Raw genomic sequence first — 288,358 nt, forward strand, 5'->3', positions numbered from 1 at the left:
TGTGCAAGTTGTGAAAACCAAAAGGCATTTGTGAAGCCACTTGAGAGCCACTATCTGAAATGACTTGCATCTACACACTTCATACAGAACCTCACACACAATATTTACAGAACACACAGCACTGTGCCTTTAAAGTAGAAGTACCAGAACACCCTTCCACATTAATAAGGATTTATTATTTATTCGGGTTAGGGTAAATGGTATTATATAATGTTTCCAATGTCCACCTTTCCCTTCCTTTACCCTATAAATCCCCCATTTATCACATTAAATTAAATACAACAACATACTGAAGATAGAATATGTTCTATTTGTTTGTCCTGTCATTTAAAAAAAAAAAAAAAAACTTGTTACTAATGTAAAATGTAGCTAGCTTATTTATTTGAAATGGCACCCTTCAAAATAATATCTAGAATTGTAAATATGTTGAAGGACTAAAGTACATTTTTAAAGTACATTTTCAACATTCAGCATTATAAACGGCTCCAAATCGTGACTTTGCAGTTCTTTTGAAACATCAATGAATTCCTCTGAAGAAAAAATACAAATTATCTCCTTCATCTACGGTACATATTTCAAAATCAAGAACACAGAACTGTCACCTGTGCTCTGAAGTATCTCCTCCACTGTAGTGTCTGTCAAGTGGGGTTTGACCAAAGGAGAGATGAGACAGAGCGGAATAGTTCTCTGCCTCATGGCTCTCCCCTGATGAGATGTGATTGCAATTGGTGGCGAACTAACTTGTCATGTTACATGTTGCCGGTCATATGGATGCATTATGTGCCATGCCTTAATTAGATGTCTAGTTGCTGGCAACAGATTCCTTCATACAGTACATCTCTCTCCCACTATGGCTCATTTCTGCTTCCTGTGATGATGAATCTACTCCATTGGGAACAAGCAGGCGTGACCTCCCCCGCCTCCAACTCCCAGAATGTCATTACCCAGGATGCCGTTGGTCACATGGCCTGCCTGCCCTCGTCACTATGGCATCATTTGGCCAGCTGTTAGTAGATAGTGTAATGCTGCGACATCATCATGGTTGGCCTGGTGGGGAGGGATCAGTGATGACTCAGGGATCAGCACGCAATTACACAGATCCCATAGGTCACTAGTCCTGTGTTTTGTAGCTACGCCATACTGAACCCCCCCTCCCCAATGTCTAACTAAGTGCCACATCTCATATTAAGGAGCAGACTATGTTAGACATCCTAAAAATAACCGGGGGACATGTTATCTCATTCCATTCACATTCACTCAAAATCATTTTTCAACCCTAAAATTTGTGTCAAACATGGCATAAAACAAGACCATCTGTAGACCAGCTAGGACAAAATGAGACGTTCTGAGACTGGAGGACAAACCACAAATGACTTTAACATGCCTACTCTGAATGCGTGATAACAGTCTAAAACTTCCCACAGACATTCCTTGTGGACGACAAGGGAAAATCGATAGCAACAAAAATGCTCAGAATGCTAACAATGTTCCAAGACTGCTTACTGTATGTAAAGCAAGATGAGAAGTGATGGCTGTTAAGTGAGGACAATGTCAATTATGAGAATTACGTTTTTTTCCCCTCACATAGATACACAATGTAAAATCCCCTCAAGGTGATTTGTTCCTCCGTCATTGTTATGCTGCAGCCTCTGAGTTGGTAATGCCGTCAAGTCATCCATCACTCTTATCTGGGATGACATAGGCAAGAAGTAAATGGGCCTTTCCTCTATATTTATCACCCACCATCATTAGTAGAAAATCCTACAAAAAAACGGACAATAGAGGATTGATTGCAGAGAATAGTCCATCTACAATCCACAAAGGTAGAGAGAAAAGTAAATTGCAAATCCACAATTGAGTTTATTATCCTAACCTTCATAAAAGTGACAAAGTGGCAGAGAGAAAAAGCAACAAAAATGCTTAGAATACAGGCTGCATTCTTTAGGTTGTTGTTGTTGTTCTGAGAGGTTTATCTGCATTGGAACAGTGTAAGGAGCAGACGGAGGGTCCCGCCCTGAAAGAGAGAGCAGAACGGCATAATGGGGGAGCTCACTGAATTCTGGAACACTCCCAAACTCCCAACAGAGTGTTTCTCGACTTGGAATGGATACTGAGATAGCCCTCTCCCACAACTCTTATAGAACCCTGCAGCCTCTTTAGCTACCGCACTGTATGAAGGCGCTACAACCATATTGCTACAGTATGTGGGGTTGTTGAGTTGCACTGCCACTTAGACAGATGATAGCGATGCATATTAAGTAGCTTGAAGACGTTGCTTGAAGAGGACAGTAATGCTGTCACGACCTGTATTGAGCTTGGCGTTAGGTTAGCTCATATGGTTGAGACGATTATCCATTCATGGTTCATTTCTCCATGGTGAAAACACCATATGACACCGTGCTGGCCCCTTTTAAACACCTATCACACCAAGGCAGCCGCTCCACATAGCGTCCATGCTTTTCTCTGTCGCAAATTTCATGCAATTGGCAGCAGGTCAATATTTTGAGACATGCAGAAGAGGTCAGGAGTTGCACCCGTTCCCCTGTGAGGAGGACTGAACTATTCACCACAGCTGTCACAGCTACAGAAAAAAAATACAGAATGAAAACAAAACTGAGATGAGACCCGAGATGAAATGACCTGACGTTTTCTATCTTTTATTTTGTTTTCACCCTATGGCAGAGGAGATAAGAAAGAAGGGTGATGTGGAGGAATGTGTTTATTCATTACTCTACCCATTTTGATAATCTAATGTTTATCTGATAAACAAAGCTGTGGGCATAGATGTTCCACAGGGAAAGTAAACTGGGTTTTTTGGAAAGGAAAAATACAGTGGCCTGTCTGTGCATCTGCATAAAAGTCCCCCCCCCCCCCTACTTCCTTAGCCTCCTGCACACACACCGAAGCCTAATCTTTTATTTAACAACCTGAATATCACAAATGAGTTTGTGCATCTTTATTTGTAACACTCAAAGGGACCAATCATTATCTTTTAATTACCACTATCCAATATTGGGAGCCATTATAGGAAGATAATTAATCTTCCACCGTGGCAAACTAAAGAGACTGGGAGTGGGAGGGGGATTTGCACAAACAACAAGTTCATACATAGCAACTCTTTTGAGGTACATTATTTGCACACAAACAAACACTGAATAATGAATTAATGGAGCAGCCAACAGCCATAAAGAGACAGTATTGAATGAATACAGGACGAGGTGAATTGTCTGTTCATTACATGCACAGTCGTTGTGTGTTCCTTACAAATCAGACAGATAGGTCTAGCACATTTCTGTATTACATTTTCTCTGTTTTTATTCAAGGCTGTCATGCATTTTACAGCCTTAGCATTGCAGCCCGAGAAGGCAAACAACAGAAATAATTAGGTAATTGATTCAATTGCATTAAGATCAGGCACATCCTAATTCCCTGTTTGGTCCATCTTTCTATACGCCTAATTAGAATGTGTATCAGGTTTGGGGTAAATTCGAATTGAAGGCAGTCAATTCAGGAAGTTATTTAAACTTAAAATCCGAAAATGTAAAAACTTTTGAAATACAGTAAATAAATCAAATCAAATCAAAGTGTATTTGTCACGTGCGCCAAATACAACAGGTGTAAACCTTACAGTGAAATGCTTACTTACAGGCTCTAACCAATGGTGCGGGAAAAAATAGGTATGTGTGTGTGTGTGTGTGTGTGTGTGTAGGTAAGTAAAGAAATAAAACAACAGTAAAAAGACATTTGAAAAAAGAGTAGCAAGGCTATATACAGACATCTGTTAGTCAGGCTTATTGAGGTAGTACGTACATGTAGGTATCATTAAAGTAATTATGCATGTTTTATGAACAGAGAGTAGCAGAAGCATAAAAAGAGGGGTTGGCGGGTGGTGTGTGGGACACAATGTAGATAGTCTGGTTAGCCAATGTGCGGGAGCACTGGTTGGTCAGCCCAATTTAGGTAGTATGTACATGAATGTATAGTTAAAGTGGCTATGCATATAAGATAAACAGAGAGTAGCAGCAGTGTAAAAGAGGGGTTGGGGGAGCAACACAATGCAAATAGTCTGGGTAACCATTTGGTTACCTGTTCAGGAGTCTTTTGGCTTTGGGGTAAAAACTGTTCAGAAGCCTTTTTATCCTAGACTTGGCACTCCGGTACCGCTTGCCATGCGGTAGTAGAGAGAACAGTCTATGACTGGGGTGGCTGGGGTCTTTGACAATTTTTAGGGCCTTCCTCTGACACCGCCTGGTGTAGAGGTCCTGAATGGCAGGCAGCTTAGCCCCAGTGATGTACTGGGCCGTACGCACTACCCTCTGAAGTGCCTTGTGGTCGGAGGCCTGAAAATTGCCGTACCAGGCAGTGATGTAACCGGTCAGGATGCTCTCGATGTTGCAGCTGTAGAACCTTTTGAGGATCTCAGGACCCATGACAAATCTTTTTAGTTTCCTGAGGGGGAATAGGCTTTGTCGTGCCCTCTTCACGACTGTCTTGGTGTGTTTGGACCAATCTAGTTTGTTGTTGATGTGGACACCAAGGAATTTGAAGCTCTCAACCTGCTCCACTACAGCCCTGTCAATGAGAATGGGGACGTGCTCGGTGCTCCTTTTCCTGTAGTCCACAATCATCTCCTTAGTCTTGGTTACGTTGACGGATTGGTTGTTATTCTGGCACCACCCGGCCAGGTCTCTGACCTCCTCCCTATAGGCTGTCTCGTCGTTGTCGGTGATCAGGCAAACTTTGTCGTCAGCAAACTTAATGATGGTGTTGGAGTCGTGCCTGTCCATACAGTCGTGGGTGAACAGGGAGTACAGAAGGGGACTGAGCACGCACCCCTGGGGAGCTCCAGTGTTGAGGATCAGCGTGGCAGATGTGTTCCTACCTACCCTCACCACCTGGGGGCGGCCTGTCAGAAAGTCCAGGATCCAGTTGCAGAGGGAGGTGTTTAGTCCCAGGATCCTTAGCTTGGTGATGAGCTTTGAGGGTACTATGGTGTTGAACGCTGAGCTGTAGTCAATGAACAGCATTCTCACATAGGGGTTCATTTTGTTCATGTGGAAAAGGGCAGTGCGGAGTGCAATAGAGATTGCATCATCTGTGGATCTGTTTGGGCGGTATGCAAATTGGAGTGGGTCTAGGGTTTCTGGGATAATGGTGTTGATGTGAGCCATTACCAGCCTTTCAAAGCACTTCATGGCTACGGACGTGAGTGCTACGGTCTGTAGTCATTTAGGCAAGTTACCTTAAGTGTTCTTGGGCACAGGGACTATTGTGGTCTGCTTGAAGCATGTTGGTATTACAGACTCAATCAGGGACATGTTGAAAATGTCAGTGAAGACACCTGCCAGTTGGTTAGCACATGCCCGGAGCACACGTCCTGGTAATCCGTCTACTTTCCACTCTTCAGCTTACTGACGTTCTTGAAAATAGATCCCTTTTTATATATATATATATATACATACAGTGCCTTGCGAAAGTATTCGGCCCCCTTGAACTTTGCGACCTTTTGCCACATTTCAGGCTTCAAACATAAAGATATAAAACTGTATTTTTTTGTGAAGAATCAACAACAAGTGGGATACAATCATGAAGTGGAACGACATTTATTGGATATTTCAAACTTTTTTAACAAATCAAAAACTGAAAAATTGGGCGTGCAAAATTATTCAGCCCCCTTAAGTTAATACTTTGTAGCGCCACCTTTTGCTGTGATTACAGCTGTAAGTCGCTTGGGGTATGTCTCTATCAGTTTTGCACATCGAGAGACTGACATTTTTTCCCATTCCTCCTTGCAAAACAGCTCGAGCTCAGTGAGGTTGGATGGAGAGCATTTGTGAACAGCAGTTTTCAGTTCTTTCCACAGATTCTCGATTGGATTCAGGTCTGGACTTTGACTTGGCCATTCTAACACCTGGATATGTTTATTTTTGAACCATTCCATTGTAGATTTTGCTTTATGTTTTGGATCATTGTCTTGTTGGAAGACAAATCTCCGTCCCAGTCTCAGGTCTTTTGCAGACTCCATCAGGTTTTCTTCCAGAATGGTCCTGTATTTGGCATCATCCATCTTCCCATCAATTTTAACCATCTTCCCTGTCCCTGCTGAAGAAAAGCAGGCCCAAACCATGATGCTGCCACCACCATGTTTGACAGTGGGGATGGTGTGTTCAGCTGTGTTGCTTTTACGCCAAACATAACGTTTTGCATTGTTGCCAAAAAGTTAAATTTTGGTTTCATCTGACCAGAGCACCTTCTTCCACATGTTTGGTGTGTCTCCCAGGTGGCTTGTGGCAAACTTTAAACGACACTTTTTATGGATATCTTTAAGAAATGGCTTTCTTCTTGCCACTCTTCCATAAAGGCCAGATTTGTGCAATATACGACTGATTGTTGTCCTATGGACAGAGTCTCCCACCTCAGCTGTAGATCTCTGCAGTTCATCCAGAGTGATCATGGGCCTCTTGGCTGCATCTCTGATCAGTCTTCTCCTTGTATGAGCTGAAAGTTTAGAGGGACGGCCAGGTCTTGGTAGATTTGCAGTGGTCTTATACTCCTTCCATTTCAATATTATCGCTTGCACAGTGCTCCTTGGGATGTTTAAAGCTTGGGAATTTTTTTTGTATCCAAATCCGGCTTTAAACTTCTTCACAACAGTATCTCGAACCTACCTGGTGTGTTCCTTGTTCTTCATGATGCTCTCTGCGCTTTTAACGGACCTCTGAGACTATCACAGTGCAGGTGCATTTATACGGAGACTTGATTAAACACAGGTGGATTGTATTTATCATCATTAGTCATTTAAGTCAACATTGGATCATTCAGAGATCCTCACTGAACTTCTGGAGAGAGTTTGCTGCACTGAAAGTAAAGGGGCTGAATAATTTAGCACGCCCAATTTTTCAGTTTTTGATTTGTTAAAAAAGTTTAAAATATCCAATAAATGTCGTTCCACTTCATGATTATGTCCCACTTGTTGTTGATTCTTCACAAAAAAATACAGTTTTATATCTTTATGTTTGAAGCCTGAAATGTGGCAAAAGGTTGCAAAGTTCAAGGGGGCCGAATACTTTCGCAAGGCACTGTATGTATATATATATATATATCTATCTATCTATCTATCTATCTATCTATCTATCTATCTATCTATCTATCTATCTATCTATCTATCTATCTATCTATCTATCTATCTATCTATCTATCTATCTATCTATCTATCTATCTATCTATCTATCTATCTATCTATCTATCTATCTATCTATCTATCTATCTATCTATCTATCTATCTATCTATCTATCTATCTATCTATCTATCTATCTATCTATCTATCTATCTATCTATATATATTTAGTTTACTTAATAATTAGAATTTGACCCCAGCCCAGATGTTTATGGCAGTTAAATATTATTATTATTTTTTTTTTACAGCTAACTTTTTTCCTTAGAATAGTCCAGTGCTTGGCTTGGACTGAAATAGGTTCCGGCAGTGGCAACCCGTCATTCAGGGCAGAGCCCCAACTGTTTTGAGCCCCACATTTCTTGCAAAAAAAAAATATATATATATATTCTTTTTTTGGTGGGGGGCTTGCCTGTTGTGCATGTTATTTCGGCATTAATACGTGTCACATATCAGTTTGCAAACAATGTAAAAATAAAAAATTATAAATAAAGCTGCATCCACACATGGTCTCTTTTTTGTTTTCTTGAGTAAGGCAGCTCCAAAATGCAGCTGATTCAGCCTAGCTCAGTGCTTTCTGTGGTGGTGGTGGGGCGAGTCAGCAAAAAAATAGGAGCATTGTGCTGTGACTGGCTCAGTGCTATGTCACTCATGGGGACACTACATCATAGCCAAGTTTAAGTCCTTAGTAAGGGTAGACATCCAAAATGTCAGCCCTTTGGGTCCTGCAATAGAGTTATATTACCAGAAGGCTCGAGGTCATCGGCCACAGATAAAATGACTCCAAATCACGTTATATGTACAGTAGCTTTGATTGGACTTATCACGTCAACGTCTCACTTTCAAAGTCTTAGCTAGCAGTCATCATCATGAATGAAGTCGACAATCTACTGGCAAATCATTCTTAATCCTTGTCATATGAAGAGAAATAATGAAGAGAAATGAAAGGTAAAACGGTGTTCATCGGCCATTGGACATAAAGATTCACAAGTTCAGCAATGATTTGTTTGGAAAGAATCAGTGTCTAACTGCAAGCATTGCAAAGCAACCAGTATCCTGCTATTCAATGGAGTGTGGTTTTCCCCCCCCGAGTTCCCACCATAAAACCAGAGAATGCCTTTGATGACAAAATTTGCCCACAAATGACCGCCGTGCCACCTTCATGTGAGCACATCACAAGCCAAGGTAAGTCCAGAAATGTATTGAATGCTGCTGCATAAATGATGTAAGATGCAAGGGAGATATGTATACTGTAGCTAAGAAAGTAATAGTAAGTGTTTGTTGTGTAGTAAGCTGTTAGTAGCCCATGTACCTCACCCTGATAATTTGGGCTATTTTCACCTCTTAATTTCACCTAACGTTACTGTTCTGACTTGGTGGTGCTGCACATGTCGCCTGTAACCTGTTTTTGAGAAATGTCATCTAATATTGTTAGACGTTTTATTGCCTGCTTTTATATGCCCCCTTTATTTATTCTGACTTGTGTACAGGGAGAATACTGTAAGAGCAGGTCATGTTCTGCATTCTGTCGCTGTACATTTCAAAAGTGCTGAACACATACTGGGTACGTCCATCTTACTGTAGCTCGCTCATTAATCTCTTAATTGAAATTAAGGAACACCTCTTATCCGCTCATCATTCCCTTGTGCCATAGTGTCTACATCTCAATTGTCAGTAAAACCACGTTTGTTTAAGCAAGTCAGCCATATCAGCTATGTTTTTTTTAAAGGCAGTAAACGAGGCTGAATGAACTGTTTCTCTGCCAGACAAGGCTGCGCTGATAGCCAGGTGTAGCGGTGGTAAGGATTCACTCCATGGTGGTGGAAGGAAAGCTCTGCTGTTGGGACAGTTTTATGTATTTCCTAACATTTTTTGGGCACCACTTGTCGCCGGTATAGTGCAATTAATGTATTGTTTAGTGTTGTGTTGTGAATTGGCTTTGCTGGCGTGCATCTATCGAAAAGAATTGCCCCGCCAAGATTGACATGCTAAAATCACCACTGGGTTCCGGTACTCATTTTGGGTGCCGGTACTGTCTGTATTTAGGTGCAGGAGCACCACAAAACTTTTGAGCTAATATTCTATGAAAGGAACAGAAGCTCAAGCAGTAGAACATTTGAGGTGCCGGTATTCAGCTCCGGTGAGCTCCTGCCCAAGTCAAACACTTGTACATACTGTTGCAGATTGATTAAAAAGTCATATCTAAATCACTGTTAAAGGCCAATCTTATAAACTAATCATTGAATGAACCCACCTGAACTGACTAATTGCTGCAGACAACATAGACAACAACATTTAATTTCACTCCTTATTAGCAGTTCCCCTTTAAAACCACCTCTATCAAATCATAAGACCTGATGTTGACAACTACTATTTTAAGGTTAAATAATAACTGTACAATTAGAGGAGAACTATCTGATTCATTTATTGAAATGGCACCAGGGAAACTAGACTTGAAAGGTGGCGATGACAAATACACAACCTCCGGAGGATGGAGACATTTAGATTGATATATGCATATTTGGCAGACAATTCCCATGTCAGAAAACAAATTAACCCCCAATCTTCATGAGGTAATTTTTTTGCAGACAAAAGATAACCTTGGGTTGACTCAGAGACCCCCTATTTCAGCAGCATTCAAGATAGTTCTATTCCAATTATTAGACGGTTGGTGAAGCATGATAAAACAATGAACCATTAATCATGGCCCGGTTCAGATATGACCAAGAACTACATCCAAGTGGGATATTGAACTACGAAGCCACATTAACTTTAATACCACGGAGCAGAGAGCTCACTGTACAGTAGGTGATGTATCATATATGAAAACAATGAAGTCACACAGAGCAGGCTTGACCTTTACAGCATAACAGTAGGGGTTTTCTCTGTATCCTGTGGGGAAATATCCCCTCTGTATGGCAGAGAAGTATAGGCCGACCACAAAAAAAGGTAGATTAACTATAAAATATGAACAGTCTACATTTCCCCTTTCAATTATATATATGCAGTGCATTCGGAAAGTATTCAGCCCCCTTGACTTTTTCCACATTTTTTTACGTTACAGCCTTATTCTAAAATGTATAACATAGTTTTTCCCCCTTTCATCAATCTACACACAATACCCCAAAATGACAAAGCAAAAATAGGGTTTTAGAATATTTTGCAAATGTATTAAAACAAAAAAACGGAAATATTACATTTACATAAGTAACTTGAAAAACATGCCGATGCTTTCCTCAGTACTTTGTTGAAGCACTTTTGGCAGTGATTACAGCCTCGAGTCTTCTTGGGTATGACGCTGCAAGTTTGGCACACCTGTATTTGGGGAGTTTCTCCCATTTTTCTCTGCAGATCCTTTCAAGCTCTGTCAGGTTGGATGGAGAGCGTTGCTGCACAGCTATTTTCAGGTCTCTCCAGAGATGTTCGATCGGGTTCATGTGCAGGCTCTGGCTGGGCCAGTCAAGGACATTCAGAGACTTGTCCCGAAGCCACTCCTACATTGTCTTGGATGTGTGCTTAGGGTTGTTGTCCTGTTGGAAGGTGAACCTTTGCCCCAGTCTGAGGTCCTGAGTGCTCTGGAGCAGGTTTTCATCAAGGATCTCTTTGTACTTTGCTCCGTTCATATTTCCCTTGACTAGTCTCCCAGTCCTTGCTGCTGAAAAACATCCCCACAGCATGATGCTGCCATTACCATGCTTCACTGAAGAGGGTGCCTGGTTTCCTCCAGACGTGACGCTTGACATTAATTTATTTTATTTAACTAGGCAAGTCAGTTAACAACAAATTGTAATTTAAATGACAAACTACCCCCACCAAGCCCGGATGATGCTGGGCCAATTGTGCGCCTCCCTATGGGACTCCCAATCACGACCGAATGTGATACAGCCTGGATTTGAACCAGGGACTGTAGTGACGCTTCTTGCACTGAGATGCAGTTCCTTAGACCGCTGCGCCACTCGGGAGCCCTAAGAGTTCATTCTTTGTTTCACCAGACCATAAAATCTTGTTTTTCATGGTCTGAGAGTCTTTAAGTGCCTTTTGGCAAACTCCAAGCAGACTGTCATGTGCCTTTTACTGAGGAATGGCTTCCATCGGCTCACTCTACCTTAAAAGGCCTGATTGGTGGAGTGCTGCAGAGATGGTTGTCCTTCTGGAAGGTTCTCCCATCTCCACATTGGAACTCTGGAGCACTCTCATAGTGACCATCTGGTTCTTGGTCACGTCCCTGACCAAGGCCCTTCTCCCCCGATTACTCAATTTGGCCGGGCGGCCAGCTCTAGGAAGAGTCTTGTTGGTTTCAAACTTCTTTCATTTAAGAATGATGGAGGCCACTGTTTTCTTGAGGACCGTCAATGCTGCAGAAATGTTTTGGTACCCTTCCCCAGATCTGTGCCTCGACATAAACCTGTCTCGGAACTCTACGGACAATTCCTTCAACCTCATGGCTCGGTTTTTGCTCTGATATGCACTGTCAACTGTGGAACTGTGCATTTCCAAATCATGTCCAATCAAATGAAATTACCACAGGTGGACTCCAATCAAGTTTGAAAAACATCTCAAGGATGATCAATGGAAACAGCATGCACCTGAGCTCAATAGCAAAGGGTCTGATTTCTTATGTAAATAAGGTATTTCCGTTTTTGTTTTTTTATGAATTTGAAAAATAAAAAATAAAAAACTGTTTTCGCTTTGTCATTATGGGGTATTGTGTGTAGATTGGTGAGGAAAATGTTTTCTTTAATCCATTTTAGAATAAGGCTGTAGCGTAACAAAATATATATAAATAGCTATTTAGCATTTTCTGAGAACTTTCCTTTTCCACCTCAGTGCAAGATAGAAAAGCTATCATCGCTCTTGGAAAAAACAACAACACTGAAAACAAATGGGCAAGATGTGGGATGGCACTAGAGGCAAATGGTTCTGAAGTTTGACAGCCCTGTGGCAATTTGTCAGTGTCATTTTCCACAAGCGTCTCTATGCTGTCCCAACAAACATTTCATACAGGAAATAATTCATCTGCATGCAGAAGAAAGGGCGAGGGAGCACCATCGCTGAATTAGCTATGAGATATCTCCTCAATAACTTCTAATCAGACTGCTGCCATTTCCTCCACTGGAAACAAAAGTAATTACAGTAGATGTGATGGAGGGAAAGAAGGAGACAGCTTCTGCATGCTCAGGACCAGTGTTGAGCTAGCTAGCTGGCACTGTAGAGCGGAACACTTTAATTAGGGCCAGACTAGCCCAGCACTACTGAATGAGCCTGGCAATAGCACACGCTTCACTTTCTAAAATAAGGCCTGCTGTGCTGCAGTTGTTACTTTTCTTTCTCATTTTCTCCCCCACCAATATTGGTCTTGAGATTCACTTCAACGAAAATGCAGAAACGCTGTTTGGGGAAAAGGCTTGGAATCCTTTATCTTGCCTGGTTTGATGTGATCGTGATGAAGGTAAAATAGTTGATACTAATTACTATTAATTACAAATTCAGATTCAACTACACAACAATAACAAAACAGAACATTTACAAACTAAAAGCAAGTTGAAATAGGAACAATATGATTGTTCATTGTTCAAATAGGGAGGACCAGTGAGTTGAAGTTTACTGGTGGCTACTGTAGTTGAACCAGTTTAGAGGTGCTGGGTGAACAGATGGCTCCTGTCTGAGTAGGGAGTACTCAGCTGAAGATGACCAATTTATTTGTGTTACTAAGATCTTCAGTGGAGTCACAGCAACACTGAGAATAATGCAATACATCCTGATCTAAAACCAGCGGAGCATTTCTGGAGCTATGGAGAAAAGTAGTCGTTGCAATTGATCAAAATGTCCTGGCCATACATTGTGTTAGGAAAACAACTCGCCAGCCTACAAATAAGTCTACGTGGGTTTTAGGCCTGTCTAGCTGTTCCATAACCTGTCTGAATGACTATTTATCATGGAAGTAAGCAGAAGGGATTAGGGTGTTGTACTGTATGCACGGGCCTAGCCCTTATCATGACTCCAAACGCTACAACACAGAAGTGATTAGGGTGTTGTACTGTATGCACAGGCCTAGCCCTTATCATGACTCCAAACGCTACAACACAGAGGTGATTAGGGTGTTGTACTGTATGCACGGGCCTAGCCCTTATCATGACTCCAAACGCTACAACACAGAAGTGATTAGGGTGTTGTACTGTATGCACGGGCCTAGCCCTTATCATGACTCCAAACGCTACAACACAGAAGTGATTAGGGTGTTGTACTGTATGCACGGGCCTAGCCCTTATCATGACTCCAAACGCTACAACACAGAAGTGATTAGGGTGTTGTACTGTATGCACGGGCCTAGCCCTTATCATGACTCCAAACGCTACAACACAGAAGTGATTAGGGTGTTGTACTGTATGCACGGGCCTAGCCCTTATCATGACTCCAAACGCTACAACACAGAGGTGATTAGGGTGTTGTACTGTATGCACGGGCCTAGCCCTTATCATGACTCCAAACGCTACAACACAGAAGTGATTAGGGTGTTGTACTGTATGCACGGGCCTAGCCCTTATCATGACTCCAAACGCTACAACACAGAAGTGATTAGGGTGTTGTACTTTATGCACGGGCCTAGCCCTTATCATGACTCCAAACGCTACAACATTGGAGTCATTCTACATCCTTTTTGAATACCTGACGGAATTATTCAAGTGTGAAATATCTATAAACAATTTATCCTTGATTGTGATACGTTTTGGGAAACCTTGAACACTCAACTTAACCTAATTATCATCCAAAAATAACTTTCCAAATACAAGAGATGCACTTACCGTGTTACCACATATTTCCACGGATGTTTTTTGTGTGTAACGGGTTCGAGCCACAGGTTTGTTTTGTTCCTTCCCAAGTTTATATTAGCTCAGGCAGTGCAATGCAGTGACTTGAAAGTAGTTTTCGATGTTCCCGAAACCGTATTGCACGCGATTATTAGACACGGTTAGACGCAGTTAGACAGAGCGTCGGGACAGCTGTACACACTGGTTACCCACTGTGGTCAATTGTTAAACTGAGAACCCTATGGCTATATGGCCTTGGGTTCTCAAGAGCTGGCATGTTCCTAAGAAGACAGCTTACTTACCAGGATCAAGGGTGAGCTCTGTCCTCTCTAGTCCGCCAGCTCTAGCAGGTTGCAATGTTCCTAGATGGTGACCAAAATAATATTAATATATACAAAAAACAAAAAGGTATCAAACAAGTAAGGGAAGACCCTGCTAGGCCAGAAGGCTCCTCAATCCACCTCTCCCTCTGCCATCACCTGAAATTCCCTAGTCTCTCTCTAGACAGATGTGCCAATGTACCAATCTTCTGGTTTACATGCCACTGCCTACGTCACTGATTTATCCGCTTGTTGCTCACATCCCCTGGACACAAAATAGCAGCTAGCAAGATGGAGATCGCAGAGGTTATTTTTAATGAGTGCATTCTGCAAATGGCTAATTTGCATCATCTACCTTCACTAAAACAACTGCAAAGAACTTGCCTGCGAACTTTGGTTGCGAATTGCGATGTTCTGGCATGTCTGCCTCGTGATTTGTTGGGGGAGTTGTCTGTCTGAAGAGGACCTTCCCCGGAACAATTTTTTCAAAATTAACCAAGAGTCTGTCATTAATCCCAGACCCTAGTTATTGCTGTTGCCTAGGGTCTGGGTTTCAGGGATTTGCCAATCCCCAACACATTATCAATCATCACGTCCTGGCTCTCTCAGCACCTGCCCTGGTTGCTGCTGCACCCTAGGGATGGGAGGTGTTCAGTGGTCTACTTAGGGCCTTCAATACTTACTGCTTCTCTATCTCCGTGTGGTGTGAATAACCCAGTTTTATCAGGATCAACCATCCTTTAATATCTTACATAAAGACTTAGAAACAGTCACAGAATATCTGGTATGGTTCTGGCATTGGGAAACGGATTCAATTGTTGACAAGAAAACAAAGGCATCAAATAAAACAAAAGCTTTTGATCTGTACATTTACTGGGATTGAGAGGGACAGTAAAAACACATGACATAAAAGCATACACTTAAAAGGATATCCCATGGGTGTACTGCTTGGTAGCTAGAGACGAGTGACAGTAATACATTATTTTGATGCTGGATGAAATTGCATGCTTGCCTCAATTATGATATGACATTAACAGTAAAACATCTAGGAAAAGCTTTGATGCATTTATAAAAAATAAAAAATAAAAAGATACATCAAATGGAAATAAAGACAAGCAAATCATCCTATGAGTGACAACTCTGCATTCCCTATGCTTACTTTATCCATGACACGCAATGTGCATTGATAAGGAGTCAAAGTTGGCGTATGTCGGCCTTTATAAATATGACCTTGCGCCCCTGGTCGTGTCCCTAATGTAACATAGCTACAAACATTTATGTTGATACATGCATAAGCTCTTATTTCATTAGAAGCCAAACATGCTCAATGGAACACATATTTTACAAATTAGCTGATGCAATTGTTTGAAGTTCAAATATATATGAGGGTTTTTAAATGTAGAAAAAAACACGTATGTATGAGTACAGATTCAGAACAAGTGAGACACATTTCATATGAACCGATATTTAGTGGCCAACTGGAAACAGTATAACGTGTTCATTGGCATAGTTTTTGCTGAGCATGTAAAACCCCTGACAGCTGAAATCTGTCACTTATCTCCCTCTTAGAATGGCTGTCTTTACAGAGACAACGCCTTTGGAACATGAATGCCACAACAAATCGGGACATTATTACGATTCCACGTCTTTGTCAGAGAACAAATGCCTCATTTCACAATACTCTCAGATCAAAATGCCAAATAAAATTAAATAATGGCAGTTTTGCTGCATTTAACAATTTTCATCTCTGTGGTGCTTCATCCTTCCATCCCTGTCCTCTAAAAATGAGGCTCTGTCATCTGTCTTCTGTAAAGCCTAGTGTCAACAGCACACATCCAGTAAGCCTGCTTACCATTCAGAGGGGAACAGAGTAGTGTTAGCGATTCACAGGTGCTTTCAAACTTGTTTTCTTTCCCAGCATGATTACATACTCTTGAGGAATTTTTATCTGAGCCTCTATTGAAACGGTTTTGTCCTTCAAGATATCCTGGTCCGGAGGTAAAACACTAAGAAAGAACAAACTTTCCCTTTTGAAAATGAAAACAATAACAGCCTCTCTTCAATGTGAGCGTTCGGTAAACTGTGGAGTACCAATCTATCCCTTGTGTGACCTGATCACCTTTCAAATGACAACAACATTGATCTACTGTGACAGTACAATTCAGGGGGAAGCGTTGCAACATAAACATGCTTTCAAACCTTGTTTTCATGTTTTGATTGATGAGCAGCGTTTTCGATTTGGTATTTTAGCCCATCTGTTCCTCAGAGCTGTCAATGTCTTGACAATCCTGACAGTTTTCTCCATGCTGACTTATTTCCTAAAAGATGCAGAGGTCCAAGGGACGTTGATGTGTAATGTTTCTCCTTTTCAAGTCCTATTACACTTTTTCAATAAATGTACCGCTCTGTCATAAATAATTACCCAGATAATCAAAACTATCAAATCAAATTAAATCATAACTATTAAGTCTGTCCAAAAACACAGGATTAAACTATGACTGGATAGTCAACATTGGCTTTTGGAAATGAATCTTCACAAATAGTTGAATCGTGTGTTTTTCTCTTGTCTAGCGGTGGGTATAACACCCTGGAGCATGGCTGCTACCAGTAGTTCTTCATCTATTATTGAGTATATTGCACTTTTTAAGCACCATGTGCTAAAGTTTCAAAGACACTTCTCTCGTCCCTTGGTTACCAACGGCTGTTTTATTGATTGCTTTCTTTCTCCATACTAAATACACAACTCAACCCCCCCTGGCGAGAAGAGAACTATACCGTTTCAAATGTCTGCTGTGAGTTTTTCTCCATTGCTCAACAAACTGTGATATTCAGGTTAACTTTCCACTTATTCCAAACAACACAATAGAACAAACAATCTGGCTACAGACTCCGGACTCTAGAATAGCATTTGACGCAAATATTTTTTACAGAGAGTAATCTTGATTTGAACGTTTCTCTACAGTACAGGACCCTCTGGGCACAGACATCAGTTCAACGTCTAGCATTGATTTACATTTGGTTGAGTTGTTTAACTAATGTGAATTCAATGTGAAATCAACAACAAAAAAATCACAATGTCATTGTATTTCTGTTAAAAATTGGATTATGCTCCCATAACCCAATTTTTAACAGAAATATAATGACATTGTGATTTTTGCTAATCGAATTAGTTGTCCACGTTGATACAATGTCATCACTTTGATTATTTTGCTTGAAACAGCATTGGTTCAACCAGTTTTTGCCCTGTGGGGTAGCTTCTCTGTTGGCACATTCAAAGAAACCTACTTCCCAATGAAAAGAGGCCCTAATCTGACATGATGAGTTATATACTTGAGGACTGGGAATCTGCATCAATATGAAGGGAAGTGGATCGTTTATAGGGCTAACAAGCCATTCTGATTGCCAAAAATCACAAAATCTACAGAGTGGAAGTGAAAGGGATTTGAAATTACAGCATTGTGCTATGCGTGACAGTCTTCCAAATGAATGAGGGCTCAGTGTTTGGTCCACTTGTCTCGCTAGAATGATGATTTCAATCTGAAGGTGCAGCAACAGTGTCTTAAGAAGCAGTCAGTGACAGGACCAGTCATTGAGTCTGGTGAAGAGTTCATGCTCCATCTCAGCTTGATGGAATTGATGGGAGAAAACTTACAGAGACATTGAAGTCTGAAGACGTTTGTATGACATATTTAAAAAAATGTTCGAGTTTGGTTTCAGTTTCCCCTGTTCGTTACTCATTCTTGCACAGTAATCCCCACATGCCATCTGCCCCTATTCCTCGCCTGTAAGATTTAGAACTCCTTGCAGACATCCTGAATTTAGGGAGGCCAGGCAACATAGTATAGACTTTGAAGTAGAAACTGTTTCAAGGCTGGCATTTTCTTTCTTAAATCCCATGACATTTCCTCCCTGCGTGTCACTCCCAGAATGAGAGTGACACGGAGAGGGGGCAACCAAATAAACCCTTCCTAGAGGCCGAAGCCACTAATCTGTAATTTAATTTCAAGCGGGTGTCTGGGCCATGAGGACACATGGCAAGGTCAAGGGCTACTGTACAGAGAACGAGAGAGAGATGTGGATTTGGAAGCACAGCCTTGGGTTTGATCAACAGCTTCATCCAGCTTAGAGGGAATAGTGATGGGCTTGGGGTGTGGGTTGAGGTGGGGTAGGGTGGCTTCTCAGAGAAAGCCAGCCTGTCTTTTACACCAACCCAACCGCAGCCACTTATTTCACACACGACAGTAACAAATACTCCTGGAGGAAATTCATTATTCAAAACAACTAAGATGTTTGGGATGAATAAGCATCTGCAAATCCCTAAGAACGTGAGAGCATAACTGGAAATTTAACACGTCTGGCTAGATCTGCATGTAAATGAAAGATTTGTATTACTTTTCACCATTATTCTTGTTTTCCTCATTATGTAGAGGAGTGTAGTCAGAGATAAATCAGCTCTAATGGAGAAGTGGAGGTATGAATTGTGAGCAGTGTGGCTAATCCCATGGGTAAGGAGATATGTGTAATAGAGTGGACCTTGTTCTCCATGAACACACGTGCAGTGACCCTGGGAATGGACGCAATAATTACCAGTGACCGCTCGGGAACATTTTCACCATGTCTCTTTAATGCGAATCGGCACTGGGTTATTTTATGGACAGCTTTGGCATTGATACGCACATGGACATTTGGCACAAGGACTTGGCACAAGGACTCGAGTACCTGTATACTGTAACAGAACCTATACCATCACCCACCCACCCTTCCAGCCTCCATCTTGAATTCATAAAACATTCCACCTTGGCAGTTAAGAGTAGCTGAGAAGAGTCCATGTTCATTAAAAACCTTACATATAAGGCTGCTGTCAGGTCAGTGAGAGAACCAGGGTGTATCCCATGCACCATTTTCAGTTTGTTCGAGCTTAGCTGGCATTCAATTTCAATTCCTCCAAGTTATTGAATATACGAGAGCGGTAGACACTGACAGGTACAAGTTACTCCACGGGCAACCATTAATTAGTGAGTCAAGGAGTAAATGGAGAACTACACAGCTACACTCCATCTCTGGCAGGCAGACAGCTACGGAGACGCCGATGGCAGCCTCAGCTGGGTCATCTCTTAAGCTGCTCACTTCCTATTAGAAATGAGATCCTCGGTCTCTCAAACTTCCTACCTCGATACACAGGGAGCCTGTCACATCCAATGGCGTTCAAGTGGAGTTTCTCTCTAGCATATTGCATAGAAATTAATACGACTCCACATCAGCATTCATATACTGCAGCAGTCTTCGTTAACTGAAAGAGTAGCAGGGGAAGGGAAATGCATAGTGCTGTAATAGGATATGATGGGTTTATGTCTTTTTGAAACCCAGGAGGAAGTGGTCCTGTAGGGATGGGTATGATGGACTCATCATCAGCTCAGTAAGGCCTGGACACTGTGTGGGTAAGAGACAGTGGAACCAGTCTCTCCGTCGATGGATAGGTGTAGTGGGATTAAATACCAGACTCATCGCTGTCTCACCGTCTGCCTCCTCACTTCTGAAATGAAAAAAAGGATTGTGTTAGAGAGAGGGAGGATGTCAGACCAAAACCTTATGGGGAATTGTGCTATGGAGAAAAAACATTACAGAGACACTTTCTTATTCCAACAGGACAATATTATGGTTTGTTCCTTTTGATTAGACTGCAACATCTCAGTCTTTATTCAGTTGACCTGTTTTCCATATGACAGCTAACTCTTCTAAACTTTTAAGGAAGTCTGCCCACTCCAGTCCCAATAGACCCCTCCACACAACCGCTAATGCTACCACAGCAAATGAAACTGCTCTCCCTGAAATCATTAAACTGGTTGGAAAATTAACTCAGACACACAGGATTTAATGTCACACATGAAGCTCTCCTAGTTTAAGATTTTAAAAAGCAATATGTAGCGGGGTATAACCGTAGAGGTTCAGGTTAGATATGTAATTACAGTGCATCACCCATAGCTACCTGAAACCTACTGCTCTGGACTTCCAATTGAAAAGAAAATATACAAGAAATATAATATTTTAATTTTTCAGTCAAATAATAATTTAAAGATGCACGTGAAAGGAAATATATTAAAACACAACGTTTGAGGTAGAGGAATACTTTATGCATTATGACATTTTGCAGTAGCCTACATGCTCTGTGTTCCAGAAAGGCTTCATCTCTACTTCCTGTCCAAACCTGTCATGCTTATAAAGCTCCGTTTGATTCTGATCTCACTCGAAGGACTGAGATTGCAGACCATCAGCAGATGCAATATTCTCAAGCGTGTGGTGAATACTGTCTTGGTCACTTTGGCTGCTGCCACTGTTTGGAAACCTCTCTATCACTTCTTAATCATTACATCTTGTTCCCTTATTGGATCTGTGGCACGTGAGATACAGTTGAAGTTGGAAGTTTACATATACCTTAGCCAAATACATTGAAACTCAGTTTTTCACAATTCTTGACATTTTATCCTAGTAACAATTCCCCATCTTAGGTCAGTTAGGATCACCACTTTATTTTAAGAATGTGAAATGTCAGAATAATAGTAGAGAGAATTATTTATTTCAGCTTTTATTTCTTTCATCACATTCCCACTGGGTCAGAAGGTTACAAACACTCAATTAGTATTTGGTAGCATTGTCTTTAAATTGTTTAACTTGGGTCAAATGTTTCGAGTAGCCTTCCACAAGCTTCCCACAATAAGTTGGATGAATTTTGGCCCATTACTCCTGACAGAGCTGGTGTAACTGAGTCAGGTTTGTATGCCTCCTTTCTCGCACACGTCTTTTCAGTTCTGCCAACAAATTTTCTATTGGATTGAGGTCAGGGCTTTGTGATGGCCACTCCAATACCTTGACTTTGTTGTCCTTAAGCCATTTTGCCACAACTTTGGAAGTATGCTTGGGGTCATTGTCCATCTGGAAGACCCGTTTGCGACCAAGCTTTAACTTCCTGACTGATGTCTTGAGATGTTGCTTCAATATATCCACATAATTTCCACTCCTCATGATGCCATCCATTTTGTGAAGTGCACCAGTATCTCCTGCAGCAAAGCACCCCCACAACATAATGCTGCCACCCCCGTGCTTCACGGTTGGAATGGTGTGCTTTGGCTTGCAAGCCTCCCCCTTTTTCCTCCAAACATAACAAAAAGTACAATCTTTGTTGAAAACCGTAGTCTGGCTTTTTATAGTGGTTTTGGAGCCGTGACTTCTTCCTTGCTGAGCGGCATTTCAGGTTATGTCGATATAGGACTCGTTTGACTATGGATATAGATACTTTGTACCTGTTTCCTCCAGCATCTTCACAAGGTCCTTTGCTGTTGTTCTGGGATTGATTTGCACTTTTTGCACCAAAGTACGTTCATCTTTAGGAGACAGAATGAGTCTCCTTCCTGAGCAGTATGACGGCTGCGTGGTCCCATGGTGTTTATACTTGCATACTATTGTCTGTACAGATGAACGTCGTACCTTCAGGCGTTTGGAAATTGCTCCCAAGGATGAACCAGACTTGTGGAGGTCTGCCATTTTTCCCCCCTGAGGTCTTGGCTGATTTCTTTTGATTTTCCCATTGTGTCAAGCAAAGAGGCACTGTGTTTGAAGATAGGCCTTGAAATACATCCACTGGTACACCTCCAATTGACTAAAACAACGTCAATTAGCCTATCAGAAGCTTCGAAAGCCATGACATAATTTTCTGGAATTTTCCAAGCTGTTTAAAAGCACAGTCAACTTAGTGTATGTAAACTTCTGATCCACTGGAATTGTGATACAGTGAATTATAAGTGAAATAATCTGTCTGTAAAAAAATTGTTGGAAAAATGACTTGTGTCATGCACAAAGTAGATGTCCTAACCGACTTGCCAAAACTATAGTTTGTTAACAATACATGTGTGGAGTGGTTGAAAAACAAGTTTTAATGACTCCAACCTAAGTGTATGGAAACTTCAGACTTCAACTGTATCTCTAGAAAGCGGAGAAACTGTAAATAAAACAACAGAGACGACTTGATGAATTATACAAGTCAAAAGAAGTCAGACTGAGTCCTGCCAGTTTCCTAGAGGTCTCTGTAAACTCGGTGGCTCTGGATATCCATATGGATCAAACAGCAGCCCTCCATTTGAAAACTAACTCCAGTTCCCACTTTCCTTGCCTCCTCTCAGAGGGCAGTGCAGCTTGCCTCCTAATCCATCAAACAAATGAACACAACACAATATTTTCACACCTGCATGCTCTCATCTGATTCAAATCTACTTTTGGATATTCCCAATTTGGAAATGTATGATGTGTGTGTTCAAACAGGGGGTCATTCTAATTAAGTCCAGGACAGCAGCGTCCTGAAATGAATTTCAGAAATGAAAGACCACCCCAGACCTTTACCAAAGGCTATAGAGATTGTTTGGCTGTACAGTTGAAGTCGGAAGTTTACATATACCTTAGCCAGATACATTTAAACTCAGTTTTTCACAATTCTTGACATTTTATCCTAGTAACAATTCCCCATCTTAGGTCAGTTAGGATCACCACTTTATTTTAAGAATGTGAAATGTCAGAATAATAGTAGAGAGAATGATTTATTTCAGCTTTTATTTCTTTCATCACATTCCCACTGGGTCAGAAGTTTACATGCACTCATTTAGTATTTGGTAGCATTGTCTTTAAATTGTTTAACATGGGTCAAACATTTTGGGTAGCCTTCCACAAGCTTCCCACAATAAGTTGGGTGAATTTTGGCCCATTCCTCCTGACAGAGCTGATGTAACTGAGTCAGGTTTCTATGCCTCCTTGCTCGCACAAGCTTTTTCAGTTCTGCCCACAAACTTTCTATAGGATTGAGGTCAGGGCTTTGTGATTGCCACTCCAATACCTTGACTTTGTTGTCCTTAAGCCATTTTGCCACAACTTTGGAAGTGTGCTTGGGGTCATTGTCCATTTGGAAGACCCGTTTGCGACCAAGCTTTAACTTCCTGACTGATGTCTTGAGATGTTGCTTCAATATATCCACACAATTGTCCTCCCTCACGATGCCATCTATTTTGTGAAGCGCACTAGTCTCTCCTACAGAAAAGCACCCCCACAACATGATGCTGCCACCCCCGTGCTTCACGGTTGAGATGGTGTTTTTCGGCTTGCAAGCCTTCCCCTTTTTCCTCCAAACATAACAATGGTCATTATGGCCAAACAGTTCTATTTTTGTTTCATCGGACCAGAGGACATTTCTCCAAAAAGTATGATCTTTGTCCCCATGTGCAGTTGCAAACCGTAGTCTGGCTCTTTTATGGTGGTTTTGGAGCAGTGGCTTCTTTCTTGCTGAGCGGCATTTCAGGTTGTGTCGATATAGGACTCGTTTTACTGTGGATATAGATACTTTTGTACCTGTTTCCTCCAGCATCTTCACAAGGTCCTTTGCTGTTGTTCTGGGATTGATTTGCACTTTTCACACCAAAGTACGTTCATCTCTAGGAGACAGAGCGCGTCTCCTCCCTGAGCTGAATGACAGTTGCGTGGTCCCATGGTGTTTATACTTGCGTACTATTGTTTGTACAGATGAAAGTGGTACCTTTCAGGTGTTTGGAAATTGCTCCCAAGGATGAACCAGACTTGTGAGGGTCTAAAAAATGTTTTCTGAGGTCTTGGCTGATTTCTTTTGATTTTCCCATGATGTCAAGCAAAGAGGCACTGAGTTTGAAGGTAGGCCTTGAAATACATCCACATGTACACCTCCAATTGACTCAAATGACGTCAATTAGCCTATCAGAAGCTTCGAAAGCCATGACATCATTTTCTGGAATTTTCCAAGCTGTTTAAAGGCACAGTCAACTTAGTGTTTGTAAACTTCTGACCCACTGGAATTGTGATACAGTGAATTTTAAGTGAAGTAATCTGTCTGTAAACAATTGTTGGAAAAATGACTTGTGTCATGCACAAAGTAGATGTCCTAACCGACTTGCTAAAACTATAGTTTGTTAATTAACAAGAAATTAGTTTTAATGACTCCAACCTAAGTGTATGTAAACTTCCGACTTCAACTGTATATGCGACACACACATACACTAAAAAACCCTCATATCTTCACGTCAGACTCCTGACTGAATAGACTGGGAATTTAACACAGACGATCCAAACTTCGCTCTATCCAAGAGCTCCAGCAGACAGACATCAGGAGGACAGAACCATCCCATCCCACTTCTTCTTAGCAGGTTGAGACGCTGCATGCTGACGGACAGTTTCATTTACAGCCAGTGCAGGGGATTGCACACTAATTTACTCAGGCTATAGGAGACTGTTCCTTGAAAGCAGCAGTGTCGGGTTCATTCTAATGAACCACTGTAAATCCACACGGCACTCATTTCAGCCCTCATTTGCATTGAAATGGAAGTGCCATATTTCATTCTCTTCCTTGGTAACCTTCCACCACTTATTTATATATTTGGAGAACCCTGTACAGGGAGCCACGGGCACACTGTTTTCAGACATTGACGTAAATGACAACAATCTGAGTCATTATCAGAGAACAACTCCATGTGGGGGATGCTGACATCAACACAGACGTTTCCAGAAGTCAATATGCAGCTTTGGAGAGAACTTAAAACTGGCAAGGTAAGACAGGTTTCCCATAAGGCATTATGAAATACACAGAGTCCTTATAAAGATGCTCTACCTAGGTCTTATCTACTTCATTTATTGAACACTTCATTTGTATAATTTGTCTAATTTGTATAAATGCATGTGGTATATGCATTGTAACATTGCTGGTGGCAAGCACACCATGATGAATTATTACAGACATGACAATGATAAATAATACTCGGAGAAAACCATTCCGTCATACCCTCTGAGACGTCACAGTCACAGATTCAGTGACTGTCACCTCAATGCAGCGTCATTCATCACACACACGCCAAATAAATGTCATATGTACCTTTCCCCATATTTTTATTATGTGGTGTGATTTCCCCCCTCCAATTTCCTCCAAGCCCCCTGGTGTTAATTATCAGGCTTCTTTCCCCTAGAGCAGCACAGAGCTATGGAAGTGCATTAATCTTGATTCTCCACTCCAGTACAAAGCCTTGTTTGAAGAGACTCCTGTGGTAAGCCCCAAAGGCGGAGTGATTCAGAGTCAGAAGGAGAGAGGAGAGGGAGAAAAGAGTTGCAGATCGCTCTGTGTTTACACTGGGAAACTTGGCCGCCTGGCAAAGCAGCATGCAAACCATTCATCCTCTTCTTCCACAGTGTTATAATCATCATCTGTATGATGAATATCAAGCTGTGCGTCTGTGATGACGTCAGACGGGACCATGGGCTGTTATTATTTATTGATTTGGTCTGTAGTGGAGTAATGAGGTCACTTTCATGTCATCATCCCATTCCCATTCAGTGGACTGATGGCCGCTGAGTGGACCTGTCGGTGTTCTGGGGACTAACTAGGAGCTCTACAATTAAATGTGACCCCATTTTATGTTCCACATTTTCTCTCCATCCATGTAATTGAATGGTCTGCTCTCATTGCTGTAGTGTAATCACAAGGTTTTCAAAACATGTTCCTTCGTTAAAAATGTAGTATATAGTGAGCCTTGGATCCAGTGCAGCTAGTACTTGGTGGCAAATCAATGTTAGTGAATTTTAGAGGCTACTATACTGTTCTGCAGCTGCTGGGCTGCTGCTGTCTGGTCACTCTGCTCCCTCTCATCTAATATGTCATCCACATCACTGCACAGATACAGACAGAGACAGCAGCACACTCTCTGACAGACACGTCTATCGCCCTCACCAAGGATTTTATCTTTAATTAACACAGGTCAATCCAGATATTTCCGCCAACGGAAAGACAGAGATTGTATTATGATTTCCATGACAGGAAGTTGTTTTAAGCCTGTGTCGGGTCGAATAATCATTAATTGCACTGTCATCACTGTGGCTGAGTGACAGAATTCATGAGAGCTCATTCATTTAAACAGTCACAGTGTCTAGGTTGAGGAAGGTGATCCTTTTGAAACCTTCTAGAACTGGAATTCTGAGGGCTTTAAATGGCAAAAAATGTTATGCCCTTGATTTCTTGTAAATCGTTAGTCCTCAGTTCTAGAATAATTTCTCATTATGAAATATTGTTCTACAGCATTGAGGCACGAAGCCCAGTTTGTCAACACAGTGATACACATCTTTCAGCCCAGATGCCTTCCATTTGGAGCCATGTATTTTCTCCCTGAGATTTATAACACTGACTCACCTAAAAACACATCTTAGGCTGCATTTACACAGGCAACCCCATTCTGATCTTTTTTCACTAATTGGTATTTTGACCAATCAGATCAGCTCTGAAAAAGATCTGATGTGAAAAGATCTGATGTGATTGGGCTGACTGTGTAGTATTTTGTGTAAACGCAACCTTACCGTCTGCAAATCCAGCATATTTGTGCCTATTCCCATTTGGGTATGCTAACTACTCTGTATTTACATTTCTGCCTTCTGTAATTCTCTTGATGTTCTCAACACACACCTTTCCTTCTTCTGACAATAGTTTAGCAGTATGTAATTCATTTAGCCAATTTAAAAGAACATTGTTTCAACACAATTATACCGGCTCATATTTGAAATGACATTTGTAAAAGGTGTAAACAAGTCTGAAGATGTGTGCTACTGTGTACTGTATGCCAGTGGAGGCCTCTATAAAAGTCCCAACCCCAGTTGGACAACTCATGTGGCCAATGAGAGAAGAGACAACAGTGCAGGCACCAGGCTCCCGGGCCTCTGCCCCGGTGGGGGTGATGGAGGACATGATGAATGCTCTGGAGGAGTGTCTCTCCATCCATCTAATGCAGGGGGATTGGACAGTCATGCCAGGGGCATCAGGACAGCAGCGACCAAAGACCCTGAGCCAGGTATATTAAGTGTTGCTGACAGCCAGGTGACACCAGAGCTCTGTGTTGTGTTGACTGCACACGACTCAGTACCATGTCACCATGATGGAGTGATAAACAGCCTTCAGGATCCATAGATCACCTGAGACACTCCATATGTAATGTATATATGTACCTCTGCATGCATACCGTAGCCCACCGCACTGCACTGTTACGGGGCCCCAAGGCAGTGGGTTGTAGGGAGGGTGGAGGGACGGTGGGTGGTCTCCATGCTGTGTATTACATAACAAGGCTCTCATCTGGATTATGAGTAATCTATGCTAGTTAATTGAGCCCAGAGGCAGTTGGTTTCAATGAAGCCTCCTGTATTTTTTTTGGTGCAAAATAGAAGAAAAATATCTCTCAGAGGAGTGGGGCTCTCTGTCGAGAGGCAAACAGAGCAGAACTCCTGCCGTGTTCATTAGCTGTCATTGATCAGTGATTCAGTCCCCACACTCCCACTGCACACTGATATTACGAGTTCCTTGTCATGAAAATCGTTATTAAGGTAAAAAAATAAAAAAAAACGGAAAAAACAAGTGCAGCCAGCCCAGCAACTTTGGTCCTTATATTTGATTTTTCTCTGCACTATTCTGATGCATATGGCTTCGCTCCAAACCTCTCCAAGCAAAGCTACAAAATACTATGCAGTCAGTGATATTCTGAGCAGCACAACTATCCATCCTAGACCATCCTCCAATATCAATATGATGCAGTTTTTTTGAACATCTCTTTACTGGCTTTCCCTCATCATCCAGTAGCTGGTGCTTCTGTACAGTACAGTATTATATGGTTGCAGACTCATTATCCTGATAAATGGCTGAGACAATAAGCTAAATAATGCACATAGCCAACACCTCCCGGGAGAGCTCTAGCCCAGCGTAAGTGTCCTGTCTGACATCATCAACATCAGACGAGCCTCGCCGCGGCGCTGACACAACAGTGACCTGAGGAGCCGCATCGCCGCCTGCCCTCTCCCCGGACGCACCCAAAGGTCCCACCGACACACCAGGCGAAGCTTATTCCTTGCTCTCAGTGTCTCTCTCTCTCTCTCTCCACGATGAGCCATGGCACGGCAGCTATACCTTAAATGGTCTAGGAACCATTTCCCATTTTTATATCTCACTGTATTTCTTCTCCTAGTTATCTCTTCCTCATTCTTATAAAAAAAGAGAAGAGTGGGGCTCCTCAAAGTGATGTGTCGTCTCTGCTCCCTAAAACAGGACAGAGACAGAATAAGCCCCTTGGCCAACACTGTAAAACATAACAATGAGATAGATTCTTAGAATGACAGTCCAGAGTTTAAGTGGATATACAGGGGGAAATTAAAATCAATATTTTAGAGCTCTAGTAGAAAAGAGGGTGGAGAGGGCCATTATCTAGAGCTAATTGTACCTATAGGGCCTGTCCTACTAGACGTATTAATATCTACTCTCTCATTGGAATTCATTTGTGGTACTGGCTGTTGCTGGATGACTAGGCCATATCTGTCTCTCTGCCTCTCCTCTCTCACATTCACACAGGATTTCCTTTATTCTCTTTGTGTCTGGCCTTGACAATACATCCTCTTTCCATTGACAGATATAATATCAGGGCATGTGTGCTGCAGCTCCCAGTACAATGGGATTCTGAGGTTCTCTTCGCATGACTCATTTGGAGTAATATGTCCTCCTGATTAACGTGGATCATCATATTGTGTCAAACGTACACGTTTACACTGCATATCTCACCATGCTATAGCCGATAACAAACGCAATCGGGCTATCTATTAGCCTTTCAGGTAAAAGCCGACTAGCAGACAAGGTGAGAGTCCTCCACTATGAATGACACTTCTCTCAAGGACACACAGTCCTCTGTGAGGAATTACATGAGATGCTTCACCATTGTTCAATGTTTCAGCGAGCACTCACTATGGCTAATTATTAACCATGGCAACAGCTCTGGATGTGAACACAGTATGGACACGCAAGGTGAGTGAATTCCATACCCAGTGGCCTGCAGTTGTTGTATGAAACATAAGAATAGAAAATAACAATGAATCACATATAAACAGATATATCAAGAAGGTTAAAGGTTTTACGAAAACAAAATGTCCCATGACACTAAAACAAGATAATCAGATGCACTGAACTTACGTTATTTAATAAGATATGCTGCACTCTGCATAAATGAGGTAATCGATAAAATGGCCACAGAAATATTAAAATAATTGATCAGTGGTGATTCAGCAGGAGAATCTGGTTTACAGGATATTGGCCTGCGACAGTGTTAGGACTGAATGTGAAGGTCAGGGCGTAGTAATGTCAGATAACCTCACAGCCAGTGGCTCAAATGGCACCCTATCCCCTATATAGTGCACTACTTTTGAGCAGGGCTTATAGGATTCTATAGGAAACAGGGTGCCATTTTGGACGCAGACAGTGACTCTTGGTGCCTCTACTTTATTTGGGGTAGTTAGAGGAAATGAGTTCCTCCACCCTCTTGGTTGACCCTCTCAGAAAATTATATTTTTATGGCTTGATCCAATCACTGTATAATAAAAACATACTGTGACTGTATATAGACACACAATAAAGATATTGATATCACTGTCTTGACACCAAATAACTTTGCTTTGTGTTATTACAGCAAGAGAAACATCTGTATAATTTGCATAGTAACATAATATGTGTGAGTTGACAAAGTGTGGTGGTGAAATGCAGTGTCAGCTCCTTCACTCCAGCTGGCCCTCGTGATTATTCTCCAAATGTGATTAATATAATTATAGGGAAACTACCCCATCCTCTTATTAACAGATCCATGTCTTGAACCCCTAAACCTGCCCTATGAAATCCAGCTATTTTATGGATGGAAGGAAAATAAAGAGGCGGCTCCCACACTGCATTCATTGCTTCCTTTAATGTGACAGGTTCAATCTTAGTCAGGTCAAAATTGATGGAAAGCTTCTGAAACGGCTCTAAAAATATCCACGAGCAATATCAAACATGCTCGTCATAATGAAAGAGGAAAATATAGATTTCACAGAAAAAGCTGTGGTGACAAAAATGTGCTTGGCCTTCACGGCTTTAACCTCCCTCTGTCAGCTAGTGAAGCTTTCCTAAAAGAGCCACAACACAGTTCCCAACCTGGGCTTCCTGGCCCGGGCAGTCCTTTCTCCCAGGCCTAGGCAGGAAGGGTAGGACCAGGGAAGTGAGGTGGAGCCTGACACAGCCTCCCAATGCTTGGCCTGCCGATGGGCCAGCCGATGGGCCAGCCCATCCCTCTCTAAAGACAGGCAGCAGACCAGGGGCCACAGAAACCAGGCTCCAGTCACTGGGTGATGGATGAGGCCTCACAGTCTGCCACTGCATTACTGCTGCTGTCTGTGCATGGTCCACCTGACCCTCACTACAGAGAGACAGGCAGACAGACAGATAGATAGATAGACAGAGAGTATACTGCACTGGGCTGTTCTGTTCTGGGAGAGGGAACACACCACACCACACCATCCAGACACTCCATAAGTCTCTCTAGACAGTGTCGTTACACAGCTGCATGGTAGGCAACCATACTGTACATCCTCTTCAGATAGGAAGCTGAATACTAGAGACTGAACGTCAGAGATATTTCTCCAATAGTTAGATAGCGAGCTATTTAGTGGCTTGCTTTTGAGGAGTGTGTATGGCTACATGGCAGGCAGGGTTTGGTAGGTTACTTTCTAAATATAATCCGTTACAGTTACTATTTACCTGTCCAAAATGGTAATCAGTAAAGTACATTTTGGATTACCCAAACTCAGTAGTATAATCTGATTACTTTCAGTTACTGTTGGATTACTTCCCCTAGATCCATTACAAGAAGGCAAACAGGATCCTTCTGTCACGCCCTGACCTTAGAGAGCCTAATTATTTCTCTATTTGGTTAGGTCGGTGTGTGATTTGGGTGGGCATTCTAGTTTTTCTATTTCTTTGTTGGCCGGGTATGGTTCCCAATCAGAGGCAGCTGTCTATCGTTGTCTCTGATTGGGGATCATACTTAGGCAGCCTATTTTCCACCTTTAGTTTGTGGGATTTTGTTTTTGTGTAGTGCCTGTGAACACTCCAGTCGTTACGTCTCGTTTGCTGTTTATTGTTTTTGTTGGTGAGTTTCATTTTAATAAACATGTGGAACTCTATGCACGCTGCGCCTTGGTCCGCTCATTTCAACGATCATGACAGAAGATCCCGTCACCAAAGAACAAAGCAGCATGGCCAGGAGGAGCAGGGAGTGGAGGACATCATGGACATGGGAGGAGATTATGGCAGGAGACAAGACCCTGCCATGGAAGCAGGCGGAGGCAGCGAAGGAGGATCAACGACGACTCTGGGGTTCACAACCACGACGGAAGCCCGAGAGGCACACGGAGTGGTCGACGGAGCCAAGGTGTGAACCAGAAACAACCTGGGAGGAGGTAGAGAGGTGGTCAGTCGACCCAGGGAGAGTGCCAGAGCCCGCCTGGGAGTCAATGGAACAGTGCGAGGAGGGATACCGGAGAATGGAGTTTGCGAGGAGTATGCGGCAACGTAGGCATTTGGAGGAGCGTGTCACCAGTCCGGTGCAATCTGTGCTGGTCCCACGCATCAGGCCAGTGCGCCTCCCCAGTCCGGTATGTCCTGTGTCTCCTCCTCGTATTTGCCCTAAAGTACGTGTCCCCAGTCTGGTACGTCCTGTGCCTGCTCCCCGCACTCGCAACTGATGTACGCCTCCACAGCCCAGCACATCCTGTGCTACCTCCCCGCACTCGCCCTGAGGTGCGTATCACCAGCCCGGTGCCACCTGTACCGGTCCCACACATCAGGCCTCCAGTGCGCCTCCACAGTCCAGTACGTCCTGTGCCTCCTCCTCGCACTCGCCCTGAGGTGCGTGTCACCTGCCCAGTGCCACCTGTACCGGCCCCACGCATCAGGCCTTCAGTGCGCCTCCCCAGTCCAGTACGTCCTGTGCCTGCTCCTCGGGCTCGTCTTGAGGTGCGTTTTACCAGCCCGGTACCACCAGTGCCGGCCCCATGCACCAAGCTTCCGGCGACAGTTCCCAGTCCAGAACTTCCGGCGACAGTTCCCAGTCCAGAACTTCCGGCGATGGTCCACAGTCCGGAACCACCAACGACGGTCCACAGTTCGGAACCTCCAGTGATGATCCACGGCCCAGAGCCTCCAGTGATGATCCATGGTACGAATCCTCCAGTGGTGATCCATTGCCCGAAGCTTCCAGTGGTGATCCATGGCCTGGAGCCTCCGGCGACGATCTACAGTCCGAAGTCCCCGGCGACGATCCATTGTCCGGGGCCTCCGGTGACGATCCACGGTCCGAAGCATCTGGCGATGATCCATGGTCCGGTTCCTCCGGCGACGATCCACGGTCCGGTTCCTCCGGCGACGATCTACGGTCCGGTTCCTTGGAAGTGGATGGATCAGCGAGCGGAGCGGGGTCTACGTCCCGAACCGGAGCCGCCACCGAGGCTAGATGCCCACCCGGGCCCTCCCCCATGGAGTCAGGTTTTGCGGCCGGAGTAAGCACCTTTCGGGGGGGGGGGGGGGGGTACTGTCAAGCCCTGACCTTAGAGAGCCTTTTTATTTCTCTATTTGATTAGGTCGGGGTGTGATTTGGGTGGGCATTCTAGTTTTTCCATTTATTTGTTGGCCGGGTATGGTTCCCAATCAGAGGCAGCTGTCTATCATTGTCTCTGATTGGGGATCATACTTAGGCAGCCTTTTTCCCACTTTTAGTTTGTGGGATCTTGTTTTTGTGTAGTGCCTGTGAGCACTCCAGTCGTTACGTCTCGTTTGCTGTTTATTGTTTTTGCCGGTGAGTTTCATTTTAATAAACATGTGGAACTCTATGCACGCTGCGCCTTGGTCTGCTCATTTCAACAATCGTGACACCATCAAATGCATTTTTTGTGTCCTCATAGTGGTCTCTGACTTGTGGTCAGAGAGAACTTAAACTTGCGTATTTTCTCAATGCTGAATTGAATGTCATAAAACAGAAAGGTGTCGTAATGATTTTTTTTCTTTCTGGATTTTAACATAATCCAATAAATAATTATCTAGTTTTTCAAAAGTATCTGATTACTGTTTAGAGTTTTAAAAAAATGTAATCAGATTACATGTAACTGATTACATGTAATCATCAGTTACTCCTCGACCCTGAAGGTAGTGTACTGTAGGTCGGTGGGCTGAGCCGACAAGCATCCTCCCTCTAAATGATTTATGCAGTCAAATTCCTCTCTTTTTTTTTTTACATGTTAAATAAATACCGTGAGCAAAAGATTGGCATAGTCAAATCCACTAAATGGAGCAAATACACTGTAAGAAACAGATTATAAATAGAGTGACTTGTTGAGGTGACGAAGACTATCAACACCTACGTGTCTGTCGGGCTGGGAGAGAGAGAGAACGAGAGAAAGTTGATGCTTCTCACTTTACAACCAGCCTGTCTTTTTTTAACCTCCTGTATTCTTGTGTCACTCCCGTCTCCCACAGAGTTACACAAACACACCTGGTGCTGGCAGCTTAATGAGTCATCGCTCCAATGATTAAAGGTCTAATGCGGCCGTTTTTTATCTCAATATCAAATCATAACATGCTGTGATTGAGGAAAATCATGTGTTTGACGGCACTAGGCCTTTAACATTAATTGGGCTTTAAGGTGGGTTAGGAAGGAGCTGGAATATTCAAAACCCACTTCTAATGACATTGCACAGAAATACATTTGTCATAGCAACCAATGACCCAAGACATTCCCAAATTCCTGATTGTCCTTCACAGAATTAATGCAGCCTGAGGCTCATTACAGAAGCAGTTACCCACAGCCTCTGCAGACCTTGGGGCCTCGAGAGCACTTACTGCCTCCTGAAAATGAAATGCGAAGACAACATGACATGACACACACAAACGCACCCACACAGACACGCACATACACACATGAAGGATGTGTAATGATGTCACATTATGAGATTCTTACCTGTGTTCTATTGGCTTTAGCTTTTCAGGGGGGTCATGGCTGAAAGACAGAACAACATATGAGAATATGAGCTTCGTAATGCCAGTAAGACAATTAGGATCATAGAACAATACAACATTGTGCAGTAGGACTGTTGGCTATTTGCAGCTGAAAGTGGTTCCCAGTAGCATGAGATGTGAACATGTATGTAGCCAGCCTTCATACCTTCTTTGTAATCTGCGTGTAGGGCTGTTCCGGTGACTGTATTACCGCCACACATGAGCCATGTGACCGTTGAGGCACAGTAATCTCCTCTTATGCACTCTTGACATGCATTAGTAGTACCCAACTCACTAAAGACCATCAGGTCGCTAATGGCCTGGTACTCAGGGCTCTATTGTCCCTCTAACCACTCTGACATTAATGCAAATGAAATAGAAAATCCCATCAAACACATCATCAAACAGTGTGTGCTTTTAAAACTCACCTCACTGTGATTGATACATTTGAAGAAAGAAGTTCAACAACAGGTTGAAACTGAATGAAAAACATGGTCATTGTGGATGTTGTTTCAAAGCCTAACACAATTAAATGGGCAGCGCTTTGTAAGGTGATGAACAATTCAAAACACCAATATGCATATTCGAGTTTATGCATAAGCATTGGCCTGTGAGCCCAACACCACCCCCCTAAAAAAATAAAAATAATGATTTGTCGTTTCTAGAAATCACCTTTGAGAGTGGACTGCATTATTATGCACACTGGATGGACTGTTTACCTTATGCTACACTCCAAACCTTCTATCCAGGTCTAGGAGAGAACGTATAGGCCTAAATTGATTGTGCAGGGCGGCTAAGCCTTCAACTTCAGTGAATTTGTATTTGATTTTGAATAGCCTAGAAATAGGGCCTTTTTTATATTTTCATAATTAATAGGCTGACACATTACCTTTAGCTACAGCATATCTCACCACCGTGCATTTCCACCTCCTCCTCTCTCTTTCATTACTTTCACGCAGAGAGAGGGGCTGTCAACAGTTTAATGAAATAGGTTTCGGTGTAAATACATGTTACTCTCGATGTTCCTTATCAGATTTCACTAGGTTTCCCAAATGAAGCACTGGGTAGCTGTAGTAACAGGGTTGGAGAGCCCATGGCATACATAGTACTGGGTAGCTGTAGTAACAGGGTTGGAGAGCCCATGGCATACAGAGTACTTGGTAGCTGTAGTAACAGGGTTGGAGAGCCCATGGCATACAGAGTACTTGGTAGCTGTAGTAACAGGGTTGGAGAGCCCATGGCATACAGAGTACTGGGTAGCTGTAGCAACAGGGTTGGAGAGCCCATGGCATACAGAGTACTTGGTAGCTGTAGTAACAGGGTTGGAGAGCCCATGGCATACAGAGTACTGGGTAGCTGTAGTAACAGGGTTGGAGAGCCCATGGCATACAGAGTACTTGGTAGCTGTAGTAACAGGGTTGGAGAGCCCATAGCATACATAGTTTGGGTGGAATATCACATGTCGCGCAGCGAGAGGCTGCATGCTCCTCAAACAGTGGTTAATGCATGGAGTGAAATAACCAGAGTAGCCTGAAAACCGAACCAGCAGGAAAGCGGCCTCCATTCACTATTAGAGTGCATATGGATGGCCTGTCTTTCCCCTCTGTCCCTGTTCCTACCCATTTAATAATGGGCCTTTCTAAATCCAAACAAATGTTACATATTAGTAAAGACAAGATTAAATTGAGAATAGTGAGCAGCATGTGAAGCCTACTACTTTCACAAACATCAATAGCCTATAGTCAGTCGCATCATGCAGCCCACATTTGTTTTGATTTCTAGGACATTCTAAGGTTTGTATCATTCACAACTAAAGTTGCCAATAACTCTAAATCTAGTGTATCTGACCTGTTTCCAATCAATTTTTACGCCCAACAGAGCCACTTCATATGCGCACTCACTCCTGAATGGGAAAAATATCCTTTCTATTTCATTCAGCAAAGTTAAATTAGATTATTCTTACTATGAAATCATATAATATAAAATAAGGGCACAGGACTTATAAGCATATCTTGTAGCTAAATGAACAAGCCTACAGCCTATGGCATAAGATAGGATAACATACAGTAGGCCAACTCATATTCTGTTCTTCTGAAATAAAATGTCTTCATATCATAATGTTTCTTTAGACATGCCTAAAATAAACAATAGATGTATTGTGATGGTGTATATTACATAAAAATGTTTCCATGTAAACTCAGCAAAAAAAGAAACGTCCTCTCACTGTCAACTGTGTTTATTTTCAGCAAACTTAACTTGTGTAAATATTTGTATGAACATAACAAGATTCAACAACTGAGACATAAACTGAACAAGTTCCACAGATATGTGACTAACAGACATTTAATAATGTGTCCCTGAACAAAGGGGGGGTCAAAATCAAAAGTAACAGTCAGTAACTGGTGTGGCCACTACCTGCATTAAGTACCGCGAGTGACTCTCTTCCTCATCGACTGCACCAAATTTGCCAGTTCTTGCTGTGAGATGTTATCTCACTCTTCCAACAAGGCACATGCAAGTTCCTGGACATTTCTGGGGGGAATGGCCCAAGCCCTCACCCTCCGATCCAACAGGTCCCAGTGTAACGTTCATTTCTTCGACGATAAATGCAAATCCGACCATCACCCCCTAGCACTTTTTGCCAGTCCTGTCTGGTCCAGCGACGGTGGGTTTGTGCCCATAGGCAACATTGTTGCCGGTGATGTCTGGTGAGAAACTGCCTTACAGCAGGCCTACAAGCCCTCAGTCCAGCCTCTCTCAGCCTATTGCGGACAGTCTGAGCACAGATGGAGGGATTGTGCGTTCCTGGTGTAACTCAGTCCCGCAGGTGTGATGTTATGATGTACCAATCCTGTGCAGGTGTTGTTACACGTGGTCTGCCACTGCGAGGACAATCAGCTGTCTGTCCTGTCACCATGTAGTGCTGTATTAGACGTCTCACAGTACGTACAATTTATTGCCCTGGCCACATCTGCAGTCCTCATGCCTCCTTGCCGCATGCCCAAAGCACGTTCACGCAGAAGAGCAGGGGCCCTGGGCATCTTTCTTTTGGTGTTTTTCATTCATTCAGTCATTAGAAAGGCCTCTTTAGTGTCCTAAGTTTTCATAACTGTGACCTTAATTGCCTACAGTCTGTAAGCTGTCAGTGTCTTAATGACCTTTCCACAGGTGCATGTTCATTAATTGTTTATGGTTTATTGAATAAACATGGGAAACAGTGTTTGAACCCTTTACAATGAAGATCTGTGAAGTTATTTGGATTTTTACGAATGATCTTTGAAAGGCAGGGTCCTGAAAAAGGGACGTTTCTTTTTTTTGCTGAGTTTAGATGTTCCAAAAGCACGCATCAGCGGCTTGGATGCATGGAGGCCTGGAGAAGCTAAACGTGTTTATGTTAATTTGCGGTCAAATTACCGTGAAACCAGTATTTTTTTGCATGACAATAACCGGCTGACAGAATTTCATGAATTCCACAGCCCTATTTGTGGGGCTATAGGTCCAAAACATCAGACAACTCTGGAGGTTCACATTAGTTTACAGTATTTACCCAACCTTATCATGACTCTCCCTAATGAACGAATGAGGCGGGATTACAATCTAACGGTTGTCTCTCTCTTTAACCCCCAACCCCCTGTCCCTCCCTCTCTCCTCTCATCTCCTGTGTGTGTGTGCACCAACCTTGCCCAGGCTAACAGGAAGCAGAGGGCACAGTGCTTTATTTAATTAGCCACTGCAGCGGAGTGCTCATGTGGAACCGACGCGTAGTGCGCCCTGGAACACTAAGGGGAGGCAGATCAGGGGAGTGAGATGGATTGACGACACGTTGCCCCCCCCCCCCCCCCCCCCCCCCATGTGGGCTTCACTGGGCTGCAGGGGTACGGGTCACACGACAGGGAAGGGGGGGACAGATGACGTTTGTGTGCATGGAATTCATCCTGGGAATGCTTGTTGCTGTCCCCTAAACCCTGCTCGACTAATGGAGAGCCTTGCCCCTGGGTGTACATTATACCTCTTCTCCCAGAGACATGTCCTGCAAGCTCTTTGCAATTACTTTATCTAATATTCTGATCAGTGCTACGTGCTGTCAATGGGCCTCCATGTTGTTGTGATGCAGAATGCTGCTGACTGCTTTCATTAGGTCTGACAGCGCTCATTATTCCACATGATTTAGGAGCAGCTATCCCTCCGCTATCTCTCTCATATTGTGACAATGATCTGCTGGCCTTCTCTTCCCGGACCAACAGATAACCCTTGAGAAGAGGCTAAACCCTGCTCAGTACGCAAAGCACACGCCATTAACAGTTCAAAGAGGAGAGAGGGAAACCTTCTAGCAACACACTAGCTAACAGTATCTGGCCAAGTAGTACGGTAATATATGAAAAGCCAATGAAATATCCAACATTGTAGGGACACAATTAGCAGAGTCAGGTGCTGGTCTTCTCATGTGTTTTGATTATAAGAAAGGTCCCACCCACAAATTATGCGTGAAAGTAGAACAGAACATGAACATGCCTGAATATTACAGTCCTCATTTTGATGCAATTGGCTTTTTACACCAAAACCCCATTCTCCCTTTTGAGGAAGGAGTGTACTGTACTAACCTAGAGAGGAACACAAGCAGAAGCACACAAGTTATGCAGTGGAACACTTAGCCGTAGAGCACAGGGACGTCTGTTAATTAGCTCTCCTGAAGTTCTTCTGTGGCCCACATCCACAAATGAAGGAATCATAACGACTGTATTTACATATCTTTAAGCAGTAATATGTGACACACTGGGACAGCACATGAGAAGAGGAGCACCACAGACTACACTGGCTGCAGTGGCTGTGTAAAGAGAGGCCTGTCGGGTTTGACTGTGGCTGGGGAGAGAGGATGGGGAGAGAGGCTGACGCTGGGGAGATAGGCTGGGGCTGGGGAGAGAGGCTGGGTCTGGGTCGGTGGAGAGCAGCGGGGCTGGGGATAGAGACTTAGGCTGGGGAGAGAGGCTGGGGCTGGGGAGAGAGAGTGGGGAGAGAGGCTGGGGCTGGGGAGAGAGACTGGGACTAGGGAGAGATGGTGGGGCTGGGGAGAGAGGGTGGGGCTGGGGAGAGAGGCTGAGGCTGGGGAGCGAGGGTGGGACTAGGGAGAGAGGCTGAGGCTGGGGAGAGAGGGTGGGACTAGGGAGAGAGGCTGGGGCTGGGGAGAGAGGATGGGGCTGGGGAGAGAGGGTGTTTCTGGCTCTCTAGACTCCTCTCACCTTCCCCTCATCAGTAGTACTGAGTAGATCAGTGAGGATTGCAGCTGGACATTTTTCATGACTTTGTGGTTCTCCTAATACCTATGGTCATGGGAATATGACTATTTCATGAAAGGACACAAAACAATGTGCAATGTGTAATCTTGGTTCCCTGAGGAAAGGTAGGGAGAGGTAAGCCTAACGTGAGAGATGGAGATGTGAGAGTTTCTCTAGAAATCACATGGTCATGCCTTTTCCCTTTCGTAATATGGTCGTTGAACTTTTCTTTTCAGGGTTGTCATGGTTGAAGAGATTAAACAGCTATCCCACTGAATTGTGGAGGCTATTATAAACACTGCTATGGGAATACACCAACTCTGATGTGACTGAGTCTGAGGCAGCTGCCCTAGCCGTTTCTTGTGCAGTGTATTAAAATCATCAAGATATTTAGGTTGATGAGCTAGTGCACCTGCCGCTCTACTGCGATTCAAGCGACTGTCATCCATCTTTCAGCTGTTGCCTTGGAGTATGGGTGACGTGGTCTCACTCCATGGTATCAGCATTATGGAGCATGACACTAGCTTGTCTTCAACCTTGACGGCACCTTGTCTCTGCAAGCCAGGTAGGAGGGTTAATTCACCTCACAAACCGGAGACCACTTTCATTTCTCTCTGCTCAAATTGCTCTTTCTGATGTTGTTTCCCTCATGAAAGAACTGGGTCATGACGATGCACACTCTGCCAGTGCCCTGTTTCTAGGGCCTAGGCTAACTCCACAGAGCCCAGGATGCAGAGAGAGCAGAGCAGAGAGACAGACAGGGGCTAGTGGGGCAAAGAGAGAGATTGCAGCCCACTCCAAACAGTGTGCTGCTCTGGGATTACTGCAGCTAACTCTAAACTGCGCATCACGCTCAGATTACAAAACTCATTTCAGAAAAAGAGGTGAGGGTTGGGGAGTGGGGAGTATGCGTGTGTACTGTATGTGTATGTGGAAAGAGAGGAGGGGGAATGGGTGTTGTTGGCTCTTCCAGCTGCAAGCACATCAAGGATTTCAGGCCAGGCATCTTGTTTGTAAAGCGTAACCCTGCTAGCTAGCTGCTGTAACGCCGGTGAGGGGAACACCTCCCTTTCCAAAGGCCCCGGATGAGCCCAGGCTCCTAGTTATCACTGGTTATTGTTCCAATCAGGCTGGCTTTGAAAAGGGAGGCACGCTCTCCTCCGGACAGCTCATTAAGATAACACACAAACGCAGCTTCCACATCATCCTGCATTTATTAAAGTGGCCTTCATTTCAGCTCCTTTGTCTCACACAGGAACCTCTCCCCTTGTCAGCGCAATTGGAGCCAGATGGCAAAACAAAGCCGCTGTCTGGAGGGTTTAAAAGAGGTACCTCAGACGGCAGAAGAATGAGCCGCTGAGCCCCTCTTCCGCTCACGCCCACCACCGTGCGCATGTGCACCACCGCCCGCACAGGTGTGGCTTTCAAGGAAAAGAGGTGAGGGGGTTGTTGAGGAGTCAGGTGAAAATAGTGGGTTGATGTGGAGGGTCTTGGAGGTCTTCCTTTGTAGCCAGTACTGCACCTGTAGGTACGGGGGCCACTATGGGTTGCTCCTGCCACTGGGCTGCAGAGTTCACTTCGAAACATTCACGAGACATGAATTAGGGAAAGGAGCCATTGTCCACTCTGCCCAGAGACCTTCCTTCACCTCTCGGCTTATTAAAATCACATAGTATTAACTGTGGCGTTCACAGGGAGGCTAAATAATTCAATCACACTAAAGAAGGCGTCAAATGAATAACTTTAAAGACATTAACGCAGGAGCCAGAGTCGTTCAGGCCTGTGCCTGGTATCCACCATGGCCTTGACTCAGAGCACAGAACTGGCTCTGCTTGCTAATTAAACAATTCATTCAGGACACAATATTAAGTAGTATCACACAATCGTGCTGAAAAACGTGCTCACCGCCCAAACATCAGTACTGCATTTAGACATTGCACCGGAAGAAGCAGAAATCCATTCCATGTAAGTTCTTTGCAATCTCATAATTGAATTAGAATGGGGTATGCATTGAGGAGTAATTAGCCTCTATGTGTATGGTGTAAACATGTGGTGATGGTTGTTCCAGATGTGCCTTGGCTGACCTGTCTTAGACTGCTCCTCTTCCTGCAGCTCTTTGGCCTCTTCAAGCTTGGCTGTGGAGAGAGAAGCCATCAGACCATTAAACACAGAGAAAACACACAGGCACGCAACAGCACGCACGCAATGCACTATTCCTCTGGATTTCATAAGGCAGCAGCTCATTTAAACCTACGGTGTGCCCATGCTTCACGGCTCAGTCGGGGGCTGAGGCTGCATGTGGCACTGGACCACAGCTGCCCCCCCTGGCCTGGCCCACTCACAAAGACAGTAATCACATTAAGCTATGGCCACTGGCCCTCCTCTCTGGAAACATACTGTCAACTGGGCCAGGCTGACAGAAACCACAGTGATGGGCACAGACGTGCGCGTGGGCACACGGAGGCAGTAATAAACGTGCTCACGCACACACACACATACATAAGCACACCTACACACACGCACACTCCAAAAATAGACCAGGAACAGAGGAACCAGAGGACGGCTGATTTGAATTTCCTGACACCATCCTCAGCTCCATTGTGTTAGACAGAGAGTCTGCATTTAGTGTCAGACACTTACTGCATGCCCAGATTCAACTGATCATTGGACCAAATTAAACATGAAAGCAACAATATTGTCTCTGAGTTCTTTTGTATGCTGCAATTTACAAGACTGACAGAGAGAGAAAATCCTTGCAAAATAACAACAAAAATTGCAACAGTAAAAAGATTGGTATGTTTCATTTAAAATATATATGCTGCTTCTATTGTAGTGTCCACAGTCCTTCATACATCACACTATTCCATTCCACATTCCTTCAAGTCCATTTTGTATTCGCATTTTGAAAACACCACACTCAGAGAGTATGTGTATGCCCACAGGTTATCATTTCTCAGAGTGATTCATTCAAATCTCCAGCTTTTCAAGTGAGTTGTTTTCCCCCTTTCTTCGCAGGGCATACCTACCTATTTCTGGATCCCTCCTCAGAATGATTATCTGGGAGGATTTCACAGGAATCCATTTGAGAAGGTCACATATTTGAGCAGCTGTCCTCCTCTAAATTCTGGTGCCAAAAGGACAGTTAGTTTAAACAAACATTCACTAGAAACCTTTACAGCATTTATTTTTTATGATGAAGACAGAGGGAATAGAATCACCGACCTCCTATCTCTCTCTCTCTCTCTCTCTCTCTCTCTCTCTCTCTCTCTCTCTCTCTCTCTCACCTTTTACCTCAGCACTATGATGTCACACTCTAACTCTAAAAGTTGGTTCTAAAATATGAATAATGAATGTGGAGTGTAAATGTTCTGTGAGAGACCTTGAGCTGCCTCTCCTCAGTTAACAGCCAACACCTCCTGTCCTGATGCAACAACGTTGCCGATGTCATCTACAAAATAGCTTCCAATACTCTACTCAGCAAACTGGATGCAGTTTATCACAGTGCCATCCGTTTTGTTACTAAAGCACCTTATACCACATACCACTGCAACCTGTATTCTCTAGTCGGCTGGCCCCCGCTACATATTCGTCGCCCACTGGCTCCAGGTCATCTACAAGTCCATGCTAGGTAAAGCTCCGCCTTATCTCAGTTCACTGGTCATGATGGCAACACCCACCCGTAGCACGCGCTCCAGCAGGTGTCTCTCACTGATCATCCCTAAAGCCAACACCTCATTTGGCCGCCTTTCCTTACAGTTCTCTGCTGCCTGTGACTGGAACGAATTGCAAAAATCACTGAAGTTGGAGACTTATCTCCCTCACCAACTTTAAACATCTGCTATCTGAGCAGCTAACCGATCGCTGCAGCTGTACATAGTCCATCGGTAAATAGCCCACCCAATTGACCTACCTCATCCCCATACTGTTTTTATTTATTTACTTTTCTGCTCTTTTGCACAGCAGTATCTCTACCTGCACATGACCATCTGACCATTTATCACTCCAGTGTTAATCTGCTAAATTGTAATTATTCGCCTACCTCCTCATGCCTTTTGCACACAATGTATATAGACTCTCTCTTTTTTTTTCCTACTGTGTTATTGACTTGTTTATTGTTTACTCCATGTGTAACTCTGTGTTGTTGTCTGTTCACACTGCTATGCTTTATCTTGGCCAGGTCGCAGTTGTAAATGAGAACTTGTTCTCAACTAGCCTACCTGGTTAAATAAAGGTGAAATAAAAAACAACCTCTGACACTATGGGAAGAGCAGCCTCCAGGGACACTTCTACAGTACCAGGATGAACCAGGCATTTCAGAGACGCCTCTATGTCAAAGTCAAAATGGTGTCTGCCATCCACAGAGTTTGAGTGAAATCTGCTCTGGCAAGGGGAAGCGGCCATCGTAAAACACTGAGATGGATTTCAGAGATTAGGTCCAATATAAGAAGGTTATTTAAGTGATTAGTTACATCCCATACGCATGCAGGGATAAATAACAAGTGAGTGCAGCAGCTGGATGAAGCACCTGGAAGATGGAAGCTCACGGAGGACAGATATCCCCTGTTCCCAGGGGAGTGATCTGAATCATCCATGTCCCCACGATGACCTTCATCTATCACGGAGGGCCATTCGTCCCATGTCACCGACACATAACACACTCCACATAACACACTCCACATAACACACTCCACATAACACACTCCGGGGGTACGTCTGATTAAATCACACGCTCATTTGAATGTAAAATGAGCTTCAGGAATATGGTACACTGGTCCATTTACAGAATATGTTGGACATGTACGGTATACATATTCATTATGCGAGAAAGGAAGGAAGGAAGGAAGGAAGGAAGGAAGGAAGGAAGGAAGGAAGGAAGGAAAAAGGGAAGCAAAGAAAAAAGGAAGTAAGGAAGAAAGATGTACTGCAACAAATACTAGAATAAATTGAGCTTTCATCTCCCAGACTCCAATCCCACTTGCTGCTCTGCCCAGTTAGGATACACATCCACTGCTCCATATACATTATGACAGGGAAGAAAAATGGCTTACTCTGTTTTGGACTACTTTTGACCCCTCTACCCTCACTACCCAGAGTTTCAGAGGAGAGAGTCAACTTCAATCTGGCCAAAACCAAGAACACTATTAAAAGATAAGACAGCCTCAATTAGGTTGCACTTTCCTGCTTCCTGCAGTTCCAACAGCTGTGAATGTGCACTTCAACACATCTCCACATCTGTATTCATAAGGTATCAATTTATCTGGGTGTGTGAGTCTGCGTGCTACGTGAAGAAGTCCGTGTATGTTACTCTTCAACTCGGCAAACAAGGATCCTAAAGAACTTGGAAACATCCACAGACAGGGAACAGAATGAGACTTAACCTCTCATTTAGTTGAGTGGTGCACCGCCAGTTTATCAACCCTCTCTCTCTACTACTACTGGAGGAGCAGCCTGCTCCTTCTGGTTACTGGAGAACAGGTCTGCGACCCCACAAGACCTTTTGCTCATGGTATGGAATCAGTGTTTCCCCTAGGATTCTTTTCAGCAGTGCGGGGGGTGGGGGCAGAAAAATAAATATATTATACTTTTATTTGCATGTTTTATATTTTGCAGTATATATGAAATGAATATAAGGGAAACACTGGGAATGTATTGTAATACTCTCTCCCTCTCTCTTTCCGTTTCAATTTGATTTCATATGTTCCATCGAGCTATAATTATTCTTGCCTGTGCGTGTGTGTCAGTTCCAGATATATTTTTAAACCTCAGGGACCAGTGCAAACACTGGCTGACCTTTATTTAAATGTCTCCTCCACTCGGAGTACATCTCATTACAGCCAGGCCACCGGCTCCCCACCATACATCTCGGCTCAAAACCGAGTTCTCTCAGTCAGTCCCTACTCTGCCTGCAAGCCGTCCCCAGCTATTCAGTAGTGCTAATTATCAGACTCTTCTAAATGAACTTCCTGCAGACAGACGGGGTCACAGCATCCCTCCACAGCAGCAGATAATCATATATACATACAAACACTGTCTGGGTGTTAAGATTCTGAACCAGCTGTCCAAGACACTGGCACCTCATGTTAACATGTCATCCCTGGTAACCACAACTCTCCTCCAGCTGTCATCCCTGGTAACCACCAAGCTCTTCCCTGGTAACTACCATCCTCCTCCTGCTGTCATCCCTGGTAACCACCACTCTCCTCCCGCTGTCATCCCTGGTAACCACCACTCTCCTCCCGCTGTCATCCCTGGTAACCACCACTCTCCTCCCGCTGTCATCCCTGGTAACCACCACTCTCCTCCCACTGTGTCTTTCACATAATCTGGGCTCCAGTTTCACTATTATACAGGTCAGGCAGGGCTACTCTGTGAGGGTTTGGGGAAATCATTGGGACAGCCATTTAGCATTTGAACTAGTGTCCTCAGAAGGGTCTGAAAGCAGGACGGGTCATGTACATTATTCACCTCATCAACTCTACACACAATAGAACAATAAAAAAACACACCTCTATAATAATCTCTATTTTAATGTCCAGCGGTATTATATCATCAATGTTTCTCTCTCACTTTCATCACTTTTGGCTCTAATAACATTTTCTCTAATCTTTATACTGTTATGCTTATGCAAAGATGAAGAAGAAAGAAAGCACCCAAGCACCCAAGAAAGCACCCAATCACACCCTTCTTTAACCTTGGAAGATATGGGATTTTGGGAGTTGTTTCTTAAGAGGAGCCCAACTATCTCCATTGAAATGGGTGTTCAAGTGTAGTCTCTGGGTGTGTTTATGGAACAGCTCAGTGTGTTCCTGTGAAAAGTGTTGTTCAGAAAGACAACAGAGCGGTGCTGTTGAGACAGACTGCAGAGTTCAGTGGGCCTGCTTGATCCTTCTCACAGTTGTTCAGACAGACAGACAGACAGGTACCTGCTCTGTCCTCCTCACAGCTCTCCTTGATCTTCCTACGGCAGACTGCAGCCAGGGCGATGAGCAGACCCAGCAGACACACAGCCAGGCCCACCGTCACCCACAGAGCCACCGGGGGAAACACCATGTTCTGACCTGGGAGAGGGGGAGGGAGATCAAGAAAGGAGGAGGGAGGAAGATACAGCAAAGGAGACAGATACAGTTAGTAGAGAGGAGGGCACTCAACATGGTCATCACCATGACTACCCCATCCTCCCCACCGCTATGGCTGCCTATCACCATTCCCATAACCATCACCATCATCTCACCATTATACAGTTGAAGTCAGAAGATTACATGCACAGGTTAGAGTCATTAAAACTAATTTTTCAACCACTCCACAAATTTCTTGTTAACAAACTATAGTTTTGGCAAGTCGGTTAGGACATCTACTTTGTGCAGTAATTTTTCCAACAATTGGTTACAGACAGATTATTTCACTTGTAATTCACTGTATCACAATTCCAGTAGGTCAGAAGTTTACATACACTAAGTTGACTGTGCCTTTAAACAGCTTGGTCATGGCTTTAGAAGCTTCTGATAGGCTAATTGACATCATTTGAGTCCATTGGAGGTGTATCTGTGGATGTATTTCAAGGCCTACCTTCAAACTCAGTGCCTCTTTGATTGACATCATTGGAAAATCAAAAGAAATCAGCCAAGACCACGTTCATCTGTACAAACAATAGTACGCAAGTATAAACACCATGGGACCACGCAGCTGTCATACCGCTCAGGAAGGAGACACCTTCTGTCTCCTAGAGATGAACGTACTTTGGTGCGAAAAGTGCAAATCAATCCCAGAACAACAGCAAAGGACCTTGTGAAGATGCTGGAGAAAACAGGTACAAAAGTATCTATATCCACAGTAAAACGAGTCCTATTTCAACATAACATGAACGGCCGCCCAGCAAGGAAGAAGCCACTGCTCCAAAACCCCCCCAAAAAAGTCAAACTACGGTTTGCAACTGCACATGGGGACAAAGATTGTACCTTTTGGAGAAATGTCCTCTGGTCTGATGAAACAAAAATAGAACTGTTGGGCCATAATGACCATCGTTATGTTTGGAGGAAAAAGGGGGAGGCTTGCAAGCCGAAGAACACCATCCCAACCGTGAAGCACGGGGCTGGCAGCATCATGTTGTGGGGGTGCTTTGCTGCAGGAGGGACTGGTGCACTTCACAAAAAAGGTGACATCATGAGGAAGGAAAATTATGTGGATATATTAAAGCAACATCTCAAGACATTAGTCAAGAAGTTAAAGCTTGGTCGCAAATGGGTCTTCCAAATGGACAATGACCCCAAGCATACTTCCAAAGTTGTGGCAAAATGGCTTAAGGACAACAAAGTCAAGGTATTGGAGTGGCCACCACAAAGCCCTGACCTCAATCCTATAGAAAATTTGTGGGTAGAACTGAAAAAGCGTGTGCCAGCAAGGAGACCTACAAACCTGACTCAGTTACACCAGCTCTGTCAGGAGGGATGGGCCAAAATTCACCCAACTTATTGTGGGAAGCTTGTGGAAGGCTACTCGAAACGTTTGACCCAAGTTAAACAATGTAAAGGCAATGCTACCAAATACTAATTGAGTGTATGTAAACTTCTGACCCACTGGGAATGTGATGAAAGAAATAAAAGCTGAAATAAATAATTCTCTCTACTATTATTCTGACATTTCACATTCTTAAAATAAAGTGGTGATCCTAACTGACCTAAGACAGGGAATTATTACTAGGATTAAATGTCAGGAATTGTGAAAAACTGAGTTTCAATGTATTTGGCTAAAGATGTATGTAAACTTCCGACTTCAACCTTATGGGCCCTTACCACATCATTATTGTCGCCATATTACAGATTATCATCATCATCACCCTCCTTATATCATGCTTGTATCATCTGGATGTTAGGGAACATTTACTTTATTTGAAATGAACAAGATGTGGTGATTCATCGAGATCCATTTAACAAACACTTGAGTGTTAAAAACATGGCCAGATGGCAGAGATATCTCAGCAGTTGGAGTACTTTGTGTTGTCTTTTTCTACCCAACAGCCTTGGCACTGCGAAAGAGGATGTGGGCACTAGGTATCCTCATGCCTTCTGCTGCATTCACAATCTGTCATCTGGAGTAATGATGCCCAATGACATCACTCGGTTTTATCCTATTAATCATAAATAGAAATCAAATATGATGTTGTATTTGTATAATTCTGATGCTACACTGCCAATGAAAAAAAAAACGAAGGGGAGCATTTTTCTGACGGTTGTGAGAATGACTGTCTATCAGACAGTTTAGCACACAATTCACTCTAGAGAGAATGAAATATCAAAGTGAGAGACAGCTTCTTGACAAGATAAAACCAACAAAAATCTGGTCAGCAAGACACAGATATTGCAGACATCCCCAAATTTCCCCAGGGCATTCCAATGTAACGGAATAAAGTAGAGGAGGAAAAACAGCTTGAGACACTAAATAGCTTGAAGGCTGGCTATAATACAAACTGGCCTCCTTCAGAGAACCCACTCTGGGAAGATAATTGTAAAAAGTCTCGAAATTGACTAGCGTTGGGATGGAGAAATGACCAAGCATCTGTAAGGACTTGGCACAGGACAGATGGAGAGGACAGAGACACACTATTGCACAGCCAAGATGGAGGTCAATAGGAAGCCTCCTTCCTATTGAGAGAGAAAGAGAGAGAGAGAGAGAGAGAGGGGACTTCTGTCCATTGCAGTGGATGAGGAGGGCCAGGAATGTGTCATAATGGTAGATGAGACAGGATGCAGAGAAATGGAGAGCTCTAGGGGGGGCAGTTGGGGTGGCATTCTCTGAGTAAGACAGAAAAGGTTCATTTCACCTCCTATCTGTTTGTTTAGTTGAGTGTTTGAGTGTTTGAATCAAAACATGTTTTGACAGTATGTGGCCATGAGAGCCTTCATATGTATGTGATTATTGGAACACATTATGGGAAGCAAGATTATGCTTAACCACGTAATCCTATTTATGATTAACCATATTACATGGCTATTGTATAATATGCCATGAAGAATCATACACTATATATATTTTGGCATATATTTAGGAGGGCTTATGATGCGATCCTGGTGCTATATTCAATCAACAAAAAATGAGTTTTCAGAGTGACTGATAATGTATAATATAATGTGTTTTGGCCGACCATAATCATCATTGAAATGTGACAGATGTGGATGTGCTGGATGTGTTGCTACAGATTGGCTTCTAATAAACTCTGTTCCAGCCCAAACCGATATCAACAGCAACTTGTCATATAGAGAAAGGAGAAAATCTAGATAGTCCATCTTGTCATTTTGACAAAGCAGTATATAGTTCCTTGGGCCAACCATGACTGATGAGCTCCACTGTCTCTCTGTAGAGCTCTTTGCTCCGTGCTATTTAAAGGATAACCACTGTGACCGTGTTAATTCCAAATGCAAAGGCCAAAATTACAGATGAATACTAGGTAGTACCGTGTTCTGCTCGCTGTACACTCTGCTTCGTGCATGAAGTGTCCACATAGAGCTATAATAAGACAGAGAAGTAATGAATGTGTCTGGCACTTTGAAGCAGAGCAGAGCTGTGCTCTCTGCTTCTCCCTCTCTCTCACCCCTCCCTCCATTTTCTCGATCCCTAAGGGCAGGCTGATCAAGACAAATGTCGTAGTCGGCTATCATTTCAGCGCTGGGGCCCCAAAGGGCTGCAGGATCATATTTTTCTTTTTCTCTTGTTTGATGATGTGATTTTGTTTTCTTCAGAAAGAGATTTGTCTCTAATGGCTCTGTTTACCTATCGTCTCTTTCCCCTCCACCCATTCCTTCTCTACTGGGGTGAGGATGGAGTGTTTTGGGCTGCCTGTTACATCATTGAACGTCGGGAGACTGCAGAGCTGCAGTAATGGGGCCACAGAGGTGCAACTTCTGGGCTCTGCACTGAACTCAACGCATACAGTTCATAGAAGCAAAACACAGGTCTATTTATGTAAACATCACTTTACAGTAATTTCAGTGAGATAAGACTTGGAGGTTGAGCTGGACTACAGCCCTTAAATATTATCAGGCAGGTCGACTTGAGTGTAGGTGTCGAAAGGAAGCCAAACAAAAAGGTACAAATATATTTTTTTTATGGGAGTGAATGCAGTATGATTACACACCACCTAGATATGGACTCTTAATAGAGGGCCTGCATGACCAAAAAATACATTTAACTCCCCATTCATTCTATAAGACACACAGGGGCCTCACGCAGGCCAAGCTGAAGGTAAAAGCCCAGATTGGCATTCATTTTCCTGGAGCCAGAGTGTTTTAAGTTCAGCCAGTGCCTACGGTGGAATAAAGTGCTCAGTCCTGGCCTGTCGTCTCAGATTGTCTCAGTTCTACATCGTCATGACAGACGAAGGATCAAAGCTGCTTTCTCTATCTGCGGGTGTCAGCTGAGTTTTACATTTACACGGGACAAAAAACACCTCCTTAACTGGGACCGAAGGAGAATGATGTCCCCTGACAGACAGACAGACAGACACCCCACCACAGGCTAACAGGAGCCCCAGAGTGCATTCCAGGCAGGCTGGGGAATGAGGAGGAGCATAGAGGGGGTCAATAAGCTGCCTCTTTCATTATGAGGCTAAACCAAAGGCCTGGCAGCTCTGGCCTTCAGAGCGGCTCAGGGCTGGTGTGATGTGAGAGGATCAGGGGACAGACAGTGGTTCAGTGGAGATCACAGGGAGGCAGGGTGGACTGGAGGATAGCCCTAGGGTGGTTGGACACTGAGGCCCAACCCTGCTGGAGGGTCTAGTATCCCCCATGGCCCAGAAGAAGAAGTCAAGGCCACACTGCAGAGAGGAAGAACAGGCAATAGACGAAAGCACGTAGAACTCATTCGGACAATAGCAGCCAGTCGACCTAAATCACATTTACAACCCAGTCTGCTGAGTTCACACCTCACCAATCAACAATCAATCAATCAACAATAAGCTGTCTGGTAATTTAAAGCTTTATTTCCTTCCATTCGTTTAGCAGTTGTAAGATCTGGGAGGACTGTGATAGGCTGGCAGTCATAATAACAACACTGAAGAAAACAAGAAGCCAGAGCAGTGTCAGAGGTCAAGGCTCAGCCAGACTAGAAGACGGACAGAGAGAAGACATGATTTCCTTTTTTCCATTTGGGGGAATAATATAATTTAATGGCCGACTTTGCGTTTGTTTCAGACTCACACCCATTGTCACACTTCATCACGGTCAGAGAAGGTGATCAAAACATTGCCTCCGCCTACAGCATGAAAGGGCTAGCTGCTAGAGGTAGCGCTGCCGCTGCGTCTGTCCTCTGACTGTCCCCGGGTGCATATCTCACAGAAAGGGAGGACAAGGAGGAGCTCACCTCACCGGGAGAGAAAAAACTTGGCAAACTGAGATGGATGAGCACAGCTTTTTGTCCTGTCAGCATCTTTGCACTGAGCATTCTCCCCCATTTCTTGCATTTCAATGAATTGCTTTTCGGCAACCCAGCTCACATTTACTTACACAATTTGTCTGACATTATTGCCCTGATTTGATGCCGTGGTCTTGAGGAAAACACAAAAATATGATGTGCACGTGGGTGCATTTAATACAGAATAGTGACTCTGCAGTTATTGGAAGAAATCATTTTCTAACCACACTTTTTTCACAGATGAACCCATAAAAGCCATCTGGAGGTGGCGGTGTTTCGTGTGTGTCTGTGCACATGTGTATGTGTATGCCTCTGTGCATGTGTGTGTGTTGTTTGTTGTGGGTGTGTGTGACTGGGCTGGGATAGGAATAAGGCCTGCATGCAGTACCATTAGCCCACTCTAAAACTATAAGCTGTCTTTCATGCACATCAGGAAGTAGCTTGTGACCTTTCTCCTGGGATGGATGCTTGGCTCTAGGTTCCCTGCCTTTACTTCACCATTTAGCACAACGCTGCTGAGAGTTTAGAATAGTGAGTTGCAGCGGGAGGTCACCTGCCCGCCTCAATGAGTTTGACTACTGATGTGATTGATCCAGACGTGAATACCAGTCCAGTAGTTCCTCCGACCCTCACTGCAGCCTTGCACCTCAATGGTCATGTTCCCTTGAGACAGCCTGGATTAAACATGGAATGGCTGGGTTAGGGGGACAATTGTCTGGTATTGGCTGTACTGAGCTAGACCTAGTCTCCAAGTGTAGGCAAGTCACACATATTGAGACAATGTGGGCCTCTAGATTAACTTCTCACTAAGACACTAGTGTCTCACCCTGCATAAAGACTAACCTACAGACAGAGACAGAGCACTCACAATAATGACAATGTACTTTCATCTCCGATCCGTTTCACTATAATTCAATACAATCTCTTTTAAAACATCCCTCCAGATAAATATCCAAAATGTCTGACTGTGCTATAAAAAAAATGCTTACAAATATAAAAAAATAGGGCCATAAAGAAATTCCCAATCTTATCTAGTGTCTAGTGAAAACAAACTGTCGGCATCAGAGGTTTTGGTGTAATACTCTCACAGCTAGGAATAGTTTTTAGTGTAACACATCCATATAAATACTGATTTGGCCGTGCATTTAAACAGTGTGTGGGGAATCTAATCCTCAGGTAAATTGAGTGGGGTGATTTCAAATCTCATTCCAGCAAGGTTAACACGATTTTCATTTCCTTAGTCTACAGTGTACCAGAATCCGACTGTATACCCAGTATGATGGCTAATTAAGCATGTTAGCATCCTAAGCATGTTTCAGACTGAGGGAGGGAGGGAATGTGTGGCGGGGGAGTTGATAAACACTAGCCTAGTATGAGAAGAACTGGGACTGGAACCACAGTGTCTAGTCCAGTCATACCCCTGCTGGCCAGTCAATCCCCCACCTCGACCAGCCCTCCTCAGCTCTGCCAAGACCTCCATTAAAAACTCCTCTGACGTCTCCTGTAGCTGACAGAGACTCCATCACTTCAGCATGCCCTCCTCTCAGGAGAGACTGGCATTAAGATGTCGGAAGAGGCAGAGTGGACTATCGATTTCTCACCACTTCCATTTCGTTCCTCCTTCGGCCGTAACAGCTGAGGCAAACTTTAGGTTGCAATAATCAGTTTAACAAGTCTTGTTCTCAAAATGTTTAATTAGTTTTTCAAACAAGGGTCTGACTACAAGAGGGCAGAAGATGTGTAGGAGGGAATCGTTAGTGACAGCTATCAGCACCACTGCCGACAATCTGCCGGGCTGATCGTGTCTGATATGAGTGGATCGGCTGAGAGCAAATAGACAAGGCCGCACTGCAGAGAGGAAGAGCAGGCAGGAGAGAGAAAGGGAGACCATTTGAATGGCTACTGTCAAGTACAGCCCTAATCCTAACTCTATAGCCTCAATGTTTTACGGGAATAAACACTACCAACAGCCCCTCTGATTGGCTCTTTGGGCATGTGAGTTCTTTACCAGGATCTATTTGAAGGTGTGAGAGATAACACACGACAGAGGTGATACCCTAGGGAATATCATCATCATCACAGACTCCACTATCTGATATACACTGCTCAAAAAAATAAAGGGAACACATCCTAGATCTGAATGAATGAAATATTCTTATTAAATACTTTTTCTTTACATAGTTGAATGTGCTGACAACAAAATCACACAAAAATTATCAATGGAAATCAAATGTATCAACCCATGGAGGTCTGGATTTGGAGTGACTCTCAAAATTAAAGTAGAAAACCACACTACAGGCTGATCCAACTTTGATGTAATGTCCTTAAAACAAGTCAAAATGAGGCTCAGTAGTGTGTGTGGCCTCCACGTGCCTGTATGACCTCCCTACAATGCCTGGGCATGCTCCTGATGAGGTGGCGGATGGTCTCCTGAGGGATCTCCTCCCAGACCTGGACTAAAGCATCCGCCAACTCCTGGACAGTCTGTGGTGCAACGTGGCATTGGTGGATGGAGCGAGACATGATGTCCCAGATGTGCTCAATTGGATTCAGGTCTGGGGAACGGGCGGGCCAGTCCATAGCATCAATGCCTTCCTCTTGCAGGAACTTCTGACACACTCCAGCCACATGAGGTCTAGCATTGTCTTGCATTAGGAGGAACCCAGGGCCAACTGCACCAGCATATGGTCTCACAAGGGGTCTGATGATCTCATCTTGGTACCTAATGGCAGTCAGGCTACCTCTGGCGAGCACATGGAGGGCTGTGCGGCCCCCCCAAAGAAATGCCACCCCACACCATGACTGACTCACCGCCAAACCGGTCATGCTGGAGGATGTTGCAGGCAGCAGAACGTTCTTCACGGCATCTCCAGACTCTGTCACGTCTGTCACGTGCTCAGTGTGAATCTGCTTTCATCTGTGAAGAGCACAAGGCGTCAGTGGCGAATTTGCCAATCTTGGTGTTCTCTGGCAGATACCAAACGTCCTTATAGGTGTTGGGCTGTAAGCACAACCCCCACCTGTGGACGTCGGGCCCTCATACCACCCTCATGGAGTCTGTTTCTGACCGTTTGAGCAGACACATGCACATTTGTGGCCTGCTGGAGGTCATTTTGCAGGGCTCTGGCAGTGCTGCTCCTGCTCCTACTTGCACAAAGGCGGAGGTAGCGGTCCTGCTGCTGGGTTGTTGCCCTCCTACGGCCTCCTCCACGTCTCCTGATGTACTGGCCTGTCTCCTGGTAGCGCCTCCATGCTCTGGACACTACGCTGACAGACACAGCAAACCTTCTTGCCACAGCTCGCATTGATGTGCCATCCTGGATGAGCTGCACTACCTGAGCCACTTGTGTGGGTTGTAGACGCCGTCTCATAAGACCACTAGAGTGAAAGCACCGCCAGCATTCAAAAGTGACCAAAACATCAGCCAGGAAGCATAGGAACTGAGAAGTGGTCTGTGGTCACCACCTGCAGAACCACTCCTTTATTGGGGGTGTCTTGCTAATTGCCTATAATTTCCACCTGTTGTCTATTCCATTTACACAACAGCATGTGAAATATTGTTGTCAATCAGTGTTGCTTGCTCAGTGGACAGTTTGATTTCACAGAAGTGTGATTGACTTGGAGTTACATTGTGTTGTTTAAGTGTTCCCTTTATTTTTTTGAGCAGTGTAGTAAAAGGTTGATGTGTTTACCCCCCCCCCGCCACTCAGCAATATAAACATTTGCAGACACCCACAACATTAAAGATCTTCTTGCATCCATCCTAAACCCTCAGTTGAGTGAGTTTGTTCTTTAGTATGCCTTCTCCTCTCTGCAGTATCACTAGGAGAATATATAATGACAGAATTTCTTAAAAAGACATGCCTCTGTATATCTTTGCCTAAGGCTCTCATTATAAAACAACATTTCTCATTTTGCTCTGCTGCAGTCTTTGGTGGTTACTGAAGAGATGAATATTCTCAGAGCACTCAGGAGCAGCTGGCTACGACCCTGCCACTGCCTCTGTATCAGGCCAGCTCTGTCTCCAACAACCACACAGCTGCACATCTCTAGGAAACAGCTACATATTCTCACATTCACTATAAAAAATAGTCTTAATAAGAATGATTTAAACGCAAACATAGTGGGGCAATCGGTTGTTTCTTGTTTCCATAGAAATGCAAAGTAATGCTTTGGAGTAAAACATGCTAATTGGTGACTACTTCTACAGCATGAGTAATTTCCTGGTCTTAAATACAGATTTTTGGGTGGGTGGTGATAATATGGATGATTTCCTAAACATAATGTAGCTGACAGGGACATAAGGTCCAAATAAGGTAGATAACAGAAGCCCCAGTTTGTCAAATTTACTTAAATTCAATTTGTATGTGCGTATGAGAGAGAGAGAGAGAGAGAGAGAGAGAGAGAGAGAGAGAGACTGCCAAGCAGTTTGGCTTTGGATGTGACTTACTGGATGGAGCCTCCTCTCCACTCAGATAGCAGAGTAAGGTGGAGGAGGTCTGTATGTAACCTCCACTTCCACTCAGAGCATTACTACACTCAAGTCTTCCTTCACTTAAAGAGCATGATGCTCCTGGTTGCTGCATTAGAAGAGACCACAGTATGAATACCAACGTCAAGCTAAATGTATTTTAACACTCTCCAACATTTCAACTTTAAGACTGTATGCCATGAGACTGCCCTGGATTTAAGGGCTCGGACACACCAATAACGTTTGCACTTCTAATTTGCGAAACAAGAGCGCGCCGATTTTACATCTTGCAGAATCATGCAAAAATGTCGTAAGTTAGCTGTCCACCAGCGAGCGGGTGGTCTCTAAAACACAGCGTGCCGAACGATTGGAAGACGAACACCAGTTCAGTGTGTATGTGTTGTGCTCTTTCACTGAGTTGTAAAAGCAAACTAAGTAGAAACTGGCAACTCTTTAGTTTGCTGATGTTAGCTGGCAGGGTAACTGCTGTTGAACTTAACAGAAAAAAACATGTGTTTATTCACAGTGCTGAGCTAGTATTGTAACTGACATGTAATATTAGTTAATGTTTCATCCCCTCTCAACTGAGGTGAATGAATTAGCTACGCTAGCTAGTAGCTACCACAGCCAGGTTAGCTCCAGGCTCTAGCTATCTGTCCGATATTATTACTATCTAACAGCAATTGTTTGTATGGAAATGTTTTGTAGCCTTTGTTTCAACAGAAGTAAATGAACTTGGCTAGCTTTCGCCAGTTGATGTACCGTTAGCGAGAGCTGGCCAAAAGTTGGCTAACGTTAGCTATTATTCTTTCCTGAATCACACGATGAAACCATAAGCCAAACAATGTAAGATTGATATTCTGAATGTTTTCACTGCAATGTGTGTTTTTATTAGTCAGTATTGCAATGTATCGTCGCAGTCTTCACTGTTAAGGTGCACAGTAGAGGTCTGGTGGGACCAATTTCGTCATCCCGCTACCATCCGCAGCTTTTCATACCGCACTCCGCCCACACCCGCTGGCTTTCTGTCTGACTCCCACCGGCTACCGCAAGACCTGGTTCCAAACCCAACCGCAGTCCCACAATGTTATTTTAGGTGTATGTGACGCAGCTCACATGCCAGCCATGGTCCCATCATTTTTGCTCCCTATAAGCAATATCAAATGCACAAACATAATTTAGGAAATTGTTTAAATTACCAGAGATTCTCACATGGCCCTTATAAGGCTATCTGTATTACTGGGCTATATCAACCAATATGATAGATGTAGTTTGTAGAGAGCAGAGTAGGAGAGACTTGCACTTTCTCTTGAGCTATTTTCATAGCCTGCCTTTTAGGAGTGGAAAGATGGGTGATCAATATCTAGGCCTATTTCTAGGAAATGTATTAAAGTATTTAGGAAGTACATTTCCTTGGACAGATAACTGCCCAGTGCTTCACCGCCCAAGCATAGGCTATAGCCTACTCTATTTAATTGAGACCACACACGCACCTGATCTCGCAGGTATGGCTACTGAACTTGAAGCAGCAAGAATGACAACAGCGACACTTCCTATGTTTTGCATAGGCCAATAGGATATAGCCTACCTTTTAGGGGGACGATTTACTGGCAGAGACAAATAAATAGATAATCAATACTTATTGAAAATGAAACGGTGCAACGCCTTATTGCCATAGAAGCTTAACCTATGCGCGCGTTGAGCCTTTTCAATTATGATTTAAGTTTTTGATTGCACTTCGACTCACTTCGGACCCGGTGGCATCCCGCAGGAATGTAGCCCTCTAGTGCACAGTCAGTACACAACACTGCTCATCATGTCTTATGGTGACAGTGGTCCCAGCAGGGTCAGACAGCCAGGGAAGACCAGTCTACGGAGTTCAGGTAAATTTTGCAGTATATTAACAATATCAGTGAATGATACAAAGTTCCATCTTGAATTGATGGGTAGACCTACAGTAGCTACAGGTCAACAGCTTAAAGCTACAGTCTGGGAATAATGGTCATTTCAATTATTGAACCATTGATTCTATTCTTGGATAATATAATGTATAAACGTAGACCATGGAAATGCTTTGCTGTGCCTCATCTGAGAAGGATCAGATGGTGACAGGGGTCTCAGCAGGGTCAGGCAGCCAGGGAAGACCAGTCTGACGGAGCTGAGGTGAATTTTTGCAGATACAGCACTTTATTATCTCTGCGCAGCAAACACTGGACAAGCCTGATGCTATTTTAAGTCAGTCTGACAAACTTTCAAAGTTGAGGTCCAAACTATACCATGGGTTGGTAGAGGCTTTTCACGATGACACAAAACATGTAAAACAAAAATGTGAGAAAGACCTGGTAGAAGCTATTGATGATGATGAATGGATGCAGATATGTTAGAATGCCCCGTCATGTTCATATCATCTCAGAATTAAATTACAGCAGTTTAAGTGAAACTGAATAACATGCAGTCAGAAATGTCATTCCTCTGCTGGAGGTGTAAAACACAAAAGGGGACATATTAGCATATGTTGTGTTCTTGTGAAGGATGGCCTAATTCTGGCAAAGAGTATGTAATTTTATTTCAGCATGTCTACAGATTCCACCCTTCTCCCTGTTTTTGTTTGCTTGTAAATGTTGATACTGGTGGCTGTTATCTGAAGAAACTGTGTAACGAAGCTGTGTAGCTCAGTTAGTAGAGCATGGGGCTTGCAACGCCAGGGTTGTGGGTTTGATTCCCACGAGGGACCAGTATAAAAAAATAAAGTATGAAAATGTATACACTCATTACTGTAAGTCACTCTGGACAAGAGCATCTGTAAAATGTGAAACATTTAAAGTGGCTAAGAAATGTATTGCCATTCATTGGAAGGTTGGTTATCCTCACACAATGTCAAGTTATCTATCATTTCATTTATTACAAGATTTAGGGTATACTGGGCAACTTTCATAAGGTCTGGATGCCTTATATGGAATACAATCTGACTAAAGGAGTCTGTATTGAAAACATGCCCACGTCTGGGGAGATACCTATTGAGGCTATCGCTGGCTGCGCAGTCCTGGCCCTGGGGGTCTGCTGTCCTGGGGGTTGTCACTCTGGCCTTGGCGTAACACACCCAAAACCAATAATGAATGATTCACTAAGATCCTAAAGCTTAGTGGGGTGTATTATATTGTGGCAATTCAGTGTGGTGGACACCTAGGGACAGGATGAGGTGACCCGGCTATATTGTTTGCAAGTGGGGTGTATTAGATTGTACTATTAGGCCCATGACATTAATTATATGGAGGATTTGCTGTTTCTGTTTGTTAATGTATATTTGAGGTGTATGTGTATGCGTTTTTTTTGTTTCCAAACCTTTCTCTTGGGAATTAAACAAAAATGAAGGTGGGAACTGGGAAGGAAATTATGTTGTGAGAGTTATTGACTAGACTGGTGGGGCCGGGCGTGCAGGCAGCTCGGTCTGGCTGAAATTTGATATAGAGGATGTCATTATAAAGACAATCAAAAGTCTTAGTTTTGCTATTCTAGTGGTTATAGGTGCAACACAATATGTATTATTGAATTACCTTTGATCTAGTTCAGTCTTATTTATCATTTAAACATATTTAATAATGATATTTTACCTAGCTTGATGACTGTGGGCATTTCTGCTTACTTTTTGTTCTAAATAGTGACGGCATATTGGATTGTGTAAAAATGCAGGAAATTAGCTTTAGATGCTCCAAAAGATTATGGGGGAGGCCAGGTTATGTCTCCCCCACTTCTAAAACTAAAGTGGCCCCCCTGACCATACCCCTCAGGTATTTTGAATAAAAAGGAAATGTTTCCATGTCCAAGTTAGTATAGCGTAGCCATACTATAACTATCACTGCCTCAGTCTCAGGCAATATCATGGTTGCAGACGCACGAAATGAGGCATTTGTCTCCTGAAGGTAGAAGTGTATCACCACTGCAGCCAGAACTTTCACCAAGACTACACTGAGTGTCCAAAACATTAAGGACACCTGCTCTTTCCATGACAAATACTTGAACACAGGTGAAAGTTATGATCCCTTATTGATGTCACTTGTTAAATCCACTTCAATCAGTGTAGATGAAGGGGAGGAGACCGGTTAAAGAATACTTTTTTAGCCTTCAAACAATTGACATGGATTTTGTATGAGTGCCATTCAGAGGGTGAATGGGCAAGACAAAAGTTTGAAGTGCGTTTGAACGGGGTATGGTAGTAGGTGCCAGGCGCACCGGTTTGTGTCAAGAACTGCAATACTGCTTTTCCCCCCCCATGTGTATCAAGAATGGACCATCACCCAAAGCACATTCAGCTAACTTGACACAACTGTGGGAAGTATTGGATATCAACATGGGACAGCATCCCTGTGGAAAGCTTTCGACGTCTTGTAGAGTCCATGCCCAAAAGGGGGGGGATGCAACTCAATATTACGAAGGTGTTCCTAATATTTAGTATACTCAGTATATGTGGCCATAATGTTGTATGTGCTTCTATTGGCTGCTGTGATATACTGAACAGAGATGGCCTCAGTCTTTACCCAGAAGTAATTTAGCTGGTGTGAACCTGGGGCCCTATAGGGGCCTCTAATCCTCTGACCTTCTTAGTGTGCTAAATTCACTATCAGTCATTTATCTCATCCCCATCTCTAAATCCAGCCAGCCAGCCAGCCAGCCAGCCAGCCAGCCAGCCAGCCAGCCAGCCAGCCAGCCAGCCAGCCAGCCAGCCAGCCAGCCAGCCAGCCAGCCAGCCAGCCAGCCAGGAGTCTAACAGAAGGCATAGACTTTGGCTAAAGCGCAAAGGACTTGACTTGGTTAGAATTTAGCTTAGTTGGCATAGGGATCAGATATACACTGGTGGCTCTGGAAAGTCTATCAGGAAATTGTCATGGTCTCTGTGTCTAATGTAGGATCATGCTGGAGCAGCAGTTAGAAATTCAAACAAAGTTGTATTAGTCAAGCCTTGGGTTGGTTACATACCATATTTTCTGTTACCATAGATATTAAACTATCTTATTATGGATTTCAATATCATTTCACTAGAATCGCTTTAATTTTATCTTGCTATTTCTCTCAAAGCCATTTCTGCTACGGATGCCCGCGGTAATGTTTTTAAGGCAAACATAATGGAATTGCATCTTATTTGATGACGAGGGACGTCTACCGTACACGGTTGAGGCCCCAAATAACCACAGACGTAACAGAGCCATTGGAGGCGACAGTAACAGTAACAACGGCATCAGAAACCTTCACTACAGCTTTGCTGCTCATGCCCCAGAAGTACAGCAAGTGGCTGGAAGTAGGCAGACACATACATTATAGATATGACAGGCAGTTTAAGTCTGGGTCACTGAGATGTCTTGTGGCGTTGACAGAGAGTTGCACTTACTGCAGACACATCCCCCCCCCCCCCCCCCCCCCCCGTCTGATGAAATTAAACACAGTTGACGAAATTAACAATGTGAAAGGATGGATTGAGTTCATTTCCCTGTGGACAGTTTGTCTGTTAATGTGACCTGAAGGAGATCCTGGCCCTCACAGCTTCCCTCTATCCACACCAGTCACATTTGGCTATGTCAAAGATGGCTGCCATGTTCTAATCAATGCTTTCATCACAAATGTACGAGCATAATATTCAGTTCCGAGAGTTAAAGGGCTGTGATGACACTGTCCCTGCAGATGAAGGCAGATGACTCAGTCTGACTGCAGTACTAAATGTTGAGTCAGGTTGAGTCATTTCAGTCACATTTACAGACAGTAAACAAACTCTTTTGAGTGGTTTAAGTCCATGCTGCAGGGAGGGAAGTACGAAGAGTCCTGGGCCAGTAACACACCTCTACAGGGAGACGGCCACACTAGCTCCATGCTTAACTTTCATTAATTTCACACCTTGTAATCAATTACTGGTCTCTAGAGCTATCAGTGAAGCAAGCTACCTTTTCCAGGAACGAGCCCAAGTCTCTCAGCGCCTCCTAATTGAAAAGACATATCACCGTTAGACAATACTCTTTGTGTATGGGCGGCCATTGATATTAACTGTTTCAAGGCACCAGAAAAAGCGATTTACGGAGGTTGCAAACACCTTTTGTGGGACAACAATGCATGGTCTTATCTGGTTTAAGAGAGTTTAAGCATAAAAGAAATGGATATGAATAATTAAACGACCAAGCCTTTGAAGGTATGCTCAACCGTTTCGTCTGGGCTACTCTCCACCCAATGTCTCTCAAAAGGCTGCACCTAATATGATTTGAAATCGTAAAGCAGAGGCTGACGCCAGGCCTCCAGAAACCAATCCCTCTTACAGGATAAAACAGCAACTGTGTGAAATGTACACTGCAGGCCCCTTGGCTCAACCCCACTGATTTCCAGTCCCCCCTCACTGTGACTCTGGGAGGGAAAATAAAAAATGAGCTTGATCAGTGACAAAATGGGGCTTTTGCTCTTTTACTGCAGCCATAAATATAATCTGTCTTGAAGAAGAAAGAAAGCAGGAGAGGAGTGCAGGTCTTAAAGAGACAGGTTCCCTTCAGGCTCTGGACAGGCATAAAGATGTCACAGTAGTCCACAGTGTGGAAAGGAGAGGAGAGGAGGCCAGGACGTCCCCGATGCCATGCCATGGTGGCCTGGGACTGGGGCCGTGGACACTTATAGAGTCATGTACTGGTGATGGCTCCCCTGTGGTGAGGGGGAGGACAGGACAGGACCACACAGCAGGCCCAAGCCCACACACCCACACAGACTACCAGACAGTCACTCACAGTAGAGGTGTTCAGGCCGCAACGCTCCAACATTGTATTTCCAACTACAGACATAAAATACATTTTGACATTCAGCCATCGCAAAGACCTTTTATGCCAAAAGGAGACAGTGAAGACGACAACGGGAACAGGAAGGCATAAATCCCCAACACAATGAGAGGGAGCTCATTTTATCTCTGTGATTGTTGAGATGCTATAAGAGCAATGCAGTGAGCAGGAACTGGCCCGGCCCTAATCCCTCATTCAACCCAACAATCCCTCAGAGCTGCAAACGGCAAGACTGAGAGCATGCCAAATAATACTGTGAATCCATAATACAGGGATAAAACGTCCCCATGTTGAAGGCAAGGGAGGGAGGGAGAACATTCAAACAACTTAACAACTCAACATGGCAGTGACAGGAGGAAGTGGCCCCAGTTCAGAATCCCGAGAGGAAATAATGTGCTTACAAAGACTGCCATTGGCCTACCTGAATTTGTTTTAGACTGCTCCCTCCATTACTCCATCTCTCTATTTGGTTGCTGTTGTGCTAGGGGGTTGTCATAAGATAGTGTGTATTCAGGGAGGGATGTAAAGACAGAGAGAGACAGAGAGAGAGACAGGGAGAGAGACAGAGAGAGAGACAGAGAGAGAGACCGAGAGAAAGACAGAGACAGACAGAGAGAGACAGGGAGAGAGACAGAGAGAGACAGAGACAGACAGACAGAGAGAGACAGGGAGAGAGACAGAGAGAAAGACAGAGAGAGAGACAGAGAGAGAGACAGAGAGAGACAGGGAGAGAGACAGAGAGAGAGACAGAGAGAGACAGGGAGAGAGAGAGAGAGAGAGACAGAGAGAGACAGAGAGAGAGACAAAGACAGACAGAGAGAGACAGAGAGAGACAGAGAGAGAGACAGAGAGAGACAGAGACAGACAGAGAGAGACAGAGAGAGAGACAGAGACAGACAGAGAGAGACAGAGAGAGACAGAGAGAGAGACATAGACAGACAGAGAGAGACAGAGAGAGACAGGGAGAGAGACAGAGAGACAGGGAGAGAGACAGAGACAGACAGAGAGAGACAGAGAGAGAGACAGAGAGAGAGAGAGACAGAGAGAGACAGAGAGAGAGACAGAGACAGAGAGAGAGAGACAGAGACAGACAGAGAAAGACAGAGAGTGGGAGAGAGAGCGATAGAGAGAGAGACAGAGAAAGACAGAGAGAGACAGAGAGTGGGAGAGAGAGAAAAAGACCCGTCTGTGCGTTTGGACAATAATTAATACAGTGTTCCATCAGGGGAACTGCCTGCTCGCTTCTCTGCTGACAACGCTTTCATTTATACTGCTGTTTTCCTCTTTTTCCAAAGGCTTCGTTAATTGTATTTAAAGTAGCCCCGTAAAAAAGTTGAGTAGAGAACAACACTGCCATGTTTTGTGTTTAGCTTGCTTTCGTTTGCTTACTTGTTTTTTAGGCTTGCGTAAGCTCTGCGAGCAGGGCACTGGCAGGTACCAATTTATAAGGCATCACATGTCAGGAACAAGCACCCAGAACAGATAATAACACAGTCAGGGAAAAAGGGAAGAGGCTAGCACAAACGTAATGAAGGAAAAACACAGCAAAGCTTTATACAGTCTGCTCCAAATGGAATATGTACTGTATAACTATTGTTTTAACCTTTATTTAACTAGGCAAGTCAGTTAAGAACAAAGTCTTGGCGGCCTACCCCGGCGAATTGTTCATCGCCCTATGGGACTCCCAATCACAGACGCATGTGATACAGCCAGAATTTGAACCAGGGACTGTAGTGACGCCTCTTACACTGACAAGCAGTGCCCTAGACCGCTGCGCCACTCAGGAGTCCTGAAACGACTGTGCTAGCACCTCTGTCTCTTCTACCTATAAAGAGTCATGTTGGAGTGTGCATGGAGCTATTGAGGCGTGGATGTGAATGGGAAAGGGAGCGAGATGGAGAAAATGTGTGTGTTTAAGAGAGAGGAAGAGAGAGAAACAGGGAGAGAGAGAACGTGAAAGAGAGAAAAACAGGGAGACAAACAGGGAGAGAGAGAGATAGAGAGAGGGGGGTAGATAGAGAGGGAGAGGCTGAGAGAGAGAAAAACATGGAAAGCGCAAGAGAGAGAGGGAGAGAGAGAAACAGTGAGAGAGAGAGGGGGGAAACATGGAGAGAGAGCGATGCACTGTAATTCTGGTGGAGTGAGTTGGCCCTTTCGGAGCAGGGGATGAGGCCTCCCATGAAGTTGATGGAGCAAAGCAGATTGGACGAGCTCAGCAGCACAGCTTGGGCGATCTCCCTATGTCACCCTCTCTCCCTCTGTCTCCCTCACTTCATCCATTTACAATACCTTACATTTGAGTCATTTAGCAGACTTTCTTATGCAGAGCAACTTAGAGTAAGTGCATTCATCTTAAGATAACTAGGTGGGACAGCCACATATCTCAGTCATAGTAAGTTTAAAAAAATCTCAATAAAGTAGCTATCAGCTAGTAGGGGGGAAAGGTCAAGTTGAGATTGTTAGTCCCTCCCTCCCTGTCAGTGCCTCCATCTCCCTGCCTGCCTGTCAGGCCCTGGTGCCACAGCTCAGAGATTAGCAAACACTCTCTGCTCTCATCTCCATCTCACTCTCTGTCATCAGCCCAACCCTCACTCCCCCTCTCCCTCTGTCCTCTCTATCTCGATCTTATCCTGCTGCTGGGAGCTGCGAGTGCTGTGCCAGCAGTGGAGTCGGGCGGAGAGACAGAGGGCCTGGGCAGTGACAGGCCTAAAGCCCCCACCACCACCACAGCCATCTCTCATCTCCCACAGTAGAGATCTAAAGCTCTGCATTCTGCCAGCAGCTGTAAAAATGATATTAGACAGACAGCATGTCCATAAAGCTCAAAGGGCATTATTATATATATTTTGAGGATAGCAAAGTGACCGAGAGGTTGGGCAGGGGGGGGGGGGGGGGCAGAGGTGGTATTTAGTCTGGGACTGAGCTGCTCAAACTGCCTCTGCTGCTTTCAGCCAGGAGGATGGTAGTATAGCCAAGCAGGCTGGGGAGGCAGAGAAGGCAAAGGAGGGAGAGAAGGCTGAGGAGGGAGAGGAGGCTTAGGAGGGACAGGAGGCTGAGGAGGGAGAGAGGAGGTTGAGGAGGGAGAGAGGATGTTGAGGAGGGAGAGGAGGCTGAGGAGGGAGAGAGGAGGGACAGGAGGCTGAGGAGGGAGAGAGGAGGTTGAGGAGGTTGAGGAGGGAGAGGAGGCTGAGGAGGGAGAGAGGAGGCTGAGGAGGGAGATGGGGCTGAGGAGGAGGGAGAGGATGCTGAGGAGGGAGAGGAGGCTGAGGAGGGAGAGAGGAGGTAGAGAGGAGGGAGAGGAGGCTGAGGAGGGAGATGAGGCTGAGGAGGCAGAGAGGAGGCTGAGGAGGCAGAGAGGAGACTGAGGAAGGAGATGAGGCGGAGGGGGCTGAGGAGGCAGAGAGGAGGCTGAGGAGGGAGGCAACCTGCCTGGGTTCATACAAGGGCTGGTGCAGCTGCTGCCTCTTGTCATCGTCCTTGGACGCTGGATGCCAGGCATCTCTTTGTGTCTGTTCCAAGTTGGATCCTACTGTATCCTGTTGCTACAGCCATCAATATCCTACTACCAACACACATTGTTGTCTCTCTCCCAACAGCTGTTGAACCAACACATGATACGGTCATTTAGGGCTCAAGCCTGACATGACCTCTTCTAACCTGCACTGAGATATTTCAGTTGTAAATGGCAGTATTGTGTATGTAGTATTTCTCCAGGCAGGTGTTGTGTCATGGGGGAGGTACTACTATTAACAGTGGTGCTAATGATGATGTCATGGGGGAGGTACTACTATTAACAGTGGTGCTAATGATGATGTCATGGGGGAGGTACTACTATTAACAGTGGTGCTAATGATGATGGCGTGGTTCACAAGCATAACTTCTTAACCCTTACCATCTCAACACATGGCTTCACACGCGCCCCACACACTGTTCGGTGCAGTTAGGGGTTCATTTTCTCCAAATTAACCTTGTCAAACTATTTATTTTCCCAGGGGAGAGTTGTATTACTATTGTAATTTTCAATCAGAGATTGAGGAAAGTGTGACATTTTTATGTGCTTATTCTCTCTCCCCACTCTCTCTCCCTCTCTCCTTCTCTCCCTCCCTTCCTCTCTCTCTCTCTCCCCTATTGGGTGGGGAATAGTCCATTTGGAATCTTAAGCAGATTTCACCCCTCCCTATAATAGGATTCTCAGTCTGGTGTGTGGTGGGTGCAGTGCTGTGATTATCCAGTATATTTACTATATAAACTCTGCTGGGCACACACTCAGAACAGTTCTGCTAGGTCAAAATTAATTACAGAAGTTGTTAAGCATACAGCAGCTGTTGTAAACAAATGCAAATAAATTTTCATATCAAACAAGCCCCTTGTATCTCGGCACACAAAAATAAATCTGCCACTTGTTTACTAACAAGTTAGGCTATCATCAAGCTGTGCTGGTTAGAGTAGGATAAATTAATATTCTCCAACTAGCCCCAGAGCGCTCAGATCCTGGCCACTCCATGGCTTTAATCAACAGCTTTGCAGCTTTGTCTCTTGGTTTGTTCCATCCTTTCTCTCTCTCTCTCTCTCTTTCTCTCTCTCTCTCTCTCTCTCCATCTCTCAATCTCTCAATCTCTCTCTCATCCCTCAGCCTCTCTTTCTTCTTGGCCGGTCTATTCTCTTTCATAGGTTGCCTCCGTTATTCTCCGTAGCCTAGCCGGGTTTTTCTCTAGGACAGCTTCAGAGCGTGGGTAATTCCTTTATTTCCACCGAGCTGAACAGATCACTTTTCGTTATCAGCGGTTTTCTGCGCTCGGCACAAACTGTCTCTCTGTGGAGAACAAAGGCTTTCCACTAGTCTAACAGAACAGGTGTTCTGCTGGGTTTCGGGTTGGATGAGGAACAACTGCTCAGTCTGAGAGGAACTCTTCCTTGACACACAGACTGACGAAGATCACAACCATACCTAGTTCTCGATCCTTTCATACTGCTTCAGATCATCGGTCCTATGTCCATTTCCTCCTCTCCTCTGTCAGGATTCACCTCTATCTTCCCCATCACCTCTACAGATCTGGACCACTGAAATAACTCTATGATCTGAAACAGTTCACCGCCTGAGGCAACGTCTAGAATGCCTTAGACAGGCACCTAATCAGCCTTACGTTCTCTATAAAACAGAGAGAGCATATCTATGCATATAAGCGTATCTATGTCCTTTACTAAAACCACAAGATGCAATAGTCTCTAGTAGTTCCACTTTTCTAAAGTCTACTGCAACATGTGAACAGTAATCGTACTGTGGGCTTAACAGCAACACTTGTTCATTCCTTCATGTCATGTCTCTTCCTACTGTGGATTTAGCAACATTGTAATACACCGGAGGCCTTGTCATGACTGTAGAGTGTGGAGCTGTGGAATAGGCCATCGGGCTCAGGGCCCTCCCGGCCCCAGCAGCACGGAAACAGCAGTCATTTCCCAGCCCAGCGGAGCAGCACTCACTGACCTGACCTAACACACACACACACACACACACACACACACACACACACACACACACACACACACACACACACACACACACACACACACACACACACACACACAAACACACACACACACACACACACACACACAAACACACACACACACACACACACACACACACACACACACACACACACACACACACTCCCTGACCCGGGCGTAGGGTGACCTCCCCCTCCCTAGCTCTGATCCAGCAGGTCCCGGCCACCTCTTCTTATTTATGAGCCATTTCACACAGCCCTGCTCCCATTAGAGAGCCAGCCTTGGCCAGTCTTGGCCCGTCAGACACACTAAACACTCCACACGCTTAACATCACGTACACCAGTAAGGCAGCCAGGGGACAGGGGGTCGGGGGCTGGGGACGGGACAGAGAAGACCCCAGGGCCACCACACAAGGCCACCACCCACACAGCCCAGGAAGAGATTACACCACTCACCCGAAAAGAGCAATGTAAACATATTGACCCACTTCCTGGTTGGCAGACATTGGCTGTAGCTTCAGCTGAGAGACAGGCTAGAGCTGGGAGTCTGCTCTGTAGGCTGTACAGCTGCTGCACCACCATTACTTCCATTTAGCTCTAATATTATTGTATATCCTTTATCACCTTCTAGCATCACCAAATGTCAGATGAGTAGTTATTTTAGTTTCATAGGAATCATCTGGGAAATAATTACCCACTGATGTGATTTAAAGATGTGCAGAAACTGATGGTTAGGCTTATTGGAGCATAATTGAACATTTCATTATTTTCCCTACAGTTCTGTGGAGCTCTGAACAGCTAGCTGAATATTCAAGGCATAACATTTGACTAGCGGATTGATTTACAAATGCATACAAGACTTTAATAGGCAGCCGTGCTCCTGTGTGACTGAAAACAAGATTATCCTGAACTGGCAACATTAAAACACCGTGGGAAGTCTCTGAATGTTAGCTGGTTTACTTTCCAGAGGCTAGGGCCTTTGTCAGGGAAGACAGACAGCAATGGGGAACACAGACACACAGATTCACATAGACACACACATAGACACACACACCTGTGATGGTGACGGAGGCGTGGCCGTCCTCACCCAATAATGGGTTGGTCAGTCTGCAGCTGTAAGTGCTATTGGGCTCCAGGGTGACAGTCAGGACACTGCGCATGCTGAACAGCCCCTCCTCATTGGCCACCAGGGAGGTGGTGACGTTGTCCGTCAGGTTGTGCCCGCCCCCATCCTGCCACAGTACGTCAGCCTCAGGGTAGCCACCGTACGCCACGCAAGTCAGCGCCACCTTGTCACCCGGCCGCAGGTTAGAGTCTGGCTCCAGGGTCACCAGAGGCTTGGAATAGGGGGCTGAGGGGGGAGAGGGGGGAGAGGGGGGGAGAGAGGAGGGGAGAAGAACAGACACACACAGAATTTTTGCCAAGTCACCAGAAACTTGGAGTAGGGGGCTGAAGGGGTAGGGGGGAGCAGAAATATACAGAGTTTAAGTCAGATTATCAGCAGTGAGGGACACCTAGGGAACTGTTTGACATGATTCCCATTAAATTGTTAATTACATTTAGGGAGCTTAGCATAACATCGAGCTTAAGATCCCAGAGACATCATCTGCAGCATATCCTGGTACTCCCTTCTGTCCTCCTCCATCTCCACCCTGGAGAGAGCCACGGCTCCGAGCCAAGCCGCCTCACAATACAACGCAACAACCACAGCCTGGCCCGGCCCGGATGGCGGGCCTGGGGGAAATAGGCACGGCTCCGAGAATTTGGGACTGCTGTGCTCTGTTCAGGGGTTTGGCAGGAGGGGCGGGCGGGCGGTGAGGAGGTGAGGGGGGTGAATCCTCAGCCTGGAATGAATTCACTGCTCTCCAATCCCCTGAGCTAAAACACAACCAGAGAGGCGGCGGGCAGAGAGAGGAGGCTGTATTCCCTGAGCCAATCATAACACAGCAAACAATGGGGAGGACAGGGAGGGAGAAGAAGGAGATTAAATAACTTCATGCGAGTTGCCTTTTGAAAAGTGGGCTCTCGCTCTCTCTCTCAGCACTAAGACGGAATGTCAGCCTGCCACTAACCTCCCTGGCTATCCATTTGACTGACAGGCAGATTTCCACAGAGACCCGTCATTTTCTCAGAGCACTGTGGGAAGGGAGCTCTATGATGTTAACTGTAAATGCCAGCTAAAAATAATACATCTATGAATCGAATGCATGAAAAGGGGCCAATTTGTCACTGTTTGAGCGACTGTGTCATTTTTCCCCCTTTCTCTACCCAGACTAGCCAGCCAAGAGGAAAACTGTTGAACGTTAACACTGCTTAATGCACATACATCCTTAGACAGGAAAGGCCCAATTTAACAACAAAACATGGGAATTAGTGGTGAGGGAGGGAGGGAGGAGTTCACCAACACTGTGTGTGAAGTCATAAAGAATAATTATAAATAAAAGTGCACTCAGTTGTGATGATGGTCCTGTGATGGAACAACCACCTTCATCACCGAGCTGCTAGTAACAATCAATCTTGTCAGGAACTAATAATCAAAGCCAGTGATTAACCACAACCAGAGGACCACAATCAGGAAGTATCGACCAATCATGTTATCGTGCATCCCTGACGGAACTAAGTGTTTCATGACCAATTTCTGTGTTGTGTTAGGCATCGATCCTAAAGGTCTCGCATGATTATCAAAGAAAGGCCTGTGATGTGTGACCAAATTGCCCTCTAGTGGCCTCATGGGTGGAATTATTTCATAATTGATAAACATTGAATTTAAAAAAATTCAAAAGGAAAATCCGGTGTTTCTATGTTAAACGGTTTTGTTATAATTCAGTCTTCTGTGATGGACAGTCGTGGCGAAAAGTTTTGAGAATGACACAAATATTAATTTCCACAAAGTCTGCTGCCTCAGTGTCTTTAGATATTTTTGTCAGATGTTACTATGGGATACTGAAGTATAATTACAAGCATTTCATAAGTGTCAAAGGCTTTTATTGACAATTACATGAAGTTGATGCAGAGAGTCAATATTTGCAGTGTTGACCCTTCTTTTTCAAGACCTCTGCAAACCACCCTGGCATGCTGTCAATTAACTTCTGGGCCACTGATGGCAGCCCATTCTTGCATAATCAATGCTGTGGGGTTTTGTTTGTCCACCCGCCTCTTGAGGATTGACCACAAATTCTCAATGGGATTAAGGTCTGGGGGTTTCCTGGCCATGGACCCAAAATATCGATGTTTTGTTCCCCGAGCCACTTAGTTATCACTTTTGCCTTATGGCAAGGTGATCCATCATGCTGGAAAAGACATTGTTCATCACCAAACTGTTTCTGGATGGTTGGGAGAAGTTGCTCTCGGAGGATGTGTTGGTACCATTCTTTATTCATGGCTGTGTTCTTATGTAAAATTGTGAGTGAGCCCACTCCCTTGGCTGAGAAGCAACCCCACACATGAATGGTCTCAGGATGCTTTACTGTTGGCATGACACAGGACTGATGGTAGCGCTCACCTTGTCTTCTCCGGACAAGCTTTTTTCCGGATGCCCCAAACAATCGGAAAGGGGATTCATCAGAGAAAATGACTTTACCCCAGTTCTCAGCAGTCCAATCCCTGTACCTTTTGCAGAATATCAGTCTGTCCCTGATGTTTTTCCTGGAGAGAAGTGGCTTCTTTGCTGCCCTTCTTGACATCAGGCCATCCACCAAAAGTCTTCGCCTCACTGTGCGTGCAGATGCACTCACACCTGCCTGCTGCCATTCCTGAGCAGTCTCTGTACTGGTGGTGCCCCGATCCCGCAGCTGAATCAACTTTAGGAGACGGTCCTGGCGCTTGCTGGACTTTCTTGGGCGCCCTGAAGCCTTTTTCACAACAATTGAACTGCTCTCCTTGAAGTTCTTGATGATCCGATAAATGGTTGATTTAGGTGCAATCTTACTGGCCCAATATCCTTGCCTGTGAAGCCCTTTTTGTGCAAAGCAATGATGACGGCACGTGTTTCTTTGCAGGTAACCATGGTTGCAGTGGAAGAACAATGATTCCAAGCATCACCCTCCTTTTGAAGCTTCCAGTCTGTTATTCGAACTCAATCAGCATGACAGAGTGATCTCCAGCCTTGTCCTCGACAACACTCACACCTGTGTTAACAAGAGAATCACTGACATGGTGTCAGATGGTCCTTTTATGGCAGGGCTGAAATGCAGTGGACATTTTTTGGGGGGATTCAGTTCATTTGCATGGCAAAGAGGGACTATGCAATTAATTGCAATTCATCTGATCACTCTTCATAACATTCTGGAGTATGTGCAAATTGCCATCATACAAACTGAGGCAGCAGACTTTGTGAAAATTCATATTTGAGTCATTCTCAAAACATTTGGCCACGACTGTATATAAAGTGTAATATTGGGATGCAAACTCAAAATGTAATACATTTAAACTCTATATCTGACATGGTACAGGTGTCTTCTTTTTTAAAGCCCATAACCATGAGTGAGAGGTATATACTTTTGTTTCAAAATAGATTTGCTTAAGACTCCCAAGAAACACTCTGTGTGACCCTCATTTAGCCCACTGCAGTAAAAGGTTAAAGAGGGGACTCTACTTCCTGCATGTGAAGCCCTTCAGGTGTCTCCTTCTCCTCACCTCCTTTTCAACCGTATTGGAGAAAACAAACCAAGATCCTCATCCTCCGACCCTCTTCTCCAATGTGTTTTAAGACAGGATTCGAGGAAAGATGTATCAAGAAAGATGTGGTAGCTGCAGGCCAAGCATAGACTCATATCTCCCTATCTAACTTTGAGCACCAGTTGTCAGAGCAGGTCACAGATCACTGCAGCTGTACATAGCCCATCTGTAAATAGCCCATCCAACTACCTTATCCCCATACTGTTTTTATTTTTTGTTGCTCCTTTGCACCCCAATATCTCTGACTTGTATATTCATCTTCTGAACATCTATCACTCCAGTGTTTAATTGCTAAATTGTAATTATTTCACCACTATAGCCTATTTATTGCCTTACCTCCCTCATCTTACCTCATTTGCACACACTGTATATATACTTTTATATTGTGTTATTGACTGTATGTTTGTTTATTCCATGTGTAACTCTGTGTTGTTGTTTGTGTTGCACTGCTTTGCTTTATCTTGGCCAGGTCGCAGTTGTAAATGAGAACTTGTTCTCAACTGGCCAACCTGGTTAAATAAAGGTGAAACTAATTTTTAAAATGTTTCAGCTTTCCCAGTCTGAAGTCGTTATTGTAAAACTTAAAAGAGGATGTGTTCTCAACGACTTACCAGGTTAAATAAAGGTAAAAAATGAACAGACTCACCTGCTACCTGGAGCAGTAGGGCTGCACTACCGTGGGCCTCCACCCTGACGAAGCAGGTGTAGCTACCCTCGTCAGCCACCCGGACCCCCCTCAAGAGGAGCGAGGTGTTGCCCGTGCCCAGCTGGGAGGGGTACAGGCTGGTGCGGTTGGCATAGCGCTCTCCCTGGTCTGCCAGCTGGTCCTGGCTAGCCCAGTAGCTGTGCACACTGCGCTTGGTGTCCGTCAGCTGCCAGAAGACACTGAGGTCAGACAGGTTGAAGGGAGAGGCGTGGCTGAAGGAACAGTTGAGGGTGGTGTCCATGCCGTACAGCGCAACCACTGGCAGCTCTGGGACTTGCACTTCTAGGACAGCTAGATAGGAGAGAGAGGAGAGAGAGTGAGTATGTCAATAACAGCAAACATTGACCTGTGTGTTTAGCCATGTAGTGGAGAGAGATGTCTAAATAAGCTTTAGGGAGATGAATGAACTGCAATAAAAAGGTAGCTCCTAAATATCCACTTGGAGCCAGTGGTGAGTTAATAATCTAGACAGTGGTCTGTCTGGTGAGAAAGAACACTCTCCATCTCTCTCCAGAGTGTACTGTCTCCCTCAACACAACACGGGGCTAAGCTGCTCAATGGTGAGTGTGATTTGTTTTGTTTTAATGCGGAAACCCTCCTTAAGGCATCTGATCTCCACATTGCTTGTCTAGACTGGATGCTTCTCTCCTCTCCTCTCCTCTCCTCTCCTCTCCTCTCCTCTCCTCTCCTCTCCTCTCCTCTCCTCTCCTCTCCTCTCCTGTCCTCTCTGCAGCCAAAAGCAGGCTTTGCATAATCATTCTGGCTTAGTAGCCATCTCAGACACCACAGAGAGAGGAGGCTACAGCTAAACCATTCACAATGTATTCCTGTCTCCACTTCTACAGGTCTGGTTGTGTGATGAACATCAGGACAGAAAAAGCCATTCCAACACCTGGAATCCCCCTGAATCTAGTGTGATGCATCCTATACTAGACTGCTGCTATTCTTTATGAGAACCTCTTCTGTATTCGTGTCTTTCAGATTTAATAACAATCACACACTTCTGCATGAAATAATTGTGATTGAGGTGTAACAATTGATTTCCCAATTATCAACAAACAACACTTTCATCCAAGTGCAATCCGTGGATGAGGACGCTCAGTCAAGGCAAAGATATTTTGGTAGACACATAGCCAAACCTCACAGGAGAGACCCCACATTCACCAATATGCCCCTGCTCATCTATAGGCACACTGCCACCTGCTGGATCTTCATGTAACTACAGGCCAGAGGAAAACAGGGCAAAATAGACAATTTGCCAACACCTTTAACATCCAAAAATATACCATCCACCCCATCCATAAAACCATGGAAACAGAAGAACAACAAGCCCCAGTAACTAACAAACACAAGAATGTAATTCTAGGTGATGCACTACAGTTCCTCCCAACCCCTGTGAAAATCACATTACTGACAACACAGTTGTGGGATGTTTTTCTATAGCCCTATAATGTGACTACACTTCCTCTGCTGTGCCACAGCACAGTCGACAATCCAATCCAGTAATCATGGCATACCATTACAGTAGCAGGGTTTATTGTAGGGCGGTATGTCTGTCTACCAGACTAACGTTCTAGTAGTTTGTGCATGTGTGTTTTTGTAGTGCTTTCTGGGTAATGAATAGGCAACAGGCAGGACTGCAGCGGAAGTGACAGCCCCCACAGAGGCATGCACACAGAGGAGGGAGGAGACACAGCAATTAGATCACTCCCAGAGCAGACCGGAATGGCTCACTCCATTGGGTTCACAGAGGAGGAGAGAGAGGAGGGAGGGAGAGGTAAGAGGGAGGTAGGGGAAGAGAATGGGAGAGGGGAGAGACGGGGAGAGAGGGCAGAGAGGGGAAAAATTATGGACAAGAGGAGAGAGGAAGGAGAGTGAGAGGGCAGCTTTGAGCGTGCACTTAAAGATAATATCAGGAAACAAGCCAGGAGGGGAGAGCACTGCAGCCCATCGCTAATCCCCTAACTCAGGACAGGGCCCAAGTCAGGCAAGAGATAAGTACTCATCCCTCTCTCCTTCGATCTCTTTCTCCCACCTTCTCTAACCAGTGACCCTCTTCTTGGTGCCAGTCTGGTGAGGGTGCAGCAGGACATTGGGGCAGCATGTTAACACACTGACAGACCGAGAGCAGCAGGAGAGCACAGCGTTTCACATCCACTTCACTGCACCCAGAGGGGAGAGGCTGTTAGCTCTGACGTCATGGAAACTGTGAGTAAGCATCTGATGTCCTATTCCTTCAGAGGTGAAACACAGAGGGGGAAAACTGGTATTGTTTCTGCTTTTAACCTCTAGATATCTCCAACAAACACAACAACATACTGTAGTATTTGTGATAACTCCTTTGGTCTAGGGGGTTGTGGTTGAAAAAGTGTATTGTGAGAGGTGGTGTCTCCCTGTTTGAGGGAGGAGGGCTAAGGGCTCTCCCCGGCCCCCTGAGAGGCGATAAAGAGATGCTCAGAGCAGAGAGTGGTGGAGGGAGGGGACGGCAGGGCAGATTTACACCCTGCACTTTGTGTTTATGGGCCCGGCTCTGTTTGAGTGCCTGTGAGAGAGACAGAGCCGTGCACTTTCACAGCCGACATGAAATAAACTCATTAAAGCCCCGTGAGCGCTGGCTGGCACTCGTCCCTCAGAGCGGAGCGCCACGCAGGCTGACACGCAGGCAGGGAGGCAGAAAGACACGCAGAGAGACAGACAGACAGACAGACAGACAGGCAGGCAGGCAGAAAGAGGCAGGGAGGGAGGCAGGGGGGAAGGGAGGGAGGCAGGCAGCAGGGAGGGAGAGGCAGGCTGCAGGGAAGGAGGGAGGGAGGGACAGTCAGGAAGGCAGGGCAAGCTAGCAATGGCCCTGTGGAATATTTACATCACTCACTCCCCTCAACCCCTCCACTCCCCTAATCCCTGGGCTGTCTCTTCAACCCCTCCGCTCCCCTAATCCCTGGGCTGTCTCTTCAACCCCTCCGCTCCCCTAATCCCTGAGCTGTCTCTTCAACCCCTCCGCTCCCCTAATCCCTGGGCTGTCTCTTCAACCCCTCCGCTCTCCTAATCCCTGGGCTGTCTCTTCAACCCCTCCGCTCCCTAATCCCTGGGCTGTCTCTTCAACCCCTCCGCTCCCCTAATCCCTGGGCTGTCTCTTCAACCCCTCCACTCCCCTAATCCCTGGGCTGTCTCTTCAACCCCTCCGCTCTCCTAATCCCTGGGCTGTCTCTTCAACCCCTCCGCTCCCCTAATCCCTGGGCTGTCTCTTCAACCCCTCCGCTCCCCTAATCCCTGGGCTGTCTCTTCAACCCCTCCACTCCCCTAATCCCTGGGCTGTCTCTTCAACCCCTCCGCTCTCCTAATCCCTGGGCTGTCTCTTCAACCCCTCCGCTCCCCTAATCCCTGGGCTGTCTCTTCAACCCCTCCGCTCCCCTAATCCCTGGGCTGTCTCTTCAACCCCTCCGCTCCCCTAATCCCTGGGCTGTCTCTTCAACCCCTCCACTCCCCTCAACCCCTCCGCTCCCCTAATCCCTGGGCTGTCTCTTCAACCCCTCCGCTCCCCTCATCCCTGGGCTGTCTCTTCAACCCCTACCTCAACTCAACATAACAGTGATGCTGTCACTGGACCCTGGCTAGCCTAGTGCTAAACTCACCAGTACAGATGCAGCCTCAAGAGTAGTGATGGGGGTGGGAGGAATCGATATAGATTCATATCAGGATAGTAGTGTTTTCAGCATTTTTATTTCAAACCTATTTTTCACATGGCTCTCTCTCATTCCTCTGCAGCAGACATATGGTGAGCAATATGTTTGGAACATGGAATTATAATAAAATCACCGTATTGAATCGCAATACATATAGAATTGTGAGAATAGCAATACATATTGTATCGGCAGCTAAGTATCGAGATAATGTCGTATCGTGACGTCCCCGGCAATTCCCAGCCCTACTCGAGAGCCACCCTGAACTTGTGAGCTTAGATGAATGGTTCGCTGCACGGATATCCCTGCTAGTACAGATTAGCCCCGGCTAGTGCTAAGCTAATATATACAGATGAGTGGGGCAGAGGGGCTGAGGGGCCTGCTGAGTGTGAAGCAGCATGGCAGGCATGGCAGGCAGCAGGCTGACAGGGGCTGGGAGGAGAACCACAGGCTTCATACATAGGCAGCTGACAAGGTGACACAACATGGCTCTTGGTAAACAAATTCCTTAGCCACAGCGGCAGTGACATCTCACCTCAGTCCTCCAGACGCACCCATGCACACACACACGCACACACACACAGTCACACACACACACAACCAGGCAAATGCAGGCACGCACGCACGCACACACACATACACACACACACACACACACACACACACACACACACACACACACACACACACACACACACACACACACAGGCAGAGGGCATTGTTATTCAGCTCAGTCCTGGCTCCTGACAGCTCCACAGCACTGTGAGAGCCAGTCTGAGACACAGGGCATTCTGACACTACAACATCCACTGTCATAGTACTGCTACACAACAGACAGGTCCCAATCACCGTGTTCAGTGACACCCACACACACCCACACAAACACCTACACGCAGGCACGCACAAACACATTACCATCTCACTCTGCTTGCGATCACTAAAGTTGAATTCACTCGGTTCAATAGAATGTACCCCCGTATCCACATCTAGTAGAATGCAACACATAGCCTACACATTCCGTGTTGATGTTCCATTCCTGTTCAGCTGACCCTGGTCAATGGAACACAACCCTAAACAGAAATACCTAAACCTGTAATAACCGGATCCTTTTAATAACCTGGGCTGTTAAACACAAGGGCTTCAATAAGACCACAGCTTCCATCTCCCTCCAGCTCCTGATACAATAACCCACACTGTTCAATAACCCTGGTTCATAACTGCTTCTCCAATAACAAACACAGAATAGAACTCGGCTTCAAATGAACTGTGCTTAATAACAGTGAACATCACCCACTAGGCCAATAGGCACCTTACACACAGGTTAAATGACCCCTGCTCGATAACAGACGGCAGAGCTGCCAGTAGTACTGTTCATTAGAAGACGTTAGGTACACATGTTCAGAGATATGGTAAAGCCCCTTCGTCGAACACGGCATAAAGGAACAGCCATGATAAGGGTGCACAGACATACATACACTGGAAGGCATAATGCGGCGGTAATATTGACTTAACTGAGTAAGCACACACAGGCAGTGTAGTTAGTGTTCTTTCTGGCTAAGTAGTGAGCTGCTTAAAAAGCTGTGGCAATAGTGCCCCCATCAGGTGGTCAAAAGTACTGCAGCTTCAGACATGTTGGTCTTTGCACGAATGACCCACCTGAATAGCTAACGAACAGGAAGTTCACAGATGCTTAGTGCCCTATCACAACAGCTCTTCTTTCAGTAAATGTCGTTGTTCAAACACGCCAACTTAAAGCCTTTCTTCAAAGCGTTTCCAAGCCCAGAACCTTTTGAATATGTCCAAGGGAACACACATAAAAAAGCAACATCTGGAATACATTGAGAGATGTAGTGGTAGTTTAGACACGGTCAGATTAACACTGCTCGGAATTATCACTCACGACACATAGAGAATCTATTCTAAAGCTGAGCCTTTCCTCCCGTCCTGCTCCTGAAAGAGAGACACAAAATGGAGGGGATTATGTAGGTCTCTGAGCCTTGAATAATGGGGTCACTCATGACATTTACCAATTTAACACTGTCTCTCCATATCTGGGCTACAGTCATCACAGAGTGAAAGCCATCTCTGTCTGTGAGAGATATATGAGGTGCAGATAGCTAGTGGAGCAGACAGGAGCTCAGGTTGCTTATTTTCAGCAACGTAATAAATCAAGATGCACCACACTTCCTTTCTCCTGACTCTGTCTGTCTATCTCTCTTTCTCCCTCTCTCTCCCGCTCTCATTTGTTGTTTATGCTCTCTCCATCGTCTTCTCTCCACAGACATGGCGGGCGGGTGCTTTATCAGGGGTAGCTGGTCTCATATCCCGTCAATAAGCTGTTAATGGGCTCTGACAGGCAGATAATGGGGGGCCAGTTGCAGTGGAGCTGCCTGGGAGATAAGGACAAGCCTAACCTTCCTCCACCACCTGCCTGAGAGAGAAGAGAGAGCACACACCCTGGGATGAGTATGAGGAGCGAGCCATAGGAGCCAATTCATCCCAGCAGGAGAGGGGGTGGGGTGGATTTGAGTTTGTGCAGCTTAATCCAAATGACTGGGGTTAAGGTGAGCCTATACGCTATGCATACGATTACAGAAGAGCCCAGCTAAGTTGATCAAACTGTATTATTGTAGAGGTGGCAAAGGTTTGGGTTCTAATCCCTCAGATAGACAAGTGTTTGACACCTGCTGGCCCTGGTAATAACCAAAGCCATGTCTGGGAGGGTAGAGCCCTTGCTCAAATTTCAGGCTGCAATTCTGTTCTGCCTTATGAAGGGGTCATGGAGCAGTAGATGTAAGCATTAATGCTGGTGGTTAAGGGGTGAAAGGGCCAGGGGCTATGTGTCTAGATGGTACCTTGAGCCCGTCTCCTCCTGAGACACAGTGACCTCACTCAGGACCCTGTAACCATGGCAACATCTGGCCCCGCCTCTCCGGAGACACAGTGACCTCAGTCAGGGCTCTGTAACCGTGGTAACACCGGACCCTGCTTCTCCTGAGACACAGTGACCTCACTCAGGGCCCTGTAACTGTGGAAGCACCCGGTAACCGTGGAAACAACCTGTAGGTAAGTGTCTCCTCTCTCTGTATGTCAGGCAGGGAAGCTTCTTCCTCAGCACCAAGCAATGATGCTGCTTTCCAGGCACAGATCAGAGCGGTAGTGGTGGGTCATTCATCCTGTTCATCACAGCCCACTAAACACAAAGATAACCTGCATATGGCTCCAGGCCCCAGCAGGCCACACTCAGCACTCCCTACGCAGAACTGCAATCTCTGCACGTTACCCGCATCAATGTTTAAGCGATCCCACAAGACAGCTTTTTTAGGGCTTGTTCAAATAATCATGAGGTGCTTGATGGGTAATGCACTCTGTTTAAATGGCTAGGCTACAGTGCAGAGTGAGCGGGGAGAGAGAGGGAGGGGCCAGCAGCTCAGTGCAGTAGCCAACCTGTTAGTAGACTGACTGGACATTATGTATGCATCGCAGAGAAAGCAATCTTTGTCGAGCCTGTCCTCGATTGTTTTTAAAAGGATACTTCACTGGCCACAATCAAATTAGTAAGAACATCACTGATACGGGGTAATAACCCTAAATTGAATTTCTGTGCGGGCAAAAACGTCCCCTCTCTACAGAATCAATTGCTGTGAAGAGAAAAGGAGGACAGGGATGGGGCATTCCTAGTTAGCAGACCTCAAAGGGTACACCAGAGATGCGGGCGTGAGCAGGCTATTTACACGCTTCAGGGCCTTGCCATAATGTCTGCCGCTCTCTGACTGCCACACTAGATGTGATCTATTCAATTATGCTAATTAATTAGAATTACCTCCCAGCTCTCGTCATTAAAACTGAATCCAGGTCAGCTTGCCATTTTAGCATTTGCATGAATACAATTTCCCTTTTAATGTGGAGATGCTAAGAGCGGGCAGGTGGGCGCAAGCAGCAGCAAATGGCAGAGGCCTGGCAGGCTGGTGGCACTGCTGACGGAACAGAGAGCATGACAACAAGCAATTAGCCAGACAGCATCCTGTTAATGCTTCTGCTTTACACTACTGGCTCTACTGCCTCTCAGCTGCTAATGCTGCTTATGGAGCCTGGATGCTAGGCATACTTACTGTGCTGGTGCTGCTGCTGTTGCTTGCCTGTTAACTTAGAGCAACCCCACTGAGAGTACTGCTACTAGTCTAGTGCATTAAAAGTACATGGAGTATACCAAACATTAGGGACACCTTGCTTCCCAATTCGTCATGGCATGGACTCAAGGTGTTGAAAGTGTTCCACAGGGATGCTGGCCCATGTTGACCAATGCTTCCCACAGTTGTATCAAGTTGTCTGGATGTTCTTTGAGTGGTGGACTATTATTGATACACACGGGAAACTGTTGAGCGTGAAAAACCCAGCAGCAGCGTAGTTCTTGATTACAACCCGGTGTGCCTGGTACCTCCTACCATACCACGTACAAATGCACTTCAATTTTGTGTCTTGCCCATTCACCCTCTGAATGACACACATATACAATCCATGTCTCGATTGTCTCAAGATTTAAAAATCCATCTTTAACCTGTCTCCTCCCCTTCCTCTACACTGATTGAAGTGGATTAAACAGGTGACATCAATAAGGGATCATAGCTTTCACCTGGTCAGTTTATGTCATGTACCGTTGAAGTTGGAAGTTTACATACACCTTAGCCAAATACATTTAAACTCAGGTTTTCACAATTCCTGACATTTAATCCCAGTAGAAATTCCACGTTTTAGGGAATTTTTTTTAGGAATGAAAATGTCAGAATAATAGTAGAAAGAATTATTTATTTCAGCTTTTATTTCTTTCATCACATTCCCAGTGGGTCAGAAGTTTACATACACTCAATTAGTATTTGGTAGCATTGCCTTCACATTGTTTAATTTGGGTCAAACGATTCGAGTAGCCTTCCACAAGCTTCCCACAATAAGTTGGGTGAATTTTGGCCCATCCCTCCTGACAGAGCTGGTGTAACTGAGTCAGGTTTGTAGGCCTCCTTTCTCGCACAAGCTTTTTCAGTTCTGCCCACAAATTTTCTATAGGATTGAGGTCAGGGCTTTGTGATGGCCACTCCAATACCTTGACTTTGTTGTCCTTAAGCCATTTTGCCACAACTATGGAAGTATGCTTGGGGTCATTGTCCATTTGGAAGACTCATTTGCGACCAAGCTTTAACTTCTTGACTAATGTCTTGAGATGTTGCTTTAATATATCCACATAATGTTCCTTCCTCATGATGTCACCTATTTTGTGAAGTGCACCAGTCCCTCCTGCAGCAAAGCACCCCCACAACATGATGCTGCCAGCCCCGTGCTTCACGGTTGGGATGGTGTTCTTCGGCTTGCAAGCCTTCCCCTTTCTCCTCCAAATATAACGATGGTCACTATGGCCGAACAGTTCTATTATTGTTTCATCAGACCGGAGGACATTTCTACAAAAAGTATGATCTTAGTCCCCATGTGCAGTTGCAAACCGTAGTCTGGCTTTTTTATGGGGGTTTTGGAGCAGTGGCTTCTTCCTTGCTGAGCGGCCGTTCAGGTTATGTCGATATAGGACTTGTTTTGCTGTGGATATAGATACTTTTGTACCTGTTTCCTCCAGCATCTTCACAAGGTCCTTTGCTGTTGTTCTGGGATTGATTCCCACTTTTCGCACCAAAGTACGCTAGGAGATAGAACGTGTCTCCTTCCTGACCGGTATGACGGCTTCGTGGTCCCATGGTGTTTATACTTGCGTACTATTGTTTGTACAAATGAATGTGGTACCTTCAGGTGTTTGGAAGTTGCTCTCAAAGATGAACCAGGCTTGTGGAGGTCTACAATTGTTTTTCTGAGGTGTTGGCTGATTTCTTTTGATTTTCCCAAGATGTCAAGCAGAGGCACTGGGTTTGAAGGTAGGCCTTGAAATCCATCCACAGATACACCTCCAATTTACTCAAATTATGTCAATTAGCCTATCAGAGGCTTCTGAAGCCATGACATCATTTTCTGGAATTTTCCAAGCTGTTTAAAGGCACAGCCAACTTAGTGTATGTAAACTTCTGACCCACTGGAATTGTGATACAGTGAATTATAAGTGAAATAATCTGTTGGAAAAATGACTTGTGTCATGCACAAAGTAGATGTCCTAACCGACTTGCCAAAACTATAGTTTGTTAACAAGAAATTTGTGAAGTGGTTGAAAAACGAGTTTTAATGACTCCAACCTAAGTGTATGTAAACTTCCGACTTCAACTGTACACTCAGTGTCTATGGATACTGAAACAAAGAAACGTGTCACCACCACAGAGTCTGCAGAAGACCTGACAACAGCTGTGCTGAGCAACGTTTTCTTATTTTACAATGTTACACACCAACAGTCTAGACGGGGACTCTACCTCTGTACTCTACTAGAGGTTGTCTTGGGAGAGTGCAGTGGCAGTGTGGCAGCCTCAGAGTGTAATCCTGTGTGGAGATAGGGGTATTTAATGGTGTAGCACAGGAGTGACACTGATACGGTTATTTAATGGCGGAGTAGAGGAGAGACACTGTAGAAGACAAGTGGGATTAGCAAGGGCCTATAATCCTAATCAGAGGCCTACTGGAGACAACAGGCCCAGAGGACCCCAGGTCTCTCACACACACACACACCAGCACATACACATGTGCACACCCACTCACTATTTCCACATGACAGTTTGTCTCTATCGACAGACTACAAAGCACATGATTTAGAGTATGAATTAAAACATTCTGTACAGTGTTACCTAATACTGTAAATCCTTAATTCAACAGTAAACTCCACTAAGTAAATAAAGGATAATCATATATTGTGTGAGCTAAAAACATAATTAAGTACAACTTAAAGAGCTACACAGAATCCGTCCGAGATGCCTCCCTCCCTCCGTCCCAGCAGCCGCCAAAACCAGTAATTAGCAGACCAGAGACCCATTAAGGCTGGAACAGTACTAGGCCCTAATGAAGCCCTGCTCCTAGCTCTCTCACTCTTAGAGTCTCTGTCTGACTGCTGACTCCAACACACTGCCCTGAGCACTACAACAACCCTGCTGCCTAGTGCCCAGGCTACACCAACCACAACTCCCCCTTCTTACTGGAACATGAGAGGCTGACTCGCCCACCACAATCTGACTCACTGGAGAAAAACGACACTCTCTGCAAGTCTCTTGTCAGGCAGGACCTCACCCTACTAACTACCCCAGGGCCCCATTTTAGCTCTGGCTAGAGAAGGTCAAACCCAACCAATTTTCCTGTCCAAATCTAACTTTCTCCTCAGTCATAACGTTCTCAATGTTCCCATTCTGTAAAGTTTGCAGGCCGTGGAAGGGGATAGGTGGACACCACCCACCGAGAGCTTGCACAGCAAGCAGCATGGGCAGCAGGAGGGACAGCATGGTCTTCCTGAGGGTCTCGGCAGCACGGGTCAGCCTCGTCAGACACAGCACTGTGGAAACAAACACAGAGACATCATCCGATTCGCTCTGGCCCAATTCATTTAAATACAACATTTCAGACAAGAAATCATCCAAAGAAAGACAGGGGAGTGAAAACAGCTACTGCTCATGTGAACTAAATCTAATGTCAACATTACACCAGTGTGTTTGCTGTGGGAAATCCTGCAAGAGAGGGAGAAAGAGAGAGAGAGAGAGAGAGAGATATATATATATATATAGAGAGAGAGAGAGAGAGAGAGAGAGAGAGAGAGAGAGAGAGAGAGAGAGAGAGTGTATGTAATGTTTACTGTTAATTTGTGTTGTTTATTTCACTTTTGTTTATTATCTACTTCACTTGCTTTGGCAATGTTAACACGTTTCCCATGCCAGAAAGCCCTTAAATTGAAATTGAATTGCTAGAGAAGGAGTGATAGGCAGAGAGATAGAGTGAGGGAAGAGAGTGAGGGAAGAGAGTGAGAGAGAGGGAAAGAGAGAGGGGTGACAGGAGGGGGAAGAGAGCTAGAGAGCTGTACACAGTACAAGGCATTTCTTTCAGGCCATTAGAGCTGAGTGAAGGGAACTTCCATTCTGACAGGAAACAGCCCAGTCATTCGCCTAGTGGCCTCAGGATGCCCACCCGTGGGAAAACATTAGATGTAGTGAACTCTTTTGACTCCTACCTCACAAAACTGTCTCCTGTCTGCCACCACTCTCTCGGTGGGAGACTGCAGAGACGCTGTGTGTGTGTGTGTCAGGGTTTCTGGTAGCCGGTAATATCCGGCTTTTGGCCTATTTTTTTTATTTTTTTTTGAAAGGGCCGAAAAACTAATTGGCACCTGAAAACTCTCCTGCAGAAGACAGAAAATCCCACTGCGAAATAATGCTTTTTAGCCTATTCATTAATGTAAATACCAGTTGATGTAAATACATTTGACCGGTCATGCTTCTATGGGTTCATTTGCATAATTTTGTGGAATTAAATCATTATGTATCTTATTTATCACAAGCACACAGCATACATATACAGAGCCAGTCAGACAGCGCTTTCATAAGCCCAATCATTGGCAACAATTCTAAATGCAATCCTGTGTTAAAAACATTATAATTGGCCACGATTACTAGTGATTGATTACGACTAGTATTTTTATTTCTCAACTGGTAACTGAAGTGCGCTTCCCAATCGCCATTCAAATGCATACGGAAGGCAGGCTTCGTCCGCGCGTCACACACCACTTTTGAAAACGTATAGTTACTTAATTGTTTGAAACTTTTAACGTTTTACTACTTATTATGAGGCATGTTTTACCTTGCTTCAAAGTAGCCTAGGCAATTATTATATAAGGACTTACATAATGCTATTGAAAACAGTAGCCTATTTCTCTCATGTTCTATTGGTTTTCAACTTTCTTTCATCATCCGGTAGCCAAGAACACATTTGCGTGTAGACTACTGCCTTGTGCGTATTGCAGAGTTAATAATGCTAAGAAATAATAGTTTATCAACATTTTAAGCTAAGCATTCTCATCTGCTGCATCAGATTCATTGCTTTTTAAAGTTGTATTATGTAGCCTAGGTATAGCCTACTGGTTGTATGAATTTTGGATCTATCGTTCCACAACTGTCCCAGAGTCTGTTTGGGCTATTTCTTTCTGGACAAACAACTGACCAATAGAATAGGTCAACTTTTCTACTATGAGGATAGTAGGTTGACATATGCTCATAGGTAAGCGCATCCATAAGGCTGGGGGAAGCTTTCCCTAAGTAAATTGAAGTAAATTGCCAAAATGTTATAGGCTAATTAGCCAATTAGCCTGTCTAGCTTCCCCTAGCCGTAAATAAGTTGTAGATTACTTTTAAATCGCATTGCCTACAGTCAGAAGGAAAGGCAGCACAGTTTGGAATGCAAATGGCTATTGCTGTAAAGAGAACACAATGAAAATACTCTAATTTCTCTTTCCATAATTTGTATTTTCACTACTTAATAAACTCTTAAGGATCGGACCATTTAAAAAAAATATCACCTAAAGTGACACACCCAAATCGAACTGCCTGTAGCTCAGGACCTGAAACAAAGATATGCATATTCTTGATACCATTTGAAAGGAAACACTTTGAAGTTTGTGGAAATGTAAAATTATTGTTGGAGAATATAACACATTAGATCTGGTAAAAGATAATACAAACACAAAACATGTGATATCTTTTTTCATGTATCATCTTTGAAATGCAAGAGAAAGGCCATCATACAATATTGCAGTTTTAGGCGCAATTTACATTTTGGCCACTAGTTTGCAGCAGTGTGTGTGCAAAGTTTCAGATTGATCCAGTGAAGCATTGCAATAGTCTGTCCAAATGTGCCGAATTGATACATTTTCAAGTACATAACTATAGAGAACATACAATATGGTAATACAAAATGTAAGTTTACACACTCCCAGAAATGTCATACATGATGGATCATTAGCTTATACACTAACTTTCACACATCTAGATGGCCAGGCGTGGTGGGTGTGGAGCCAGAGACAGCAGGGGTTCAAACTGCAGAACCCAGTTCCTACATTTGAAAACAAAACTTATAAAACATCAAATTTTATCAAACAAAACTATGCTACATTTTATCTCTGGGACCCTCAGGATGACAAATCAGAGCAAGATTACTGAATGTAAGTACATTATTTCCCTTTGAGGTGAACGTATCAAACCATTTGCCTTGATAACATTTTTTTGTGGTTGTGCACTCTCCTCAAACAATAGCATGGTGTTTTTTCACTGTAATTGCTACTGCAAATTGGACAGTGCAGTTACATTAACAAGAATTTGACCTCTCTGCCCATATAAGACATGCCTATGTCCTGGGAAATGTTCTTGTTACTTACAACATCATGCTAATCACATTAGCGTATGTTAGCTCAACTGTCCCTGTATAGGGACACCGATCCCATAGTTAACATTTTGTTTTTGGACATGAATTTCCTCCTATAGTTTAGATGGACATCACATTTTATTTGTGTCTCCCATTCTCATTGGCCCATTATATGGACAACGTCGCTTTTATTGATGTTTGTCAGCAAAGTAGGCTACCCTGTAATTTGTCTTATTAAAGAACATTCTGCTAATGTCTCCAGTCATATACTTTAAAGTGTAGAAGAAATGCATAAAATGTGTGTTTGCAAAGAAAGAAGAAACGTATCTGATATAGCCTATAGGCCACGCCTCTACCCTATACGCGCTCAGCCATGATTGACTGGCCTTTTTTGCAAACAGTGATTGAGTAATATTATTAGCCTAAATTATGACTATCCAATCTACTCATCACATTTCGAACATAAGTTTGCATGGAATGAATGGAATGCGTTATTATAAAGGTGCATTTTTACAGTGAAAATTGCTTTCACCAAACTTGAAACTAATGCGCCGTCTATGCATAGGCTTGTGATTTGGCGGTTCGTTACTCGTGTTGTTGGCTGAGAAAAAGTACACGTGGACAGTTATTCTAACATCTTCAAAGTGTGCGGTAAGAAGGACACACGTCATTGCATCCTCGACTTGCATGTTCTGTTAAGATTCAATTCCGTAATGTAAATGTGATTTCTGTCAGTCTGAGCACCGTGGGTGGACGCCCTAATCAGGTTACGCACCCAATGCATATGGGTCAGGTACAGTGCCTTGCGAAAGTATTCGGCCCCCTTGAACTTTGCGACCTTTTGCCACATTTCAGGCTTCAAACATAAAGATATAAAACTGTATTTTTTTGTGAAGAATCAACAACAAGTGGGACACAATCATGAAGTGGAACGACATTTATTGGATATTTCAAACCTTTTTAACAAATCAAAAACTGAAAAATTGGGCGTGCAAAATTATTCAGCCCCTTTACTTTCAGTGCAGCAAACTCTCTCCAGAAGTTCAGTGAGGATCTCTGAATGATCCAATGTTGACCTAAATGACTAATGATGATAAATACAATCCACCTGTGTGTAATCAAGTCTCCGTATAAATGCACCTGCACTGTGATAGTCTCAGAGGTCCGTTAAAAGCGCAGAGAGCATCATGAAGAACAAGGAACACACCAGGCAGGTCCGAGATACTGTTGTGAAGAAGTTTAAAGCCGGATTTGGATACAAAAAGATTTCCCAAGCTTTAAACATCCCAAGGAGCACTGTGCAAGCGATAATATTGAAATGGAAGGAGTATCAGACCACTGCAAATCTACCAAGACCTGGCCGTCCCTCTAAACTTTCAGCTCATACAAGGAGAAGACTGATCAGAGATGCAGCCAAGAGGCCCATGATCACTCTGGATGAACTGCAGAGATCTACAGCTGAGGTGGGAGACTCTGTCCATAGGACAACAATCAGTCGTATATTGCACAAATCTGGCCTTTATGGATGAGTGGCAAGAAGAAAGCCATTTCTTAAAGATATCCGTAAAAAGTGTTGTTTAAAGTTTGCCACAAGCCACCTGGGAGACACACCAAACATGTGGAAGAAGGTGCTCTGGTCAGATGAAACCAAAATGGAACTTTTTGGCAACAATGCAAAATGTTATGTTTGGCGTAAAAGCAACACAGCTGAACACACCATCCCCACTGTCAAACATGGTGGTGGCAGCATCATGGTTTGGGCCTGCTTTTCTTCAGCAGGGACAGGGAAGATGGTTAAAATTGTTGGGAAGATGGATGGAGCCAAATACAGGACCATTCTGGAAGAAAACCTGATGGAGTCTGCAAAAGACCTGAGACTGGGACGGAGATTTGTCTTCCAACAAGACAATGATCCAAAACATAAAGCAAAATCTACAATGGAATGGTTCAAAAATAAACATATCCAGGTGTTAGAATGGCCAAGTCAAAGTCCAGACCTGAATCCAATCGAGAATCTGTGGAAAGAACTGAAAACTGCAGTTCACAAATGCTCTCCATCCAACCTCACTGAGCTCGAGCTGTTTTGCAAGGAGGAATGGGAAAAAAATGCAGTCTCTCGATGTGCAAAACTGATAGAGACATACCCCAAGCGACTTACAGCTGTAATCGCAGCAAAAGGTGGCACTACAAAGTATTAACTTAAGGGGGCTGAATAATTTTGCACGCCCAATTTTTCAGTTTTTGATTTGTTAAAAAAGTTTGAAATATCCAATAAATGTCGTTCCACTTCATGATTGTGTCCCACTTGTTGTTGATTCTTCACAAAAAAATACAGTTTTATATCTTTATGTTTTAAGCCTGAAATGTGGCAAAAGGTCGCAAAGTTCAAGGGGGCCGAATACTTTCGCAAGGCACTGTAAATGTCTCAAATGTCCGGTAAATTCAAATGCTGCAGGTCAAATGTCCAGCGCCACGTTTTCATAACGGAAACCCTGGATTGTGTGTGTTTGTACACTACCCATGACCCACATAAATGGGTAAGTAAAATGAGAATAAACACTATAAAATGACAGCAGGGGCACAACAATCATGTGAATATAAACATTTTGGGGATACTGTACATAGAGGGGAGGGGTAGACACTGACCAACTAGTGAAATGCTCCTATATAACCCCTGAAAGTACATGCAATATTACAATAAAATACTAAAACTATCCAGGATACTATAATAGCACAGACCTCACAGACTGGATGATACTGATTATGATTCAAATAATACTGTCTACAAGAATACTGTCTGCAATTGAATTATGTGTACAGTTATTCTATTGCATATTGTGCCAGGAAAACAGAGATCCTGTCACGGTTGTGTGTAGATATGGACCATGGCGCAACGTACGTTGAGTTCTATATATTTATTATAAAGTTACAAAAAACAAAAGGAAACAAATTACGAACTGTAACATAGGAGGTGTACAGACACTAACTCCAAACACCAAATTCAATATCCCACAAACACAAGTGGGAACAAATACTACTTAAATATGATCCCCAATTAGAGACAACGATTACCAGCTGCCTCTAAATGGGAATCATACAAATCACCAACATAGAAAATTAAACCTAAAACCCCACATAGAAATAATAAACTAGAACACCCCCCAGTCACACCTTGACCTACTCCATCATAGAAAATAAAGTCTTTCTATGGTCAGGATGTAACAGATCTGTTTCCGCTCTGTTACTGTACTCCTCATTTCCCTTTGGTATACAGTATATCCTGTACTGTATTCTCCCTCAACACTCATGTCCTCTCCAGTCCACTATTCTCTCTCCTTCCCTTCCTGAATCCTAACACAGCTAGCATACCCTGCTGACAACCCCCAGAGAGAGAGAGGCTGTGAGGGGAGGATAAGGACTATAATGGGTAATGCCAACTGGGGTCAACATGACGGCATGGTATCAGGTGGCTTGTGGGTAGGCTAGGCAGGCTACAACATAAGCAGATAGCACAAAAGGGAGTGGTACACTAAGAGGTATGGTTAACGCAGTCTTCAGCTATGGTGACCAGATTGGTCTGTTCACAGAAATGAAAAGTACAAGCCTCTGACACTCACTTCGGTTTGTACTGCTATTAACAACGTTACTGAGATAGAACAAAACAAATCCCCACCAAAAACTCAATCATAACCAATGTAAACATAGCCTACTTATTACAGTTAGAGAGCTAAATGTGTTTGTAATAAATTAATTTACTAAGTTTCCAACTATCCAGGTTTGTACATTGCCAAATGTTCTGAGTCACATCAACACGGCTAGCTATGGTCATCAGCTTCCTTCCTTGGCTTAGACGAAAACCTATTATGAAAGACTTTCCATGAAGTTTCCAGATGAGCTCAGCAAAAAGAAAGGGTGTGGGAAGAAAGGTAACTTCCACACAAAGCTACTTCCATAATAGGACTGTTCCCTGGAACCTGGCTGTCTGTCAGTCTATCTGTCTGTCTCCCTCTGGTCTGGACAGCTGTCCAGCAGGCAGCAGCAGCCAGCTTGCCCATAATTAATTTAGCATGCCAGGACTAGGGACTAGGGAGCTTGCGATCTAGAAATATTTGTCCTGCTCACTGGCTTCAAGTTATTCATGGCAAAGCTGATGCATTGTATGTGTCATAACATACCCGCATGGCATGCATAGAAACCATTACAACATAGACAGATGACATACCTAAGAGTTCTTCATAATCACAAGTCAGATTTCCTGACACATTGTTAAGTTCCTGTTTAATTCAGTTTGACATAGCTCAGCCAATTTGAACTCAGATATTATTGAGTGTGACTGGTACGCAGTGCGAAAGCCACTGTCTGTCGAGGCTGTCTGTGTCCCTTGTGGACAGACAGGACAGCAGGAAACATTCAACATTTTTGAGTATTGAATTACTCAATGTTATTTCCCTTCCCCCTGTCTACCTTCTCCACCAGGACTGGTAAATCCCCCTTTTCCTCTCTCCCTGCACTACCCAGATTCTTTTGGTCAGCTTAATGTCAGAGGTCAGATCAAACTCATTTGACCACACCTGCAGCCTTAGACAGGCATAAGGCAGGAATTATTTCAGCACACTAACGAGTACAATAATCTGTACTCTTGTCTTCACTCAGCAGATCCATTTACATTTGTTGTGGATTTATAGGTTGTGGTATCACGTACACAAATGGTATTACCTAAACGTAAGGTGTTTGCTGGAAAAGTCTGATATTGCTAATGCTTTTCCCTCCATTTTAAGTATGAAGTATTTCTCTTGTCTTTCCCCAACGTTGGCTATAATTTCCTCTCTAGCCAGTTTAGTATCAAAGACTATTGTATCCCTCCAGGATGCTGTACCTGCCAAGAAAGCCCAGCTGCTCTGCTCTGACAATCATATGATAGGCATCATCAGACCACTGGTTCTGAAGCCCAGTCCTCCAATGCAGTATGGAGCTCAGAATAATAACATAACATAAACAGCAGCTGACATCATGAAACTAACTCTACCCTCAAGGAGAAATAAAAAGCAATGCCTTATATAGAAGTTTAGACATGGAGATATGGGTAAAGATATTATAATTGCATTGTAACCCTCTGTAAAACAACAATGACATTACATTGGCTTGTTGAATTCACTTTTATTTGATAAAACCGAGTCTAAAGTTATAAATAGCTCTCTAAGGTCTGCAATGACTGACATGATAAGAGGAAAACTGATGACTGAGGAGTAAGTTGAAAGCCGGACTAAGTTTGTTAAAAAGGCGCGCCCCACAGTTTAAGAACCTCTGTTCTAGAAGACCTTATCATATTTTATAATCCCCCAGGTTGTTTGCCCTATGTTGCCCTGGGCCTGAACATTTTCCCCCTCCCATCTCTGTGATGGGGTAATACTGCTGTGTGTTCCAAGTTCCAATCACAGCGGTCCCAACAAATAGGAGACCACCCACTGTGCACAGATGTCAATTCAATGTCTATTCCACGTTGGTTCAACACAATTTCATTGAAATGACGTGGAAACAAAGTTGATTCAACCTGTGTCTGCCCAGTTTCCAGTATTTTGTCTAAAAACAAGACTATCAAGCTTTACAGACTATGATTAAGTTTTGAGCAGTGAATGCTCCTCAGAGGAGGAGGGGAGGTCCATCCTATTCAGTGAATGTCAGATAAACAAAAATAGTGAAACATTTAAAAAAATATATGTTTTAGATAAAACTGTACTAAATATATTCAAGTTACCAAATAACTGATTAGAACACACTGTTTTGCAATGAAGGTCTACAATAGCCTCAACAGCAGCACTCTCAGGGGTGTAGCAGGAGGGCAGCTATTTTCGTCCTACTCTAGGTACATTGACTTCATTACAAAACCTAGGAGGCTTAAGGTTCTCAACACCTTCCATAGACTTACACAGTAATTATGGCAACTTGTGGAGGATGTCCTCCAACCTATCAGAGCTCTTGCAGCATAAACTGACATGTTGTCTACTCAATCAAAGGATCAGAGAATAAATCTATTACTGAAAGCTTAAGCTACCGCTAGCTTGCACTGCAGTGCAAAAAAAATGTGGTGAGTAGTTGACTCAAAGAGAGAGATAAAGACAATAGTGGAACTGTTTTGAACAAATACATTTCTTCAAAAATGAAGGAGACGCATCAGAGAGAAAGTGAGAGACGGAAGCTAACAGAACGAAATGGGGATAAACCTACCTGAATGTATCCAATGAAAACTGTTGTTTGCAACTGTTTGGACGACTACTGGTTACACCCTAGATCAGCTAGATGCAGGCAAGAGTGTGGAAGGCGGTATTGAATGTGTCACTGTCACCTTGATTACTCTAATTTGTCTCTCGGCCTGTGCACCTACGTTATAAACTTCCATTCATAGGCTAGGTTGTAGCAACCTCACAATGGGTATAGGGAAAATTTGAATTTAACCTCTCTTGGGTAGGGGGCAATATTTTGACAACCGGATGAAAAGCGTGCCCAAAGTAAACTGCTTGTTACTCAGGCCCAGAAGCTAGGATGTGCATATAGATTTGGATAGAAAACAGTCTAAAGTTTCTAAAACTGCTAAAATAATGTCTATGAGTATAACAGAACTGATTTGGCAGGCGAATCAATGAGGACAAACCATCCAGGGGAATTTTTTTTTGAGGTCATAGGATTTTCCAATAGTTTTCTATGGGATACCCTTATTATTAGGAACCTGGTTGCAGCTCATATGGCTTCCACTAGATGTCAATAGTCTTTAGAAATTGTTTGATGTTTTTCTTTTGAGAAATGAAGAAGTAGTCCTATTCATTGTAAGTGTCACTCCAGGTAGACTCTACTGTTTTGGTGAACAGGAGCGTTCTCCACGTTGTTTTTATCCGGTATTAGAAACAGTTTATTCCGTCTTAAATTGTATCGATTATTTAGGGTACCTGAGGTTTTAGGGTACCTGAGGTTGGATTAGGAACGTTGTTTGAAATGTTTGGACCAAGTTTACAGGTAAGATTATTTTAGATACTTTGTAGGCATGTTGGGTGAGTTGAAACCAGTGTATTTCTGAATCAAACGCTCCAAATAAATTGACATTTTTGGGGGGACATAAAGAAGAACATTATCGAACAAAAGGCCCATTTGTAATGTTTCTGGGACATTTTGGAGTGCCAACAGAAGATCTTCAAAGGTAAGGCATTAATTATATCGCTATTTCTGACTTTTGTGTCGCACCTACCTGGTTGAAAAATTATTTTCATGTGTTTGTATGCGGGACGCTATCCTCAGATAATCGCATGGTGTACTTTCGCCGTAAAGCCTTTTTGAAATCTGACACAGCGTCTGGATTAACAAGAAATCAAGCTTTATTTTGATGTATAACATATAGATTTTCAAGAATGTTAAATATTTGAATTGAGTATTTTTAAATTTCGCGCTCTGCAATTTCACCGGATGTTGGCCAGGTAGGAAGCTAACATCCTATAGCTAAACTATAAATTGACTGAATGGTTGTTCCAATTTATTGTGGGTGGGGGGGGGGGGGGGGGGGATGTCTAGCTAAGTGCTTTGGTAAAATGTGATAAACAAAAACCGCCATTGGGACATTAACTTATTGAGACTTACATCGAAGTTACTTAACAGTGTATTTATTGTTAATGAGTGTCTTAAACAAGTCTATTGTCTTTTGTTCGAATAAGATGCAGTAGTAGCCGTATATCCAATCATGCGGCGTTTCGGCTTCATTCACTCCAGCTGTTGCTTACATCTGCAAGCACAACGAAATGTTCGTGGCTCATTCTCAAAATTCTCAGAAAATCGAAACGACGCGTTATTACATGGTTACTACACCACGTTTCATATAATTTTCTTTGACGAATGTAAATAAAAAAATGATGTAAAAACTTACCATGTTTGGGGAACGCAACTTATGAATCACCAACCATCCAGCGTCAGTGATTTGTTACACAAAATCGCATATGATGTTATTCGATTGAGTTTTTTATACCCTCTTTGGGATTTCCTGACAAAATAAGCGCTAATAGTGTTCCCTTGAACCCTTTTGACTTGACAAAGTAATAGTTCGGCTACAGGAATTGAAAAACCTTACATTCAGGAGGATTCATTCGATTCTAAGAAACCACTCCCATACGGTGCTTTGTCCCGTATGATGTCACCCGTACGAGAAAAGTGTTTGCCCCCCGACCCCCACCGCTGGGTAATGTTAACCCTTTATTTTGTGATTTAATCTTTATTTAACCCTTTATGTTGAAGGCAAGCATACAGTATATTAAACACATGTGGTGCTTATCAATTTACTTATTCTATTATGTTTTGTACATCTCAAATTCTTCATACACAACTTTATCATTTGGAATATACTAAGGCTAATAATAATACGTGTGATACCTTGATTACACATTTCTGTCTGATGAAGGGTCATATACTTTGATGAAAATAACAAACTGGATAGGCAATGGTGTTGTATGAACTAGATGCCATTGTTGAACTGGACGTTTGCAATAAATGTCATTAAAACAAAGAGAGTTGGTTTTACACTTACACTGCTATGTGACCAATACAATTTGATTTGATATGACTTTGATTTGATGGGCTCTGCTGAACTCAGCTGTGTGAGAAATAATCCTGTATCCAAATAATGAACCCTTCTGCACCTAAATCCTGTCTGACTCCTGATGCTTCGCACCCCCCTGACAAAACATTGGAGTCCAATACCTTACAAATTGTTATTTTCGTTTTCAATATCACATGTAATTGTTAGGTCCTAACAACAACAAGGAACATTTTTATTTCAAATTATGTTTTGATTAAAGTCGTTCAGTTTTTTATACGTTCAGTTTTTTTGCTTCATCTTGGGGGAAAAATGACTCCAGCTGGTAAAAATCATGTAAAATATGTTGGTAGTTTGAGGGTTAAAATAATTTGATGATGACACAGAAAAGTTGGAAAGTAGTCTCTGCGGCACAATAACTGACCAAATGTGCAACAAGCGGTGACGAGTATCTTGAAATTGCTGTAGAAAAGGTAATTTGGTTAGAATTGCTACATCTACGTTGCAGTTGTTACATTTTGCTTCAGCAAGGACCGTGATAGCAAATAAATGATACATTATTACCATAATGTATATTCCATGACTTCCGCCTTGGTCAGCGTGATTGTGGACCACGTGACTAAACACGGACTAAACATCGTTTCAACAAAGCAAATCGTGAGTCTGCAGTACAATTTTTCATTGAGTTTCATGTGTCATTGGTGGATTTAATGCGTTTTAGTTGCTGCCATACAAACGGTATTTTTGAAAACGTCATCTTAACGGTCTTTACTTGCTAAAAATGTTAATGCCTAATGTTAGTGGCATTATAGCTAGCCTGCTAGCTTAGTGGCTAATAGCTAACGGTAACGTTAGCTGTGCATATCAGAAGATTAAACATCTAACGTTACTTTTCCAAACTTTAGCTAGTTTTAGATTCGTGAATGTGGTGCTGTTGCCAATGTAGATTGTCGTAACTTGTTCCTGTCTAGCAACAGCTTATGATGTCGGGGTGGCACCTGTCATTGAAGCTGGTGGATCAGCCCAAATCCACCTTCCACTTCCCCGAGACTATGCCTGGAGACGTGTCTCCCGGCGGGTACCGAGTCTCTACTCTGAAACAACTCGTTTCGGCACAGCTCCCGGATTTCCTACCGGACCCCGAACTCATAGGTTTACATTACATAAGCGAACAACTCACATGTTAGCTAACTTATTTACGATTTGCTTCTGATGTTTTTTTTATTTATGTAATATGTCAGAGCTGGTACACTGTGGTCGCAAGTTGAAGGATGACCTGTCTTTAGACTCCTGTGGGATCCAGCCTGGATCCACCCTGCACATCCTCAAAAGGACCTGGCCTGAACCAGACATCAATCCAGGTGGGTTTTGACAGACCAACTCTAACCCGCTTAGAAGCGCCATGTCACTAGACATTTCCATTTATAAGGTTACTTCTGCAAAGAACCATAGTAATTTATCTCTCCTGTCTTTCTCCCTTTGTCTGTAGAGCCAGTGAACAGGACGACTGCAGCCAGGGAGTTCCGTGTGCTGCAGGCAGCCCTCCACTCCAACTCCACCTACAGAGACTCGGTAATAACATTGTTATGGTGTTGAGAATGAAAATGTAGAAGGATGTCTTTATCAGAAATCCTATTATATCAGTTACAGTGGGGTCCAAAATGATTGACAACCTTGATAAAGATTAGCAATAAGGAATGTATAAAATACACTGAACAAAAATATAAACACAACATGTAAAGTGTTGGTCCCGTGTTTCATGAGCTGAAATAAAAGAGCCCAGAAATGTTCCATGTGCACAAAAAGCTTAATTCTCTCAAGTTTTGTGCACACATTTGTTTTCATCCCTGTTAGTGAGCATTTCTCCTTTGCCAAGATAATCTGTCCTCCTGACAGGGGTGGCATATTAAGAAGCTGATTAAACAGCATGATCATAACACAGGTGCACCTTGTGCGGTGGACAATAAAAGCCCACTCTAAAATGTGCAGTTTTGTCACACAACACAATCCCACAGATGTCTCAAGTTTTGAGGGAGCATGCAATTGGCATACTGACTGCAGGTATGTCCACCAGAACTGTTGCTATAGAATTTAATGTTGATTTCTCTACCATCAACCTCCTCAATGTCTTTTTAGAGAATTTGGCAGTATGTCCAACTGGCCTCACAACTGCAGACCATGTGTATGGCGTAGTGTGGGCAGGCAGTTTGTCAACATTGTGAACAGAGGGCCCCATGGTGGCGTTGGGTTATGCTATGGGCAGGCATTCGCTACGGACAACAAACACAATTGCATTTTATCGATGGCAATTTGAATGCACAGAGAAACCATGGTGAGATCCTGAGGCCCATTGTCGTGCCAATTATGGTGGTCACACCAGATACTGACTGGTTTTCTGAGCCAAGCCCCAACCTTTTTTTAAGGTATCTGAGTCCGACATAAACATATCTTTATTCCCAGTCATATGAAATCCATAGATTTAGAGCCCAATGAGTTTATTTCAATTGACTGATTTCCTTATGTGAACTGTAACTCAGTAAAATCTTTGAAATTGTTTCGTGTTGGGTTTATATTTTTGTTCAGTAGAAATAATTCAAATACTGAGCTATATTTTATGCTCAAAAGAATGGGAAAGTTATCTTATTTTATACTAATACAATTGGCCAAAGAAAGATACTTTGTTTAATTAGTAGTACTACTCAAAAAGGTAGTGGTGAAGAATTGACACCCCTAAAAATTATTATAAATGAAGTAGTCAAAGGTGTAGTATTTGGTTCCATATTCCTAGCTCACAATGACTACATCAAGCTTGTAACTATACAAACGTGTTGGATGCATTTACTGTTTGTTTTGGTTGTGTTTCAGATGATTTTGTGCCCAATTGAAATGAAGGGTAAATACTGTATTGTCATTGTGGAGTCACTTTTTAGTTGTAAATATGAATATAATATGTTTCTAAACACTTGTACATTAATGTGAATTATACCAGGATTACGGATAACCCTGAATGAATTGTGAATAATTATGAGTGACAAAGTTACATAGTGTCAAAGATCCTACCTCCAAAACATGCTAACCTCTCACCATTACCAATAACAGGGGAGGTTAGCATGTCTTGGGGGTAAGATCTTTGACTCTGTAAATCTGTCATCATTATTCATGACTGTTACTTGTTAAATAAAAATATATTTATCTGGGCAATTGTTTTAGTATAAAACAATTATAATTTCCCAATTTTTATTTAGCATACACTAGCTCAGTATTTTAATGATTTATCTTATACAGTCATTATTGCTCTTCTTTATCAAGGGTGTCAATCATTTCGAACCCCACAGTATATTACTTAATTTGCTTTCCCAGGTGTTTAAGATGCTGACTAATAAGGAGTCTCTAGATCAGATCATTGTGGCCACGCCAGGGCTTAGATCTGACCCGGTAGCGCTAGGCAAGTACTGATTAGCCCTGCCCGTTATGACATAACATAATCCTAACCATGTCACCAAGGAGGTTATCTCTTACAATGCTGCTTCTGAATCTTGCAGGAGTGCTCCAAGACAAAGATCTATTTGTGCAATTCACAGACCCTAACATGCTGGATGTGTAAGTGTTTTTGTTCCATATACTGTAGAATGACTTTGTCATGCCATGTTGTGAATGAGTAAGTTAGACTGTGGATTTGTGACATTAGGGATAATAAGTATATCAAGTATACTTAATAATAAGTATTAAACGTTTTGCCTTGTAGGTTGATCAGTTCTCACCCAGCCCTGGTCAATGCCATCATCCTGGTCCTCCACTCAGTGGCTGGCAGCATGCCTGCTCAGTCCAGCGCCGGCTCCTCCCGCAACGTCTCCTCCAGCTCCTACAGTGACATGCCAGGTGAGCATCACACTGGTGGAAACTACAGGGTGGTGTTCAATAGGTTAGACTGTAGAAAAATGGTTTGCAACGAAAAACAAAAATCTGTTCTTATTGGACAAGGTTCAGGTAGCACCTCCCTGTTTCATTCTTTTTCAAAACGTTTAGTCCCTACTGAACACGACCCAGTGATGGCCACATCGGTCTGTCACTCACCATCACTAAGACTGGAACATGTATGACGTTTGTCTTGTCTGCAGGAGGGTTTATGTTTGAGGGCATGTCTGATGACGATGAAGATTTCCAATCGGTGAGTCAATCTAGCTGAATTGAGATTAAAAATGTAAATATAGACGGAGTATAGCCAACATCATTGCTATGTGTGTAACTAGAGCAATCAGGCAGGACCATCTAACCGAACCGGGGGCCCAGCAGGAATGCGGCCAGTGTCCCTTGGCCATAGTGGAGCTACAGGCCCTCGACCCATAACACAGAGTGAGCTGGCCACTGCCCTGGCCCTGGCCAGTACTCCTGAGAGCAGTGCTGTTACTCCCACTGCAGGGGCGCAGGTAAAGAATGTCCCATCATGCTCCCTCAACACACAAACGCACTCCTCTACCAGTGACACAGAGCAGACACTTGCCCTTCTAACTGCGTGCCCTTTGTTCTGTGTTGCAGCAGGACACCTCATCTGGAGTGCCTCCCACGCCAGCAGGGACTCCTGTCAGCAATGACCTTTTCAGCCAGGCACTGCAGCAGGCTCTGCAGGCCTCCAGCATGTCCTCTCTGCAGGTCAGTCTCTTTTCCTTTCCTCTTCTCCTCTCTACTCTCTCATTCTCTCCTTTCCCTCTCCTCCTTTCCTCTCACTCTCTCCTCTCAATGTGCTACATGAGCCACGAGGACAGACCAGATCCACATGTCTCAACCTTTTTAAAGGACAACACTGAGGATAGAAGCTGTGCTCTTAATCATACTGCCTGGAGCAATGGCACTCGCTGCGTTTCTATTTGGTCTCTCTCTAGCTGGAGTAATGACGGCCTAAGCTTCAATGCCTCTGACTGTGTGTTTTAGTCTGTTTGCCAGTAGTTTTAAGGGTAGCTTTGTTCTACTGTCTTATAGGGGCGTTGGCAGTCCCAGCTGCAGCAGCTGAGAGACATGGGGATCCAGGATGAGGAGCTGATGTTACGGGCGCTCCAGGCTACAGAGGGGGACATCCAGTCAGCTCTGGAGCTCATCTTCGCTGGAGGGCCAGGACTCTGAGCCAAGCCAGGGCCCTGAGAGAGGAGAGTGCATGGGGAAACGTCTCTACACAGACCCAAGCTGATGCTCTGGTCATTCTGCCATTAGGCTGTGATATGAGAGAGAGGAGACTGCAGGGGGAAACGTCTCTACACAGACCCAAGCTGATGGCTCTGGTCATTCTGCCATTAGGCTGTGATATGGACACTTATATGGACACACTGCTTCAGACATGAAGACCTCATTACTACTCCTCTACCCTTTCATACACAGCCTAAATGGAACAACCTTTAAATGAGTTAGTCAGATTCAGGGGTAGATAAGGTACATGTTTATCTTTATTACAAGTCAAAAACAAAAATAATAAATGTTTTGCCAGCCATTTTTAAAGGAGGTTTGTTGCTAGCCCCTGAAGGCTTTAAACTCATCGCTGTGTGAATATATACATAATGAAAGAGGGTTGTGTTCTACCAGAAATCTTCATTTTGTTTCAGACACTAGCATTGACTCAGATCTGCTATAAAATATGCCTTGGAAGAAAGCAGTGTTGAGATTACCCCTAGAGTCTAATTGTGATTCATACAGTTGTACACTAGGTGGCAATGTCTAACCTCTTACTATAGTTCCTTTGCGATTCCATTCAATAGAGAAATCAGGAGTAGAAATTTGACAAATATGGCTAGCTGATGTTTGAACTGATTCTGAAACTGGTTCAGTTTGGCTGCCATATCAATAAACACATACATAATGTAATAGTTGTTTGAGAGTAAATGTAAATACCAGTATTAGACTATTTTAGTGGTTTGATTAAAATATAGGCTTCAAGCTAATTTAAATAAATAATGATGCACCATAGCAATTGACTTACTGTAGGCTTATTAGACAGTATATCGGTCTTCTTTGTTTGATAGATCACGTTAAAAGCATTGCAGTAATGGTAGAGGATTGTTGAATAGAAATGGTTTATTCTGCTGGTCGTTGCCATGTCAGACCTATCCTCTTAACTGCAGCATCACATCCTCAAACCTCCAACAATATACTGTCACAACATCCAGGGAAGTTGCCATGGAGACTCATTTATCTGATTCAGATGGGGATATGTAATCACATTGCACATCTTCACAGTTTGCTGTCATTGCACTACGTTTAGGTTACACACATTCTTTCGCTTTATTTTCTCCACTCGGAGGACAACGCAAAGACGCTTTCCTCGTCTGCCCCCTGACATCAAAATGGAGGTGAAAGAAGGTGCTGTCCAGACAGATTTGTTCAGTCACACTATACACCTGTGGCTGTATAGTGACCTCTCTCTCCCTTCTGTCCATGCAGACAGGCTTGTGTGGGACCTAGGAGGATGAGGGTGAAAATAGGGTGTCTTCTTCAAAAATGAAGGAGACGCATCAGAGAGAAAGTGAGAGACGGAAGCTAACAGAACGAAATGGGGATAAACCTACCTGAATGTATCCAATGAAAACTGTTGTTTGCAACTGTTTGGACGACTACTGGTTACACCCTAGATCAGCTAGATGCAGGCAAGAGTGTGGAAGGCGGTATTGAATGTGTCACTGTCACCTTGATTACTCTAATTTGTCTCTCGGCCTGTGCACCTACGTTATAAACTTCCATTCATAGGCTAGGTTGTAGCAACCTCACAATGGGTATAGGGAAAATTTGAATTTAACCTCTCTTGGGTAGGGGGCAATATTTTGACAACCGGATGAAAAGCGTGCCCAAAGTAAACTGCTTGTTACTCAGGCCCAGAAGCTAGGATGTGCATATAGATTTGGATAGAAAACAGTCTAAAGTTTCTAAAACTGCTAAAATAATGTCTATGAGTATAACAGAACTGATTTGGCAGGCGAATCAATGAGGACAAACCATCCAGGGGAATTTTTTTTTGAGGTCATAGGATTTTCCAATAGTTTTCTATGGGATACCCTTATTATTAGGAACCTGGTTGCAGCTCATATGGCTTCCACTAGATGTCAATAGTCTTTAGAAATTGTTTGATGTTTTTCTTTTGAGAAATGAAGAAGTAGTCCTATTCATTGTAAGTGTCACTCCAGGTAGACTCTACTGTTTTGGTGAACAGGAGCGTTCTCCACGTTGTTTTTATCCGGTATTAGAAACAGTTTATTCCGTCTTAAATTGTATCGATTATTTAGGGTACCTGAGGTTTTAGGGTACCTGAGGTTGGATTAGGAACGTTGTTTGAAATGTTTGGACCAAGTTTACAGGTAAGATTATTTTAGATACTTTGTAGGCATGTTGGGTGAGTTGAAACCAGTGTATTTCTGAATCAAACGCTCCAAATAAATTGACATTTTTGGGGGGACATAAAGAAGAACATTATCGAACAAAAGGCCCATTTGTAATGTTTCTGGGACATTTTGGAGTGCCAACAGAAGATCTTCAAAGGTAAGGCATTAATTATATCGCTATTTCTGACTTTTGTGTCGCACCTACCTGGTTGAAAAATTATTTTCATGTGTTTGTATGCGGGACGCTATCCTCAGATAATCGCATGGTGTACTTTCGCCGTAAAGCCTTTTTGAAATCTGACACAGCGTCTGGATTAACAAGAAATCAAGCTTTATTTTGATGTATAACATATAGATTTTCAAGAATGTTAAATATTTGAATTGAGTATTTTTAAATTTCGCGCTCTGCAATTTCACCGGATGTTGGCCAGGTAGGAAGCTAACATCCTATAGCTAAACTATAAATTGACTGAATGGTTGTTCCAATTTATTGTGGGTGGGGGGGGGGGGGGGGGGGGGGGGGGGGGGGGATGTCTAGCTAAGTGCTTTGGTAAAATGTGATAAACAAAAACCGCCATTGGGACATTAACTTATTGAGACTTACATCGAAGTTACTTAACAGTGTATGTATTGTTAATGAGTGTCTTAAACAAGTCTATTGTCTTTTGTTCGAATAAGATGCAGTAGTAGCCGTATATCCAATCATGCGGCGTTTCGGCTTCATTCACTCCAGCTGTTGCTTACATCTGCAAGCACAACGAAATGTTCGTGGCTCATTCTCAAAATTCTCAGAAAATCGAAACGACGCGTTATTACATGGTTACTACACCACGTTTCATATAATTTTCTTTGACGAATGTAAATAAAAAAATGATGTAAAAACTTACCATGTTTGGGGAACGCAACTTATGAATCACCAACCATCCAGCGTCAGTGATTTGTTACACAAAATCGCATATGATGTTATTCGATTGAGTTTTTTATACCCTCTTTGGGATTTCCTGACAAAATAAGCGCTAATAGTGTTCCCTTGAACCCTTTTGACTTGACAAAGTAATAGTTCGGCTACAGGAATTGAAAAACCTTACATTCAGGAGGATTCATTCGATTCTAAGAAACCACTCCCATACGGTGCTTTGTCCCGTATGATGTCACCCGTACGAGAAAAGTGTTTGCCCCCCGACCCCCACCGCTGGGTAATGTTAACCCTTTATTTTGTGATTTAATCTTTATTTAACCCTTTATGTTGAAGGCAAGCATACAGTATATTAAACACATGTGGTGCTTATCAATTTACTTATTCTATTATGTTTTGTACATCTCAAATTCTTCATACACAACTTTATCATTTGGAATATACTAAGGCTAATAATAATACGTGTGATACCTTGATTACACATTTCTGTCTGATGAAGGGTCATATACTTTGATGAAAATAACAAACTGGATAGGCAATGGTGTTGTATGAACTAGATGCCATTGTTGAACTGGACGTTTGCAATAAATGTCATTAAAACAAAGAGAGTTGGTTTTACACTTACACTGCTATGTGACCAATACAATTTGATTTGATATGACTTTGATTTGATGGGCTCTGCTGAACTCAGCTGTGTGAGAAATAATCCTGTATCCAAATAATGAACCCTTCTGCACCTAAATCCTGTCTGACTCCTGATGCTTCGCACCCCCCTGACAAAACATTGGAGTCCAATACCTTACAAATTGTTATTTTCGTTTTCAATATCACATGTAATTGTTAGGTCCTAACAACAACAAGGAACATTTTTATTTCAAATTATGTTTTGATTAAAGTCGTTCAGTTTTTTATACGTTCAGTTTTTTTGCTTCATCTTGGGGGAAAAATGACTCCAGCTGGTAAAAATCATGTAAAATATGTTGGTAGTTTGAGGGTTAAAATAATTTGATGATGACACAGAAAAGTTGGAAAGTAGTCTCTGCGGCACAATAACTGACCAAATGTGCAACAAGCGGTGACGAGTATCTTGAAATTGCTGTAGAAAAGGTAATTTGGTTAGAATTGCTACATCTACGTTGCAGTTGTTACATTTTGCTTCAGCAAGGACCGTGATAGCAAATAAATGATACATTATTACCATAATGTATATTCCATGACTTCCGCCTTGGTCAGCGTGATTGTGGACCACGTGACTAAACACGGACTAAACATCGTTTCAACAAAGCAAATCGTGAGTCTGCAGTACAATTTTTCATTGAGTTTCATGTGTCATTGGTGGATTTAATGCGTTTTAGTTGCTGCCATACAAACGGTATTTTTGAAAACGTCATCTTAACGGTCTTTACTTGCTAAAAATGTTAATGCCTAATGTTAGTGGCATTATAGCTAGCCTGCTAGCTTAGTGGCTAATAGCTAACGGTAACGTTAGCTGTGCATATCAGAAGATTAAACATCTAACGTTACTTTTCCAAACTTTAGCTAGTTTTAGATTCGTGAATGTGGTGCTGTTGCCAATGTAGATTGTCGTAACTTGTTCCTGTCTAGCAACAGCTTATGATGTCGGGGTGGCACCTGTCATTGAAGCTGGTGGATCAGCCCAAATCCACCTTCCACTTCCCCGAGACTATGCCTGGAGACGTGTCTCCCGGCGGGTACCGAGTCTCTACTCTGAAACAACTCGTTTCGGCACAGCTCCCGGATTTCCTACCGGACCCCGAACTCATAGGTTTACATTACATAAGCGAACAACTCACATGTTAGCTAACTTATTTACGATTTGCTTCTGATGTTTTTTTTATTTATGTAATATGTCAGAGCTGGTACACTGTGGTCGCAAGTTGAAGGATGACCTGTCTTTAGACTCCTGTGGGATCCAGCCTGGATCCACCCTGCACATCCTCAAAAGGACCTGGCCTGAACCAGACATCAATCCAGGTGGGTTTTGACAGACCAACTCTAACCCGCTTAGAAGCGCCATGTCACTAGACATTTCCATTTATAAGGTTACTTCTGCAAAGAACCATAGTAATTTATCTCTCCTGTCTTTCTCCCTTTGTCTGTAGAGCCAGTGAACAGGACGACTGCAGCCAGGGAGTTCCGTGTGCTGCAGGCAGCCCTCCACTCCAACTCCACCTACAGAGACTCGGTAATAACATTGTTATGGTGTTGAGAATGAAAATGTAGAAGGATGTCTTTATCAGAAATCCTATTATATCAGTTACAGTGGGGTCCAAAATGATTGACAACCTTGATAAAGATTAGCAATAAGGAATGTATAAAATACACTGAACAAAAATATAAACACAACATGTAAAGTGTTGGTCCCGTGTTTCATGAGCTGAAATAAAAGAGCCCAGAAATGTTCCATGTGCACAAAAAGCTTAATTCTCTCAAGTTTTGTGCACACATTTGTTTTCATCCCTGTTAGTGAGCATTTCTCCTTTGCCAAGATAATCTGTCCTCCTGACAGGGGTGGCATATTAAGAAGCTGATTAAACAGCATGATCATAACACAGGTGCACCTTGTGCGGTGGACAATAAAAGCCCACTCTAAAATGTGCAGTTTTGTCACACAACACAATCCCACAGATGTCTCAAGTTTTGAGGGAGCATGCAATTGGCATACTGACTGCAGGTATGTCCACCAGAACTGTTGCTATAGAATTTAATGTTGATTTCTCTACCATCAACCTCCTCAATGTCTTTTTAGAGAATTTGGCAGTATGTCCAACTGGCCTCACAACTGCAGACCATGTGTATGGCGTAGTGTGGGCAGGCAGTTTGTCAACATTGTGAACAGAGGGCCCCATGGTGGCGTTGGGTTATGCTATGGGCAGGCATTCGCTACGGACAACAAACACAATTGCATTTTATCGATGGCAATTTGAATGCACAGAGAAACCATGGTGAGATCCTGAGGCCCATTGTCGTGCCAATTATGGTGGTCACACTAGATACTGACTGGTTTTCTGAGCCAAGCCCCAACCTTTTTTTAAGGTATCTGAGTCCGACATAAACATATCTTTATTCCCAGTCATATGAAATCCATAGATTTAGAGCCCAATGAGTTTATTTCAATTGACTGATTTCCTTATGTGAACTGTAACTCAGTAAAATCTTTGAAATTGTTTCGTGTTGGGTTTATATTTTTGTTCAGTAGAAATAATTCAAATACTGAGCTATATTTTATGCTCAAAAGAATGGGAAAGTTATCTTATTTTATACTAATACAATTGGCCAAAGAAAGATACTTTGTTTAATTAGTAGTACTACTCAAAAAGGTAGTGGTGAAGAATTGACACCCCTAAAAATTATTATAAATGAAGTAGTCAAAGGTGTAGTATTTGGTTCCATATTCCTAGCTCACAATGACTACATCAAGCTTGTAACTATACAAACGTGTTGGATGCATTTACTGTTTGTTTTGGTTGTGTTTCAGATGATTTTGTGCCCAATTGAAATGAAGGGTAAATACTGTATTGTCATTGTGGAGTCACTTTTTAGTTGTAAATATGAATATAATATGTTTCTAAACACTTGTACATTAATGTGAATTATACCAGGATTACGGATAACCCTGAATGAATTGTGAATAATTATGAGTGACAAAGTTACATAGTGTCAAAGATCCTACCTCCAAAACATGCTAACCTCTCACCATTACCAATAACAGGGGAGGTTAGCATGTCTTGGGGGTAAGATCTTTGACTCTGTAAATCTGTCATCATTATTCATGACTGTTACTTGTTAAATAAAAATATATTTATCTGGGCAATTGTTTTAGTATAAAACAATTATAATTTCCCAATTTTTATTTAGCATACACTAGCTCAGTATTTTAATGATTTATCTTATACAGTCATTATTGCTCTTCTTTATCAAGGGTGTCAATCATTTCGAACCCCACAGTATATTACTTAATTTGCTTTCCCAGGTGTTTAAGATGCTGACTAATAAGGAGTCTCTAGATCAGATCATTGTGGCCACGCCAGGGCTTAGATCTGACCCGGTAGCGCTAGGCAAGTACTGATTAGCCCTGCCCGTTATGACATAACATAATCCTAACCATGTCACCAAGGAGGTTATCTCTTACAATGCTGCTTCTGAATCTTGCAGGAGTGCTCCAAGACAAAGATCTATTTGTGCAATTCACAGACCCTAACATGCTGGATGTGTAAGTGTTTTTGTTCCATATACTGTAGAATGACTTTGTCATGCCATGTTGTGAATGAGTAAGTTAGACTGTGGATTTGTGACATTAGGGATAATAAGTATATCAAGTATACTTAATAATAAGTATTAAACGTTTTGCCTTGTAGGTTGATCAGTTCTCACCCAGCCCTGGTCAATGCCATCATCCTGGTCCTCCACTCAGTGGCTGGCAGCATGCCTGCTCAGTCCAGCGCCGGCTCCTCCCGCAACGTCTCCTCCAGCTCCTACAGTGACATGCCAGGTGAGCATCACACTGGTGGAAACTACAGGGTGGTGTTCAATAGGTTAGACTGTAGAAAAATGGTTTGCAACGAAAAACAAAAATCTGTTCTTATTGGACAAGGTTCAGGTAGCACCTCCCTGTTTCATTCTTTTTCAAAACGTTTAGTCCCTACTGAACACGACCCAGTGATGGCCACATCGGTCTGTCACTCACCATCACTAAGACTGGAACATGTATGACGTTTGTCTTGTCTGCAGGAGGGTTTATGTTTGAGGGCATGTCTGATGACGATGAAGATTTCCAATCGGTGAGTCAATCTAGCTGAATTGAGATTAAAAATGTAAATATAGACGGAGTATAGCCAACATCATTGCTATGTGTGTAACTAGAGCAATCAGGCAGGACCATCTAACCGAACCGGGGGCCCAGCAGGAATGCGGCCAGTGTCCCTTGGCCATAGTGGAGCTACAGGCCCTCGACCCATAACACAGAGTGAGCTGGCCACTGCCCTGGCCCTGGCCAGTACTCCTGAGAGCAGTGCTGTTACTCCCACTGCAGGGGCGCAGGTAAAGAATGTCCCATCATGCTCCCTCAACACACAAACGCACTCCTCTACCAGTGACACAGAGCAGACACTTGCCCTTCTAACTGCGTGCCCTTTGTTCTGTGTTGCAGCAGGACACCTCATCTGGAGTGCCTCCCACGCCAGCAGGGACTCCTGTCAGCAATGACCTTTTCAGCCAGGCACTGCAGCAGGCTCTGCAGGCCTCCAGCATGTCCTCTCTGCAGGTCAGTCTCTTTTCCTTTCCTCTTCTCCTCTCTACTCTCTCATTCTCTCCTTTCCCTCTCCTCCTTTCCTCTCACTCTCTCCTCTCAATGTGCTACATGAGCCACGAGGACAGACCAGATCCACATGTCTCAACCTTTTTAAAGGACAACACTGAGGATAGAAGCTGTGCTCTTAATCATACTGCCTGGAGCAATGGCACTCGCTGCGTTTCTATTTGGTCTCTCTCTAGCTGGAGTAATGACGGCCTAAGCTTCAATGCCTCTGACTGTGTGTTTTAGTCTGTTTGCCAGTAGTTTTAAGGGTAGCTTTGTTCTACTGTCTTATAGGGGCGTTGGCAGTCCCAGCTGCAGCAGCTGAGAGACATGGGGATCCAGGATGAGGAGCTGATGTTACGGGCGCTCCAGGCTACAGAGGGGGACATCCAGTCAGCTCTGGAGCTCATCTTCGCTGGAGGGCCAGGACTCTGAGCCAAGCCAGGGCCCTGAGAGAGGAGAGTGCATGGGGAAACGTCTCTACACAGACCCAAGCTGATGCTCTGGTCATTCTGCCATTAGGCTGTGATATGAGAGAGAGGAGACTGCAGGGGGAAACGTCTCTACACAGACCCAAGCTGATGGCTCTGGTCATTCTGCCATTAGGCTGTGATATGGACACTTATATGGACACACTGCTTCAGACATGAAGACCTCATTACTACTCCTCTACCCTTTCATACACAGCCTAAATGGAACAACCTTTAAATGAGTTAGTCAGATTCAGGGGTAGATAAGGTACATGTTTATCTTTATTACAAGTCAAAAACAAAAATAATAAATGTTTTGCCAGCCATTTTTAAAGGAGGTTTGTTGCTAGCCCCTGAAGGCTTTAAACTCATCGCTGTGTGAATATATACATAATGAAAGAGGGTTGTGTTCTACCAGAAATCTTCATTTTGTTTCAGACACTAGCATTGACTCAGATCTGCTATAAAATATGCCTTGGAAGAAAGCAGTGTTGAGATTACCCCTAGAGTCTAATTGTGATTCATACAGTTGTACACTAGGTGGCAATGTCTAACCTCTTACTATAGTTCCTTTGCGATTCCATTCAATAGAGAAATCAGGAGTAGAAATTTGACAAATATGGCTAGCTGATGTTTGAACTGATTCTGAAACTGGTTCAGTTTGGCTGCCATATCAATAAACACATACATAATGTAATAGTTGTTTGAGAGTAAATGTAAATACCAGTATTAGACTATTTTAGTGGTTTGATTAAAATATAGGCTCATCCAACATGTATGAGATTTATTACATTTTTACTCTTTTAACAGCTGACATTATGCAAACATTGTACTGCAGAAGGATAACCTTGTATCCATTCTAAGTACCATTCATTCAGATGTTATTGTGTCTGAGCTGAACACGGTCGCTAAGAGCAAATGGCTTTTCTCAATATTCAAATGGGCTTGCTCTTTAAACAACCAGACCCATTTTGTGTGCTGCTTTGTCTCATTGTCTCCCATTGGGGTGCTGTGGAAGAAGAGGACAAATTGTGTGCCCAGCTCACCCTACCATTCTCAATCTTCAGTAATTGCCCTGCTTAGTTTTATAAGTGCGTCTTGTTGAATGGGGCCTTTCATGAGCACAGCACCCAAACAGTGCTTTGTGTCTTTCTGTCCCCATTACCATTTTATATGCAGGCCGTGCACACCTGCAGGCAATTTCCCTGTGAATATCTCTTACAGTTTCAAAGTGAGGTCTCTCGCTGGACTCTTCAGAACTTATTCAAATGATGTCGAGTCTTCAATTGGTTAATACAACGCCTTTCAAGCTAATTTAAATAAATAATGATGCACCATAGCAATTGACTTACTGTAGGCTTATTAGACAGTATATCGGTCTTCTTTGTTTGATAGATCACGTTAAAAGCATTGCAGTAATGGTAGAGGATTGTTGAATAGAAATGGTTTATTCTGCTGGTCGTTGCCATGTCAGACCTATCCTCTTAACTGCAGCATCACATCCTCAAACCTCCAACAATATACTGTCACAACATCCAGGGAAGTTGCCATGGAGACTCATTTATCTGATTCAGATGGGGATATGTAATCACATTGCACATCTTCACAGTTTGCTGTCATTGCACTACGTTTAGGTTACACACATTCTTTCGCTTTATTTTCTCCACTCGGAGGACAACGCAAAGACGCTTTCCTCGTCTGCCCCCTGACATCAAAATGGAGGTGAAAGAAGGTGCTGTCCAGACAGATTTGTTCAGTCACACTATACACCTGTGGCTGTATAGTGACCTCTCTCTCCCTTCTGTCCATGCAGACAGGCTTGTGTGGGACCTAGGAGGATGAGGGTGAAAATAGGGTGTTATTTGTGGATGAAGGCATTGTCTTGGCTGGGTAGGAAACGGCACTTAATCGGGTGAGTAACTAATGTTTGACTAAAACAGTAGAGGGACAGAATAAATGCAGGGAAATAGGGGAGGACAGTCATTCCTCCCATCCTTTCTCTCCCCATTACCCCTGTCCCCCAGAGTCTTAGGTCATTATAGCTCCTCTTCTCTCATGTATTCTGCTCCTCTGTGAATGCCCGACTATATGCAGACTGCAGACACAGCGACTCAACCCAGGTTCATAGCTGGTTCACATGGCCCCGAAGAAAATTACCTTTCATGAGTACAGCAGCTCCAAGCTCTGCACCACTCTGCTCCAGCTCTCTTTCATCTAAACCACTGTTACGACAACATAGTTGGTTGGAAGAAGCTGTAATTCAAAAAGAAGGACAATAAATTACATAGAGACTGTTGGCTGGGTGTTTCTGAGTATAGTGGCCTTGCTATGCAGCAGACAGAACTATCCACATTGTCCAACACGACATTGACCTGTAGATTCAGGGGATGGATTAGGACAGTCCTACTTAATTATACTGTATGTCTACACAGTGCAAAACTCTTTGCATCCATAATAGACCATTTAAAGCAGAGTAAAAGCTAAATTAATCTAACTGCCAGAGACTGCAGAATAATAACAGGTTTCACTTCGGGTCACCTCACACGTGTCAGAAGGGAACTGGAGGAGAGTTGCTTTATTGTCTCCCCATTTTGTTTTTGTCTTTTTAAACGATGCAGTTCATGTGTTATTAGCATCAAGTCTGTTTACCTGAGATTGCTTTCTGCCAGGCATGACTGGGCTGAATATGAAATTAGTTGGTGATGGACAAGGGCCATTTTTTCTATCCATCTGTGGAATGGATGCATTGCTGCTTTCAAGCCATGTCTTTCAGGCCTGTGGGTGCTCTTTTGTCCACCAAAGGACACTTTGAGGCATTTACTCTCAGGTGTTTTAACCCTTGGTGGGCGTTTTAACCCTGGGAGAGGGTGATATCGCAGCAGTGGGAGAAAGGTTAGAAATGATGCATCTCTCCAGAGCAGTAGAAAGGACCACCATGGAGATGCTGTGTGGTAGAGAACGATAAGAGTGTCTGAATAAGATTTATACGTTAATCTAAACAAAACAGCAATACCCTGAATCACCTTGGGTGGATTCTCAGGAGAGTATATTAACACACTCCTGTTCAGGTATCAACTAATTAGTTCATTGCAGATTTATGTCGACCTTGTGTGGGGAAAATATTTCTCCACATTTTCACTAAAGAGGTAGAAGTGGATCACACATTCCCTGCCTTATCCTTATTGCTTTTGGTTGTCGGTGGTAACATCCATCTGTCTGCCCTCTGTCTCTTCATACAAGCTGTATGTAATAGAAAACACTGTAGACTTTATAGGCCAGCTTGGCTCCATTGTGAGGCTCTGAAAGGATGTTTACACATTGATCTAGCCCCACCTAACAACAGGAGGCAACAGGAGAAGAGCTGGGGAGAGGAGCACGCTAACGAACACGGATTCCTTTTCAGGAGCAGAAAGAGCATCAAAGCCATGTGGCCTGAATCCCAAGGCCGTCTGGTCTGCTTGTTAAAGCCACGCCCGTGTGTTTAAATGAAGGATTCTCTAGCACCATCACACACCATCACAGCCCAGGGTGTGTTCTCTGTAATCTCAACCGCTGTTCTCTGTCTCTCAGAGCTTACCTGTAGTCGTTTATTAATTCATGAATTAAGTATGCTCTCGAAGAAAGACGCTAGAGACCGACTCAGACCGTGTTTGGCTTATACAGCAATTAATACATTTCCTCTGTACAGATCTTGGGTCAGTTAATTAAATCACTATAATATCATCACGGCCGGACGGTGTGCAGTGAGAACAGGGTTGGGATTGTGTGGTGGAGCAGATGACCATTCACTACTAGGTCGACATCAGTGCCTTTATCCTCTCTTACTATTCTTTCAATACCCCGTCTGTGAATCAACCAACAGAGAGTAGCGCTATGGCACTTACCATTGAATAGACCCGTACCATGGTAACTGGTAACCACAACGGTATGGAGTTAAAAACATCTTTTGGATTATCATTTTTTTTTGTAACATGTTTGTTGCAGCATCAAGAAAGAGCCAACAGACAAGAGGGTTTTGGACTCATAAACTCTACTTTATTTAGGTTGAAACTTGATGCCTCTATGTCCCCATACAATACATTCAGTATATACATTTGGCGATGAGGGACTGTACAGATATGTTAAAGTAGTGCATACATACAAGGGAAGAAAATGTACACAAAAGCACTAAAATCACAGAGTAAGTCAATGGCTGATGGCAATGCGCACACACAACACAACACTTCTCTGAGGGTGAGAAGGACTATTTCAGGTTCCCACAGACATAAAGTGAACAGTGAGTCTGCTGATTGAGACAAAGCCCCTTCTTTGCCTTCCAGAGTCCCCTCCCTTCCTCCTTCTAGCCAGGCGAGGGGTCTTCCTCTGGGCAGTGTGGACAACGTACGTGGGACCTTGCCTACAGTAACATGCGTCTGTCAGCAGCACTGACTAAAGATCCTCCTCTTCTTCAAATGTTTCATCTCTACCACACAGGAACATTCTTAAGACATGTAGTGCAATCGGAAAGTATTCAGACCCCTTGACTTTTCCCACATTTTGTTACGTTACAGCCTTATTCTATTCTAAACTGGATTACACCCCCCCATCAATCTACACACCATACTCCATAACGACAACGCAAAAACAAGTTTAGACATTTATGCAAATGTATATATTTGTTTATATTGTTTGGTACCCTTCCCCAGATCTGTTCCTCAACACAATCCCTTCTTCGGAGCTCTACAGACAATTCCTTAGACCTCATGGCTTGTTTTTTTCTCTGACATGCACTGTCAACTGTGGGCCCTTATATAGACAGGTGTGTGTCTTTCCAAATCATGTCCAATCAATTGAATTTACCAGAGATGGACTCAAAGTTGTAGAAATATCTCAAGGATGATCAATGGAAACAGGATGTACCTGAGCTCAATTTTGAGTCTCATAGCAAAGAGTCTGAATACTTATGTAAATTAAATAAATAAAAATATGTATAAATAAAACTGTTTTTTTGCTTTGTCATTATGAGGTACTGTGTGTGGATTGATGTGTAAAAAAATATTTAACACATTTTAAAATAAGGCTGAAACAAACTATTTAAAAAGGGAAGGGGTCTGAATACTTTCAGAATGCACCGGACATATGTACATACATACATATATATACATATATATATATAGTACCAGTCAAAAGTTTGGACACACCTACTCATTCAAGGGTTTTTCTTTATTTTTACTATTTTCTACATTGTAGAATAATAGTGAAAAACATCAAAACTATGAAATAAAACATTTGGAATCATGTACTAACCAAAAAAGTAAATATATTTTATATTTGAGATTCTTCAAAGTAGCCACCCTTTGCCTTGATGACGGTTTGCACTCTTGGCATTCTCTCAACCAGCTTCATGAGGTCGTTACCTGGAATACATTTCAATTAACAGGTGTACCTTCTTAAAATTGTATTTGTGGAATGTATTTCCTTCTTAATGCATTTCAGCCAATCAGTTGTGTTGTGACAAGGTAGAGGTGGTATACAGAAGATAACCTTATTTGGTAAAAGCCCTTGTCCATATTATGGCAAGAATAGCTCAAATAAGCAAAAAGAAATTAAAGTCCATCATTACTTTAAGACATGAAGGTCAAGAACTTTGTACGTTTCTTCAAGTGCAGTCTTAAAAACCATCAAGCGCTATGATGAAACAGGCTCTCGTGAGGACCGCCACAGGAAAGGAAGGCCCAGAGTTACCTCTAATGAAGTTATCCTCTGCAGCAGAGGTAACTGCACCTCAGATTGGAGACCAAATAAATGCTTCATAGAGTTCAAGTAACAGACACATCTCAACATCAACTGTTCCGAGGAGACTGCGTGAATCAGGCCTTCATGGTCGAATTGCTGCAAAGAAACCACTAAAGGACACCAATAAGAAGAAGAGGCTTGTTTGGGCAAAGAAATACAAGCAATGGATATTAGACCGGTGGAAATCTGTACTTTGGTTTGATGAGTCAAAATGTTAGATTTTTGGTTCCACCCGCCGTGTCTTTGTGAGACGCAGAGTAGGTGAATGGATGATCTCTGCATGCATGGATTCCCACTGTGAAGCATGGAGGATGTGTTTTGGTGTGGGGATGCTTGCTGGTGACCCTGTCAGTGATTTATTTAGAATTCAAAGCACACAACCAGCATGTTTCCCACAGCATTCTGCAGCGATACTCCATTCCATCTGGTTTGTGCTTAGTGGGACGATCATTTGTTGTTCAACAGAACAATGACCCAAAATGACCCATCTCCAGTCTGTGTAAGGGCTATTTGACCAAGAAGGAGAGTGATGGAGTGCCGAATCACCCGACCTCAACCCAATTAAGATGGTTTGGGATGAGTTGGACCACAGAGTGAAGGAAAAGCAGCCAACAAATGCTCAGCATATGTGGGAACTCCTTCAAGGCTGTTGGAAAAGCATTCCTCATGAAGCTGGTTGAGAGAATGCCAAGAGTGTGCAAAGCTGTCATCAAGGCAAAGGGTGGCTACTTTGAAGAATCTAAAATCTATTTTGATTTGTTTAACACTTTTTTGGTTCCTACATGATTCCATATGTGTTATTTCATAGTTTTGATGTCTTCACTATTATTCTACAAAAAAAAAGAAAAAGAAAAAAAACACTTGAATGAGTAGATGTGTCCAAACTTTTGACTGGTACTATATATATATATATATATATATATATATATATATATATATATATATATATATATATATATATATATACACACATACATATGTCCGGTGCATTCTGAAAGTATTCAGACCCCTTCCCTTTTTACAGTTTATGTTTCAGCCTTATTTTAAAATGTGTTAAATATTTTTTTACACATCAATCCACACACAGTATATATATATATATACTTTAGAAGACTCGTGAGACCATAGGTCTACTGGTAAAATGCACATGGGGGTGTATAGTACTTCAGAGGTACTCCGGGCAGAGCAAAATTCAGTTGGTGGTTCATTATCTGAAAAAGGTTGGGAACCACTGCTGCTGTATGCAACCCTACTTTACTTGGTCCTTTAACTTACCAACATAATCAATTCACCTCCAGCAAACACCTGTATGATTCTCTTAATTCTTTGGAAATGCCAGTTGGAAAACAGCCTTAGACTTCCACATCCGCAATGATGCCACCTACTGGTTATGGGATTGCATAGCATGCTTCAGCACTCTCCTTGTAAACGATAAGATTAAAGGACACGTCAGTCCCTCTAGTTCAGGAGAGAAGTCAAACTCCAAGAACAAAGAGAGGCTTCAAGCAATGTCTCTAACCTCAAGGTCTGTACCAGAATAAGAGTCGTGTGGGTAGAGGATAGAACACAGAGACAATGGAGGAAATCAAGAGTGAACTGAATAAGAAACCAATTTTGAGATGTGTGTATTAAATAATTCGAACAAATAGAGGGGTTATGACAGACTGGAGGTCAGGGTTCATTTAGGAAAATTGAGTCCTCTGATTGGTCCATGGGGCTTCTACAGTCTTTATGTGAGGCTTGACAATCCCATTGGTCACGAGACACCATTACTCCTCAGTGTCTCAGTCAGGCCACCAGAGTCAGGCCACAGAGGCAGTTGGACACATGAAGCAGAACTGACTAAAACACAAAGTGAAGCACCACAGTATATGAGACCAGGTCCGGGGTATTTAAACTCTGGCCAAACACGATCACATGGCAGAGAATAGTGAGGGCTGGATGCCACGAGGCAGGCCTTCACAGAGAGGAGTAACACATCTGTAATAAGAAGAATTACCCCAGAATAAATTAGTCACAGAACAATCGTTGAAAGAAGCAGAACTCTAGAAATCAGCGGATCTAATCCGACTGATTCAACCCATGCATTATAAGGCATTAACCAAACATGTGTTACTGACATCACACAATTTCATAGTGACTATACATACAAATGCTGATCTGTAAAATGTAGTAAAAAAAAAAAAGAAACAAAAACATGTGACTGGTTTATGCAAAAACATATTCTTAAACCATAGATGCAATTTGTTGGGAATAGGAGTCTCATGGTGGGGGTTGGATCAATATCTGCAATCCCATTGTACCTATTGATCTGCAGATTCACGAATGAAATTGATTTTCTGAGGTAGACAATGCAGGCATATTCCATTCTACCCATGCAAAGATATTCTACGATGGGGGATTGGGAAGGTAATTTGGACCATTTTGAGACTAGGCGCCCATCTCTGGCTCATTTAGCCAATGGTGCTACTGCTGTGTAATATAGTAGTGATCCATCTATCAGTCTGCTGACTGTCAAACCAGAGCTGTGCTTACACTGTCCTACCAATGGGACACCCGTGGTGAAGGATATCAGAAATACAGTCCCGGGAATAGACAGAGACGTCAGTCTGCAGACCGTACAGCACTTAAACACTAAACTGTTGTTACACTGACTGGGAAAGTATTCACACAGGGCAGGTTTATTGAGTTTGCCAGCCACTGTAGAGTGCCCATATATAACCCCAATACATGAATTTGCCTTCCCTGCTTCCTTTATAAGGACATTACAATCTTTAGGTTCCTCTCACTAAACAAACATTACACTTTCAGCATAACATGGAGCCAAATCCAATATGAACAGGTCTTGTGTGGAAGAGATGGGTACAAAGTGGCACTGGGATCAGTGAAACAATGCTTGCAGATGATGTTTCAGTCAATGATGCAATGATAATGTTGTAGAAAATACAAACAAAAAGTTAATAGCAGGTCTGGGATCAGGTAGGTGATGACCGGTGAGCTGCATTATCCTCGTCATCCCTGCCTCCTCCGCCAACTTGAACTCTGTCCTTCAGACCAATCAAACAGAAGGAAATAGGCAGAGCGACAGGGTTTCCCAGGGGAGGTGGCAGGAGAGGGCATCTGACCCCTGTGTGACCTTTGGGGAAGGCCATGTCACTATAGTGTCCTGATGGCCACGGGGTAGAGCAGGGACATGTGCTCGGCCCCCTTGATGGGCAGCTTGCGGCTGGAGTAGAAGTGGATGATCTCGGGGACACTGTCGAAGGGACAGCTGTTCTGACCCAGGATGTACTTGTTCTCCTTCGTCCTTGACAGCTTCATGTGCATGAAGCCCTGGCTGCTCCTAGAGGGAGAGAGAAAACAATATCAGCTCTAAACATTGAGTGCTTTATCTCCCAGCGGTACAGTGACAGATCATTCCCAGGTGATGCAGTACAAGTCATATACTGTACACACTCCTATATACTGTAATTAGAGAGTGCTACTAGTCTAATGAGCAGCCAGGAAGAATCACTTAGGCTACACCAGTTAATAAATGCAGAGCAAATGAAAAGCTCCCTGGGCTGTGCTCCCTACAGTATTTCTAGGGCTGAGCCGGAGCCTTGGATGTGTGTGCTTTGCAGCTCTTAAGTAATCTCCTGCTCTGGAGCCTTGTCTTAATGAGAAATGTGGCTGTATAAAACCCATTATACTGCAGGGAGGATGGCAGTGACACAGGCCTTTTATCACATACAAGGAGAGGGAGAGGTCAAAGATAGAGAGGGAGAGAGAGAAGAGATCGAGAGAAAGAGAAAGAGAAAGAGAGAGAGAGAGAGAGAGAGAGAGAGAGAGAGAGAGAGAGAGAGAGAGAGGAAGAGGGACATGGTGAGGTAGAGGGGGAGAAAGAGAGAGAGGAAGATGGAGATAGTGAGGAAGAGGGGGAGAGGGGTGAAAGAGAGCGAGGTAGAGGGGGAGAAGGGCTAGAGGAAAAGTCCTCAGTAGACCATTTATCAGAAACCTTTTTTGCGACAAGTAGCCAAACACACAGCATCAGGTTAGTGTCAAGCACTGAGCACACACTGACTCATGGTCCCAGAGAATGTTTTTTCTTCTGTTTGCATTGTGCAATGCCCAAGATACTGCAGAATCAGCTCACCCGGAGGACTTACACAGTTAGGAAAAGTATATATACAATATTTAGCAGAGCAGGTGTCACCTCTCCTGTCAACAGAAATACAACTGTGGAATAACAGCCAGACAGTGATGGACTGCAATGACTTCCTGTTCCCATATGCGGGGAATGGCATTCAAAGATGGAAATATGTGTTCTAAGCCATTCTGTCTGTCTCTGTGTGTCTGTGTGTGTGTGTGTGCGCGTGTGTGCGTGTGCGTGCGTGCGTGTGCGTGTGGTGTGTGGTGTGTGTCCATTATCAGCAGAAAGCACAACTTGCTGGGCATCTTCCGTTATCTTATAATTGCATTTGAAAAGCCTGAAGTCATATTATCTCACTAAGACACCAACATAAACAAAGCCATGGAGAAAACACCAACATTAGGATCAAGGAGAAACTTAACAGGTTCAATTAAGGGACAATAACCATTAAAAATGACATTTCTCAAAACATCAGAGGCAAATACTTTTTGTAAGTCAAATCTTTCATCAGTCCATGAACCAAGAGATAAAACCCTAGTGTGACACGCTGAAACTAGTAAGGACCATGAAGGACAGTCAACAAGAAATCTCTCATGTCAACACACTGCTGCTGTACGACTGGCAAGTCACAGCCTTGACGTGTATAGTTGCTGCACTAAAAGTATAGTTAGAGAGGGGGAGGTAGAAGGAGAGAGGAGTCGGAGAGGGGGAGACAGAGACCGTAAAAGAAACGAGGGAGATTGAGAGGATCTAGCGTGCGGAGAGGTGGATGATCATTTTATAAGAGAGCTGAGGGAGAGGACTGCAGGGTTTCTCTGCTGCTATAAAAGTGAAGTAAATACAGCTAGTTTCAGCCTCCTCCATCACTGAGCCTGATCAGCCAGCCAGCTCCTCCAGTTGAATACATCTCTGTCATTACCAGGATGTTCATCAAATCAAAGTTTATTGGTTAGAGTAGATGAGGACAGATATCTCTAGTCACACAGCCTGTTCACTGCCTACATCCCAAATTACACCCTGTTTCCTATTTGGGATGTAGTCACTGTGTTGCTGCTTCTTAAGCTGGACCAGGAGAGGAGAGGCCACTCTGAAGGTAAAGTGAGTTTGATTCATCAACAGCTTGAGGAGACAGGCCTTGGGTTACACGAGCACACCACTTAAAAAGCTAAACACATCAATAGGAACATTTTAGAAATCCTCCTAAGATTTCCTTCCCCGTCAGCGTTTAGCTACGCTTATCGCGTTTCAGCTCCGTGGAGACTGAGACAACGGCGCAACAGACCACCGCTGTCTGATAACAGAAATGTAGGGCTATTTTTGACCAGACTGGGCATTTTGTGTTTGTTATCGTATCCTATTTAGTTGTGCGCTTTTTTATGGTCTAATCGGGATTCATTTCACTCTGGAGGTCTGATGTCCTGTTCACCGGGGTCTATGACTTTCACTTGAACCCGCTCATCCTTCAAGCAGAGAAATAGGCTGACAGCCATCATCGTTTATCTCAACCTCTCTACATATATTAGACTGCACCATGAATGATGCTTCAACGCAATAAATCCATGGCTTCAGAGAAGCCAAAACTCACCCAACAGAAGATAATGATCCAGAAAGAAAGCCTTGACCTTAAGAAGCATTGTGGGACAGGAATTGTCCTGAATAGCCACTCTTCCGGGTTTAATACGTACTGCGGCAGCCACAAACAGAGTGTGTCTGCCTGGAAGGATCACTAACATGATCAGGACATGACCACACCTGTTCCTCGTGGTTTAGATGGATTTTAAAAACAAGAATGTGGTTGGTGCTGCTCATTATAGGTCAACTATACTGTAAGAAACTGTGTTGTTGTCGTGTTTCATTTGGGAACCATTCCAGTTGTAGTAATATCCAAGAAGAATACATGCATTAATAAAACGCACTGAACTGTGCACTGAATCACGTACTCCATAACAAACTAGAAGAGCCCTCACTGGGAGATCCCGGTCTCTCACAAGAAAGACAAAGCGAGGACACTTTTCGGAGACATGTTTGCCTCTCCTGACATGAGTTCAACTGCCAACGCTGAGAGATTTTGTTGTTCTTTCTACAACTCCAAGGCTTTCTAGTTTCCCATGTGTTATAGCATCAACACATTTTGTTGCATAAATCTTTGTTTTCCTCTTTCAACGGTTTATTTTCTACCTCAGTCAGCCCGTAAAACCGGCTGTGTAAAACCCTCCCCTGGGGGGAGGAGGGGGAGCTAAGCCACTCAGAGACCAGTGAAAGGCTAAATGTGTTTTATGCACCTAAAAGAGCACTCATCTTCAGAGAGAGGAGGAGAGACAGAGACAAGGTACCCTCTCTCCCTGTCAAAAGGCTCTGGAGATTCACGGTCAGTGAAAGTCTGGGCCTTCATCAATGATGCAAAGCACAAACGTGCCGCCGATTTGGCCTCATGAATATTTCAGCAGCTCCAGTCATGGAGTATCTAAACACAGGGTCTCTAGCCTCTGCCACAGAGGTTTCAGCATCTTCCAACATATATGGCCTACACATTGGGTCTCAAGCCTCTGCCACAGAGGTTTCTAGGAAGCAGGAGGCTCCAACATGAGCAGACTGAACTCTGTATCACCCCCTCCCCACTGCCGAATCCATGAATCAACCCGCTGATTGTTTACTGGGTTGATCTGAATGACCCTACAGCCTCCTCTGTTTCCTACCAGTACTGCACAACAAACACAGTCATGCTGGCAGGACACAGGCACATGATCCACCACACACACCAGAGAGCTGTTTAGAAATATCTGCCTTCCTGCCTTTGCCCTCTGCCCTGGGTGGATGACATCTCCACTGATCTGTGCAGGAGGTCCAACAAAGAGAGTGTTGTAAACAGCCTTTTACACAACTATGATTTATGGTTCACAAGCACACAGACACGGAACAATTAATTCCATCACTCCTTTCTGGAACTGACACAATTAGTCCCATTATTGGTGGACATTGGTGGACCAAGACGCACTCAGAAGTCTATGTGTTTGAACTTTGAACATAGAGTCAATATGACTTTCTTCCACTGTGACTGGCCATGGAGCCAGCTGGATTGACAGGGTCAGAGGTTCAGTGCTGCTGGCTGAAAGGTCACAGTGCGTGGGCTGACTGAGAAGGACAGCTCCTGTTGGAGATCAACAACACTCCTCTCCTACACCCCCTTAGACACAGCATGGGATGTGTCACAGTGGCCTCCCAAGTGGCGCAGCAGTCTAAGGCACTGCATTTCAGTGCAAGAGGCATCACTACAGTCCCTGGTTTGAATCCGTACTGTATCACATCTGGCCTTGATTGGGAGTCTCATAGGGCGGGGCACAATATGCCCAGCGCCGGGTTTGGCCGTCATTGTAAATGACAATTTGTTCTTAACTGACTTGCCTAGTTAAATAAAGTCTCCCCAAACAACCCCAGCCCTGTCTGTCCAATAAGGCCTACCAGCCTACTGCACCAGACAGTCCAGCCAATGGCCCAGCACTGTCTGCCCAATCAAGCCCACCAGTCTAATTCCTTGTGTCCCCCCCCAGACAGGCCAGAGCAGAGTCCCAGAGCTCTGGTAATGAAATGAGCAGTCAGTCAGTGTGAGGAGCAGTGGAGCAGCTCTGGACAGTATCATCTCCTCCTGCCAGTAGAGATGAGCCTAAAGCTGACTGACGAGGAGCGTCCTCAGAACCAGGAACGGTTTCCCCCCCTGCTGCAATGTATCTAATCTATCACCGATGTGTGCTTTATTGTGAATAAGCAAAGAAAAAGCCAACGACAAGAGAGCACAAATGCCAGTTTGTATCTGAAGAAAGGTGACAATAATACTGTAGAACTGTCTTCCATAACTCAAGCAGTTATCCTCTCTGCAGCTCATATCAGAGGCACTTTCTCTGCCCCTGTGGTGAAATGGTTCTCAGCCAGGTATGGCTGTGTGCTCGGGAAATGGCAGCCCGCTGACACTCATCAGTTGGCTGGCTCCCTGCGGTCGTGTGAGCCCTCAGAGCCTCTGAGTGGATGGCATGTGACTGCCTTGCGGAGGTGAGTGCCAGCTGTGCAGCGAGACCCTTTAAGCTACCCTCCAGCCAAATGTCCGGCCAGACTAAACCAATCAGGGCCTGTCCCCTGGACTCTCCGCTGGCCAGGTCACAGTCAGGGGGCAGAGGTCAGCCAGGGGGGCATTATGAATTCAGTCCTGGGCAAGTCAGCAAATCAGAGCACCAGAGAGGTTACCTGGTGGAGGTGGGAGGGCATCATGTAGGAAGGACAGGGTTCTTAAAGGTGACATGTATAACCATACTGAAGAGACAGTCAGCAGGTAGGTAGGAGGTGAGGAAGACTCCTGGAGGCAGAATAATGGTGCTGTACTGTGTGTTGAACTGGCACTCTATCTATAGAACTCTACTCTATGATAACCCGTGAACACCCTCAGTGAAGTGTGTGTGTGTGTGTGTGTGTGTGTGTGTGTGTGTGTGTGTGTGTGTGTGTGTGTGTGTGTGTGTGTGTGTGTGTGTGTGTGTAAATTGTATATAGTGCCATCAGAAAGTATTCATGCCCCTTGACTTATTCCACATTTTGTCGTGTTACAGCCTAAATTCAAAATGGATTAAGGTGATTGTTTTCTCACCCATCTACACACAGAAACAAAAATAGTAGCAAAAATGTTAGCAAATGTATTGAAAATGAAATAACTCATTTACATAAAGTCAATACTTTGTAGAAGCAACTTCCATCTTTCCACTGATTTTCAATGGGATTCAAGTCTCGGCTTTGGCTGGGCCACTCAAGTACTTTCACATTCTTGTTCTGAAGCCATTCCAGCCTTGCTTTGGCTGTATACTTGCGGTCATTGTACTGTTGCAAAGGTCATTTGCACTCAGAAGCAGGCTCTCATCAAGGATTTGCCTGTATTTGGCTCCATTCATTGTTCCCTCTATCCTTACCAGTCTCCCATTCTCTGCCGCTGAATCGCATCCACATAGCATGATGCTGCCACCACCATGCTTCACAGTAGGGATGAGGTTAGACAGGTGATGTGCTGTGCCTTGTTTTCTCCAGACTTAGTGCTTTCCATTCAGGCCTAAGTGTCAGCATTTGTGGGTTCGATTACAGGCTCAAAATGGCCAGAAACAAAACTTTCTTCTGAAACTCGTCGGTCTATTCTTGTTCTGAGAAATGAAGGCTTTTCCATGCAATAAATTGCAAAGAAACTTAAGTACTCGTACAACGCTGTGTACTACTCCCTTCACAGAACAGCGCAAACTGACCCTATTCAGAATAGAAAGAGAAGTGGGAGGCCCCGGTGCACAACTGAGCAAGAGGACAAGTACATTAGTGTGTCTAGTTTGAGAAACAGACGCCTCACAAGTCCTCAACTGGCAGCTTCATTAAATAGCACCCGCAAAACACCAGTCTCAACATCAACAGTGAAGAGGCGACTCCGGGATGCTGGCCTTCTAGGCAGAGTTGCAAAGAAAAAGCCATATCTCAGACTGGCCAATAAAAAGAAAAGATTAAGATGGGCAAAATAACACAGACACTGGAAAGAGGAACTCTGCCTAGAAGGCCAGCATCCCGGAGTTGCCTCTTCACTGTTGATGTTGAGACTGGTGTTTTGCGGGTTCTATTTAATGAAGCTGCCAGTTGAGGAAAACAAGGACATTTCTAAGTGACCCCAAACTTTTGAATGGTAGTGTATGCCTCATCACAATTCGATCTCGGCGATCTATGGACATCTCTGACATGCACTGTCAACTGTGGGACCTTATATAGACAGGTGTGTTTCCTTCTAAATTATGTCCAAACCATTGAATTGGCCACAGGTGGACTCCAATCAAGTTGTAGCGACAGCTCTAGGACAATCAAAGGAAATTGGATGCACCTGAGCTCAATTTGCAGTGTCAGCACAGGGGTATGAATACTTCTGTAAATGAGATAGTTCTGTATTTCATTTTCAATAAGTTTGCAAAGCTTTTTAAAACATGTTTTCACTTTGTTAATATGGGGCATTATGTGGATTAAATCTAAATGGATGAAATCTATACAATAAATGTTGAATAACAACAAAATGTGGAATAAGTTAGAAAGCACTGCGGGTACTGGGTGCTGTATATTCTCCCGTGTGTGTGAGAGGGTGGGGTGTCATCAACTGTACACTGATTACTTGTGTGTAGTGGACAGTATGTATGGGAAGGGTCTTACTTGAGTGAGAGGGAGAAGTCGTTCTTGCTGGTCTCACTGTTCCTCACCAGGTAGCTGGCCTCCTTACACAGCCTCAGCAGAGACTCCGCATCCGTCCTGCTGATCGCTCCATGGTACCAGCTACAGGGTGGAGAGAAGAGGGAGGATAAAACAGAGCTTCAAATGGAGAAAGTGCCTGTTATCTAACGTCAAAAGACTATCAAATATCTCCACACAGCTCTACCTCAGAAGCACCAAAACAAAAAATACCAAATCCCTGGAGAGAATCACAGGAATAGAATTACTACTCATTATAATTCTGTGGATAGAAAGACAGTAGGGGAGGATGACTTACAATTGGCTCTCCAGGGACATGGAGGGGTCAATGCGTTCCCCCAGAGCAGCACTGCAGTGGTCCAGAGAGGTCATCTTGGTGTTGACCAGACAGCAACTGGAGTGGATGCGGGGCGGACGCCCTCCTTTACCCTCCCTGGTGGGCGACATTCTGGACTTCTCCGCCCCTTCAAACTGGACTGTAAGCAAATGAAGGAGACACCGCCAGATATGAGCATCACAATACAACAGCATCTCAATAGAGACATCCTGGAGACATTTCAAGTATCAGCCTTGGAACATTGAACACCCCGCCTTGTTTTTTGCAAATAGCTAAGGGATGGGCCTTCGAGTAATGTAACCCCTCAAATTCATAGACAGAGCTATGGATGCAAGTACAGACCACCCATGACATCAAAATTATAGTTTTAACAATGTTTTGAGGCTATTCGATGTTTGCCTACATTTATATTGTTTACAAAATGAGTAAAAACAAGCTGATATGAGTCTGATGAGGTATGACAGTTGAACTCAGCTCATGAGACATTTAGAAATGATATACTTCAAGAATCAATGGGTATATATCATTACTTTATAAGTCCAAAATGGATGTAGCAACTAAGGATTCTAGCTTTAACACACTGACCATTGAAGTCCATCTTGTGTTTCCTGTACTCGTCAATTGTAAGCAATTAAACTAAAGTGGCGTTGAGTTCAGAGAAGCACGTGTTCTAAATTTCAGGCATATCTGTGAAAAACAGAGCTGTTGTGACTTATTATTCATGATTCCTCCTGGTCTTTCCTGGCTTGTATGTGCTGTGCTGAAGTGAGACGTGTTAATGAGAGGAGACAACCATGCCTCAGTGTTTAAAACGCACACACCACGTCTTTGTACAACACATCCCTCTCAAGGACCTTCGCAGAGCGAGACAGAAATCAATCCAGCCACACTGTGCCAGACGGGAGGGAAAACACAACATGTACAAACTAGTCTAGGCTAATCACTGAGCCAGGCCTTGAAAAGTGCCAAGGTCACTAACTGTAGAATAGACAGGCTCCCTTGGAGGTGATCCATCTAAATAGTGACACGACCCTGACTAAACGCTAGAGGTCAGAGAGTTGCTTTTAGAACAATCAGAAACAAGGTACTCAATCTCCCTATTTACACAGTCTGATGTGAGATCAGAGCGTGGGAGGGGACCAGGAGTAGAAGTTGAAACCTCAGAACTTCCTGGTTGTGGTCAGCGGTTAAAGGTCAGAGACAGTGACACAGGAGAAAGGGGGTGGGGGGGGGGTTTACTCCACAGCTCATTCCTGTAGTTGATGTCACACCATCCTTTGGAAAGAGACCCATTTCCAGTTGCCTTGGCCTTGCTACCCCCCAGCAGTAAACTGAGGTCACCCTCCAAACATCAAAACACATTACCAGGGTCTGTCACTGCCAGAATGCTGAAGACCGCTTTAGGACTTCAAGAGGAGTGGAGCAACATCAAACGTTGAGCCTCTGATGGAAGCAGTTCATTTAGCATACTCTTAGTTGTGATTGCATGCCCCCCGCCACCACTCATCTCAAGGGCTAATCTCACTCCAGGCCTGGCTTTAATTTCACTGAGTGGACAGCTCCAGACAGACAGACAGACAGACAGACAGACAGACAAGAGCCACTGGAATCACAACATGTCGATGGGGAGGAATACGCTTGTCTAGTCTAGACCACACCTCCAGTCAAAGGATAGCGTTTCACTTTCTGTAAAGCTATTGTAACATTGAGAGTCCTTACAGTCCTTCCACCATTATACACTGAACAAAAGTATAAAATGAAACATGTAAAGTGTTGGTCCCATGTTTCATGAGCTGAAATAAAAGATCCCAGAAATGTTATACACGCACAAAAAGCTTATTTCTCTCAAATTTTGTGCACAAATTTGTTTATGTCACTGTTAGTTAGCATTTATCCTTTGCCAAGATAATCTAACCACCCGACAGGTGTGGCATATCAAGAAGCGGAATGAACCTCATGATCATTACACAGGTGCACCTTGTGCTGGGGACAATAAAAGGCCACTCTAACACAATGCCACAGATGTCTCAAGTTGAGGGAGCATGCAATTTGCATGTTGACTGCAATAATGTCCACCAGAGCTGTTTCCAGGGAATTGAATGTTAATTTCTCTACTATAAGTAGCTTCCAACGTCGTTTTAGAGAATTTGGCAGTACATCCAACTGGCCTCACAACCGCAGACCAAGTGTAACCACGCCAGTCTAGGACCTCCACATCTGGCTTCTTCACCTGCGGGATCGTCTGAGACCAGCCACCCGGACAGCTGATGAAACTGTGGGTTTGCACAACCAAAGAATTTCTGCACAAACTGTCAGAAACCGTCGCAGAGACGCTCATCCCGTCGTCCTCACCAGGGTCTTGATCTGACTGCAGTTCGGAGGCATAACAGACTTCAGTGGACAAATACTCATTCGATGGCCAATGGCGCGCTTCACGGCTGAATCCCGGTTTCAACTGTACCAGGCAGATGGCAGACATTTTGCTGATGTCAACGTTGTGAACAGAGTGCCCCATGAAGGCAGTGGCGTTATGGTATGGCCAGGTATAAGCTACTAACAACAAACACAAATTTACGGCAATTTGAATGCACAGAGATACCGTGACGAGATCCTGAGGCCCATTGTCGTGCCATTCATCTGCCGCCATCACCTCATGTTTCAGCATGATAATGCACGGCCCCATGTCAGAAAGATCTGTACACACTTCCTGGAAGCTGAAAATATCCCAGTTCTTCCATGGCCTGCATACTCACCAGACATGTCATCCATTGAGCATGTTTGGGTTGCTCTGTTCCCGCCATGTTTGGGATCTCAGTTCCCGCCAATATCCAGCAATTTTGCAATGCCATTGAAGAGGAGAGGGACAACATTCCATAGGCCAAAATTAACAGCCTGATCAACTCTATGCGAAGGAGATGTGTCGCGCTGCATGAGGCAAATGGTGGTCACACCAGTTACAGACTGGTTTTCTGATCCATCCTTTTTTTTAAGGCATCTTTGACTAACTGATGCATATCTGTATTCCCAGTCATGTGAAATCCATAGATTAGGCCTAAGGACATTATTTCATTTGACTGATTTCCTTATATAAACTGTAACTCAGTAACATCTTTGAAATTGTTGCATGTTGCATTTATATTTTTGTTCAGTGTATAATAACTCTTACGTGTATTAATACACGTAGATGTCTTCCAGTAAACAACTTAATGTAAATGCCTGACATGCACAACTAGAAGCATTTAACTGTCTTCCTGATGCTAAGCTCCATACTGAGCAGCAGAAACCTATTCTGAGCATCCCTGAAGCATGCACAGCATGTGCTTACTTACCACTGGCAAAGCTCAAGCACTTATGATCATGTTGTTCCACCACTGGCCACCAGGGGTTCCCCTTAACCTAATTTCTATTGTTCATGTGAATTGACATATCAGTACTTCTAATAAGCTAAGGCTGCATTTACACAGGCAGCCCAATTCTGAGGTTTTTCTGAATTAATTGCCAAAGGATATGACTGGTCAAAATACCATTTAATAGCAAAAATAAATAAAAATCTGAATTGGACTGCCTGTGTAAACACAGCCTTAGTGAAACATTGCTCTAAAGCGCAAACCAGTTCAATGGCTTGGTTATACAGAATGATAATGGTGTTTTTGCACTCTTCACTTTTTTTGCACTGATACATAATTGAGTCTGAAGATGACACACATTGTATAGTATAAACGAGGCCAAATGATTTGTTTTTACTACTCTCTGTTGTTCCATGGAGGATATATTCTCACACAAATGTCATCCGCTTCTGTAAACGGTACAAGTAGCTCTCTTTGTATATGTTTAAGGTATATGTGTATGTGTGTGAGATAGTGTTTCCATGGAGACTGACCGGGTGGGAAAAGATGCGTGTTTGCAACGTCCCACACCATGTCAGCCAAGACACAGCCAATCTGTAGCTCTGCAGCAAATCTTCCCCTGAGTATGTGCTTGCGTGTGTTTGTGTGCAATAATGTCAGAGAGAGAGAGAGAGAGCAGGAGAGGGACTGCTGTAGTCTATATATTTTGTTTCCTCTTTAATTAATAAAACAAAACCCTATCTCTATAAAAACAATGTCCCCTGTATCTCTGAACTATTGGAGACTACTGAGGGGAGGACGGCTCATAATAAATGGCCGGAACAGAGTAAATGGAACGGCATCAAATATCTGGAAACCGTGTGTTTGGTGTATCAGTCTTTACCACGAGCCGGTCCTCCCAATTAAGGTGCCACCAACCCCCTGTGCTCTGGGCGTATATGTGTATGTTGGTGTTGGATATGTGAGTGTGTGTTGTGAAAGGGAGAGTATTATCAGAACACGAGGAGTTCCCATGTGAGGAAACCTCTGTCACTTTCGGTCAGCTACCCGTCATCACCGTGGCAGACAGAACACGCTCTGATGCTATCAGCGATCACATACCAGTACATGACATTGGCAAATGTCTGTCTACATTCCAGGTCTATGAAGGAATATGAACCAGCACTAAAGTCTGTTATTAATGGCTTGATCGTGATAGTTTAGACTGACGTTCACCTGAGCCCTAGTCAGAGCTCTCAATTCCCCCTTTAATTATGCCTAATACTTTAATTCCTAAACACTCAAAACACCTCAATTAAACTCTGACATCTACAGTAACATCAGATCCACAAGGAACCCGCTCAATGTGATTAAATAATTGTTATTCTCTTGCTTTCGACTCCTCCACCTAGGCAGAGTGAATGGCAATCCTCCGTGGTGTTCACCACTTTATAGTCAGAACAGGCCCTTTTCAGAGGCAATGCACATTGCTTCAAAAGAGGCATTACTAAGGAGTGAACCACTAACAACAACAAAAAGCGACCATTTTATTTGTTTGAGTGTGAAGAGACCGTGTGTCTTCTATGATTGCCAACCGTCTCCCCCACAATAGCTGGAGCTGCAGTGGTATTATAGTTTGGCTGATTCCTGGTGATATTCAGCCCAAACTCATTCCCTTTCATTCTCCACCGCTCACACTCAGAACGGACAAGAGGAGGTTGAAGAGAGGATTGGCACACAGGTAACGAGCCCTGTGGGGCAGTTAGAGTGACTTACAAACACGCCGTTCTGTGTGTGCGTCTGCCAGCCTGTCTACACGACCTGTACTGTGGCATGTAAAGCAGAGCAAATGGAATCTCGGTATCAGATTGAACTGTCAGGCAGACGGTGATGGATGGTTGAAGGGCCCACCCTCTCCAGCCTTCCACCTATCTCTACAGGCTCCCAACAAAACACAGGCTGCAGGGCTGGAGGGAGGGGGATGGAGGTAGAGAGCAAGGGAGATGGAGAGAGGGAGCTGATTGGCTGGGACTTAGATAAACGCAGGCCACAAAAGGTCAAAGGGACATCTGGAGGACCAGAACATGCCCAGAGCAGAGCAGAGAGGATGGGGGGGGGGAATAGAGAGAGAGCGACAAAGGAATTCAGCAAGCTGAAAACCACTCACTACTACCACCCACCTTCCACACAGCACATTTACTTATTAAGCCAGCTAATTAATTCTCATTTACTAATGGTACTTCCATCAAAGAGTGAGTTCACTGGTCAGTGGGGAAAGCTTGAGATCTACTACTGTATTACAGGCTTACAATTAATAATTCCAGCTTGACGTGTGAAATGATTAACAGGTCTGAAGGCTCATTGAAATGCATGACACATTGTGAGCATCAAACCATGAACCCATACACTGCCATGGGAGAGAACGAGCAGCTTGTAAAACCACTGCATTTTGTTGACATCCAGAGTATATTGTGCTTGGGGAAGTCGAATAGGATCGGTTGAAAGGATTATATAGAAACACATTTGCTGAGCCCAATGGTCTTATTCTCTGATGAGTTCAACATCAAGGCACGTTATTTTTCTATCAAATTCCAAAACGTGTTCTGATGAGTTTTCCAAAGACAAAGGAACAATCCTCCAAAGGCAAATGCATGCAGATTCCTTGAACAAAAATGAAATATTTTAATTACATTGTTTGTATTCTAGTGAGACAGAGGGAAGAGAAGGTAAAAGAATGGCCTGAACGCCCAGACAATCAATTCACATCCGAAAACAAAGGCAAAAGCTCTTCATTACATCCAGACAAAGGAATTGGTCTTCTATTTATATGCAGATGTAATATCTGTACTGTCACGGCTGTCAGGCAATATTTAAATATGATAATGATGTTGAACTGGTGAGACAGGTTCTGTTCGGCTGTACTGGACACTGTTCTATCCAGGTCCATATCACACGGCTAATCATAATAGCCCTGGTAACGCTTGTAGCCTGGAGACCTGGCTAGGGCCAGGAGGAGCAATGGCTTTTGCCCCCAACAGTTCTAGGATCAGATTAATTACCCTACACCCAACTTTAACCATTAGGAGGATGTCAAAACATCTGACCCTGTAGCAGTGGTTAGGAACCTACTCTTACTATCTCCTCCTGTTTGCCTGTAGCCAGAGGCGACAGGAGGCAAGAGGCAGGCACCTGTACTCACAGGAAGGTTAGAGAGGCCCCACTCCTAGTCTCTATATTCAACATCTGACCCCTGTGATGTAGTGGGAGTTGAGACAGAGAGAGGATCCTCTTTCAGCCAGACGCCACACTAAAACCCACTCATATCCCACGCATTGGGGAAGTGCAGCCATTCCCAAGGCATTATAGGGCATAAATCATCCATCCGCCTGTCCTCACCCTCAGAACACAGCCAGCTCATTTTACTGGCCCGCTGTCTGGCTGTCTGGTGATGGAGGGAGGATGGCTCATTGTAATGGCTGGAATGGAATGGATAGAACAGTTTGAAGGGCATTAAACACATTTCCAATTTAAACCTCAGCCTCCATTGGTCACTCTACAGTAGTACTCCCCCTCTACACTACCAGGGGAGTACAGAGCCTCAGCCTGGGTATTAGTTCTGCTACACATGGCCCCTCTCCTCTCGCTCTCTCCCTGGATAATTAGTTACTGATTGTAGAGCTGTGGAAAAGCTGCAAACATCGGCAAACACACAGAGGCTTCTTAATAGGAAATGGACCAAGTCTCTATTAATCGAATCACAAGCAAGTCTCAAGTCACAAGGTCCAAGTCTCAAGTCAAGTCCAAGTTGTGCATTCTAAGAGGAAGTCAAGTCACAAGGTCCAAGTCTCAAGTCAAGTCGTGCAGTCTAAGAGGAAGTCAAGTCACAAGGTCCAAGTCTCAAGTCAAGTCCAAGTTGTGCATTCTAAGAGGAAGTCAAGTCACAAGGTCCAAGTCTCAAGTCAAGTCCAAGTTGTGCATTCTAAGAGGAAGTCAAGTCACAAGGTCCAAGTCTCAAGTCAAGTCCAAGTTGTGCATTCTAAGAGGAAGTCAAGTCACAAGGTCCAAGTCTCAAGGCAAGTCCAAGTTGTGCATTCTAAGAGGAAGTCAAGTCCAAGTCGTGCATTCTAAGAGGAAGTCAAGTTGAGACACGTTTTCTTTAAGTCAAAATGTGTCTATACATGCAATGATTGCAAATCTTTGTCTATTTATTGAGACTACCAGGCAGCCCTTTTTATAATTTTGTCTACAACACATTTAGATGATGTAATTGTAAAATAGGGATCTTGTAGCAGTCGTCAGGGCATGACATCGGCAGAAGGCAAGGCAGGTTGATGTGCTCAGAGTGTAGATTTGTTTACAGGTCTTGGTGATCCAATGGTGAAAGCACCATATAATACAAAATATAAGAGTAGATTTACCAACTATACACAGCCCAAAAGAAATGTATTCTGTTTGAGGCATAAACTGTCCTATCTGAATGGACATAGGTAGCGGGCAAGACTGTACAGCCTCCCCTTGAGAAACCAAACTATCTAACAGGAGCTGAAACAGGTACCCTACCGTCCAAAAGTTTGGGGTCACTTAGAAATGTCCTTGTTTTTGAAAGAAAGGCACATTTCTTTGTCCATTAAAATAACATCAAATTGATCAGAAATACAGTGTATATACTGTTAATGTGGTAAATTACTATTGTAGCTGGAAGTGGCTTATATTTTTCTTTGCAACTCTGCCTAGAAGGCCAGCATCCCGGAGTCGCCTCTTCACTGTTGACGTTGAGACTGGTGTTTTGCGGGTGCTATTTAATGAAGCTGCCAGTTGAGGACTCTGTTTCTCAAACTAGACACTCTAATGTACTTGTCCTTTTTCTCAGTTGTGTACCAGTGTCTCCCACTCCTCTTTCTATTCTGGTTAGAGCCAGTTTGCACTGTTCTGTAAAGGGTGTAGTACACCGCATTGTACGAGATCTTCAGTTTCTTGGCAATTTCTCGCATGGAATAGCCTTCATTTCTCAGAACAAGAATAGACTGATGAGTTTCAGGTGAAAGTACTTTGTTTCTAGACATTTTGAGCTTATAATGAAACCCACAAATGCTGATGCTCCAGATACTCAACTAGTCTGAGGCCAGTTTAATTGATTATTTGATCAGAACAACAGTTTTCAGCTGTGCTAACATAATTGCAAAAGGGTTTTCAATTAGCCTTTAAAATGATAAACTTGGATTAGCTAACACAACGTGCCAGTGGAACACAGGAGTGATGGTTGCTGATAATGGGCCTCTGTACACCTATGTAGATATTCCATTGAAAATTAGCCTTCCAGCTACAACAGTCATTTACAACATTAACAATGTCTAAACTGTATTTCTGATCAATTTGATGTTATCTTAATGGACAATTTTTTTGTTGCTTTTCTTTCAAAAACAAGGACATTTCTAAGTGACCCCAAACTTATGAAAGGTAGTGTACATACTGTATACTGCTTGACCACTCCCAGGACCATTTAATTACCCAATTGGCAATTACAGTCAATAAACTGGTTCTACAATGCAAAAGGCAATTTCCACATTGTTACATTTGTTTTAATCAGACTTAATGACTATTCATTTCAAAACCATTCATACATGGAACAATCGTTTATCTTCTTCAACGTACTGACTACATAGCATGGCGCGCAGGCCACGTAGCCTTTTCTATGCGCACTGGGACACGCTCCTATTACGCACAACCAGAATGACAGAGACATAGGACACAGGCACACGGAAGTCGGACGCAACCCGGGAAATATGAACAAAGGAAGCCATACATTGAATTAAATAAACAGAACTTCTACCTCAGGAGTCTTGCGAACGTTCCTGTGCACAATAAAGGGAAGATGGTAAGAAATGGTAGGCTAAATCAAACATGAAACAGAAATGCCTACGTGTGGCAATAAACAGTATGGGACGGAATGATGAAACGCCAGTAAACATTGTAGGGTTATATACGGAAAATAGATTTAGCACATTAGCGCATTTAAACGTGTGAAAGCAAGAAAACAAAGACTCTCTGGCAGGAGTATGAAGAGCTCAAGTGGAGAGACTATGGTGTGTCCTCGCCACAGTAATAATTCCTTTTAACAAATTACAAATGCAAGCTTCATAAGTAAATGATCAATTTCAAGCCATTTTGACATACTAAATGGCTAGTAGATCTAATTGTTGCCTGATGTTCCATTGCTGGTGAGCTAACAAAGTAAACAGTCAATATTATTGATCACCAAAATATTTTTGGAGCTGCATATTTATTTATTATGGCAATCCTCTCCCTACAATTTGCTGTTTAAGCTGCACCCGATCCTATAGCTGTACAGCAAATCAGCAATCTGTTCACTAGTGCACCCGACTTGTGTTTATTGACAGTTTGCTGGTCCAATCAGAGGGCCAAGTGTGCGTTTCACTAGCCAATCTGTTGCATGTTGTTTTTTTTTTGTTTTTTTTGCAAGGGCGATGCTGCGGCTACTGTCTCTTGCTGCATGGAGCATAATCTGTGGAGACTCTGACACAAAACGAGTGACAAAACATTACAAAACCTAGTCAGGAAATTTCAAGTCATCAGTCTCAAGTCAAAGTCGAGTCCAAGTCATGTGACTCAAGTCCAGAAGTCTGAAATAGGGTTATTATTTGGTCACAGAGCATTATAAGAACAAGGTCAGACACTGTGTTCTCACCAAAATAAACAGTAGTAAACTTTGGGATTTGAATGGGTTCTTAATCAAGGGTTTGAAAGTATGATCTATAAAGAGCTGCGGGCAGGGGGAACAGTTATGACTATGTTGACAGTAGCATTAGGGGTCACCTACACTTCCAATTACCCATTCAGAAGGCAATTCAGCGCCATTAAAAGTAATGAGTCTTCGTCCACACAACCTGGACTAGTGCTAGTGATTTTCTGTCATATGTAATCCAGATGGAAAAGGGCAGTTATTACAGAGATCATGTGAGCCGTCAAACTGATTTAAAGATACTGTAGAGCTGATCAATAACTTCCTCCTCACTCGATGAGGTCACACAGTAAACTGGCTGACACTGTTTTCATAGGTTGTCATAGTGAATGGAATGTTGTCTTACAACTGTATGGTATGTTGTCGCCCGCGCAATTTGTCATTTCTAAACTTTAACAGACAATGACAGTTCACCAGTACAGTAGCCTATCAGGGAACAGGATGAAGAGGATGAGCATTGAAAATGCGATATGGTTATGGATATGGCGAGAGAGAGAGGCAAGGGGACATTGTTGATGAGGGGCGCTGGGTGAGCCTCTCTGATGGTGGTGGGATGAACAGACAGAACAGGGACAACAAAACCCACCATGGTGGTGCTGGTCACAGGCAGTGTGCCCAGGGGAGTGCTGGGCTGGCTGGGGGGGCAGAGCGGGGGGTGACTCCACCCCCTCCAGCAGGGCCAGGGGAGGACTGTGGTTGAGCTGGCCGACAGGAGGGGGCCACGGCAGATCCTTGATCACTTTAATCTCTACTGCAGGCAGCCCAGGTCACCAGGACGGGAGCAAGAGGGAAGGAGTGGAAGAGAGAGAGGTAAAGGCAGAGAGATAGAGAAGAGAGAAAACACGAGAGAGAGGCAGAGAGAGATAAAGGGATAGAGAGGCAGAGAAAGATAAAGAGAGACAGATGAGGGGAAAAGGGGAAAACAGAAGAGGGCAGAGTAAGAGAAATGCAGGACAGTAGCATCCCATGCAGGTACAGGTCAGGTTAGTATAGCACAGCATAGTCAATGGAACAGCAGGGAAAACCAGTAGACAGCAGGACTGAAAAGGAAGGAATATTACTTTACCTGAGACAGACAGACTCTGGCCTTTGACCTGCCCACTTTGCCTCTACATGTTTCTTTGACGTTTTACAAGGAGTCAACCCGGGGGAATTTTCAACTGCAGGTCAGAGTCATTAATTACGCTCTGGGTTTCACAGGGAAAGTGGCTGAAGAGAGCTACTAACGAGGGTTTTAAAACAGAATCAAAGACCTGAGTGGACCTGAGCATGACTTGGCTAGTGTGAACAGCCTCACGGACAACACAAGCTCTGGTATGGCTCATAACGGAGTTAAAGTCTGAAACTGCCTCCACAATAAGATAAAGGGCAATTTACAAGATTCTCTCCTTGAGCCAGACACAGTGGAATGCATTGTAATGGCGGGGGGCACCTGGCAGACCTAGCCCCTCAGTAATGTATCGTTCATGTCCAGATGGGAGTATTACCAGAGTAAATCGAGTGCTGGGGCGCCGGCCCATCTTTCACTAGGGATAGCCCACTTGTTTAATAGCACAGGAGGCTCCCTATCCACCAGGGAGCTGCTGGTCTGTTTGCTGCAGTGGCTAATAAAGAAACATGGTGCAACGGAATCGTTCTCTGATTAAACGAATAGAGCCCTGGTGTTATGTTTCATCACTGAATCGCCCTCATAAAATAGTAGTAGTTGCAGCAAGATGCATTGTTGAAAGTAGAAAAGAACACACCACAGAATGGTTTAGTTCAAACACATTCCGGTCTAACCATTGTCTGAAAAACAATGACATTCAACCTCTATTCCAAGGAATTCTTTACTATCCTCATGCCAAGTAAGCCATTCATTTAGAATCTCCCACCTCAGGCGATGGAGTGACTGCTGCTTCCACTACTGATGAAAAAATAAAAGCTGGGAGTTTGCTGACTGTCGCCTGGATGTCGCCAGGTTTTATAGGCTGCGAAACTAGCTTTTCTTCGGTGAGTTGAACGGACACATTATTGACTTGTCCATGTTCTGGCCTGCAGGAAAAAGCTGGGATGCAGAACATGCTAATGAGGAAGGGGGAATCAGCTCAGCAGGTGACGAGGGAAAACAGAGAATATTCAGTTGGACAAGCAATTAAAGACCTCAGCCTTAGTGCCGTGGTGGCAGGGTGAGAGTGACGTTGCTGCAGGACTATTGATATGATAAGGGCTCATATGAGGATGGAGTCCTCACTATGAATGGCGTTCTCGGAATGAAGTGTCCTCACTTTAATGGTGTCCTCACCAAGGACAGTGTCCTTTACTCACTATGACAGCCAATAGCGGAGAGAGTTATCCCTGGTTCTCAGACAAAGGCAAATGAGACAGAGGTATAGGGTTGGGACAGAGGTCAGAGCTCTAGCAGCTAATATAATACATTCCTGCCTTGGGATGCCTCACCACTGAGCGATTTAAAAGTTGAATTCTCATTTCACATTCCAGGTTAGCATGTAATTGTTTTGGGAGTAGCAGGCGTTGCAGTGTCACGCAGCCTTGCTCTGAGGATGAAAAGCCAATTCTTACAGGTTGGTCTCAGCTCAGCTCTGCTCAGATGCACAGTGCAATAATGAGGTGAGCGGTCACACAGCCACTTCTAAAAGAAAGGTAAACTGATTCAAGTGGCAGAAGTACAGTGGCAGTCTTCAAACCTCCGGGTGTCTGATTTTTCCCTTACCCTATAACCTGTTTCAATTTGCTGTCAGCCCAAGAGCCTTTTCTGAATACATTTTGGCTTGGATGTTATGTTGCGGCTCAGATGAGTGCATCTTAAGGCCTCGACACGCTGCTTTGAGACACTGTGTGAAGTGACCCGCCTGGGACTGGGGAGCAATGGGGGCCAATTCATCATCCTAATTTTTCAGGCTGAGGTGATAAGAGAGGCTGAAACTCAGCAATGACATTTTTTAGTTTGATCTCTGGTGCCTCTATCCACAGCCTATCCAAGTCACACATACTGTGCAGTACTGTGTGCCAGATAGAATGGTCTGTGTGTGTGTATGACTGGGCTGGCACAGACAGGCGTCAGGTCCTTTAGTTGGCACTGCCTCAACAGGGCACATGTCCCAACAGTGATCCATGTGTTTTGCTTTGGGAAGAGGTGAATCATGGGTAGAAGGTTGTTATCTTACTCCGTATGACATCCCGTGGGACTTGGTGACAGTGGAGGTGCCTTGAGCAATAGGAGGAAGACACAGAGCCCAGCTCACCCCATTCTACCAAACCCCCTGGGGTTTACTCTGCCCTAGACGGTCTCTCAGAGTCACTCTCTACAACTATACAGTCCATTCTACCAATGTTCAGGACCTTTACTCTCAGTCAGGATGAATGTTGATGTCTCCAGGGCATATTGGTTGGAAGTACTCACTGTAGTGTTTTTGCTGACTTTAATGTAGTATTCACTTTAGTTAACTGTAAATACTACAGTATACAGTTCACTATAGTATAAATACTGTAGTAAAATAACTAGTATATACTAAAGCAATTAATGTCATGTTTTTGCAGATTATTGTAAACTATAGTATTTACTGTAGTGTTTTTGTTTTGTTATCTTTGACTTAGAAGTGGAGGCTTTCTGCTTGAGGAAACCTACTGAGCAAATGTTCCATAACCTGTAGGTAGGTAGTACTGAGGTCTGAACGGATAGTTCAAGCTTCTGCTCTTTTCTGTGACCTATAGGGAACATAATATAAGGTCTATACTTGGCATGTACGTTTCTCACTTATTGGAGGCACAAATTGGGATATGGGGAAGGGAATGAGCAGGGTACATTCAAATTAAACACTGTAGTACTGTATATAGTAAGTGTCCTTACATAAGCCGGGATGGCTCATAGGAGCAGGAGCGTGAGGCGGCTTAATGTACAAGTACACCCCCTGGACAGGACACTAGTCTATATCGCAGGGCCTTACCCCCAATCTATCTCCTTAATGCTGAGTGTCAAGCGGAGGCGCATCGGGTCCCATTTTTAAAGTCTTTGGTATCACTCGGCCAGGGATCAAAATCCCAACCTTCCAATCTCAGGGCAGACACTAACCACAAGGCCACTGAATTGCAGTATATACTATAGTTTTAAAAAACGGTAGTGTTTTGCAGACTGTAGTGTTTTTGTGAACATTACTATTGTATTGGCTACAGTGGTTTTTTGTTGTTGCAGAGAATGCTGTAGTACTACAGTTTACTACAAAATTCTATATTATGTACTACAGATGACTGAGGGATACTACAGTTTAGTTGTCTACAGTATACTACAGTTTTTTATAGAATGCTATAGTAAGTACTGTAGTATCTCATAGCCTAGTAAACTAGTATTTTTTCATGTGGGTGTGCACAGGTGTTAAATGTTGCCGGGTCCTGCCGGGCCTGAAACCAGGCACTATGATCCAAATGAGAGCTTAGAACCGGTACCTTTCGCTAGCCTATTTTAATTATCTAATGAAAAAACTGTTGTCTACGTTTAATTTTCCACAGCCAACAACACGAGTAGGCTAAGCAACAGCAAACTCAGACAACCCCATAGTAGAATAGTTTACCTATTCAATTGTTCAGCCTGTCGCATTCAATGCGAGAAAATAATCTTCCTCTCAAGGCGCATTCAAATTGCGAGTATATGCCCAGTCACTGTAGCCTACAACGTTCTAAATGAAGTCGCGGGAAAAAGAACACTCCTTTGAAAGCAGTCGATGGCCACTGTTAAAAGAGGAGGATCGCTGAGCTTTCTAGTGTTACTACTCTTATTTCTCAAATCCAATAAATGAGTAAAATGCACAATTTTAGAACCAGAGTTTAGAGCAGACAGATGGTTTATGCGTGTTAGCGGGCACCAATGGCCGTTGAATGCATAAGGAAGGGTGGGGCTAAATGTAACACGGGTCATGTGTAATAGGTGTCTTCGATTATATTCACAGCCGCATATATTCCCCCCCAAGCAGACACATCGATGGCCCTGAACAAACTTTATTTGACACTATGTAAACTGGAAACCACATATCCTGAGGCTGCATTCATTGTAGCTGGGGATTTTAACAAGGCTAATCTGAAAACAAGACTCCCTAAATTCTATCAACATATCGATTGTGCTACCAGGGCTGGTAAAACCCTGGATCATTGTTATTCTAACTTCAGCATATAAGGCCCTGCCCCGCCCTCCTTTCGGAAAAGCTGACCACGACTCCATTTTGTTGCTCCCTGCCTATAGACAGAGACTAAAACAGGAAGCTCCCGCGCTCAGGTCTGTTCCAACGCTGGTCCGACCAATCTGATTCCATGCTTCAAGATTGATTCGATCACGTGGATTGGGATATGTTCCGCATTGCGTCAAACAACAACATTGATGAATATGCTGATTTGGTGAGCGAGTTTACTAGCAAGTGCATCGGCGATGTCGTACCCACAGCAACTATTAAAACATTCCCAAACCAGAAACCTGATGGCAGCATTCGCCCGAAACTGAAAGCGCAAACCACTGCTTTTAACCAGGGCAAGGTGACCGGAAACATGACCGAATACAAACAGTGTAGCTATTCCCTCCGCAAGGCAATCAAACAAGCTAAGCGTCAGTATAGAGACAAAGTAGAGTTGCAATTCAACGCAATTCAATAGGTATGTGGCAGGGTCTACAGTCAATCACGGATTACCAAAAGAAAACCAGCCCCGTCGCGGACCAGGATGTCTTGCTCACAGACAGACTAAACAACTTCTTAGCTCGCTTTGGGGACAATACTGTGCCAATGACACGGCCCGCTACCAAAACCTGCGGACTCTCCTTCACTGCAGCCGACGTGAGTAAAACATATAAACGTGTTAACCCTCGCAAGGCTGCAGGCCCAGACGGCATCCCCAGCCGCGTCCTCAGAGCATGCGCAGACCAGCTAGCTGGTGTGTTTATGGACATATTCAATCAATCCTTATCCCAGTCTGCTGTTCCCACATGCTTCAAGAGGGCCACCATTGTTCCTGTTCCCAAGAAAGCTAAGGTAACTGAGCTAAACGACTACCACCCTGTAGCACTCACTTCCGTCACCATGAAGTGCTTTGAGAGACTAGTCAAGGACCATATTCCCTCCACCCTACCTGACACCCTAGACCCACTCCAATTTGCTTTCCGCCCCAATAGGTCCACAGACGACGCAATCGCAACCACACTGCACACTGCCCTAACCCATCTGGACAACAGAAATACTTATGTGAGAATGCTGTTCATCGACTACAGCTCAGAAACTCGTCATCAAGCTCGAGACCCTGGGTCTCGACCCCACCCTGTGCAACTGGGTACTGGACATCCTGACGGTGGTGAGGGTAGGTAACAACATCTCCACCCCGCTGATCCTCAACACTGGGGCCCCACAAGGGTGCGTTCTGAGCCCTCTCCTGTACTCCCTGTTCACCCACGACTGCGTGGCCATGCATGAAACCAAATCAAGTTTGCAGACGACACTACAGTGGTAGGCTTGATTACCAACAACAATGAGATAGCCTACAGGGAGGAGGTGAGGGCCCTCGGAGTGTGGTTTTCAGGAAAATAACCTCACACTTAATGTCAACAAAACAAAGGAGATGATCGTGGACTTCAGGAAACAGCAGAGGGAGCACCCCCCTATCCACAACGACGGGACAGTAGTGGAGAGGGTAGTAAGTTAAGTTCCTCGGCGTACACATCACAGACAAACTGAATTGGTCCACCCTCACAGACAGCGTGGTGAAGAAGGCGCAGCAGCGCCTCTTCAACCTCAGGAGGCTGAAGAAATTTGCCACTTTTATATGTTTACATACCCTACATTACTCTACATTACTCATCTCATATGTATATACTTTACTCGATACCATCTACTGCATCTTGCCTATGACGTTCTGTACCATCACTCATTCATATATCTTTATATACATATTCTTCACTTGTGTGTATAAGGTAGTTGTGAAATTGTTAGGTTAGATTACTCGTTGGTTATTACTGCATTGTCAGAACTAGAAGCACAAGCATTTCGCTACACTCGCATTAACATCTGCTAACCATGTGTATGTGACAAATACAATTTTATTTTATTTGAGGTAGGTCTACACTATATTCACAGTACGTCATCCTTGTTTGGCTGAGTGACAGTATAATGTTTTTTGGGTGGACATTCAGTCATAATGTTCCTATAACTAGCAACAAGATAGCCTAATGTTTAGACTTTAGAGTTTGATCTAGCTAATGATTAGCCCAATGGGGTAAATGAGCAACCACAAGCCTATATATTTATAGCTGGTGGGCTGCATCAGGTGATCATTCTTTCTAAATAACATACCTGCCTGATCATATGGACTAATAGTTATATTGGGCTCATTTCTGGAGGGGAAATGATATTGTCAGCATAATTTTATTTTCATTCATTTTGGAGTAGGATGTCCTTTTATGTCTCAGTTATTTTCCCCCAAATGTCGATCCCATCCACTACCTGCAATATGTGCTTTTGTCAGTATATATATATATATATATATATATATATATATATATATATATATATATATATATATATATATATATATATATATATATATATATATATATATATATATATATATATATATATTACAGTTCATTTAGGGAAATCAGTCAATTGAAATAAATTCATTAGGCCGCACAATTATATCCCCCCCCCCTCTGAACTAGGGACCCTTCACCACCCAAATACCATTTTAACCACGGGGTATGCCATACACACAGGTCATCATGACTACTGCATGAACAGGACTTGTCGACAGATGGATGTCTCGACATGACTGGTGTTTAAGAGGTATTTCACCAATACCCCATCCGTCTATTACATAAGCTTTGCCCATGTCGGTACACAAAACATTCTGTTGACACAGAGAGAGAAAGAGAGAGAGCTTTTTAGGAGGGAAGTTATCTTCTTGGGCCCAATCTCATTCTAAATCCACAAAGCTTCAAACATCCAATTGACTTAACATTGGCCAGAGCCAGGACTTGTTGGATTCTCAGAATATAACGGTGATGACAGGAACAGGAAGACACAATGACATAGCTTCCTGTGACATCCTGCCCTGACAGGTCTGTGGAGTGTGGATTTCCGGCAATTCTGGTACGGTGTCAAGTGGAGTGTTCGGTCTTGTGCCAGTTTTGACTGGTGATGAAGAGAGTGAGAGACAGATGGAGAGAGAGAGAGTCCGAGAAAGACATTCCATAAAAGCTCTAGACTATTATTATTAATATATATATATATTTTTTAAACGTCTCTACAAGAGGTATTTGTTTACCTTGTCCTTTTAATTAGGCAGCACAGTGTAAACAGCGATGCTACATAAATCACTGGCCCACTTGTGCCATTTCATTTAGTTCTGCTTAATTTGCCCTGCTAATTGCATGCATATTCAAAATAAGTTGGTAGATTACAATATTTATGGCATTTATTAGGAGTTGGAGGATAGCTCGGAAGAACAAAAATTGCTTTTGCAGATGCTCTCATATCACCATCACCAGAAGCTAGTAGTTCACGGCTCATTGTGGAAGAAACTGACAAATACACGCTGTATCCATCGAATCACCATCCACCTCAATCCCTCTCTCCCAACACTTATCCGTTGTGAAGAAGAGAATCTGTTCCTATTAAATATGAAAGTGGAGGTGAGGGAGTGATGGAGGGGAGATGACAGCGTGCCTGTTCTGCCTAGACTCAGCTGGACATCCAGCGGGGCTCTCAGGGGAGAGCAGAGCTACGGTCAGGTTGGAAGAGCGCCCGCTCTGTGCAGGGGGAAAGGAGGTGGGGGTTAGGGCTGGGTGGCCAACGTGTGTGAGTGAAAGATAACAGGCAGCGAGCTGTGCGTTCAAAGGCAGCGGAGCCATTTGAGGCTCATGAAAGAGGCTTGTCAGGGGGGGTTATCAGCCATAGAGCAGCGGAGGGGAGGCCAGAACGGGGGGGGGGGGGGGTGAAGCACTGTGGAGTGACAAGCCATCACGGGGGACAGGTCTTTCACAGAGAGAGAGACAGAACCATGGGGCCAGGGCATGGACCAGGCTCACCAACCACTCTGTTATCTCCTCTTTAAAACAAACTGCAGCAATACTACTGGAACAAAACTGATTCAATGATTTACTTAAAGAATAGAAGAGCTTTCTCTGGGTCATTAAGTCCTTGAAGAGTCATTAAAACCCCATAAAGCGGTGTGTGTTGCTCCTCAGGACCTGGCTCAGGGCTCTGACAGCATCTCCTGTTATCTTGCCTGCAGTAAGTGCACTGGGTTAGGCTGGCAATCAGCCAATCTCATGGTGTTTAATAGGCAGCAACAGGGCCTATGGATTAAGGACCACTGGCTCTCTAGCCAGACACAATGAGGCACTACTCAGATTTACAATGGCTGCCTGTTCAATGTCTGGGTGTATTAGTGTGGTGTGGTGTGGATTTTGAACATGGACACACACACACACACGGTCTGTACATACACATGCAAGTGTGTGTACCCCCGCAAGCATGCACGCACACACACACACATACATACACACATACCAACCCCTATCACACAGAGGCTCTCTTCATATGGCCAAATTTTAATGGATCTTCCTCACTCCCTCGGGCTCATCCATCACAAAGTCAATGCCTGAGTGGGAAGGGGGGGGGGGGGGGGGAGCAGCGATGATGAGTGATTAACCGAACGGCAGGTACACAACGTCCCAACACCCTAACAAGGGAGGGAATTTACATTCCATTGCATATCTGCCGAGAGAATAATATGCGAGGACCTGTAAAACCAACAACAAGTACTGCATGTGTGGATGCACTAGGCAGGGAGGCAGGCAGCCCCACGCGGCAGGGACAGCTAAGGAGAGGAGGTGGTATACAGCTCTAATGAAGACAAACAGCGCTTTATTCAAATGGCATTACAGCGTTCAGCTAGGGAGAGATAAAGGTGGCTACATTATGGTGCTTGTTTAATACCTCTTATACACCCACTCTGCACTATTTATGGGGGTGCATTTTTCTTCATTAACCGTTACTATTTTGCGTGCCGACACTTTAATTCCGCACACAAACGTCTAAATATAAACAGAAATTACGTGGCATCTTCAAGCGGCTGAAAACCACAGACGAGATTTGAAGAGTGAACAATATCATTATTCATCTATGCAAATGGGGGTTTAAAATGCAAACAATTTAACTTCACCAACAGAATATGAAACGCATCATATACACAATATCTGAAGCTAGGTGGAAAGTACCTTCCTAACACACCCAATGGTAACAGACGACAAGTCATTAAGGTGACAGCGAGGAGAAAGGGACTGTCCATCGCCCTGACCCTTGGCCTGGGTCGATGACCTGTCCTGAGTGATCTGAGACTTCTGGCTGAGCATAAGGTACCGGCTCATTCACCCCCCCCCCCATCTCTATCTGCAGTCGCCAGGGTCGCATAATGATGACACACTTCTTACAGTGCTCTGACGATGATATAATCTTCAAACAGCCAGGATATAGAAGATAACGCGTAAGACCTAGGTCTACCAGAGCTGTCACCTTTAAGACATAGGTATATGGACAGTGTTAGAGTTGAGGCCCTTTTCATAAGAAGTTGTTGCTTTTTGATGATCAATATGTCTAGAACAGAGCCAGTTCACAGTCAGGTCTTCACACAAGCTGAGAGAAATGGAGGGGTTTCTTCTTTCAGAAAGCTGTTTTATGACAGATTGTGAGAGAAGTCTCTCTCCACCAAACACTGGGATATCATTATGGGCTGAATGGAACAGGAAAAGGTTGAAGACCGGCAATAAATCAAAGCACTTCTCCAACCCCAGTCTTCCTCTTTGAAGGATAACTTCAGCACTCTTACCTCTGTTCTCCCACAGCAGACATCACTTTGACATCCCGAGCAAATGAAATTAATTACCATCAAAAGGAAATAATGTGAGAGGAGTGTTTGTAAATAGCATCCTAAATAATGTTGTCTTAGTGCTGGATGAAAGACACAATAATGAGGGGAAAATAAATGAAGGAAAGAAACCAACATCCGATTTTCCTCATAGCTGAAAGAGACAGCACACATTTACTGCAGTATGAAACAGAGAAACGTAGAAAAAGTAAATACAGACAAATAGAAACAGAGGGACAGAGACAGAGACCAGCCCGGGTGGTGTGTGTTAGTGGTACCTGTGAGGGATTTAGAGGTGTTGTCCATCCTTGTCTCTGGTTCTGATCCACTGCCACTTACAGAGCCCTTGTAGCTAATGCAGTCAGAACAGAGCAGAGCTGTTCAAAGAATACAAAAAAGGTCAAGAAAAAAGGAGGAAGAGGTAAATAAAAAATTTATAAAAACCCTTAAAGGATTTTTAAATATTTGGTGTAGTGTAGCTTCAAATCGAGGAAAGGTGTTGGTTTTTCCACCGCTCTTTTTGTGTGTTTGTGAATGTCTTCCAAAACCAGAGTTTGTCCTGGAACAGCCCTGTTCAGTTATGGCTGTGTAAGCTATGCTGGAGCTCTCTAAACCACAGTTGACATTCAGTAACATTGAGACAGACAGACAGATGCACACATACAGTTGAAGTCATAAGTTTCACCAAATACATTTAAACTTAATTTTTCACAATTCCCGACATTCAATCTGAGTAAAAATTCGCTGTCTTAGGTAATTTAGGATCACCACTTTATTTGAAGAATGTGAAATGTCAGACTAATAGTAGAGAATTATTTATTTCAGTTTTCATTTCTTTCATCTTCTATTGCCCTCGCTAGAAGCATGTGTTTCAGACATAAGGAAGTGGTTGGCTGCAAACTTTCTACTTTTAAACTCGGACAAAACAGAGATGCTTGTTCTAGGTCCCAAGAAACAAAGAGAATTTCTGTTGAATCTGACAATTAATCTTAATGGTTGTACAGTTGTCTCAAATAAAACTGTGAAGGACCTCGGCGTTACTCTGGACCCTGATCTCTCTTTTGAAGAACATATCAAGACCATTTCAAGGACAGCTTTTTTCCATCTACGTAACATTGCAAAAATCTGAAACTTTCTGTCCAAAAATGATGCAGAAAAATTAATCCATGCTTTTGTCACTTCTAGGTTAGACTACTGCAATGCTCTACTTTCCAGCTACCCGGATAAAGCAATAAATAAACTTCAGTTAGTGCTAAACACGGCTGCTAGAATCCTGACTAGAACCAAAAAATGTGATCATATTACTCCAGTGCTAGCCTCCCTACACTGGCTTCATGTCAAGGCAAGGGCTGATTTCAAGGTTTTACTGCTAACCTACAAAGCATTACATGGGCTTGCTCCTAACTATCTCTCTGATATGGTCCTGCCGTACATACCTACACGTACGCTACGGTCACAAGACGCAGGCCTCCTAATTGTCCCTAGAATTTCTAAGCAAACAGCTGGAGGCAGGGCTTTCTCCTATAGAGCTCCATTTTTATGGAACGGTCTGCCTACCCATGTAAGAGACGCAAACTCGGTCTCAACCTTTAAGTCTTTACTGAAGACTCATCTCTTCAGTGGGTCATATGATTGAGTGTAGTCTGGCCCAGGAGTGGGAAGGTGAACGGAAAGGCTCTGGAGCAACGAACCGCCCTTGCTGTCTCTGCCTGGCCGGTTCCCCTTTTTCTACTGGGATTCTCTGCCTCTAACCCTATTACAGGGGCTGAGTCACTGGCTTACTGGGGCTCTTTCATACCGTCCCTAGGAGGGGTGCGTCACTTGAGTGGCTTGAGTCACTGATGTGATCTTCCTGTCTGGGTTGGCGCCCCCCCCCCCCCCTTGGGTTGTGCCATGGCGGAGATCTTTGTGGGCTATCCTCGGCCTTGTCTCAGGATGGTAAGTTGGTGGTTGAAGATATCCCTCTAGTGGTGCTTTGGCAAAGTGGGTGGGGTTATATCCTTCCTGTTTGGCCCTGTCCGGGGGTGTCCTCGGATGGGGCCACAGTGTCTCCTGACCCCTCCTGTCTCAGCCTCCAGTATTTATGCTACAGTAGTTTAAGTGTCGGGGAGCTAGGGTCAGTTTGTTATATCTGGAGTACTTCTCCTGTCCTATTCGGTGTCCTGTGTGAATTTAAGTGTGCTCTCTCTAATTCTCTCTTTCTTTCTCTCTCTCGGAGGACCTGAGCCCTAGGACCATGCCTCAGGACTACCTGACATGATGACTTCTTGCTGTCCCCAGTCCACCTGGCCGTGCTGCTGCTCCAGTTTCAACTGTTCTGCCTTATTATTATTGGACCATGCTGGTCATTTATGAACATTTAAACATCTTGGCCATGTTCTGTTATAATCTCCACCCGGCACAGCCAGAAGAGGACTGGCCACCCCACATAGCCTGGTTCCTCTCTAGGTTTCTTCCTAGGTTTTGGCCTTTCTAGGGAGTTTTTCCTAGCCACCGTGCTTCTACACCTGCATTGCTTGCTGTTTGGGGTTTTAGGCTGGGTTTCTGTACAGCACTTTGAGATATCAGCTGATGTACGAAAGGCTATATAAATAAATGTGATTTGATTTGATTTGATCACATTCCCAGTGGGTCAGAAGTTTACATACACTCAATTAGTATTTGGTAGCATTGCCTTTAAATTCTTTAACATGGGTCAAACGTTTTGAGTAGCCTTCCACAAGCTTCCCACAATAAGTTGGTTGAATTTTGGCCCATTCCTCCTGAGAGAGCTGATGTAACTGAGTCCGGTTTGTAGGCCTCCTTGCTCGAACACGCTTTTTCAGTTCTGCCCACAAATATTCTATAGGATTGAGGTCAGGGCTTTGTGATGGCCACTCCAATACCTTGACTTTGTTGTCCTTAAGCCATTTTGCCACAACTTTGGAAGTATGCTTGGGGTCATTGTACATTTGGAAGACCCATTTGCGACCAAGCTTTAACTTCTTGACTGATGTATTGAGATGTTGCTTCAATATATTGGGGCGGCAGATAGCCTAGTGGTTAGAGCATTGGACTAGTAACCGGAAGGTTGCAAGATCGAATCCCCGAGCTAACAAGGTCAATATCTGTCGTTCTGACCCTGAACAAGGCAGTTAACCCACTATTCCAAGGCCGTCATTGAAAATAACAATTTGTTCTTAACTAACTTGCTAGTTAAATAAAGGCAAAAATAAATATACATAATTGTCCTGCCTCATGATGCCATCTATTTTTTTGAAGAGCACCAGCCCCTCCTGCAGCAAAGCAGCCCCACAACATGATGCTGCCAGCCCCGTGCTTCACGGTTGGGATGGTGTTCTTCGGCTTGCAAGCATCCTCTTTTTTCCTACAAACCTAATGAGGGTCATTATGGCCAAACAGTTCTATTTTAATTTCATCAGACCAGAGGACATTTCTCCAAAAAGTACAATTCTTTGTCCCCATGTGCAGTTGCAAACCATAGTCTGGCTTTTTTATTGCGGTTTTGGAGCAGTGGCTTCTTCCTTGCTGAGCGACCTTTCAGGTTATGTCGATATAGGACTCGTTTTACTGTGGATAGAGATACATTTGTACCCGTTTCCTCCAGCATCTTCACAAGGTCCTTTGCTGTTGTTCTGGGATTGATTCACACTTTTCGCACCAAAGTACGTTCATCTCTAGGAGACAGAACGAGTCTCCTTCCTGACCGGTATGACGGCTGCATTGTCTCATGGTGTTTATACTTGCAAATGATTGTTTGTAGAGATGAATGTGGTACCTTCAGGCGTTTGAAAATTGCTCCCAAGGATGAACCAGACTTGTGGAGGTCTACAATGTTTTTTTATGAGGTGTTGGCTGATTTCTTTTGATTTTCCCATAATGTCAAGCAAAGAGGCACCGAGTTTGAAGGTAGGCCTTGAAATTCATCCACAGGTACACCTCCAATTGACCCAAATGATGTCAATTAGCCTATCAGAAGCTTCGAAAGCCATGACATCATTTTCTGGAATTTTCCAAGCTGTTTAAAGGCACAGTCAACGTAGGTTATGTAAACTTCTGACTCACTGGAATTGTGATACAGTGAATTATAAGTGAAATAATCTGTCTGTAAACAATTGTTGGAAAAATGACTTGTGTCATGCACAAAGTAGATGTCCTAACTGACATGCCAAAACTATAGTTTGTTAACAAGAAAATTGTGGAGTGGTTGAAAAACTAGTTTTAATGACTCCAACCTAAGTGTATGTAAACTTCCGACTTCAACTGTACATGCACACATACACTACATGACCGAAGGTATGTGGACACCAGCTCGTCGAACATCGCATTCCAAAATCATGAGCATTAATATGGAGTTGGTCCCCCCTCTGCTGCTGTAACAGCCTCCACTCTTCTGGGAAGGCTTTCTACTGGATGTTGGAACATTGCTGCGAGGACTTCCTTCCATTCAGCCGCAAGAGCATTAGTGAGGTCGGGCACTGATGTTGGGCGGTTAGGCCTGGCTCGCAGTCGGCATTCCAATTCATCCCAAAGGTGTTTGATTGGGTTGAGGTCAGGGTTCTGTGCTGGCCAGTCAAGTTCTTCCACACCGATCTCGACAAACAATTTCTGTGGGGACCTTGCTTTGTGTACGGGAGCATTGTCATGCGGAAACAGGAAAGGGCCTTCCCCAAAACCACAGAATTGTCTAGAATGTCATTATATATGTCATTATATGCTGTAGCGTTAAGATTGCTCTACACTGGAACCTTACAGCACTATGCATTCGGGCAGGAAGCCTTATCGTAGCATCCGCCAAACCCAGATTCCTCCGTTCGGACTGCCAGATGATAATGCGTGATTCATCACTCCAGAGAGCGCATTTCCACTGCGCCGACGCTTGGCACTGCACATGGTGATCTTAGGTGATCTTCAAGAAGGCCATTCTATTCTGCCAATGTTTGTCGTTGGAGATTGCATGGCTGTGTGCACAAATGTATACACCTTGTCGGCAATGGGTGTGGCTGAAATAGCCAAATCCACTGATTTGAAGGAGTGTCCACATACTTTTGTATATGTAGTGTATACTGTATATGAACGCATGAGAACACACAAACACAGTCATGCTCCCCTAACTACCATACACCATAGGTCTCTCCCAAGCTGCAGGTTGACGTTTATTGTCATGAAACTTCCCCTGGAACTGATAGATTTCCGCTAGACGGGACAGCAACCAAGTCAAAATTGGATATATTGTAAAAATGTATGACAACTAAAATTTGCTTTTTGGTCTTAATTAAAATGTCCAGTTGGCAGTGTGGTTAAGGTTAGGGTTATGTTTAAAATCAGATGGTATGACTTTGGTCACTAGCTGGCACAGCCACACTCTGCAGAGCTGCCTCCAGGGCAAGATTCATGACAATAAATGCCCAAAGCTTGACAGACACCCAGAAAAAGGCCCCACTCAGCAGAACAGACACCTGCAAATTAACTTACCGTTATGCTTCACGAGAGGGAAGGAAATGAAAATTAACAATGCCTTTCTGAAGATAAGATACCCAGAAACCACGAAAGAAGCAGTAATCACATTGGTTAGTGCTGGAAAAGGGTACCAGGGCAATTAGCGGGATGGAGAGGGACAGCAGAACAGACACAGAGTGACAGTAATGTAGGGGACGTGGAGCAGGAGGAGAGGAGTGTTACATACGTGCTCTCGTACCTGCAAAGGCCTTGGAGATGCGCTCCTTCTTCCACTCCCAGGGCTGGTCGTACTCCTCCGGGGGCCTCTCGTCATCCTGCGGCAGCCGGCTCTCTCTGGGGCAGCGGGGACGCTCGCCGTCCGAGTCCCCTCCATTCTCCGCTGGCTCGTAGGGCGTGTCGTACAGGGGCAGCGACCTCAGTGACCCCTCCTTAGGCCCCCGGCCACCGCGGATCTCTGGCAAAGGAGAAGAGGGAGAGGAGGGGTAAGATTTAACAGACTGTCAATGTGGGTAAAACGATAAGGTAAAACGATACGAAGGGACTGTGTGTGAATGTTTATGTGAACAATCCAAGCAACATAGAACAAAAATAAGACCAGCTGTTATTAGCAGTTTCACTTCCAAAATATAATTTTCTCTACAAACAACACTAAGACAGCCATGATTCAACTTAGGCTAAAGGCAGCTATCCTTGGGCAGTGAGATCCAGCTGTCTCTTTACGTACAATTGAAGTCGGAAGTTAGGTTTGGGTGATTAAAACTTGTTTTTCAACCACTCAACAAATTTCACTATATCACAATTCCAGTGGGTCAGAAGTTTACATACACTAAGGTGACTGTGCCTTTAAACGGCTTGGAAAATTTCCCGAAAATGATGTCATGGCCTTCGAAGTTTTTTGATAGGCTAATTGACATCATTTGAGTCAATTCAAGGTGTACCTGTGGATGTATTTCAAGGCCTACCTTCAAACTCAGTGCCTCTTTGCTTGACATCATGGGAAAATCCAAAGAAATCGCCCAAGACCTCATAAAAAACATTGTAGACCTCCACAAGTCTGGTTCATCCTTGGGAGCAATTTCTAAATGTCTGAAGGTATCACGTTCATCTGTACAAACAATAGTTTCCAAGTATAAAAACCATGGGACAACGTAGCCGTCATGCCGGTCAGGAAGGAGAAGCGTTCTGTCTCCTAGAGATGAATGTACTTTGGTGCGAAAAGTGTGAATCAATCACAGAACAACAGCAAAGGACATTGTGAAGATGCTGGAGGAAACAGGGACAACAATATCTATATCCACAGTAAATCGAGTCCTATATCGACATAACCTGAACGGCCGCTCAGCAAGGAAGAAGCCACTGCTCCAAAACCCCCATAAAAAAGCCAGACTACGGTTTGCAACTGCACATGGGGACAGAGATGGTACTTTCTGGAGAAATGTCCTCTGGTCTGATGAAACAAAAACTGTTTGGCCATAATGACCATCGTTATGTTTGGAAGAAAAAGGGGGAGGCTTGCAAGCCAAAGAAAACCATCCCAACCGTGAAGCACGGGGGTGGCAGCATCATGTTGTGGGGGTGCTTTGCTGCAGGAGGGACTGGTGCTCTTCACAAAATAGATGGCATCATGAGGAAGGAAAATTATGTGGATATATTGAAGCAACATCTCAAGACATCAGTCAGGAAGTTAAAGCTTGGTCGTAAATGGGTCTTCCAAATGGACAATGATCCCAAGCATACTTCTAAAGTTGTGGCAAAATGGCTTAAGGACAACAAAGTCAAGGTATTGGAGTGGCCATCACAAAGCCCTGACCTCAATCCTATAGAACATTTATGGGCAGAACTGAAAAAGTGTGTGCGAGCAAGGAGGACTATAAACCTGACAGTTACACCAGCTCTGTCAGGAGGGATGGGCCAACATTCACCCAATTTATTATGGGAAGCTTGTGGAAGGTTACCGAAACGTTTGAACCAAATTAAACAATTTAAAGGCAATGCTACCAAATACTAATTGAGTGTATGTAAACTTCTGACCCACTGGGAATGTGATGAAAGAAATAGAAGCTGAAATAAATCATTCTCTCTACTATTATTCTGACATTTCACGTTCTTCAAATAAAGTGGTGATCCTGACTGACCTAAGACAGGGAATTTTGTGAAAAACGGAGTTTAAATGTACTTGGCTATGGTGTATGTAAACTACCGACTTCAACTGTACCTACCCCCTGACACTCAGGACAGGGAGAGGAACCAAACATGGGACACCAACAGACATGTTAATTATTGCTGTGTGGATCCTAATCAAACTCTATACCTGCTAATAGTGATTAGCGTAGCCAAGCAGCACACACACACACGTGATCAGGAGAGACAGCTACAGATGCCTGTGTGTGATGGAGGCAGGTCTATAGGCATCTGTGATTAACACAGTCTGTGTATGTTGTTCACCCTCTGGCTTCATAATGTTAAAGCTCAAGGTCTCAGACTATGACCCATAGTGAGTAGCAGTAGCTCCAGGTTAAGAGCTATAGGAGGGTTAGCAGGGCCTCCTGGGTGCATGTTGGGAGCTGGATATGATGAAAGACTGCTCTAGCTGATGACGAGCTGACGTGGAGAGGAAGAGAGAGGAGATGAGCCTGGGGAGCCTGAGCACCTGTGAGTGTGTAAGGTGTAGCCTGCCTGCCTGCCTGGCTGGCTGTCTGCATGCAGAACGGCATCATCACTACAGCTAAACAGCCTCGCCTGGGGTCCCACACACCACGGAACAGAACGACAGGAGAATGCCCTTCCACATCTTCTCACCTATATCTCCCTCACCCTCTTAGTTCCACTTCATTTCCTCTCGGTATCTCTCCCTCGCTCTCTGAGACATTTATGAATGACATAAGGCAGGGTAAAAATGCAAATTCTATGCAGTGCTGAATAGTGTTCCCACCTATCCAGTGAGTGAAGAGAGCAACCCATCATGCCCCCCCCCCCCCCCCCCATCCATCCAATCTCCATGTCTTTCCAGTAGTATGACGCCGTTAGCAACCAGCTCCCTTCCTCCTGGGCCGTATGATGTTGTTAGCAGCAAACTCCACCATAGAGTAACGCAATGTGAGGAGAATGAAATATTATGCCACACCACTGCATAATTGCCTTGCAGCCCAGGGGAGCTCTTGCGGAAAAATGAGAGAAGCATGGAGCCTAATGGGGCTACCCGGTGAGGTTTGCCAGAAATCTCCAATGTAATCATGCGGTAGGCAAACTCTCACCCTCTTTGATCTCACAGTTAAAAGCCTTGGCATTGTGAGATCCTAGAGCGATGAGTGCCCACCTCCTGCCAGAAGAATCAACAGTCGCAGGAAGGAGAGGAAGGAGGAAAGTGGGAAGGAGAAGTGGCTGCCGGAGGACTGAGGGAAGATGGGGGGGGGGTGTAGTGTTTAGGTGTTTGGTGGGGAGTAAATCTTGCTTGAAGGACCCTTTAATTGGGAGCGTGTTGCCTTGGATAAACTGCCAAAGGGGTATTACGACTCCCCACCAGGCTACTCTGTGTGGGGTTGGGAGGGGGGCTGCGGCAACCGGCAGGAGCCTTCTGACACGTTGCCTCAGTGCTTTCCCAGCAGGACTGCATCCCCCCCCCTACATCCCTCCCTCCATCCTTGTTGAGGCATGCTTTGTGAGCTGGGTGGGGTAACATCTGTCTGTGTAGATTACCGTGATTAGCTTGATGGTGGAGCGGAGCTACAAGTTGTTACGGAGAGCATAGCTTCCTCTGCCCTCTGACATCACTGCCTCCGCTCAGGGTCAGGGGTCACCCACCACACCCCCAATCCCCTTCTCCTCCCCGGATGTGAGAGTTCCTCTCCAGATGGCACCACCTCCTGACCTCCTTCTGTCGGTTCGAGACCACTCTCACTACTAGGTAGTCCATAATTGACCTTTGACACCCTACATTCACCCAGTAGTAGACTGACTAAACTAGAGGACAAGCTGCTGTGTAGCAGACTCACTAAGGAGAAGAGGACACATCTAACTCAGGGAGATTAATAACCATGCACTGCTGACTGCACAGACAACTAAACACTAAGGTCAAAAGGTTGGCTAAATGCCTCAACTCAGGTTCAGAGCTAGTGACAGAGATGGAGCGAGAGAGGGGAGAGAGGGAGGGGGTGAGAATGCAGAATCTTCCTTCCTTTCTCTATCGTCTCTGGTTTGTGAAATAAAGGGATTCATTCTATTGGAAAGATATCAAGATATTGCTTGCCATAAATCCAGTGAAGCTCCTGTTCAACTTACTGAAGGAGGAGCCCTCTGGGCATATTAGCATGGCTGTACGTGGGGAACCGGTGGGAGCTGGTGGGAGCGGGGACGCTGCTCTGGATTAAATCAAAGCTATTATCTTAAACCAGCCTGGCAGCCAGGAAACCTGACCCATCACCTCCCCACCACGCCCCTTCCCTCCACTCTCTCTCCAACCTGAGACCGTGAATACATTAGACAGGAGAGGATCTTAGAAGTTAGCTAGCTACAACAGCATCTCTCTGTCTCTCTCTCGATCAAAGAACCAGGGCATCATGTCATCACATAAAAAAGGAAAGAACAAACAGCCAATAGTCAGTGTCTGGCTGACTACTGCCTGGACCGCCCACTCCTATAGCTCCAGAGAGGATTTGCTGTTATGAAGCGCTTGGAAGGGCACAATCTATAACAGTCTATCTGGACTTGATTGAGGGGATCTGCTCGGCACTAGTGAGGGATTAAATGTGATTGACTTTACACCCCTGGAAAACAATGGAGTGAAAGTACCCAGGCTTCCCTCAGGATTTAGTCTTTCAGCTCCTCCGAAGAATCATTCATAAAGAAGTCTGATAGTACCTTGCCTAGACTAGGATGTATGGTGTACTACACACTAGTTACATAGCACAGTGTGTTCATCGCTGTATTTGTCTGATATTCCAGAGCAAGCCGATACCATTCAGTATGCACTGTGATGAGTATTGTTAGGTCAGCAGACAGTCTTCACTAGTCAAGATGAAAGTGGTACCAGAGTAACAGACATATTGTAGCCAACTCCGGTTGTTTTAAAGCAAGATGTGCAGAGCCGGGAGGAAACTGCTTTCTCTTCCCAACAAGCCATTATTTCAAGTCTTGGCGTTCAGCTGCTTATGAATGCGAAAGAAGGCTATTGAAGACTGGCCACCTGTAACACAGCATGCAGTCGAGCTTGTTTAGTGACAAGGAGACAGCGAGCGAGAGGTTGATGAAAAAAAGCTCCCGTGTATCCATCCAACCATAGCCAGCGGATTTTCTACAGCGTTTCATTTCAGTTTTTCATATCGACGTGGCCTAGCTGTGAATGCTGAGCAGAGTAGCAGACTATCAAGTGCTGGCAGTGGCACCGAGGGCTTTGAGTTATCTGCGGTCACCCAGAGGTATTGCGTGTCAGGCTGAGAGCTGGCTGACAATTGGAGGTGTATGCTCCCTGACCCATGTCGACACACTGCAGCGATGTGCTTGGCTTAGTCTGCTGTGAGCAGGGCTGTGAGAGCTACGAGGTCTCACTGCCTTTTGTTCCCCAGACCCCATAGAGAATAGACACATAATTGAGTCAGTCTGGATGGAATGGAACCTGAGACTGGAATGATATAGAGGGAACATGGGCGGGGGGGGGGGGGGTACAAGGGTTCAGTTGAAGAGGCAATGCATTACAACGCTTATAGGTTACACCAATTTTACTACAATTTCATATCTCTCTCATGATGTAGAATTACTGCAAATGATACCGTGGTATACGTTCTGATATACCTGTCAGTCAAATCAGCATTCAGGGCTCGACCACCCAGTATATAATGTCTACTATCACATTCCAGAGGTGGAGTTGGAGGGGTGGATGTGATGACAGGAGAAGCAGCTGGACCAGCTCTTATCTCCATGAGTCTCTCCACAAGGCTGCTTTTGAATGTGCTCAGCGAAATCAGACATGTCACAAATGAGCACGACTTGAACTTCAATCTAATAGCAACAGCCAACTACATAATATTCCATATCATATTGTGTGAGCTAGTGCGTGACCTCTGTAGCCAGCCCCTCTGTTTTAAAGGATCTCTGTGGGTAGGTGGTCACTTCTCTACACTCCACTGCCCTTGGGATACAATAGGAACACTTGCTAGACGTGTAATCAGCACAAAAGAAAGGGAGTGGAATTGGAGTCGAAATGTATGTGTGTGTGTGTGTGTTGCTGTCGGTCTCTCAGTCAATGTGTGTGTGCGTGTGTCGCTGTCGGTCTCTCAGTCGATGTGTGTGTGTCTCCCTGTCGGTCTCTCGGTCAGTGTGTGTGTGTGTGTCTCCGTCGGTCTCTCAGTCAATGTGTGTGTGTGTGTGTGTCGCTGTCGGTCTCTCGGTAAATGTGTGTGTGTGTGTGTCTCTGTCGGTCTCTCAGTCAATGTTTGTGTGTGTGTGTCTCTCTGTCAATGTGTGTGTGTGTGTGTGTCTCTCCGTCGGTCTCTCAGTCAATGTGTGTGTGTGTCTCTCTGTCAGTCTCAACCAATGTGTGTGTGTCTGTCTCTATGTCAGTCTCTCAATCAATATGTGTGTGTGTGTGTGTGTGTCTCTGTCGGTCTCTCAGTCAATATGTGTGTGTGTCTCCGTCAGTCTCTCAATCAATATGTGTGTGTGTGTGTGTCTCTGTCGGTCTCTCGGTCGGTGTGTGTGTGTGTCTCCGTCGGTCTCTCGGTCGGTGTGTGTGTGTGTCTCCGTCGGTCTCTCGGTCGGTGTGTGTGTGTGTGTCTCCGTCGGTCTCTCGGTCGGTGTGTGTGTGTGTGTGTGTGTCCGTCGGTCTCTCAGTCAAACTTAGTCAATGTGTGTGTGTGTCTCCGTCGGTCTCTCAGTCAAACTTAGTCAATGTGTGTGTGTGTCTCCGTCGGTCTCTCGGTCGGTGTGTGTGTGTGTCTCCGTCGGTCTCTCGGTCGGTGTGTGTGTGTGTCTCCGTCGGTCTCTCGGTCGGTGTGTGTGTGTGTGTGTGTCTCCGTCGGTCTCTCAGTCAAACTTAGTCAATGTGTGTGTTCTCCTGCCACACTGCCAGGCGTCTCCTTTATCTGCCTCCTGCAGAAGGAACAAAAGCAGCCATGCTGTCTGTCCTCCCTCTGCTCCTCACTCAAACCGTGCCAAGCTTGTGGTGGGTAGCCTACTCCCAGAGCCCCTGCCAGCGCCTCAGACATACTTTTGGGAAGGCTGGAGGCAGATTGAACCAAGCGTCCTCTTCATTGGCGGCCTGGAGAGGAGTGAGTATTTTGGGTCTTGCTGCTCTTTCGATGTGCCGTGTGCTTACTTATAAACATACCTTGATGCAACTGGAAGCCGTGGCCACTCGTGTTTCAGCAGAAATATTATGGAATCTTCACTTGGCAATGACAGTTGTGGACAGAGAACTGCTTAACTAGAGAGTCACCTGCTTACTCACAGATAGGATGTAGGCATTCAGAATGATGACACATTATGCGTATAATGGAACATATGGCTTAACCACAGCTGGTACCATACCATGATCCTAATAGGGTGCTGGTGGGGAAAGAGAAATCATACCATGATCCTAATAGGGTGCTGGTGGGGAAAGAGAAATCATACCAGGATCCTAATAGTGTGCTGGTGGGGAAAGAGAAATCATACCATGATCCTAATAGGATGCTGGTGGGGAAAGAGAAATCATACCATGATCCTAATAGGATGCAGGTGGAAAAAGAGAAATCATACCATGATCCTAATAGGGTGCTGGTGGAGAAAACGAAATCATACCATGATCCTAATAGGATGCTGATGAGGAAAGATAAATCATACCATGATCCTAATAGGGTGCTGGTGAGGAAAGTGAAATCATACCATGGTCATTTGAATGTGGGTTAAATTAAAAATAGCACAAGCAATCACAAATAATATCCTCTCTTTTTTTTGCGAGTATGTACATGTGTGCTTATTTTCTTCTTCCCAGGCGGCCAGAGGGAAGGTAAGAGATGCTGAGGAGGAGATGTCTTCTCCCTGAACACACTGACATGTACATGGATTCACTACCTCAGACAGCCACTGACAGAGATGGGAAAGCTGGCATGGAGATGTACAGAGAAGAAAATGACAGAGAGAGAGCAAGAGAGAGAGCAAGAGACAGAGAGACAGAGACAGAGAGACAGAGACAGAGAGACAGAGACAGAGACAGAGAGACAGAGACAGAGACAGAGAGAGAGACAGAGAGAGAGACAGAGACAGAGAGAGAGAGACAGAGACACAGAGACACAGAGACACAGAGAGACAGAGAGACAGAGAGACAGAGAGACAGAGAGACAGAGAGACAGAGACACAGAGACACAGAGAGAGAGACAGAGACAGAGACAGAGAGACAGAGACAGAGAGACAGAGAGACAGAGACACAGAGAGAGAGACAGAGACAGAGAGAGAGACAGAGACAGAGAGACAGAGACAGAGACAGAGACAGAGAGACAGAGACAGACAGACAGAGACAGAGAGACAGAGAGACAGAGACAGAGAATAACAGTGAAAACAGTAAAGGACTCACAATGTTTCACCAGTACATGAGCAGCAGTATCCTGAACACTGATGGAAACAAAAGCGGAATCACTTTAGTTTTTAAAGCAATATCAGGCTACTGTCTCTTCTACGAAGTTGGCCCAAAGACAAACATCTCACCCAGCACATACAATTGAGTGTTTATTGAGGTAAAAGTGAAGTTCCTTTCATATCCTAAAGTACAAGCCATACTATATCCTCCTACAAAGACATGAAAACAGCAACTCTAAATCCCTAAAGAAACTTTATTTGTTTTCCTCCACAGGAAGAGAAAACATATCGTATTTATATACTTTACCCTCAAACTGTTAATTCACCAAATACATCAGAGGACAAATATAACCCAGGAGGGTTCACACAGCACTGACTGTCCAACGTAACACACTGCTGTAATCTGCTGCCCTGTTTCTCATCTAAAATCCTAACATCACAATCCATCCAGCAGCAACAGAAACCACCGTCAGGTCAAATCCCCGACACAATACAGACAAGCCAAAATGCAGCGTCCAATTACAATGAAATAATTGTTAGGCGTATTACAAAGCAACAGCACCAATCAGTAATTAGCTCGATCTGGAGTTAGGCATGGGATGATGTAGTGAATGTCAGAAGTACGGCGCTGCATTGTGGGGAAGACAACAGAACAGAACTGATCTACTGATGACTCCCTGGCCTGTTTAACAGTCTGTCCCTAGCCCCCCCCCCCCCCCACCCCCCCAATGCAAATGACTGTCCAGTCTCCGGCCACAGCACAGACAGCAGCATTGATTCCTACACAGCAGCGACTACAGCTCGTTAGGACTGTGGTGAAGGCTCATTAACATGAGATGGATTGGATCCTGGGCTTGGAAAGGTGCCCTATTTAGTCTACCTACATCAGGGTCCCCCAACTGGTGTCCCGCAGGGCGTGGTTTTATCGTCCGACCCCCATGTTTTCTGAGCGGTAATATATCTTTTTTACATTGCTGGACATAAAGGTGTGAAAACAGCAGGAATTCAGCTCCAAGTGATTTTCATTCAGGAAATCTGTTCCTAAGTATTCCCACGGATAATAGAGAGACACATACGATCGTATACAAATGTAAGCAGTTTGAAATTATTATGTTTTAGTCACATATTATATCTGTTTGGGATTATTATGGTTAATTTCCAGTCTGTAATTATTTTCGGGCCCCCCGACCAGCCGCTCAACTAAAAAAATTGCCTTCCGGCTACCTGACATTCACACCCACAGCCAGATAGACTGTACTGTACCTCATGATATGGACAAAACAGCAGCAGGTACAGTGGTACCCTGACTTGTATTTTTCATCGGGTTCATTTGCATGCCTCCTCCACAGGAAAAGGGATTACATTTTGATGTCAGTGAAATGTTAAGAAGCATTGAGGCGGGTTTACAGGGATGGAGAAACCAGGATTTACAGAGTCAGTGACAACCAATCTGAGCCCTGAGGCAGCCTGCCTGCCAGCACACTTTGTGGGCTCTACAGTTGCTTGAGTCATTTTGTAAAATTCTCCATTCTGAGTAGCTGCAGGGGCTGCCTGCCACTCTCTCTGTGTCTATTGTTCCTGAGCTGAGATAAGACTGGCTCAGGATTAGAGGAGAGTGCACCCAGAGTTCAGCTCCTGTGAGAAGGCTGGGGTGGGACCAGGGAGCAGAGTGGAAGAGAGTAGAGGAGGAGAGGAGCAGAGGAGGAGAGGAGCAGAGAAGGAGCCGTGACTAAGAGCAGTGTGAAGGCCAGATGTGGTTTTGCTTGCTAATCTTTCCCTGTGATCGGCCAGTGGAGGACAGGCTGGATGATGACACGTGGACGTTGTGGTGATGAATAGCCACTCAACCCGCCCGCCCCCTGCTGGGGGTCAACAGCCCATTAGTGGTGACGGCTGGGTTTCCAGCAACAGACAGTCAGCCCCCCCCCCCCCCCCACCACCACAAAATAGAGAAACAGTGTGAGAGGGTGGGTGGGAGAGGGAGAGGTATCTTCTAGCCCCAATCTCTAATGACTTCCTTTGACAATCATCTGCATCGTTCATAGCCAAATTAACCCAAACCCCAGCTGGACTCTAAATTGGATTCTCTCTCTCTCCTCCTCTCTGGCTGTGGCCAGGAAATGGCTATTCTTTAGCAATTGGCAAATGAAATATCTTTCTCCTTATTGTACGTTAATCCAATAATCTCTGCCTCCAGCACAACAAAGCAGGCAGCAGCAGAGAAATCTGTGGGAGATTAAGCTTCATCACATCGGTACTGTGGCGAGCAGACAGACAGAGAGACAGAGACAGACGGAGAGAGTGTTGTCCTCCTCAGGCTGCCTGTCTCTCATTAGTGTTGAACCGTGGAAACGCTGCCACTCTTCACACTCTCACAATCACACACCCGCTGCTAGTACCCGTGGTAACAGGAGGAACGGAACCACGCCACCACCTTTCTTGTGGCAACAGAATAACGCTGACCTCCAATCAGCTCTAATAATAGGTACCTCAGATATAATGGCCCATACACATCACGAGGAACTGAAAACAGCCCACTGCCACACCGCCATTCATGCCATTTCTGAATGCTACTTCTCATGTTATCACACTCATTGTCCACAACAACATTAGGACCGAATTGTAACAAATCAGAAAAGTAACACCAGTGTCTTGCTCATTAGGTCACACCGTAGCAAAAAGTTTTAATGTTCGTAACAGAGAACGAAAGAGAGCATTTCTGTTAGTTTCAGAGCTTTTTCTTCCGTTTTACCTACTGAACACAGCCCTCTTCAACATTTAGTTCCACAATGAACCATCAGTGAAGCAGAAAACCCTGGAGGCAGATATAAACACAATGGTATTTGATCCCTCCCATTTATTGGAAAAGGCTTTTAGTAAACAACCAGTCAACAGTGAGACCTGTTTGCCAATACTTCCCCTGTAGATATAGGACATTGACGCCCTCAGGGGAACATGCATTAACAGAGCTCTCTGACAATACAAATAGTTACACAGCCAGCCATTCAGCCAATGACCTCACTCTAGGCTGAGTCGACCTTCAGCAGGTCATTTAAATACTGTGCAGGTGGATTACCACGGTAAGCTTCTTGCTGTGTTTCCATCATGATGTGATCTCCTTTGCCCTTCCCTTTGGCGGTATCAAACAGAACATGACCGCCAACAACAGATGAAACAGTAGGATACAACAGTCTTTCTGAAGGTAGAGAAAGTGAATCCTGCGCAGTGTGTTCAGCGAGTCCTGTTCGACTCACACATAACCCCTGCTACACTTCTTAGGGTTCTGTATCGGTCTGTTCTAGATTATAGCGTTGGCACCTCTCCATCAACAGTGGAACGATACCGCCTTCATCCTTATAACTGATACATAACACGCTGCCAGTCAAATGCCTCTCCTTCCATGTTGTTATTTTGGCTGCTGACAAGGGCCTGTCTTTTAACTGGACCCAGTGGTGGTGGTGTTGTCCCCTTCTGCTCCCATTAGATCAGGCCTGGCCTGGGGAGAGGATAGGAGGGGTTGGGGAGCCAGGGCCCAGCTACTTATCTCAGTCCGGCCTGATTGCACCTGACAGAGGAGAAAGTCTCAATCAGGACTACAGTACACAGGTGATTCACTGGTCCGGTACATTTGTACCACCAAACACTAAGACAATCATAAAAGGCAGATAAGAGTGGTCCCAGCATAAACCAAATGATGCCACACAAGCAAGATAACGACATTGTAATCAGAGAGGATAAGAAACTACAAGAAAATAACTGATGTTGATAATAATCAGAGAGCTTTAGGGCTTTTAGATTGCGTGGGGGAAAATACATTCATCGGTTACTGTTGTGCAACTCCCTCCTGAGGAGCAAACCAAACAAAAACAATTAAAAAGGAGGAATAGGTTTTTCTTTTGAAAAGTAGTGAAAGCAATTCAGTACTTCCGACAGTCACTGATGAATTAATAAGATTTTGTTATTGTTCTCGTTGGTGAGAGACTAGAACACAGTGACTCAGTTTGTTTGTAAATCAGCTTGGGAATGGAGATTGAGAAGTGACGGTAGACTACAACTGAATTCAAAAAAGAGCCGACAACATTGAGTAGACAACATGTCAGTCAAGTTCATAAAGGATGCCTACCCCCAGATGAACCTCCTTCCTCCTCCCACTTACATATTTGCGCTATTTGCATATTGTTGGAATGAGAACATAAAAGAGAAATCATTTTCCTTAATGAGGAGACCACAAAGCAATAGTCAAGAAGAGTAAACAAAATGCTAATCGCTCCCGAGGGTTCTCTACGCACAGAATGGGCTCTTCTTGTAAACAAAAGTCATCAACCAACAAATACCAGGCAAGTCCTATGTAAATATGAACATTTAACTTGACATATACCCAATGAAATAGTATAGGCTAGACCTTCACTATAGTGTTGTAGTTGGTGTGACATAATGCATGTTTGTATAGTTCAATATACATTATAAGTGCAGGAGCAGTCCAGAGGTAGTTGATTGATTGGCTTGAGTACTGTACAGTCCAAATGACAGGGATTATAACTAAACATTTGTCTTATTCCTCTGTGACCAGGGTCAAATCACTTCTTGTCACTGCTGCCGTGCCAATCTGAGCCCCAAATGGAAAAGTCGTTAGCATTAGCATATTTAATTCAGCAGCCCATTACGTCATAGCTCGGCTTGGAAATGGGATAAAGCAGAGCAGGTTTACATTCACGAAGGCACTTTTAATCCTTAGCATATTTGTTTTTTTTTATAAATCCATTTTGTGACAGGATCTAATGTCAAAAAGCATAACATTATTCTAGCATATTCTAGCAAATCCTACCAAGCTAACAGAGTGTAGAAGACTATAGTATTGTAACAGTCTGCCTGCCAGGCTATGTTAAACCCCATGTGTTTTACGATGCCGCTCTGCCTAGCTGGCTGTGGCTGCAGCCTGCCACGTGGGCTTTCTCCTCCACACTACAGCAGGAGGATGGAGCTCTGCATGGAGGAGAGCTCTGCCATTCATCAGCCACCACACCATTGACATTTATAGCCTAGCTCCCCAAAAAACACCTTAGTTGAAAGTATAGGCCATTTGGGTCGGGTGGACTCTGTTCTGTTCTGCTGGCACGTTGTTTTGGACAGGCAGTGTCACTCCCCACACTAATTAACATCAGCCACATCCATTACCATCAGACTGCTGAGTCACAGGGTGTTGAAACATCTCCCCCCTTAGAGGACCAATGAATCACAAACCAATAAACCAGAAACCCTATCAATAAACATGAACGATGCGGAGTGAATAACCTCCGTCTCATCCATGACTTACAATGCACAGAAAAAAACACAAAAACACAGACGGGGACGCAATCGATGTGGAGACGTAACGTCGACGAGATCATGGCGGTTGTTAGTGATGCAATTCATGGGTCAGGACCCGTTCACCTCATTGGAAGTCATCCTACTTCTGTACGCCGTCAGTAACACACACTTCCTTAACCGGTCTCTCTCAGCCACTGCAGCTGTCACTGGGGTAAATATATGAATCTGTTAGAAAACTAACTCTCTGGAGAACGCTGACCTTACAAACTGAATCAGAATCGATCGTCTCATTGCGGTGTAAACCTGTCATTGAGACTGAACATGCAGAGTAGTCAGGGAGGAGAGCAGTAGTTGGGGCTGATCAGGAATGGACTGGAACTGCAGTCAACAATGGCGCAGAGACTAATCACAAGACTTTGGGAAAAGAGATGGTAAACTAACAGGAGTTATGTACCCAACCAGGTCTCTCTCTCTCCCACTGTATACACTACTTGTAGCAGCAGTACAATCATCCTGCATGTGGTTTGGCCCACTCCTTCACTTCAACAGGAATGTCTCCATATGTGCCAAACTGCTTTTCACAAAATGTAGATACAAGCAGAACCAAAAGAAAGACAGGATGAATAGAGTTTAGGTTGAGAGAGTACAGTGGTTGAGTAAGGGAATGTACATTTTGATTGAAGCTGTCTGCTGCCTACGTCATGATACGAACAGCATACCACACGCCATGATACTACACACCCATCATATTATTTCATAATAAAGTAACCCTAAACACACACACACACACACACACACACACACACACACACACACACACCTCAGATGATAAACCCTTCCATTAGAGAGTTCTATTCTAACAGACCATGCCATTTCCCTGTTGTCCCGACCTCAGAGAGGCAGGCTGAATCTGCTCCTCACCTGGTATTCAGTGAATGAGAGGAGTGGCAGATGGAGGGGTGTTTTGGATTCCTCACCAGTAGGTCTGGGCATCTATTCTCAGCTGGCCAAGGTCCCGGTCAAACAACACCACTACAACCACACACACAGTTGGAAAGACAAACACACATGCAATCACACACACTTGCACAATCTTGGTGCACACACACATGCCCTCCTCATTTCTTCACCCACAGTGTGCCAGGGGTGGGCTGACAAGACCCATCCCGCTCAGAGCAGCTTACTAACACATTCTTCTAGCTGACGTCTCCCTCCCTCCCTCACTCATACTCTCTCGTTCATCTATTTTCTTTGGGGGATACAATGAATTCCATACTGGTGAAGTGCCAAAATATCTAAGATTCCTAAATCAGAGCAGAGTGGTATGTACATTTGTGTTTCTAACTATTGACCCATGTAATCCTAACTATGTTCTCTCATTCCATAAATGTATAAACCACATTTCAGTGCGAGAAGGCCTCAAGTAGCTGAGAGGAAATTATTTTTTATATAAATACAAGTAGTAGCAGAACACAGTACTAAGGAAGCTCTGTGTGCCAGGAAGCATGTGCTTTTGATTCATGGCGAGTATGTATGACAGTGAATGTGCTTACTAGAGTGCAGTTTTCACATAAAGGCTTAGGTGTGTGTGTGTGTGTGTGTATGTGTGTATGTGTGTGTGTGTGTGTGTGTGTGTGTGTGTGTGAGAGAGTGTAGAGTTGGTTGGGCCTCCAGTCCTGTGGGTGTGTAGATGAAAGACTCCACTGACTTCTTGCACTTCCTGCTGAGACACAGGAAGCTGCCAGATTCCTGTCAGGAAGGGGAGGAGCTAAACTCATGAATCCCAACTCAGATTCTCTCTCTCTGTATTCCAACAAAACCCCTGTCAAAGAAAATGGTTTCTTGCACCGGAGTGCACAGAGAAACATTTTGTGAAACAGGTTAAACCTTTTACACAGTGTACCATCGGTGTTCAATCTCAGAGGAGGTGCAGAGAGCCCTTGCCATCTGATTATCACGCTCCTTGTGTAATGACATTTTCCTCTCCTGTTGTCTGAATTCCTGTGGACACACGGCAAAGGATGTGGCCTCAGCAAATACAGTCGTAGCTGCTGAATGATGGCTGACCTTTCTCCCGGCAATATGTGAGACATGAAGCCTCAGGACAGATGAAAGGGAAGGGACTAGAGTGGCAAATATCCCTGGAAGTATTGATGATTAGGCCAGCCAGGGCTTCTCCTGAACAATAGCACGGATCAAGAGATGTGTGGTTCAGGTCTGGGTCTATTCTTCTGTCTACATAAAGCGTGTTTTGTTCTTTTAAAAAGAGTCTGGTCGGAATGGCTGTCTCGGTGGATTCCCGCTGCACATTAATAACCTTCAATAGCTATTCAGGGTCCATTTGAACAGAGCGAAGACTGAAAATCTGCCGTCCCCTCTGGGTGAAGCACTGATACACTCACTGATACACTCACATGGGCCATGTAATGCAAACAGGGCAATTAAATTATGGCAAAGGCATTTGATCACTCTGAACGAAGAGGGGGGCTCGGTTTAATAGGCAAATTTATCACCATCAAGGACTGTCCTATGCAAATGGGGGAATTAGGTATCCTGACTGTTTCCAAGAGGTGACACATCACAGTTTCCTAGAAATATGAGTCATTAAGCTGATTAGAAACTCCCTCGAGAAGGAGTCATGCATCATAAGAGAACACAGTTTACTTCTACTTTTTACTGTTTCCTCATTGAGCAGGACCAAGAGGGTTAGCAATGACCTTCACATCATCTTAGATCATGTGGTCTCATGACTGAAAGAAGGAGAAGTCTATCTACATTTCCTTTTCAATCCAGCTCTAAGAATCTTTTCAGATTCATCACAACCGTTCGGTCAACGTACCAAGACAAAAAATGAAGAATCGTGTTTGGTCTACACTCCAGATTCAATTTGCACTGATGGAGACAGTACCAGTAGACAGAAGGACGGGAGAAGAGAGAAAGAGAGTCAGAGAGAAAGGGGAGGGAGGATTAGAGAAAGAGTCACAGAGAGAGGGAGAAGGAGAGAGAGCAGCCTTCCATATTGAGCAGACCTCTGCCAGTTAACCCACTGGCTCCCATTCTGGACTGTGACCCTTCGCTGCTCTCAACAGCACACAGGGTAATCTTGGGTAATTTGGTTGCTTGTTTGGATAATCCACCATCTGCCACATTGTGGGCTCTCATACCAAACACCAAACCAAATGAGGATAGATTACAATGAAGCTGATTCAAAACAGACAGAAATAACAGAAGAACATTCATCTGCGGGAAAACAATTATATGAACACAGAAGGTTTAGTCTTAGCTACAAGACACTTGATGAGAACTAGGCCTCATACATTCTGTAATAGCTGTAACGTTTAATAAAGTAATAAGTGAGCTGCTGTTATGAGACTGGGCTGTCTGCTTAATAGGCTTCTTTAACCATGTCATTACATCAGTATAGGACATGTGTATCGGTGTGATCCAACAGCTCTCTCTCTCTTTATGTGGAGGCCAATAACACTCCGTCTCTTTTACAAGAAGCATGTCACATAGTTAAAGAAGGGAAGTCTATATGAAGATCTCTCTCTCTGGTACAACTCTTTACAACCTGCCGTCACTCAGTGAGTCAGTCAACCGCTGCTAATTTCACACCCTGCTAAAGTGCCAATTAAATGTGTATAACATTATCGCTAAATATAGAAGGTGCACTCACTGGAGCTGCTCTTCTTCCATCTGATAAAAATGACAATTACGCTTGTGGGTTTCCTGTGACAGGAAGACATGGCTGTCTGCCAGGATGGAATCACCAGTGAAGGGAGTGATACCCTGGTATTGTTAGCTGTTTTCACTGATGTCCCTGTCCTTCACTTCAATTCCCAGTTAACATTACCATGTCCTCTCCCACAGGGTTTATGGAGCAGTATGGAACGCGCACGCACGCACACGTCCAATGCAACCTCCCTAAAATAATATTTGGGAACACGCTGCAGAATTGCAGGAAGTCAAACATTGGCTGGGGAGTTCAAAATGTGACCCGGTAGTGTGAGAGTTAAGTGAAGTAGTGCGCCGCAGTATCACTTCTGAAACAGAGAGAGCTTTGATCCCGTCATTTGCCCACCCATCCACTACGGACCGTAGACAATTAACACAGCCTGTCCCTTGGGGCGGAAGAGCATTGGACTAGAGCATTGGACTAGTAACCGGAAGGTTGCAAGTTCAAATCCCCGAGCTGACAAGGTACAAATCTGTCGTTCTGCCCCTGAACAGGCAGTTAACCCACTGTTCCTAGGCCGTCATTGAAAATAAGAATTTGTTCTTAACTGACTTGCCTAGTTAAATAAAGGTTAAAAAAAAAAAAATAATACTCATCAAACACTACCTTCATCCTTTGATGACATAACAACAGCTTCAAACTTCTACTGATGACCAGGAGAAAAACCAGAGGAATTAGTCAGAGCAGTTTAATAGAACTAAGTATGTACAATGAGTTTAGGATAGATATGTTGGCCAAACCCAGTCTCTTCTATTGCAAAGGTCAACTCAGCGAGCTCACCACAGAAGAGCATCGTTGATTATCATACCATGTGAAAATCCATCTCAAACTTCCCCCTCTGCAATTCAGCAGTCTTAGATCATGAATCATACGTTTGATTTATTGCTTGTTTATGCCCGGGGTCAGTTATACCAGTCACATGGGAAGAGTCACCTTTTGAGCTATTGGATTTTTGTAAGTGACCTTTAGGAATTCAGGAAATAAAGTTGGGATTCAGAATAACCTTGTGGGAGTGCAAATGAAGGCAAGGACTGAATGATCAAGGATAGGAGGGGGTCTGTGTGAGAGGGAGAGAGTCTATCGGTAAGAGCAGACGTCCACCAGACAGCTTTCATCTTCCCAAGACTACGTGATGGGACCCATTTCACACACAGACAGAGAGGTGAAGCACACACTTACAGTTCATAATGCTATACATGAGGTCCTCCCTACCTCTCCTCTATTGTGTTCCATTCTATACACTCTGTGGCTGAGAGCACGCTTTTCCTGGGAAGTGTGCTTTCAAAGAAGGCTTTGAAGTGTTCTTGAAAGTCGCCATGAGAGGGCAGGGGAGGTACAGTATTGTCTAAAAGAAGGAAGTGATCTGTCCCAGTCACAGGTCAGTGCTGTGAATAAGCCTGGAGATGATGACAGCACAGGGGGCTGAGGGGTGAGTAACTGGGAAGGAGAGTGGAGGGAGGACAGTGTTGCCGGGCCGCCCGGCTGCCTGGCTGAGTACCACATTACAGCCATCAAGACCAGTCATGGAGAAAACCACGTAGCCACAACCTCAGTCGAATGACAACGACGTGTTAATATGTCTAGAGAAATGGTGGTAGTATTTTATGACAGCTGCATCTAAAAACAGGTATTTGAGAAATGACATTTACATTTTTCAGAAAGTTTGATGCGTTTGAGTGATGATTGAGTTGAGGGCTGGGCCAGCGTTGTAGGCTACTTCAGGGACTAATTTAACACAGCTTGGACCAGCGCAGAATGAGCATCTGCAGAATAATGCTAACGCAATCCCCTGAATGCTGGAGTGCAAATTGCTGTAATGAAGCTATTTCATTACCGAGACAAGCATTGCTGAATAAACAGGAAAAACAACTCGTAGTGCTTCATGAGCCATCTGTGGAGGTGCTTTGGCAAAGAGTGCCGCAGTGTTTACAACACTGATGGCAGGAGGGACACAGAGGATGTCTACTGGAGTGGAATAACGTGCTGCTCCAACATCCTCCTATCTTACAACGTCAGTAACGTAATGTAAATGCACCGTAGGGGTGGGAGTTTGACAATATTTTAAAAATGCAGATACTGAAGTAAGGCTAGATACTGGACTCATATACATTCCAAGACAGAGATTTGCTGTAACCTGTTGCTCCTAATCCCTTGCTTTTCCATAAACACTGTAAAAGAGCTACACCTATTTTTTTTAAATGTAACCTTTATTTAACTAGGCAAGTCAGTTAAGAACAAATTCTTATTTACAATGACGGCCAAACCCTAACCCGAACGACACTAGGCTAATTGTGCACCGCCCTATGGGACTCCCAATCACGTTCAATTGTGATACAGCCTGGAATCGAACCAGGGTCTGTCGTGACGCCTCTAGCACTGAGATGCAGTGCCTTCGACCGCTGCGCCACTCAGGAACCCATAAAGACCTGACATAACCTCAGCATCGACACAACAGACTTCAGGTACGAGACGCCAATCACGTCATCTTGTTAGGGAACACACCAATCACGTCATCTTGTTAGGGAACACACCAATCACGTCATCTTGTTAGGGAACACACCAATCACGTCATCCTGTTAGGGAACACATCAAATCAAATTTTATATGTCACATGCGCCGAATACAACAGGTGTAGTAGACCTTACAGTGAAATGCTGAATACAACAGGTGTAGTAGACCTTACAGTGAAATGCTTATTTACAAGCCCTTCACCAACACTATAGTTGTGAGAGAGTTCACCTACACCTCTGTAGAGAAAAGGAGCCTGTCCAGGCACATTAGTTAGGTATAATATATCTGCTGCAGTGTGCTGGATCATGTCCTCTGTGTGTAGATAGATACTTCCCAGCAGGCAGCTGAAACGCTGCTAATCCTTGTAAAAATAAACAGACTTCCTTTTAGCATGAAACAAAGCCAAGGTTTCTTCTTAAGACAGGAAGCAAAAATAAGCAGAAATCCTGAAATGTCTGAAATACACACTCACACAGCACACACGACAGAGGTAGATTCGTGACTCCAGATGTCCTTTGATGATTCAACAGAGAAAGCAGCCTTCATCTAGCCAATCAAGTTGAAAACCTTGGGATGACAAGATACAAGAAAAGCTGAAGTACACATTGAAAAAAGCCCATGTCCTGCTGGGTTTGGGGACTTTGCAGAGCGAGAAGGAAACAGGCCTGAAAAGCTGTCCCACTTATACCCCGTCTTCCAAGAAGCTATGTTTGAACAGAGGCCAAGGGAGTCTTAAAAGTGTATAATCATTTCCTTTAGTGAATGCAGTTCATACACTATGTTCAGACTGATGTAAAGGATATCTTTAAGAGGTGTGAGACGTGTGTAACTTGTAATATTGTGAAATCGAGGCAGCCCCTTTTCCTTGAGCTCTGACAACGACACAGGATATGCCAGGCATTCAAAAGAGTTATGGCGTCGTGTTTGACATCTGAGGGAGAGAAATTGTCAGCCAATTTAGCCCGCTAGCAGGAAGCAATCCACATAGTGGCGCTGAAAGGAGAAAGGGCCATGTCTGACTGACATCTACTGCAGAAGGACGGACAGCCTCGGGACCAGACTTGAACAGCTAAAACTACGGTATTTTTCCATCTGTATAAGTAGCTTGAGTACGAGTCATAGAGCAATACAAGTGTTCAAAATGATGAAAGCAATAAACTCCCTCTATTATATTAGCTACTCTTGTTCTCGGTAATACTACAGATTTGCTCATCTTCATGCAGTGAATTACTTGAATGACGAAATCAGCACCCAGAGTCATGCTCTCCAGACATGTCATAATGACTTGTCTCCTGACATTCATTAAGTGACAGGCTGATTTTCCTCCTCCTCAATTGGGCCTAATTGACCGCTTTTAAAAGCCAAGCTAGTTCCTCTATTAGAACAAAGCAGATGGCTTATCGCATCAGAAATGAAAAATGTGTGTGTGTGTGTGGGGGGGGGGGGGGGGGGGGGGCTCTGTTGATTGCGGTAATGGACTTGGGCAGCTTGTCTCACCCAAGCTGCCATCCCAGTCAGACTGATGGAAACCAGACTGTGGTGTGGCTGGTCACTCAAGCCCTCTTATCTCCCTCCTAATGATACTACTGCACACATTACACCATTCTGTCCAATACTGAAGAATTATGTTCATTCACTAAGAAACGGGAGGACCGATAAAGTTCTGTGTGATGCTAAGACAGGAAATGAGTGACAATCAAAACGCAATGCAAAATCAAAGGCGCCCTTCGGTTAAGTTTATTGCGGTTGCATTTTTCTGTTTTAGAATTCTGAGGGGAATATCACTTATTTGGCTGTCATCACTTAGTCTATCTGCAGTTTCAGTAGACTGATTGTTCCCATGGGTCTGTAGAAGAGGCTGACTAGGAAACCAGCAGGAGGGCTAGTGTCCACACTCCACAGGGCAGGTCTCTGCTAGGTTAAACGTCTGACTGGTGCCTGTAGGCTTCTTATTCAGATGCCAGGACAGGGACTGAGGGTGAGCTCCTGCTCCTCATGCCACCTGCAGTTCTCTGGGAGCAGACAAGCTGCTCTCCCCTCCCAGCACGTCCTAATCAGAGTAGATGAGCATCATAGAGAGGAGAGGACTGGCACTGACTATACACACACACACACACACACACACACCAATCATTATCCTTTAAACTAGAATAGAACACCATGAGAGAGCTATGGGAAATTAGAACCCACTGACAAAGTCCCTCTCAAGCCATTTTGGGCAGAGGACTTTACTTCAATGGGCACAGTGCTGGTAGTATGCTTTGAGTAGTCCAAAATGAACACATCCACAGACTCTGTTGATCTCCTGTTTTAAATAGCCATAAATAAATGTTATTGGTGTGAATTCAACAATCAAAATGCACTGGTAGAGTTTGTGGGTTAGGTGAATTATATTGCATCCTGGTTAGAGACCTAGAATTTCCCTTCAAAATAGTTAATAGTTCTGCTTTACAAGCCAATAAAAGAGAATGTGAATATTCCAGTTGTGGGAACGATTGAGCAAAACCATTGAGGCAGACTGAGGCCAGCATAGCCTACCATTTCCCCAAATGAGTCTGCTTCATGGTGTTTAAATACTGATTACATCCAGAGACCCAACTCTGTGACACATCTAATCCTCAAAAAAAACACTAATTCTTTGTTTTGCCAGCAGGGGCCAAGGGCCATTTCTTCTCTCCCCTCCACACAAGTGCAGGCTCCAACACAGCAGAAACTCAGTCTCATTCATTTCAACTCATCTCGGCTCTCCTTTTTGTCGTGGATCCTATTGTTCATTCAGAGCACCTGGCCATACTCATAAAGCTTATTAAAATGTCATTTTCACTGTAATAAAATACGAAACATTTAATTAAATGTCAATTCACTAGATAGGTACGTGTCATTAGAAGTAGCTGGGGTTCCATTGCTTCTCTCAGACACGGCAATTGGAGTTTTAATTGACCTGGGGTTGATGCTGCGGAAGGATGGAGGGATGGCCAGGGCAATGACAGTACCTTCCTTCCACTGCACACTTCTCTCTGTCCATGGCCTCTTAACATCCCACTTCAATTACCCCTCTGAGGCTGGGCCTACAGAGTATTCATCTCCAGCAGAAATTCATTTCTGCTCTAAACATACTAGCTATATACATTTCTAAATACAGCCACGTGTCGTACAAAGTTTAGAGGGGATTCAGAGGACGAGTGTAGATTGGTATTATATGGAGGCCCTAGACTGTGATTTGTAGCATTACACTGTCAGTTCCATGTTGCATTTTGTGGCAAAGCCAAAGTAAATATGAATTATCAGTCAGTTGAGGGTTGTGCTTTTTTTTTGTTGCTTCATGACCAATATGTTTTCCCTGACATATGTCTCGGGGAAGCAGAGCTGATGACATGCTATGGTTATCCCTCTAGTGGTGTGGGGGCTGTGCTTTGGCAAAGTGGGTGGGGTTATATCCTTCCTGTTTGGCCCTGTCAGGGGGTATCGTCGGACGGGGCCACAGTGTCTCCCGGCCCCTCCTGTCTCAGCCTCCAGTATTTATGTTGCAATAGTTTATGTGTCGGGGGGCTAGGGCCAATCTGTTATATCTGGAGTATTTCTCCTGTCTTATCCGGTGTCCTGTGTGAATTTAAGTATGTTCTCTCAAATTCTCTCTCTCTTTCGGAGGACCTGAGCCCTAGGACCATGCCTCAGGACTACCTGGCCTGATGACTCCTTGTTTTCCCCAGTCCACCTGGCCGTGCTGCTGCTCTAGTTTCAACTGTTCTGCCTGCGGCTATGTAACCCTGACCTGTTCACCGGACGTGCTACCTGTCCCAAACCTGCTGTTTTCAACTCTCTAGAGACAGCAGGAGCGGTAGAGATACTCTGAATGATCAGCTATGAAAAGCCAACTGACATTTACTCCTGAGTTGCTGACCTGTTGCACCCTCTACAACCACTGTGATTATTATTATTTGACGCTGCTGGACATCTATGAACATTTGAACATCTTGGCCATGTTCTGTTATAATCTCCACCCGGCACAGCCAGAAGAGGACTGGTCACCCCTCATAGCCTGGTTCCTCTCTAGGTTTCTTCCTAGGTTCTGGCCTTTCTAGGGAGTTTTTCCTAGCCACCGTGCTTCTACACCTGTATTGCTTGCTGTTTGGGGTTTTAGGCTGGGTTTCTGTACAGCACTTTGTGACATCAGCTGTTGTAAGAAGGGCTTTATAAATACATTTGATTGATTGATTAAGTTGTCCTTACAAGCAATTCAGCAGAGCTGGCAAGGTCAGACGTTCCCCTGATATGAAGCTATTGTTCCTATAGGCCTCACTCTGGAGCAGATCTCCTGTGTTGGTTTGGGGTCATTGCCAGCTGCTGCATTCAGAGTGGAGAGTTTGATCAATATTTTGTTTGTGTTGACACGTGATAGACAGTGTACCTCTCACAGTTGGAGAGAGCTGTGAGCTCAGGTTAGATACATTTCAGAGAGAACAGGAAGACATCAACACCAAAGACTCTGCAATGCAGCTCCCTAGGAGTCTGACACAGTAGGGATGGTTTCAGGCAGGAAAAACTAGTTTCACTCTCCCTCTCTGTGTGTGTAATGTACCTAGCAGTACACACAGAGATACGTGAGAAAAAGTGGGTAACAAGAGAGACCACAAAGCATTTTACACCCTTTTTCAACAGTTACAATGCTTCCTTGTTCATGCAATGACCATGACATGTAAAAGCTACAAAAGGACTACTATCTAAATTGTGTTTATCAATCTCAAACAAAGCAATCACATACAGCTTCCCTTCAACCCTTTTTCTCAGCAGGTATATCTCTCTAGTCACCCCCAAAACCAATTATTTCTTTGGCCGCCTCTCCTTCCAGTTCTCTGCTGCCAATGACTGGAACGAACTACAAAAATCTCTGAAACTGGAAACACTTATCTCCCTCAATAGCTTTAAGCACCAACTGTCAGAGCAGCTCACAGATTACTGCACCTGTACATAGCCCACCTATAATTTAGCCCAAACAACTACCTCTTTCCCTACTGTATTTAATTTATTTATTTATTTTGCTCCTTTGCACCCCATTGTTTTTATTTCTACTTTGCACATTCTTCCATTGCAAATCTACTATTCCAGTGTTTTACTTGCTATATTGTATTTACTTCGCCACCATGGCCTTTTTTTGCCTTTACCTCCCTTATCTCACCTCATTTGCTCACATCGTATATAGACTTGTTTATACTGTATTATTGACTGTATGTTTGTTTTACTCCATGTGTAACTCTGTGTCGTTGTATCTGTCGAACTGCTTTGCTTTATCTTGGCCAGGTCGCAATTGTAAATGAGATCTTGTTCTCAACTTGCCTACCTGGTTAAATAAAGGTGAATTTTTTTTTTTTTTTTTTAAAGACAAACACACAGAAATAAAACATGAACATGTAAGGCCAGGTGACTGCAGTTCAGCAGGGAAGACTACAAATATATACAGTTGAAGTGAGGGGAGCTGTTGCCTGGCCAAGCAGCTGACATAAGGATACCATACGTTTGGCCAGGTAAGGTAGGGATATGCAGACCATGTGCTCTCTCTCACACAAAGCAGCAGGAATGAGTGTGTGTGTGTGTGGTAAATAGCTTTGTAATCGCACACTATCTTTTGCTTGTGGGATCTACCTTGATTCTCAATCCTTGTGCTTCATCTGCTTTTGGACATTATCATAGGGAAGCTAGTCACCATTCCCCACTTCCTTCAATGTTGATATTTTCGTGAGACAGTGAAACTCAAGGCCAGCGGTATTAGGTATCGTCTTACAAGACTGCAATTCAGCCCCATCAGCACACTGTCTGAATCATAATATCTGAGCCTGTTGATCTGAGAGAGACAGACAGCCCTCCCTGTCAGCTACTGAGCCCTGTAAACTGAGGCAAAGATGGAGAGACAGACAGACAGCCCTGTTAGGCACTGAGCCCTGTATACTGAGACTGAGGCAAAGAGGGAGAGACAGGAACAAAAAGCTGGGTATCTGCCCACTTGCCCCCATTTCACATCTGAACTACCTTTCTCCACCTCCCTTTCTTTAGGGTACTGCCAACATTTCAGCAAGGCAAGCATTTTCCTCAGAGCTCCATGCAACTCTGATCCAACACTTTGCAGGAGCCGCCTTTAGATGTTAATTATGCATTAACTAGGGATCAAATACAACTAACAGGCAGATCAGCCTTTTGACTTTGCCAAGGCTCTTATAACCTCGTAGGCCCCCGTTTTCTCCTGAATAAATAATGTCTCTGTTGAATGTGCCGTGCTGCTGTCCAGTGTCGTGTGTAGAGACTGATAGGACTGCTGATTGGATTACTGTCTACACTAAAAAGGCACCCGCCCCTCCGGTCTCTGTGGACCTCAGTCTGCAGTCCTGCACTAGCTGCAGTACCCACATCCCAGAAGACCTGCCATCAGCTGCTCCCTATTAGTGCACATCAGACAGTGTGTTGGCAGAGATATAGAGCTCAGGTCAGGATATACCAGGAAGACCCTCCCACGCATTGCCTTGGACTCTAAAAGCCAACGTGGATGAGAGGTTATTCAGAGGAGGCTGGATGGATACATCCAATATTGTGGAACAAATGCTTTGGTTGTATATCACTATCAGTTAGGCCCATACTTAAAGTGTGTTACCATTATGCGTCAAACAGTCAAGACGTTCAGAGTACATGATGTATTGTACAGTGTCCTGAAATGTACTTTAATTGCAACACCTGTCATCTCCACTCACACTAGCTACTTACATTGATAAATACACCGTATACATACACATCATTAGGGAACCTGGGAAGATGATGTACACACAAACACATTACAAGAGCATATCACGCAGCTCTGACTTTTCTACCACTCATATATACCCAATATTTCACAGCACCATGGTTCAATGCTCCTGTTGCTTGGGTTTCTACACAAAGGGAGCAATTTACTGCACATTATGTCAGCAGCTACTGTTCACGTTCAAGAAGTAAAGAAAAGAAGTGCCTCGCCAAAATCATTACAGGGACTTTAGAGACAGGCTGTATGTCAAACTCTCCTCTTTCACATTGTTTTAAGAACCTGACCTATTTCCTCCACTGGCTTCCCTGTACACTTAGTTCTCTTTCCGCTGGTACATGTCCCTGCTTTCACAGAACGGGGACCTGAATAGAAATGGGAGTTTTCACCCCGGATCTCCTTTTCAATTAAACTACCGCTTGCCAGAAGAGGTCTAGCGCTTATGTAATCACAAGAACAGAGAAGGTACGTGGCACAGAGAGACAGAGACCGAGAGAGAGAGAGAGAGAGAGACAGACAGCGAGAGGGCGCGAGAGATAAATGGAGAGAGGAATGAAAAGAGAGCGAGTGGGAGGGAGGGAGGGCCGGTCCTTAGATGTGTCTGGCTCTGTCTGACCCTGTGAGTGTGCTTCCTTTATCAGGAAGCCGAGGGGGGCGGGGGCCTCTGCCTATACCCGCCTGGGCCTTCAGTCTCTATTGACAGGCTCACTGACACAGGGAGTCAGCAGCCTCGCCTCACGCCTCCACACAGCCCAGTAATGGTGCCATTCAGCTGGTTAATAAACGCTCTGCCCACCTGACTTCACAGCCTCATGCATTTCAATAGTCACACAGATGGATCCCTTGCAACAGTCACAGTTTCCATCTCCTCACGTCTACGAAGGCCAGGCGGGGAGATGTGAGTGAGATAAGTCGGCCACGGCTGGAAAACTCGGACAACACTTTGATAAATATAGGACAATATTGATCTCTCCAGGGAGGCTAGAGTGGAAATACAGAACAAAGGAGAACCAATAGGCCTGCAAATATACTGCAGTGGCTGAATGTAGACAAACCCTCCTCTTCTACCCCCTCCCATCGACATAATACACAGCCTCTGCTTAAAATAGTAGGTCATCCAGCCTTATACAGGCTTGAGGCTGAAAGCTGGAGACAAGAGTGGTGGTTTGTTACAGTGTGGAGCATCAGCATTCACGTCCCAGAGAGTCCAATTACAGTACTCTGCAATGTGACTTAGATTGGTAAGGGACTAGAACCTAGGCATGTCTGCACTAACAAATACGGGCAACCTTCTTTGTTGAACGGCAAAATAGATGTACATATATCTATATGAAAAACAAGTTACAGTTATCACAGTGATAAACTGAAAAGAGTAACTGCCCTAAACTAAAATGTCTAAGAAGGGAGTCACGCCTGAACCTTCCAAGAACAGTCGTGCCATACAACTGAGACATAGCCATGTCACTGTGGGTTGGCTGCAGTACAGTGGCTGCCTAATCCCTCCACACACACACACAAACACACACATTGTCTCTACTGTTAGCCTGCGATCCTGCATAATCCCTACCTCCATGAAGAAATATTCCCCCCTGAACGACCACACTGACTGGATCTCTAGTCTAGCGGGAGAGCAAGCAGGAGATGCTGTTGCCGGAGAGAACAAGCTTCTAAGTATTCTGTGTGTTTCAACTAACAGGGAGGTGGTCCAGTATTGCAGAGGGGGTGGTGGTGGAGGGAGTGTAACGTTCTGTAAAGCACCTCTCCATTTCCTAGACATGCAGTAATGATAAAATACGTGCTGTATTCTCCTGCAACTCCAAGCTACAGGATTTTGAGATGTGTATAAGTCATTTTCTGCTAATCCTTAGTATACAAGTCCTATCTTTGAAATGGCTTTAAGTGAAGTTATGGAGTAGAATTTGGGCAGAACTGTGAATGACAATTTCACACCGTATCACTACTCATCAAATCCCCTTCCCACCCAAACCCTCCCAAAGTCCTCCCCCACAGAGCTGCTATCATCCCTATCCTGACGTGGCTGTAACCTCCTAGCCATTCTCCATGCGTGCTTACTCACACTGAACAGCACAATGGTGTTCAGGACTTCTTTATTATTTTAATCATTTACAGGCTCTCTGAGGAGCACTGCTAACATGGGATGAGAGCTCAGTGTCATGCTAATGACTCTGCAGTAGTAGAGTAGCACACGCTCTGATCACACACACACACACTACTCAGACCAGGAAATAACCCACTTGGGGCAATCAGACAGCTTACTGTGTTTGGGCCTGGCTGTCGTCTATAGAATGGGTTCTTTATGAGGAGGAGCTGTGAGCCTCGAGTGGATCCGACCCGGGGCCCTTCAGCGGACCCCTCGGGGTTCTGCAGCCTGCCTGACATCCTCTCTCCAGACCCCATCTCAACATGGATCAATGCACCACTGTGGCTCTGTGAGCTGCTGAGTGTACTCTGGTATGTTAGGGACAGGACTGGAGATGAGGTAGGACAATGTGCATTAAAGGGGTCTACACAGAATAAGCAAACAGGGCCAATGGACCGTAGCGCTGTGTTGCAATGTCGTTTTTCGTCACAATAGGGACGGCTCCTTGTAAAACACTGTCATTCGAAGCAGTTTTTTTCTACCTGGAAATTGAGACCCGACGTTTCATTCCTTGCGAAGACTGAGGGGCAGTATTGAGTGAGTTTTGAAACAGAAGTCCCGCCCCTGTGTCTACATGACATATTTTCTGGTATCCCTTGTGGTATAAACACAGAATAGATGGATGTTCTGCTACACCGGTGAGACACAGGAGAACCTTAACAGCCCTTCAAGGAGGTTGTATTCGGACAAACACGCAAAAGACAACACCTGAAGGGAGACATCACAACATTTGAACACCGAAAACTAATATCAGAGAAACATGGAGAAAAGGGTGAAGGAGACGAGGAGTGGGGCTGCCGCTGGTGTGTGTGTCCCACCGACACCAATAATGTGCCAGATACGGTATGTACTCGTATGCAGCCGAGTACTTTTGTACAGTGTGTGTGTGTGTGTGTGTGTGTGTGTGTGTGTGTGTGTGTGTGTGTGTGTGTGTGTGTGTGTGTGTGTGATCCTATGTTTACAGGTGTAGTTAGAACATGGGAAAATTGCTATTTACTGGATGGGAAAAGTTGTGAGTGGGACATATTCAGTGCATGTGTTGTTATCATGATTAGCAGGGTTAGTTCAAACATCTGAAAACAGACACTGTGGTGTGTGTTTTTTTTTTTAAATGGATTTAACCCAGATTTTACCAGGTAAGTTGACTGAGAACACATTCTCATTTACAGCAACGACCTGGGGAATAGTTATAGGGGAGAGGAGGGGGATGAATGAGCCAACTGTAAGTTGGGGATAATTAGGTGGCCATGGTATGAGGGCCAGATTGGGAATTTAGCCAGGACACTGGGGTTAACACTCCTACTCTTACGATAAGTGCCATGAGATCTTTAGTGACCACAGAGAGTCAGGACACCCGTTTTAACATCCCATCTGAAAGAGGGCACCCTACACAGGGCAGTCCCCAATCACTGCCCCGGGGAATTGGGATATTTTTGGGGGCCAGAGGAAAGGTGCCTCCTGCTGGCCCTCCAACACCCCTTCCAGCAGCATCTGGTCTCCCATCCAGGGACTGACCAGGACCAACTCTGCCTAGCTTCAGAAGCAAGCCAGCAGTCGGATGCTGTATGTGCTAATTAGATTGAGATATTTATGAAATTAGTTATTTTGAGTAAGCACTTTAACTCAAAAGGAGCCCATGGAAATATTTAAAAGTGTATTGCAAGGTTGGACAGACCAGAGACAGATCTGAGCCCTGAAGGCTCATCTACAGGTGGCTCAATGCCTGGCCTGTCTTACCAACACCCAGCGCACCGTCCAGGCTCTGCAACTCATCCACCACCATCTCCCAAACCCAGGTCCAATGGCTGGAAGAGGAAGACTGCTGAGGATTCTTTGGACATTGACATTATGCAACGGGTGGATGACTTACATGCTGACCAGACCAGACATTGCAAAATAAATTTAGAAATCCATGTTATTCAATTATTGCACCTACAACACTGCTCGCGTGCGCCAATGAGCATCTGCGATGCCAAGGGCTAAAATAGAAGTCATTCCTATTTCTGAAGCAGATCGCGCTGCAAGTCCTGCCTCTCCAGTCTCCTCATTGGTTTATAGAAGCAGGTACCCACGTGCCATATTCTCATTGGTTATACCCACGTGGGTGATTGAAAGACAAACTGTTTTGCCGGTTGTCATGGTAATACTATGAAAGTGTAGATACCAATCACCATATAAGTTCAAAGCTGAAAAAGCCTGGAAGGAGGAGAGATGACTAGAAACGATTCGGTTGACCGTTTTATGTGTGTATTAATTGTCGGAGTAGAGGACCTTGTGCATTTCAGGTAAAATAACAACTCAACGTTTATATCCCAGGACAAATTATCTAGCAACAGCAAGCTAGCTAAATAGGACAAAATATCTGGCAAGTGCAAGCTAACTCGCTAACTTGCAATACATGTTTAACTTCTCTAGGGAAGGGGGCAGCATTTGGAATTTTGGATGAAAAGTATGCCCAAATTAAACTGCCTTCTACTCAGGCCCAGAAGATAGGATATGCATATATAGTAGATTTGGATAGAAAACACAAAAGTTTCCAAAACTGTTAAAATAATGTCTGTGAGTATAACAGAACTGATTTGGCAGGCAAAAACCTGAGAAAAATCCATTCAGGAAGTAGGATTTCTTTTGTTTGTTGTAGTTTTCTATTCAATGCCATTACAGTATCCATTGACTTAGGACTCAAATTGCAGTTCCTATGCCTTCCACTAGATGTTTAGAAATTGTTTCAGGCTTGTATTCTGAAAAATGAGGGAGTAAGAGCAGTCTGAATGAGTGGACCCTGTCGTGTCACAGAGTTTTTTCATGCGCGCGACCAGAGAGAGTGCCTTTCTTGTTTACCTTTTATATTGACGACGTTATTGTCCGGTTGAAATATTATCAATTATTTAGGCTAAAAACAACCCGAGGTTTGAATATAAACATCGTTTGACATGTTTCTATGAACTTTACGGATACAATTAGGATTTTTTGTCTGCCTGTTGTGACTGCGTTTGAGCCTGTGGATTACTGAAGAAAGGTAATCCACAGGTTTTCGGATATAAAGAGAAACTTTGTCTGCTGGGCTATGTTCTCAAATAATTGTAAGGTATACTTTCGCCGTAAAGCATTTTTTAAATCTGACACCGTGGTTGGATTCACAAGAAGTTAATCTTTAAACCAATGTAAAATAGTTGTATCTTTTCTGAATGTTTATAATGAGTATTTCTGTATTTGAATTTGGAGCTCTACAATCTCAATGGATGTTGCTAGCGTCCCACATACCCTAGAGAGGTTCATTATTTTTGACCTGTCCCCAAATTAATGTCATTGGTTCAGAGTTTGTTTTGATATTTTAACCTGCGTGTCATGATCTCGTTTGGTGTAGGGCACATATGTCAGAGTCAAGGCCCGCGGGCCACATCCGGCCCGCAAGAAGGTTTTTTACGGCCCCTGGGATGATCTTGATTTATTATTAGAACCGGCCCGCAGCAAGCCGGCAGCCCGCAGATCTTTTACACGCACCAATACTACATTTCCCACAATGCAAAGGTGACGCACCGAGCAGTAGGCTGCTTCATTTCAATATTTATTGGCACAGCAGTCGTCAGCATCACAGTAAAATTAACTTTCAGATACCCATCAAAAATGGCAAAACGGAAGGTGGATACTGAGAACCGGGGGTTTCAAACAAGGTGGGAGTCGGAGTATATGTTCACGAAGGTAGCTGGAAAACCTGTGTGTCTTCTGTGTGGAGAAAGTGTGGCGGTACTGAAAGAGTATAATCTGAGACGACATTATGAAACGAAACACGCGGACAAAAACAAGAATATGGACATGGAACAAAGGCTACAAAAGGCAGAGGAATTAAAACGAGGCCTCAAATCTCGACAGGCTCTGTTCAAAAAAGCCAAATCACAAGGCCAGGCTGCTGTCAAGGCCAGTTTTATTTTGGCAGAAGAGATCGCTAAATCAGCCCGGCCATTTACGGAGGGGGATTTCATCAAAAACTGCATGATTAAAGTTTGTGACGAAGTTTGCCCAGAAAAAAGGCAACTCTTTTTAAATGTGAGTCTGAGCAGAAACACCATTGCCGAGAGAGTAGACCAGTTGTCCATCAATCTAAAAGAGCAGCTTGTGAAAAAGGGAAAAGATTTTATTGCATATTCCTTGGCTGTGGATGAGAGCACCGACATTTCTGACATTGCCCAGTTGTCAATTTTCATCCGCGGAGTGGACTCCAACCTAAGCGTGACAGAGGAGTTTTTGGCTTTACGTCCTATGCATGGCACAACTACGGGGCATGATTTGTATGAAGAGGTGTCAAGATGTGTAAATGAGATGGAGCTGCCTTGGGAAAAACTCGTGGGTTTGACAACCGACGGAGCACCTGCGATGTGTGGACACAGGAGCGGACTGGTGGCGAAGATACGGGAAAAGATGCAAGAGGAAAACGCGACAGGTGAGCTGACAGCTTATCATTGTATCATACACCAGGAAGCGTTGTGCGGTAAAGCCTTGAAAATGGAGCATGTAATGAGCATCATCACGCGCACAGTTAACTTTATCAGAGCCAAAGGTTTGAATCACCGCCAGTTCAAGGCATTTCTGACGGAGTTAGAAACGGAGCATGGTGATTTGCCTTATCACACAGAGGTGCGATGGCTAAGCCAGGGAAAGGTGCTTCAAAGATGTTTCGAGCTTCGTGAGGAGATTTGTCTGTTCTTGGACAGCAAAGGGAAAGACACAACACAACTCCGAGACGAAATGTTTCTGTGTGAAATGGCTTTTCTGTGTGACATTACGAGTCATCTGAATGCAATAAACTTGCAGCTGCAGGGTCGGGATCGTGTCATCTCTGATATGTACAGTACAGTGAAGGCATTTAAAACCAAACTGACTCTGTGGGAGACGCAGATGCGGAAAGAAAATTTGAGCCACTTTCCCAGCTGCCAGACCATGAAAGAGAAGCTCTCTACCAGTGCGTTCCCGAGCACACAGTTGGCTGATAAAATAGGTATGCTTGCCGCTGACTTTCGACGCCGATTTGCTGACTTTGAAGCACAAAAAAGCAGGTTGGAACTGCTCGGTAACCCATTTGCTGTTGACGTGGAAAGCTCACCACCAAACCTCCAAATGGAGTTGATTGACCTCCAATGCAATGATGCACTGAGGGCAAAATATGCGGCAGTGGGTGCTGCGGAGTTCGCCCGTTTCCTCCCCGGCACAATGCCCCAGCTGCGCATCCAGGCTGCTCAAACGTTGTCTATGTTTGGCAGCACATACCTGTGTGAACAACTGTTTTCTTTGATGAACCTGAACAAAACATCACACAGAAGTCGACTTACTGCTGAACACCTCCACTCAATTCTGAGGATTTCTTCAGCTCAGAGCCTTACCCCGAACATTGATGAACTTGTGGAAAAGATGGGACACCACCAAGTATCACCCTCAACCTCAAACAAGTGAACATTACTGTGCAATCACATATTTAGAGTTTTTACTCAGTTCAAGTTTAAAAGTTAAAATTTAATATTTGTTTTCACTGCATGTTACTTCTCCTTAAACAAAGTGTTGTTTTTGATTAATAGATTTTTGCACTTTATTTTTTTGTATTTCAATCCAATTATATTTTTAAAATATTTCAGTTGAGTGGATGATAGAAAATTGCTATTATTGTTTTTTCTTTGAAGTAAATTTAGCCCACTTTTGCTAAAATAGAAAATATAGTCTACTGATGGTGCCTTGAATACCGGTTTCTTTCATTTAATGTTCATGTTATGGGGATATTTATATAAAGGAAATTTGTCTTTTGTGTCTGTTGAAAATTAAAGATTACTGACAGAGCCATAAGAAAATATTGCTTTATTTATCTGATCATATTGTAATATATTTGTTAGGTTTTCAGTAGGTTCAATTAGGTTCACTAGACTATATGCGTCATTTAAAATTTTTTCAATGAACATTCGAACAGTCCGGCCCTCGTCTTGTAGCTGATTTTTTTATTTGGCCCTCCGTCCATTTGACTTTGACACCCCTGGTGTAGGGGGACAAAATAAATGTATGCACGATGGCGCACGATGGCGCACGATGGCGCACGCGCGCAGCCGGTTTGGGTTCCGTGTTAGAGAAACAGCAGGAGTTAAAAAACGCAGCTGTATCCAGCAAAGGCCGTCTATGACATCATGGTACCATGGACAGTGTCTAGTCCTGCTGATCAATGTCTCCTGTTTATCAGTGACATGATGATGCACTTTCACAGGACCATCGATCAGTGCTCTGTCCACTCTCCAGTGAGTCCTCTCCACAGAGCCCTGTCTCACCCCAAATATGGGTTCCCCAACAAGCACTCTGGCCTTGGTAGCAGCAGCTGGACTACAATGAGTTGGGAGCCAAACTTGCTCACGACTATGAGCCCATGTCGATCATGGTGAAGCCCATTTTTGCCACGGAAGAATAAGCAACAAAATCCTCCTTCATGACATGACAGATAGCGTGGCATACTTCCGTGACGATGGCACAAACTGTCAAGATTCCTAGCTTCTAACTTACAGCGATACTTTGCGGTGTCTGCCACTCGCCAAAAACCGAAGGGTCACAGACAGCCTTCCTGCAGCAGTTAGAGGCGAGCTGTGAGTTCTCTCGAGCGAAATGTGAGGGGCAAGCCGTTGAAGCAAGTCGTCAAATCTGGCAACAGACATCCGAAAGCATTGAACATGTCTGTCCTCGTCAATGCTTCACATAGGTTGGACAAGACACGTGTATTCTCCATTGTCCCACTCTTGTAGTGTTCAGTGGATGAACTTGCCATTTTCTCAGCTTTTTTAAATTCTCCTTCTGAGTGGTAAGAGCAGTTCAGGCATTGCTGTTCAAACTCTAGCAATTGCAATTCATAAAGAGACATGTTTGCTTTTGCTTCTGTTGCAAAAAAAGTAGAGTCTTAAAGAATAGAACACCAGATTGACATGTAGCCAGCTAGCTAGCTAGTATTTGTAAACTGGAATTGAACACTGGATCCAGAAGTTTAAATGTTGTTTCTAGCTAGAGTCAAAAAGAGAGCCTCGGCCCCTCTTGCTTGGTAAGCTATTCTGGCTCCCCAAGAGGATATACACTACACAAGACGGACTTTCTCTCTGGGTGTAATGAAATTAAAATAGTCCGCAGGCCCAAAAAACAAACTCCACCCACGAACACGCACTTGCATAGATCTACACATGTAAACCATGTACCCACCCACCCGCCCAGCTGCCGAAAGGCAGCCGGTTCTTGGCCAGATGTTGTAATCGTACTTGCAAAAGCATATGAAAGAGGAGCGGAGGCCCAGGCAAACTCTTCAATCTCTTCCCCAGTCTGAACACACTAATCACATTAGCTCTCCCTCCCGTTTCACTGGTGCTTTAAAAGGGAGCTTTAACTACCACCCTCCCTCCTCTATAAACCACACCAGATGCTGACAGATTGTCCTCAGCCTCTCAGCTGCCCCCCTGATTATGTCACCCTCTTAAAGTTCCCTCTGATAAGTGTCCACAACTTCTGAGAAGTGCAATACCAGACACATTCATAAACTCAGACAAACTTGAAGGAATGTTCTGTCATCTTATCCAGTGTGAGGACTTGTGTGTCTGTGTCTTTCCCTCTCCCACTCCTTCTCTCTTCCCAAGCTGGGGAGCAGCCTGGGGACAAGCAGGCGGAGAGAAGAGAAGGGGACTCTGGGCCAAGTCTCCATGTCTCTGTGTGAGGGGCGGTGGTGGATGCTGGGAGAAGAGGGCTTCATGCAGGCGGACAGTCTGTTCTGAACAGGCCAGCTGTTGGCTCCAGCTCCCCTCCACGCTGCCTCTACTCTGCCCACTGAGTGACCAGGCCTGGGGTACCAGAGGAGGGCTACTGCTCCATCCTTACAGCACACATGACCAACAAAGGCTTCTTTATGGGGGCTCCCTTCAGGAGGTAACTCATTCACTTCAGATCACCACAGTGACCATACGCTCCAGCCATTGCATTTTCCATTTTCCATTGCAAAATGGTTTTCTACAGTGTGCCCTAATGAACACGACCCTGGCAGCCTGCAGGTGAGCTGCGAGCCCCTGGGAGGTGTTGATGGTGTTGCAAAGCCTGGTGACAGTAGTGACATGTGGGCCTGCTGATGGAGTACTGGGGGACCTGGGAGGCTGGGTGCGCACTGACTGCTGCAGCCCAGACATCTGTGGCCCTACGTGGGGTAGCTAAGGGGGGTTGCCTCTAGGCACAGAGTGCAGGTGCAGCTGACAGGCAGACATGGCTTAAGAATGTGTGGACCTCTGGACATTAGCAAGAGAATGATAATCATCATTCACTTTTATAATGGTCTATTTAACTAAATGTTTTACTCTCTAGTGACTCAAACCACTTTGATTCCCCCCCAAAAAATTATGTTTAGAATAGAATCGTTGAATTGAATTTTTTTTTTTTAAATAACCTTCACTTCAAACTGTAATAAAAAGCAGAGTCAGTGTATGAGCTGCTATCACTACCAGTGCCATTACACTTCTTATGAACAGAAATGTCTTTGTCTTTACCAGGCACCCATACTACAGGTGAACCAGATAGTACTCGGTACTGTAGCAATGGCCACCATCTCACAGAGCCAAGGGAAAGGCTGGCAACACATACATGCGTGGCAGCATACTGCAACACACTGCCAGCACAATGCCTACATATCATTTGAATTTGAAAACAAAAACAGACTGCCAACACATGCAGAAACACATACAGTATATTAACGCACACAAGCTTAAAGTCCTACTGCACCCCCTTACCCGTCAGTAGTCTATCCACTGCCTGCCTGTCTGTTGGCTCCTGCTAACAGTGGCCACTCCATCGTAAAGCAGTCAGTCATAGGCGTGAGACTTCTCTGCCATCACTGAGAGCACATGGTGGAGATGTCCCCAGTTCAGCTGCTGTGATATTTAACGTCCATTCTTCACTTGTGTTCCTATCTATTCCCCAGAGTTTTGTGTGATTGCCAAGACGGCCACTGTCCACTCCCCTTCGCACACGGCCACATATAATCCAGTCTGACAGTGCTACTCAAGCAACCTCCCTCCGACGTTAATGCAGAGCAGAATGGCCTCATGTTCGTCCGACTATTCATTGTGTGTGTGTGTGTGTGTGTGTGTGTGTGTGTGTGTGCAGTCATGCTTGCTCAGCTGCTAGTTTAAGTGGCGAGGTTCCATATCCCTTCACTCGATAACTCACCCAATAGATACTGTGCCTCTCTGATTTCACACGGCCAAACACACACACATGATGACATCAAACTGAACCATGTTTTCAACCAATGTGGAGTTGTCACATCCACAGGAGGGTGGTAGACAGTATTGTTTGTTTATCATGTCTGTGTTTTCTCTCTCTCAAAAATCAATACAGTCTCTGTTTTTAGAAAGCCTGTCAGAAGGTATTATCTGCCTGAGTCTGGAAGGCTCCCCAGCACCACGGTGGTCTGGGTCTGATGCCAGCCCCCGGGGGTGGGGGTGGGGGTACAGAGAGAGCCGAGGATCCAAAAGACAGAGAGCTGATTTCCCCCTAGGAGCCTTCACACTCAGTCACTAACCCCCAGACTCTCTCCATCCACCCCACTCAGGGAGGGAGAAGCAAGGCTACAGCCATCCCCGTCCACCATGACAGTCCAGTCACCAGCCATCTCCGTCACTATCAGATGAGAATAGCAGGAGATGGACACAGACCGACAGACACCTACTCATGACCTGCTCCCTCCCAACAGAAAAAATATGGCCAGTGAGATTTCCCTTGTTTTACCGATGTGTGGCCAGTGTTGGCTGTGGCCTAGAACAGGTTCATCCAGGGCAGGTCGCTCTGTGAGGTCCCCAGCCCACCTCCAGGAGGCTGACACTAGGCTCCAGTCTGGGCCGGGCATCCTTAATCACTTTAACTAGAAAGTCAATACTCTGCATGAGTCAATTACCCAGAGAGGGGCCTGGAACCACGTGACCTGGGAGTCTCTCCTCCCTCCCTTATCCAGACAACCAATCTCTTGGACAGTCAAATCATATGCAGTTTATTAGATTCCAACCAGCAGAAGATCCTTACATTCGAGGCATTAATAACTTATGCTGCTCCCCATGGCTGTGTCTCGCTCTCCAACCTTCATGTGTCTCTTTCTCTCAATACTAGCAATGTAAAAAAAAACACACCGGTGCACAGTACGGGCAAATACAATGTTGGCATGGCTTGATAACCACTCTCCTCTGTTATTGCAGTTTTTCCCCCTCCCTCCTCCCTGTTCTGGTCTAGTGGTGACAGAATGTTGGTCCCCTCTCTCCCTCGCTCTGCTCCTGTCCCCTAATGACCCCCTCCGTCACACCACATACAATTAACAGTCGCTATGCAGAAAGCAATTACAGATCAACCCCACCAGCCAGGCCCGGGCAGCCTGCGCCTCACCACGCCGCACCGCCCGGCATGCAGGCTAACTCCATAGCTATTGATTGATAAGACGTTCAGCAAATACGGCAGAATGACTACTTGATTACTTCCTGGTCTCATTCTTGCTGGCATCAAAAGTTAAAAAACTATTAATAGGAGACAGAATGCAATCAGACCACCATCTAATTTTCCTACCAATAACTTCTACAGAATTTTCACGTGGACAGGGATATTGGAAATGTAATCAAAGCCTACTGGATGACAATGTGTTCTTAACTAAGATAAAATAATTCATAGGTACAGCAGATCCCCTTATTGTATGGGACAAGTTTAAATGTACGTTTAGAGGCCATTCAATACAATACCCACCATTAAAACAAAAGCAGTTTAGGTCAAAAGAGAGAAGACTAATAAACCTCAATTACCTCGACTAACCGGTGCCCCCGCACATTGACTCTGTACCGGTACCCCCTGTATATAGTCTCGCTTGTTATTTTACTGCTGCTGTTTAATTATTTGTTACTTTTATTTGCAATTTTTTTACTTATCTATTCTTTACTTAAAACTTATTTTTATTGTTGGTTAAGGGCTTGTAAGTCAGCATTTCACTGTTAAGGTCTACCTGTTGTACTCGGCGCATGTGACAAATACAATTAGATTTGATATGAAAGAGGAAATAACAGTGCAGGTAGATGGTAATGGAAACTGTACTAGAGGGTAGAGGTCAACCGATTATGATTTTTCAACGCCGATACCAATTATTGGAGGACACAAAAAAATAAAAAATCTGCCGATTTTTATATATATATTTGTAATAATGACAATTACAACAATACTGAATGAACAATTAACACTTATTTTAACTTAATATAATACATCAATAAAATCAATTTAGTCTCAAATCAATAATGAAACATGTTCAATTTGGTTTAAACAAAGTGTTGGAGAAGAAAGTAAAAGTGCAATATGTGCCATGTAAAAAAGCTAACGTTTAAGCTCCTTGCTCAGAACATGAGAACACATGAAAGCTGGTGGTTCCTTTTAACATGAGTCTTCAATATTCCCAGGTAAGAAGTTTTAGGTTGTAGTTATTATAGGACTATTTCTCTCTATACCATTTGTATTTCATATACCATTGACTATTGGATGTTCTAATAGGTAAATCAAAATCAAATCAAATGTATTTATATAGCCCTTCTTACATCAGCTGATATCTCAAAGTGCTGTACAGAAACCCAGCCTAAAACCCCAAACAGCAAGCAATGCAGGTGTAGAAGCACGGTGGCTAGGAAAAACTCCCTAGAAAGGCCAAAACCTAGGAAGAAACCTAGAGAGGAACCAGGCTATGAGGGGTGGCCAGTCCTCTTCTGTCTGTGCCGGGGGGAGATTATATTTATTATATTATAATAATAAAAAGGATTGGAGGAACTTATTCAAGAACGATCAAGTGTACTTTATTACAAAAATAAAGCGAATTGGATGGAAAATTGTGAAAATGTACTACAATTGCCTGTGTGAAGGCCAACGTACAGAGGAGGAACATCTTGAGGCAATGAAATGTTTTCAGTGTGGAAAAACACCAGTGCTTGAAGGTATACCAGTAGAGGTATATCAGACCTTTTTAGATGTTTTAATTACTATTATAGACTTTCAGGTTCTCAACAGGGTTTCATTACTACTGAAACAGGACCCAGGTTGTAAGTATAAAGATCCAGTCCATTTAAAAAACTGGAGGCCTCTTACACTTCAATGTTGTGATGCGAAAATCCTGGCGAAATGCATAGCACATAGAATAAAAAAGATTTTACCAGAAATTGTTCATTCTGATAAGGCAGGTTTTTTACATGGACGATATACGGGTGAAGTCGGAAGTTTACATACACTTAGTTTGCAGTCATTAAAACTTGTTTTTCAACCACTCCACAAATTTCTTGTTAACAAACTATCGTTTTAGGAAGTCGGTTAGGACATCTATTTTGTGCATGACATAAGTACATTTTTCACAATTGTTTACAGACATATTATTTCACTTATATTTCACTGTATCACAATTCCAGTGGGCCAGAAGTTTACATACACTAAGTTGACTGTGCCTTTAAACAGCTTGGAAAATTCCAGAAAGCTTTCGAAGCTTCCGATAGGCTAATTTACATACTTTGAGTCAATTGGAGGTGTACCTGTGGATGTATTTCAAGGCCTACCTTCAAACTCAGTGCCTCTTTGCTTGACATTATTGGAAAATCAAACTAAATTATCCAAGCCTCAGGAAAAAAATATTGTAGACCTCCACAAGTCTGGTTCATCCTTGGGAGCAATTTCCAAACGCCTGAAGGTACAACGTTCAGCTGTACAAACAATAGTATGTACTTTTTGGAGAAATGTCCTCTGGTCTGATAAAACAAAAATAGAACTGTTGGCCATAATGACCCTCATTGTGTTTGGAGGAAAAAGGGGGAGGCTTGCAAGCCGAAGAACACCATCCCAACCGTGAAGCACGGGGATGGCAGCATCATGTTGTGGGGGTGCTTTGCTGCAGGAGGGACTGGTGCACTTCACAATGATGTGGATATATTGAAGCAACATCTCAGGACATCAGTCAGGAAGTTAAAGCTTGGTCGTAAATGGGTCTTCCAAATGGACAATGACCCCAAGCATACTTCCAAAGTTGTGGCAAAATGGCTTAAGGACAAGAAAGTCAAGATAGTGGAGTGGCCATCAGAAAGCCAAGACCTCAATCCTATAGAATATTTGTGGGCAGAACTGAAAAAGCGCTGTTCGAGCAAGGAGGCCTACAAATCTGACTCAGTTACACAAGCTATGTCAGGCCAAAAATTCACCCAACTTATTGTGGGAAGCTTGTGGAAGGCTACCCGAAACGTTTGACCCAAGTTAAACAATTTAAAGGAAATGCTACCAATTACTAATTGAGTGTATGTAACCTTCTGACCCACTGGGAATGTGATGAAAGAAATAAAAGCTGAAATAAATCACTCTATTATTCTGACATTTCACATTCTTAAAACTCAGACAGAGTTTTTACGAGGATTAAATGTCAGGAATTGTGAAAAACTGAGTTAAAATGTATTTGGCTGAGGTGTATGTAAATGTCCGACTTCAACGTGTGTCTATGTAGCAGAAAAGCTGTAAAAAAAAAATGTAATGTGTCCTCCGAAGATAAAAACACAGCGGAATCAGGACACAGAGAGATGAAATAAACTGGAAGAGAGAGAGACTGAACCAAACCCCACGGCACCCACACACTAACAGTGGGGATACACTCAACTGAGTTTTCATTTAGCCTTCAGAAGTCAGTCAAACTTTCCATCATTTAATTATTTCTGTTGGAATACGCAATGAGGGGACAAAGGCCATTAATTACTAATACACACACTGTGCATGATGCTATGAGTCACTGCCTATTGCACATCTGCTCCTTGTCATTGAAGTACACAGCTCCCGTAAGGTTGTGATCTCCTCTGTACTCATACAGTGGGCTTTCACCGAGCTGATTCATTAGCTAGCAGAATGCTAAGCATAGTCGCTTCAGGAGGACAGAGATATGAGACACGCACATATTCATATAATGTGTGCGTGTCATTTATGTTCAATGAGTGGTACTGTCAGCAATAGACTGTTACATATTTGTGTGTGTATGTTGTGACGGCCCTGAATTTGTCTGACCCGTCTCAGTGCTTCTCCTTCCAATAGGGCGCTTCCCCTTTAATTCCCTATTAAATAGCCAGCATCCGCTGCGCAAGAGTGGGGTTGTGATGGTGGTCCGAATGAGGATGTGTTCAACCCTCAGTTCCAAAGCTTCTTTACTCCGTTTGTTTTGTTGTTTTTAAAAGTGTGCTTTGTGGCCTTGTTGTAAGTTTAACCAGGACCGGATCCACTCATTGCTTCCTTCGGACGACACAGATCTGTTGGCGGATTGGATTGTCTGACTGACTGATTGACTACAACTATTTTGCATATGGTATTTCATTTGTTTTAGTGTGATGTATACCGTGATTATTTATGTGGTCAATTGTAGTTGAAGACTACTGAGATTTGATACTCAGTATGGTTGTGTGGTAAAAGAGCTTGATATTTTGATTGTATGATTGAGACTGGGTTTACGCTACACTTTTATGAACCGACAAACATTGCGTGACTAAGGTCAGTTCCCTGAACCCCTTTACCCGGCTGGACTCTTTTAGGGCCGAGGTCTTTTCTTGAGGAACCAGAGCTTATTGTTTGTTATATTATTATGTGTGTGATAATTTATGTTGGTAATACAACCCACGCAAAAGAACACATTTGTTTTGAAGTTATTTCCAATAAATCCAAGTGTATTTCCATACTGACTTTTCCATAAGTCCTTTATATTGGTGTAGAGTTGATGGACCAGATGGGACTAATTCCCTTCCAAACAAAAAGAAGAAATCAATATTTTCTCTGGTAGGCACAACTTACCTGGCACCGCTGCAAACAATAACCTCAAGTCAAAACCGTTACTGTGTGTGTGTGTGTGTGTGTGTGTATGTCTAGTTGTGTTTTCCTTGAGAGAGAAGGTCAGAGAGGCAAACAGAGAGAAGGTCAGAGAGGCAAACAGAGAGAAGGTCAGAGAGGCAAACAGAGAGAAGGTCAGAGAGGCAAACAGAGAGAAGGTCAGAGAGGCAAACAGAGAGAAGGTCAGAGAGGCAAACAGAGAGAAGGTCAGAGAGGCAAACAGAGAGAAGGTCAGAGAGGCAAACAGAGAGAAGGTCAATAAATGTCATAGATGCATTTGCTCTGTGAGGGAGAAAAGGCATCTAGGGTTATTTTACAAGACAACAAGACTTGTATAAAGAAGTCATTCTATCACAGCAAGCCTATCACTCTTTGGCTCCTGGACCGAGTGAGTGTGTTTGTGAGAGAGCGAGATGGGGGTGAGGGTGGAAAGAAATAGAGAGAGAGAAAAAGTAAGAGAGCAAGATAGAGCGGGAGAAAATGAGTTAGAGAGAAAGAGGGACTGGGGGAGAGAGACGGAGAGTGAAGACTAGAGAGAAAAAGGAATTTGGGGGAGAGAGAGGGAGAGAGGAGAAGGATAGAGAGAAAGAGAGGGATTGAGAGAGCGAGGGAGAGGATAAGGAGTTAGAGAGATGATTCAGGGTTATGATAACTTCATCAGTGTGTTTGGCCCTCGGACCCACCTCATCCAGCTCTGCTGTTAGACTGCTGTCTCTGCTGCATTACGCACAGACAGACAGGCACGCAGGCAGGCACGCAGGCAGGCAGGCAGGCACACAGGCAGGCAGGCAGGCACGCAGGCAGGCACGCAGGCAGACAGACAGGCCGACTCCTTTAGGACCCCTCTCCACTACAGTTCACTCAGTTCACTCCACCACTCCAGCCCTGAGGCCCATCACACACGCTGGGGGTCCCCAGAGCACAAAGGAACAAGGGGCATTCTGGGTGTAGTGACCTGGATCAAATTTGGGTTATGATAGTCATAACCAGCGTCTTGGGCTTAAATGGATCCAGAAATGATATTGATCCTATGTCTTGCTTTTAGAGTGTCTATTGCACACTGAGCTGCAGTTAACGTTGCAGTAATGGTATAGTTCTGCCATAACGCTGGCAGAGAGCCCAGCACACTCTCAGATGTCTGGGAGAGAGCACGGTTCTGCATTACATCCGTCTGTCTGTCGCTCTCATGGTGCTCAACAGTTGTAGCTCTCTCTAGCCCTCTCCAACACAGTCACACCTAATTGAGTTTGCTCTCACACCAGAGTGCCAACAGCCCTGATTTCCTGTGTGCATATGCAGCTTGACCACCACCACCGCAGAAACACAACATACCATTCAAACCAACCAGAACAAACCAGCTCCTTCACTCAGCAGCTCAGACTGCCAGATCTGACCAAACCGCCCCATCAAGTTAAACTATCAGACTGGGATGACTGTGGGCCCGTCAGTATGACAGAATGGGGAAATTGATACTTGACACATCAAATGACCTACAGCTTCTCTTTCAGACTGTTTGGTCTTTTAAAGCATGACTGAATAAAGTCACATTGTCTGTGAGGCAGACAGACAGGCAGGGCAGACAGACAGACAGGCAGATCAGTTGAGCTAACAGAGAGGAGAGGAGACAGTAAATAGCGGGTGTAAATCGTTCCGGTGGCCGTCCTCTCCTCTGCAGTGGCCCTGACAAAGATTAATGGAGCCATTCATTTTAGAGAAGAAATTAATGACTTAAAATACCATCACCCTGCACTGGAGTTGCAGCCCATCCCATCTAGCACTGTCTCTGCCCACCCAGGCATGACGGATGGTCGCTCAGCCTGCCAACCCAACCATCCATCCTTGGCACCTGGCACAGTCTGCCTGCCTCACCAACACAGTGGGGCCTTTTTATATATTTTGTTAATTGTTTTATGTAACCTTTATTTAACTGTGGCAGTTGGCTACCCACCACTTCCTCTACTCGCATCCTGGTATTACAGCTCAGCCAGCCCCAGTGTGTGTGTGTGTGTCCTAACAGGCCAGTGTAAATTCACAGTGTCACCCACACCTAGTCAGGGAGAGAGGCTGCTTTTACGCCCGATGGACAGGGAGTGAAGGGGAGGAGGCGAGAGGATGGATGGGGAAGGTAGGGCCTGTAACCAGCCCTCTGTGGTTTGGGGATGTGGTAGAGAGAGGAGGATACAATCAGCTTTCTATAGGCTAGGCCTACTATATTTATTCCTCAAATTTACTCATATTAAGCACATTGCTTCTATTTACAACAGGAGTATAGCGTACCTGTCTGACATGAAGATTAACCACGGGAAAAGCCTCCTCAAGTCCGCTATTTAAGTTTATTGATGACATGTATTTTTTTTTTACTTTTTCAAATCATAGTTGCACACCTCATGTAGCCTAGCCCATAGGCCTATTTGTTTTTTAAAATGTTTTTATAAGATTTGTTTAACAACTAAAGTAGCCAAATAACTTCTTCAAATTAAGCACATTAAAGCCGCTTTACAACCAGTGTAGATCCTAACTGGCATACATAGACTGCGCGTGAGTTTCAGGTTTGGGGAAGATACTTTTCACCATAAAAATGCACCTTAATAATAAAGCATTACGTGCATAATCACATTTGAGAATGGTGTTTTCCCGATAATTGATTACATTTCACAACATTTGCACTTATCAGCACTTACTGCCGTGTGCACATTGCTGCCCATATAATGTGAACAAATAGCCTAATAGTTTATCAACATTTTAAGCTAAACATTCTGATCTGTTGCGTCAGCCTCATTGCTTTTAAAAGGGTTTTTGATGCCAGTGGTTGTATTCATTTGGGCTCTATCACTTCCCACAACTGTCCCAGACTAGGTTTGGAATAATTCATCTCACAGAAGGACAAGTTGACCAATAGAATAGATACATTTTAACATTATGGGGGATAGTAGATGGACATAGGCTAGTACTTTGCTGTTCGTTAGGCCTAGTTCTTCTAACATCATCCATATGAATATCGATAACAAGGACGCGCGCAGTTGGTCCCCGATGTGTCCGTCTTCACTTGTAGCATACTTCAGAGCCTGAGACGCTGGTGAGAAGGACCCGATCACGTGACAGGCATTGGTGAATAAGAATGGAGATCTGAGAGAGCCATGTGAGTAAGAGGTGCTTCGGAGCAAGGCCATTAGCAGCCGGAATAAGGGAATAATAGTTATTATATTCAGCACAAGGGCACAATGGCCACTGAAGGCATGGATTCTTTTAGTAGGCATTACAGCCACACAAGGGGGATGCCGCTGGGAAATTCAAGGCATTATCAAGTGTTGGTCAAATTATGAATGAAGAAAAAAATAAATAATCCTTTCTAGTTTGATTCAGCTATGTCCGATTGTATTCTTCATACTATAAAACAATGCCACGTAATTCTAAGCGAATCTTGTCTGCTGAATGAACGAGTGTAGCCCACAGCCATATGGCATAACCAGATCAGGGCCTAACATAAGGACAACTCAGAGTATGCTATTCTGTTCTTCTGAAATAGACTACATTTTCCTCATATCATGCTTCTTTAGATCTGTCTAAAATAAATAATGGATTTATTGTGATGGTGTAGGCTATATTACATGGATTTATTAGACTTTTTAAACTATGTTCCAAAGGTCTGCATCAGTAGCTTGGACGCTATGCGTGGAAGCCAGGAGATGCTAAACGTGTTGATGTTAATTAACGATCAATTACCATGAGACCTGCCGTTATTTTCTTGACAATCACCGGCTGACAAAATGTAATGACAGTCACAGCCCTAGTCCAAACCAACAGATCCACTCTAGGAAACGTTACAGGACTTTCCTTTTGAACACATGCAGGTGTAGATGGAGCTTGTGGAAATCCAAAATGTCGCTGTTGAAGGATTGATCATTGGCTCAAATTGCTTATGTATCTAATCCACAGGACCTGACGGAAACCTACACCTTTCATTACCAAGAGACGAACACTATAATTTCATCTCTCCAACTATGGTATCAGGATTCAACGTAAATGCCGTGGTGGATATTAAATGAGTGGACGGCCGTGTATAAAATCATAGAACAGCACATTGAGTCAGCGACAGTAAGTGAGTGGGTGGGGCTGGGGGGGGGTTAACGGCTTGGCTGGGGGGCGTTAACGGCTTGCCGGCGCGAGACCTCTCTCCTCATCAATAAGTCGTCAGTCCTTCTGCCTGGACGCAGCTCTGTCCCTCACCTCCCGCCTCCCACGCATCCTGTTCCCTGGCCTTACTAAATTAGCCCTCAGCACCAAGGCCACAGAACGGTGGACTACACAGGCACAGCAGCATTAACCCTTTCTACACTACAGGTCTAGTCTGAAACCAGGAAGAAAGAAAGCCTTGTATTTGTGACAGCTGTGTACTTTAACTACCAGGGCCTCTGTACCGGCAGGACAATTATCCTGACAAGCTCTCAACATTTTGCATGACACCCATAAAAAGACCGCAATGTCAAACTCTGGAGGAGAGGATCATGACAAAATAACACCATGAAATCAGAAAACAAGGATACACTCAAATCCCCATTTCCATGCAATCAGAACACATCACAGTGCAAAGCTGAGAAAATCCCCCTTTTAAGAGTTTAGCACTGTCTGTACATGTCCAGGATATACCTCAAGTTTCAGCTCGGAGCAGAACCAGCTTACCGGCAAAGAAATGTGCCGACACATGTATTAGCCTGGCTCTCATAACCCTGAGTCAGTTTCCCCCCATATGAAAAAGCTATTGGAAACCACTCTGCATAGCGCTCTTCCTTTCTCTCCCCTGTAAGTGGCCCAATAAATAAAGCCACAGGTAGAGATGACCTGTGGGTAAACACCCAGCAATGTGCAGTTATCCCAGTCTGACATATTGCCATGCCAGCAATATCTCTGGCTATAAAACAGTGCCCTCCTCCTCCATAGAGCTGAGTGGGTCATAGTGTGTGTGTGTGTGTGTGTGTGCGTGGTGAGTAATTGGATTAATATCCCAAAGTAGGAACCACAACACATCTGGTTGGCATGGGATGCTCTAGTGCCAGCATTAGGAAACTTTTCCCAGCAGCACTGAGTGAGCGATTTGAGCATGTTCCAGTTGGAGCTTTATGAACTGTAGGTGAAAGCAGGTACTGCGGTTCCTCTCCCATGAGTCAGCTAGTATGGTGGAAAAAGCCAAGGTTTCTGCTGTACTCGTGCTGTACTCGTGTCCACTAGATAACTAGGTGGGTATGACTGGGAAGTGAGGATGAAATGATCCGGAAAGACACACTGTACAGTGAGGCTGCTTTGGTTGTCACAGTGTGTCGTAAATAAACCACAGAGACTCAGTTCTGTCATGGTCCTTAGGCCCAGGAGCTTGTTTTCCCCTCACCTGAGGTGATGTGGCTTGGCCCTGTAGCAGCCCAGGGTTCAGGGTGGTGGTGGGTACTGGACACGGCTGCCTGTGTTTGCTCATCACAGCCCAGTCATGCCGGTTGTTTGCACAACGCCTCCCACACACTGTGGGAAACATCTCATATGGCTGGCGGATTGGGCTGGGAAGGATGGGCCCCTGTGTGTGTGAGAGAGTGTGTGTGTGTGTGTGTGTGTGTGTGTGTGTGTGTGTGTGTGTGTGTGTGCCCACACACTCAGGGAGTGTCACGTCTATTACTGGAGTCGTTGAGAAATGGCCTGAAGAGTACAGCCCTGCAGTATACACACAGCCCTCTCTGTCTGCATGGCGCTGACTGCAAGTCTCAACAAATACAACAATGTAACAGAGAGGAAAGGAGAGAGGAAAGGAGAGGAAAAGGGAATCCGCAAAATATGATTATTCCGTCTTCCGGCAGCCCCATCTGTAATTAGCTGGTGGTGGTGCACGTGAAGAATGGCCCAGCTGATAGCTTAGAACGTGTGTGTGTGTGTGTATATGTGTGTGTGTACACATGCGTGGGACTGTGGGGTCTGCTGCACGGCTTGCCCACACACGAGCACACACACACCACACACACACACACACACACACAGTATCTCTGCAGACTTCCGCAGGCCCTGCTGTAAGCCAAGCCAGTAAAAACAGAGGATTATGGATCAGACTTTACAGGTTAGTAAGTCATGACAAGCACCTCCAGCAGGTTCATAAATCAGATGGGGAGACTCCAGGGAGAGGGCTGGATTACACCTTATACACACACACACCTCTGTCAGCGTAACCGTTAGGAAAATGCTTGTGTAATAGCCTACTCTTTATCCTAGGCCACACATCATACATTTCACACTGTGTGTGTGTCGCACAAGTCAAACAAAAGAATTATGGCATTACAAATCCAGCAAACAGCTATTTCTTATTTGCCCACTTCCGAATTAGTCATCACCATTTTACCCAAAACCCATGAAATCACAAACTAAAGACAATCTACGAAAACAAGGACTATAATAATGTACACTCACTCCTAAAAGTGATTATAACAAACAATCACTTGAGGCAAACAACAAATGTCTTTGCTCAGTGTTTAGTGCTACACAATTATCAATCTGATTCCTAAATGCTAAACAATCAACAACTCACGAGGCCATTAAATGAACAAAACATTTTGTCCCGCCGTCTGTTGAAGACAATAGAGGTTAAAACTACTTATCCTGCAGCAGAAGTATAGCCATTTAAAATATAGAACACAACGTTGAAATGAAATCAGAGTTAAGTTAGCAATACAATGTAAAGGGCTTAGAGTTATCGGAGTATGTTTGTGGAGACACACTGAGCACAGAAAACAGGGCACAAGCTTGCATGGAAACATTCAAACCACTACACGCTCATGGCCGCAATGGTGTGACAGTTTCCTGTCCTCGTGGTTATAAGAAGGAATTGAAAAAGAACATTCAGAACGGTCTAGAGTTGGGCAAACACACCATAACAAACACACACTAGTATCCCAAAGTGAATAAGACTAACAGGCATAGTTGGAGTTGGCAGCGTTTGTCAGTGCAGCAAATGATGAATCTGATGGTGAACTCAATGAGGCATACAAAAGCAGGTTCTGAATGGTTGAGAATGGATGTACACATGAAGACCAGAACTGCAGAAAACAACCAAGTGGTGTCTACCACCCCAGGAAGAAGACGACTGTACAGACTGGCTGCTTTGTGTCTTGGGTTGATGTGCATCCTACAAGATACTCTCAATATCACCCTGCGTCTCCTCTACAGAGACTCTTCAGAGACTAGTTACATCAACATGACCAAAGTAAAAGAGGTTGAGAGAGACGGTCTTCAGACAAAGCTCCCTGTACTGGTGTTGAACAAGCCTTCGATGGAGGCGTTTTTAAATCCAGTTGGTACTACATCTCTACTGAGAAGAGAAACTGGGAGGAGAGCAGGCGGGACTGTCTGAGGAGAGGAACTGACCTGGGGATCATAAACAGCAGAGAGGAACAGGTATTTGTAAACAGATTCTGGGAAGTCAGGATTGGTCTGACGGACAGAGATGAAGAGAGGATCTGGAATTGGGTGAATGGCACACCGCTTACCACTGGGTACTGGGCAAGTCGACAGCCTAATAGTCATCTAGGACGGGACGAGGACTGTGCTGAGAAATGGCCACGCCCTTCTTCTGTAGAAAAAAGCTAGCATGATGCACCATGCAGCGAAGTGCATGTCTGGTCCTGTGAGAAATCGGCCTAGACCTAACTAAAACTTCAAACCCAACTAAAGTTAAACTCAAGTCAACTACTCTCGAACAGGATGTCATTAATAAAGACATCAGTGCTAGTGCTTAGTTACACAAATGAATAATGCTAATTAATTGCGCTTAAACATGCTCTGTTGATTTCAGTTAGGGTATTGTCTATGTTCTCTGTCTCTATCTGTAGTAATTGTGTGTCAAAACTGTCATTTTCAAGTTGAATTAATAAACTGTATAACTCTGAGATGTATCTCAGACAAACTTTTCTTCCAAAGTTTGTTCCTGTGAGTCTGTATGGCTGTGAGTCTGTATGGCTGTGAGTCTGTATGGCTGTGAGTCTGTATGGCTGTGAGTCTGTATGGCTGTGAGTCTGGTGCGTGAAGAGACTCCGGGTTTGAGTGGTACAGACAAATTCAATCTATGGAGAAACCTGAGACTGCATTTTTGGCTGGAGTCGACAAGCAGGGGGGGGGGGGGGGGCAATAAACCAATATTAATAGAAACCAGTCTGATTTATCAATGATCCAGTGCCTCTAATTAATTAGATACACATTTTATATGAAACTATGATTCACACGCCTCTAAAGGTTTAAACATTACAGTCGTTTTTATGTAGCGGTAAGCCCAATGCTCTTCAACAGTCTATATAAATGTGGTCGGTGTGAATTAAAGACGTGCTCTGTCGGAAAACCATAAATAGGAGGGCTAGGAGAGTTGTTGATTTGAGTATTACAGCCAGTCGATGCACATCAGTGAGGTCCAGCACCAGTGGACAGTAACACTGCCAGGGAAAATCTATTTCAGCCTGGACACAGACAAGACAGACAGACAAGACAGACAGACAGAGAGAGAGACAGAGAGAGAGACAGACAAGAGACAATAATTTCTGACCAGGCCTCACTACAGTAAATCCCTCCACTGCCATACTGCAGAGGTGTGGGCAGTGGCTCGTCTCCCTCTCCTGCCACAGAATTGTAGGACGCTAGCCTGACAAATATGCTCAACAGTGCCAGAGCTTTGGCAGGACATTGGTCAATCAGGGGGAACATAGTAATTACACTGTCCATAGACAGAATACAAAGAATGGGGCCAATACAGCCATTTCAACCATCTAGTGTAATCCTGTGTGTATGCGTAAATCAAAGTCTACTATTTGACACTTGCTTGATGAAACAATCACAGTGAATCCGTCCTTCAGTGCTCTGCTAGTTTACTGTGGTTATCAACAGGATGGCAGAAGTGGGCTGAATAAATCCAGAAAACAGCATCATTTCAAATGCTCCCTGACAGCTCAGTCAAAACAACAGCAAAACTAGAACTGGCAATCAACAGAATAAACTACAAGGAAAACGCCTCTGAACAGTCTCTGAACACAGCAGAAATAGACATGGCCGTCAGTAAAACTGTATGATCCTTACAGACAGGGAGCTTTATTAATCGTGGCAGATATCTTCTTCTGATGAATGAGAAAATGTAAATGGACTAGTAAGTTGTGTGTCAAAAGGATCTCCAATCTGATGCAGATCTGACGACGTACACAGACATGAGTTACACACCGAGGACATTCATACAGATATTTACTGATGTAAAGTTTATTCGTGCTGTGTTATTATGTCTTACAATGTGATTGCTTGATTACTCTGATTGCTCGCAATCCACATTCCTATCAACCTTGTTGATTGGAAATAAAAGGTTTCCAATTCAAATGCAGAAAAAATGGCTTTATAGCAGAAGCCTGGCAGGGTTATGACCCTGTTTCATTACGGCCCTCTAAGCTTCATCCACATGGGTAGGAAAGACCATAAACCAGAAGTCTCTGGCCACATTAACCTCTCTAGGCTAGGGGGCGGTATTTTCCCATCCAGATGAAAAGCGTGCCCAAAGTAAACTGCCTGCTACTCAGGCCCAGAAGCTAGGATATGCATATTATTAGTAGATTTGGATAGAAAACACTCTAAAGTTTCTAAAACTGTTTGAATGATGTCTGTGAGTATAATATAACTTATTTTGCAGGCGAAACCCCGAGGACAAACCATCCAGGAATTTTTGGTTTCTTGAAGTGACAGAGCTTTCAATGAGCTTTCTATGTGGATCTAGATTTCTAAGGCACTTGCTTGCAGTTCCTATCGCTTCCACTGGATGTCAACAGTCTTTAGAAATTGGTTGATGTCTTCCCTTTGTGTAATGAAGAAGTAGGGCTGTTCAGAAGGAGGGTGAAATCTAGTGTACTGTTGTGGTTGGGGCGCGCGACCTGAAAGCTCGCTCCACTTTGTTTTTATCCGCTATTGAACGCAGTTTATCCCGTCTTAAATTGTATCGATTATTTACGTTAAAAAAATACCTAAAGTTGTATTAGGAAAGTTGTTTGAAATGTTTGGACAAAGATTACAGGTAATTTATTAGATATTTTGTAGTCATGTTGCGCTAGTTGGAACCGGTGTTAATCTGGATCAAACACGCCAAATAAATGGACATTTTGGAGATATAATGACGGAATTAATTGAACAAAAGGACAATTTGTGATGTTTATGGGACATATTGGAGTGCCAAAAGAAGAAGCTCTTCAAAGGTAAGGCATTAATTATATCGTTATTTCTGAGTTTTGTGTCGCTCAATGGGGTGCTGTCCTCAGATAATCGCATGGTTTGCTTTCGCTGTAAAGCCTTTTTGATATCCGACACCATGGCTGGATTAACAAGAAGTTCAGCTTTATTTTGAGATGCATGTGTATTTTCAAGAATGTTAAATATTTACAATTCTGTAGTTTGAATTTAGCGCCCTGCACTTTCACTGGATGTTGGTCAGGTGGAACGGTAGCGTCCCATCTAGCCTAGAGAGGTTTTAAACCTTACTATTCAGCAGTGAGAAAAGGTCAGGGTTGAAGGTCAAACCAGTGAAACTGATGAAGGCGAGAGGTTGTCAGGAGGGCCATTAAGTCCTAGCTTGTCATCAAGGCATGGAGCAGAAGAGGGGAGGGATGGCCACAGTAAAGTGGTTCTGCCATTACACTGGGGAGAGAGGGCGGGTGAGGGGACGTGGAGGAAGATGGAACCCAACATGGGAGAGGTCAGGACCTTCTAATCTCTTATAAAAACGCCTCGTCTTCTGAGCCTTGACATCCCGAATGGAACAGACCACTTGGTGACTGGTCCAAAGATCCAGAATGTTCAGTGAGGGAATATGCTAACCGCAAGATTCTCCTTTAAATATCTTGGAATTCTGTGCTTGTATTCTTCATTCTTTGTTGATGTTGTTCTGTCCTCGCACACTGCATAATCATGTTCATTTTGACAAAGTTGTGGTGAGTAGGGTTTTTGCTGAATCCTAGCGTTAGCAGAGCTATTGTTGTCTCAAATCCATGTCTTCTTTCAGAGCAGTACGCTTGTCACCGAACATGACTAGCTCAAAGAAAAAATACATCTAAAGGCCTGTCTTTCCTGAAGATGTATTTGCTGTGGAGGTTGTTTTCACATTACCTATCTGCTAGTAGAATGTATTCTGTCTATTTAAGAGCAAAACAACTGCATTCAATTGTATTTCTGATACCCAGCTCTCCGCAAAATAATTTTGTGGTCTACCGCATCTGTCATGTAGCATGCTACGTGGCCATCTGACCAAGTTAATTAGTGGCAAGCCAATAAGGTCAAGTGACATATGGTCAAGTGACATGCTAATTAATTGTCAACAAAGAAGCAGCTTCCATATGCAGACATAATGAAGGCTAAGATGCATTACTAGACATGTAACATGTAATTCCACAGAGAGGCTGAGGTTGAATGGAAGGCTAATCCAAGGTACCAGACAGTTGACTAACAAATTCGGTCTGCTAGCAGTCATATTAAACGCCACACTAAACCCAAACAGAGAGGTGAGTTAGCGTGAGTTAGTAAGAGGTAGCGGGTAGCATTGCTTTACACTGCTTAGATTTTTTTAAACTTTGCTCTGCTCTGCCTAGCATGTTACCTCAGAGTGTGACGCCTCTGCCCTCGGGCTCAGCTGGCTCTGGCTGACAGCACCCGGTCAGGGCACCCACCCAGGGTCACGGGAACATTTAGGGTAGGACTGAGCTCTCTGGCGGCCAGGCAGTCGCTCCAATTACAAAGCCACAAGTCCTCAACGGCTGACCAGGGGGATACACGAGTCCCATCTCCCAAACGTCTGGAAAGACGAATGAAGGTGGCAACTGATAACTAACAAAATTGTATGCACTCACTGCTCACTCTGGACAAGAGCGTCTGCTAAATGACTAAAATGTCAAATGTAGTGTGCTGAGGTTTGAAGAGCCCAGGGGAGAACAGAGTACTGATCTACCTGCCATCATCTTCTGGGCCTCATAGGGCTCCATGTAGCCATCGTTCTCTGTGCTGGCCTGGGTCACCTTCTCGGTGGTGGCCTGGGTCCCCCCGTCCTGCTCCGCATCAAACGGGTCTGCATAGTCATCCAGGATAATGAGCTGGAGGGAGAGAGGGAGGGAGGAAGGGGATGAGAGTAGGTGAGAAAAGATTAGAATATATTTAACTGCTCTGTTTAAAACCACAACACATTCCAGAGCCCAGGGAGTTACATTTTCTCCTCATCTCCTGCCTCTGCAATGTAACTGGAACCTAAGGAGAGGAGTGGAGGTGACCGTATTAGTGATAGTACCCGTCTGGGCTATGCAGGAACATGTGATCTCCACACGTCACAACACCCAGACAGAAGATTAAGAGCGAGAGAGACATAAATAACAGTCTCTTCCTCCGTATGTCTCAGTTCCACCATCTCCTCTTTAGACTTAGTGCTCTCTTCTACGTCTAATTATACCGTGGCACTCTGACAGTGCCGGCTTTTCAAAAAGCGAAGAGAAAAAGAGGACAGCCCACAACTGGTAAACTGTCTTAAAGAGAAACAATTCTGCAGATGTACAGGGATTTGGCAGCGAGCCATGGCTAATTGCAGTCTTGCTCTCTTTACTAAGAATTTCTTGCAGAAGCTGGCAATTAAGTGGACATCCTGTCCTGAGCCCCAGAAATACAGCCAACTCTTAGGGTATCAAAATGACTGTCCACACACAGTTTCAGCATCTCTGGCCAGGGCAATTTCCTGAGGCCCAAGAAAACTGTTTCCTTCACATACAGAATTCTCTTCCAGATAACAAAGTAAATATTCTCTCCCATCTGCCATGTTGGACAGGGACTCCAAAGAGAGAGGCTGACCAAAGGGGGTTTGGACCAAAGGGGTGTTGGACTGGCTAATACCAGTACCAGTAGATGGGAAAAAAACATGGGTTATCTTCAGTTGGGACTCTTCAGAATCAATAGTGGTGCCAATCTGTTCACTCAGCGGGCAGACAGACGGACGGACTGGAGGAGTGGGGGGCGGGGGGGGGGGGTTGGGGCTGGGTCCAAAAACTGAGAAACAACTCAACTGAGACCTACCCTGACTAAGTCAACACACACATACACAAAATGTGCAGACAAGCATACTGTACATTGACAAGCACACACAGGACACATTTGCACACATGCAGTCAAGCACACACACACACACACGCAGTCAAGCACACACACACACATGCAGTCAAGCACACACACGCGCACACAGGAAAGGAGTCGATTGGCACTACACCCCATGAGTCATACATTAGCAGGAAGGGGTTGGTTTTCATTCTAAATAAGCTCTTCAGTCATCTAGTGGACAGAGCTGGGCAATCCCAGGGTGAACTAGACTACTGCATGCCATGGCTGTACCGGGCCAACCAAACAACTGTCCTTAAACACAACCACAGCCCTTCCTCCACACCCTTCTCAGGAATACAGCCCACAGGGGAAGACACCTGCCAAGCCTCCCAGGCGGGGACTTTAAGGGGGAACCGAGGAATCCAGTACAGTACGATCCATATCTAAAGCATTTCCCCAACTCCAGGTTTTCACACCACCTGGGAAAGCACCGTCCTTCTCCTTCTGATCCAGTTTTGATTTCACTGAACAAGATAAGATACGATATACAAAACTGAAACCTTTCAAAGTGCAACGCATTAAAGAGTGAAAATATCACCTTGGATGATGCAATGCTGCGTAGGGTAAGAGGAGAGAATGATTTATAGGAGGAAGGCGGCATATGCTCCAACAGATCACCTACACAAATCGGTAGATTAGTCACTAGACATGTTTTAAAGTAAAAAAAACGTAAATGTGCTTCATACTAGCTACAGTGTGGTATACACCGATGGCCTGCCTGCTGCTTTTCCATCCGTTTTCGGGACATAACATAAGTAGGACTAGTTTGCCACAGCGTAATTATGGGTTCCTCCTCTGTTTTTCTTAAGTGATATTAAAAGAGGAAATGCATCCAATGCAAACACTCTTTTGGCTTGTTTTTCTGCCACAAATATAATACATCTCCCGCACAACTTTAATTCAACTCAGCCAGTCAGGTTACAGATGTTCCTGTCCCTGACACTAAAGTATTCAACAGTTACAAATGGCATGTTTCCCCTCACATGGAGTATGTTTATCCACTTCACACTATATACCTACCACCTTCGGTCTGTGTCCATATGAATACAGTAGCACAGCCCAAACCAGATACTAAGTCATCCTGACCAAAACAGGGGAATGTGTACTTACAGCCAGTCTGACTGAACACATTCCATGTGGGAGAGAGCAAGAGAGAGAACCTCAGTGCATTAAGCTGCCTCTGTAGGGCAGGCAGCAGTGTACGCCAGGAGTCGTCTGTGTGTCCACGTGGTAAACCCAGCAGAGAAAGCCTGGTTTAGTAATTAAAGGAAACCGTGCCTTATGACTGGCATGCCTTCAACCCCATACTTACTATATCTTAGTGTATATGAAAGTAGATATTCAACAACTCATGTCAGTGCCCTCCTCAGAGAGGGCACGATACCTGTCAGTAGTACAGTTCTACTCTCCGTCCTCATTCGACACCTTTCCCGTGTTAGTGAACTGCCACAAAGCTGTAGCTAGCTTGACGATGGATGGCCGCCGTGCCCACAAACATTATATTATTGTGTGGTCCTGTCATCAAACACCAGGGACCAAAAAAAGATTTATGTATTAAACGAAGTGGAAAAGAACATTGCAATCAAGCCAGACATACTGTATATTTAGCCCTGTGACTGGTCTTGTTCGCTCAAATCGTTTTTCAGTCAGCCGATGAAAGCTCTTTTTAGCATGTGGTAATGTTGCTGCTGCTGAGGGAGAGAGGAGAGCCATTCTGCTTGTCCTCTGGAGCCTGAAGCAGAGGATGATACCGAGGCTGGTTCTGGATGGCAGCGTCCTGCCTCCCACTAGCTACCCCACCAGATTTTCATATTTTAGAACTATTTTTTTCCCAGAGATTTTAATTTATGTGTCGACAGATTTCTCTGCCTAAGATGCCAAGAAACAGCCTTTAAAAAAACATAGAAAAGAAGCAATGGAATGGGCAACCTACATTCCATTTGATATTTCTCCACATCAATCTAACAGTTCCATATCCATTATTCAGTAAACATTCATTTAGGGGAAACAAGCAAACAACTCAGTGCAAATTAAAGTAAAAGTTGGCAGTTACCACATCTAAAAAAGTATTTGGGAGGAGGGGTTCAATTAGTCTGAGTGTTTTTGGGAGTTACCCCTTCTCTGTAACGGTCCCGCCACACTGCACTAATGCTACCCAGCTGGAGGAGTAAGGGAACATGGAGAGAGGGGACCATCAGAGACGAGGCTCTGCCTGCCTGCCTGCTTCCCTACCTGCCTTCCCGGGGCCTCCCTGCCTACCAGTTTCCCTGCCTGCCTCTCTGCCAGCCCACCCGCCTCCAACTCTCCCTGGCGGCCTGCTTGCCTGGGGACCCACCATCTGTCTGCTGGCATGTCAGGGTATGTCAGGACCACAGCCAAGCCACAGCATGAAAGTCAAATTCACCCACAGTGAGTGCAATACTGCAGTGCTTCTAAATAGAGTTCTATACTGTATGTGAGCTTTTCTAAGCAGATATGTAAGCTGTGAGTAGCCTAACAAAGCAACCTTATAGACTTGTGTCATCTCGCCCCCCCTGGAAGGACATGTCACTACACTGCAGCAGCACAGACAGAACATACTTAATGACTCCTGGTGTCGTGCTGAGCTACCAGGTTCACTAGGTCTTACACCTGCAGCTGCTTAGATAGCCAGTCAGTCATAGTAGGATAAATAGCCCCACACTGCTTAAAATACATTGCAGCTCTCAAGAAATGAAATCTATTTCGAATCAGTGTGAGCCTAGTGAGAGCATTATCTTAGGAGAGCGAGTGTAACAGGCACCTGCCACTTGGCATTCCACACAGTTAGCAGAGAGACAGAGCTTCTGAGATTACAATTCAATTGGGCTGCAGTCCTCCATTATTTATTTATTTAACCAGGTCGGCCAGTTGAGAACAAGTTCTAATTTACAACTGCAACCTGGCCAAGATAAAGCAAAGCAGTGCGACAAAAACAACACAGAGTACAATAACACAATATGTATACAGTGTGTGCAAATGAAGTAAGGAGGTAAGGCAATAAATATGCCAATAGTGGCGAAGTAATTATCATTGGCAGCAGAGAACTGTAAGGACAGGTGGCCAAAGCAGGTGTTGGCTTTGGGGATGACCAGTGAGATATACCTGCTGGAGCACTTGCTATGGATGGGTGTTGCTATGGTGACCATTGAGCTGAGATAAGGTGGAGCTTTACCTAGCAAATACTTACAGATGAAATTGAGCCAGTGGGTTTGGCGACTAATATGTAGCGAGGACCATCCAACGAGAGCATACAGGTTGCAGTGGTGGTTAGTATATGGGGCTTTGGTGACAAAACAGATGGCACTGTGATAGACTACATCCAATTTGCTGAGTAGAGTGTTGGAGGCTATTTTGTAAATGACACCGCCGAAGTCAAGGATCGGTAGGATAGTCAGTTTTACGAGGGTACGTTTGGCAGCATGAGTGAAGGAGGCTTTCTTGCGAAATAGGAAGCCGATTCTAGATTTAACTTTGGATTGGAGATGCTTAATGTGAGTCTGGAAGGAGAGTTTACAGTCTAGCCAGACACCCAGGTATTTAAAATTGTACACATATTCTAAGTCAGAACCATCCAGAGTAGTGATGCTAGTCAGGTGGGGCGGGTGCGGGCAGCAATCGGTTGAAGAGCATGCATTTTGTTTTACTAGCATTTAAGAGCAGTTGGAGGCCATGGAAGAAGTGTTGTATGGCATTGAAGCTCGTTTGGAGGTTTGTTAACACAGTGTCCAAAGAAGGGCCAGAAGTATACAGAATGGTGCCGTCTGCGTAGAGGTGGATCAAAGAATCTCCCGCAGCAAGAGCAACATCATTGATATATACAAAGAAAAGAGTCGGCCTGAGAATTGAACCCTGTGGCACCCCCATAGAAACTCCCAGAGGTCCGTAAATCAGGCCCTCCGATTTGACACACTGAACTATCGAGTATGCCGATAAGAATACGGTGATTGACAGAGTCGAAAGTCTTGGCCAAGTCAATGAAGACAGCTGCACAGTACAGTATTTTATCGATGGCGGTTATGATATAATTTAGGACCTTGAGCGTGGCTGAGCTGCACCCATGACCAGCTCGGAAACCAGATTTTAAAGCTGAGAAGGTACGGTGGGATTCGAAACGGTCGGTGATCTGTTTGTTCACTTGGCTTCCGAAGACTTTAGAAAGGCAGGGCAGGATAGATATAGGTCTGTAACAGTTTGGGTCTAGAACGTCTCGCCCTTAGAAGAGGGGGATGACCGCGGCCGTTTTTCCAATCTTTTGGAATCTCTGACGATACGAAAGAGAGGTTGAACAGACTAGTAATAGGGGTTGCAACAATGGCGGCCAATCATTTTAGGAAGAGAGGGTACAGATTGTCTAGCCCAGCTGATTTGTAGTGAGCCAGATTTTGAATATCTTTCAAAACATCAGCTGTCTGGATTTGGGTGAAGGAGAAGCGGGGGAGCTTGGGCCAGTTGCTGTGGGGGGTAGAGAACTGTTGGCCGGGGTTGGGGTAGCCAGGTACAAAGCATGGCCAGCCGTAGAGAAATGCTTGTTGAAATTCTCGATTATTGTGGATTTATCAGTGGTGACAGTGTTTCCTAGTTTCAGTGCAGTATGCAGCTGGGAGGAGGTAATCTTATTCTCCATGGACTTTACAATGTCCCAAAACATTGGGAATTAGTGCTACAGGATGCAAATTTCTGTTTGTAAAAGCTAGCGTTTGCTTTCCTAATTGACTGTGCGTATTGGTTCCTGACTTCCCTGAAAAGTTGCATATCGCGGGGACTATTCAAAGTTATTGCAGTACACCACAGGGTGTTTTTGTGCTGGTCAAGGGCTGTCAAGTCTGAAGTGAACCAAGGGCTATATCTGTTCTTAGTTCTACATTTTTTGAAAGGGACATGCTTATTTAAGATGGTGAGGAAAGCACTTTTAAAGAACAACCAGGCATCCTCTACTGACAGGATGAGGTCAATATCCTTCCAGGATAACCGGGCCAGGTCGATTAGAAAGGCCTGCTCGAAGAAGTGTTTGACAGTGATGAGGGGTGGGCGTTTGACCGCGGACCCATAACGGACGCAGGCAATGAGGCAGCGATCGCTGAGATCATGGTTGAAAACCGCAGAAGTGTATTTGGAGTAGAGGTCGACCGATTATTGGAGGACCAAAAAAGCCGATACCGATTAAAATCGGCCGATTTTTTAAATATATATTTTTTGTTTATAATAATGACAATTACAACAATACTGAATTAACACTTATTTTAACTTAATATAAAACATAAATAAAATCAATTTAGCCTCAAATAAATAATGAAACATGTTCAATTTGGTTTAAATAATGCAAAAACAAAGTGTTGGAGAAGAAAGTAATATGTGCCATGTAAAAATGTGTGCCATGTAAAAAAAAGCTAACGTTTAAGTTCCTTGCTCAGAACATGAGAACATATGAAAGTTGCTGGTTCCTTTTAACATGAGACTTCAATATTCCAAGGTAAGAGGTTTTAGGTTGTAGTTAATATAGTATTTATAGGACTATTTCTCTCTATTCCATATGTATTTCATATACCTTTGACTATTGGATGTTCTTACAGGTACTATAGTATTGCCAGTGTAACAATATAGCTTCTGTCCCCCTTCTCGCCCCTACCTGGGCTCGAACCAGGAACACATTGACAACAGCCACACTCGAAGCATCGTTACCCATCGCTCCACAAAAGCCGCAGCCCTTGCAGCGCAAGGGGAATAACTACTCCAAATCTAAAAGCAAGTGACGTTTGAAACAGTATTAGCGCACACCCAGCTAACTAGCTAGCCATTTCACATTGGTTACACCAGCTGATAAGCTTGAAGTCATAAACAGCGCTGTGCTTGCGAAGAGCTGCTGGCAAAACTCACGAAACTGCTGTTTGAATGAATGATTACGGGCCTGCTGCTGCTCAGTCAGACTGCTCTATCAAATCAGACTTAATTATAACATAACACACAGAAATACGAGCCTTCCGGAAACTATCATTTCGAAAACAAAACGTTATTATTTCAGTGAAATACGGAACCATTCAGTATTTTTTTAAATATAACAGGTGGCATCCCTAAGTCTAAATATTCTTGTTACATTGCACAACCTTCAATGTATATCATAATTACGTAAAATTCTGGCAAATTAGTTCGCAATGAGCCAGGCAGCTCAAACTGTTGCGTATACCCTGACTCTGCGTGCTATGAACGCAAGAGAAATTACACAATTTCACCTGGTTAATATTGCCTGCTAAACTGGATTAGTAGTTATAACTAGTGATTATGATTAATTGTTTTTTATAAGATACGTTTAATGCTAGCTAGCAATTTACCTTGGCTTCTACTGTGTTCGCGTAACATTCAGGCTCCTCGTGGAGTGCAATGGTTAGAGCGTAGGACTAGTTAACTGTGCGGTTGCAAGATTGGAACCCCTGAGCTGACAAGGTGAAGATCTGTCGTTCTGCCCCTGAACAAGGCAGTTAACCCACAGTTCCTAGGCAGTCATTGAAAATAAGAATGTGATCTTAACTGACTTGCCTAGTTAAATAAAAGGTATTAAAAAATATATATTTTATTTTTAATAATCGGAAATCGGCCCTAATTAATCGGCCATTCCAATTAATCGGTCAACCTCTAATTTGGAGGGCAAGTTGGTCAGGATGATGATATCTATGAGGGTGCCCATGTTTACAGATTTGGGGTTGTACCTGGTAGGTTCCTTGATCATTTGTGTGAGATTGAGGGCAGCTAGCTTAAATTGTAGGACGTCAGAACTAGGAAAATAGACCAATCTTCTTTCTCCCACACCATCACATGCAGACCAAGTGGATCTAACAGGCAATTATCATATAGAGCATCTGGGGCCATAAAAGGGAGAACAAAGTTTTAGTTTGTGGTCATCGTATAGAATGATAGGGTTTTGGCAGTATGCAGCACCAATGTATAGCTTTCCCACACGTCCAAACTATTTAGTTAAATATGCCATTACGTCATTGACATTTCATAAGCAAAATCGAACTCTTCAAGCTATAAACACCAAAAAACAAATAATAACAAAAGTGAACTACCATTGGATGCACCAGATAGTCATGTGTGTGCGTGAGTGTCTAATATGACAGCCAGCGCCCCTACCAGCCATCTGAGTAGCCACCTGAACGACTGGTGACAGTGAAGTAAGGTGAAGACGTTACACAGAAATGTGACAAATGTCACAGCTGGTCCAGAAAGGATGAGGGATGTCAGAGCTACTGGGGGCTGAAGCCTCCCCCACCTCTCCCCCTACACCAGACCACCACAAGAGTCGACATGCTAGAGAAGGAGGGGGGAGGAGGGGGGTAAAAAGGAACTGGCATTTGTGATTTATGTCTCCACGCCACAGAGGATTTGAGCCACTGATAACCTAATACAACTCAGGGCTTAGCTGCTCGATTGAATTAGGGCGTTTCAAGGGGCTCTTTTTTTGCTGCCATAACTTTGGTTCTTAAGCTTGAAAAAATGATATCAGAACTGCAGAACTGTTTACGCTCCAGCATATGTTTACACTCCTGTTTTGATAAATATTCATTTAAAAAGGGAAATTTAACAACAGATAACATCACACTGCCTATTGCTGAATGCTCCAACTTATCTTCAACTAGAAATACAGGACACATGCACTCAGCTCAGTTCCAGTCATCTGAAGCTAACAGCTTGGCATCAAACATTGCCACAAGGCAATTTACTAAAGCAGAACCAATTGCAACCTCTGTTGTTGACACAATACAGCCACTATCAATAAGATACTTGTATGATTCACAGATGGGAGAGGAAATCTGGTTAGGACTCAATGGATCCCAATTGAGAAGCATGATTCCACCTGGGGGCTATGTTCCTCTCAAAAGAGTGAAAAGACTGTATAGACGGAGCTTTCCCACAATACAGCTCTGACGTTAATTAAACTTTATTACGACATCTGCTAATAGACCAGGGTTGTCGACCTGAGAATCAGCATGTGGCTCTATGGGCCTCAACAAGGACGTGGCAACACCAGCCCTGAATGCCTACTTAAGAGCCAGGGAAGATAGCTGCTAGCTAATCAAATGGATGTTTTCCATGAGCACCCATTGTTTTCAATCAGCCACAAGCAATAGAAGCTAGAGCAACGCTAAGTGGAGGAGAGCACTTCTCATAAGTAAAGTGAAATCATGTTTGTCTTCTTGCAGCTGAATTAATTTGTCAGCTTTGTTTTTAGCCTTATTAAATCACTCTCAAACTCAATGTTCCAAGGTTAAAGCATGTTGCTTGATTAGGAAAGACTGAAAAAAGTGACAAATATTAATGGCTAGAGAATATTAATGGCTAGAGAAGAAACAATTTAGAGAAAAGCACACAAAGCATTCAAGAACCTATTCTGCTGTTCAGATTCTAGATAATTAGTACATGTGGTGACACTGGGTACAAAAGAAAACATTTAGACCTCCCTTCTCCCCAACATCACCCAAACATGCATTTCCCCAGTCATAGATGACTTGCTTTGAAGGGAGTGAGGATTTAGGAAAGAGTGCAGCACATGCTACTTCAACCAGCATGCTCCCTGCTGTGAAGGGATCCGTTCTAGCATCTCCCTTCTTTGCACTCCAATATGTTCAGCCATCATTCTCACGTGTCTCTCCGTCTTTCCCCCAGTCAGACATCTGTGTTGTTCAAAGCACAGCTCACACTTTTTTCATGTTAACCTATTTATTAGGTCTCGTTAAAGATTCAGACCACATAAAACAGGCTTCTGTAGATCTCTGGGCTGCTGCACATGTGGGGTGGCTTTTCACACGCCAGCCGGGAAAAGCCCGCTCTTTTGGCACATGGAGAAGTGGTTTAGTGCGTCATTGATCATATACTTTGCATGGGAACACTTCCAGACACAACGACAGTGACACTGATACCCTGCAACACGGGTCAGTGTCACAGCGAGAAAAACATCAGAGCTGCATTATAAAAATGGGAGAAAAGAGAACAGCACTTGATACTTCGCCTTGAGATAAAAGAGGTACATCACACCGCTGTGTGCAGTGTTCCCCTCCTACACTTGTGAGTGGGATATAAGTTATGCACAGGCAGGGCTATTCAGACCTCACAGGAGTCATGTTTCCCCACACACAGGAAGGACAGCCACACTACAGTCACATTGTAAATCATATTGATCATAACAACAACAAAATCCAGAAAAACGCATGTCAAAAATGTTAGAAATTGATGTGCATTTTGAGGGAAATAAGTATTTGACCCCTCTGCAAACTTGACTTAGTACTTGGTGGCAAAACCCTTGTTGACAATCACAGAGGTCAGACGTTTCTTGTAGTTGGCCACCAGGTTTGCACACATCTCAGAAGGGATTTTGTCCCACTCCTCTTTGCAGATCTTCTCCAAGTCATTAAGGTTTCGAGGCTGACATTTGGCAACTCGAACCTTCAGCTCCCTCCACAGATTTTCTATGGGATTAAGGTCTGGAGACTGGCTAGGCCACTCCAGGACCTTAATGTGCTTCTTCTTGAGCCACTTCTTTGTTGCCTTGGCCGTGTGTTTTGGGTCATTGTCATGCTGGAATACCCATCCACGACCCATTTTCAATGCCCTGGCTGAGATAAGGAGGTTCTCACCCAAGATTTGACGGTACATGGCCCCGTCCATCGTCCCTTTGATGCGGTGAAGTTGTCCTGTCCCCTTAGCAGAAAAACACCCCCAAAGCATAATGTTTCCACCTCCATGTTTGACGGTGGGGATGGTGTTCTTGGGGTCATAGGCAGCATTCCCCCTCCTCCAAACACAGCGAGTTGAGTTGATGCCAAAAGAGTTTGATTTTGGTAACATCTGACCACAACACTTTCACCCAGTTGTCCTCTGAATCATTCAGATGTTCATTGGCAAACTTCAGACGGGCATCTACAGTGGGGCAAAAAAGTATTTAGTCAGCCACCAATTGTGCAAGTTCTCCCACTTAAAAATATGAGAGAGGCCTGTAATTTTGATCATAGGTACACTTCAACTATGACAGACAAAATAAGAAGAAAAAAATCCAGAAAATCACATTGTAGGATTTTTTATGAATTTATTTGCACATTTCTGGATTGTTTTGTTGTTATTCTGTCTCTCACTGTTCAAATAAACCTACAATTAAAATTATAGACTGATCATTTCTTTGTGGGCAAACGTACAAAATCAGCAGGGATCAAATACTTTTTTCCCCTGACTGTATACTGAAGATCTGTACTTTCATGGCTTGTCACGCTGAGGATCCCTTCAGAAAAAACAGGATATTCCTGCTATGAACAATGCATTCTACATTTGTCAGGATGTTTTACCAATGCAGTTGAAAGTTAGTGAAAAAAGAATGATACACTGACAGTATGCCACAGTATCAGCTTTATGTATTTTCTCTTTATCCCTGAAGTGAGAGTCAAGGTCGCAAGTCATTTCTCTGACAAATGGCATATGGGTCCTCAAAATATTACCAGGGAGCTACTGCGCAAACTTGTTCTGTATTAGTTTTTTTTTTAAAGCACTTTCCATTCTCATTCCAAGGTTCTAGAAACCCGAGTGACACAAAACAAAACATAAACATTACATAACGCCGAGCCAAGAGGCACGCGGCATGAACAGGAAAGCACTTTGGACAGCAGGGCAGCAATCACTGAGGCTGAGCCTTAAAAATAATAATAAATAAATGAACAATTTTCATTTTATTTGAGCTTACTGAGCCTGAACAGGTGCTTCTCTACTTCCAATGTAATATCACCTAACTTCACCATCCTCCTAGTCTCACAGGAAAACCTGCTGTACTCTGCCTTTTCTGTACGATCCCCTATTTTATTCCCTTTTTTAGCCGATCATCCCTTTCTATGAAAGAATGTCTCTTTTCAACTCTTTCAGATATCTCTGTGCATTCAAGTGTGACTAAGTCCCACCTTCTCCCCAGAGAGCCCTTATAGCACACGGAGGACCTCGGCTGGAGGGTTGCTGGCCCACATTCAGGCACTCTTCATATTCAACAGATATTCAAGATTAACACTTGAGGATACGCTTGACAAAATCCAATTTCCTTTCTCTGCTCTCTTTCCCTCTGAAATAGATTTATGACTCTTTGAATTTAAGGAAGAGGGAGTAGTGGTTAAGTTGTGTGGAGGAATGGACCCGTTGATGGTCCACTAGAGGCATAAAAAGCTGAGGCACACACACACACTTACAGTAATTTTGTTTGCAAGAAACAGCCTTTGGTAAATTGTGGTTTGCTATGCTAGGGAAGGACAGGAGAAAAATGACATAACTGCGAAAAGTAACGCTTGACATAAAAACAACAATGTGCATCCAATGGGCATGACCTTTCGATTTGGGTGTGTGATTTATACGGAGTAGGGAAAACAAAACGAGGCAGGCCCGGGAGCCAGCTGTACATAAACAAAGCAGGGAAGTTTGATGTGAGGAGGATGACTTGATTGCGGTCGGAAGCGACGGGGCCTCAGATAGCCTTTGTGTGGTGAGCGTGTACACAGAATGCAGCACGTCAAACCCAACAGCTCGGAGACTGTCAATAGAACTTGCAGGCAGGCAGGGTGGAGTCTGTCACCCTGCCATCGCTACGGGGCTTTCCACCTCCCATAGCAGGAGAGAGGGGAGAGAGGGAAGGAGTCTTTACACGGACTTCACTGCAGCCTGACCTGACTAGGAGGTCCCTAACAGAACACGACACCACAGCTTTGTATTGACACAGTACAATGTCACAATCACAGTACAGTTTTCTCAAGCTTACAACATGAGGAAATATGAACCCTGCCTGGTTATATTTTAGCACAGATGTGAGAGCAGAGTCAACATTCCCAGACTGTTTGAGAGTGGAGAGCTAGCGGAGACTTGCCCAGCCCCAGTCAAAAGGGAACGTCACCAAGTTGTAAACACTTCCCGTCAGGAAGGGAGCACTTCCTTAATCCTGGAGCAACCCTCTTGTTCCTTATTTTCCACCAAACAAAAGCAGACAGTCAATGGCCTGGTTGCTTTCCTTTTGGTCCAATCAATGCACCAAGCAATTTATATGGTGGCTGAACTATATTAGGCCTACACCTAGAGACAGAGTAATAAAACAGTGTTACATGTCAAACAGTAGTAACTATAGGGTATTACGGAAGGCAAAACAGCAGGGCAAACTCTCTAACCTCTAACCCCTAACAAGATCTGTGTCCTACGAAGCCCAGGAGAGACATCAGTGCCCATCCAGTCTACAATGAGAGGTTTGGCTAGTTCCCCAGCGGTGCCTGTGGCTATGGAGACCACGACCCCAGTGGCAGATACACACACTCCAGCCTCAGCACCTGTCAGTGAGCACAGGTTATCATAGGTCAGCTCCACTGTGAAGGAAGGGCACAGACCTTAAAGAGATCCACTCTACCTCCCAGATAGTAAATAGAGAAACAGCGCAGCTTAACTCCCCTCTACACTACATCTAAAACACCATGGGATAATGCCTATGCTACACACAGAAAACCCAGCATAGGTCAAATATGGCCAACTACATGGGAAGATCAGCAGTGTTTGGTGTACTCAGAGTTGAGGTTAAGGGCCGTCCTACTGTTAGCCACCAGCGATGCGGTTAAAATATACCAGTGCTTCACACAGGCTTTCTGTACGTGCCCTAGATGGAATGAAACCTCAGGGCTCAATTTGGTTCCTTTAAAATCAGTGTCTGACGTTGTGCTCACCAACCAGTGCTTCCCTTACAGGCTCTACTACACTGCGTCATTAAAAAGAACAGTGCCATGTGTCCACAAACAACTCTCCTGACTACAGTGGCCAATAACTGCCTGCATATACAGGGCCAGGCATTATGTGACCTCTTGGGTTCACATGAACCATGCAGGTTATACAGCTGAAAGCCTAGAGAAATACACAGTGGAACAGCTACAGTAACCCTCTTTAGGAAAAAAAAGCGTTGGGCCAGAAACCAAAAGGTTGTTAGATCGAATCCTCGGGCTGACAAGGTAAAAATATGTTGCTCTGCCCCTGAACAAGGCAGTTAACCCACTATTCCCCGGCAGGCCGTCATTGTAAATAAGAATTTGTACGTTCCTGGCTCAAGTTCCTGGCTCAAGGGAACGTCGACAGATTTTTCACCTTGTCAGCTTGGGTATTCAAACCAGCAACTTCTTGGTTACTGGCCCAACGCTCTAACCGCTAAAAGCAGGTGAAGACTCCTCTTAACCCATTGTAAACCTCTAGTTATACACCATATGCTACTCAGTATTTTGAGAATTAGGTATGCTATGTATCATTCAGCTTTCAAAAACAGTCAATTAATGTCGTTATAAAGTTGTATAAACCTCTACAAACAGTCCACATCAGTATCAATGGATAATCTCTTTCCTGACCAGATCAACATTTCACAACTGAGATTTGTCCTCGTGTGATTCCTCCATGTGATCCTGTTGTGTAGTCATCTTCCCCATGCGGAATGACATCATCCTGGTGCGTTGAGGCGGGGTGTAATTAAAGTTAGCTGTGTTGGCCCAGCACCAGCAGAGCTCTAGGTTCCTTCCTCCTAAAGAACACTTCCAGAATTCCTGCCTGGGCCATAGGAATTTAGAAAGCATATCCTAACTAACTGATTCCCTGTGCAACTGTTAAGGACAGAATATGATACACCCATAAAACACCACAGAAGGGTATTGTTGTTAGGAGAGAAAAAAAACATGGCTGCCTAGTCCACCTGGAAAGGCATGACCTGTTGCTGGAATACAATAGTGGCAGTTGCCAAGGCAGCTGGGACACCTTGAAGAGTTCAACAAATAGAGGGCCCTCTTAGACACTTCAGAAAACAACAACATGATTGCGAACTACCCAACAGTCCTCTAACTGGACTACAAGGAGATGCTGCGCCAAAGCAATCCATCTTAGACCAGGCTCAGCTGTAATTATGGGGCAGCGTATCCATAGCAACCAACAACTATTTTTTTCATTTTCTTGTGAAACATACCCAGCGAACATAATAATAAAATGTTTTATTGATAATCTTTAATGAAAAATCTAAATGTTGTCCCCCACTATGGATCTAACTAACTTTCAATTCAACATAGTATCGCTATCTAGGCCCTCTGATCATCATATACTAATACTTTTAAAAAAACTGTATAGTTATTTGTGTTCTTAAAACTCTGTCGAGCGTTAAAAGTAAAGGGTCAGCATGTTTTAACTTCTACTGTACTCTGTGCCCTCTACTCTGTTTGACTGGACCATATTCCATGTGTACCAGAAATATCCCTTTAAGAATGGAAGAGAACATTTAACCTCCCATGGGTGTTACATCTGGAAATGACTTTCACAGAGAAGACAATTAAGCAGCCATTTACAACCCCTTTCAGGTTTGACACTTAGAAAGCAATTCCTTTCAGACTTCTTCCTTGGCGATACAGTGTAAGTAAACAGGCGTGTGTTTGTGTGGAGGTGGGAGTGGGAGGAGAAGTGCACTTCCTGTAATGCTCTGACATTCAGCTAAAGCCAGCTATCAAAACCTGTCAGCTTCCATCTGATAGTAAGAGAGACACCCACGCTTCCATCTGCTCATACGTCTAGAGACACCCACGCGTCACATGATGGATTCTGGTGCCCGTCCAGGAGGTCAGATGCCCGGGTAGTGTTTACGTCCGACATTTCTCCTATCACTACAAGGACTGGGAAAGGAGCGGAGTAGAAAACAGAACAACAAAGTGATAACAGCATTCCCTGCATTCCTGAATCAGGAATGCCAGAGTCAAGGCTTTGAGATAGTGAGGGAATGAGGAAAGGTCAGAACACCAATCACTTCTAATGTAGAGGCCAGTCAAACAGCCTTGATTTACCCACATACACACACAGCTGCTGGAGGGAAAACACACACATTCAATCAGACCATCAAACATCAAACCAGATTAGACCAGAAGACAAAGGGACGCGTGGTAAAGCCGCAGCATGTTTATTCCATGGGAAATTAAAGAGCGTCGGTTCAAACCCCCATGCGCTGTTGAGACGCTACTCGTAAGCTAATTACACACAACTGTCCCTTCAAGGACTCGGCTAAAGAACACCTGATTGGCTCACAGCGCCTGCTCTGATTCCATTATCTGAGATGTGATCTGGGCTGAGGAGAGTGGGGGAGGCTCAGGCAGCTGAGATGTGATCTGGGCTGGGGAGCGTTGGGGAGGCTCAGGCAGCTGAGATGTGATCTGGGCTGGGGAGCGTTGGGGAGGCTCAGGCAGCAGAGATGTGATCTGGGCTGGGGAGCGTTGGGGAGGCTCAGGCAGCTGAGATGTGATCTGGGCTGGGGAGCGTTGGGGAGGCTCAGGCAGCTGAGATGTGATCTGGGCTGGGGAGCGTTGGAGAGGCTCAGGCAGCTGAGATGTGATCTGGGCTGGGGAGCGTTGGGGAGCCTCAGGCAGCTGATGCCCACTTGAAGCAGTCATCATTCCAACACGCTCAAATATACATGTAGAGAAACGCCATGCGTGTGCAGGGCAAGACAAAGCATAGAAATGAAATAATGAGTAGAAATGGGATGACAACCGAGATTGGCAATTGAGACAGGAATCGGTCTCAAGGACAGGAATAAAACATGTTAATGACAAAGCAAATCAGCCATGGTCTCCCTGGCCGCTAATGCATCACTTGACTTTATGAACCGCTGAGTCAAAGGCTGTTGAAAAGTACATGGAAGAAAAAGGAAATAACCACGCAATAAATCTGTCAAATCTAATGTCTCAGCTGGCTGTGTATTGTGTTTATGATCCTATACTGCGTGATTCTACACATAGATAGTGTACGGAAACCGGCTTATGGACTCAGAGGCCCCATTCACTCAACAGCTTCCGTGGGCCATGGTGGGAACTATAACATGGCCCAAACACGGCTGCATGGGGTCTCAAGGCCAGAGCAACCCTGGTGTCTAGGACAGTTTATGAATTCAGAAAGCCACACAGCAATATATTTAGCCACATGATTTTATAAGCGAGACTGTTATGCACTATTTTTGTTTACACATTTCATAAGCTGTGCCTGGCATCACTTTCATGTGTCCTTGAGAAGTTAGTTAGTGCAGAGTCGAGTAGAGCAGACCATGCCAGGGGGAAGAACGATGATGAGAGAGATTAATTAGCTGGATAATTACAGAACATCTCCGTCTACCATGACGGTCTTGTCGTTATAAAACAGGAAAACAAGAAAAAATAAACAATCAAGCTGGGGCTCTAACCTGTGGCTGGCTCCTATGTGCTCGTCGTCATAAAGGAGAGTCCATGATAGAGTGCATCAGAATGGACATAATGGGGCAGGCCTAAGTCTCATGTAATCACCATACATTGATGAACTAAGGCTTTCACCCCCCACCCACCCCACATACACAATTTGAACTGAATGAAAACACTTTGGAGGGTTGAGATTAGACAAAACACTAGACGGTATAGACTCTGCTATTGGCAGCACAAGCATTAGATAAGCAGTTATATAATTAGCATCCACTAGTCAAGTAATTAAAACATCAATGGGGTTGGGTCTGTAACAAGACAGTGGTGTGGTCCTCTCTTCCTAGCTCTCGCTCCTCCTATAGTCAGGATTCAAACACTTCACTCCAGCCAGTACAATTGACTAGCCTATTAAGTTCCTGTATTGTGTCCATACATAGAGATTGTGAGGTCAACGATAGATCATGTTCAGTGGAAGAAATGCAATTAAGATCAGAATCCTAGCATTCTTTGATATGCTGCCACTACGTTACAAACGGTGAAATATCTTTATAAATAACAGCTCGTCAGAACTAGGCTGTTTGGAAATGTAGCATTATCATAAGATGAACTGCCTGATACTCAAGGCCTGTCTACACCACCCCTCTGTATCTGAACAGAGAACACATACCGTTTACCGTTTTACCAGCTGAAAATCATATGTTCCCACAGTAAGGGTGCAGCAAGGATTTTACACATCTGGGTTGTTGGTAGGGGGCAATTCCACAGTAACAGAGTGATGCTGAGACTCAGATTTTTCACTTTGAAATGTGTGTCAAACAAAAACCTTTGGTTGCAAAGTTACACAAACCATACAACTCTGTGCACAAGGACTACTTTGAACAATTAACGGAAACTTTTACAAAAACACATTTACTTGAAGAACAGTGCAGTTGCAAAGTCTGGTAACAGTGACACATTGTTTTTGTAATTCCGTTACCAAAAGATGAAGAACAGTCATATCATCAGCTGCAATTTGACAAGGGCAGAGGCTAGGGCTATTATAATAGAAAATCCTCACCATCAAAACTGACACAAAATTATGTTGACCATCTTCGAAAAGCTTGTGTAGTACATATAGCGTAACACCTGATAAGCCTAGTTGCTTTTACAGGTAGTTCTACTGGAAAAGGAATAGGCTATTCCACATGTCGTTTCATAACCATCACACTTGGGGTCTCTCACTCTCACTACACCAACGTCAGTTGTGCATCTCAGCAGACAGACCCTACAGGGGTCTAGACAATAGATCCTTCTGGAACAGTACCTGACAACATTACCTTGGCCTGTCTGTCGGAAAAGCCAGCATGTGTAAGGTTGAAGGCCTGTGTTGCCTAGTGATTAAACTCTCGTGGGGACTGTCTGCTCTCTTTATTACTTAGCCCACCCCCGCCTCACATTTCACCACAGTACTAAACAAAAATCCAGTCTTCTGACTTAGAATCACTCTAACTCACCCACCCCTCACATGGATGTGATACAATTTCAGCATGTTCATGTTTGAGAGTGCGACATTTTTAAACCATGTTACAGAACAATCTGCCTGGCTGCCAGCTCCTCCAACATGTGCCCAGTGCAAAAAGGGGGTAGACAGAGGCAACAGTATTTTCCTGCTTGAGAATGCCATCCCTAATTTACAACCAAGATCAAAATAAACTCCAATTAACAGGAGACAGCGGTAATCCGTTTAATTAGCCAACAGCAGTCAGTTGCTGTGAGGAAACAGTCTTGTTTCCTGTTATTTTAATTTGGTCATCTCTGGAACATTGTTTATCATAAAATACGAAAAACCTTGCATTGTTGAATGTGATGGCAACTGCATACGAGAAACTACTTTCAGAAATTAGAAGACCATTTCTGAATAGACAAATCACTGTACAATTATTATATGGAGGTTTTTCAAGCTTGCCAATTGCCATGTTCCTTTGCTGTACGACACTGCTTACTGGCATATTTTATGACCACTGGTTGAACTGAAACAAAAAAATCTCCTATGGAACGGCAGGCAAGCACCATCAACACTGAACAGACCGCACCTTACAACAGGAAGTGTGGAGAGAGGAAGTAACCTGTTTAAGGGACTAAGGAATTGCATAACAAAATTGTAAACGTGTAGCACTACTTTGCATACTTGCATAAGGTTTTGGCTATGCTCTAACTAAACTACTATGATATTGTCTGACGTAGTAAGCTTGAGTAAACAAATACCTGGCAACAGGTGATTAGTTAGTGCTTCAGAACAGAGAGTAGTAGACTGAGTTATGCAGCATGGGTGTTGGCAATGTTGAGAAATACTTATGCACCTTTTCTCTCACACACACACACACACTTTTCCTGGGTCCTCCTCCCCTGCCTGCGCTGGAGGGAGAGGCATGTACATTCATAAACAGAATCACACTCTTACTTAACCTTCTGGCATTGAATGTCTCAGGTTTCTTCCAATGAACCAGTGTGTTCCTAAAAAGCAGTAGGCTCCAAGGCACGTGGTGTACACTGACTGACTGCATAATAATTTTTCCCCCATCTGTCTCTGGTCCACACACTATTTATGTTGATGACAGGGACAAGAGTAGACTAGGGTAGAGATGATAGAGTTGTAAAAGTGTAGATTTTGCTTGGTGAGCAGAGAGTTGAATGAACCTGGTTTGGATTATTTGAAAACGTGCACTGGGGCACCTTCACACAGGCCCAGTTCAAAGGTGTGAGAGAACAGTGAAATATACACTGTGTACTTCTGCCGGTTTCAACAATCCATTCCCGGTTTGAATAAGTCCCCACATGATGGAACATGTACATCTGATCTGTACACACTTCCTGGAAGCTGAAAATGCCCCAGTTCTTCCATGGCCTGCATACTCACCAGACATGTCACCGATTCAGTGTATTTGGGATGCTCTGGATGGACAGCATGTTCCAGTTCCCACAACTTCGCACCGCCATTGAAGAGTAGGACAACATTCCACAATCAACAGCCTGATCATCTCCATGCGTAGGAGATAAATTGTGCTGCATGGGGTAAAAATGGTTGTCACACCAGACACTGACAGGTTATGATCCACACCCCTACCTTGTTTTGTGACCAACAGATGCAGATCTGTATTCCCAGTCCAGTCTATAGATTAGGGCCCAATTAAATGTATTTCAATTTACGGATTTCCTTACACAAACTGTAACTCAGTCAAATCTTTGAAATTGTTGCATGTGCGTTTATATTTTTGTTCAGTGTACTTGATGTAGGCTCTTTTGTTTAGGGTAAATAAAATAAATGGTTAAGGCCAATTTGTACCCCCATTTTATGTCACTGGAATGTTTTGTTAAAGGGATTTTATGGCATTTCAATGTTTTTTCACACTGGAAGCAGAGACATTGTAAATAAAAATGTGTTCTTAATGGACTTGCCTAATTAAATAAAAATGGGATCCACGTGTTCATCTGATTGGGGAAGATGATGATTAAGGGCTTCTTTGCCAACATCCAGAACGATCCCTTCACAGAAAGGTTAGAGTTTAAAATATTGTAATAAAATTCATACTTGAAGACAGCATGCATCTTCCTTTCACCTACCTACATGCAGGCTACTACACTTCTTCATCCAATGTAACCAAACGCTCAGTAAAGATTTTCATGTATTGTACAGCTGCTGTCTGTCCGACTGACCCAGCCATTGATAAACACCTGAAAGAACTACACTGAACAAAAACCACATCTAAAAGTGTTGGTCCCATGTTTCATGAGCTGAAATAAAGGATCCCAAAAATTCTGAATACGCACAAAACAAATGTTGTACACAAATGTACTTTACATCCCCTTAGTGAGCATTTCTCCTTTGCCAAGACAATCCAGCCAACTGACAGATGTAACTTGTCAAGAACCTGATTAAACGGCATGATCATTACACAGGTGCAACTTGTGCTGGGGACAATAAAAGGGCACTCTAAAATGTGTAGTTTTGTCACAACACAATGCCACAGAGGTCTCAAGTTGAGGGAGCGTGTAATTGGTATTCTGACTGCAGGACTGTACTAGAGCGGTTGCCGGGGGATATTTAAATCTTCATTTCTTTACTATAAGCCACACCCAAAGTTATTTTAGAGAATCTGGCAGTATGTCCAACCAGCCTCACAACTGAACACTGCATCGTGTGGGTGAGCGGTTTGCTAATGTCAACGTTGTGAACATGGTGGTCGCTGGGGTTATGGTATAGGCAGGCATAAGCGACGGACAATGAACACAATTGCATTTTATCAATGGCAATTTGAATGCACCGAGATACCATGAGGCGATCCTGAGGCCCATTGTTGTGCCATTCATCCACCCACCATCACCTCATGTTTCAGCATGATGATTTTTTAAAAACCTTTTATTTAACTAAGTAAGTCAGTTAAGAACAAATTATTATTTTCAATGACTGTCTGTCCAGGGGTAGAATGACAGATTTTGTACCTTGTCAGGTCGGGATTTGAATTTGCAACCTTTCGGTTACTAGTCCAATACTCTAACCACTAGGCTACCCTGCCGGCCCAGTGCACAATGTTACATAGACCTGTACACATTTCCTGGAAGCGGAAAATACTCATACATGTCACGCATTGAGCACGTTTGGGATGCTCTGGATTGACGTGTATGACAGTGTTTGTTCCAGTTCCCGCCAATATCCAGCAACTTCACACAGCCATTGAAGAGGAGTGGGACAACAATCAACAGCCTGATCAACTGGAAGGAAATGTGTTGCGCTGCAAATGGTCACACCAGATACTAACTGGTTTTCTGATCCATGCCCCACTTTTTAAAAGCTATCTGTATTCCCAGTCATGTGAAATCCATAGATTAGGACAAATTAATTTATTTCAATTAACCGATGAACTCAGTAAAATCGTTCATTGGTGCATGTCGCACTTGTATTTTTGTTCAGTGTAGTCCTGCCGGTTTCAATGATCCATTCCCTGTTTGAGTAAGTCCTCACATGACGGAACATGATCTGATCCAACACTTTCAATTTTAACCAATGCGTTTGAATAGTAAAAATGTAAATGCACACATCACATGACTATTGAGCCATCTCTTTAAATTGAACCTAGGTGGATAGATTGTAATTTAGACTTCTTCGAATTTTTGTAGGCTATGACGGAACATATGCTACAATGTTACTGGTGTTGGATATTGGAGGGGTAGGCTGAAGGCAAAAATACATTTTTAAAAACCGTACCTTTTCTTTATTCTCATTTTCAGGAGGCGGTGACGTGGGAGATTTAACGTTCCCAACAGCAACAGCTTGGGCAACGATACCGCTGCCCGGAGCAGAGTTGCTTTTCTCGATTGTTTCCACCTTTATAAGCCGGTGCTTTGGTGACACATACTTTATGTCCGGTGACCCCCCACAGCCCAGACCAGTTCCAAACGAAATATTTCCTCCCGTGTACGGATCTTCGAAGTCCAGTTCCTTTTGTAGTTTGTAAGCAGCAAGAATGTCCGGCTGTGCGGGGCTTGGATGTTGGTAGCCAGGCGTACCAGTCACAGCGGCGTGACAATGTCTGTAGTCCGGTTTCGGGGGCGCCGGAGGTGGTGCTTTGGTAGTTTTGAATCCTAGGTGTTCCCTGAACCATCTGGCCATGCTGCCAGTGCATTGCTCACAAGTCTATATAAATATTTCGTTTCACCTTTCCTGACAATAACCTATTTTCCTGAGCGTTGTATTTCTATAGGTCACCTCGACTGGCTTCTGAAATGTTTCTACAGCTCCTACTCTGTCCGTGGATACTGCGCTGACCAAGAGAACACAGCCACATGTACTTTCTGAGCTCCCGCAACTCTGACACTTTCGCTCTGACAGCAGAGCTCTTGACTGTGGCGAGTCCTCTCCGCAACATGGGAGAGCGCTTTTGCAAGCGTGGGATACGTTCCCCTGTCCTCATACCTGAGAACATTCACTGCCACCTACCGGACTGATGTTAATTTAGCCTACTAAATGATTGGTTTTACTTGTAATAACCGTGAGGTCGTGACATTGTCCTTGTTTGTTTCTTAATAGTATGCTGCAGCTGTTGTAGTGGACAACTTAGTCAAAAGTCCGAGCCACAAACATTTTGTAATCCCACATGTTAAAACGCGTGCATAACGGCTATTTAGTGGTAACATTGGTTGGGTGTTTTGCCCATTTAAAAGCAACAGGAAAAAAATCCACAGGCAGACCTGTTTACTGTAGCATATAATTGTTCCAAGGTGCAAACAGTGAACATACCAAGAACTCCATACCCGTGCATTCCTACTTCCTGGTCACCTGTGTGCATATACATGTGAAAGTGACCCATCATACAGTGCCAACTAGTGTACGAATGAAGTGCAATACAATGACAAACTGTAGACTACAACCACAAGGCCAAAAAAGTTCCTTCAATGATTAATGTGGATGAGAATCATGTGAAGTACAGGGAGGCTGCCTTCAGTACCATGGGAGTTCCTTGTCCCTCTTCATCCCCATGTGTATATGCAAGACCAAGGATTGTTCAATTACAGTACAGTTGGACTGAAGGGTAAAATGCCCTACTCATGCAAACTGCTTTCACCTCCAGATGGCCATTGAAGCCTGATCTGATTGCGTTGCAAATTACCAGTGAGGAGAAAGAGGTTAGTGCAGGCACTACAGTCCCGCCACAAATCCCTCCCCTACAGCAACGTTTATCTAGACTAGAGCATTGGGCTATGCTCCCACAAACAGAGGGGAAATTCTGTAATTAATATCTGTAAGATCCAGTATTTGATGAAAACTGAAACTCCTAAACTATCACACTGTTTGGAAATAGCATTCTGTGTACACTTGTCTGGAACTGCATCGCTAAAGGATCACTGCCACTACCTCACTTTCCAACCAATGTGGAAGAATTGAGGAGCAGACTGAAGTATAGGGGCAATTCAGCATTACTTGGAGGACAATGGAACTGCATCATAACAAAACAGGCAGAGAGATCACTTTAAGTCTCCAAGGTCTGCTGCCCCATCAGAGGGACCTTGAGATCATGTGGTAAACTAATTGACTTTACAATCAGAGCGCAGACAAGTCTCATTTCCTTTAGATGGTGACGCATCACAGCAACAGCCCACATTAGCAGAAGCAGTGTTTTTTATGAAGCAATATTTAATAACTCCACACCCCCAGGCAAGGAGCACAATGTGCAGCTAGGAGTTTAACCCTGAAAAGGCCCCTGGGAGAGGCAGCAGCGCCATGCACTGAATATAGATTTTTTTGTTTTCCCCTTTGCTGAAATCTTGCCATACACTTTGAAGGCGGGTGGAGTAATTCCATTTATCCCATCCGTTTCACTTTGATCACTTGTTTTTAGTTAAACAACCCCCTACATGCACGAGTCTGCTGTGGATGCCAATGTGATGCTTACCATGACAACATATCACATACATTAATCTTGCTTTTTAAAATCAAGACAAGCCATTGAAAACTAAAGATTTATTTAAAAATTGTTCATAAAGTGGTAAAAACACAGGGTAAATCAGTCGTGTCAACAGTGAGAGTTGGACAGTTTGTTAATGTAGGCGTAAGCCCTGGTAGATGTCAGCTCTGGAAGACAGCTGACCCTGAGTAGCTTGACATTGTCATACTTCTGCTTGATTGACTGGAGAGAAAAAATAAGTTTCAGTTAAACATTGCTGTGAGGCCCTACAGTACATCACTGGGCTAGAAGTCATCTAAAGACTGGGCTCACCAACTGCTTCATGCTGCCATCATTCAAGCGCTCCAGCATCTTGGCAATGCATTGCATCACAGGTAGCAGAGAGACCTCTGTGTAGCCTGTGTAGTGCTGTAGGGCTGGGGTCTATGGAGCAAACGTTAAGTATCAATTCAGTGACAACAGAACAGTGTTGAAGTTGACACACATCACTTCATAACTGTAACTTTATCAGGAATCCTAAACCAAAGAAATCTAATGGATTATGGGGTTAGAAGTGTCTAGTTTCATACACTTCCCATAAGTCAAAGTATTCATTGCTCATAACTGACCCATTCATAACCAGCAGAATCATGAAGGATCCTGGATGATAAAGCAAGAGCTGCTGCAGCGGTCAGGGATGGTGGATGGTGAACTGAGGCATAGTCCAGAAGGGTCAGCTCCAGCAGGTATTTAGCCAGACCATAACCAACAGGCTGAAGCTAGAAGATAAATGTACTGGCATGCAATATCATTTGTTGCCATGTGGCTCTGAACCAATGGTCATGGTCACTTAAATAGCTGGTCAGCAAGTACAATTAAGGAATAAACAAAAATGTCAGCACAGGAAGTAGGAATGCACAGCATGAAGCAAATTGGGTGAGTTTGCGTCAGGAGAACTAAACAATGTGTATTAGATTTTCAAATACAAAAACTCACCTTCCCAACCTTGGAAGCTCTCCTTAGAAAGTGAACTGGTGGTGGTCGTCCCAGTTCATAGTTCAAGGCTTTCAGAATGGTAACTTCCATCAAGCGTATCTCAGCACAGGAGTAGGTGAAGTCTGTTATATGGGCAAAGTCCTTCACCACGGGAGGAGCGATTTCCTCGTACTTGGAAGCGATGAGCATCGCAGTGACACCAACCAGTTGCAGAGACTTCTTTTGCACTGGATAGTCCTGAGCAAATGAGAAAACGATGGATACATTTTTTTTTTTTTTTTAAGTCAAATGTATCCGACCATCAGAGGAAAAACAAGCCATACCTGGAGAAAGCGGTCGATGATCCCAACAGTCATGTAGAGGGTCTCCTGGTGCAGTCTGAACTGCTTCTGGACCTGTACCAGCCAGTCAACTAGAATACTCCGCATGCTCCCAGTCACATCACAACCCTCCAGATGACATGGTTTTATAGCCATGGCAACCTGTCACACAGTAAGAGAGGGGTCTGTGCGAGACACAGGATCTTGACTAATAATGGTTCATGTAGTGAAAAAGGGAAACCGGTGTTGCCTCTGACAACCCAAATAAAATAAAATCACATGAAATTGAATTAGGCTCAGAACAAACAAAAGATAGTTGAAATTAGTCCCAAAACCTCCAGGTTCCTTAGATGAGCGTAAATGTCCTTCACATAGTCACTGCACAGCAAGGGGTCGCCCGCGTCTGCGGAGTCCACATCTGGGATGTTGAGCAGGGCATGTGAGAAGGCCCGTGGCACATTGAGCCCCTCGTTCCGAGTGGCCTCTTGGCTCGAAGGCTGCTCAGGGGCAGCTGGAATGGGCTTGGCCTAAAGAACCAGATATAGAGAAGTGGATGGAATTCTCTGTGACGCTGAACTACAGACAACGAGTGCACAACATCCATGACAACTCAGATTGTAGCATATTGGATTAACATTTCCATAGAGTAGTGATGTATATCTAACTACAGTTAAGCCCGGCTTTAACCTTCTCTCCTTAAAATCTCACCTGTCTGACCAGATCACAGTTGCCAGCCCCAGTGTTCTCCTTTGAAATAACATGGACTCTTTCAGTGGCGCTCTGCTTACATTGAGCTGGTTTGACGGGAACAGACGTCTGTTTCTCAGGAAAATAAAACGTAGATAATTATTCAAACGTTGTACCAAAAACTGAACCACACCGTAATTAAAATGTATTATTTGAAAAAAAATTAAATTTACATTTGTTTTAATCCCTTTGGCATTGTTCAGTTTGCTTGCTACATTTCCCAAAGGCACTCTGGACCTCAGGCCATATGAGGTGGCAGGTTTTCCTGGTAAGGAAACATTCTCCTCTGACTTGGTCTGGACCTTCAATTCAACATTTAAAAGCACAATTCTGAGTTTGTCCAACAGTAGCCCATCACTTGGTTTGTTAATTAAGTGTATTTACAAATACTAAAATACCAATGTATATTTTGGGTTAATACATGGACGACGAGGCATTCATAATATTCTTCAATACCCAATGGGCATAAATTAAGTGAAATGTCTACTGAACAGAAGGAAATATCCTAGCTCTTGAGAACCTAAGGCCATACACAAGGGATATAAATATCCCAGAGTGTGCCTTCACAGTAGCCAAATAAGAATAGTTGATTACCTCAAGATGAGACAGCCACATGACAAATTACAACATTCTTGTACCCCAGTAAAACCAACGACAGTTCACTATTAGCCTAACCATAAATATCAAAGCATCAGTCATACCTTTACATTTGGAACTGCACATGTCTCCTGATTGGTAGGATTGGTCTCTTTCACAGGCAATTTAGACCTCAAGTTGTAAGGCATTGAGACAACAGGTTTTGCAGTAATAATAGTCTCTTCTGGCCTTGCTTTTCAGGTTAGGGCCACCTATAACAGACCTATAGAATATGTATCCTTCAGAACATAAAATACTCTGTACCAGCCCATCAACAAAGTTGATGGAAACCCATAGGCTAATTTATCACTGACCTGTACTCAGGGGTAGACATAACAATATATAGTAAATCTGTCTCCATCCATTTAGCACAATGTTATGCATTTGCAACATGTGTGACATGTCACAAATTCCAATTTGTAGGGCTTAACGTTAGCTAGGTGGCTAACACTAATGTTAGCTAGGTTATGAGTTAGGTTTAGGGTTAGTTAACATGCCAAGTAGTTGCAAAGTATCTAAATAGCAGTTCAAAGTTGCTAATTAACTAAAATGTTAAAGTTGTCTGATGAGATTTGAACACGCAACCAAGGTTGCTAGACATTCCCACACACCCTCTTTACAATTTTGCCTTAAGTAAGCTTGTCTTATGGAGCCATAACAAAATGTAACATATAATAGTGTCCCAGATTTACGTTTACTATGGTACGTCTAGTCTATGACAGCTGGTAGCAAACTTTGCACTGGCAGTAGCCTACTGCTGCCAAATATATGTATATATAAATCATTGACAGAAGCTTACATGCGTTATTCTAGAAGCCACAAGGAACAATAACCCGCAAAAGAACAGAGAGCGCTGGGGTTCAACTTCACTGAGATTCAATGACATTTACAGCTGCCATGTAGTGCGTTCACAGCAACAGCTGTGTTCAATGACATTGATTAGAAATTAGACTCATGCTGCGTTCGTGTAACCACATACGACTGGGAAAAATCCAATAGAACGGCCCTCCAACTGGTAATTACTAGTTGGAAACTTCTATATAATCCTCATGCCGCGTTTAAGTACCAGTCGGAATGTTTTACTTGCTTACTGGTTGTAGTTATACACGTGACGTGCAAGTCAGAAATTGAGTTTTTCTAGTTCGGACTGGCACATGAACGTGGCATGAGCGCCCACTTCTCCCATATGCTCACCTCTGACATCACCTATTAAGGAAATTACCGCGATTATATAATTTTTGGCAGTTAAATGCAAAAACAAAACATTATTTATAAAAGGCAATCTATTAAAAAATATATGTTAACACTAATTTATTTACAAGCATGATAGCTGTACTTTCAGTTTTCTGGTTTAAGCAGCTGGTTGGCCATTAGCCAATTGGCGTTTCTCAATGAGTTCAAAACACGCGAATCATTTACGACGTCACAACTGGTAAATTCCCAACGCCTACTTCTTTCCGTATGCAGCATAAGTCCATAATTTAAAAAACAATTATCTAGGGCTAGGCTACTTCAACTGCGCTTAGACAAGCGTCTTTTGACATCAGATATTTTTCAGAGCTGATCTGATTAGTCAAATTTGGCAAATTAGTGAAAAAAATATCAGAATTGGGCTGCCTGTCTAAACGCAGCCTTCTAGCTTTACACACAAGACCAGATGACTGAACTGTAGGACACATTCCCGTTGCCCCTGACCTTTGGGCCCCGACCCATCATAATATAGTGGGCTAGTTTATGAAAATTAGATCATTAATATGATTCACAGTTTCATAGAGTATATTTGAGTAGTTCAGAGATATTTTCAGAGACACCCTATAAATCTTTAAAAACATGTTTTTGATTGCCCTATAACTTCTACCACTGTACTTTTGAATGTCATTGGTTCCCTGTAACACTTGAAATGTGTTATGAATGGGTTTGCATTTAGATGTTTTAAAAATGGATCAAAATGAAAATCAATGGTCTTGCAGTATTGATTCATTATGACACACAGTTTATGCTTTTGTTCTTGAGCTCCTCTGTGAAGCCCCAGTGTTCACACAGATGTGAAGGTAAGTGGTTGGAGAAGTCAGAGGGAGATTACAGTACAGAGCCTGCTTTATATTGATAGGCTTTATATCTCCTGCTATGAGAACACACAGGCATGCAGACACACACACACACACACACACACACACACACACACACACACACACACTGAATATCAGACTGTTTTCCTACCTACAGTACCTTGGGTATTGTCGCTGGCATTTCAGTTTCAAGTCATGCAACAACAACATACTCTCATTTAGCAAACTGAGCTCTTTGAGAAACATCAATAATTCAAACAGTTTTATATCGGGCAAACACTGCAGCCTGCAAATCTCACTCCACCCTCCACTGGTCTGACTGCATTCATGCAAACAAGAAATGAGTACTGGGTCAAGTAAGGCACTGGCCACCAATATCTACAACTGCTATGCCTACCCAGAGGCCACGGGATCTGTAACCAGCTTTAATTATGTAATACAGTAATGTAAGCTGCTTAGCAGATACTTTTATCCAAAGTAACTTACTGTGCAATGAGTACTTACATGTGTACTATGTGTTTGTGGTCCCAGTGGGATTTGAACCCATGACATCTGCATAGCTAGCACCCCACTCTAAACATCAGTCATGAAGGCAGCGTATGGACAGTCTATATTCTGCAGCTGTCCATATTCTCCATATTCTCTGTACAAAGTCTGCCTCATCAGTCAAGTCAGGTGACTGAGGCTTTGAATATAAACATGATATAAACCTGTGGTTCCAACTTCCAACCTAGCACAGCATACATACAGAGGTAAGAGTGTCATACGGGTGGCAGGTAGCCTAGTGGTTAGAGCTTTGGACCAGTAAACGAAAGGTTGCTAGATTGAATCCCTGAGCTGACAAGGTAAAAATCTGTCATTCTGCCCCTGAACAAGGTAGTTCCTAGGCCATCATTGAAAATAAGAATTTGTTCTTAACTGACTTGCCTAGTTAAATAAAGGTAAAATCAATTTTAAAATTCTCTTTGTCCACTGTTTCCCCAGTAAAGCATCAATATTGCAATGCAGCTCTGCTCTAGTGCAGTTCATGTCTCTTATTTGATCCCGCTGCAGGCGGACAGGTCCCCCACGTCCGCTTTCGCTGTTTGATTGCATTGCTTTGTTTGCTATCCCATTCCTGTCAATCAACGTGGAGACCAGATAAACACAGACCATCACAAGCCAAGGGCAGAGGCAGGTTCAGCAGTTCATTCAACATCACAGTGGCTGTCACCTGTGGTCACTAGTTCCATAGAGCCACCTAGCAGGTGAGATGAAATGCAGTATTAATGTTTCCTGTTCCGTGAGGGCGGACAGGGATAGATTACTACTCTGATTCATGTGTTGTTCTCTGCCTGGGCCCAGCTGTACATAGGTATAGGGAATGAGATAAGAGTATATTCATATATCGTTTATTATGGAGTCATCTCAGATGTGTTCTATATGCAATGAAAACAGGTGTTGCTTGGCTTGACCTCCTTCTTGTGAAAGTCCTTATGTTCCTAATGTGAAATAATGGTATCGAATCGTCTGTAGTTTGAATGTTATACCAGTAGTTAGTTAGTCTTTCTTTGTTCTCAATGTGTATTCTGTTTTCATGGGGCCAAATCACAGTGCCAATGCATTATTTTAGGTGGACCGTCTGTGATGCCGACCGTTCTGACCCAATGACTCATGGCAGGGCCCGCGATGTCCGTCTCTCAATTCTCCTCCCAGCCCTGTTAGTCTTTTATCCCATTTGACCTGATGGCTTATTCACATTTATGAAGGCCAGCTGGGTAATGGGGTCTATATTTAGATACTGCTCTGATTATGGTTATTGATCATGTTTTCACCACTATCTGTGAGGTTCAATATGATCCAGAGGCAACAATGTTCTAATGACAAAATCCTCTCCCATCTTCAATAAGGCCCCTCTCTTGAAGATTTGTGTGAGAAATCTCCCTCACAGTCAAATATTATTCCTGAGCCTCTCTGCAATCTAAAATGCTTCAGATGTTTGCTTTTTGAAGTGATAATCCCATATGATAGACCTAAGTAGAACACTAGGACTACCTGATGGGATGGCCTACTTTTTCTTAGGGGAATTAGGGTGCTTCTCAAACACCCTCGAAAATCATATAGGCCTATCATAAGAAAGGAGTACAGATCATAAAACAGTTATTTTAAGGTAGAATCCACAGGGTGACTCACTTAGGGGGGGTGGCTCTCCCTCTGTGGCAGCTCACCCCCCCCCCCCCCCCCTTATGATCAAAATTGCATCTCATTGGTAGTTGGTGCTGAATAAACAAACAAACAAGCAAACAGGCTCTCTCTTTCTCTCTTTGCTCTCTCTCTCTCTCAATTCAATTGAATGCAATTCAATGGGCTTTATTGGCATGGGATTGCCATTGAAATGGATAAACAAAAGTGCAATAAACAATACAAAGTGAATAGTAAATATTACACTCACACAAGTACCAAACGAATAAAGACATTTCAAATGTCATATTATGTTTATATACAGTGTTGTAGCAATGTGCAAATAGTTAGAATGGTGGGTTGTGGTGTAGAATGGTGTTTGTTCTTCACTGGTTGCCCTTTTCTTGTGGCAACAGGTCACAAATCTTGCTGCTGTGATTGCACACTGTGGTATTTCACCCAAAAGGAGTTTATCAATATTTTTCAAGATATGGGAGTTTATCAATAATATTATCAATATGATCAATATTTATCAATATCAAAATCCAAACTTGGATTTGTTTTCAAATTCTTTGTGGGTCTGTGTAATCTGAGGGATTGTGTATCTAAAATTGTCATACATTTGGCAGGAGGTTAGGAAGTGCAGCTCAGTTCCCACCTCATTTTGCAGGCAGTGTGCACATAGCCTGTCTTCTCTTGAGAGCCAGGTCTGCCTACGGCAACCTTTCTCAATAGCAAGGCTATGCTCACTGGGTCTGTACATAGTCAAACGCTTTCCTTCATTTTGTGTCAGTCACAGTGGTCAGGTATTCTGCCACCGTGTATTCTCTGTCTAAAAGCATTATAGTTTGCTCAATTTATTTTTTACTCTTTCCAATGTGTCATGTAATGTTTGTGAACAGAGCCCCAGGACCAGCTTTCTTAGGGGACTCTTTTCCAGGTTCATCTCTCTGTAGGAGATGGCTTTGTTATGGAAGTTTTGGGAATGCTTCCTTTTAGGTGGTTGTAGAATTTAACATCTCTTTTCTGGATTTTGATAATTAGCGGGTATCGGCCTAATTCTGCTCTGTATGCATTATTTGGTATTTTACATTGTACACTGAGAATACTTTTGTGAGTTCTAGGTTGGTGAGCGGACCCCAGATCTCACAACCATAAAGGGCAATGGGTTCTATAACTTATTCAAGTTTTTTTTTGCCAGATCATAATTGTTATGTCAAATTTTATGTTCCTTTTGATGGCATAGAAGGTCCTTCTTGCCTTGTCACTCAGATCATTCACAGCTTTGTGGAAGTTACCTGTGGCTCTGATGTTTAGGCCGAGCTTTCCGGACAACTGCTTCATCTGACCACTTTTTTCACTGGTACTTCCTGCTTTAAATTTAGCTTGTAAGCAGGAATCAGGAGGATAAAGTTGTGGTCAGATTTACCAAATGGAGGGCGAGGGAGAGCTTTGTACGCGTCTCTGTGTGTGGAGTACAGGTGATCTAGAATTTGTTTCCCTCTGGTTGCACATTTAACATGTTGATGGAAATTTGGTAGAACTAATTTAAGTTTCCCTGCATTTAAGTCTCCGGCCAATAGGAGCGCCGCCTCTGGGTGAGTGGTTTCCTGTTTGCTTATTTCCTTATACAGCTGACTGAGTGCGGTCTTAGTGCCAGCATCTGTCTATGGTGGTAAATAAACAGCCACGAAAAGTATAGCTGAAAACTCTCTAGGCAAGTAGTGTGGCTTGCAATTTATCACAATGTACTCTACTTCAGGCGAGCAAAATCTAGAGACTTCCTTAGATTTTGTGCACCAGCTGTTGTTTACAAATATCCACATACCGCCCACACCTCGTATTACCGAAGTGTGCTGTTCTATCTTGCCAGTGCAGCATGTATCCCGCTAGCTGAATATCCATGTCGTCATTCAGCCACGATTCCGTGAAGCACAGGATATTACAGTTTTTGATGTCCCGATGGTAGGATATTCATGATCGTACCTCGTCTAGTTTATTGTCAAATGATTGCACATTGGTGAGTAGTATTGACGATAATGGCAGCTTTCCCAGCATTCCCAACATGTTCCGGGATTCTTCCGATGGCATTGAGGAGTACACCACATCAGTCACTGGCTTTATCAATAAGTGCATTGAAGACGTCGTCCCCACAGTGACTGTATGTACATACCCCAACCAGAAGCCATGGATTACAGGCAACATTCGCACTGAGCTAAAGGGTAGAGCTGCCGCTTTCAAGGTGCGGGACTCTAACCTGGAAGGCAACCTGCCTAAATGACTACAGACCCGTAGCACTCACGTCCGTAGCCATGAAGTGCTTTGAAAGGTTGGTATTGGCTCACATCAACACCATTATCCCAGAAACCCTAGACCCACTCCAATTTGCATACCGCCCAAACAGACCCACAGATGATGCAATCTCTATTGCACTCCACACTGCCCTTTCCCACCTGGACAAAAGGAAAACTTATGTGAGAATCCTATTCATTGACTACAGCTCAACACCATAGTACCCTCAAAGCTCATCACGAAGCTAAGGATCCTGGGACTAAACACCTCCCTCTGCAACTGGATCCTGGACCTCCTGATGGGCCCCAGGTGGTGAGGGTAGGTAGGAACACATCTGCCACACTGATCCTCAATACTGGACCTCCCCAGGGGTGCATGCTCAGTCCCCTCCAGTACTCCCTGTTCACCCACGACTGCATAGCCAGGCATGACTCCAACACCATCATTAAGTTTGCAGACGATATAACAGTGGTAGGCCTGATCACTGACAACGACGAGACAGCCTGTAGGGAGGAAGTCAGAGACCTGGCCGGGTGGTGCCAGAATAACAACCTATCCCTCAACGTAACCAAGGACATTATTGTGGACTACAAGAAAAGGAGGACCGAGCACGCCCCCATTCTCATCGATGGGGCTGTAGTGGAGCAGGTTGAGAGCTCCAAGTTCCTTGGTGTCCACATCAACAACAAACTAGAATGGTCCAAACACACCAAGACAGTCGTGAAGAGGGCACGACAAAGCCTATTCCCCCTCGGGAAACGAAAAAGATTTGGCATGGGTCGTGAGATCCTCAAAAGGTTCTACAGCTGCAACATCAAGAGCATCCTGACTGGTTGCATCACTGCCTGGTACGGCAATTACTCGGCCTCTGACCGTAAGGCAGTACAGAGGGTAGTGCGTACTGCCCAGTACATCACTGGGGCTAAGCTGCCTACCATCCAGGATCTCTACACCAGGCAGTGTCAGAGGAAGGCCCTAGAAATTGTCAAAGACCCCAGCCACAGACTGTTCTCTCTACTATCGCATGGCAAGCAGTAGTCTAGGACAAAAAGGCTTCTCAACAGTTTTTATCCCCAAGCCATAAGACACCTGAACAGGTAATAAAATGGCAACCCGGACTATTTGCATTGTGTGCCTCCCCCAACCCCTCTTTTTACGCTGCTGCTACTCTCTGTTTATCATATATGCATAGTCACTTTTACTATACATTCATGTACATACTAACTCAATTGGGCCGACCAACCAGTGCTCCCACACATTGACTAACCAGGCTATCTGCATTGTGTCCCACACACCACCCGTCAACCCCTCTTTTATGCTACTACTACTCTCTGTTCATCAAATATGCATAGTCACTTTAACCATATCTACATGTACATACTACCTCAATCCACGTGACTAACCGGTATCTGTATGTAGCCTCGCTACTTTTATAGCCTCGCTACTGTATAAAGCCTGTCTTTTTACTGTTGTTTTATTTCTTTACCTACCTATTGTTCACCTAATATATTTTTTGCACTATTGGTTAGAGCCTGTAAGTAAGCATTTCACTGTAAGGTGAAACCTGTACCTGTTGTATTCGGCGCACGTGACAAATACATTGGATTTGATTTGATTTGAGGTATGTATCGTTTTTTGTGTGCTCTATGGGAACGGTATCTAGATGGAATTTGTATTTATGGTCCTGGCGACTGGACCTTTTTTGGAACACTATTATTTTTGTCTTGCTGAGATTTACTGTCAGGGCCCAGGTCTGACAGAATCTGTGCAGAAGATTTGGTGCTGCTGTAGGCCCTCTTTGGTTGGGGACAGAAGCACCAGATCATCAGAAAACAGTAGACATTTGACTTCAGATTCTACTAGGGTGAGGCCAGGTGCTGCAGACTTTTCTAGTGCCCTTGTTATAGAGCCAAAAAGATTGGAGAAGTGGTTTATCCACACATCTCCATTTTGGATAGATAACTCTTCGTATGGTTGTTTGTTTAGTGTGTTCCAATTTTTCCAGAATTGATTAGATTCTATGGATTCTTCAATTACATTGAGCTGATTTCTGATGTGCTGTTCTATCTTTTTCCGTAGTGTATTTCTGTATTGTTTTAGTGATTCACCATAGTGAAGGCAAAACTCAGGTTTTCTGGGTCTCTATGTTTTTAGTTGAATAGGTTTCTAAATTTCTTTCTTAGGTTTTTGCATTCTTCATCAAACCGTTTGTCATTGTTATAAATTCTCAGATTTGATTGGGAAACTGAAAGGTCAAGTATTCTGTTTAGACTTTCTACTGCCAGGTGAACACATTCACTATTACAGTGAAATGTTTTGTCCAGGACGTTATCTAAAAGGGATTGAATTTGTTGTTGCCTAATTGTTTTTTGGTAGATTTCTAAACTACTTTCCTTCCATCTATAGCATTTCTTAATATTATGCAGTTCCCTTGGCTTTGATGCCTCATGATTGAGTATTGCTCTGTACAGGTAGACTGTGATTTTGCTGTGATCTGATAGGGGTGTTAGTGGGCTGACTGTGAACGCTCTCTCTCTCTCTCACTCACACACACTCTCTCTCTCTCTTACCCTCTTTACATATCAGATGACAGCAGCAGTGTCACAGTAAAACTTCAGTCTAGTCAATTATTTAGAAGATGTCTCCCTATTGACTGATCACCGTGCCACTAGACGTGTGCCAGGCCTCTATTCTCCCAGGCACATGGAACACAGAGGATGACGTGTTACCTATTGAACCCTCCTAAGTATGTCACCCATTTCCACAGGATTCAGACAGCTGACATATCTCCCAGTCAGTAGTTTCTCAGCTGTGTGGTTTACAGGCTGGCAAAAAAAAAATGTGGTATCTGTATTTCTGAAGAGCTGAAATGAAAAATACAGTAGTCCATTTGAACATAACCTGCTCCAAGAAGACCACAGCTCTTAGATGTACACATAGCATCTATCTTTGGAGAGAGAACATTGGCCTGGCTTGAGTGACCTTGAATGTAACTCCTGGCTGATGCTACCATGTGTCTGTGTATTTCTGTGGGAGCTCCTGATGCAGCTGTTAATAACATGATGGTTCAAAGCCCTGCCTCCCCACTCAGCCTGACAGAGTCAATAGCCACTGACAAATGAAAGTTTACAGGCAGCTCAGATCTCTCTCTCTCCTGTATTGTTCCGCCTCCTTGCCCGTCCTCTAATGTACGGCTGGTATGCGTCACCATATTTACACACCATACGGGGGTCACAGCTCTGCTCTTCTCTTTGAACCTGCTAATGGACTAGCTAGCTTTGCATAATCTCCATCACTTGTTTTTTACTCTCTCTCTCCCGTGCTCATATCAACAAAATTATCATTATGTCGGTCATGCCCCACCTTGAGCACATTTTAATTTATTCAGAAACATAATTATCAAAGTCAGAATTGCCGTTGGGTTGGTTAGATTCATATTGATTGTCTTGCAAGACAGACACTGTGATGAAGTGAATCACCCTCTTCCCCTTCATTCTCTTTCAGATTAATTTGCTGTAATACATTTTTATGATGGCAACAGTCCCTGACAGACAGTCCAGGTAAACTGAACTGTGTCTTTTGAACGATCGGGTCAAATCGTCAGTCTGTACCGCCAGTCTGTGCAGACTCACAGCAGAGTTACAGCACTACTAGCCTATCTGAGATGTTAGCTATGTTCTGAGGGATGCAGGAAAAGGATTTAGTGTAGTGGATGCTCTTATGGAAAGCCATAGAGGGACACTATGGAGTGTCTCAGGGGGCCTTTCTAGGAAATGAGCTCCAGCTTCTGCAGTTTTGGGGCAATAGAAAATGAGAAATGTGACCCTGTTGTTTTGTCTCAGTCGTATCGCTGTTATTGTCATGCTAATGCATCTGCAGTGTCTCTGCACGTGCCACGGCGGACTGGGCTGATTGGAGTCTTCAAACGGTGTTGATATCAAAAGCCATTAAAAGAGAGAGTGCAGTACTTTCCATTCCCTCAAGATATTTTCACCCTAATGTCAACCTATTTCCTTCCCTGAGTGTGCTTCTGTTGGGATGGAGGCTGGAGTGAGGAATGGAGTATTCATGACTCTGGTGCTGCTGAGACATGCCGACCATCCCCATCCAGCCCCTCCAATCAGTCCCCACGTGGGTGTGAAGCTGACAGGATGATGGCAGAGCCAGTGATAAGCAGACATGGAGAAAGGAGCATCAGAACTGACACAAGTTTGGAAGGCTTTCAAGTCCCTTTGGAATTAAGTTAGCTTTTGGGTTGAGACCAAATCCTCTACCTAACCAATATCTGACAAATGATGTTAACATTATGTGGGGGGAAAAACATTTGTTTTTTGGAATGTTTGTGACTGTTAGGGAGCCACTGGGGTTTAGGGATCGCTTACTCTGGTCTTGTAATGGGTCCGTGTCAGTGGCAGGGAAGTCAGGCGCAGGAAAACGAACTTGGTATAAACGGAGTAGTTTAATAAGTGCTCGTAAAACTACAAAAACCAAAATATACAAAAAATAATACAAGTGGGTACAAATCTCGTCGCACACCGACACATGACTTGCACAAGCATACAATAAAACAATCTCCGACAAGGACATGAGGGAAACAGAGGGTTAAATACACAACATGTAATTGATGGGATTGGAACTAGGTGTGAAAGAAGACAAGACAAAACCAATGGAAAATGAAAAATGGATGAGTGATGGCTAGAAGGTCGATGACGTCGACCGCCGAACACCGCCCAAACAAGGAGAGGGACCGACTTCGGCGGAAGTCGCGACAGGTCTGTGATCTTATTAATTATATATTGATTTCTCACTTGTGTTTTAATGTCCTGGTTGACCGATTCTCAGCAATCTTTAGTATACTATCAATACCTTGTGTTTTAATTGCATATTGATTCAGTGCATTTAATGAGGCTGTTAGTCTTGTTTTTTTAGGCAAAACCCCCAGTTAGACTGAAAGTAGATGATTGCAATCATCATTTTCCTTCCAAAGTAGATGAAAATATTGATAACCCTCATGGTAGAGAAATATTATTGGAGTCTATCTGGGATCTGTCCCTCTGTCCAAAGTTCTCGAGAATTATGTGTTGAAATTTCACGTGATACCCAGGCTTCTTGGGTACCTCTACCACATATCCAGACAGCCCAGGCCTCACCTCTAGGAAATCATCAAGGCAACGTGCTTCACATCCCAGTTGTGTGTTCCAAGGAAGAAACAAAGAATAAAATAGAATTCTGAGACCACATCTAAAGACTAAGAGAGACAGCGAGTGCTCACTAATCACCCAGCCGTGAATGATAAATAAGTCATTTCCTTGCGGGTTTGTCAACGCACGGGAGCGGATCCCTGAGACTCCATAGAAGCGTCGTTTTTGGAGAGAAGATTAGTTGCTGAGGATGATGGATGTGTGAAGTGTGATCCGGGAGACGGGGATGTCGGGGATGTCCGGGCCGCTCGGTGGCTGATGCCTCGCCACTAGCGACCATAACGACAGGCTCATTACACACACAGCACAGGCTAAACTTTTTATCTTATGACTTGCACAGCCTATAGGTGATTTCACTAGTCCTGCTCAATTTACCACCAACTATCACAGGCCACTCATTAGATAGAAACACCTAGGTTTGAAAATGCATTAAAAATTCAAGTGGAAAAATCATGTAGCTCCCTGAACCTGTACATCTGTTGGCATGTCATGTGTAGAATGCCAAGTAGGATGTGTGCCAAGTGTGCAGTAGATAAGTGTTTTAAACCATACAATTTTATGCTTCACTGAACCTCAGTGAAATGGGCTCCAATGATGCAAAAGCCAGCATTTACAGCAGTTTATACAGATGATCAAAAGAAGAGGTGCCACCGGTATGGTAACATTGAGAATGAAAGTGTCTTGCTGTAAAACAGTGTACTGCTTATGCAGTGAGGAAACCTACCCTGTCAATTCATCTCTGGCAACTTCGGAACCTCTCAGATGAACCAGGCACCCTTTCTTGATGACTGAACTCCAGAGGCAGTGACCTGTGTCTAACTGCTGACCCTCACCGACCGGAGAGTATTTCCTCAACAGGTTATTAGATCTCAGGTTCCTACTGTGTGTGTGTGTGTGTGTGTGTGTGTGTGTGTGTGTGTGTGTGTGTGTGTGTGTGTGTGTGTGTGTGTGTGTGTGTGTGTGTGTGTGTGTGTGTGTGTGTGTGTGTGTGTGTGTGTGTGTGTGTGTGTGTGTGTGTGTGTGAGAAAGCGAGAGAGAGACAAAGCTTTGAGGCAGTGAGCTTCAGTGCTGGATGGAACCAAAACAATCCCAACAACACCTAAAAGCAACCACAATACACTCCTAGAAGAAAAGGTTCAAAATAAGTTCTTTGGCTATCCCCAAATGAGAACCCTTTTTGGGTTCCAGGTAGAACCCTCTGAGGAAAGGTTTCTACCTGGAACCAAAAAGGGTTCTGCCTGGAAACTAAAATGATTACTCAAAGGGTTCTCCAATGAGAACAGCCGAATAACCCTTTTAGATTCAAGATAGCACCTTTGTATCTGAGAGTGTCAAGGGACAAAGGGTAAATAGGATATGGCAAAGAGCATTGCCGACTACGCCAGTTGTTTGGTAAAAAGTTGTTGACAACCTGCGTAAAACCTTTTTCTATACTGTTTATGTGTGGGTGCCCGTTGCCTGAAAACACATGAACACACATTCATTCCTCTTTCCTCACTGCAAACTAGGTCTAGTTTTACTGGGGAACAGCCACCTCAGCCATAACTTGCAGCATTTATTAGACGTGAGCCGTAAAGACCACAGAGCTCCAGGCAGATCTCACCAGTGACTGAGCTTTGCCTCAGACTCACATCTCTCTCTGAATACTGACTAGGGGCTGCTGTAATTCTAGGCCTGTTACACCTAGTCGGAGGATAACAGAATATTTTCTATGTCAGCACTCTGAGTTCCATAGTTAAGGTTTACAATTGTACCCATTTTTCTCTTACAAGTCCTTTTCCATAGAGGAGACCAAGCATAGAAAGTGTCAGAAGCTGTGTATAAAATGAACCTGTAGAGAATCCTTTCATGTAACTACATCACGTATTCCACCTATTATAGCTAATTACAGCAGCAGATATTCTGGATTTTACTAAAGGTAATACTCAGCTTCAGTTCAAGGACTGTGTGCGACTTTACATACATAGTATTTGAGGAAAAGAGCAAGATGAAGACCACAAATGTGTGTTGACTGGCTTGACCTTCACACAAGACAGTTAGATAGACCGTTACACAGAGAAAAGGACAAAAACATGTCCTCTTCCCCTAGGAACTAATCTATGTGACAGACAGTTCCCCATACTGTAGTTCTGTGAGACCACTGTCTGACACTCCACTATTAAACACTAAAACCGTCCAAGAGAGAGAAACACAGACATACAGACAGACAATCCAGCCCCAACTAACCGCATGATTATGTCCATATAGTATGCCCTCCATAGGGAGCATAGACCCTTTACTTCACTCACTCAATAGAATCCTCCACTGCCTTTGAGAACAGAGCCAACCTGCTGTCCTGAGGACACAGCCCCCGCCCTCTCTGAGTGAGCACAATTAGCACTCAGTGAAAAGAATGATCCCCAACGGAGCTATTCATGCACAATATATTTCATTGAACTAGATGATACAAGGGGATAAATTAAACGTTAGTAATACTGAGCTTCCCAGAAAAAGAGTTCAATCATACACTATTATAAAGGCACAGTCGTTTGCTTTTGAACATTCACCAGATAATGGGTCGAGGCATCAGGGACAGAGTGGGGAATTATACGGCCACTCTCTCTGACAATGGCCTGTGTGTCTGTCTGCATGTTAATGAACTCTCTTTCTCTATGTGTCAGACTGTACCTGGTCCGCTGAGCTTCCTTCAGCCCGGCCTGCTCTCTCTACTCTACTGACAGACCATCACAAAGGTCATGACCTTTCCAGACAGGGCACTGGCATGTTGTTTCACTGCTACACTGTGAGTTCACCGCACTGCACCTGCTAGGAGCGCACAGACCCACATGGACAGACACACACACACACACACACAGATTTGCTCACAGGTGCACGCATGGAAACACGTCCACACATTTTCACACTTGAATACACTCGGCATTGAATACACTCGGCCTGCTGCCATGGCCACCACCCTGCTTCCACCTCTCTCTCCCTGTGAGCTCCTCATGCTTTCTTAATCTCACACCACTAGCCCTCACCACTCTAGCTACACAGTTGTCTGATGGACCCATTGTACCCATATTAACACCTACACTCCTCTCAACGCAGTATCTCATTTCTGTGTGTCTGTCTATGTGTGTGTGTGTGTGTGTGTGAGACCCAGTCCACCGCAGTTAGAGGTGCTGAAGCAGGGAGAGTGTACGTGCCCTAACAATAATAAGATATAGATATTTTTAAGCCACTTAAGGTTTATTTTTAGAGCTCTACTACTAGATCAATAGTCTAGCTTTGGTATTATTTACAGTACCAGTCAACTGTTTGGACTTACCTACTCATTCAAGGGTTTTTCTTTATGTTTTATATTTTCTACATTGTAGAATAATAGTGAAGACATTAAATAAACTATGAAATAACACATATGGAATCATGTGGTAACCAAAAAAGTGGTAAACAAAAGCTATATTTTAGATTATTCAAAGTTGCCACCCTTTGCCTTGCCTTTGCTTTGGACACTCTTGGCATTATCTCAATCAACTTCATGAGGTAGTCACCTGGGGTGGCAGGGTAGCCTAGTGGTTAGAGCATTGGACTAGTAACAGAAAGGTTGCAAGTTCAAATCCCCGAGCTGACAAGGTACGAAATCTGTCATTCTGCCCCTGAACAGGCAGTTAACCCACTGTTCCTAGGCCGTCATTGAAAATAAGAATTTGTTCTTAACTGACTTGCCTAGTAAAATAAAAAAAAGCTCGAAGAAGTTCCCACATATGCTGAGCACTTGTTCACTCTGCAGTTCAACTCATCCCAAACCATGAGGTTGAGGTCATGTGATTGTGGAGGCCAGGTCATCTGATGCAGGACTCCATCACTCTCCTTCTTGGTCAAATAGCCATTACACAGCCTGCAGGTGTGTTTTGGGTCATTGTGCTGTTGAAAAACAAATGATAGTCCCACTAAGCGTAAACCAGATGGGATGGTGTATTGCCGTAGAATGCTGTGGTAGCCATGCTGGTTAAGTGTGCCTTGAATTCTAAATAAATCACTGCCATGTCACCAGCAAAGCACCATCACACCTCCTCCATGCTTCACTGTGGGAACCACACATACAGAGATCATCCGTTCACCTACTCTGTGTCTCACAAAGACACGGCGGTTGGAACCACATTTTTTTTAATCAAAATTTACATAATGAAACATTAAAGTTACCCTTTTTAGATAAAACTATACTAAATATAATCACGTCACCAAATAATTGATTAAAACACACTCTGTGGGGTAGCACCATGGCATAGCCGGAGGACAGTTAGTTTCCATCCTCCTCTGGGTACATGACTTCAATACAAACCTAGGAGGCTCATGGATCTCAATACCTTCCATAGACTTACACAGTAATTATGACAACTTCTGGAGGACGTCCTTCAACCTATCAGAGCTCTTGTAGTATGAACTGACATGTTGTCAACCCAATCAAAGGATCAGAGAATGAATCTAGTACTGAAAGCATAAGCTACATATGGCTAGCACAGCAGTGCATAAAATGTGGTAAATAGTTGACTCAAAGAGAGAGAGACAATAGCTGAACAGTTTTGAACAAATTAATTTCTTCAAAAATTAAGGACACAATAGAGAACCAGAGAAAACTAGCTATATTTTGTTAAATTTCTGAACTGCTTGCTGGCTGTACACTGTACTGCATGATTGTAGCGGTTTACTAATGCTTTAGTTCTAGTAGCTATGTTGACTATGACATTAGCTAATATGGTGACAACAATGTAGGCTGTGTGTAGCGGTTCTGATATGAAGGTTTGGCTTGGAATTTTTTTTTTGCCTGGTCACAGACAGCTTATGTGTTTGTGCAATGAAGTCCAGAAGTGAATGGAAAATGTTAGAGGAGATTGCATAGATGCGAGAAGTAATCATACAATGAATAAAGTGATCATGCTGTTTGTTTGTGGCTGCTATGAAAGTGAACTATGAAAGTGAACTTTTCTTAAATGGAAGCAAATTGAAAGAAACTCGGATAAACATACCTGAATTTGTCCAATATAATTTTTTTTGCAGAGCCTCCGGAGTGGCGTAGTGGTCTAAGGCACTGCATCGCAGTTGCTAGCTGTGCCACTAGAGATCCTGGTTCGAGTCTGGGCTCTGTCGCAGCCGGCTGCGCCCGAGAGACCCATGGGGTGGTGCACAATTGGCCCAGCATTGTCCGGGTTAGGGGAGGGTTTGGCCGACCGTAATGTCCTTGTCCCATCGTGCTCTAGCGACTCCTTCGGCGGGCCGGGCGCATCCTATGACATATTGGTGTGGCTGGCTTCCGGGTTAAGCGGGCAGTGTGGCTTGGTTGGGTCGTGTTTCAGAAGACACATGGCTCTCGACCTTCGCCTCTCCTGTGTCCGTACAGGAGTTTCAGCAATGAGACAAGACTGTAACTACCAATTGGATACCACGAAATTGGGGAGAAAAAAAAAGATTATACATTTTTTAAAGAAACTTGTTTTCAACTGTTGGACTAACCAGCTAGATGTGTGCAAGGCGGTACTGAATGTGTCACTGTCACCTCTATTACTCACATTTTTCTCTCGACCTGTGCACCTACGTTGTAAACTGTTATTCGTAGGCTAGGTTGTAGCAACCTCATGATGGGTATAGGGTTTAGTAGCCTAAGCCTATCGATTTTACATTGAGCTGGGTGAATGGAATATGATTGACAGTCATCCATTGTGTTGTAACAGAAATAAGGCCATGCTCTTTAAAAAAATCATCGCCCTCCCTCATCTTAAACGACACCAACCGCCACTGGCTCAAATAAAGGAAATAGATGGCTGAAAAAGACAGCTCCTCAGGTGGGCGGGGCATGCACATTGCTACGCAAGCACAAACACGCACAATTAGTGCACGCACACACACAGACCAAAAGATGTGGAGTGAGATACCACAGTAGCATTGTGTCTTTGATTTCATCACCTCCAGAGCCCTGCCAAAGCCCCGCTGCGTCTCACGCTGCCGTCCCCCCACCTTTCCCCACCCTGTCACAGGCGAGAGAGGAATACAAATGCCCCCGTCCCTGAAGCACAGCCCAGACCCCCTCCCACCCCTCTCCCACAGCCCACACCGCCCCCTGCTTCCCGACCTCCACCCGCCTCCCTCCATCCCTGACTGCTCTCTTCCAAGGACAGGCAAAGACATCCCCTTTGGTGAGAGGAGAGTGATTTCCACCAACACAGACTTGACGGAGCACTTCAGCTCAGAGGGCGGATGGTGGTAGTGGAGGGGTTGTGTGATTGAGACTTAAATGTATATGTTTGACTCCCCCCATTGCAGCACAGAGACACTTCATACTGAAAGCCATCCATATTGGCCATTCTGCATTAGTGACTTCTGTCAGACACTCTAAGGTCTAAAGAACACATATGCCAATGGGGATGGGAGACAGTTGTCACAACAGCCATGTTGCCCGGGCTAAAGAATGGAGAACAGACGGGCTTAGTGTCAGCTTGTAAACAGTATGGATGGATCATGGAGACAATGGGAATCACTGTCAATGTGTGTGCATGTGCTGAGATTTCATCAACATTTATGCATTTTGTTTGGTTGTAAGATGTTAAAGTGTGTGTGTGTGTGTGTGTGTGTGTGTGTGTGTGTGTGTGTGTGTGTGTGTATCTATGTATGCTTGCCTCTGTCTGGGTGAGTCAGACAGCCAGGTATTCCTGCACAGGGCACGTATGGGCTTTATGACCCTTGTCTATGAAGTGATTTGGCTCCAGAAGGACAAAGCTGAGAGAGGTGATTAAAAAGCTGAATGGAATGTCACACCTAATGGATACAGAGAGGGAGTCACAGGAAATAGAGAGAGAGAGAGAGGGAAAAAGAGAGAGAGCGAGAGGGAAAGAGGGAGAGGGAAAAAGAGAGAGGGAGAGGGAAAGAGAGAGAGAGGGAGAGAGAGGGAAGGGGGAAAAGAGAGGGAGAGAGAGAGAGAGAGGGAAAAGAGAGAGAGAGGGAGAGGGAAAAGGAGAGGGAGAGAGGGAAAAAGAGAGGGGGAAATGGAAAAAGAGAGAGGAGAGAGAGGGAAAAAGAGGGAGGGAGAGGGATAGAGAGAGAGGGAAATTGAAAAAGAGAGAGGGAGAGGGAAAAAGAGAGAGGGAGAGGGAAAAAGAGAGAGGGAGAGGGAAAAAGAGAGAGGGAGAGGGAAAAGAGAGACGGAGATGGAAAAAGAGAGAGAGAGCGAGAGAGAGATGGAAAAAGAGAGAGGGAGATGGAAAAAGAGAGAGGGAGAGGGAAAAGAGAGCGAGAGAGGGAAAGAGGGAGAGGGAAAAGAGAGAGGGAGGGGGAAAGAGAAAGAGAGAGGGAGCGAGATGGAGGGGGGAAAAGCGAGGGAGAGGGGGAAAAAGAGAGAGAGAGGGAGAGGGGAAAAAGAGAGAGAGAGAGGAAGAGGGAAAAAGAGAGAGGGAGAGGGAAAAGAGAGGGAAAAAGAGAGCGGGAGAGGGAAAGAGAGAGAGAGAGGGAAAAGGAGAGAGAGAGAGAGGGAGAGGGAAAAAGTGAGAGGGAAATGGAAAAGGAGAGGGAGAGAGAGAGGGAGAGGGAAAGAGAGAGGGAAAAAGAGGGAGGGGGAAAAGAGAGAGGGAGGGGGAAAACGAGAGAGGGAGAGGGAGAGAGAAAGAGAGAGAGGGAGAGGGAAAGAGAGAGAGAGAGGGAAAGAGAGAGGGAAATGGAAAAAGAGAGAGGGAGAGGGAGAGAGAGAGAGAGGGAGAGAGAGAGAGAGGGGGAAAGAGAAAGAGAGAGAGGGAGAGGGAAAAAGAGAGAGGGAGAGGGAAAGAGAGAGAGGGAAAAAGAGAGAGAGAGAGGGAGAAAGAGAGAAAGAGGGAGAAAGAGAGAGAGAGAGATGGAAGAAGAGAGAGGGAGAGGGAAAAGAGAGCGAGAGAGGGAAAAAGAGAGCGAGGGAGAGGGAAAGAGAGCGAGGGAGAGGGAAAGAGAGAGAGGGAGAGGGAAAGAGAGAGGGGGAAGAGAGAGAAAGAGGGAAAGGGAAAAAGAGAGAGGGAAAAGAGAGAGGGAAAAAGAGGGAGGGAGAGAGAAAAAGAGAGCGGGAGAGGGAAAAATAGAGAGGGAGAGGGAAAAAGAGAAAGGGAGAGAGAAAAGGAGAGAGGGAGATGGAAAAAGAGAGAGGGAGAGAGATAGGGAGAGGGAAAAAGAGAGGGAGAAGGAAAAAGAGAGAGAGAAAAAAAGAGGGAGAAGGAAAAAGAGAGAGAGAAAGAGAAAAAGAGAGCAGGAGAGGGAAAGAGAGAGAGGGAGAGGGAAAGAGAGAGGGGGAAGAGAGAGAAATAGGGAAAGGGAAAAAGAGAGAGGGAAAAGAGAGAGGGAAAAAGAGGGAGGGAGAGAGAAAAAGAGAGCAGGAGAGGGAAAAAGAGAGAGGGAGAGGGAAAAAGAGAAAGGGAGAGAGAAAAGGAGATGGAAAAGGAGAGAGGGAGAGAGATAGGGAGAGGGAAAAAGAGAGAGAGAAAGAGAAAAAGAGAGCGGGAGAGGGAAAAATAGAGAGGGAGAGGGAAAAACAGAAAGGGAGAGAGAAAAGGAGAGAGGGATGTGGAAAAAGAGAGAGGGAGAGAGATAGGGAGAGGGAAAAAGAGAGGGAGAAGGAAAAAGAGAGAGAGAAAGAGAAAAAGAGAGCGGGAGAGGGAAAAAGAGAGGGCAAGGGAAAAAGAGAGAGAGAGAACAAGAGAGAGAGAGATGGAAAAAGAGAGAGGGAAAAGAGAGAGAGAGGGAAAGAGAGAGAGGGAAAAAGAGAGAGAGATGGAAAAGAGAGAGGGAGAGGGAAAAGAGAGAGAGAGGGGGAAAGAGAGGGAGATGGAAAAAGAGAGAGGGAGAGGGAAAAAGAGAAAGGGAGAGAGAAAAGGAGATGGAAAAAGAGAGAGGGAGAGAGATAAGGAGAGGGAAAAGGAGAGAGGGAGAGAGAAAAGGAGAGAGGGAGATGGAAAAATAGAGAGGGAAAGGGAAAAACAGAAAGGGAGAGAGAAAAGGAGAGAGGGAGATGGAAAAAGAGAGAGGGAGAGAGATAGGGAGAGGGAAAAAGAGAGGGAGAAGGAAAAAGAGAGAGAGAAAAAAATAGAGAGGGAGAAGGAAAAAGAGAGAGAGAAAGAGAAAAAGAGAGCGGGAGAGGGAAAAAGAGAGGGCGAGGGAAAAAGAGAGAGAGAGAACAAGAGAGAGAGAGATGGAAAAAGAGAGAGGGAAAAGAGAGAGAGAGGGAAAGAGAGAGAGGGAAAAAGAGAGAGAGATGGAAAAGAGAGAGGGAGAGGGAAAAGAGAGAGAGAGGGGGAAAGAGAGGGAGATGGAAAAAGAGAGAGGGAGAGGGAAAGAGAGAGAGGGAAAATAGAGAGGGAGATGGAAAAAGAGAGAGGGAGGGGGAAAGAGAGAGAGAGAGGGAGAGAGGGAAAAAGAGAGAGAGGGAGAGGGAAAGAGAGAGAGTGAGAGGGAAAAGGAGAGAGGGAGAGGGAAAAAGAGAGAGGAAAATGGGAAAACGGGTCAGAACAGAGCTACTATAAAGAGGTGATGGAGTGTGTGTGTGTGCTCGTGTGTGTGGTGAAATTGGTGTATGAGTGAGTAAATACCTTGGTTCCCCCAATTCCAGGTGTAATTACCAGACCTGGTGATGGGAGGTAAGTGAAGCTGACACAAGCCTCCTGCTCTGAAACACTCTGCCTCATACCTCACAGACCACCCTCACAGACAGCCAAGGACACATGGACACAGGACTTTATATGCCTCCTCATTTCAACAGACAATACAACAGAAAGTAGATATTTGAGGAGGTCTTTAAGCAAAGCGAGTGACAATGTTAACAGTTTCATAAGCTCGAAAGGAGACACTGACATTAGATTCACACTTGTTTGGGTGGTATGTATTGTAAGTATGAGACATCACAGGGAGAGCATTAGAGACGAGTGGTATCTCTCTCTAGTTTGGTATCTCTCTCACCCAAGACCATGTGGGCTAGCTGGTCCCCCTGTGTGCCTCCTCATTGTATTGCCTGCTCATGATAGTTCCGGTCTGTGGCATTTGAAACGTGGTGTGCAGAGTGGTGTCTAAATGCAGGCAGACATGTTTTATTGCATGACCTTCTCCACAGACATTCCCATCTTCCCTCCTATATCACTGTTTCCTCAACCCCTCTCTCCCTCACCCCCTCCTCTCCTCCCCTCCCTCTGCTTAGACAACTCTGAGGCGCACGCACGCACGCACGCACGCACGCACGCACGCACAGTCAGAAGAGCAGCCTGGACCTCTCTGTGTCCTGGGGGAAGGGGGGTATGAAAGAGAGCCGAGGTGGGAGGCACAGCCAGCGGAGCCAGGAGGAAAATAAACACACTATATTCCCTTACTATGAAAAATACATGGAATAAATACTGAAATACATGACTGCAGACTGTTTGTACCTGACAGGTGTGTGAATGGAGAAAGATGATTATATTCTGGCTAAACCCTTCATATGAGGCATATCCCTCTGTTTGAACGGGTCTCTCTTTGGTCTCTGTAACCAGAGAGGGGAGAATCACAGGGGGTCTGGCACCAGGGCTGAGCTAGACACACAGCTTGTATGTCTCAGATCTGCTGTTGGCAACTGCACCCTTAGAAAAAGGGGTTCCAAAAGGGTTCTGCGGCTGTCTCCATAGCAGAACCATTTTTGGTTCCAGGTAGAACTATTTTGGGTTCCATATAGAACCCTCTGTGGAAAGGGTTCTACATGGAACCAAAAGGGGTTCTTCAAAGGGTTATCCTAAAGGGACAGCAGAAGAACCCTTATTTTACCAGGTAAGTTGACTGAGAACACACTCATTTACAGCAACAACTTGGGGAATAATTACAGGGGAGAGAAGAGGGGAGGAATGAGCCAATTATAAGCTGGGGATCATGAGGTGGCCATGATGGTATGAGGTGGCCATGATGGTATGAGGTGGCCATGATGGTATGAGGTGGCCATGATGGTATGAGGTGGCCATGATGGTATGAGGTGGCCATGATGGTAAGAGGTGACCATGATGGTATGAGGTGACCATGATGGTATGAGGTGGCCATGATGGTATGAGGTGGCCATGATGGTATGAGGGCCTGATTGGGAATGACTTTACTCTACTGACTTTATTGTCCCCATGGGGACATTTTGTTGCAGTGTCATGTACACGTTTAATGTGGCGTTTAAATAACAAAACTGATTGACAACTTTCATAACAGTTACATACCAATAAAAAGAGAATAGCCTGCTGGCCTTACTGGGCCGATAGGAACATTAGCCCGAGCTATTTAAGAGGGATATCACACCTGGCACAAATTATTGTCTAATTAGCCAGGACAGCGGTGTTAACACCCCTACTCTTACAATACGTGTCATGGGAGCTTTAGTGACCACAGAGTCAGGACACCCGTGTAACATCCCATCCGAAATATCTTACACAGGGCAATGTCCCCGATCACTGCCCTCGGGCATTTTAATATTTAGACCAGAGGAAAGAGTGCCTCCTACTGGCCCTCCAACACCACCTCCGGCAGCATCTGGTTTTAAAATCCAGGGACCGACCAGAACCAACGCTGTTTAGCTTCAGAGGCAAGCCAGCAGTGGGCTGCAGGGTGGTATGCTGCTGGGTAGCACATTTTTTCTAAGAGTGTGGCTCTGTGTCCTTGTTTCTTCTCTGTTAAGGAGACAGGTCTTACAGAATGTATTAGGCAGGTGGAGGAACAGAACCTGCACCTGCATGTCAATGCAGACACCACCTACCTGGCTGTGTCACTGTGGGCTGTTACATACAGGTGGATGTTCTGCATGTTGAGTAAACCCATTCGATGCACCTAACCTATTCCAACCTCCCTCCTCCAACATCTTCCATTCTTTCAAGCAAACACCGGAACAATGCAAATAGGTTATTTTGTGTTGATCTGGTTAACATGCTAATAGTACCTGCATGAAATGTAACCAGTGTAACAGCATATCAGCTAAAAAATACATTTAAAAAAGGGATCAAGAGTTGATTTAGTTGAAAGAAAGGAAGGTTTTTAGTCATTCAGTGTCCACTTCTCCTAATAGTTTTAACCATCTTATTCTCCAGAACGTCAGCATTTCTACCCAGGCAGGCACACCCAGCCATTCCCAACAGGTCAGCAGATTGACATTTTATAATCAATTTAGACTTTGGACCATGGAGAGTTGGATGTTCTGAAGTGATTCCCAAAGTGACTGTTACCGTTTTACTGCAAGGAGGGCAATCAATTTTATCATCCTCCTGGCTACTGAGAGATGGTGGCTCTGAACGTTATGACTGAGAGGTAGCTTCCTGCTTTTTCCCCTGTGTGCCGTGCAACTACCTCCCCTTGTCCCCACACGGATCTCCATTACGGATCCACGCCCTTGACTGCTTCAGTCTCATTACAAGCTACTCCAGACAGCCATCAAATGTTCATGTCTGTGGCCCATACTAACCCCTATATGCCTCATCTGACTCCTGCTCTTCTGGTGAGGAAAGGGACATATCATTATCCTCACAGGCTGCTCTGAGAGATTGTTATTGCTTCATGTCACACAACAACGTGGGGCACGGGGAAGATATGAACAGAACAGTGGCTCAGCTTCCACCTAAAACCGTTCTCAACACAGAGGCCAAGTGGATCAGTGGAAAGAAAGCAGGGACAACGGATGCAGAGAAGGACAGACCGTATGAATGAAACACAAAACGCTACGTTTCCCCATTACCACAAGACAAGTGACGCAGTCATTCCTGAGGACTGACCAATATCAAATGGAAGCAGGGCCTACAAAGGACTTTCATTGCATTGATTCAGTCCAGTGGAATAATGGCCAACCCACTGGACAACGAGTGATGTAATGCATGCTTAGGCAGGGCCTATCAATAATGATATATATTCATCACAGCCTTCTGTACCCTTTTCTTTTCTTTTTTTATTAAGTCCTTCCTTTTTTTATTAGCAATCTCATTAAATGTGACTCTTTGAAATTGGCAATTGACTAAACAGTCAGGGCATCAGGTTTTTAATCTGGCATAAAAGCCCATTCAGAACATATAAATCAGCTTGCACGCTTGATGATGTCATAAGCAACATCAGAGGACGGCGTCACCTTTCTTCACATAAGTGCAGTGCAATTAGCTCTGCCTACGTATTCTCAGATTAATAAGGTGGCAATTATCTGGGGCTCGATAATTATCTAGGGTTCAATAATTATCTGGGGTTCAATAATTATCTGGCGTTCAATAATTTTATGGAGTTCAATAATTATCTGGAGTTCAATAATCTGACACCCTTGTTAAATGACATGTACAGGTATGGTACTTCCGGCGTGGACAGAGATGGACGCCTCGCTTCGCGTTCCTAGGAAACTATGCAGTATTTTGTTTTTATTTTATTCTTAGGTTTTATTACATACAGTCGGGAGGAACTATTGAATATAAGAGCAACGTCAACTCACCAACATTACGACCAGGAATGCAACTTTCCCGAAGCGGATCCTCTGTTTGGCCTAGCACGCAGGACAATGGATCGGATCCCAGCCGGCGACCCAAAACAACGGCGCCGTAGAAGGGGCAGACGGAGCGGTCTTCTGGTCAGGCTCCGTAGACGGGCACAACGTGCACCTCTCCCGAGCATACTACTCGCCAATGTCCAGTCTCTTGGCAACAAGGTAGACGAAATCCGAGCAAGGGTAGCATACCAGAGAGGCATCCAAGACTGTAACGTTCCTTGTTTCACGGAAACATGGCTCACTCGAGACACGCTATCTGTGTCGTTACAGCCACCTGGTTTCTTCACGCATCGCGGCGACAGAAACAAGCATCTCTCTGGTAAGGAGAAGGGCGGGGGTGTATGCCTTATGATTAACGAGATGTGGTGTGATCATAACAACATACAGGAACTCAAGTCCTTTTGTTCACCTGACTTAGAATTCCACCAAGAGAATTCTCTTTGATCATAATCACAGCCGTGTATATTCCCCCCCAAGCAGACACATCGACGGCCCTGAAAGAACTTCATTGGACTCTATGTAAACTGGAAACCACATATCCTGAGGCTGCATTTATTGTAGCCAGGGATTTTAACAAGGCTAATCTGAAAACAAGGCTCCCCAAATTCTATCAGCATATCGATTGTGCTACCAGGGCTGGCAAAACTCTAGACCACTGTTATTCTAACTTCCGTGACGCATATAAGGCCATCCCCCGCCCTCCCTTCGGAAAAGCTGACCACGACTCCATTTTGTTGCTCCCAGCCTATAGACAGAAACTAAAACAGGAAGCACCCGCGCTTAAGTCTGTTCAACGCTGGTCCGACCAATCTGATTCCATGCTTCAAGATTGCTTCGATCAAGTGGATTGGGATATGTTCCGCATTGCGGCGATCAACAACATTGACAAATACACTGATTCAGTGTGCGAGTTCATTAACAAGTGCATCGTTGATGTTGTACCAACAGCATCTATTAAAACATTCCCCAACCAAAAACAGTGGATTGATAGCAGCATTTGCGCAAAACTGAATGTGCGAACCACTGCTTTTAATCAGGGCAATGTGACCGGAACCATGACCGAATACAAACAGTGTAGCTATTCCCTCCGCAAGGCAATCAAACAAGCTAAGCGTCAGTACAGAGACAAAGTGGAGTCGCAATTCAACTGTGGCAGGGTCTACAGTCAATCACGGACTACAAAAGAAAAACCAGCCCCGTCGCGGACCAGGATGTCTTGCTCACAGACAGACTAAACAACTTTTTTGCTCGCTTTGAGGACAATACAGTGCCACGGCCCACTACCAAAACCTGCGGACTCTCCTTCACAGTAGCCAACTTGAGTAAAACATTTAAAAGTGTTAACCCTCGCAAGGCTGCAGGCCCAGGCAGCATCCCCGGCCGCGTCCACAGAGCATGCGCAGACCAACTGGCTGGTGTGTTTACAGACGTATTCAATCAATCCTTATCCCAGTCTGCTGTCCCCACATGTTTCAAGAGGGCCACCATTGTTCCTGTTCCCAAGAAAGCTAAGGTAAATGAGCTAAATGACTACCGCCCTGTAGCACTCACTTCCGTCATCATGAAGTGCTTTGAGAGACTAGTCAAGGATCATATCACCTCCACCCTACCTGACACCCTAGACCCACTCCAATTTGCTTACCGCCCCAATAGGTCAACAGACGACGCAATCGCCATCACACTGCCCTAACCCATCTGGACAAGAGGAATACCTATGTAAGAATGCTGTTCATCGATTACAGCTCAGCATTTAACACCATAGTACCCTCCAAACTCTCATTAAGCTCGAGACCCTGGGTCCTGGACTTTCTGATTGGCCGCCCCCAGGTGGTGAGGGTAGGTAACAACATCTCCACCCCGCTGATCCTCAACACTGGGTCCCCACAAGGGTGCGTTCTGAGCCCTCTCCTGTACTCCCTGTTCAGCCACGACTGCATGGCCATGCACGCCTTCAACTCAGTCATCAAGTTTGCAGACGGTAGGCTTGATTACCAACAATGACGAGACGGCCTACAGGGAGGAGGTGAGGGCCCTCGGAGTGTGGTGTCAGGAAAATAACCTCACACTCAATGTCAACAAAACAAAGGAGATGATCGTGGACTTCAGGAAACAGCAGAGGGAGCAGCCCCCTATCTACATTGACGGGACAGTAGTGGAGAGGGTGGAGAGTTAAGTTCTTCGGTGTACACATCACGGACAAACTGAAATGGTCCACCCACACAGACAGCGTGCGCCTCTTCAACCTCAGGAGGCTGAAGAAATTTGGCTTGTCACCAAAAGCACTCACAAACTTTTACAGATACACAATTGAGAGCATCCTGTCGGGCTGTATCACCGCCTGGTACGGCAGCTGCTCCGCCCATAACCGGACGTCTTTCCAGAGGGTAGTGAGGCCTGCACAACGCATCACCAGGTGCAAACTACCTGCCCTCCAGGACACCTACACCACCCGATGTCACAGGAAGGCCAAAAATATCATCAAGGACAACAACCACCCGAGCCACTGCCTGTTCACCCCGCTATCATCCAGAAGGCAAGGTCAGTACAGGTGCATCAAAGCAGGGACCGAGAGACTGAAAAACAGCTTCTATCTCAAGGCCATCAGACTGTTAAACAGCCATCACTAACATTGAGTGGCTGCTGCCAACATACTGAACTCAACTCCAGCCACTTTAATATTGGAAAAATTGATGTAATCAATTTATCACTAGCCACTTTATATAATGTTTACATACCCTACATTACTCATCTCATATGTATATACTGTACCCTATAGCATCTACTGCATCTTGCCTCTTGATGTAATGTATCACTAGCCACTTTAAACAATGCCACTTCATAATGTTTTCAAACCCTACATTACTCATCTCATATGTATATACTATCCTCTATAACATCTACTGCATCTTGCCTATGCCGTTCGGCCATCACTAATTTATATATATTTTTGTACATATTCGTATTCATTCCTTTACACTTGTGTGTATAAGGTAGTTGTTGTGAAATTGTTTGGGTATATTACTTGTTAGATACTACTGCATGGTCAGAACTAGAAGCACAAGCATTTCGCTACACTTGCATTAACATCTGCTAACCATGTGTAAGTGACCAATAAATTTGATTTGATTCCTTCTGTCTCCTTTAATCACTGGGCCCCAAAGTCATCTCACCATCCCAAAGACAGAGCGGGTCCCTCTCTATAGGCCGGTCTCCCTCTCTACCTGAGGGAGGACACATAGCAGTGGTCAATCCTCTGCACCAGGAGAGGGAGAGCTTGCTGTTAATCATCCATATTTACCTACCACATGCACATACATTATATATATATTTATATAAAATGCAACACTGGGAGATTGGTCTACACAACACAAACAGTTTCCTTTTCTCACCCTCTCACAAAGGCATACATGATACACTGCATGCAACTTGCATGCACAGGCACATACACTCACTTCTCTACATGAAGAACCCATGTTAATTGTTAGCGTGTGAGGCCAGGCCACAGAAACAACTACTAATAGATCTTTTCACACACACTCCCACCCGTTTTCCTGTGCGCGCAACCGTCGCTGGTGGGGCTGTGTCCAGTTATCACTCTTTCTCAGACATGCTCCCTGTACATAGAGTGAGCCCTGCGTTTGGCCAATCAGAGCTGCCCATCGTCTCGTCAGGAGGTCTGAGCCAGTGTGTGTGTGTGGGCATGAGTCCCATGGCCCTAATTTATTCAAAAGCCTTTCTCTCCACTGAACACACACACACACATACAAACACTGACACATGAAATATAGCTAATTGAAAGGCCTGATGCTTCATTCTATCTGGCCACAAATCCATGTTTTCTTTTTCCTCCCATACTCCACAATGTAAACTCTGAAACAAAATGTCTCTCTGAAAGAGACCTGCTCGAGATATTTAAAGATCAATCATAAAATGCCCTCCAGCTTTCCATTACAGAGAAGGTCATTTATGACTGACAGGATAGTGCATATCGCTAGTTTTGTCTGTTTGATGCTCAGTGAATTGAACATGACAAACCTGAGTGATGCCCAGAATGAGTCTGTTTTCAGTTAGTTGATTTTTGTTTTTTAGAAGTATTACATTAGTGCCTTCTTGCAAACAGGATGCATGTTTTAGAATATTTTAGTTCTGTACAGACTTCCTTCTTTTCACTCTGTCCGTTAGGTTGGTGTTGTGGAGTAACTACAATGTTGTTGATCCATCCTCAGTTTCCTCCTATCACAGCCATTCTATTCTTGACTTTTTTTAAATCACCATTGACCTCATTGTGAAATCCCTGAGCGGTTTCCTTCCTTTCCGGCAACATAGTTACAATGGACACCTGTATCTTTGTAGTGACTGGGTGCATTGATACACCATCCAAAGTGTAATTAATAACTTCACCATGCGCAAAGGGATATTCAGTGTCTGATTTTTGTCATTTTTACCCATCTACCAATAGGTGCCCGTCTTTGCAAGGCATTGCAAAACCTCCCTGGTCTTTGTGGTTGAATCTGTGTTTGAAATTCACTGCTCGTCTGAGGGACCTTACAGATAATTGTATGTGTAGGGTACAGCGATGAGGTAGTTATTACAAAATCATGTTAAACACTATTATAGCACAGATTGAGTCCATGCAATTTATTATGTGACTTGTTTTAAGACAATTTTTACTCCTGAACTTTAGGCATTACAAAGGGATGGAATACTTATTTGACTCAAGACATGTCAGCTTTTTATTTGTATTTAATTTGTACAAATTTCAGAAAACCTAATTCCACTTTGACATTATGGGGTAATGTTCTGTAGACCAGTGACAGAAAACCTAAATTTAATTAATTTTAAATTCAGGCGGTAGCACAATAAAATGTGGAAAAAGTTGTGGGGTATGAATACTTTCTGAAGGCACTGTACCATCTACAAGTGATGGGTGAGTTTCCCTGCTATTTTCACTTAACACCCAAACAGTGACCCTCTTAACCTCAACCACCTCAACCATCAGAGGACAGTGGAGGGAATGTATTTTCCTAATAAGTGGCCCGATGCTACAAAGCCTCTCTGTCAGTGGTGTCACTGTCATGCTAGGTGGTGTAATCTCGACAGGCCAGATCACTGAATTAATAGTACTCTCTGAGCATTACACTGGATCCTCTTCCACAAATGAGGTTTAACAAAGTCCCCACTTCACCACTCTTCCCAGTCACCATCAGCATAACGGCTGCCCACCGGAGGTGCCCTCTTGCCCCCATCACTGCCACAGCGCATCCCAGGTCCACCCTGTCCCCCACCCCCTTGAAATCAAATACACTTAATGGGGTGAGATGAAACAATATGGCTGTAATCAAACCTGGAGCAGGATACATTTATCTCTGTTCACCGCGTATCCCCACATATCAGGTCTGAGAGAGAGGGGAGGGGTGCAGGATGGTGGAAGCATGGTTAATCATCAGTGTCATCTAGATAGAGCTATAGAGCTGCTTTCACAGTCTGTTTCTCCCACTACCACTCATTCCTGTGTGTGTGTGTGTCTGTCCCCCAGTCCACGCATGCACGCACACACTCACACATCCACTGATAGCCCGAATGGGTCATGACAGGAAATGGAGTGCATGGCTAGTGGATCAGGTTCTCTATGTGATGGAGGAGAGAGAGGAAAAGCTGCATAGTGGAAGCTCATACTGTAGGTGCTCCACTCACCACATCCCAGCTCTACTTTCAGGGGGACATATGCTGCGTCCAGAGGGCAACCTCAAGGTGAAAGAGCTGACAGCTAACTGCAATAACGACACTGTGTGTGGAGTAAAGTCATGGCTGAAAACAGCATCAGAGAGAACTCCATATCCAGGATGGGATTACAGCACGTTTTAAAGAGAGTTACTACAGTGCTTTACTATGTGCGCTAACTGGTTTCCTATACCTCTGTTACACATGTACAGCCAGTCACCTCTGTACCTCTCTGTCTACACCAGTCATTCAGCATGGTGGTGTCAGTGGCACTTTCTCCTCATCAGTGCAGCACATTAATACATTAGCCATAAATAATGTGGAAATCCATTAGAACAGACTTTGCATATAGATAGCCTACTTAAGAAGGAACTGGTCATTAACACAACTTGCAGGGGGGAGTGGCAAGTCATTTGACTGGCTCTCATCCTGCCCTCCCTGCTTCCTGCCACGCCAAGAGGGAGGCCATGGTGGCAGCGGGATGGTGGGCACACACGAGTCTGAGGGATGCTGTCCACACACCCCTCGCCTCGCCTCACCTCACCTCGCCTCGCTCGCTTTGAGCACCAGACACCCAGCAGACCTGGGTATCCAGGAGACCTGGGTATCCAGCAGGCCTGGGTATCCAGCAGGCCTGGGTATCCAGCAGACCTGGGTATCCAGCAGGCCTGGGTATCCAGCAGGCCTGGGTATCCAACAGACCTGGGTATCCAGCAGGCCTGGGTATCCAGCAGGCCTGGGTATCCAGCAGGCCTGGGTATCCAGCAGACCTGGGTATCCAGCAGGCCTGGGTATCCAGCAGGCCTGGGTATCCAGCAGGCCTGGGTATCCAGCAGACCTGGGTATCCAGCATGCCATCCAGATTAATCATGGATGGAATGGTAGCAGTCAGAGTGGGCACGACCCAGGATGTGAGACATCAACAACCGAGCCATAATGGGCAACAAGCTGGATCTGTCAGGTGGTCATTAAAAAATATATATAATGATAATGTTTGATTGTTACACATCGCTCAAGGGCACATCGACAGGTTTTTCACCTTTTCAGCTCAGGTATTCGAAACGGTGACCTTTTGGTTACTGGCCCAACGCTCTAACCACTAGACGCCCTGCCGCCTTGTCTGGTTCTGTCTGTATGGATGTCAAAGATCAAACCCCAGACTAACATAGACCCAGTGGGTCCAGAGAACCACTGCATTCTGAGGTATAGATGAGGCTACATGCTGTATACACCAATAAGAGCACTTTGCTTTGTGTCCAAACAGGCAGGCAGGCGAGAGAGGGGAGACGCCAGCTCTGAAACTAAATCACCTCAGCACCCACAGGGCTCTGTCGGAAGACAGATGATCTGCCAATCCCTGGCCGGCAGAGACAGGAATTAGCCCGCACTCAGCTAATTATATGAATCACTATGAGCGGGTCATTAAATATGGGATAAATCAAACATCATGTGCGTTACTCTGTCATCCATCAGGCCCCTGCCATCCCCTCTCCATTCAGCAGGGTGGAACTCAGGCAGATCCATCAGGCCAATCCATGGGAAACCATAGATTTTCCCATCTCACAACAATGGGGGAGGTCGGGTTTTATAAGATGGCAGGGATGCCCTTAGTTCATAGAGTTTGATACATTGTGAGTTAAGCAGTAAATAATGGCCAGTAGCAGGCATTGAATGGATGTAGCTGGCTCACTCACTCATACAGTTTCCAAACTGCTGTAGCAGCCCACTTAAAATCTCCAGCTGTCGAGTGCATCTCTTTGACATTAGCTAACTGGGTTGTCATGGAAACAGTGGCTTGTTAGGGATGTTAATGCTCAGAAACCTGCTGGTTTTAACACCAAGGAGTGTTCTATATGGCTCTATCTATTCATCCCGTTACATCCACCACCTACTGGAAGTAGAATCCTGAAAATATAGTAACCGGGGACACCAATTATGAAGATAGGATGGCATATAACTGTATAATAGATGACACATTGCAAAATAAGCCATGCAATGTGTCTCACCACGGATCTCTTCAGCATCTGTGATACAATCACCACAGGACACATAGAACCTTAAATAAAGGTCCCTGTGGCGTAAAGCGAACGCGTCTACTCTATCACACATGTTACCGGACTGCCTTGGATGATTTCGCCATCTCTTGGATAGCATGACTTGTAGGCGGATTCGACAAGCCCAGTGACTTGAACATGTGTCATGACTGACAGATGGATTCGTGAGGATCAGGCACACATGCATCAGAGTCATATATCATCCATCTATGGCTCCGACATGCATGACTTCTGTCCTGTTGCTTTCCCCTGAAGGCCATGCAAGGCTGCTGGTGAAGATGCATTTTTAGTCAGTGAGATGTGAAGGTGTGAAAATAGCACATTCGTGTAACAGCAGGCAAATTCAAGGTGCTCTAACAGTGACACGCGTTCTCACTCGTCATCCAGTACAATGTGTGTGTGTGTTCATTGAACAATTCTGCCATTAGAATGCCTCCACCATTGCACAACTATTGCAACTTCAATCAACAAGACATTCCAAAAGCCACTTCCAAAATATCACTCAAGTAACAACTCCAACAGCTGTCTTTGGGAGAGGATGGAGCAAAGGTTATGGTAGATGTGGTGATGGTCCTGTGCAGTGCAGCCTATCTTTCCGAGGAGAAGGAAGGAGAGAGGATGGAGAAATTGCCTGCAGTGTTTCTACCCCTCCTCCCTGACTGCTTTTAGGATGGATGGCTGCCTAGCTCCCCTCCCTGGATGGCCCCCATCGTGAGAGGCGAGGTGGAGGGCCTTCTTAATGGGATTGCTCTTGTTCGGGGAGCGACACTCTATTGACTGCTTTTAACCGGGGAAGGAGGACCCCTTTGTGAACAGAATGAACTCTGAGATTGATGACTCCTGGCTCTAGGAAGTTGGCCCAACACCATCTCCTTCTATCTCGCCCAAGGCTTCAAAGCACAAGTCTATTTAGGGGCATAATTCATATGTATTTGAAAATGAAGTGTCTCTGCTGGGTTGTCGGAAAAAACAATATAATGTGAACATATTTCATGCTCAACTAACACAGCCTGGAGAATCTCTATCTTGTGGTGCCGGAGGAAACACAAGGTAATGTATGTCTTCTCTCTGTGTTGTGGGCATATTGCATTACCAGGCACTGAAACCACGATAATATTGGATATGGAAAATACTAAGAATGCCCTATGTGTCTACCGTCTGTACAATAACAAATGGTACAGCAGAAACGTTCAGCATATCCGTCTCCTGCTCTAGCATTCTGGCTGTGAGAAATGATAACAGGCTTAATTGAAAGACTGTCAAACTGCTTTTTCTGCCGGCCAGTGTGACGGAATGGGAGGAATAGAATGGGGCCTTTATCTGCAGGTAACAGAGGTTGTCCGACATTCTGTAATACAACATGTATCCTCCTCAGGAAGTTCCTGCAGACACTGACAAGATGCTTATCACAGGCAACCTGCTGATGGCACACGGGCTTATCTCTCCAGAGTGCTGTTACCCTCTGGCTTCAGCCAGACAAGACAATGATCCTTTAAAAAGTAATCTCACTGCGGAGAGGAGAGAGAGTAAGAAAGATAACTCTGCTTTGTTTTACTTTGTCCTTTCCTTTACAGTGCTGTGATGTGTCGCTCGGTGTCCAATACACGTGTGACATTCATCCCCGGTCAACAGTTAAGTGACATAGCCTTGTGTCCATACTGTAACACTTTGTCTTTTGTTCAATTATTTCCTAGATATAAAACAACTGTATCTGAATAAGATGGTTTCTATATAATATGATCCAGGAAATCCAGGCTGTCCAGTAGTTAGTATTCATTGCAAAGAACACCTTTGTGCCAATAACACCTGCCTCATGTGTCACAATACTCATTACTTCCTGTCAAAATGTCCATCTTCTTTTCACTGTAATCCACCCATTTAAAGATCATTCATCTTTGTAGGTGATGGAGAATACTGCACTCCTATTTTTTTTTATACCTTCTTCCCTCTGGTGGTGTTACAGAGGCAATTTAACCAATGTAGCCATCCCATTCATCAGCCCTGGAAGTGCACCTCACTGCAGGCAATCTGTCAGCAGACCCGAACATCTCTCCTGCTCCTCATCTCTCTCCTGCTGCTCCTCAAAATAGAGGACGGGAGAAGAAAATGAACCCATGGGCTCCATCTACCCCTACTCTCCCTCCAACCTCCACCTGCTTCCTCCTTCCTCCGCTCCCCTCCTATGTTACCGCCAAGTCAACAAAAGAAGATAAAAACAACATTAAATAACTGTTCCGTAGGGAAAAAAAATGGCACACAATTCTAGTGTTAATCTGGAAGGAAAGAAGGGTTTCGTTACTGCTCGGCTCTTAAAATTATCAAATTATCACGACAAGACGCTTTGTGTGAGAGAATAGGAGACCGTATCTCCAGTTCAAATCAATGTCAGGACGATCAGTCAGTTCCATCGCCCTGCTCTGTAGTTTAGGCACATTAAGAATCACAATACGATAGATGGTCTGTTTCACTGCTTTCCTCATTGATCTGCTAGTTCAATTGTAGTCCGAGTCCAGCCAGGACACTGATTCATCATAGCAGACGTAAATAACCTTCACTCACCACTAGTTGAATTCTGCTCTCTCATACAAACAATGGTGCGGCCAGTAACTTAGTGTTCAGGGATAAAAAAAACAATTGCAGACACTCTTATTTCCAGAGCATCTTACAGTAATGAATTCATATATTTTCATACTAATCCCTCATGGGAATCGGAACCACAACCCTGGCATTGCAAGCAACATGCGCTACTAACTGAGCCACACAGGATACATGAGATTTATACTGCGCTTCCTCTAAATCCCAAAGATACGTTGGACCCAAACCTAAAGGGATGTACATTATTACTGTCCATTAGTTTGTTCTGTCTGAGGGGGACATTCTGCTACAATGTCCACCCCACAATATTGAGTAAGCTTCTAGAATGAATCATAACCCCCTATAATGGATATCCATTTAGTTTAGGGTCCATATAAGCCTGTGCAGGGAGGCACATCATCACTGTGACAAACTGCTTTCTATCTCTGATCTGACATGCAAGACCACCTCAGAGAAACCAAATATCACCCAAGATGATGGTGCGGTCATCTGGGTAACTACAGCAATGTAAACAATCTTTGATATTTCGGTTCATTTTATTTCAGATCTTTCTGGAAATGTTGCATGGTCTTGACGTGAAACATTTGCATTGCTAGACAGTTAAAAAGAGGCAAGTAGTTATTAGCAAGACAACATTGCATTCTGTTCTGTGGAGGGGAAGTGGAAAGAGAATGGACCAATATGTCTCTGGTTGGATACATTCCCTGAAAGGGTTAACTGGTCGGTAAGGATCACTTTGAAACTTCCAGAAGACAGAGTGAAATGCAGGCGGATGCACCGTTAACATTTACCAAAGACTTCAAGCCGGAAAGAATTGGATTTTCAGGCTGGCCTTTTACTGTAATATATGCATCCTATCTCCTGATTGTGACAGTCTGAAAGGCACCACCATGAATACATTTGAAGTAAATTTATGAAAAGCAACATGGAAAACACTTGTGAAGGTCATTCTCACTGCGGTGCTGCCTGCAATTACATGCCCCTAAAATGCTGATTTGGATACTTGTAATGAAGTAAAAATGAGCTCTCTTCCTTTGTAGTGTGAAAGCATGTAATATGAATATACATCTCGTACATTGTGTAGTACTGCCTCCCATCACTGAAAATAAGCAGCCCACTGTGTTCTCCAGGCCAAATAATCAGCATTATAGAGAATATAAACAGCCTATGCTGTTTGAGAGTGAGAGAGAGAAAGGACATGCTTTACAATTCAATTGAAATTCAGCGTTGTGTCCCAGGCATCTGTCCAATATTCTCCTGGGATTCATTTCCAAGCCCTTGGAGGGGGGTCTGTCATCAGCGGTGCATTGAGACATTCAGTCGCTAGGACAGTGCTCCTGGTGACAGAAAGAAGCAGAGACCACCCCCTGGTTAGGTCAGGCTGACCTGACTTTAAATGTATTTAAACATAATCTGATCTGTTCTCTCATGACAAATGTACCAGACTAAACATGAGTTTATGCCATCCAACGCAACGATTCAAGTGCTTGTCCCTAGAAATACAATATGCATTCTGCACATAGATATACATAGGAATGCATCATCTTTGTCAACTAGCAGTATTAAAATACACTAATATAAGGTATATCTCTAGGCTGTGAATGATTATAGATGTCCACCTTGCAGGGACTTTGGTATTCAGAGAATAAAGACAAAATGACCAAATAATCTCTGATAAAGTTTACTTCAATTCAGGCTACAATTAAATCCCACGTTCATTGCCATTAGCCATCTTAAACTCATAACGTGTCTCGTTTTCTCCTCCATTCTCTGTTTATGTGACAGGGATGGTTCAGTCAAGAAATGTTACATTTGTTTTATAGGTACCTCAGGCTTTTGCACTAGAACATGTGTCCAGTTAACCTGGGGCTGTATGATGTGGGGATGATCGTGACACCTGCCTGTGTCTGATTGGTTCCCAGCTCTTCCACTGCAGCAGCAGGTCACTCAGAGCCACTGTGATTGGCTCCTTGACCCGGTTGCTTCACCTCAGAGGAAGAGGTTATTACAACTGGCCGTTGTCTGCTTTCCTCCCCAATTTACTCTAACAGGGAGACATTCTTACATACCACAAGACCACTGCAAATTAGTCCACAATATTCTGTAGCAGGTTCATAGTTCATCAAACCAGACAATTGTGTTGTCTTATGTCTCTTTATGTAGTGTTGTAGTGCCTCTTGTCATGCTGTGTGATTTGTCCTATATTTCTATTTTTAATCCCAGCCGCCATCCCTGCAGTAGGCCTTTTGCCAGGCCGTCATTGTAAATAAGAATTTGTTCTTAACTTGCCTAGTTAAAGGCTCAATATATATATATTTTTTTAAGATTAGCATGGGCATGATACTAGGAGGAGAATGTGTTATAATTAATGCTCAACACAGGCAGCTTCTGATGTCAGAGAACCTGTGAAGGCATCTCTTTCCAGACTCTATTTAGAGGAACATGTTGACAGCACAATCTGTATAGTTAGGATGCTGAACAGCGAGTAGACTAAAGTTATCAGACAACACGTAAAAGTATGTCAGATGAAATCCTCACTATGGCTTTGATGTAGTCCCTGACTCTGGGTGATGCTTGTGTATTTGGCTGATGGAAGGCTGCTGGTGCATGTCGAGTTCTGATGGACAACGACTGTTAAGCTTCAGGCGATCAATCAACTTCAGCTGATTCTGTGTGCAACGCAAACTGCAGCGTGTACTAGGATCTGGCCTTGGGTTGAAGGAATAGCCAGCATGATCCCAGTCTCAATATGGGCTCTGTAGAGGTAATCACAGTGACACACTCTCCTTCCACCCCCCCGAAGCCATCCTCGCTGTCACTCTCCAGACTGGCCTGTCAGACCTGGAGCCGGGCAGGCAGTCAGGAGACAGGCTGAGGAGACACAGATTATGGCCAGAGCCAGGTAATGAGGTTTGCTCCCCTGCAGCCAGAGGTCAGTCAGCCAAGACTTCAGATCAACAAAAAAAAAAAGACTGAAATAAAAATACATTTCAATAATAGGCAATTAGCCTTGCTAACCGTGGAGCTCCACTTCCCGCCTGTCTCGCTCTCTTTCCTCCCTCATCCGTTCAGTCAGAGAACTGCTTGCCCTGCATACAAATTATCCAGAAATATGATTAAAGCGATGAATGTTTTACAATGGAAAATGTAGTTCGTCTTTGGCATGCCCTGAGACCGTTGTGGGTAGGCCTTTTAAGTGAGAGGTTGCTCTGTTTGACTGGGTCCACTCTACCTTGTGATTGGCCAGTGGGCTTTAAAAGGCTTTCCAAATGCACAATGTCTGTACTTGGTTTGATTGGTTTATAACCATAACTGTTCATGCAGAGATGAGAACAGCGACCAGTATAGAGGGATTTGAAGGAGGACATGTTTGTCTGAAAAGGAACTGTGTGTTTACGACTACAGCAATGCTCCTTGTAATAACCCAGGGATTCATTTGGCTTTTACATCAGACTTCATCTATGGGATTGCTCAAACCCTGCCAACTCACTCCACCACTGTGGCTCCAAAGTATCGATGAGGGAATATGAGGGGACCAGACTTGACTTGTGATAGTCATGTCAAAATATCAATCATGAAAACAGCTACTGAGGGAGAATGTTCCAAATGTATCACATGGACAAAATACAGCATTGAAGTTCCAAGAACACAGTGGCCTCCATTCTTAAATGGAAGAAGTTTGGAACCACCAAGACTCTTCCTAGAGCTGGCCGCCCGGGCCAAACTGAGCATTCGGCGGAGAAGGGCCTTGGTCAGGGAGGTGACCAAGAACCCGGAGGTCACTAACAAGAGTTCTAAGATTCCTCTATTTTCCAAATGAACCGTTTCAATACATTTCTGTAACAATGTTCCAGCACCCTCTAGTGGCATCTGCTGCAAGCAGAGAAAATACAAACTATTAGTATGGATTTTCTGCCCAAAATATCCCTGATATGTATTGAAGAAGTCAAACCATCTATTGAAGTGGTATCACCATACTAGCCATTCAAGCCCAACTCAGTGTTCCAGATCCAGTGTGATTGCATTGCACTTCCATTAGCAAAAAAACATTGCTTTTAGGACTTAAAACACTCAGGAAGCCATTCCTCTCTGCCCTTTTGGTTCTCACTAGAGAACAGCCAAATCTGAATCTTTATGTATAGGACACTTGTCATTTTGGCCATCAGATAGTGACAAGTGTCCACTACAAGGGCATATTTATCACCATTCATGGTTTCAGCCTTAAGCGAGGGTCCTATATAAAATACTAATACAGCTCTGTATCACATCTCAAATAGTACACAGGAGTATTTAATCAAATTCTTTATTCATAAACTTGATGCAAGTTTACAAATTACTGTACATGGTCAAAATAACCCTTGCAATGAAAAAAAAAACACAATAAAACCAAAGCATGCGAACAGTGCATAACTTTATAGCCCGCTCAGTCGCCAATCACAAAATTAAGCCAGAAAAGGAACCAATAATTAGTTTCAGGTCTCAAACCAAAATCTCCAAAGCACTGGGTTGTTAGACAAGTGGTCTGGATCTGTATAAGAGTTGTAATTCACTGCACAACTGACATTAGAACAGACATGGTGCCTTCCACGGCGTTAAATGCCCATTTGACGTCTGCTCTGATGACACAGGGATTTAAAATTGTAAGAGGTGGAGTCCTGCTCTGGACAGAATAGTATAGTAGGTCATTCGTTTCCGATCTCATACTTTAACACACGGGTGGGACGCCCATAAGTGTTGGACAGCCGTTTTGCAATTTTTATCCTTTAGAACTAACCTGATCTGGTGTCAGACTTACACGAATCCGTTCCCAGAGATGGGGTTTACAGAGACAGCATCTACCGACCTGTGAAAACTAATATAGATGATCCAACCTGATAAACCAAAACTGTCCAGTCCACACACCTTAGTCCCTAGAGGGAAAGTACTTGAGATATCTACATGCAAAAGACTACAAAACCAGGAGGTACAGGATCACGATGAAGATGTCCTAGACTAGAAAAACAAAAGACCCAAGACAATGAGGTTAAATGAGCTTAAATGGGTGAGGTAAAGCATTGGTTCACCTTTCAGTGTCACAAAATTGATCTGGAGGGATTGAATGAGAGATAGCGCATCACTCCACCACACCCTGCTTACCACTACAGTCTTACCAGTCACTACTTTAAAGATATTCAGACAAGCCAAATGGAGAGTGAGCAGGCCAATGGTTACTGCAACGGTTACTGTAATTATAGGAGGGGGAAACAATTTGGAAGAAAAAAAATAGTAACAAAAATAATTGCATCGTGACATTTGTGAAACAATCCCTTGCTAAGTCAAGTGTGCAGTAGCCATGTATCCCTGAGTTTGCTTCTCCAGAGAACACAGGGAGGGAGTTTCTAGCCAGGGCATGTTCACGATGAGGTCAGCCATGTGGGAAAGCAGTGGCACACTTGGTACCAATACGTAACGTCTATGACAATGATCAACGGTTATCCATGTGTAGTAGACATATTTGGTAATGAAGTCAATCACCATATTGGGTTGAATAGTAATAAACCTCTAAATGAGTCTTCAGTGCCACCATTTTGACAGAACGTGATGCATTGTGTTATACAGGTGGGGTGGCTGACATTACAACAAATACAAGGTAGATGGAGCGTAATTATACATTAGATGCCCATTACTAGTATTTTTTACAAGGGCGACATAGTTCTGGATGAGGTTAGTGTGTTGGGCTGACCAACAGTGTTGAACAAACAAAAAATAGGAATATTTACTAGGAACAAGTTGGTTCCTATGCTGGTTTTTGAGACAGATGTCTAACAAAGTGGATAACACCCACACACAAAAAAAAACACCTTTTAATGTGTGTAATAACATTAAATCAAATATCACACAATATTCTGCATATTATTCATATAGCTAAGACTTGGCATGCTCCAGGTTTGACAGTGCTGAGGATGGTCATGAGTTAGGGGTTCATGACCCCACTGAAAAGGTTCCTTCCATCACTGACAACAAAGATCATGAGGTGGTCAGGTCATAAGTGAATAATCAGACACAAAATAAGGTACTAGAGAGGGGAGGCAAAGGATGGAAATCACTGGTGCTCAGTCTTTTGTTGAAGGCATTACTACACACACACACACACACACCTTATAGTCAGACCTGAAAATCTCTCTTTAAAATCAAATATTTTATTATTGAGCATGTGGTATGAAGTGAAGTCCACTGTAGCAATGAGGGGCATGGATGGGCGATCTGAGTGTGTGAACAAGCTAGTTAGACCATGGATTCAAATGAAGCAGGGGACTGCACTGAGCCGTTTTCAAATTATTGCGTGTACAGATAACTTCCTAACGATTGTGTGCATAGCCTTACTGAAAGGTTCATCAAGTTTGTGTCACCGGGGAAATTAGCCAGCATATCTGGAATGCCCAAAAAGCACCACTGTCGCATTGCGTAAAAGGAATGGTGTCACTTTTGAACATATCAAACCACTAACAAAAAAATACAAGTTTTTCAATTTATACAGGAAAACAATAGTAGTCATTATGCTTACATAAAAACATGGTTTAAAGGTGTTCCTTTTAAATTCTGCAAGAGTATCCATGAAGCAAATGCTTTGTTATCCTACATCTGAAAATGCACCTTGATTGATGCCCCTGCTATAGCCAAGGGTATACTAACGCAGTCTCGGCCCACTCGAACCCCAAGACCCACACAAGGTTACATTAAAAACAATGAAATCAATTCTCAGAAATACAACTTTACAAGTTTTACATGGAGTTAAATTCAACTACATTACAGTGATTAAATCCAACCTGCCTTTGCTAAGCCTGGTCATATTTCCGAAAGCAGCCTGAGAGGAGATTGGGCTGGGTGGTGGTGGAGGCGGCCAACACCTCTTGTGCTCAACAGGATAGCCTCCATTAAGCTGTCTCAGTCCCACTTTTGGTAAGGAGTCTATAGCTCTCCTCTCTCCATTCAGGGCCTTTGGCTTTTGTAGACCAGGCATTTTTAAGGAAATAAGCCTCAGGAGGACATGTTATTCCAGAAGGAGGAATCTTGGCAATATACAGATACACAAGCACAGACATAAGAGGCCATCAATGGCGAGTGAGGTGGTTCTCATTCCCACTACCAGTGTTTCATTGTCTATCCCAGCCTCCAATGTCACAAGGGGAATGTCAACCGTCATTCTCTGTTCCAGTCTGTGGCCGGAGAATCTCAACCCCAGTCACGTAACAGACAGCTTCAGTCACTAGCAAAAGCCATGCCTCAACCAGAAATCACAGGCAGTAAGTAAGCTCTTCTTTGCTTGCCCAGAGTAGGATTTAAGGGAGTTGCACAAGATATGGAGTTCATTCAATGCTCAAGGGATTAGGGGTGAGATTGTAACAAAGGAAGCGATTGCACAAGTGCAAGAAAGATAAATAGCTAGAGGGTGGATCCACTATTGAGAAGTGGATATGGTCAGTGAGGTGGTTGGTCAGTGGGGGGGGGGGTTTAACAGAATGGGTGGAACTGGCTGGGGAACAAACTCCCAATGAAAACAACTCCAGTTAGAGGGAAAAGAAAAGTATGGGGTGGGAAAGGTGGTCCCAGTGGAGGCATGGCAACAGTCCTCTTACCCATCCTCCTTAGGGGGAGTGTACCAGCCTACAAGGATCAGACAAGAGACAGTGCACTCAGTTATACTGGACAAAACAGTCAGTTCATCCTAGACAGTAGGAATGAGCAAAGAGGTAGCTGTATTTTATCTTGACCTAAGAACAATCACTATAGCTGCCATATGAAACCCTCTTGGTGCTGGTAATACACTACCAAAAGTATGTAGACACCTGCTCGTTGAACATCTCATTCCAAAATATTGAGCATTAATATGAAGTTGGTCCCCTCTTTGCTACGATAACAGCCTCCACTCTTCTGGGAAGGCTTTGGAACATTGCTGCGGGGACTTGCTTCCATTCAGCCACAAAAGCAATAGTGGGGTCGGGCACTGATGTTGGGCGATGCTGCCTGGCTTGCAGTCGGCGTTCCAATTCATCCCAAAAGGTGTTCGATGGGGTTGAGGTCAGTGCTCGGTGAAGGCCAGTCAAGTTCTTCCACACCAATCTCGACAAACCATTTCTGTATGGACCTCGCTCAGGGGCATTGTCATGCTGAAACAGTAAAGGGCCTTCCCCAAACTGTTGCCACAAAGTTGAAAGCATAGAATTGTCTAGAATGTCATTGAATGCTGTATCGTTAAGATTTCCCTTCACTGTAACCAAAGGGGCCTAGCCCAAACCATGAAAAACAGACAGACCATTATATCTCCACCAAACTTAACAGTTGGCTATATGCATTCGGCAGGCAGCGTTCTTCTGGCATCCGCCAAACCCAGATTCGTCCATTGGACTGCCAGATGGTTAAGTGTGATTTATCACTCCAGAGAACGCATTTCCACTGCTCCAGAGTTCAATTGTGGTGAGCTTTACACCACGCCAGTCGACGCTTGGCATTGCACATGGTGATCTTAGGATTGTGTGTGGGTGCTCGGCTATGGTAATCCATTTCATGAAGCTCCTGACGAACAGTTCTTGTGCCAACGTTGCTTCCAGAGACAGTTTGGAACTGGGTAGTGTGTTGCAACCGAGGAAAGACGTTACGCGCTTCAGCACTCGGTGGTCTCGTTCTGTTTGTGTGGCATATCACTTGGCAGCTGTGCCGTTGTTGCTGCTAGAAGATTCCACTTCAAAAATAACAGCACATACTGTTGGCCCGGGGCAGCTCTAACAGGGGAGAAATTTGACAAACTGGCATCCTGTAACGGTGCCACGTTGAAAGTCACAAAGCTTTTCAGTAACAATGTTGGTCTATGGTGATTGCTTGGCTGTGTGCTTCATTTTACACACCTGTCAGTAACGGGTGTGGCTGAACTAGCCGAATCCACTAATTTGAAGGGGTGTCAACATACTTTGGTGTGTGTGTGTGTGTGTGAGATATATATATATTTGAAGTCAGAAGTTCACATACACCATGGACAAATACATTTAAACTCAGTTTTTTCCCAATTCCTGACATTTAATCTTAGTAAAAAATTCCATTTTAGGTAAGTTAGGATCACCACTTTATTTTAAGAATGTGAAATGTCAGAATAATAGTAGAGATAATGATTTATTTCAGCTTTTATTTCTTTCATCGCATTCCCACTGGGTCAGAAGTTTACATGCACTCAATTAGTATTTGGTAGCATTGCCTTTAAATAGTTTAACTTGGGTCAAACATTTCAGGTAGCCTTCCACAAGCTTCCCACGATAAATTGGGTGAATTGGGGCCCATTCCTTCTGACAGAGCTGGTGTAACTGAGTCAAGTTTGTAGGCCTCCTTGCTCGCACATGCTTTTTCAGTTCTGCCCACAAATTCTGTGGGATTGAGGTCAGGGCTTTTTGATGGCCACTCCAATACCTTGACTTTGTTGTCCTTAAGCCAGTTTGCCACAACTTTGGAAGTATGCTTGGGGTCATTGTCCATTTGGAAGACCCATTTTCGATCAAGCTTGAGATGTTGCTTCAATATATCCACATAATTTTCCTACCACATGATGCCTTCTATTATGTTAAGGGCACCAGTCCCTCCTGCAGCAAAGCACCCCCACAACATGATGCTGCCACCCCCGTGCTTCATGGTTGGGATGGTTCTCTTCAGCTTGCAAGCCTCACAATTTTTCCTCCAAACATAACAATGCTCACTATGGCAAAACAGTTTTATCAGACCAGAGGACATTTCTCCAAAAAGTACATACTATTGTTTGTACAGATGAGCGTGGTACCTTCAGGCGTTTGGAAATTGCTCCCAAGGATGAACCAGACTTGGAGGTCTAGTGAAATAATCTGTCTGTAAACAATTGCTGGAAAAATTGTGTGTGTCATGCACAAAGTAGATGTCTTAACCAACTTGCCAAAACTAGTTTGTTAACAAGAAATTTGTGGAGTGGTGTATGTAAACTTCCAACTTCAACTGTACACACACACTGTATTTTCACAACCACTGACTGATATATGGAGGGATGTAATCTCAATGTCAAATAGGATACAAGATGTGTAAGTGAACATGGTAACACTCACCGTTCTTTTCATGGATCTGGACCAGGGATTTGTATGACTGCTGTGCTCTGGCAAGATTGTATTGGTTCTGAAACAAAAACAGCACATATATTGAACTTGTGCTTATGAATGCCCCAAGAAGTGTAAAGGTTAATTTATATATTGGGGAGACACAGGACTAAGCACCATCACGTACAAGTACATTTGTTTGGTGAAGTCTGACCGTACGGTGGAGGCCTTTCTATCAGCTTCTCCCAAAGAATTTTGCCACTCGTACTGATATCATGCTGCGTTCGCGCCCTCCGATGCGGGTTTATTAAAATTCAGCATCAGAGGAACTGACTCTTATAAGGCCAGAGTCCTATCAATCCAGTGACAGAAACATTGGTATTCTTATGTTTTTGATTAATAGGTACATTTCTGGCATTCTATTAACCATTTTACCTACCCAACATTAGTAACCTCAGGACAAATATGATAAACACTTTCATTAGACAGGATATGACAATATAGCTAAGTATCAAGTCTTTCTTTGGTGTACATAGTTAGATCCTAACGTTTAAAGAACAGAGGTTATCAAGCAAGAGGGCCCAAGATTCCTTGAAACTACAGCTTGTCTATCAATATCCCTGTCATTTGGTTTGCTCCGAAGTCTACTGGGATCCCAGAGCCAGATTAGTGTGACTGAGAGAGAAACGACAGCATGAAGTGGACCCGTGTGAAGCGTCAGCATTAAGAGATCAGCAGCATCGCACTGTCTCAGCAGCACTAAGTAACAATGTCCTGTTTAAATGAAGTGCTGGGGGCTTAGACACCTCATTTCCATAGAGCAGCATGGACCAGCTGGCCACACACACAGCTCACCCCTTTATCCATGTCAGAACACAGTGTCAATACACCCTGTAGTATACACCATGTTCACACATTTCAAAGCTCTCTGCCCCCTTAAAACAATGCTTACCTTATTGGCTCCAAACTGCACTCTGGCTTTTCCCTTGACTAAAGTGGCGTTGATCTGCATGATTACAGACTCTATGGAATAGGCACTGCTCCAGCCCTGAAATCAAGTGGCGATACATCGTCAATGCACTAGCATTTACCTCCACTGTGAAATAACAGTGGACCAGTTAACTGACATTCAGAGGCATAAAAAACATACCTGTTTTGTGAGAAGCTCCATGCACAGGGCACCACCTCCAAGAACATAACTTAGAAGACAGCAGGTGAAAGGAAAACATTAGAATATGTAGACATTAAGTGATCAAAAGACCACAATAAATCTCTTATCCACAAGCACAGATGATCTCCTTTTAGCTAAACTGTCACTTCTGACATTCAGCCTTTCACTGGCTGTTGACAATTAGTTTAGACCAGAAGAGACCGCCCTTCCTTCACGGTTAAGTGAGGGGAGCAACTCAGTCACAGCGGAAACACAAAGCCATTCCACTCATACGCAGTGAACTGAACTCACCCTCCAGACAGCACAGGAGAAGCCACCCGTACAAATGGTGGATCAAAGGGGAAATTATCCTGCAGGTAGAGCACAAAATAGCATTAAAACAAGAACAGTCAACACTACCAAACTGGCTCTGCTTTCTAGTATCAGCATTGGTACTTACTTTATATGAGAAGTTTAGCAGAATGTAATCCATTCCCTCCTTTTCCTTTAAAACCTGCAGGTCACTGTGTAGGGGACTGTCTGGATCTACGCTGTTGAGCAAATGGAGCGCATCATAATACGCCATATAATACATCACATGCTAGAATTATACAGTACTGTCAACTCCTATGGTAAACAGTTACTTACGTCCTCAGCTTGACGTGCCATTCATACAAGCTGTCATTGACCAGCTCCACTGAATAGATACCTGGAAGAGAATGCATAGTCTGGTATGTGACATTCTGAATCAAACTGTCATTTGTGTATTTATTTTCTTTGCGCCGTATCCGAAGAGCTTTCTAGTGCTGCTGCAGTGAAGTACGTACCCATCTTGTAACTCTGGGACCGGTATATCTCCCGGAGCTCCTTCATGAGGCGGTCTGAGGCCTGCACTGAACCAGACACCGCACCCTGCAACACACACAGGGTAATACACCGACACCCAAACATGCAGCACAATCAATGATAATAATGCACATAGACCCCACCACGATTAAATCAAATGTTTACAGGCTCAGTTCAAATATGCTAATAGCTCTGCATTTAGATAAAATGTCTACAAACTATAAATTAACAGTTATTGATCAGCATAGAGACAAAATGCTTCAGAACTAACTGGCAGTATACAGTTCGCTACAGTATATGGGGAGAATTTCACAGGTTCCATAGCAACGCTCTCATCTGTGATAATGATAGATTTGAAGAGCTGAGCCATTGAATGCAGTAGGGACTTTGGAGGATGAGAGAAGAGAATCTCATTTATAAGTCTCAGAGCTGCTCACAGACCTTAGGGGAAACGGCTGTATTCCAAAGCAACAATTAAGAAAGCTATGTGTAAATGTTAGATCATACGATTACAATCAGAATGACTAATTACTGTCATTTAGCCTACGCAATCCATGTTGATTATGTCCTTGTTTACAAATTGGAGTCCTAAACAGCATAATCTGGGTGTACTGCATAGATAAGAAATTCCATCAGTAAAACACTGATCGAAAAACAAATGGAAAACGCATGCATTCAGAACCACCTGAAACTGGTTAGATGCATATTGGCTATATCATAAAAGGTCACTAGACATCCCAGTGTAACAGTGCTGGGTCCAGTAAACTGTTCTAAGCCTGACAGGTATTCCCCATGCATCCCCCAAAAGCGTATAAAATGTCACCTTACCGAATGAGCACTTACGTTCAAGTGGTCCTGCCTCTGGTTCTTGCGGATCTTCTCCAGGATGGCCAGGTTCTCCTTCTCGATGCCGTCATCCTCAGACTTCTTCCCATCCACTGGCTCCTCCTCTTTCATCTCATAGTGGTCCAGGTCTTCAATGTCCTGCTGGCACAACACACAACGACAAGATAAGAGCATTAGAAGACATATTACTTCAAGTTAACACTTGCAAATATGTGTGATTGGTATTGACTATCTAGTCGAGCTTGACGTCCAGTATAGCTCAGCTCATATCAGCATGGTAATGTGCAGTGCTATATGGAATGACATTTATTTGAAAAGGACCTCTCCCATTTCCTCTTCTTCCTCCTCTTCGGACGTGACCTCATCTGTGACCCCATGCTAAAGATAAAAACAGAGAAAGATGAGTTCATAGACAGTTCAATCTCATTCCTAACATGCCTCTGTCACGTCTGAAGTCTAGTAACAAAAAACAGATATTTGTAGGAATTTTCTGAAATGTGTAAAAACCAGTAAGCGAGTTTCTGGGTAGTCAGAAACAACATTCCTCGTCTTGCATAGCACAACAGCGCCTCCCGTCCCCTTTCTTTCAGCCCAAGAATCAATGTTAGCGTTTAAAGCACAGCTGTACAGGCTGCTACTGCTTAACATTCATCCTCTGCTTCGGTCATTCTAATTTCTCAAGTAGACAATATGAGGCTACGGTTGTGTCTTCATTGGTTTCTAGGTAAAATATGCTAGCACCTCCCACTGACCACGAGCACAGGAAGAGTCTATTGATTCCATCTCCAGGACTCTGCACTAATCATTAATGTCTGTGCTGATGGACGGTTTCAAGACAGTATTAGGTTCTTCATGCAGGTTTTTAAACCCTTTCATTAGCTAAGTGTCTTCAATCTCCTTGGTAGCTTTGACAATAAAACTAAACAAAAGGATTATGCACATGACTCACTTTATGTGAAAGGAGATGGTCTTCATGAAAAAGCCACTAGGTGTTTTTTTTTACAAATATTTTTATTTAACTAGGAAAGTCAGATAAGAACAAATTCTTATTTACATTGACGGCCTGCTCCGGCCAAATCCGGACGACACTGGGCCAATTGTGCGCCGCTCTATAGGACTCCCAATCGCGGCCGGATGTGATACAGCCTGGAGTCGAACCAGGTACTATAGTGACACCTCTTGCACTGAACCTTAGACCGCTGCGCCACTCGGGAGACCCCTACTTCAATGCCATCCAATGGATAATATATAGGCCTAGTAGTATTTGAAAACCAGAAAACATTTTGAGCGGTCATTAGCCGTCCTTACCTTTCGGTCTTGTCCTACAGGGCCAGCAGGGAGGGGCTGGTCCAGCATCTCTACATCTGGGTGCTGGGGCAGGTTGTACAGCCGACAGAGGTCACAGATGAGCCGCTTTAGCTGCTGCAGGAGCTGGGGGACAGTACCAAAAGGGACAGTTAAGAGTTAGGGAGGTCAGGCAGCACTAGATAACACAGCACAGACATGTCACAGATACATTGCCGTGAAAAATGATATTTTACAACAAATGCTATCAGATCTTCAATCAAAACCTAATATAAGATAAAGGGAACCTGAGCAAACAAATAAAACAAATGATAAAACGTGTTTCATTTATTTAATAATAAAAAGTTATGCAACACCCAATGCCTCTGTGTGAAAAAGTAATTTCCCCCGTACGCTCAACTGGTTGTGCCACATATAGCTGCATTGACTGCAACCAAACACTTCCTGTAGTCGTTGTTGATCAGTTTTCACCCATTCCTCCATGCAAAACTGATTTAACTTAGCCACATGTGGGTTTTCGAGCATGAACTGCTCGTTTCAGGACTTGCCACAACATCTCAAAATCAGGTTCAGATCTGGACTTTGACTAGGCCGTTCCAAAACGGTGTGTTTTTCAGCCGTTCTGATGTAGACTTGATTGCGTTTTTTCGATCAGTCTTGCTGCATGAACCAGCAGCACTTCAGCTTAAGCTCAGACAGCCTGATATTCTCAAGTAGAATTTGCTGATACACAGTAAAATCCACTTCAATGAATGCAAGTCATCCAGGTCCTGATGCAGCAAAGTATCCCCAAACCATCACACTACCACCACACTTGACCATTGGTATGAGATTCTTAATGTGGAACGCAGTGTCTGGTTTTCACCAGAAAAATAATCATCAGAATTGCTGACAAATTGTCCATTAGCAACAAATTGTCCATTTTGGAATGGCCTAGTCATAGTTCAGACCTAAACCCACAAAAGTCTCTTGAGTTAAAGCAGTTTTACATGAAAGAGTGGGTCAAAATTTGATTTGAAAGACTGATCAATTGCTTCCTGTAGTTGTTGGTTACAGTCATTGCAGGTGGAACAACCAGGTACTTTGTGTAAGGAGAAAATTAACTTTTCCATTGGATGTGGAATAACTTTATTATATAATGTTTTTTTATTTGTACACTCAACTTCCCTTGATCTTATATTAGGTTTTGGTTGAAGATCTGATAACATTCAGTGTAAGAAAATATGCAAAAACAGAACATTAGAAAGGGGGCAAATACTTTTTCACTGCATTGTACCTCTACCACAGCACACCCTCAGAGACGACATGAAAGGTAAGATTGCGTCAGGGAATGTCAGACACCTTAGCAACAGTAACTTAGTGCAGAAATGTGTACCTCTGCAAGCGTCTCAGTATTGCTATAGAAGAAGCGTATTCTACTGAATGTAGGCCTGGTCCATACATGGTGAAAATGTTGTA

At 44.1% G+C, this 288,358-nt stretch overlaps 6 protein-coding genes across 31 annotated transcripts in view; 2 read left to right on the top strand and 4 right to left on the bottom strand.

Annotated features, from left to right (window-relative positions):
* Nucleotides 1–18,906: 18,906 nt before the first annotated feature.
* On the bottom strand, nt 18,907–96,279 carry LOC110506452 (CD276 antigen). Its single transcript, XM_021586062.3, has 8 exons — nt 95,966–96,279; nt 85,112–85,207; nt 74,009–74,359; nt 69,740–70,036; nt 46,428–46,562; nt 41,589–41,639; nt 34,194–34,232; nt 18,907–19,837 (listed from the first exon to the last, which is right to left on the bottom strand). The coding sequence occupies exons 2-7, from the start codon at nt 85,155–85,157 to the stop codon at nt 34,210–34,212; spliced, it is 903 nt and encodes a 300-aa protein (XP_021441737.2). The 5' UTR covers nt 85,158–85,207; nt 95,966–96,279; the 3' UTR covers nt 18,907–19,837; nt 34,194–34,209.
* A 623-nt stretch (nt 96,280–96,902) lies between these two features.
* LOC149971384 (ubiquitin-like protein 7) lies at nt 96,903–102,478 on the top strand. Of its 11 annotated transcripts, none has more exons than XM_090222231.1 (11): nt 96,903–97,285; nt 97,606–97,780; nt 97,870–97,989; nt 98,118–98,200; nt 99,989–100,073; nt 100,171–100,228; nt 100,374–100,507; nt 100,747–100,796; nt 100,879–101,055; nt 101,165–101,278; nt 101,606–102,478. In XM_090222231.1, the coding sequence occupies exons 1-11, from the start codon at nt 97,178–97,180 to the stop codon at nt 101,744–101,746; spliced, it is 1,245 nt and encodes a 414-aa protein (XP_090078357.1). In that variant the 5' UTR covers nt 96,903–97,177; the 3' UTR covers nt 101,747–102,478. The 11 variants fall into 11 exon arrangements, with proteins under 11 accessions (XP_090078357.1, XP_090078358.1, XP_090078355.1 ...); XM_090222232.1 differs by having other exon boundaries at nt 96,904–97,285; nt 101,168–101,278; XM_090222229.1 differs by having other exon boundaries at nt 96,992–97,285; nt 97,600–97,780.
* Nucleotides 102,479–105,810: 3,332 nt separating this feature from the next.
* On the top strand, nt 105,811–111,461 carry LOC110506453 (ubiquitin-like protein 7). 11 transcript variants are annotated; one of them, XM_021586067.3, is made up of 11 exons: nt 105,811–106,193; nt 106,514–106,688; nt 106,778–106,897; nt 107,026–107,108; nt 108,897–108,981; nt 109,079–109,136; nt 109,282–109,415; nt 109,655–109,704; nt 109,787–109,963; nt 110,073–110,186; nt 110,514–111,386. In XM_021586067.3, the coding sequence occupies exons 1-11, from the start codon at nt 106,086–106,088 to the stop codon at nt 110,652–110,654; spliced, it is 1,245 nt and encodes a 414-aa protein (XP_021441742.3). In that variant the 5' UTR covers nt 105,811–106,085; the 3' UTR covers nt 110,655–111,386. The 11 variants fall into 11 exon arrangements, with proteins under 11 accessions (XP_021441742.3, XP_090078366.1, XP_021441741.3 ...); XM_090222240.1 differs by having other exon boundaries at nt 105,812–106,193; nt 110,076–110,186; nt 110,514–111,461; XM_021586066.3 differs by having other exon boundaries at nt 105,900–106,193; nt 106,508–106,688; nt 110,076–110,186; nt 110,514–111,461.
* Nucleotides 111,462–118,073: 6,612 nt separating this feature from the next.
* Nucleotides 118,074–232,922, bottom strand: LOC110506455 (SH2 domain-containing adapter protein F). 4 transcript variants are annotated; one of them, XM_021586070.3, is made up of 8 exons: nt 232,213–232,873; nt 209,537–209,678; nt 153,854–154,069; nt 148,434–148,532; nt 137,846–138,010; nt 127,135–127,312; nt 126,801–126,920; nt 118,074–119,807 (listed from the first exon to the last, which is right to left on the bottom strand). In XM_021586070.3, the coding sequence occupies exons 1-8, from the start codon at nt 232,615–232,617 to the stop codon at nt 119,621–119,623; spliced, it is 1,512 nt and encodes a 503-aa protein (XP_021441745.2). In that variant the 5' UTR covers nt 232,618–232,873; the 3' UTR covers nt 118,074–119,620. The 4 variants fall into 4 exon arrangements, with proteins under 4 accessions (XP_021441745.2, XP_036819912.2, XP_021441747.1 ...); XM_036964017.2 differs by lacking the exon at nt 137,846–138,010 and having other exon boundaries at nt 232,213–232,916; XM_021586072.3 differs by lacking the exon at nt 148,434–148,532.
* Nucleotides 232,923–234,450: 1,528 nt separating this feature from the next.
* On the bottom strand, nt 234,451–238,147 carry LOC110506456 (G2/mitotic-specific cyclin-B1). 2 transcript variants are annotated; one of them, XM_021586076.3, is made up of 10 exons: nt 237,887–238,147; nt 237,153–237,310; nt 236,625–236,753; nt 236,413–236,520; nt 236,040–236,231; nt 235,708–235,866; nt 235,385–235,621; nt 235,018–235,167; nt 234,722–234,832; nt 234,451–234,631 (listed from the first exon to the last, which is right to left on the bottom strand). In XM_021586076.3, exons 2-10 carry the CDS (start codon nt 237,234–237,236, stop codon nt 234,518–234,520), a joined length of 1,284 nt encoding a protein of 427 aa, XP_021441751.3. In that variant the 5' UTR covers nt 237,237–237,310; nt 237,887–238,147; the 3' UTR covers nt 234,451–234,517. The 2 variants fall into 2 exon arrangements, with proteins under 2 accessions (XP_021441751.3, XP_021441752.3); XM_021586077.3 differs by having other exon boundaries at nt 237,153–237,299; nt 237,887–237,968.
* Nucleotides 238,148–276,960: 38,813 nt separating this feature from the next.
* LOC110506457 (ubiquitin-conjugating enzyme E2 Q2) overlaps nt 276,961–288,358 on the bottom strand; it is a 17,513-nt gene continuing 6,115 nt past the window's right edge. The window contains exons 3-13 of one of the 2 annotated variants that reach the window (XM_021586080.3): nt 286,904–287,026; nt 285,917–285,973; nt 285,578–285,733; nt 284,731–284,815; nt 284,552–284,612; nt 284,364–284,454; nt 284,216–284,274; nt 283,904–283,952; nt 283,706–283,801; nt 282,766–282,832; nt 276,961–280,315 (exon numbers count right to left, since the gene is read on the bottom strand). In XM_021586080.3, the coding sequence (XP_021441755.1) occupies nt 280,284–280,315; nt 282,766–282,832; nt 283,706–283,801; nt 283,904–283,952; nt 284,216–284,274; nt 284,364–284,454; nt 284,552–284,612; nt 284,731–284,815; nt 285,578–285,733; nt 285,917–285,973; nt 286,904–287,026 (876 nt within the window). In that variant the 3' untranslated portion in view covers nt 276,961–280,283. The remainder of the gene's footprint in view (nt 280,316–282,765; nt 282,833–283,705; nt 283,802–283,903; nt 283,953–284,215; nt 284,275–284,363; nt 284,455–284,551; nt 284,613–284,730; nt 284,816–285,577; nt 285,734–285,916; nt 285,974–286,903; nt 287,027–288,358) is intronic. The other variant, XM_021586082.3, reaches the window with a different exon arrangement.

Source organism: Oncorhynchus mykiss, chromosome 26 (genome assembly GCF_057628025.1).
Source record: "Oncorhynchus mykiss isolate SJ-2025 chromosome 26, ASM5762802v1, whole genome shotgun sequence".
Lineage (NCBI taxonomy): Eukaryota > Metazoa > Chordata > Actinopteri > Salmoniformes > Salmonidae > Oncorhynchus > Oncorhynchus mykiss.

Bases quoted from the DNA above. Each gene is read 5' to 3' on its own strand.
- LOC110506452 (XM_021586062.3), bottom strand. From the start codon at position 85,157: ATGCTGTCCCTCCTGCTGCCCATGCTGCTTGCTGTGCAAGCTCTCG. The intron at 74,360-85,111 runs GTGGGTGGTGTC...TCTCCTATCTAG, and splicing joins GCTTGCTGTGCAAGCTCTCG to CTGTCCTAGAAGTGCAAGTC. The intron at 41,640-46,427 runs GTACCTGTCTGT...CTCTCTCCACAG, and splicing joins CTGTGAGGAGGACAGAGCAG to CCAAGCTTGAAGAGGCCAAA.
- LOC149971384 (XM_090222229.1), top strand. From the start codon at position 97,178: ATGATACATTATTACCATAATGTATATTCCATGACTTCCGCCTTGGTC. The intron at 97,781-97,869 runs GTTTACATTACA...GTAATATGTCAG, and splicing joins ACCGGACCCCGAACTCATAG to AGCTGGTACACTGTGGTCGC. The intron at 100,797-100,878 runs GTGAGTCAATCT...GTGTGTAACTAG, and splicing joins ACGATGAAGATTTCCAATCG to AGCAATCAGGCAGGACCATC.
- LOC110506453 (XM_021586064.3), top strand. From the start codon at position 106,086: ATGATACATTATTACCATAATGTATATTCCATGACTTCCGCCTTGGTC. The intron at 106,194-106,507 runs GTGAGTCTGCAG...GTTCCTGTCTAG, and splicing joins TCGTTTCAACAAAGCAAATC to CAACAGCTTATGATGTCGGG. The intron at 109,416-109,654 runs GTGAGCATCACA...TCTTGTCTGCAG, and splicing joins CTCCTACAGTGACATGCCAG to GAGGGTTTATGTTTGAGGGC.
- LOC110506455 (XM_021586070.3), bottom strand. From the start codon at position 232,617: ATGGCCAGATGGTTCAGGGAACACCTAGGATTCAAAACTACCAAAGCA. The intron at 209,679-232,212 runs GTACGGTTTTTA...CTCTCCCTCCAG, and splicing joins AAAATGAGAATAAAGAAAAG to CTCATTATCCTGGATGACTA. The intron at 127,313-137,845 runs GTGGGTTTTGTT...ATTTGCTTACAG, and splicing joins CTGTGACCAGCACCACCATG to TCCAGTTTGAAGGGGCGGAG.
- LOC110506456 (XM_021586076.3), bottom strand. From the start codon at position 237,236: ATGCCTTACAACTTGAGGTCTAAATTGCCTGTGAAAGAGACCAATCCT. The intron at 236,232-236,412 runs GTGAGATTTTAA...CTGGTTCTTTAG, and splicing joins ACTGTGATCTGGTCAGACAG to GCCAAGCCCATTCCAGCTGC. The intron at 235,622-235,707 runs GTATGGCTTGTT...TCATTTGCTCAG, and splicing joins TCATCGACCGCTTTCTCCAG to GACTATCCAGTGCAAAAGAA.